This window comes from Aptenodytes patagonicus, chromosome 4, assembly GCF_965638725.1.
Source record: "Aptenodytes patagonicus chromosome 4, bAptPat1.pri.cur, whole genome shotgun sequence".
In the NCBI taxonomy this organism is placed as follows: domain Eukaryota; kingdom Metazoa; phylum Chordata; class Aves; order Sphenisciformes; family Spheniscidae; genus Aptenodytes; species Aptenodytes patagonicus.
The window spans coordinates 70,571,740-70,815,532 of NC_134952.1; the positions used below are offsets into that span (position 1 = coordinate 70,571,740).

The window sequence follows — 243,793 nt, forward strand, 5'->3', positions numbered from 1 at the left end:
GACTCTGACCTGAATTCTTTTTTTTACGTGCCATAGCTACTTTCTAGGCACAGCCAGCCAGAGCCCTGTACCACTTGCATAACTTCAGTTCAACCGCCAAAGTTGTGTGGGCAAAAATTTACACAGAAATGATAGGACGTGTACACCTACACTAGTACAGCTGGAATCTCTTTCTACGTGTTGGGGAAGATGACTTAGACAAGAATGGTAGGAGAAGTGCTATTGGTTTCAATAGCCTCTCTTCCCTTCTGTTTTCCATCAAATGGAAATGAATGAATGAATGAATGGAAATAAATGAAACAAATGACTGCTGTCTCACCTCTTGTTCCTTTAAAAGGTAAAAAAGTGTTTCATACTGTGGTTACTTATTTTTAGGCTTTTTGTTTGATTAAAAATGAAATCTTATTTCTAGACAAGTATTCTAGGGAATGGGAACTTGCCCAAAAGAAGGGCCTGTGCTCACGCAACACGTGATGGGCCCAACATAGCAAAGTACCTTTTTGTGAAGCTTTGCAGTGTTCTCCATTTCTCAAGACCTGCTACTCCAGAGGTGTTTGCTGGCTGGCCTAAACATACCTGTTTGATAAGCATGCAGATATCTGAAACCTGCACAGATATTTTTCTGTATTTCAGGCAGAATAGGTGATCAAAGAAATAGGGGAAATATGAAAGTTTGATACTAATGAACCAAGTTCTTGTGGAACTTGGCTGCAAAACTCCTGTTGACTTCAGAGGGACCAGGGTTTCACTAATGTTAACAGGTTTGTGTGGCCAGGACCTTGGGACTGTGTTGTTAGCATGTACTTGAAGAAGATTATAGCATGCTTTTGTTTGACAAACCTAAGTTTAGCATACAGAACAAATATCTCTAAAGATATCTTTTTAAAGCCAGCTAACAGTAACTTCTATTTCTGGTGACAGACACCTCTTCATTGCTATACAAAGATGAGGAGGCAACTTGTCAGAAACATAGGCAGGATGGAAATCCCTGTATTTTTAAAATCTTAAGGTTTTAGAGTCTCACAGACAACTGTCATGCATCCTTTAGATTCTAAAAGTTCTTGAAGAAATGCTAGGTATAGTACTACAGGAACAAAAGAATTCTCTCACGGGTAATAAATGAGTTTTTCCACTAATTAGATGAAATTGATTAGATTGAGAAATATTTGCTGAACTTGATGCTGAGGCAATACAAAAAACCCACATTGTTTTAAATATAAGTAATATTTAGAAATATTCTGTATTATATTTGTTGATCAAAACCATTGTTAATTATAAAATACCTTAACAAGAGAGATTTTTCTTTAAAATCTTCCAAAGCAAAAAAGCACAGCATGCAGGATATTTCCTAAGTGTTAATAAGCACCTCAGGTTAATCCCAAGGGTATCGGCTTCTCTTGGTCACTTACTAATGCCCAGGAAATATCCTCTGCCTGCTTATTACTGCTTCAATTAATGTTTGGTGCACTCGGTTTAAAGCATCATATTATTGCATAGCAGACAGAGCAAAAACTGACAAAGGAATGCCAATAGCCAGCTGTAAGCTTCCTACTACTACCAAAAGGTCATAAATTGCATCTCATTTCAGGGTAGATTTTTCAATTACAACCTAGTTGAAAAAAGAAAGTGAATGTTTATTGAGACCTAGAAATGCATTTTATTTGTTTGGGGGGTTTTGTTTATTTGGGGCTTTTGCCCTGAACATCATGGTGGACTTGGTTTTCTAAAATAGTTCAGGTAGGAATTCCAAGCTCTTTTGATGCCCTTGCTATTTTGTATATCCATGAAGAAAATGTGTAGAAGTGTCTGCTTTTAGGTAAGCAACACTAATTGCATTTTTTTCCATGCCTTCTCAGAAAAATTAATCCATAAGAAATTAGAAATCCTACCTAGCAAACTATTGAGGCACAAATTATACTAGACGTGCAAAAGATGACGTACAACCCTGTGCTACTTAAAGAATAATTTTTTCACTTAAAAGCTTGTAGAAAATCATAACGTCAATCTAAGGGTGTGTAGTATTCACTGTAAAGATGTGTGGATCCAGTCTGAGGCATATGAGTGCTACAATTTCTAGTATTATGGGGGAAAAAAGACCATGAACCATGCATTTAAGATCAAAAAATTCAGGCCCATATCCTGGAAGGCAGGCAGACCCAGAGCATAACTGAGCATGAGTTTTAAAGTCTGATTAAGAAGGTTAATGCAAATGTTGGATGTATAACCAAGACCGTAACTAACAGAAATAGGAAGATGATCCTACCTTTTTGTAGCTTTGGTAATGGCAAGCACAGATACTGGCAGCATGGCTTTCTAATATTTATGATAATAAGAAAGGCATTAACTTTAGGGAGAGTTTAGAAAACAGGGAGTGTAAAGGCTTTGATAAAATGCCATGCTATGGCATACTTTTGTTTATAATAAACTTTATCATGCTCTTAAGGTTAACTAAGTAGTTAGAATTAGAAATATGTAAGTACATCTATAGTACAGTAGTGGTATTCTTCAGATGAGAACTTTTGGCCGCATAACCTCTGAGTGGTTGTTCAAATCAAAGATTTAAATAATTGCCAGAGGAAGTAAGTCAAAATAGCTTGCATCTTGGCTTATCGAAGCACACAACTTAGTAAATTCATCTACCTCTTGTGAAACTCAATGCTGTAAATGGAGAATAAGCAATAGCTTGCAAATATAAGCTGTGATGAGGGCTTGTACGCACACTGCAGCCTGAAGTGAATTGCTCTCCTTGTTCACTGTTTCCAAACATGCTATTAGGGTAGGGAAAGAAGAAGTTTTGATGAGGGAGTTACTTCAGAGCGTTGGGGGGGATTGTTTTTTGAAATAAAGGACTTCAATGTTTGTAATGGGAGACTTACAATAGCCTCTTTGTGGTGGGCTCTTTGTGATAATGTGATTATTCCGTGATCTAAACCCTTCCTTTCTGCCTTCAAAGCAGCTACAAATTATAGAAGGTTTTGCTGTAAAGCCTCTTCCTCTCAAAAGCGATAAGCTTTAAAAAAAAAAAACAACAAAGAAATTACATAGTTTAGATCCAAGGCTTGTTTCTTTTCTTATTTAGCCTCTAGTCTTGCAAACTCAGAGCAGTAGGGCAGTCTCATGTATGTGATGACTCCATTGATCTCAGCTGCTGGAGGGGGGGAGCTGGGTAGCCCCTTCCCCAGGTGTAAATGAAGGCTGGTGCCCATCAGGTCAGCCGAGCAACACCTGCTCGTAACGCCTGACAGGAGAATCAGACCTTAAAGCAGTGGTTTGCAGAGGTCGCTGGTTTAGTAGGCAAAGCTAACTTTAGAGTGTGGAAGTTTTAAAAGAGCACTGGCAAGTCTGTGAAAATGAGTGTTTGCCACTAGCTGTAGAGGTAGGTAGCTCTTCTTTCTATGGGTTTGAATGATTTTAGTAAGTTTTGTCTCAGTTCTTTTTGCATTTCTGAACTCGGGAAGGTTTGTCTTACTGATAATCCCAGTGAGTATCTCTCAAATTAGTCTTAAAAATTTTGTTCCTTGGTTAGCTTCTTTTTCATATTACAAATAGGTTTTGTTTGTTTTCTGGTTGGGGGTGTGTGTTTTCTTTTTCTTTTTAAACTATGTGACTAGCCAAAATGTTTGTGACTCTACTGAGAAATACTAGAAGGCACAGATGATGTAATGCAGTTTTATCAAGGGAGACAACAAGAAAAAGCTCTGTAGCATTCCATTTCTTAGGAGATTGTTTCTCTGATATAAAAGCCAAGTTTGTTTTAGCTAGAGCTCCTACCATGACACAGTTACGCTCCTAGCTAAAACATGCCATGATAATGGCACAGCGCAGAGTGTTCTTTTGGCATGTGCTACAAACCAGCAACTTCCTAGGCGCTGAACCCTTAGAGGACACCATGTGAGGTCCGATTTCTGACCTTGGGAAAAGCTCACTGCTTCTCTGGAACAGTTAGAGTTGTCTTGTTTGTGGATGGAGAGTAACGGTCTCCTGTGTTGGTACCACTGCGGTTCCTTGCGTGCCCTATGGCATGCAACATGAACAGTTGAATCTAAAATGCCACGTGATGTTCAAACTTGCTTTAAACTAGTGCAGCCATATTCTGACTTTATACCACCAAATAAATCAGTATAGCTGTTATCTCTTACTAATTCAGCTATTATCAGGGTTAAGGCAGTATTTCTATTTTGCAGTCATAGTAAGTTTGTATATTACTTTTTAAACAAAAGCTACAATTATACATGACTACTTAAAAAAATTTTAAAGCATCAGCTTTCAAAGACTCAAGCTGACTCAAGTTTTTTTTTTTTCCCAAACTTTGTTATTGTGTGAGTGGGGGAATTGCTTCTGATTGGCCGTAGTGACTGTTGGATTATACAAATAAATACTGGTTGGTTGGGTCTGAGTGCCTGAGGGGGTGTGAGGCTGGCTAAAGGAGAGAAACAGTAGAATATATTCTAAGTTGGTTGTAATTTCAATTACAATTCAGTGCAGCGATAGTACTTTATACCTCCTGAGAGCCTCTTACCCATTTGTGTTAACCTTGCTTATATATCAGATGCCTTGTGTTTGCTGCTGTACCTGTGCATAGCCGGTTCTGCTTAAGCCCCTGATTGCTCACATGTGTTTAAACTGCCTGTGAGCCCCTCAGGTGTGTTGTGGACCTTGCAAGTTGCTATCAAGTATGGTCCATAAACTCATTGTCCCTATCCAAAGAAGTGGTTTCTGAAGATGCATGATGATTGTTTCCGTCTGATGCTGTACTTAAACAATTTCTTTACTGAGGTATGGAATCAATAAATAGAGAAGAGAGCTCAGGAGTACAGAATGAAGTAAAGAGCACTAGTAATGTCGACAGCCAAATCTTACTAGATTATTATAAATTTGCTATGTTGGATAATGTTGGTATTTGTCTTTCTGTTTACACTGGCAATGTAAAGTATTGTATTAACGAACGCTCTTCATCTTAAACTTGATAGCTCCTCCATTGAACTGTACCGGTTAGTCTTGAAAAAGTATTCCAAATTTAAAATAAGCTCTCCAGTGGAACAGAAGAGTTCTTGTTGCTGCTGGAGCTCCTGTGAACTTCCTGGTTGTTATCAGATTATACCCTATCTGCATCTGTAGCTGCTGCAACGTGGTGTTAATGAGGATTTTAATATTAGCATAGCAGACTTTCTGATCTTTTACTAAAGCTCAGAGAAGCACTTTGCTCTTAAACACTGTCTGCCATTCCTAGCATGAAAACTCTCATTTGATATTTAGAGCTTTGTATTTCCTGATACTTACCAGCCTCAACACAATGTGGCACAATAATAAAATATGATTCTTTAACAGTTTGTCTCAGACTTTTCTAATATTTTATGGTTTGAGTTGAACAGAGTTAAACTTTACACTAAGTTCTGATAAGATATATAAAAATCTGGAGGTAGCTTTCAGTGCAGTTTTCCACAGGTATGTATTCGACATAAAGCACTTCTGTCGGCTTGCAGACCATAGAACTACCAAACTTAAAAATAATCTCAAACAAGATTTTCAAATACTAGGAAGAGAAGTAGTTGTTCAGAAGGAAGTGACTGCTACCTCTGCACAGTGTTGGACTCTGGATGTGTATTTGAGAGTTATCCTAGAGAGACAAAATACGACACTAACCTACCAAATGCTAACCTCAAGGGTATTGCTGAAATACATTAAAAGTCTATCAATTGGGAGCACTTGAAAAGGTCGTTTTCTTTATTCTTTAACTTTTTTGGAGACCAAACTGGCAATAAGAGTTAGATTTAATGTAGTGCTGTGTAGATACATGAGGGGACTACTGCTAAGTGTAAGTTGTTACTGCTCTATTGATGGTGTCTACTTCTGGACAAGGGACTTGGAAGAAAGTAGGGCTGTTATGGGAGGCTCATACAATGCCTGTAGCATTTGATTCATCTCTTGCTTTATTACTGACTCACTATATATAGTCAATATATGTATATTGACTACTATATAAAGTCAATGATTTATATATTGACTATCTAGCAACATAGTACTGGAGGGATGGGTTGCTAGATCTCCCTCTACCTTAGCTGGAGGCTTAGCTTTTTGCTTTCCATGCATAGTTGGGGATCATGGGAGAAGAATTCTGACAGTTTTGTGCATAGTGTCTTCTACGTGGTGCTTTGATCAGTGAGTGGTGGAGCCCCCACCTAAGCAAAACTGCTTGAAAGAGGTTTCTTGCTTCGATGGGAGAGCTCTTTCTCTCTCTTTTCTATTCCTTTTTTTATTACTTCTTTTCTGGTCTTGTATTTGTTTAATTTTACTGTGAATAGTCTTCCCTTTCACAAAGTTGCGTAGCCTTTACTTACATTGTGCCAGTTCTTGCTAATAGAAGAATGATTGTATAAAATAAGTGTGTGTGTGTGGAAGTCAGATGTACTCATTAAAAGGCAAAGGTGACTCTCTTCTTGGGCAGGCAGGGTGGAAAAACAAACAAAATGAGACACGGCGTTAGTTATTTCTTCTGCATGTGCTCTCACTGAGCAGCATCTTTCTAGTGATGTTTGCAACATCTGTACTGTGCCTTGGAATGTGCAACAGCTAATTTGGGTGCATGTGCAGGGTGCATGAACATCCTCATGTCAACAAATATATATCCTGTATATGTGTTTTTGTAGATTTTATAGGTTTGGTCTTCTAAAAGACTTAAGTCAGAAACCATTTTCTCAAAGTTAGGGCATGGAAGAAGTGAATTTTTCAAGTCTCTTGCTGTTTCTCTACAGCAATGTGGTGACCAGAGTAGGCAAGAAACCGCATGCTGAGATGTCAGAAGGGAAAAAGCCTTAATAGGATGTGTTATGCTGTGTTAAGGGTAACCTGAGATTCTCCAAGGGGGTGGATCCACCTGATCTAGTCTAGCCTAAATACTAATTTGGGCTGTGGGAGACCTGTGTTCAAGTGTCCGCTTTGCCTTTTGCCCCAGGCTGCCTGGGGGACGTGTGCCACAGGTTTTCTTTTTGGCACCATCCTGGAGCCCAGGCTTGAACCTGTCTCCTGAGTCCTGCCTGGAGTCAGCTGGTTCCACTGGCTTAATGAGTGCTCTCCACATTGTAAGTATCTACTTCATACCGCTGAAGTAGATGTCTCTGTTGAAAAGCTGTTTTTTCTGTCAAATCAGTGCTTTCCTTTGGAAGAGAACCTTTTTGTCAAAAAAGAAAACAAGCAAAACCTCCAGGTGAACCCTAGTCTACTCTTACTTACTTGACATATAAACCCTGAAAAGTGGTTTTATTGCTTTCATTCTCCTCCCCTCTGGGTGGTTTTGAGTAGCTTGGTAATATTACAAGCACCTACATTCAGTCTCTTTTGTCCTATGAATCTGAATAACTTTCTCATTTAGCATAAATAGAAACAATGCAGTAAGAAGGAGAAGACCAATTCTAGAATCTTTTAAAGATTACATATGGGTAGAGATATTTGGTGGTGGTGAAAAAGGGGATTATTTTTCAACTGGTGAGCACCAACAGTAGAGTACTCTTATTTTTCTGCTTTACAGGGAAGCTAAACAAGTAGGAACTATTTCTCACTTCACAGAATAGGAATTTCAGAAAAGTACTGCTGTGATCTAGCAATGTGCTTTTGCTCTAATTTTTTTAAGAAACACAAGGATCTTTGTCCCGAAGAAAGATATGGATCAGATCCCCTGAATATTGGAGTGTGCGTATGACTTCCTAGAGCAGAATGGCACCACTGACTAGGAGCCAACTAAATCCTCTTTATATTTAACATACAACAGCTAGAATTTGAATTTAGATCCTCCGATACCTATGTCAGAGCAGATGGTGCAGATAAGATGGGTAGCATCTGGTTTCATAGGTCCTAAGCAGACATATCACTGCATCAATGTAGCACCACATCACATGCCAAAAATCCCCAGTATGTTGTTGAATAAACCTGTGTGGAAAAACTCTGATAATACAGGACAACTTCAAGTCCCTTCCTAGTAGAATATTGAAATGTTGGGTTTGGTTTTAATTTGTGTGGAAGCTTCTTCCATGTTTCTTCAACAAAATAAGAACAATTTGAATAGTTGCTACAGGGCTTGGGAATCTTCAGGGACAGATTCAGCTCAGATTCCTAAGTCTGGGTTATGCTTAAGAAAAGAGTAATAGCACTAAAACATAACAGTACAGAGTGAAAATGGTGGCTCTTGCAAATAAAACAGGGAGTTAACTTGATTTCAGTTTCCTAGGACTTCTGACCAATCCCACTGCTCTTCCTGTATTTTATCTTCTTTTAATCCATCAGTCATCGAATATTACAAAAAATCATGCAATTTTCTCCTTTAAAATAGGAGAAATGGCCGATTCTTAGAGCCACCCAACTGCTTTTGGTTTTGTAAATATAAGGAGCAAGTCTCCAGAGGGGCAGTAGCTTCTAACAGTTGTGGGTGAGCAGAGAGTTATCGAATTATACTCTGCTAAAGAATGCGTCTAAAGAAAATGTTGCTGGTTTTGTAGTAAAGTTGCTAGGTTGCAGATTTGATGAAAACAAAACCAATTGATAAAATGGGCCGAATTGCTGTGGAAGACCAAGTTTATGTAATCCGTCCTGATTTAGAATGCTTTAGAGCAAAGATATGAAGAAAATATTTGGCATATCAGCCATTTTCATTTCATGTGAAATAGAATTTACAGTGATGAAATCTGGAAAGATGTGTCAATACCTTATAACTTTTTTGTATATGATCTAAAAAAAAAAATCCTTTTATAGCCATAAATATTTAATGGATATAATTTATTGCTGTATTTCTGTATTGTGGTAAAATACATGGCATTTGCTTTAGCTTAAGGTTTCTTTAACTTCCACTGACTTACTTTCTTGTCTATTTTTCATACCTACCAACTTTCATAGGTGGTGAGATGCATTCTAAAATTGTACAGTTTCTCTTCCACCAGGGTGACAGCTAGAGGAGCCCGCACCTCTCAAATAAGCCTCTACAGCGAACAGTGGATTGCAAATGCGCTCCTGTTCTACTCCACAAACTTTTTGTGTCTGCTTCATGCGGACATGCATGCATGCTTTCATGCACGCTCCTCTGCGTGCGTGAAAGAGTTAAAGCTTTCTAGCCATTTCTCCTGTCAGAGTAGTTTTGCCTGGAGTGCAGTGGGCTGCTTGCATGAAAGGCTGGCTCGTCTACCTGAGCAGATCTCTCAGGGCAGCTATTGATTCTGTAATCCTCTCTGTTGGTAGTGTTCATGTGAACAACCTTGTTAACCTTTTCCTAGTTATTCTGCAGAGTACTAAGAGGTATTAAGAAGAGAAGGACTAGCCTATTCATTTCAAAGAACCCAATGCATGGTTTGGGATTTACTTAAGACAGAAGGAAGATTATAGGCAGTAGAGCATTAGATAAATTAGCAACCTCACCTACCTGGGCAGAAGTTTGTCTGTGTATCTTCTATAAAATCAGGAAATGTCACAGAGGGAACACCTACAGCATGAAGGAGGGAAGGAAACCTGTGCCGTGCGCTCGGTAAACATACCTGGGTAGCTACTTGGCCTCCAGAAGTCAAACACAGATGAAGTGTGTGTACACTGAAATGTTTTTGAAACTTGAGTGAGAAGAATAAAAGGCTATTTTCTGTTTCTATACTTCTTCAAAGGTGCACATAACCATTGGGATCTCACCACATTTGTATATAAGTACAGTTTTAAAAGATGGACATTGTAAACTTTTTAGAATGTCGCATATATTTATAGAAATATGAATGCATGAAATAGCGGTGTCTAGCCTTTGGTCATGGTTTTAACTGTTTTCTTTCTCTTAATTGAGGTGTAAGGCAATATCTGTTTCTGCTCTGCACTATCATGTGTGGTTAGAGAATTTATCCCTGATCTTATTTTCATGGGTAGTCACTGGATATGCTCATTGGTTTCTAACTATGTTAAATGGATTTGGAAAGCACATTGGTTCAAAATATGCCTCTCCCAATACAGCTGTCTAGTTCTACCTTTGTGTTCTGGAGCAATTATTGTGAGGTGTATGAGATGTTAACTTTCTTGGAGAGAAGAGGAAGGGTTGGTTTTGTTGTTGTTACACGCCTGTACTAATCAGGCAGTCTGGGAATGCATTTAAAGGCAAATGCTGCTCCTACTTGCTGTACAGGAGTGAGTGTGTGCAGGAGCGCATGATTTTAGGTGACTGCCTTTCCCCTTCACTCTACAGAACCTGTCTTGGGGGGGAGGAGGGGGGGACGACACACACAACACAGGGACACTGGGCAGAGCTGCCCAAGGGAGTATCTGGAGCCTGTAGCCAGATACCGAAGACTTGTTGTTTCCCCCTCTCCTTGTGGTAGAATACCGTTTTGTCTGGGCAGAATGCTTTGGATCTGACACTAACATTTAAGATTACACAAGTAAAAAGTTGTTTTTTTCAAAATCCGTAACTGTTTGCAAGCCTTGTCTATGTACCCCAGAATGTGACTGCAAATTAGCAAAGGGATAGCAAAGCCGTGAGTTTAGGAGCCTCGTGCACAAGGGAGCTTCCTTTATGTTTGTATGTGTCACTGCCCAATTGCTCCACCTTGTCAATCAAACTCAATGAAGCCACTGGCTCCATCGTAGGGGACAGTTATGGTATGAAATGCTTATTGGAGCATTCCACAGGGAGCTCCTGGACTTTATTTGTGCTCTGCAGCTGCAAGATAAAGAAGGTCTAAAGAGGTCCTGAGGATGGCAGCTGCAGCGTCGGTTTTTTTTCCTGTTTAAATGGAATAGACATTTCTAAAAATTGAACAGTATTCAATCACTTGCAATATCAAATTGCTACCTGTTTTTTTTAATTATATCTGACTAAGAACTAAACAGTCTGTGAGGAAAAGAATATTGTAGATGGACTACTTAGTGTTTATATTTTCAATGTTAATATAGAAGGAAGAGCCTGTATGTAGCTTTAGTTGGTCATACGCTGTTTGCTTAGGAAATTTCATCACAGTGTTTGTGACTGTTTTGTAATAATTACAAAGTTCTTCACTAGTCATTGTATTTTTTACAATAATATGCAAAATTGTTATATGAACATCATGAAGCCATCCTATGCACTTGTACAATGTTGGGAGATTCTCAATTCTAAGTCAAGACTGACCATTCATAAATTTACTTAAATAAACTTCAGAGGGAGTTCTCTTACTCTACACGTGGATTTAAATATCTTATGTCCTCATAGTAATACTGTGATTTAACCCTAAAATAATTTTACATTAAAAGCTTCTAATTAGTTCATTTGTTTGCTTTAATTTATCATATCTGCTCATCCAGAATGCAAGGAGCCTTGTGCTTTAACACGGAATATGTAAGTCAGCACTTCAACTGACCGGGGGTGGGGGGTGTTGCATGAATGATCATTTCGGATCCCGTGACATCCTGTCTGAAATAAACTTGGGGAAGCAGGCCTTGACAAACGTCCCAGCATCTTGCAAGACTGGCAGCATCAGGTTAAATAAGAAAGAGTACATCTCATGGATATGGATTCTTTAATGTGAATGGCCTCCTTTGAAGATCAACATACCTAAGGACTGTTATCTCAAGCAGTATCAACAATCCTTGTTGATTTACGGGGGGAGGGGAAGGAAGAATGAACAAGTGTGCAAGGTCCCAGTATCCCTCAATATAAGGCTGATTTTGAGTCGAAGATGTTAGTCTTAAGGTTATTCCTATCGCTATTTAAATAGCCTCTTGGATACTTTTGTTTTCCTCTATTTAAAAAGTAAGGTGTCGTTACACTGATACAACAAAACACTCTTAAGCATCTGCTGAATCTCCAGTTGTGGAATGCTTGCTTACTTGAAGTGAAACATACAACTATACAAATTAAACACTGTACAAATTAACTTCATCTTTGTTAGGTTTTTGCAATCTTTTTCCTTTCTCTACTGTAAGTAGATTTTTACTTACTGAGGATATTCTTAGCATTCCACTTAGACATGTAGTGTTAGCCTACTGACCATGCCTGATCTCTCTCTCTCTCAAAAAGGTGCAAAAGTGGATAGCTCTGAGTTCATGCTGAAGTTCCTAAGAATCCCCAGCTATTCCCCCTTACGCTGACAAGACTTCAGCCAGTGCAGAAATCGGATGGAAACTTACTAGGAACTGTGAAAGAGCTTTTAGATGCTTTAAAAAAAAAAAAAAACAAAACCAAAACAAAAACCAAACCTCAAAAGTATATGCTTTATGTGGGAAGTTGCAGCAGGTGTTCTTCTGACTGTGTGGGTGTTCATCTATACTGCCAAACCAGCCAGATTCTAGGGGCTGATTTATCTCCAGGCTTTGTTCTCTGCTGGATGGTTATGTACCCTGAATGTAGGGAAGGGTCTTCAGTGATACTTTCTACTCCAAAAGTTACCTCTCTGCTTTTTTTAAACTTGTATGGGTATTTCTAAAGGGGTTTAGAATACAACCGAAGAAAGGATTTCAGTAGTGCAATCCGAAGACCTTAGCCTGGAACTGAGGTTTATAACCTGGTTCTAGTTCTTGAGTTTTTAAGGACTACAATGTTGCCATCCCTGAAGTCCTGTAAAGCTGCTGAGTTTTAGAAATCAAATTTGTACATATATACACACATACACACCCACGTTTATCTATACATACATAGACAGCTGATCAGGACAATTGTTCCCAGTAGAGAGCATTGTAGAAGGCACAGCAGAAGCATTTCAACATCTTATTTTACTAGAAGAGGTACATATATTTCATAGTATGAGATCTTGTAGATCCACTCTGTTTTCTTCTTAGGTACTTGGCTCCCTGTGGGCTGTGAAGTGCAGCAAGTCTGCTGCCTGGAAGCGCAGGTACGTGCTTGCTCTCATTCGTTCATCCAGTTAGACCCTATGGCATGATACAGTATAGCTTAATTATGTCCTAACGTCATGTAATGCCATATAATAGAATTTTTCTCTTCTGAAGAGAAACATGACAGATAGTGTTGGAACTACATTAATTTAAGGGGGCAGGGAACCCTGTATGAAATTCAAAGGCAGCATGCGGGTGAATTCAAGTATGCATGCAGAAACCTCGGCTGTGCAGTGCCAGGGATTGGTGCGGTACTCACAGCCTCTAAACAGCGGTGTTTGGCACCTGGTGTGTGGGCAGGAGAAAGGTAGATCGCACAGCAAAAGCTCTCATAAGATACGGGGCAGGGTCCTGACACTGCCAAACCAGGGCATCTCGTCTGCGTAAGGTAGGATTTTTTTAAAGAGAGCCCATGCTGACTTTTATTGTTACCAAAAGCATGCTAAGTGAAAGCAGCACTAGTATGCTTGGCCTCGCAAAGCAGTGTTTGACTGACACTATTACTATGGAATTAAGATCTAATTACTTCCAGGGTGGGGGACAGATGTCTAATTTTGTCATTGCTGCATCTCAGACTGCCATTCACAAATGAAACAAATATATTAAAAGAAAAACAAAGTAGATGTAGTTATGCACTTAGCAAAATAGCTATATTCATTAGGTTACTTCCATAAATTACATTATTTTCAGATTCATTCATGTTTTCTGATTTGAATACCTTCAAGAGTCCTTTCCCTCCAAGTAGTGTCTCCAAGATCAATCCAAGAAAACAATTCCTCTTACCTCACTTCAAGATGTGATATAAAAAAAGATGGATTAATACTAGTAGCTGAGTATTCTCTTGATTTTTTTTTTTTTTATTTTTTTTAAACTTGAAACCAAGCTAGATGGAAAGGACTGTTCCAAACCACTGAAGGGTCCAGACAGTAAGACTGGAGACTTAAACTGGACTAAGCTGAAGCCATCTAACCAATAGTGAATTCAGGGCAACAAATTCCAAGGTAAGCAAAAATATAGCTCTATTGTTGTGTTTCTGTATATTTCCACACGCTTCACTGATGCTTGTTAAGACTTGTTTATAATGCTCACTGTTAGGCGTGAGAAATAACCTAACCATCAGAGAGAGTTTTTGGAAGACATATTGTCTGTTTTTAAAGTGCTCACACATCATTTATGTAGCAAATACTCCCTCAAACATCTTTCTGGTTGCAATTTTGTGTATATTTGTGTGACTGTGAAAAAGGATCTTGGTGTGATTACTGTAAGTCTAGTTCTGTGGAAAATCTGTCTGCTGTTTGGGCTGCAGGTCATAATTTCCATGGTAATTGGCTCTGAAATCTTAACTCCCAACACATCAGAGGGTTGCCACAGTGAATTGTCAGATTGGCTCAACCTACTGGGTTACTAGAGGTTAACGTGTGCATCAGTGCTTGAGTATCCAAAATTAATTATAGTTGTGTGATTTTAAGAAAAAATTTTGATTCAGAAGGGAACACTTGCAAGGAGTTACTTTACTTTTTTTTAAACACAACTTGTCAGCATAACACTTAAACCAAGATAGACTGTTTTTTAATGGAACAGGTGGAGATTTTCTTTTCCAGCTTAATGAACCCTCTAAGCAACTATTTTTGCATTCCTTTTTTTTTTTTTTTTTTTTTTTTAAAATGACCCAGACTTAGAACTTGAGGACCTAGCTGTGTATGTTGTGCTGCACCAAGGTTTGGACTGTCTCCTAGCTATAAATGCCTTATGCTCTTATGTAAATACAGAGCAGAAATGTTCTCGAGCCTAATTTGGAATCAGGCGTATTAATAAAAGATATGTAGAACACAGACGAAAAGTCGGCAACTTCAATTTTTTTAGTTGTAAAAACTGGACTATCATGGTGATAAATCAAGATCTCTAGAATCTTTCACTGATATCAAGCATCTATGTTCTATTGACCGTCTGATCTCTACTGTTGGTCATAACTTGCTTTAATATTGGAATACAGTGGGGTTTTTTAACTGGAATATGACTGTAGGAAGGAAGCTACTTGGCTATGTTTGAGGCACAATGAAGCTACTTGAGCAAGTAAAACTTTGTTTAACTGTTCTTTGAACCTGATTCTAAATATCATGTATAACTAACATTGATCCAAAGCCCATCAAAGTCAACTGAAAGGAGATTGCAGGACTTATTGAGGGCTTTGAATCAGGTCCTAAGAGCTGGAAAAACAAATACTCCTTTTCTGCAAATACCTATGAAAGCATTTTGACCAATTTTAACACGTAATATGAGCGCCTATGTTTACATGCTTATAGGACTGGGCTTCAGTGACATAAGAAAGATGAAATATTTTAAAAGGCAGTGAAACAGAAAGAGGAGAAAACAATTCTTGTACAGTGCACAAAGTCAAGAACAGGTTTGAGCAAGGCAGTCAGAACCATTGCATGCAGTTTGGATTTAGTTTGTCAACACTTTAATGTCAGGTTTCCATAACTCCATAATACATCATCTACTTTTTTTCTGGTGTACATTCATATTTCTTATAAACTATACTACCTCACAACAAACTGAAAGGTAGAAGCGGGTTGAGCACAACTACATGGAAAAGCAATTCCTCACTTCTTCCTGCCCAACACGCTCCCAAGGCAAAAATTGTAATTGAACACATTTCTCATTCCATTTATTTTAATAGGAAAACTTGTCTTACCTTCCAGGAAACGTGATGGAAATAGCATACAATCTTTGAGTTTTACGCAGACCTTGTGTACTGGCACTGTTCCTTATAGAACAAATGCCTAGATTTGGTTAAAGGTGGGAAAAAAAGCAAATTTTGTGAACTTTGCATGCTTGTGTATATATGTAGATGTACACACAGGTTTCAGTGGGTAACTTGGGTTATTCGTTACACAGTTCTACCAAAGAACAGAACTTGGCATAATGGCTTTGCATCTATCAAGAACAGAAAACCTCTTTCTACCTGTACGTGATTATTCAGCAACATCTTTGTTACTGATTAGTCCAGTTATATTTGCCCAGAAATACCCTGTTGGCTTGAGGAAAATAAGCTGGACATATTTAGGTTCCTGAAAGGAGAAGTCCCCGTGCAAGTTCATTAGTGTCAACCACACCAGTGGCTCAGTCCTCACTCCAGAGAACACTTCCACGGAGTACAGAACTGCTGTCTAGTGTACCTGGAAACTTATGTATGAGAAAGTCCTTATGCTTTAAAAAAAAAAAAGCCATTGATAAACTAATAGCAAATGATTGTATAAACCTTGTACTAAATCAGAGAAGTGTACTTGGTCTCCCTATGCACTTTATTTTCAAATATGTGTTGATATTAATAAAGATACCAGAACACAAGCAAAACATTTTAGGATTGGGCTTTTCATTCTTTTTTATGGTAGTTAGAGCGGGTAAGCAATTAATCTTCATGCACAGTGGAACTCAGTAAGTTGCTGATATTTTCCTAAAGAATTTGAAAAAAATCATAAACAGTAAATAAAGCTTTAAGCAACCTCTCCCTTTAATGAAATAGTAGGCTAAATGTCCAAAATATTAAAAAGTGCAGTAGTAATTCCAACAGAAACCTTGTTTTTTGAAATCCAGTAGCATTTTTATCTGCTGTCCTCAGCCAAGAGCCTGAGCAAGGACTGAGCACCTGCAAGTGAAACTGAATAGGAATGGTCCCAAGCAGAGTGCAAACTGCCTAGGCTGCTTTCATTTTTCTAGCTGTGACAAATTGCTTAGCAGTAAGCAAACATCCTAAAGTCAGCGTGGTTTTGCCGATTTCCCCCTCCCGCCCCCCCCCCCCCCCCCCTTTACTGTCCGCACATAGCATGAACTGTATGCCAAGTTTGGGGGTGAAGGGGAGGAAACTTCTGTCTGTACGAAGAGATTAAATATCAATAGCCCCTTCTAGAGCACGAAGGGATGGTTGTGTTGGCTTTGAAATTCTGCATCTGCTCCTCTCCGCACTGAATTCGCTTCCCCCTCGAGAGGAAACTCGTATTTTGGGTTCTCAGCCGGTTAGCTGCTGGCGGGCAGGCACTTGCGGTAGCCCGTGCGGGCTCCTCTACCCCGGCAGCGAGGCGAGCCCCGTCCCCGCCCGGGGAGGCTCGGCCGAGCCTCCCCGGCTGCTGCCGGCCCCCTTCGTGCCTGCTCCCCACTCTCTCTACTTGCATCTCCCCAACTCCGCCTCGCTCCTCCAGACCTGCTCGCTCCCGCTCTCCTCCTTCATCTACCTCCTTATTTTCCGCCCTTAATCTCGCTGCATCCTCTCGCTGTCGCACCGCCCGAGGGAGCGAGGCGGCTGCGGCCGTGCCTGCGCCGGGAGGGGGTCCGGAGGCAGGGGCGGGCTTGCTGCTCCCCTCGCACCGCTCCGGCTCGGCAGCCCGCCCCGGGACGCGGGTCGCTCGGGCGTTTCGCCGCACCTTGCTGCCGCGCCTGGCGTACGGGCACCTCCCGGCCGCGAGCCTCAGCGGGGGCGGCGGACCCCGCTGCAGCGCTGGGGGAGGGCCCTTCCTTCCCCCCCCCGCCCCCCAACCCTGGGGCGGTGCCCCCGCCCCGGTCCTTTAGTAGTCACGGCGGGGCGGGGTGCGGCGGTGCAGAGCGCAGGGCGCCCCGCAGCAGCCGGGCCATGGCCGGGGGGCCCCGGGGGGTTCCGGCCGCGGCGGCACTGCTGCTGCTTGGGCTCCTGAGTGCGCGGGGGGCGGCGGACTCGGCGGCGGACTCCCCGGCGGAGCCCGATGCCTCTGCCATCCTGGTCTCCAAGCGGGGGCTGCGCGTCCCTCTCGGCCGCTCCGTCTCGCTGGACCCGGCGGCGGACCTGGTGCTGCGGGTGCGGCCGGGGGACAGGTGTGCCGTGGCGGCGCTGGGGAGCGGGCCGGGCCCGCAGCCCGCCGGCGCCCTGGAACCCCCGCGCTTCCCCTGCGCCTTCGTCCGCGGGCAGGTCACCTACACCCACTTCGGGGCCCGCAGCCCCGGCCGGTACCGCCTGCGCCTCCAGCTCCGCTACGACTCGCCCCGCCGGACCCTCGTCGTGCCCTTCACGCTGGAGGTGGAGGTGCTCTTCCAGCAGCTGCGCCTGCTCAGCCGCAACCTGCCCCTGCCCGTGGAGAAGCTGCGGGGGCTCAGCGCCCCTTTGGACGGCAAGGTGCTGGGCTTCGCCGAGGGCGAGCCCGGCCGGCGCTGCCGCCTCACCCTGCTGCCCCCCGAGGCCGCCGGCGCCGGCCCCCTTCCCGCCTACGGGCGGCTGCTGGACGCCGAGGGGCGGCCCCTGCCCGCCGGCTACGGCGGAGACTGCTCTGCCGTGCTGCAAGCGGGGATCCGCTACCAGCACACGGCGGCCACCGCCTCCCCCGGCCGGGACTGCATCCCGGCGCGGGTGTCCGTGCTGCCGGCCGCCGGCCCGGAGCAGCGGGAGTACTTCCAGGTGCTGGTGCGGATCCACGAAGGGGCTGACAACACGCCGCCCAAGCCCAGCTTCCTGGCGCTGCTTATGATGGAGGTGGACCAGTTTACGCTCACAGCCCTCACTCTGGACATGCTAGCTGCTGAGGACCTGGAGACGCCCCTGGACCTCCTGATCTTCAACCTCACCTCTGCCTGGCCCAGCGACCCACGGCAGCAAGGCTTTCTGCTCAGCACCGATGACCCCAGTTGTCCCCTCGTTGCCTTCTCGCAGCAGGAGGTGAGGGAGCTAAAGATTGCCTACCAGCCCCCTACCCTGGACTCAGACCAAGAGCGGCTTTTCCAGGTGGAAATGGAAGTGCTGGACCCTGACGGTGCCTCCTCAGAGCCCTTTGCCTTCATGATCCTGGTAAAGCCTATGAACACATTGGCCCCTGTGGCTACTTTCAGTCGTGTGGCTGGCCCACAGCTGATGCTCTTTGAGGGCCAGTCACGTCCCCTGTCTGGCAACTTGGAGATCAGTGATGAGGACAACCTGAAAGAGGTGAAGGTCTGGGTCACACGGGGCCTGCGATACGGGCAGCTCAAGGTACTGGGTGTACCGCCCAGCCGCAAGTACTTCACTGCTGCAGAGCTAGCAGCAGGCCAGGTGATTTACCAGCACGATGGCAGTGAGCACAGCTACAGTGACAACATTGTTTTCCGCATGGCAGATGGGCAGCACCAGGTTGAATTTCTGTACCCCATCACGATTGCTCCTGATGATGATCAGCCACCGCTGCTGAATGCAAATACAGGGCTGGTGCTGAGTGAGCACCAGACTGTCCAAATCTCACCTTTTGTCCTCAGTGCCACAGACATTGACTCTGATGATACCTCTATCCGATTTGTCCTGGTTGGGGACCCAGCAGTGTCCCTACTACATTCCTACCGCTTTGGTGAGCTGCTGCTGCGTCAGGCGGAGCAACCAGCATCTTATGAGAGCAAAGCAAGCGGAGCAGGGTTGGAGAGCGACTCCCCCTCCTCCCCCTGGCACTTTGTGGAAGATGAACACGTGTACGAGAGGGTGGTGAAGGAGTGGCTGCAGCAGGACATCCTCGATGGGAGGCTGTTCTTCAGGCACACGGGAGCTCACAGCACCAGCCCAGTGATGGGCCGCATTGTGTTCCAGCTGCAGGATGACCACGACCCCCCTAACCAGTCAGGGGAGCATGTGCTCACTGTCAAAGTCCAACCGGTAGACAACCTGCCACCTGCACTGTACCCAGGTACTAGCCTGCAGATGACGGTGCAGGAATACCAGCTGACTGTTTTTAAGAAGCACTGTTTACGGTACACTGACCTGGATACAGATGACGGGGAGCTGAAGTACACTTTACTGACACCCCCAACTGACACAGATGAGAACCACTCTGTGGTCACTGGAGAGATTGTATTGGCCGACAGTCCTGAGACGTCCATCACACATTTCACCCAAGCCCAGGTCAACCACCACAAGGTGGCGTATCGACCCCCAGATCAGGAGCTGGGGATCACACCACGGGTGGTTCAGTTCACATTCCTTGTAGAGGACTCAGCTGGCAATTCTCTACAAGGTACCTTTACCCTCTTCCTGCAGCCAGTGGACAACCAGCCACCTCAGATCACCAATACAGGCTTCACTGTGCTTGAGGGAAACAGCTTCCTTCTCACCAGCAATCAACTGGATGCCACAGATGAGGACACATCTGCAGGCCAGATTGTCTTCACTGTAACTCAAGCTCCAGAGCATGGTCATCTACATTATCTGGAGGAGGGTCTGATGGTGCAAGGGGAATCTTTCCTGCTAGATGATATTGCTGGTGGGCGCATCTCCTACAAGCACAGCGGCGATGAGTTTGCCAGTGATTCTTATCAGTTGGAAGTGAGTGATGGAGTCCATCATGTGCCAATCACAGTCAAGATTGCTGTGCAGCCTGTGGATGATGAAAAACCAAGTATCGCTCTCCGTGGTGGTCACAGGTGGGTGGGAGCAGCCATTGATGTCCTGGAAAATGGTGCTACTGAAATTACTACATCGCTTATCCAGGGTACAGATGAGGATACAGGTGACTTGGTGCTGACCTTCATTGTGCAGGATCCACCCAAGCTGGGTGACATCCTTGTGGATGGAGTGCGATCAGAAAAGTTTACCCAGCATGACCTCATCAGCGGAGCAGTAGCCTACGCTCACACCAGTGGAGAGATTGGCTTGAAAAAGAGGTACGATTCCTTCAATCTCACCATTTCTGACCTCTCCGGTGAATGGGTGGTGGGAGGCAGCACAGTACAAAGGGTGCGTGTGGCTATAACTATATTGCCTGTGGACAGCATTGCACCTGAAGTGATGGTTGCGGCAGAGCCGCTCAGTGTCCTTGAGGGAGGGAAGAGTACTCTAACTCTGGATCAGCTGGATGTGGAGGACGTAGATACTCCCAGAGATGACATCTTGTGCATTGTCACAGTTCAGTCCACTTCAGGATATTTGGAGAATGTCTCTCCAGCCGCAGGGTCTGAGAAGTCTAGAGCCGGTACTGCTCTTAGTGCTTTTTCCATCAAAGATGTTCGTCTAGGCCATGTCAACTATGTGCAGAGCATTCACAAAGGGGTGGAGCCTGTGGAGGATAGATTCACTTTCCAGTGCTCTGATGGTGTTAACTTCTCACCTCACCAGTTCTTCCCCATTGTCATCGTCCCCACCAATGATGAAAAGCCGGAGCTGTTTGTGCATGAATTCATGGTGCTTGAGGGGATGAGCCTGGTGATCGACACCCCCATCCTCAACGGAGCCGATGCAGACATGCCTCCAGATGAACTGCGTTTTGTTATTGTTGTCCCTCCTAAGCATGGGCAGATTGTGCAGCAGCTGTCCACAGGCACTGTGCCTGTTCACAGCTTCACCCTGGAGGAGATGCAGGAGGCTTCCAGCATTGTGTATGAACATGATGACTCAGAGACAAAAGAAGATAGCTTCCAAATTCAGCTGACTGATGGACACCACACAGTGGAGCAGAACGTGCCGATTATGGTAATCCTGGTAGATGATGAGACCCCCAGGATGGCAATCAACAGCGGTCTGGAAGTAGAGATTGGCAAGTCAAAGGTCATCTCTAGTCAAGACCTTAAAGCCACAGACATCGATTCAGAGGACAAGAGCCTTGTTTACGTCATCCGTTTGGCGCCTGTGCAGGGTTTCTTACAGCATCTGAACAGACAAGAGGAAGTGCTGTGCAACATTACACAAGGCACAAACTTCACACAAGATGATTTAGACCAGGGTTTTATCCGCTATGTTCATACTGGCCTACATGGAGTGCGTGATCTGATTAAATTTGATGTTACGGATGGTATTAATGCCTTGATAGATAGGTACTTCTATATTACCATTGGTAGCATTGATATGATCTTCCCTGAGGTGATCAACAAGGGTGTAACTCTGAAAGAAGGTGGAAAGGTGACGCTCACAACTGATCTGCTCAGCACAAGTGACGTTAACAGTCCTGATGAAAATTTGCGTTTCAGCGTCACCCGGTCCCCAACCCGGGGCCATCTAGAGAATTCAGACAGTCCTGGAGTACCCATTGTTTCCTTTACTCAACTCCAACTTGCTGGCAACAAGATTTACTACATTCACACTGCAGAGGATGAGGTGAAGATGGACAGTTTTGAGTTTGAAGTGACAGATGGGTATAACCCAGTCTTCCGTACCTTCAGGGTCTCCATCACAGATGTGGACAATAAAAAGCCAATTCTAACTATTGGTGACCTGGTTGTTGAGGAAGGGGAGACCAGGCTGATCACTCCTTTTGAGCTGACCGTGGAAGATGGGGATACGCCTGACCATTTACTCCTATTCACTGTCACTCAGGTTCCAGTGCATGGCCAGATTTTGTACAACAGCAGCTACCCAGTCACCAGCTTCACCAAACAAGACTTGAATGAGAATCTTATCAGCTACAGACATGATGGTACAGAAACCAGCCAGGATAGTTTTTCCTTCTCTGTGACTGATGGGACCCACACAAACTTTTATGTTTTCCCTGACACTAGCAAGGAGATCCATCAACCCCAGATGATGAGGATTCAGATCAGTTCACTGGACAACAGAGTGCCACAGTTAGTGGTGAACAAGGGTGCTCCTACTCTGAGAAGACTTCCAGCTGGGCACCTAGGCTTCCTGATCACTAGTAAGGCACTAAAGGCAGAGGATCGAGACAGTCCACACAAGCTGTTGAAATACAAAATAACAGATGGGCCGGAGCATGGCTTCGTCATTAATACTGGCCTTGGAAATGAGACCATTAGAACATTTATGCAAGGTTGGTGCTGGTGGTTGTATTTGCTTATAAACATTGGGCTCAGGGAGCTATTATTTTGTGTTATATTATTTGAATCTTTGTTTCAGGGGATTTAGAAAGTAATGTCTTTTAAGCTACAAAGTATATGCAAATGATCAGAATTATAATACATGCGTTTTAGAAATGAAGCTTTGTTTTACCTGTGAAGACACAGTAGAAAAGTTCTGTGTTGTATGTCCATGCATTAATGTGTTTCCTACTGTGTGTTAAATGTACATCTTACCATGTACTTACATGGTACTGCTCATAAGAGGATGGGATAAAGTCTGAAATGGTGATTTGCAGATCCCGCACCAGTTTCTTTTTGAAGACTGAAGTACCTGTTTGCCTGGAAATTAAACCCAGGCTCAAAAATTACTATTGTCTTCAGAGAAAATTGTTTGGAACGGTGCTTAACATTTCTGGTTACTAGATCCATTTAAATACTGGATCTAGTATTTAAAAAAAAAAAAAAAAAAGGGCAGGGGACACCGAGTATAGCCTCAGTAGTCTGGGTTACATTTTGTGTGATTCCGTTCCACAGAGAAAGCTCAGTAGGTAGGGAGGCCTCCTTTAGGTCAGCTCCACCAAATCTGTGCGGAGGGAAGAGCCTCAGAGGATGGTGGGGCACAGCAGCCAGACTCTCTATAAATGTCCCTGTGCTCCAGCCAATCTTAGGGAGTTTGCTGGGTTTAGGACTGTCATTCATCTGTCCTGGATAGAATAGTATGTTGAAAGCTTTCAGAAGGAAACTTCCAGCCTAGACTTCACCTACCTCCGGCGTGCTTTGACTATCAGCAGGGAGGACAACATCTACCAAAAGTCTCATTAGACACTATAATAGGATTAGAGTTCTCCATTATTTTTATGTGCTCATTATTTTTATGTGCTCATGTATGTTACCTTTCTTTTGCAAGAGAAAACAATCTGGGAAGAGAAAAAGTTGTTATCTCCATTTTATGTATTTATCTATAACTTCCAGACAGGTTGTAGCTTTAAGATTATGATAACACAATTTATTTTTAAAAGTTTGCAGTTCATCTGCCAAGCTACAGTGCTGTGAAAAATCATTTGCCATTCATTCAAGAATGTTTCATACATTTTCAGTTGACAGAAAGCACCCAAATCTGCCATGCCAGAACAAGAGCAACTGGTAACCCCAGGGGAGCAAGTCTTTTAGCAGATCAGAATTAGCTCTAGAACAGCTTAATGATGAATGGAGTATAGAGAACATTTAGGTATATCCCAAACATTTTTATATCAAATGAAATAGTTGTTTATTTAACTAAAATAAAAGCAAAAGTGGAAGAGTTATCTGAAGTCTTCATATTGATGAAATGTGGCATAGGATAATACACCTGCAACTTTAGGGTAATAGAAATATCCTGATGGTTTTCCCCTGTTCTCTGGGAATTTCAAATCAAAATTTTATTGACTTTTAGACCTATTTTTGATTTGTTTAATACTTTCTCATATTCACTCCCAATGTACCTGCAACAGTTTTGTGTGTCACAGAAGAGCTTTAAAAAACTGGTTAAATTGATCTTTAAAAAATGGGCAGATCTTCACTCCCAATAGATTCAATTTAGTTATAGCAAAGTAATTCTTCCTAATGTGCTGAAACAAGGATGTGACTTTAGTATTTAAAAATAAATATTTATGGTAAAACCATATCTCACTGTTGTTTTGCCGTTGTTCTTTGAGCTAATAACTAAATTTACGTTGTATTGCCGAGTTTAGACCAGTGTAAGAAGCCATGCCACATTATACAAGTTTGGTTGCTGAAATGCTTTATCCACAAATTAGCCAACTTATTAGTAAGTAATCAAATAGTAAAGGTAGAATGAACTATGTCCTATATTCTGTAGTAAAACTCTATGATGATTCATTTAGCATATTCTTTTCTTAGCCGATATTGATGAAATGAAGATCAGCTACATCCTGAAGGAAGGTGATAATGCTACCAGTGACATCTTCTATTTCTCCATTGAAGACGATGGTAAGATTAAGATGCTTAATTATACATGTCTTAGAATTACACCATCTGGAAGATTGTTCACATTAAGTAAGTCATCTATTATTTCTTTATAAGTAATATGTAAAAGTGCATGAACACATAGGAACACAAATCAGGATATTTTACTCATTTTAATGTATAATGTCACAGTTAACGCAAACTGCTGTGGCAAACTGTGAACTCTTAGTGGGATATACTGTTGTCACAATACTGTTTGTTCAGTGGCCTTTATGGAGGACTGTGGGCAGTGACAGCCAATCCCTCTGGTCAGCATGTTACAAAAATTCAACCGTGCAAGGTGGAGCACTGATGGTTTTGGAATCATGGCCAACTACTGAATCAAAAGAGAAAATTAATGCTAACTTTTGTTAGAAAAGGAGAGTTCAGTTGATCTAGATCATGGCTGAGAGCCTGGCGAAATGGTAAGATAGGCTGGTTAAGTCCATTTTGCTCTTATTTATACAGAAGCACATCCTTGTTTTGCATAGATTGTTATTGTTGCAAAGGCTTCAGTGGACCAGTGATTATATCAACTGGTATGTGTATGTTGCATTTTTTTGCATATTCCTTTGATGACTTTTATTTTAAAATCTGTTTTGTTCTGTTTGTGTATTGTTTTTTTCCTGTAGTCTGCAATATTTTTCCCCAGTCATCCACATGAATGATTCATGTTCACTGAGAATTCATCAAAATTTTATACAAGTTCCTCTTACTTAAAGGCAGACAGGAAGATTCGTAAAATAAGTTTGCAATTCACTTAAATAACTTCGGTGTAAGGATCTGCCTTCACAATAATCTCTGTAAACTTCCTGACTAGTTTGATGTAATCCTGAGTGCATAGAACATGTCAGAATAGCATTCTAACACAGCATTTGACAGAAAGTTAAATTTGTGAGTATTTCCTAACGGGCCTCAAAACAAGTCTGAAACACCATTAAAATATTTTGCCCAAAATTGACAGACTCGATAAAAAGAACTCCGCATTGATAGTTACGAGGGTGGTCACTGAAAAGCAATAGCTGCTTTAAGTTTGCCAAGGCTTCCTGTTCTAATTATTGCAAACCAGAAAATGTATATCTTGATCTCTTGAAAACCAGTTACTACATTCTATCTATAATCAGTCTGTTTCTGTTCTCATAGCAGTATAAATCATTGTAGTTTTATATCCACCGTTTGCTATAAACCAATCCAGCCACAGATAAGTATGTGCCTGAGAAATAAGCATTCTGTTACGGATTAAGATCTATCTCGCACTTTGGTTAGCTGAGACATTTTGATTAGCTGAGATGAACCCATTCATTTTATGACTTGAAGATGAACACGGGCACCTTGGATATGACTTCCAGTGTTTTCGTTATCCCATCTGTAGGGCAACTCTTAACTGTTTTTGGGCGGTGCACTGAGGGTATCAGTTAGCAAAGCAGTGAAATGTGACTTGTTTATTTTCAATTGTCCAAGAAGTAATTGAACGTTTGGAACCGGTCATTTGGTATTGTCACTTTGCTCATATATGAAAGATTATGTAGCTTAAGGGACATTAAAAACATTTTCAATATTAGATCAGCCACACCTCTGGTTCATTGTGATCCTGTCAGGGGCAAGTTTCTCATGTTTACAAATGAAGACGGAATAGCAGGCAGCTGGGAACGTGCACAGTATTCGTAGCTTGAAGGAAATTATTTGCTTGCTAGTTAAGGTTTAGGTAAGCAAATAATTTCATTCAGCTGTTGTTACACCGGGCTTCAGGAGACTGGAAGACCTGTTTCATAAGCAAAGAATGCACCAACCCATTCCCCATGGTTGGCACTTTGTACCCTTGGCAACTTTACAGCTGGAAAAATCTTCTCTTTTAGGAGCCAGGAGAGTAACTGGGAGACAAAGCTATGACAGGCTGAAAATGGCTTTTGGTTTGTGCTTCCTCTGGTTATGCTGAAAGAAAAAGGTTGAACATTGGCCAGCTGAGCAGGATGGAAGAAACAAGCTAGATTTCACAAGCCAATTATTTTCTAGCTCTTTTTGAAGTCGTGTGCAACCAATGCAATTAAAATCAAATGGGCTGTTAATTTAAGAAAGATTGGAGATGCATTCTTTGTCTATTTTTGCTTAGATTTCACTTAGCACACAGGCGAAGGTGCTGTGAACTGCTACCTGCGTTTCTTACAGACATCTTATTTTGCTGTCACTTGATCAATATACAAGTCTTTGTGGTGTGACTAAGTGGGGTGATATAACAATGATAAGAAACAATGGGGAAAAAGGAACGACATGACTGAACAGATGGTAATTCTTACTCCTCATACACCCAGGGACACAAAGGGAGTCAGTTACTAGGTGTTTTCATTAACAGCACTTTCAGCCTCTGCTAAATGGAGCGATTCTTTCAGCTAGATTACTTCATCATCTATCTGTTCCAGATATTGATAAACTGAGTAAGAAAAGCTGTGGCAATAAATGTGTGCAGCTATGCTTATAACGAAAGTATGTACTGACTGAAGGGTTGTTGTATACTGATGTGGCTGGCACAGCTACAGGAAGAGTACATGGCTACAGGAAGGTGTGCTGAGTGAGTAACATCTGGAAATTCACTTAAAACTTGTTCAGTGTGGGAAAGAAGGTTGAAAAGTCAATGCTGTCGTTACTACTATAGCACAAGGAAATGCTTTTAAAAGAAATTCTATCTGGATTAGTCTTTTGATGGCTTTGGTGCTTAGAAATACGCTAAACGTATTCCCTCAGGGGCTTTTACCTCCCAAGGGAGTGCCTGAAAGAAGGCACAACTGTAATAGCTGTTGTACAACTTGGGAAAAAATACCTAAAGGCCCAGCAGGAGGAGAGAATGTACACTGCCTTAGTACAGTTTGCAACTGCGTCAGCAACACTCAAGAAAGAGCCTGCTATATTCTGTGGTTTTATGTTCTAGCTTCTAAAATCCTCTTAAAAGCATTTGATTTTGCATCAGTATGAAGGAAACTGAGCAATGAAGCGTGTGTGTACTGAATGCAAGGAGAAAATGCACGCATTTTTCTCTGGCTTGTCACTTCCCTTGCACAAACACAATCAGGTTCTTCCAGACAGAAGTTTCATTCTTTAATGGGAGAGTATACCTTCTGAATAATAGCATTTTGTCTAACTTGAGGGTAGGAAAGATTCCTTTAGGTTCTTTATCTGGATAACTACTTGTTCTGCTATTTAAGAGAACTGCTGGGAAACCTTTATCAGTGGTATGTGTGAGAAAGAGTGGCTGGCAGCTTTCAGAAAAGTCGATCCCTCTAACTGAGGAACCGTTCCCTTTCCTGCTGTTAAACTGAAGATTTGGGCAGAAGTACTAGAATTTTAACCTACTAATTATTGGTGCACGCTGGCAGCTCCAAATTGTGAGTGTTCAGTGGTGAGCCTGCAGTTCATTTCACAGACCAAATATTGGTACAAATTGAATACAAAGTAGGTAAGGTTCAGCTGGTTTTCATGATTTGTTCCTGGGGTGAGTATATAGATAGCATAATGTTAAGTTTGTTCAAAGATTTATAATGGAGCAATGACATGCAGTAAACCTAGAGTGGTTATTTTTGACTTCACCATATTTGATTTCGGAAGTATTTGTTGTTTTTCCTTGGTGATTTTCACGCAAAGATCAGCCTAGTTAGACTTGGCTAGTCCAATGCCTCTCCACCTGGTTTATGTTCAGTGATATTTTGTATGAGTAACTCCTTTATTTACCTGTAGAGTTCACCTTTTTAATTTTGCAGTTTTTTAGTACACTTAACCTTTTGACACTCATGTCATTGCTGCCCTCTAGACCTTGTTTTCAATTACTGCTGCCAAAAGAGTAATGAGAGCTTGCTGATACTGAAAGCTACAGTGTTTTGCTGATGTGAACTTTGTGGGACTAGTTCAGGCTTCTTTCAAACCTTGTGTGGAATGCAATTATAAAACTTAGAATTCCCTTTGGATAAAGGAATCCTACCAAAATGCACTAAAGAGTATTTGCAATCCATAAAATATTAACGAAAATCTTGTATTATGTACTTCTAGCTACTAAAAAACAGCTCTGTAGAAAGAAAAATTTAGAATATAATCTAAAGTGTGAATTTGTTCTCTGCGTTTTGCTCAATGTAGTCCCAGGTCCACGGGGTGAAAATCTGACCCCACTAAAGTTAGCGGGAGCTTCGCTATTATTTCTAGTTGGCCTGGGATTTCACTCAGAGGCCTTTTTGCCCCTATTTGATTGGTGCTACTGCAAATAAATTGCATAGGGGAGGTGTGGTTGGGTGAAAACCTAGTAGTTCTCTGGTAGTATGTGATTTTTCCACCTTTTTTCTTAGCTTTTGCTTTCCAGAGACTTAGACTGTTCAGCCAGGGAGTTGATCCAGGGGCTGATCCAGGCTTCCCTGAGGCTGATATAAGGAGCCTCAGCCTTTTATCTTTAAGCTTGTTAATGTTTTTCTAGGCAGGGAGTATGGTTCCTTAATTCTGAATAACCTCTCAGGGTTTTGATTGAAGCTGGCACCTAAGAAGGTACAAGAATACAGGCTTTTGTAATTCTGTGAGCTACACAGTTCTCGCAGATTCTAATACAATATTATAGTAAGTCACATGCTTGCTTATAAAATCTAGAAACATTACGATATCTGTTCACTTAAGAATAGGTATTCTTGTTAATGCACAATGTGCAAGTGAAAAATTAATCTCTCAGCAGAATTAAATGGTGTTTTGTTGTTTCCTTTTGTAACACAAATTCAAAGATGGTAATTCTGGCAGCTTGTTAGCAATCTTTGGTTTGAATTTGATCACCTAAACTGGCAGAATGTAGTTGCTGGTCAGACTTAATATCTGGTGAGGATTGTGCATGTTAATGACTGTTTTTATCTAACACAACTGTCTACTCTTATGTGTAGGTAAGATTTCCTCTAATTTTACTAATGATTTTACAAATCAACTTTGTGTTACCATATGCAAATCAGTGTACCATCCTCTTGATAAAAATTGCTCCTTTTTAGTAGGCAGGTTTTGTGCATCTATCTCTTCACATCCACAAATCTGAAAATAATTTGCAGACCTTGCAAAAGATATTGCAGTGGTATAATTTCACCACTTTCAGACACAAAGGCGCATCATTTAAGAGGCAAAGAATTTCTGACTGATGAGCCATCTCCAAGCAGCCTTAAAAAAACCCCCAAAGCTACACTTGTACCAAGTTAAATAGAATTTTTTAAGGGGTTTACAAAAACTTTTGATTTTTAATAAAGTTTGAAAACATTAGTCAGCAAAGATGTATGAATTCTTATGCAACAAAGCTTGTCAAATAACTTGCACTGCAGGAATCTCTTGAATTCAGATGGAAAATGCCTTCCATTTTTAATGTGTTTCTGGTGTGCTCTAACTTGCTGTCATGCTTGACAGCACTGAATGATGCCTTTTACCTGTGTTGACCTCAAGAATGAAAAGCTATTAGGTGGAGAGGCTTTACTTTGATACAATTGTTTGCAAAGGCATTATGTTTCTGCTGAAAGGAGAGAATCTGAGCAATTGTGGAATGAAAACATTGAAGTGTTTCTGACATGGCTTTGATTCATCCCTTGATCTGTTGCTGTTTCAGGATAGGCATTCTACAGTGTTTTCAATTCTAAAGCCAGATTTTCCAAATGAATAAACTTACACAGTTGGAGACAAGGCTTTATCTATTTATTTTTTATTTTATTTTAATCCTCCCCTCCGAGGTGTTGGATACCATTTCTGCTGATGCAAGATTTTTATTACTGTGTAATAGAGAACAATCATACTAGAATAGAGGAACTGGATGACAGTATTGTTTTAGATGCAAGAAATAATTGTTCCACTCAGTGCTAGTAAGTCCCCTACTAGACTTCTTGTACAAATTTTGTCTGAATCTGTGAAGATGTAGAAAAACTGGAGAAACTGTCTTGGGGGAAGAAATGAGAATCACCAGAGATCTAGAAAACTTGACCAGTGAGAGACGATTAAAGGATTTGGTACTGTTCACTCTGGAGTAGAGGAGACAGAGAAAGGATATGGCATTTGTTAACACAGATAAGAGGAAGAGAATGAAGTGTTCTTTACCGCTATGGTTAGCAAAGTTTACTTTTAACACCCTGTATAATGTGAGATGCCTGGAAGAGAATAGTTAAATTGCAGGGCACAAGAAAACCTTAATCCACAAGTTTGTCTATTTTGCCTCCCCACTATGTATATGAACTTTATTGACATCTTGAGGTGCTTGATGGGCCTGATTGAGAGTCAAAAAGACGCGGAGGCTAATGGTCATCCCTATTTGAACATTTTCAGTTTAATTTTCCTCACTGTGCCCTGACACTACTAGGTTCTATATTAATCCTTACCATTTTGAACTACCACTGCAATCAAGGTTTTATGTCCCCTCCTTCTTTCAGTCTCCTTTCCATTCTTTACTTCCTAAAGCTGGTTGACTGCCCTCTTCTTCCCCCACCAATCCAACTTTGCAGCCTTCTGTTAGTTCCAAACTGCATGTATTAAGAATGTGATTAAATAGTAGTAGCAGCAAAAAACTTATTATCATTGAGTTGTGTGGTTTGATTTTCTTTTAATAGGTAAATTAAAATTTATTTCCACAGAGTACTTTTTTAGAGAGTCTTGGCATCTTGTTATAAAAATTATGAATGTTGATGTGAAGTGAACAGAGTGGACTGGAGAATGTTTGCGTTTTCCCCTTTTTTAATTTTGCATAGGAAATCTGAAGGAATTTTTTGTTTGATATGATTTAAATCATCATGGACTAATTCAGTCTTTTGGGGCAATTTTTTACTATAGCGTATGCTGGAGGTAAGCAAATTTTCAGAGCTGAATTTTATGCAGACATTTTGTTTGTCTTCATGTTTTTGGTTCTTTATCCTAATGACAGAAGATAAAATATGTATACGTTCCTACTTTCTTGCATCTGGGTAACATTGGGGAAAGCAACTACAAAATATAACAGAAGATTTTTCATATACTTTTGAGAGCAAACAAAATACTTGATTAAAATTTCATTGCTGGTTCTTTCCAGTTAATACATTGTTGCCAGTTTATATAGCATTACTGTGTCAAGCAAAATGTCAGATCAATTTCTGTATTTTTTGATAACTATTGCAGAGATTATTAGAGCTTCAGGCTTCATAAGTAGATTATTTTCCTGATGGCTACCCAAGAATGTAGGAAGGATGTGGGTTCTACAAATACAGTTCCACTCAAAATGGTACTTAACACTTGTTTAAAGCATGGCTTCAAGAGTATCATGGATTCATATGCTCTCCACGTGTTTCTCTCAACACCTACATAAACTTATGGAAATGGGACTATTGGGACTACTAATTTCCCCACACACACCCCCATTTTTTGCAGTCTCAGATCATGTACACGGAGTTATTACATATCAGCTCTCATACGTTACTGCCATAACTTACTCGAGTGTTGAAGCCCTCTGATCTGCCTGTCTCCCCCCATCACACTCCTTTCATGGGCTTGACTAATTTGGTGGTTCCTACAGAAAATTCAACTGGTCTATTTTATTCTTTTCATTGGTTGGTTGGTTCAGTGCTTGCAATAGAAGGGTTCACCAAGAAAGATAAAAGCCTTAAAGCAAAATCTTCCTTTTCTTCTAACTTATCAAATCCAGAATACCTTGCCTGCACCAGAACATAATTTTTCTTAGTTCTCTTATTTTTACTACAAGGCTTTTTCTCTGTCCTTTTAGCCATAAGACAAAATTTAAAAGAACATGAGAGAGTGCAGGAGGGAGAAAGAAGGAAAATTGTATGAAAGGAGGAGTCTATGGGATGGCTGTCCCTTGCAGTTTGTCTATGGACACTGATTAGAATTTCTTCATGTCTTAATCTGTTTACATCTTCATTTGACAATTTTAGCCTGAGAGATTGAAAAGATAACATTAATAGACATTTAGGAATTTTCATGACTTACTGTTGAAATTAACCTATCTTTAGACCATCTTTTTTTTTTTTTTTTTTTTTTTACATTAAATTTTGGCATTTGCCTTCCTTTCCCATGACCGATGAGTTAATGTGTTCCATAGGTGTTTTGTTGTAACTATAACATGAGATAATAGAATTCTTTGGGTTTTGCTTGAATGTATATGGGTAAACAAGCATGCACAAGTTTTAGTCTCCGATGTATTCAATCTGTTGTTATGAGATATGTAAAACATATCAGGAAGGTTTTGTATATCAGGCACTTGACATATTTGTCATTGCTTCAAAACAGACAGAAGTTGACTGGAAACTAAAGCAAAACACGGTTACCCCAGTCAACTGATGTTGTATTGTCAATGTGTGGCAGCAGATAAGTTATTCACAGGTGGCATGATAAGATTTTTCTTTTTAGGAGAACGGATGTAGGTCAACTCCTTGGACAATAGGTAAAGTTAGTTTCTTTTTGTCTGCTTACCTGACATCTTTGGTAATACTGGATTTCAGTTCCCCCCAAAATACTGAGTAAATATTTCTCAAATCTATCACTTAAGGAGGATTGTTTTCCAAAACAGGACATACTTAATTAAAGGATGTAATTTTCCAGTGCTGCTGAAATTGATGACTTGATGGTCCATGATGTTCTTCATGAAGACCTGACATGCCTTGGGCAGTCTTCTGTCCTCCTCTGGTTCTTTCAAATCTCAGATTTTTTTCTTCTTTGTGTCTTTTAGCAATTCCTCTTTACCTCATTCCTTTTTTCCCTATGTTATGTATCAGTAAGCTCTGCAAAAATAAATTCAACTACTGTCTCTGTGTTCAGGGTTCACATGGGCCTGTGACTTGTCTTTCTAATGTCTTTGACAGCATAAGTAGGTAATTTTCTTTAAAGTATTACTAAAAGGAAAATATTTCTGTTCCATAAGTGTTGTCAGCGATAGGAATTTTAAGCATGAGGATTAAATGTGCATTCAAAATGGTATGAAATGGCTCCTAGTTTAACCTCTTGTAATTAGAGGGGCAGAGATTCCCCTGTAATTCCCTTAACATCTGGTGAATCATCTGAATACATGGATGGGCAATTAGGAATTGAAGTATAATTTCTAAGTGCAAAATCTGAATCCAGAAGGTATTTATAAATAACATAGAGCTAATTAACTTAAAAATGTATTCTTATGTGCTTTTCTACTGCATATTGATCATGCCATTTACATGTGTGACACATTCAGGAAAGTGTGATTATTCCTTTCTCTGTCACTATCCAGAAGTTAAGGGAAGAAAAAAGAACATATAAACCTGTTCCATATAATATGCTGGTCTCAAGCAGAATGCAAATTTATTTGTTCTGTTCAACATGCATCTCCTATAGTACTCAAAATGTTTTTAGGATGCTATGGGATTCAGTTTCAGATGTTTGGAACTCAAGCTGAATTATGCAAAATGGAACTTGAAATAGTGACAAGTCGCAAACTTATTATCTGGTTTCACCTAAATTTCCTTGAAGTTCATTGTCAGTATGAGCACAGAGCTTCTCAGCATTAACTTTTTGATACCTGAGTCTAATATTTTCCATTTGTTTCAGCCTGTTATCAGCTTAGAAGTCAGCTATTCTGAAACACTAGAAAATGCATTTCAGTATTGTTATTCATCTGTAAAAAATTAAATGAAGGTACTTTAATGGATGGAATATGCAGACCAGACATTGCGCCAAAGCAGTATCTTCCAAAGGAGGTTGTAAGGGGGTTGTGTCCCAAAAGGCAAGTCTCTGAGTCTCCAGAACTCATGAGGGGCACAGCCGCTGCATTGATAGCACTCATCTTGATGAAGGTGGTCCCAGATTCTCCCTTGTTAGCTTCATCTTCCGTGTAGACAAAGGGAAGAGCCATTGTGCTCTTCCTAAGGCAGGGCCTGCACTGCCTTGTCCCGGCTGGCTGATCATAGCTGGGACGGGGAGGAAGAGTGCAGGACTTTCTACTTCCAATGCTGTGACCAGGAAAATACTTCTTAAGGTATTTGACTTCTCACATGTCATTTGAACTTAACTGGCACCAGTGATGAGACCGAACGTTCCAAGGTCAGCCATGTTCCTGTCTGCTACTCTGGCTTGTGCCCTTCTTACCCAGTGCGTATTTCACTTTGTTATGCAGGAGATGGCTCCACAGGTCAGCAACAATCACATTAGCCTTATCGAGGAAAGAAATAACTCTGAAGTTAGACAGCTGTTTTTCCTGATGTTGTAGAGGTTTATGACATTTCTTTGTGATTGCAGATAAGAAATGAATAATATATTCTTACCATTCCCAGGTAGCAAAGCTCTTTCTTCCTTCTCAAAGGTACTGTCCATTGTTCAGCCTCAGCCTCTACCTAGTATGGCACTTTAAGAAGCCTTCCCTAATGACTGCCTGTAGTATCAACTGTGTTGCCCAGTTTTGATATGTTGATGTAATTTGGGGAATTATGAAGGCCATAACTTCCCAAGACAACCATCATGCTGATGAACCCTGCAGATTCAAACTATGGATCAGTCAGCTGCCTCTTGCTGGAACACTTTAAAGGTCAAACTGTAACATAAATCTCTTGCACTGATCCTTGATTTACAACATCTCCAAGGTCTCACTGTGAAGCCTCAACTTCTTCAGGGACCTGAAATGCCGAGCATACTAAAGTACGGTGCAAAAGAGCATTGATTCAGGGGAGGAACTTAATTTATGATTAAAGCTACCATTTGCATTATGGATGGGTAGTTTTATCTCATGTTAGCACACATGGAAAGTTACCTTTTGGAAAATATAGAGGCTTTCTGTTTGTAATGAAAGCTCTGCACTTCTGAGTTACAATTAGCATAAGATAATTGCATCCTTTGTGCGTTGAACGTGTGTTGTCAGTCATGATGTTATTTTTGCACAGAGAATGATAAACTTGGTAATATATCTTTCCTCTCTAATTAATTTGACAGTTATGAAATGTAATGCATTTTGGCACTGACCATGTAACAGCATAACTGAAATTATATTTTGTTCAGAATGGAGTATGAAGGAGTATTGGATAGAATTAATGCATCCATTGATCTTTCCTCCTGCTTTCTCCTAAAGGAGCCAGAGAGATTCAAAGAATTGTTGCTCTCCGAGACAAGGATTGCATTTGTTAACTGTGTGATGAGTACCGTTTGAAGAACAAACACACAAAGAACAGCCTTTTTTAAGATTGCCATGTATATCCACTCAGCTGTATATATCTATCTACATCACTTTCATCTTGTCCCAGCGTAGTGAACAAATTAAGCTTCTTCATGTAATCAGGCAGTTCGAGCAATAATAGTCTACCTCAAAATCAGGCCTATGGTTCACTTTAAAGAATTGTGGAGCTTTCTTCCAACCCAGGTAGTAAATTTTGAATTTTTATATTCTGTAAGATTACAACGCATAGTCAGTTCATCATAGTTATCATGACTGGAACACGTCACTATACCTTTTATTAAATTTGGTCAATGTGAGGCATCAGATAACTTCTGTTGTTGTTGTTATATGCTAGCACAGTCATCGGCAGTGACTGAGCTGTTGGGAAGGAGGCTGCAAGTTCAGCCAATATCCTTTACTCTAGCCTGTCACTCACAGGTTAGAGATTCCTTTTGGATTCAGTCCATCTTGGCAGAAGGGCTAGGGGATGATTTAAGACCAGACCCAAAGATTTTCTCTGCAGAATAATGTAGTTTCTAGGACAGAAGTTTAAAGAGTATTTTTAAAATCAAATGTGCACCAGTTAATCTGTCTGCAGTTCCTTAATTAGGTTGTGATCTTTTCTGCAGATTCAAGGATTAGCATAAAGGAAATACTTGCCAAATCAGTACATCCATAGGTAGAAGATATCATTCTTCTCCTTGGTGTACCACATTCAATAACTCAGTCACCAATTTTTCTTCAGTGGCAATTATTTACTTGTGCGGTTTGGCTCTTAGATTTTCAGCAGTTATCTCCTAATTTTAACCTGCTCCATGACTAAATGGCATTGGCATCACTCGTTTTCCATGTCACAAAATTGCTACCAAGCTTTCTTTATTGTGATACAGTGTGTAAGTAATGATGAAGCTCTTACCAAGGACAACTTACCTGCTTCATGAGCTCTGTGAGTAGAAGTGAGAGAAGTTGTATTCAGCAGCTTTCATTTCTGTTTTGGGTACCTGCTTTACCTTCCTTTACGCAGGCCTGCCTAGAGAGTCCTGGCCAAGTGTGATAACATGAGCACCTTTCACAGTGCTCTAGTGCTTCTCTTTATTGTCTTTTATTATAGAAAAAATGATCATTTTCTTGAAACACAAGCACACTTCTTCGGGCAACCCAGCTGGCGCTCCCTTTTGAGGATATCAAAGGACAGGGTGTATGGGCAAGCAGCCTTCATGTGTGAAGAAATCAAAGACTGTCATGGAGTTACAGGGGCAGAAAATCAAGAGAACGGGAGGCAGAGGCAGTCATCGCTTCTTGTAATGCTGATCCTTGTCAGACGAATACTGATTTCTGTAAGGTTCCTGGAGAGGCTCCAGGTCATTACCCTGTTGTGGTGCTTCAGCCAACGTCAAGTGGCCGTAGGGTTCAGGAAACCTTTTTGTCGTCGTCCGTCCTCATCCACTGGTCTTGCTATGGCTCTGCAAAATAGCCATGTGGCAACGATCTTTAAGACTGAGCAGGCATTTCAGCAGGGAGTAAAAGGGAAGGCCTCTGAAGCATGACAGAAACATACCTTATGTTCTGTGGTACCTCTTGGCACCTTTCCAGAATTTAGACAGGTGTCTATGGAGCCTGTCGATCAGTCTTTCTACTTTCATTTGTGGTTTGTTAACTTCCTGTACTGTACTGCACTGTACTACCATACAAAAAAGCATGTTTATCGTACTGCCCTTTCAAAAGTTCATGGTAGAGTCTGTAAGGCACATATTCTCACGTTAAAAGGATCATTGGAAAAACTCATATTCTGTATATTATTCCCATGATGTTTTAGAGATTTGGCAAATCATTTGTATAGGTAATCAGACATGACAGCTTGCAAATGGATTGATTGCTGTTTGAAAACAACTGATACTGAGGAAACCTAAATTAGATCAGATGTATTAGGCTGGATTAGGATCAAAGCCGAGACAGACCATAAGTATATGCAAGATGATGACTGGGTAAGGAAATGTCTCATAAAGAATTTATCACATAAGTTTTGCTGGTTTATCAGTTCAAATAGCTTGCAGAATTCTTGAATGTGTTTGTTATTGTGAAGCTCTGGTAGCATTCTCTGGTAAAGTAGCCTCCATGCTAATACTTACAGCAAATTGGAGCTGTAAGCGTAAGGCTTTTGTGTTCCAGTGAGCTACACTGGCATGGATGAACAGTGTCTTATGATGACTTCCACCAGAAAATAGTTTTAGTATCGAATCATGTAGTGTGCAGCAAAGCATGTTATTGTGGGGCTTTAAGGACATTTTTTTTCTCTTGAGTTCATCGCTTCCGGAAAGAGAAAGACTATAAAGATACAGTCTAAATGACAAATTTTAACAGAAGGATACAATACTTGATTTAGGTGGAGGATGACTGGCTCTGGGTAAAGGTTACTAATTCATGATAAAAACAGGCCAAAGTAAAGCAACTAAGGCAAAAAACATGAGTAAAAACACTGGAGTCACAAATGAAGTGACACTCTTTCCTGATCGAGAATATGGCAGCAGATCAGTTTTGTTGGTTTTTTGGTTGGTTTGGTTTTTTTTCTTTTTTGTTATAAAATGCATGTAGTTTTTGTTATATCGACAATACACTGCAACCCTCCCGTCCTGGAGCAGGAGTGGGGAAGGGTGGGCAAGTGGAGGCAAAGACGGGATGACTTTTGGTCTCCTGCTGCACAGGCTCGCCTCATGTTTCACTGTAGGCACTGGCTCATCATTCTCAAATTACAAATCTTTTAGTCGATTTCCAGGTCTCTTGGAATCTGGGAGGATGAAAAGACGAAATCCTCATAATTGGGTTAGATCTAAAAGTGGAAGACAAGGTAATTCAACCTGTGCACGCCAGCCCTCCACCACAAGCTGCAATGAAAGTGGCTCCAATGAAATATGAACAACAGTGTACCTGTTCCTTTAATCCCCCCTGTCCAACCACATCAAACAGGAAAAAAAAATCTTGAGTATAAGCAGCTTTGTGTAGATTCATTAAGGCCTCAAAATTTCTTGATGATAACTGAAATCAGGCATGAATTGTAAAAGACCTATTAAATACTCATTTAAAGGCCATGTAAAAGTCTTGACTATGGCATGGTACCAGATTTGTGCACTCAGAATGATCAGGTGTACTTTTTTGTCAGCTAATTTTTGCTCTTTTGATAGTTCGTGCTCTTTTCCAACAGCTACAATTTTTTCCTATTTTTGACTTGCATACGCTTAAAGAAAAAGTGTGATACTATACAGCAGCCACTTTTGACATGTATTCTGCAGTTTGCATTTAGATATTTTTTTAAAAAGTGATTTTATAACTTGCTTATTCTTTGTTTTTATTTGTTTGTTCTTCAAAGTCCACTCTAAGGTCTTTTGAAATGCTGGCACGTCCTTAAAATGGAATTTATGTTATAATCAGACTTAAGGTATTTGGGAGGCCAGAGTGATGCATTGCTTTAGAAAGCCATTTCACCAATAATTTGATGTTTCTCTAGATTTTCCTTTAGCTCAGATAAAAGTAGCTGCTTAGAGTAGGCCAAGGAAGATGACTTTCTCCTGGAAAAAAGTGGGTTTTTTCCTAGGTTGACAGCCTATGCTGTTATTTCAGCTCTTGAGACATTCAGGAGAGGAAAATCTACTAATTACATGAAAAGTAAAGACAAAGAACTAGTCCTTTTTTACATCTTCTAATTTTGCAATTTGTGCTTACGGTATTAATTTTATAGAAACAATTTCTAGAATTAAAAAAAATAAATTATTTTTAGGAACAATAAGTCCATTTCTGAATTTTCAGTCTGAGATTATTGCTAGCTGTTTGTTTATTTATTTATTTAAAGTTTCTTGGAAAATATATTTGTGAGAACAAAGTTTTCTTGAGTCTAGCAGCATGCCTGCCTGCTGCTTGTCTGAGTAGCACGTTAGACCTTCTGTGTTAGTTTGTTAGACCAAACAAACAAAAAAAAGACCAAAACTCTTTCTAAGTGCATCTATGTAAATGCAGGGGAAAATGAGATATCTGGGGCAGGGGAGGTGTTTGCTTTGTTGTGGGTGTTTGGGTTTTGGGGGTTTTTTTTTAGTTTCTTGGAGCAAGACTTCTCTGAAAAAATAAATCCTTGAGCCATAGTACAAGACTAATTTTGTTCAAAATAAAGACAAAAAGAAAAACTGCCTAGTTCCCAACAAACTCTACATTTCCTGACCTGCTATCTGTCCCTTGCCCAAGAATTTTTGAAGATTTTTGGGTGGTAAGGGGATGAGTGCCCATTTCTGACTTTGCCACCCCTTAATTTTTTTAGCTAAAGTTACAAATTAATTTAGATTTTCCCCTCCCCTCCCTTTTTAAGTTTTCCAACATTTGGAACTATTTCTCTTTTATACATGTGTATATTTACGTTCTTTTTCTGAGCTGGTGGGTTTTGTTCTTTCTTCCTTCCGTGCTTCCTGAACTTTTCATTCCTTTTATTTCCTTCACTGTTTATTCCCCTGAACTGCTTTCTATCTTTCTGGTGCCTTTCAGTAAATTTTAGCCATCCAGCAAATCAAAGCCAACTGCAAATATGCTTGCATCCACAGAGCAGCTGTTGTAAAGAAACATAACTTCACTTGAAGGAATTGATAGAAACACTGCCAACCACCCAAGCTAGACCAGAGACTGAGATGGTGGTCGGATGGACTTTTCACCACAGCAACAAGAAAGAAAGTGTCCTGCCATTTGGGTTATTAATGTACTGTTCTTTACTAATTTAGAACTGCTGAATATATATTTATGCTGTCTATGAGGGTTACAGAAAGAAAATCTGTGTTTCATAGCGTGCAGGACCCATGTGCCAAGCACATGGCCAACTTTTACCTCTTGTATTAATCTAGTCTTTTTCCCCAAGATCTAGTAACACTTGGCATGACATCAAGCCTTGCTTAGGGGTAATAAAACCAAGAAAGCAGTAACTAGGATAGTATTTTTAGGAAAACACTGAAAACGGAGGGCTCTCTTTTATGAAACTCAGGAGGTTTTTATGAAATTTTCTTTGACAAGAGAAAAACAGTTCTGGCTTTGTTAGATTTATGAAGCTGATGGTATGAGACATCCCTTGAAGGCTTCCCTCTTTGGCTGGGAAAAGACTGATGCAGTGTGTAGTGAGAGAGTTAGGGGCCTTATTAATTATAATACCTTGTTGGAGTACCTCCTTTTATCACAACTGTAGAACTGGCAACCATCTAATTTCATACTGGCCTGTTTTTAAGATATGGTTTGTTGTCATTTTCAGTGTTCTCTGTTTCTCTGAAAAATGCAAATGTGAAATACTTAATATGAATGCTTAAGTTTTCCAGCAATTGCCCCTGCATATATATTGCAAAATGGGAAGCTGCAAGATTTTACAGCTTCTGATGCATATGCAAGTAATCTAATGAATTTGTGGTTTAGTTAGAAAATAGAGATATTTAAGCATATATTTGGAACGCACTTTACAGAATAAAGTTCTCCCGTTTGTTATTTTTAAAGTAGAAGTACTAAATCCTCAACATAAAGAATAGATTCCTTAGACTACACTTTATTATCTCTTAAAAACTACAGAAGATGTATTACCTTAAAAATTTAACCGCCTCCTGCTCTAGCCTTTTCCCAGTTCTGAAATAAGGAATGAGTGAAGAAGTTGCGAGGCAGTAAACAAGTGTTGAACCTCGCGTTAGTATTGTGCACAGTACAAGTTCCTCAGCTATCCTGATTTTCACTGAACTTAAGCAGCCCAAGGTTGGGAACCTGGTGTTGGAAGTGCAGCTACCAAATGAGATGTCTGTTTGGAAAGGGGAAAAAATTGTCTAGGGGTATGAATGGGTATTTTGCTATTTGCATATTAAAAATAGGGCCAAAGGGTGTTCCAGACGTTTATCTTCTCAGATGCTGAGTTCTGTGATATATTCCCAGTAATAGGAAATTATATGAGTCTACTTTGAGCCTATTTTAAGCCTACAGAGTGTTTGGGGTCTGCTTTTGGGGTCATTTTGTTTAATGCAGGAGTTCACAAAAAGCCAGGTATTGAGTTCAGTTGGATGTGATACACATACCGCTGGAAAGCCATCTGTATCTTTGGGTCTTTTGCTCTCTGATCTTTCCTAGCGATGATGAAAGCAGAAGACATTTTCTAACGATTCATGGCGGCTGCTTTGTATCATCAGCTCCAGCAGTCAGTCATCAGATCCTGTGACACACGCTGTGCTGAGATTGCCAATGCTATGGGTGAACACATGCAATATGCTTCCCCCCCGCCCCGAGGGTTTCCCAACAGTATGGTTTTTTGCGTGTACTACACACTAAGGATAACAGTTTGGGAGGTGTTTTACTTTAGTTTTTCAGCAACATTATGTTGTGACTAAATAGTCTGGGGATCATTATATTGCAGATTAACCTTCCTAAAACCCTTCCTGCTCTGGCAGTAGGAGCAGACATTTCGAAAAGAAAATATCTGTAGAATACCTGAAGAACGATGACTATGCCTTTGCTAAACAGCCGTATATAGTAGTGTATTTACCTACACGTATAAGTGTGTTTTGTATGTATGGAGGAGGAGGATGTATGTGTTTTCTATGTACCTATCAGGGCTTTGCAGTGCAAACGGACGACAGAGATGTTGGCACTTGTGACTGGAAGCAAGTGTGCAGGTGGTCCCATCACATCTGGGTTTTAGCTCTGTACAGATCTATAGAGCAGTTCGTCAGTAATTTCACGCTTGAGAACTAGCTTTTGACTGCAGTTGTTGACTGGTAGGAAATTGGCTGGTTTATCTGAATTTTTTATTGAATTAAAGTTTTTTCATGTTGTGAGCCTTTTGGTTGGTTTTGGTTTTAATCTCACTTTAAGTCAGATTTTCCCTTTGTTTCCAGTCCTTCGTTTCTAAGCTGATAAGTCTTTGTTAATTTGGAGCACACTGTGTTCAGTCTTATTTGTAAAAAATGGGGGAAAAAAAACCCAAAACACTGAAGTCTGTCAAGAGATGAAGGCTGTGAAACAAACAGCCACCAGGAAAGATGTCTAGCAGATATATAATGATCATGCTGAAAAGCCTTTTTTCAGCAGAAATACTGTCATTCATTGGGATGTTTCTAGGATAAAAAGAAGCCTTTCTATTTTCTATAAGGGAGTAGTCACCAAGAAGCACATGTGAATTATGCTTTCAGAGGTCTTTTTCCAGCCTACATGCAGCAATAGAGTGTCAGCCAAAGCAGCAGCCAAACAGCTAAATAGAGTTTTTTGAAAATACTCCAGTTGGTAAATAGGTTTAGGCTTCAGCTTGCAACTAAGGTGAATTTTCAGAAATCTGTTTTCTTCAGTGCTTTTTTCACAGTGTTGCTGAATGACTTGCATTTTTTTGTTCGAAGGCACAATTAATTCCAAGTTGTAACTACTTAAAACATCTTAAAATTGATTCTAGGCTCATAGGTTTTACGCAGCTGTAACCTCACTAATTACTGGAATTACTCGCAATGTATAATCTAGAGTTGCTTCCAGTTAGCAGGAGAATCCTATGCTGGACTTTGCCCTACACTTTTTAAGAGCCTGAGGCAACTGCCATAGAGATAATGTTAGTATAAGAATTTGCAATGTTAAAGCAAATGAGAATTATGCGGTGATTTTGATTAGATGTCAACTGGGCGCTAGTAGAGAATTAGATTTAATGCAAAAGTTTCAGTGCTTATTTTATCCAGTGCTGAATTAGGCAGCTGATCTTGTGTTGTCACCCTTCTGTAACAGACGTACACAATTATAGAGCAAAATGTGATTTTTATTTTAAAAGAAAGATGTTAACCAACATAATTTTTAACAAACAAAAACCCCAAAATGCTAGCAGGATACAATTTTCTATTTTATTAAATTGTAAGTAGAGGCTTCTTAAATATCTGAAGTACTCTTTTTTGCAAATTTCTGTTCATTATGTGGAAAATCATCAGACAAGTGGAGGACAGAGTCTTACTAGTTCTTGATGTGAGCAACTTTCTTCTTGTCTATTCTTACCTTGTCTATACCTTGTCAATTATCTACGAGCAATGAAAACTTTCTGAAATTAGATGTTATAATCTTGTACTACAAAGCATAGTGCATGCAGCATAAGGCCTAATTTTGCTAGAAAAAATAATTAATGAGCTGGAAGCTTATGGCTTCAAGACCAGTTGTTATTTGATCACCTTTGTTGTGTGGAAACAGGGGATTTGCCAGATCACATACAAATTTTACAGAATACTTCTAAAGAGTTAATTTTCCAAAACAGAAGAAAATTACAACCTAAATTTTGTTGGCTTTGTACATTTTAAATAGTGTTACATTCATAATTCGATTTTTTTTCAGTTTTTCTTTGTGTAATACAAAATAACAACTGTTTTTAATAAATTATTTTCCTGAAAGCAAAGAATAGAAGCTTAGTCACAATTCCCAAATATTTTTGCACAATCAGTCAATATATAATTCATGATATGGTATCTTCTTTACATGATAGTGCATGTTGCCTACATTTACTAGGAGACGCTGAATTCAGCTTGCGCTCATGTTTGATGTTGATAGGCACATACTAGCATTGTTAAAAAGAGTCAGTAATGCGAGACTACAATGTGACCCACCTACAGCCTCCCAAAGAGTTATTTTCACAGCTTAATCCCACTCCTGACAGAAATAATCTGTGCAAAAGTAGTCTTTGAGAGTTAATAGGTAGCTTAATTAGGGAGCTGATGTGCTAAGACACAGGCTGTGACCCCTGAACTAGCCTCCAGCCTCTTGGAAGACGTGTGCCGGTCAACTCTGGAAGGTCTGGGAGAGCAGACCATTGTGGTTCGTGTGATGCACCTCTGTCCCTCATATCTGCAGGTGAAAAAGCAGGCTGGCTTTGTCCTGAGGTGATATAAATATACTTAAGCAATGACCTTAGGGAATTCTAATTGTGTTTTGCAAACTATATGTAGTATTCAGGATACTTCTTTTGTGACACAGGGGGGAACATGTTAAAGAGCCAGCCATTTCGACTGAACTGGGCTTGGGTTTCACTGGAGAAGGAGAGCTACGTCGTAGATGAGAACTCCAGATTTCTGGAGGTGACCATCAGACGCAGAGGATATCTGCGAGAAACCTCTTTTATCAGTAAGTACATCTTTAACATTTGAAGCTGCTTGCACCAGAAAAGGCAGCTGTTAAGGAGCTCTTCCATAGTTACTTGTTCCTCTGTTCACAAAGTAAATGCCAAATAATGAGAATAACAATGATACAGTTTTTTATCGTTCACCCGTGGCTATGTGCTTCATTTTCCACTGCTGCCACCCAGAAATCTAAGCGAGTATGTATATTAGTAGATGTAAGAACAAATCAATAAAATGAACTTCTGCTGTTTGCCCAGTGTCTTTTTCCTGAAGTCACTTGCCAGACAACAAAACAGAAATTGGGGTACTCTGCTTTGTTTATTTTGACAGGAGGATACATTTCGTAACGCATTAACTTTAGCTATAAGTAAACAAATAAGTTCTTGAAGTAGCTGGTCTCTGCTTGCAGAACCACGTTGTGGAGAAGTTAGTTACAACTCCTCACTTTACAAGGGCAGTGTTACGCTGGCCTTTGAGCTACGAGAAACTCTGAAAGCTGCTAGAAACTCTCGAAGGGTCGTCTGCTAGCAGAGGTGGCAGGTGTAGCGCACGCTGAAGCTACGAGTGTGCTATCATGGGATAGCAGAGTACCCAAACGTGACAGCTCTGCAAAGTAAATAGGAATCATAGAAACCTTTGCACCAATAGAGCGACTCAAGGAGCACTGAGCAGAAAGGTCTTTTTCTCCCTGATTTAAAAACAAAAAGAAAAAAGGTTTATAAAGTTTCAGGGTTTTTATCATTTAAACCCACGTGTAACAATATTTGCTTTGCACAACACAAATATATTGGGCTATTATCTATTAATTAAATCAGATGTTTAAAACCTAAGCAGTTGTGGAATAGAAAAACTGTGGAAATTTAGGAATTAAATCATTTCGGAATGATTTCATACTCCACTGCCTTCAGAAGCTTTTCGCTAGCCATCAGATTCTCCAACAAACCCATAGGCCATTGACTTGAGAGGGATTAATCATTCTCAAGTGGGGAGGTAAAGTGACTTGTAATTGCTGGTGTTGAACCTTCATAAAAAGATGCTCGTATATTTGAACTAATGCTGGATTGAAGCCAAAGGCAATAATGACTTTCAAAACCCCATGGTTACAGATCTTCGCTTCATTACATCCACAGTTGGATTCTGCCAGTATGTGTGTGCCTTTGATTAAAACAAACAAGAAACCTAGCTACAAAAATATGCAGGCTTAAAAATGTGTAACAACTCTTTGTATTTAAAAAATCTTTTCTTGAGTGCCTTCCTATGATGTATTTTTATGTATGATGCAGTCTCACTTTAAAAAAAAAAATTGAAAAATCAAAACCATTGAGTGTTTGTGCTGCATTAAGTAGCAAAAGCTGAATGAATCTTTATGTCAGTTGTAGCATCCTGCACGTGAGTTTCCAATAAAGCGTGTTCATGTTTCTGGATACTGTTTTTGCTCTTTCAAAACATTCATGGTTTATTATCATTTTATGAACTCATGCTGCAGCAAAAGCCATCTGATCTAAATAGCAAACAAAACCTACTTTGAGTTAAATCCTCATCTGCTGCTTAACTTTGAACTAAATGTATTAATTTCTAGCCCTAGAATCTCTATGCAACTACCCTCTGTGGTTTTTATTAAGATGAGAATGTGCAGTCTTTTAAACCTGTACAATGAAAAGCTTCTGCTTGGATAATACCCCAGCAGAGAGGATGGATATGTGACTACGTATTGCAGTTTAGAGTTACACGAGGAAGAAAAAATGGGGGTAGGAGAGAAGGAGCAAATTTGCATAGTGTGGTGGACCCAATAAACCCTGAGAACATTGTTCAGTCACGCTGAGCTGCAATTCCACATGGCATGTCCAGTTACTTACCTTGCTAGGAGAGCATCTGCAGAAGCAAGACTTGGACAGATGGCAAAAGCCTTTAGGGCTTATTTAGTGTACAGGTAAAAGTGATAAAAGAACTTCACAGACCTTAAATGTGTGTAAGTACAGCACAGATACAGAGCAGTAACAGAAACTGTAAGCACAAAGTATTAAAGATACAATGATTAATTTCTCTTTGAAAGAGATGAGTGGTGGGGTTGGTTTTTGGTTTGGTTTTTTATTTATGTGCATGACTAAATTATACCTTCAATAAAGCTTTGAGCACCTTAATTGACATAAATAAATTTCTTAACAGGCTGATATACCTTTTCTGAAGGCATAACAGGAAAACTTGTTCCACAAATTTTTATATAGATGGGAAAACTGGCCTTGTTGAACAGTTCTGTTCAGTCATATTTGATAAATAACCTCAGTAACTTTGTTGATGCTTGTATAGGTTTTAAGTGCCCAGCAGGTGAAGTCAATGGAATTTTTCAAGCAAATACAATTCTTTATGGCCACAAATGTTGGCAGGACCTTGCCCTAATTACCTATTTTTTTATGAGCTATGCAACAATGTTAGAGAAAGTGTGATATAACCATCCTTATTTTTTCCTGAAGGTCAGTAACTGCCAGATTAGCATTTTAAAACTTTTTTTTGTGGTGATTGTTTTAATTTTATTAAAATACTAAAACGCATGGAGAATAATTCCGCTGAATTTTTGTGCAGGTATTGGAACCAAAGATGGTACCGCAGTAAAGGATAAAGACTTCAAGGGGAAACCTCAGAAACAGGTCCAGTTCAATCCAGGACAGGCTTCGGCTACCTGGCGAGTGAGGATATTTGCAGACAATGAATACGAGGCATCTGAAACATTCCAGATTGTTCTGTCTGATCCGGTTATGGCTGCCCTTGAGATTCCAGCAGTAGCAACGGTTGAAATCGTGGATCCTGGTGATGGTATGTATCACTTCTCGTTCCCGTAGGATTTGTGGTTCGGCGCAATATTGTTCACTTGCGGGTCCTGTGGGTACCTGTATACCTCATCTGTCTTTGCTCTGTTGTGGTTCAGCCCTGTCTTAAAGCTTCACCTAGCTGAACAAGGAATTTGAATTTCTTATTAAATCTCTTCTCTGGCTAAATTCATACTCTGTATGTAATGTCATACAGGTGTTCAACCTTGGTCCCCTCCTTCTCATGTTTTTCTTCAGTATCTACAGTGTATGTTCCTCAGCTGGAATATAGAGTAGAGGAAGATATAGGTGAACTGCTGATTCCTGTTAGAAGATCTGGAGATGTCAGTCAAGAACTGATGGTCATTTGTTCTACACACCAAGGTATGTTATCTAGCTAGATAACAGATTATTCAGCGTAATATTCACGTTTAGGTAAGTAAGAGAGCGAATGCAGTTGTTGTTAGTCAGCAAATATTGCCAGTAACTTCAGTAGCTGGAACAAGTGATTTTTGCAGGCAACTTATGTGTGTCTAGTTCTCTGCTTAAAGAGTGTTTTAAAGCCCAAAATGTAAGAATATGTGTGTGTGTGTGTGTGTGTGCATGCACATACGTATTTGTTTACATGTATGCGCACATACATCTACGTGTGTATATATGTATACATGTATATATACCTTTTTTCGAAGAGGCACCATCTTTTTTCCTGCAGCTTTTCCTGCTGAAGAGGAAATGCCTGTCCCTGCAGTGATTGTTTAGAGGGGAAAAAGGATTCTTCTAGTCTGAAGCCCTGTACCTCTCCTGTTGTTGAGGATCTGACTGATCATTGCACCTTTGTATATACCCTGAATGAGAAGTGAGGTCCCCAGTGTGGGGTTTTTCCTGTCATCAGTGTTTTGTTTTTTGACTGTGTAGCCGGAAGAAGCCAAGTCAGGGCTTCAGTTGATTCAGCAGGTACTAGTATTTCAAAATTGACAGACTACAGGCATTGAGTGTCACTTTTTTTTTTAAACATAACTGACACAGAAGGCTGCGTGAAGCAATGATCTGTCTTACTGCTTTTTATCTCACTTGTGAATCTGTGTTATCAAAGAAAGCGATGTATGGAGTTGGTCATGAACCACAGAGAAGAGATGTAGTTTTAGAACTAAACCATTTCTAAAATCAAATGAGATTTTGGGGTTTAGGTTAGGTTAGAGGCCAGCTATAAAGTTCAGATCACAACCCTGCCTTCACTAGATATTCAGAGATGTGTGAATGTAAGTTTGTGGTGCTGCGCTGACTTTCAGCATGGTGATCAGTCACTCAAATACTATAGTTAATACAGACAGGTAGTTGATAATGTGATTCTTTCTTCAACTCATTTGAATCTTAAGTTTTGCAAATATAGTTCTTGACTACAAAATAAGCCTGCTATAAACTGAAAAAGCGAGATGGCAGAGGAGAGAAAATATTAGATATTGTAAAAATACTAGATATTATAAAATATATCAGATAACTCTTAATCAAAACTAAAATGTGCATTCAAAAATAGATTTCATAAACATAAGGTAATGGGCATTTATAAATGAAACCAGGCTTAAGACAGAGGTTAGCATTTATCCTAAGCAGTGAAATATGAAAGTTTTGATTGAAAAAAATGGTTTTCGTACAGAAGTCTTCTATCAGCTAGTCATAGCTTGAGATACCAGCATTCTGTATGCTTCCTGGGCAGGGAAAATGGGGGATCATCCTCAGTTCTATGACTTACTTAAACTTCTGGTTCAGAAAATCCTTTTAACGTCTTTTGTTTCTATTTTACCCTTACCTATAAGAGTCAGCCTGAGTGGTTGGCAGGAATCTTCAGAGTGTCAGGCATTCAGAGGTCATTTGTTCCTTCATCAGTGACTTATAAGGGCTTAACAGAATTTTCCCCTCTTTTGTTGTGTATTGAGGCACAGAAAATCTTACCAAGTTACTTATGGTTTTTTGTCCTTGTACGCTGTCAACGTGTCTGGCCTTAATAACGCTAACCATTTACCCAAATGCACAATTGCTGTAATTGTTGTCATGATCTGTGTTTTTCATAAACATGCTGCAGTAAAATAATTTTTCTCAAAGCTTTAAACATGATAAGCATGGTAAACATGACACTGTCTCTCATGTAATCTTTCTCAGCCTGCTTAGTAAGTGTCTGACACATTACTAACCCCTGTCCGCGGTAAAGGAAGGTGATCAATGCATGTTGTGTGTACTTACGGCCTCTGAAAATCAGGCCACCTAACGTACGCAGAATTATGTGGGTGAGAAGGGACCTTGAGAGGTCTCCGGTTAGATCTGCTCCTCAAAGCAGGGGCAGCTGTGAGGCAGGACAGGGTTGCTCAGGCTTTTCTCCCCTGAAAACCCCTGCGGACCCAGGGCAGGCCACTGAGGAACTCCAGTTGTAACTGGCCTTCAGGTGGAGTACAAACTATTAACCACTACCCTTTAATCCTGGTGATCTAGCCAGTTTTCATCCATCCATCTAGCAGTCCACCCAACCAGATAGTAACATCCCAGTTGGCTACAAGGATGCCGGTAGTGCAAATCCACAGCAGTTCTTAGGTTCATATTGCATATAAGCCTTACCTTTTTTTTAACAAGTATTTCACACAAATAAACGTAACAGAAGTAAGAGGCAGGGTTTTTTTTCTCCCCACCTTCTAAGAATCACACAGTGAGGTAAAGGTGAAGTTCAAATTCACATTTATTTGTTCAGGAAGAGTCCTCATCCTAAAGTCCCAGTGACTTTCACAGGCATTCTCATCCATGAACGAATAGAGTGTAGAAGTGAAAAGGGAAAACATCTTGCCATTTTTCAGTGCAAATGTTATGAAATGTGGTCAGTCGTGTCTGATGTTAAGTCGGGTGTGGCTCCACATCCTCATCTTTCAACAGCAAAACCTATTTGGGGGTTTTGCCCCTTGCCTCTCCTAACTGCTCTTGCACTCTGTTCTTCTTCCCTCACAAAATTGCTTTTTATGGTGACTGTTCAACTGCTGATGGGGCTGTGCTCTACATAATTCATATCAAAGCATATTTTTGGAGGGTTTTTTTTTTAATTAGTTGACTCACTTCTCTCACCTGGTTGAAGTGCAGCCCCACAAAAAAGTTGAGTCAGGATAACTGGAGATAATAGTGAATTGGGAGCAGGAATGATTTTGTGAGGGTCCTGGGTGATAATAAGAGCCCTCTGAGCCACTTTGCTACTGGAGAAGTTGTAATTATAAATAGGAAGAATTGCTTGTGTTTAACTTGTTACCAAAGCACATTTATTAGTCAGTTCCAGCATAAAACACTTTTTCTGTGTTTGTTTCATTTAAAGGGCTGTTGTTCTTCCACGTCTTTAAAGTCCTGAGTCCCTGTAATTCATTTTTTACCCTCTCTCCTCATAGGTTCTGCTACTGGCACAGTACCATCCACTGTCTCGTCTTACTCTGACTACATCTCACGTCCTGAAGATCATAGCAGCATTGTTCATTTTAATAAGGATGAGACTGAGAAAATCTGTCGTATTATTATTATTGATGACTCTCTCTATGAGGAAGATGAGACCTTCAATATTTCTCTGAGCATGCCAGTGGGTGGCCAAATTGGCACTGAATTCCCAAGTGCTAAAGTAATAATCTTGGCTGACACAGATGATGGTGAGTATGAAGAAGCAATTTTGTTTTGCTGGGACTTCCCTCTTTGAAAGTTTTATTGATTAAATAGTCTCCTCCGCTGTGTTTTTGTTTTTTAAACAGCTGAAAACATGGGCCTAGGATTTGCTTACTCAGTAGGAAAACTGGCAGAACAGACGTGAACTGTGCTTAAGATACAGTGTAAACAAGTATCGTGCACTTCGGCTTACACTGTTTCGTTATTGCAGTAGGAGTTGAGGATTAGATTTTATTTTCTTTACTGGCATAGGACTAGATGGCTGTTTTATTACTCTGAAGTAGATCTGTGAGGATTAGATTTACTGTTACTGCAGCGGAGTCTGTGATTACAGTAGTTTACACAGGTATAGATCAGTTTTGTGACAATATTATAGATGAAAAAATTTGTATACTATCAGATAAAGCTAAAGAGTAGAAATAGTTAATAGAGGCTAATCTGGCATGCACAGTAATTCCCAGTGTGTCCAGATTAGTGCACTTTTAAGGTAGTCTTATGCAAGTCTTCTAATGCAAGTCTTCCTTTTTTATTATAAAATTGGAGAGACAGAATTCGATTCAAGAATTGATACTATTAGACAGAAGCAGAAGAAAAGCCATGTACTTTATTTTCATGCTTCTGTTTGTTCTTTTAGTCCCTGTCTAAATCTTTCTTGCTAATCCAATTTTGGGAATATAATTGTGCTAAATAAGGCAGGAGTTTTACACTGTGATTAGGCAAATCCATGATATACGATAGTGGTCAGGTTCGGTATTTAAGCTATACTGAGCTGATTCTTTGGAGCTTTTGATTAACATCATAAATAACGACAATTTGGGGGCTGATTTCTGTGTCCTGTAATATAAAACTAATTTTCACTCTGTTATATGAAGAAAAGTAAGAAGCTAAAGATCCAGGAGAATATTCCTATTAGCTATTGTTTATATCTACCCTTTTGTATGTCCTGCAGAAGTCAGCTAGTCAAAACAGACACAGTCAAATTGATGAGGGGAAAAATGTTTTCTCAAATGGAACATGAATGGGTCAAAATAGTCACTGGTGTAATTCCTCTGAGGCCAAAGGATTTACATCAGAAGTGAATTTGCCATAAGAATGAAGTTAATATGAGTAACATGGTCTTTAGCTTGATGAGATCTGTCAAAAGGCTTCTTCATCCTTTTCAGAGAATAGGAAGGGAAAAGAATACAGAATTAATCCATTGCGGCAAGGAAAGAGTTGTTTTCTTTACCAGACTCAATGACCAGATTTTTATTTTCATGGAAAACAAAATTATTTATTATCAGCAGATCAAAACTGCTTTCTATGCAGTTTTTAATAGATAGAAAATTATTTTTTATATATATAAAGCTAAATTACTATATAGATAATTATTTTATATTAATTGACAGAAAATTATCATGCTTCTACTTTTCAATACAACTTTGATAGGTTATCGTATATTCACTTTCTCTCTGTTACAAAGCTTTCTTTCTAAGACTACCATCCGGCAAAATACTTAACAACCTATCATCAGATAAATTCAGAGTAATTCTGAACTCAGCCTATGTCATATGGAAAGATAGCTAGGGCTTAAGCTCAATTTGTTAAAGCGTGTGCTCTGAAATGAAAAGTCTCTTAAGAATACATCACTGTGTAAGACTATTTCCATTTTGAATAAACAGACAGGAAACAGGCTGCCCGTCTATTTTGATCTGACCTGGAAGTAGACTCGTGGCAATTGGATTGGTTGATAAGAAACTGGACAACCTTTTCTCAAATATGTAAAATTTGAGTTTCAAAGAGTAGTTTCACCATTTTTTTTTTTCTGCAGAATGATACCTTGATCCACCAAAAGTTTCTAATACTTATACACTACTGTAAGTGTATATACAGTGGATAAGTATACTTACCACTCCTACAATGGATAGTCCTACAGTCCATTAAAGTGAAAAAGATTTCATAGCCATAGGCCTGGTTGTGTCTGAAAGATGAATGCTTTGGGGTTTTTGTTAATACTGGGAAAAATGGGTTGTTTAAACAGATAAAATTTCCCATTGTAAAGTGCAATATGCTAAAAGCTGAAGTATGCAGACCAAACTTGGAATGATTGTTAGACTCAGCAAAGGCAACAGTAAGCCTGAAAGCACCTCTTTCCAACTGGAAAAAAGCTGAGCACAGCTTTGGTATGGGATGTGGCCGTGTTCGCACAATCCTTTGGTCAAGTTAGTCGTGATGAGGTGAGCTGTGATGCCTCTAACAACAAGAACCAGAGAACCCTACAAGGAGAAAGAGAAAGAAATTGAGAGACAAAGACTTTAAACTATACGTTAATAGAATTATCTGCAGCATTAAGGGATAATAGTAATCCTGTGTTAGCCAGCCCTAGAAATAGAAAAGAAAAATTCAAAAATATATTATTAAGATCTGATAGTGTTCCAAAACTACTTGTATGGATAAGTGACCATACACAGCATAAATTAATGTGATTCAGGCCATGATTAGCTTTAATGTAAATGAACCTGGAACATGATACACGTTTTTTGCATTTGTGGGCTTTTTTTATATTACAAATCTTTGCAGAAATGTCCATAATAGTGGCACCACTTCCAGACTTTTACAGTTTCATGAACTGCTTAACAGTTCAAATAAAAAGTAGGTAACCTTGCAGCAAAGTACTAGGCATAGTCCTTCATGTGTAATGGCAAGCTCTGAGGTCTGAACCCCTTTATTTGTAAGTACAGATAGTAAAAATATAGCTGGGATCGAGTAAAGGGCAATATAGCAGATAAGCTTGAATAAGTACATTGTAAGTGCTTAAATACCTACAGAGGTGTTAGATGACATCAATGCAGTCGATGGAGTTTTTGTTGATAGCAAGATAAGGCCTTTTGACAGTGTAGAGAAGTATGCAGCTATACATACAGATATATGCAGTATGAATGTGTTCCTTGCTATAGCAAGCAACACAGGAAATACTCCTCACACTTTTTCTAAGTAAAAGCAGTTTGGGAATGATTACCTTGCTCTGTTGTTCACCCACGATGAGATTCTGTGAACGCTCCCTGACATACATATAAAAGCAAATACCTTGTGCTAATTTTATTCACAGCATTCCACATCTCACAACGGTCAAATACAAAGAAAGGTTATTGCTTGGTATTAGTATTGGTATTGCTTAACATTAGTAAGACTTGAAATAACAAGTATATTTCTTGTCAACAATTTTAAAAAAAGAAGAAATTTTGGAGAGAAAAGGCTTGAGTTTCTTAGGCCAAAGAAAGCTGTATGTAAATGCCACAACTTTAATGTCAATCATTTCGGTGCTGCTGCGTATCAGTGAAAGTTGACAAATTAGTTATATTGAGCGATCTGAAATGTTTTTACTCACATTAAGCTTTACAGCAAGAAGGAAAGCCACTTAAAGTGTCATCAAGGAAAGCAGTCAAGTATGTTGTCAGAGTTTCTGGTAGTGGAATTACTACTGTTTAAATATTTATACAGAGTGGTTCACAAAGTATATAACATACTTCAGAAAAAACATTCATTCTATCAGTAAAGATAATGTCACCATAAGGTGAGATAAAAACCAGGCATTCAAACGTTATTAAATTCTCTTAGTCGCTCTTCCCATTTTGAAAGTCTGATACCAGAGCACAGGCAGGAATGGAAATTGTTTTTTTTATTGCTGGCTGTTCTGTTGAGATGTCTCATGAGAGCTTCATAGAACTTGTGAGATCACTGGTATCCGCAGTTCTATGTGTGTGTGAGGATGGAGGAGAAAGCAGTTTCTTGGTTTTATTGTTTCAGGGTTTGAGGTTTCTTAGATATATTCCGCTTAGGTCCCCCTCTCTGAAGGTCCTTACCTTGCTGTATTTTTAAATAAATGGTTCTGTATGATGGCCTTATACTGGAAAATAAAGCACACATTACAGTGACTTTTTTCTGTGAAATGCATGAAAATTTTCAGTATTAGTTCTGTACATGGGCCTATTTTCATCTCTCAGATTACAACTGTAGAAACTTTTCCCTATTTAGCATCTGAAAGATTCAAATTTCCACCATCTCTACTCAGGTGTGATATGGTTTGTGCGTTATATGGAGAAAGGCATCGATCAAAGCTCGAAGTATGGTTTGAGAGGCATATGCCCAGAGATTCCTTAAAGAGAAAACAGAAGAAGAAAGTCCTAAAATTTTGTTGTCACTGTCATAAGGAGAGGCCTGCCACAGTCTGCCTCAAGTGAAGATCCATAGCTCCTCACAGAGTCATGTTACATGCACAAAAAACCTAGAAATAACTCATTATTAGGTCTCAAGAGTCTTCAGTTACCAATTTCATATAGCTTAGTGCATGAAAAAGTTTGAAACTTAAATATCTCTAAACTAATTATTACTCCACATTCTCATAGCATCATAGTAACATTTAAATAAAGTGTTAGTTCAAGAATTAAAAAGAAAAAGAAACAGCAAGTTAATAGTCAAGACATAATGTCTTTGATCTAGGGTCTCTCCAAGCCAGAGAACAATGCAGGTTTTGTAGTAGACCCTTGATGCTAAACGGGTAAGCTCCGAGTTGTGTATCGTTTTCCTGTAATGTGGGCGCCTGGGAGCACGCTGTCCATGTCTAGCTGAACAAAGGGCCTGGTTGTTCAGTAAATGGCTTTGAAGAAATAGGTGCAAACAGCTTGTGGTTTTCTAAGCAAGCGGAAATCCACACTAGCTCTTTGCTTGTGTGTTTTAAGTGGCATCACAGGTAGAGCAGGTTTCAGGACCACAGCTTAAAAAAAAAAAAAAGAAAATTGGCTGGCTTTCCAGGCCAAACTAACACGTAAAGCTATTATTTTATGAAGGAAAATTGATTTTAAATTAATAGTTTATGGCATTTAATGATTGAAATCACTATTGTTTACTAAAGATTACCAGTTAGCTCAGATGCTGTTCTGCTTTCTTAGTTAAATGTTCAGTAATTTATTTAATAATTTTTTCACTGACCATCCTAAGAGGGAAAGAAAAGAAGAGTATAAATACATGAATGACCTCCACTTTTAAAACTGCTTTTCTTTTTCCCCCCCTTTTTTTTTTTTTTTTTGACTTGGTGTATCAGCTTTTGAAATCCTAAATAAGGTATGTGTCTTTAAAACATACTGCCTAGGTAGAATTTAAAGGGTACTGAGGTTATCTTTGGGCTCCATGATAAGAAGGGATTGCGTTTCAGAGACAAGTGATTAATTCACTGTAATAATTGAGTCACAAGTGTCATCTTCCTTGAGGGCTGGACCTGTATGTTTAATAGCCCATCGACTGATGTTTGTTACCCCTACTATTTTTGGGAGAGTAGGTGTATCTAGATTGGACACTCAGAAACTCTGAAGACACAGAAAATGCTGTTATTTCACTGGTCACAGTATCCAAGGAACAATTCTCTCTTGTTGTATTATAGTTACATGGGAAACAGGTTCATCTGAAAGATTAAAAAAAAAGAATTATAGAGATACTTATTTTTTTTAATCTTATTTTCATCTGCTTGTGTTGGAAATGAACAAAAGAATTTGCTTGCTTAGTATTTTTCATTGGTAATACAACAAGATTGAGAAACTGGATCATTGCAGCAAGCATTTCAAGTTCTCTCAGCAGGAGAATTATAAAAAGCTTAGCACAATTTAAGATGACAAATTACGGTAAGGATAATAGACATGGGGAAGATAACTGTAATAATATTATGACTGATTATTGCATTTCCTTAAGCCATATTTCAAAACAAAAAGCTTGTTATCAAAAGGAGCAGCACTGACTTCTGAAGTTATAATGTTACAGTCCATATAGTTGTAGACACAGTATACACATTCAAGGGGGGGGGGGGGAAGTTACCCTCCCAGTTAAGGAGGCTGGTATTTAAAGGCCAATTCAAGACAGTTATTGTGGACTGCAATAAGCTGAACTACCTGATCTCTTAAAACTTCAAAAGAATTTGCAACCTGTACTTGAAAATCCATTAAGCTGTGCCTAAGGGAAATTGATGGACTTTTGATATTTGAAAGCAGATTCCTATGTAAATAGAGAAAACTAACCAGTCTAATTTTTAAACTAAATCTAGAATCTTGGACAGTTCTTTCAGAGGGGAAGAAGGAATGGGAAAAGAATAGATGATACTATATTACAAATATTGTTAAAATTTTTTAAAAGTATAAATAATTTTCTTTTCATTGCAAAGGTTCTTGATTACTCTTGCCAGAGTAAATACGTTGCAGTGATCATCTTCATGAAATGTGGGCAAAATTGTAACAGTTTTTGTCAAGTTGTATTTTTCCAAATGATTTTTCCACTCTTGGTGGGGGACCCCAATGATTTTTCTGCCCACACAGTTGAAGTAGGATCCTGGTCCCAGTGATACCGATATAACTTGGAGTGTTGCCATTGCCTTGTGAAGAATTACTCTTCCTGTGCTTTACTCGAGTTGGTTAAACAGAACCGTAACAAGTTACAGGGCATCATTAGTCACTTGATAATCCATTAGCTGCGACAAAAAGGCATGTAAGTTTGGATATTTAGACTGCAACTCTTCTCCCCGCCATGTGGGGAAGACTTCAATAGTAAAAACTGCATAGCCGGTGGGAAGGGAACGTGATCATCTTCAAACTCTTACCTGTCACGGCAGGGGGAAAATTGCCAAAACTGGCAAATAACTGATCATTAGAACTGCTGATTGGTGGGGTGGGAGGAAGGCGGGGAGAAAAATTTGTGTTGGGGTACTGCTTTAAGCAAAGCAAAATTTTCCTTGCAAACAGCTTGAAGTATTTAATTGACATAAAATGAGACATTCAGTTTGAGTTTCAGTCGTGATACCTTTTTTCTTAAAACACAAAAATACTTCAAGAATTGAAAAATAATTTTTCAAGAAGAAAGCCAACACCTTCAATCCCCCAAAGGCTGCGATTTTTAGCTAGAAGTCAGTCCTGCAGTCCTGATGAATAGATCTGTCCCGCAAAACCCCGCATTTTCAGAGCGCTTTGTGTTTTGTTAACTATTTAACCCATCATCCAGTGTCTGGTTTCATTCCCTAACTTTTCTCTAGAGTTTTGCATGCAAAAGCTTTGCTTTGTCAGACATCCTGCTGGGCTGATTAAGGAAGGAATTGTTTCAGCCTGTTTAAAGGTAATCTATCAAAAGGTTGAAAATAAATATTAATGCAGCCCTGCCTGGAACACTTGTACCTTCCTTAATACTGTGTGCTGAAGGCCTCATCTGCTTCTGCAGCAAGTCTTTGTGATTATCAGGGTTTGCTCTCATGGTAAAGCAACGCGAAGGTTCACAGTTCAGTGGCTCAAGAAAATTACAGTATGTATCCAAAGGTGCCTGCAAGCTGAAGTGGCAATATTTATATAGGTATGGGCCCGGTGGTGTTCTGATGTTTTTATATGTACATGGAGGAAGCAGATAGTGCCGCTAGGCAAATATAAAATTCTCAATTAGCTGAGCAGTGCTGTCTGCCCCTGTTGAGAAAAGAACTTAGCTAAATACTCTCCCCCATTCGCAAAAGAACATTTATTTAGGTTTGGGAAGGTGAGATCCAGAATGTAAGAAATTATTACTAGGATGAGGCACTTTTATTATTTAGTTGCTTCACATTATATAGAAAAGCCTGTGTATTTTTCTGTGCTCTGCTTGGCACATTGAGTCTGTCTCAATGACATTGAAACTGTCCGTCCCTTCTGTAAAACTGGCTTTAAGCTCAGTAATAAATAGCTCTGGAAAACATCAGGTAGCCAAAAACTAAAAACTCTTTATGGACCATGGTGTTTTACTCTGAGCTTCCATTTCCCCAGCTGTAGGAGACAACAATCATGACTTCTTAAGCTTTTCAGAGTTCTCTGAATTTCCCCAAGAGGTACAATAGAAACGCAGCGTATTAGATGAGTGCCAGGCTTTTGTGCAACTGCGGCGGTTCTACTAAAGAAGATACTGGCTATTGTGCTGAAATAATGTTGCTGTGGTACTGGAGAGATTCTCTACATTGTGTTAATATAGATTAGTAGTAATATGCAACACAGGAAAAATGTGTCAGGCTCTGTTAATACTGATAGCAAGATAAAGCCTACTATTGTTTAGGTGACAAAAGTAAAGGAGGCCATGTATTGAATTTAGCAGACTCTATCCATTACTTAGTAAAAGCAGCAGGTATAACATGTCTCCAGTGTGTGCTGCTTCATTCTTCTTGATGGGTATTCTGAAAGGCGGCTAAATTGGTGCTAGTTTGAGACAGTCTTGTGATGTTTGATCTCTTACACTAAACAACAGAGTCTGCTCTTAAACCCAATTTAATATTGACCTCTTCCATGACCTGGATTGTGCACCTTTTTGTATTCCCTATGAATAACTAAAGTCAGTTTACCACACTGAAGAAAAAAACCAGCTTGTAACCCTTTAATCTGCCACATCCATGTCAAATGTATGCTTTGAAAACAATTAAAAAAAAAAAAAGTCTAAACTCTTGAAATCCTGCAAACTGCCTTTATCTTTTAGGGAGGAGGGAAGGTGTATTTAGGTGTATATTTCCTTTAATAGTAAATTTAAAAAAAAAAAAAAGTCTGCCTTGGTTTGCTTAACAAAAATATAATGGAAGAACTATCCCATGTCTTATGTCTGTGTTATGCTACATAGTCACAATTTTTGAAATGGCTATTTTACTTCAGGTGGTAAGGGAAACAGCCAATAAGCTAAATAGCTGGCTGTGGAAGATCTCTGTCAGCTGCAGATAAGATCAAAAATATATAGATATAACACTTTATTTACTTAATTCAAGGACTGTTTAGTTTGTTTTTTAAAGGATTAAAAAACCCCTTACATTAAGTGGTAGGCAGGTGCATAATAATATTTATGTAAGTGGACAGTAGATGTTACTGGGATTTGCAGGGGAAATTGGTAATGCTTTCCCCCCCCCCCCCCCAGCTGTTAACATATTAAAAGTCAAACTGCAGAGTCTGAGCACTAGAAGTCAGACTGGAGAGTTTAAGCACTAAATATACACGTGCGCAAGAGCAAGCCAAAAGAGGCTCTTTCAAAAATATATGCATTTCTCTCTGTTTAGAACCTGCTTTGTACTTTGGTAACACTGAATATCGAGTGGATGAAAGTGCTGGTTACGTGCAGATTCGTGTCTGGAGGACTGGAACAGATCTGTCCAAAGCAGCTTCTGTCACGGTGCGTTCCAGAAAAACAGAACCAATGTCAGCAGAGGGTGAGTTACTCATAAAAATGTTGCTCAGGTTGCTTTAGAGTATGTGAGTGTGAAAATGGGATATCTGGCATTCACTCTTATTTCTCTTCAGTGTATATACGGGGTGCAAAAGTTAAGTAAAAGACATCAGACATGGATTTATCAGGTAGAAAACACAATATTTGTGTCCCAGTTGTGTGTGGCAAGGACAGCTCGGCTAAGCTCACTGACTTTCTGATGGAGACTGCAGAATGGATGTGAACAAAATGATCATTAATTTACTTGCACCTTAACTGATGGCAGACATTGGGAGAAACAGTTGGAGTGAAGGAGAGAGTATTGTCTTTATAGCACTGTGTTTCCATGGAATAAAACTGAAGTTACAGCATAAATCTGCAGTTGCCCTGAAATGATGCTATCAGTACGTTAGCCAAGGAAGCTATATTTTATCTGTGAGAGCTGGTGTATCTGAGATTTTAGAGTCTCTCAGTTACTGTGGAGAGAAATTCTGGGAGGCACCACCAGTGTGACCTCCAAGGATTTTCTCAGTCCAGCACTGACCCAAAACACCCAAAATCTGGTGACTGTCTCTGTAAAACTCCATTTTTATTCCTCAGTCCCAACAAAAAGTCATTTTCCCTATCAGAATTTGGGAATACTTAGGCTGGCCAAAATTTTGCGGTGCTGTTTAAATACGTTGCTTGACTTGCGGTGCTGTTTAAATACGTTGCTTGACTTGCTAACTGCTAAATTAATTTTAAGGAACAGTTACAGCTGCTGGGTGTCAAGGAAATTGGTTGCATTAATGAGAATTTCTCTGTTCAGTCCAACAAATTGATGACACACTGGCAAGAGACAGATAAGGCTTCAGAAATTTTCGTATTAATCAAGCTGAAAGCAAAATTGTCTTTTTTAATATGTATGCGATACTTAATCAGATTTGCTACCAAAATAACAAAGAATTACAGCGACTAGTAATGCAGCATGTATGATTGAAGGAACAGTTAATTAACTTATAAGGTACATATGTGGAAATAGAATTTGACTACAGTTACTGAAGAACAGAGAAGTGGTTAGCAAAATAGACAATGTATGTGATGAATATGTAAAGACTCACTATTCAGGTGAAGAAATACAGTTGGGTCCTACAGGATTTTCTGTGTTGTGTATAAAGTAGCAAAGTAATGTTGCATTTCTAATCTTGTGTTTATAGGTTTTTTTAAAAATCACTTCTGTTAAAGCCTAGTTAGGAGATCTGGAAGAAAATTCTTTTCACTAAATCTTCTCCTAGTTTCAAGTATTCATAGCGTTTTGCACCCAAAAAATATTAATATGGTTGTATATGAAATACCTACGCACACAATATTTGCTTGAGGGAAGAACAAAACCTGTGCAAGAATTGTAGTTCTTCATGATGCACGGAGCCGACCAGGGAGGTCAGCTGTTATGCAGGCAAGTGTTCCTTGCCTCTAATCCAGAGGCTGCATAATGATGTGTAAAAGAAAAAGGCTCAGTTGCTTTTAAGTATGTAAACTTCAACGTGCTGTGACAAAGAAGGGAAAGAATTGCTGTCGTTACAAGCAACACGTAGAACATTTAAAAGGGGATAGGGAGGAACACTCTGGTTAAAAAGAATGCAAAATTATGGAAATAGAATCTCAATGAAACAGTGGGACACAAGCAGAAGGAAGAAGTGAAGTCATTATACATCTTCCAGTTTAGATTGAATAGTCTCATACACACACAAAAAAGTCATTCTAGGTGTTCTCACCTCCAGTCAGTCTGCCTGCTTCTTTTAGGGACGAGACAGTGGTGACAGCATGATTTTCAAGCTCAGTGATCTAGCCTAGTGCAAGACACTTTTTCTTAGGGTACAGCTGGAACTATTCTGGGACAGACATCTGCTTCTTTAAAGGTAAATAGCTAAGTAAAACCTCAGGTATGTAGTCCAGAGTTGAGCAAAAGGGTTAAACTGCTGTGGACATCAGGGCTGTTGCGTGTTGTTGAGGCTGTTACTCTGCGGTTTAAGGGATCTTAAACAAGTTTTAGTTGTGCTGATGGCATAAAGAGTAAATGTATTTGTGTGTGTGTTGCACTGTATGTTCATTGTTCCCAAATTTATTTGCACATGACAAAAATCTAAATTAAATTTTCTCCAGGACAGTAATAGAAACAGCTGCAAACACACTTTGCAAATGTACAAGTGAATGTTAACATATAGTAGTAACTGACCATCCAAGTCTTGTTGCTTCCCAAACAGCTGGAGTTGATTATGTGGGCATCAGCCGTAACCTGGATTTTACACCGGGAGTCAACATGCAAGTGTTTCGAGTGACCATCCTTGATGATTTGGGCCAGCCTATTCTGGAAGGTCCAGAGAAGTTTGAACTAGTTCTCTGCATGCCCGCAAATGCAGTGCTTGGAGAGCCTAGCAAAACTACTGTCTTTATCAATGACACCGTCACTGACTGTAAGTATAAAAGGGGTGGGGGAGTTTTTCCAAGGTTTTTCATTTCAGTGTCTTAAGTGCACTTAGAAGGTGGAAGAGCTCTTTTGGCAGTAGCATAAATTACTATGTGTATAAGAGCTGTGATATATCATTTACCCCAACTACATTATGAAGATTAACAGCTGTGTGCTACACCTGTAGTTGGAACATAGGGCTATAGTGCAGGTTCTTTACTCTGGCTTGTCTTCCTTCTCATTATGTACTTGAAGATACTGTTTTGGATAAGTTAACATCATAGTGGAACTGTGCCATGAGCTAAAAGTCCATTTGTTTATGCCTGGTGCATTAAGGCTGTTTGTTTGAATGAATATTCATTTTGAAGGTAGAGAAACCATAGGGATTAAACTTTTTTTTCCCTAGTAGTTATTTGAACACCAAAAATTGTAGGGAGCAAAGTTTTTCAAATAATTATGCAGATTGCTATTGCATGAAGTTGTAACTGTATTGTCTCTTCTAGGGGAGCATTAAGGGGGGAAAAAAAAAGGTAGGTGTAAAACTTTAAAAGTAAACAACACTTAACACAGCGCCATTTACAGGTTCTCCAGCACTTGCTAAATAAACCAAGCTGACTCTCAGCAGTCTCAGGTTTCTGCAAATTCACTGCACTTCAAAGACTTAAAGAAGCTGTATTGTTTTAGAAAGCTTGTTCTCAGACAGAACTCTGAAGAGCAGTTACAGTTTCACTCTGAAATACTCACTTGTTGAAGCCAGTGCAAAGTATGATACTGACTTCAGTGGAGATGGAATTCTGGTCATCACCCCTTTTTGCCCTTGTGTTACCGTGCACCTACTTCCTCTCTGCATCAAAGGGAAAAGAGACTGCTTTATAGAAAATAATGCCACAGCTCTGAAGTGGCTCAAATGCTGTTTTTAAAAAAATCGCCAAGTCTTAGCTACTGTGAGAAGACTGGTGACAGAATTAGTACTAAGTTGGCAATTAGTTGCTGTAGACCAGGAAAGTATTTGAATTCATCTAGAGCCAAATTCTGTGTTTAAAAAGCATGTGTAAATCTGAACTTTCTTCAGTTTATTGTAAAAGGTTAGCAAATAAAATGCTGTTAAAGAAAATGACCTTTTTTCCCTTTTTTAATCGAGAAATGTGGTTAATATTTTCTGCCCATGTGTGAGGGTCCTTTTCAAGTTGTGTAACTTGTTCTGTTGTCAGTACCCAAAGTCCAGTTCAAAGAACCAATGTACGTGGCAAATGAAAAAGATAAACAGCTGGTGGCCCTCATTTATCGAAGTGGTGACATTAACCATAAGTCCACAGTGCGTTGCTATACTCGCCAGGGTTCTGCCCAAGTTATGATGGACTACAAGGAGAGGCCAAATACAGATGATTCTGTAGTGGTGTTTCTCCCAGGTAAGCTTTTCCCATTGGAATTAGAAAATAATGTGTTACTTTTGTCTACAAGTAATCTGATGGCAAATAAGAGCTAGACCTCCAGGACGTTCTGGGAGTTGTTGTGCCAGTTGAGCTTCTGTGGATGAAGAAGGTGGCACAGGACTATTTAACAAATAGTTTTGTGACTATGACAGCAGCACTTTCAAAGGTTTTTATGGCCAAAGTTGGACAATAAAGAATTCAGTAATATTGAACATCCTCTGCTACGCTTTTGAGCACAGCACTTGTTCATGAGAATAAGCAGGAATAATACTGATGCAGTGCCTTCAGCAGAGGACAATCAGAGCAGCAGGTTCCTTGCCATACAACACCCTGCTGAATGCCGCAAGGGATGCTGCTTAGTTCCTATCGTGGTGGAGTCATGGGATTTTTCCTTAGCAGCGATTGACTCAAGCACAACAACAACAAAAAAAAAAGTGTGCCAGTCAGCGCTAGTCTCTGCTTCCGTGTTCTTGAGACTGTCTTTTCTATGGCAAGCCTGAAAAAGTGTGGGGGTTTTGTTTTGTGTTTTTATCCTGGTCTTTCGTACTCCTATGAAGATAATGTCTTGTTCTTCCTTCATACCTTTCTGCAGGAGAAACGGAGAAGCCCTGTGTGGTAACTCTGGAGAATGATGTAATTTATGAGGAGGAGGAGGAATTCAGATTGGTGCTTGGAACACCAAAAAGTGATTCCACATTTGGTGCTTCCATTGGGGATCAGAAAGAGACCGTGATCAAGATTAAGGATGAAGACGACAGTGAGTTTCATGTTAATTGTTGATTATATTATGTAGCTGCAAATGGGAAAATGACACTACTTCCATTCAGTGTTTGCTTCAACAATTTTCAAAGTACCCAGTACCAAGTTTTTCAAAAAACTATCAAGTATTTTATTTTTACGTTTTGAATTTGCACCCTTTTAATCTATTCTGGACGCATCACTGGCTCTGCCTTTTGTGGACTAATGGGAAGAGAAATTGTCTTGTTTATTTCCATTCCGTTTATTGCTCTGTTATGTGTTGCTTTCATAAGAATATCATAAATTTGACTAAGTTGAAAGAATCATGGATGCCTTGGGTCAAATTAACAAAAAGAAAAAAAAAGGAAAAAGAACATAATATACTTGATAATGCTGTAAAATGGACTCCTTACAAGTTGTAGAGAGTCATTTAAGAAAATTAGATTTATCCCATACCTTTGACAAGGCATTAGAATAAATAACTTATAAAAGTAACTGCTTTCTTCAAAAGCTAAACATATTTTATCTCTAAATATTCCACTCTAGATTTCACTAAAGCAAACACCAGGGGACCAGGTAGTCTCCTTTTAATAATAGCGACAAACTTCTATCTGAATTCCAGTTTCCAAAATATTTCACTTCGATCATTCCAGACAACAATCAACAAACCAAATAAATTAATAGCCAGACAATCACTTTGCATTTTCAGGTTTGTTATGACCTTCTCATTTCCTTTGGACTATCCACTCTCAGATAAGGTATTTGCATTTGGTCTAGTTGACATGAGTAAATTATTGTGGGGGTTTTTTTAATGTTCAGGTTTTTGTTGTGTTTTTTTTCCTTGTCTAGAACCAGTGATTAAATTCTCTGAAATAAAACACAGCATTCAAGAGCCTCAGGAACCTGGAGAAGTTGCACTAGTAAGAATCCGTGTTCTACGCCTTGGTGATAGCTCCAAAGTGTCTGTTGTCAGAGTGCATACTAAGGATGGCTCAGCCACCTCAGGGGAAGACTACAATCCAATGTCAGAAGGTAAGGGCTTCATTGGGTGTGGGGATGGGAAACATTAGTTTGGAACGTGCCTCCCTGCAAATGAATGCTGGACAGGGAGCTGAAGTACTGCACTTTAGACTAGGAGTTCCTGCTTCGCTTTGTGTGTTTTGGAATGGGAGATTTGAGTATTGTCTGGTTTTGGTTTTCTCCAAGTTAATTGTGGGACCTGTAAGGGACTGTATTAGCATTGGATTGGAGGTGGGATCCTGTTTGCTCTGGGCTACTTTGAATTTCCTAACCCGGAATGCAAACTCAGGATTTCTTCATAAGAATGAAAGTTCAGCCTAGCTCGGGTTGTTTTCTGCCCGAGTCATGTGTTTGAGCAGAATTTGGTTCTTGAGCTCTGCCTTCAGGTCCCCTGAGGTGGCAGAGGGTTAGGATATTGTTATGATAGGCAGCTTAAGATGATACAGGAATATGCTTAAATTCCTGGTTCTGCTATTTTAAGGCAATTGTCTAGATTTATTCTGCTTTCATCATCCTGCAGTATGGAAGAGAGATCTGCCCTGAGCACTTACAGTAAGGAGTTGCCAGCTGTGGGATGCTTTTCACAGAAAATCCCACTCCTGGGAGCTGGCACCCAGGTCCCCCATCTCCCAGGAAAGAGTCCAAGCCTCAAGGTTGCAGACCCATATTCTCTTTCTGCGACCCACTGCATTTGGATTTTGCTTTCCTCGTAGTGACATGGTTTTGATGGAGTGTCACCCTCACAGGAACAGTTATAGCCTGGTGGTTAGGCAAACTCCCTAGAGGAGTAACTCTTCTACAGTGTCTCCCGAGGAGGTATGACCTTGAATACAATTAGAGTAAAATGAACACACAAGGTCTCTCATTTCTTGAGTATTTGTGCTGTTGACTAAGGGCTAGTGTCAGAAAAATGGGCACCACTTCCTCCTGACTTTTAGCAAGAAATAACAATCTCCCCTTGGTTTCTGGAGGGAGGACCACAGATGCCTATTTCTAATAGACTGTTCTTGTCTTGGGATTTCATGTAGATGAACATGTCTCCTAAAGACCTCATGCCAAGTATGTTGACTTTTCAGTTCAAAGTGCAGTGTTTTGGATCCTGCTTAAATATGCACTGCAAATGGCACCTAAGACAGTATCCATCCCGGTATAATAATGTACCTGGGACCATTCCTTGGCATGCAGGCCCACTCTGTTGAACTTGCTTTACCACTGAAGCAGGGTCTCTGCATGAAAACTGCCTCCCTGGCCCACGTTAATTCTGAACTGTGTCCAGGAATTGTTTGGAAGAAGCTAGTTGGCTTGGTACAAAATCATGTCAGGATATTATGTTTTTATATTATTTTAAGTCTTCCAACAAGTTACCAATATCAACTTGTATTTATTTTTTCTGCCCAGCGGAAGTGGGTTAGTTTTTTTGGTAATTGTGCTGAAGAACAGATGCTAACAGCTCAGTCTGCTAGTACCTTTTACTTGGAGCAAAAACATGTTGTTGCAACAGAATACGTTACTTGAACACAATTGACAAAGAAAACAATTGATTTTGCATTAATTTGTTGGGGTTTATTTTTAATCAGATATTGAATTCAGAGAAGGAGAAACTGAGCATTTTGTTGAAGTAGAGATTCTGTATGACGGCATAAGAGAAATGAGAGAAGCATTTACTGTCTACCTGAAAGCTGATGAGAACATGGTAGCAGAGACACAGGTAACCACTGCTGACAACAAAAGTTGCTGTTTGTAATGATATTTTTCTTCATTTCTATAAAAACGTCTAAAAAACCATGTACTCACAGCCTGCGTGACAGCCTGGTATTCATATGCTCCTGTGGTTAGTTTGGCGCATACCTGTCTAAATACTGGTATAAATTAGCTGTAAATCCACACACTTTGAACAAAGTCTAGAAGCATTGAATTACAGATTTTATGTGTGACCCACTGTATGCTTCACAGAGAGTTCAGCAGTGGAGAACTCTCTCATTCTTTCCAAGTTACTGGTATACATATTAGGAAAGTATAGTGCACTAACTGGCTTGTAGAAACCTCCTCTGACTTTTCCCATTACATCAAAAGATTTAAAAATATAAAAAAAGAAAGCAAGAGGCTGCGATCGGCAGTTTTTGTTTGTATTAATAGTGTCTCTGGCTGCTAGAGACCCCGTACAACAGAGAGACTGCGTTGGTCCCTCTCTAAACGTGTGCGGAGAGATGTGTGCTGGTAGCGGCTGCAGCCTTGCTGTGGTGCTCTGATCAGTGCTCTGCGTCACTTCGCGTGCCCAAGTACAGCTCCGTGAGGCCTTCTCACCCGTTCCCATGGCAGGAGGTCTGCGGGCAGGGAGGAAGGCACGAATGGGGGCAGATGGGCATAGATTCGTCTCCCATTTCTTCCTTTATTTTGGTGAAGCAGAGGAGAGCACAGCAAGCGTTAGAGATACTACAGTTCTGGAGAGCACCGCCTGCCATTTTGGGCTGTATTTAAGATCTAATTTGACGCGAACACTAGCAACTTCTTACTTCAATACTATATACAGTAAATTACTATGTGCAGAGAAACTATGGCCCTGGGATTCATTACATCATGTATATTATACCTTAATAAATTTGTAGGCCACTGTTTTAAAAACAGAGGCTCTAAAGTTAACACACAGTCTTTATACTTAAGTTGGTAAAAGCCTAAACTGGCTGTCAAGTGAGATCAAACTGATGTGTAAGCTGAAGCTACTGCATGGTCTCTGGAATTAGTTTAGGAGAGTTTGGAGGGTTGTTTTTGCATTTCATGTTTGTGGCAAGGTTTTGGGGGGGTAGATGAGTCAGGAGTGAAGTTGAGCATGGGAAAATGAGGAGGAAAGGTGGTGTTTTAATGTTTGTCTTTGTTTCTTACTACCCAAATCTACTTTAATTGGCAATAAATCAAATTAATTTTCCCCAAGTTGAGTGTGTTTTGCCCGTTAGAGTAATTGGTAAGCAATCTCCCTGTCTTTAGCTGGACCCATGAGCTTTCTCATCCTATTTCCTCCTCCTGCCATGCTGAAGATGGGGAGTGAGTGAGCAACTGGGGGTGTGTGTGACTGTTCGCCAAGGCTGACTTTATTTTTTTTAAAGAAAAATTGGAATATTTTTATTTCCCTTTTCCTAGTGTTTGGGGAATTAGTTCTTCCTTAATTTGCTGGTGAACAGGTTTTAAGTGGAAAACTTTTAAAAACCACTGAGGAGTGAATCTTCTTTAATACAAGTCACCATTTCATCAAAGAATCCCGGGTAAAAGCAGAATGAGCTTGGTGGAAGAAATTAAGTTGCAGGCACTACTTCTTCTCCTTCCATTCCTCATTTTCAGCAGTATATATAACCTTTTCTCTCTCTCAACTCAGATGAGTAAAGCCATTGTGTACATTGAAGAAATGGACAGTGTTGCAGATGTGACGTTTCCAGCTGTGCCCCAGGTTGTCTCACTTCTGATGTATGACGATACTGCTAAAAGCAAAGAGAATCCACACCCTCCAACTGGCTACCCTGTGGTCTGTGTAACGGTAAGGTTTTGGTCCAACTTACTCGTTCCGTGCTCTGGACCATATAAGAAAATTGAAAAAGTATTCAATTCTGGAAAGCGACAACTAAAAGCAGCAGGCTGTTACTGTGTCGGAAGCACTTGTGTAAGTCTTTCTGCTGACCTAACTGGTTATCAGTTTGACAGCACAGCCCAGTACCAAAGGCCTATTTAGGTCAGCAAGAAACACTCACTGCAGAAAGAGCTGTCACAGGTTAGGGATGTTAGTGACCCTCTCTTGGAAGCTCTCGTTCTCCGAGTTAGGTCAGCAGAAGGATGATTCTAACAACAACAAAAAAAAAAAGCTGAATTTTGCACTAGAAAAAAGCACACATGCATCTTCACTCCTGCTTGATTCTGTTGTGGGAGCAGCAACAGACTGCTGGGGAGGGTGCAGTTGTAACTTGGCAGCTCTTTGCTGGGATGTATGAATTCAGGCCATTCATCTTATGTTTCTAACAGTTTCTAAATTATTAGAGTGGTTTCACACTGGGATTTTTCAAGCTAGGGTGTCTGAATTTGGGAGAACTGACTTTGATGTTGTCCAGGAAGAGTTCAGTTTTTGGAGTTAGCACTAGCATTTTCCAGGTTTGCACTGTCAGAGGTGACACGTGAATTGTAACAACAACTCACTACCACCTGAGGTTTGGGTTTTTGTTTGTTCTTGTTTTTAATTAAATTTAATTTTTAAGTAAATTGATATCCCCTCAATTAAGGGGAAAATAGGGTGCCTGCATAAAGGTCTTATTTTGCTGATACAGTTTTAGTAATAAACACGGTACTGTTAGAATAATGCTTAACAGTTTGCTTGCCTGGAGCAGGTGTAGGTAAGAATAGATAACCCCCTTTATTTTGTGTAAATGCCAACCCATAGGCATGCAATCCCAAGTATTCAGACTACGACAAAACCGGATCCATCTGCGCCACGGAAAACATCAATGATACTCTGACCCTGTACCGCTGGCTTGTCAGTGCTCCAAGTGGGAGTGATGGTGTCACCAGCCCGATGAGGGAAGTGGACTCCAACACTTTTTTTACCAGCACCAAATCCATCTCCCTGGACTCTATATACTTCCAGGCAGGCTCCAGGCTTCAGTGTGCAGCTCGAGCTGTGAATGCCAATGGTGATGCAGGTCTGGAGCTGCTAAGTCCAATTTATACAGTAAACAGAGAGGAAGGTAAGTTGTTAATGATGGGAATTAGCCAGCCTTTCTTGGGAAAAGATGAGGTAGTGTTTGCAGCTGATGGTGGTCTGCTATGGGGTGTTTCGTTTCAGGGCATTAGTGCTCGTATATTAGTTAATTTTTTTTCATACACATATGGGACTGTTGCTAGTGAAAGGCAAAAGCGTCTCGTAACCGTCTCATCAGCTCTGGTGTTTCAAGAGTTTGCACCCATCATAGGTCATGTGTAAAAGATTGGTGGGTGTATGGTGATAATGATTTTTTTACACTTAATTTGACTAGTAAGTAGAGCAGAGTTTGACTTCCCCAGTCTTGGGTCCTTTGCTTTTCTCAATATACATATTTCAAATACACCTCTATTTCCATGTGTTTTTACTTTAAACAACACAGCTACTGACACTGAGAGCAGATTGTAGGTGTATTGAATTTGATGTTGTCTAAAGACCTGCAGACTAAAGACAGTTAAAATACAGGTGCTGGAAAAGGGTGGGGGCGTGAAATCCATGTGGAAATTCAGATATTGCAGTACTGCATGCATAACTCTGCTGAGAACTTAGGCCATGCTTCAGAAGGTAAGGGGACATCCTAATTCTGGGTTTAGCCCACATCCCTCAGGTTTCTTAACTGTGATCCGTATCTAGATGTGTGTATCTAATCTGTTGCTTTTTGTCGGAAATTCTGATGAGGAAAATGCATCTGTTTGCTCAATCAGTTAGTGACTAGAACAGTTACTTGGGAGTTACTTTAAAGTCCTATTCTGCCCAAATTAAAGCAGGAGCCTGACTTTACTGCATCTCGGGATTCAAGGGGACAAAATGGTCTCTTTAGACTAAAATGTTTCATTTAGGCTCTATAATTAAATACTCACTGGGTGAGAGAAGCTCACCGACTATGCAAGTGGGTCATGCTGTGCTTCCTCAGCTCTCTGTTTTGTGCAGTTCAGTCCTTCTGCTACATCTCCTCTGCTACATGGAGTCCTTCACCTCCATCTCTTCCAGCTGCAGTGCAAAACCCCTGGGTGGGATTGAACTATGTGGGAAGAACTGAAAAAGTTTTGTGTTACCAGGGTATTAGTGATGGTCCTGTTGTAGTGGCGGTGGCCTGTCAACAAAACAAGACAAGGCTTGTGGATAGAGGAAGTATTTTTTGTTAAGATCGCAAGTTGGGAAAGGAAGGGAAGCTTTTGGGCATGTAATCCGGTCTGAAATCCATCAAGGTTTTAGGCAGTTGTGTTCATGCTCAGTGGCTGAAAAGTAGCTCCCTTGAGACTTTCCATCGTTAGGAAGTTAGGTAGTAGCCTGTGAAGTTTTCAAGGTTCCCTGAGGCTCCTAAGTGTTAGATTTATAGGTCTAAAGTGGCCATTGTGCACCATAGCTCCTCTGTGGATTTACCGCTATGCTCCTAAAGTGCCGGTTCTTTGTGTAATTGAATCAGAAATGATCTCTGCATCAGTCATACACAGAAAAAGAACGAACCTGAAATACCTCTCTGGTGTGAGTGGTGGACCCTGCAGAACGGCACAAACTGCCCTTATGTGTTTTAGTTACCTGTTGTCTGTAAGATGTTGGCTTCCCTCAGGCAGCCTGTTTTTTGTGGCAAGAGCTCAGGTGTGGTTGTGAACCGTGCGGCCCTTCACCTCAGTAAGTGATGGCTGCCAAGGTAAATGCTGGTGTAAAGTTGCCGTCTCCCCATTTCTAGGGAGGAAGAACAAATCCTTATCAGGAAGAGGTCAGGTTCCTCAGCTGCTGCTGGGCATTGAAGGGTTTCCATACTTCTGCCCTTGCCTCTCCGGAAAAGCACTTCTCGGCCCTAGGAGTTAGACCAGGCAGCATGGGCTGTGAGGAATTCCCTAATTAGCATGTTGATGTTTCTACATTTTTCTCAAGTAGCTCTGTGGACAGACATCTCCAAGCTGCTTAACACAGATACGACACAGTTTAGCAGGCATCTTACAACCTGTCTTTCCCCTTTGCTCAGGTCTTTGCCAACCTCGCATCCCAGGAACAGTAGGAGCAGAACCTTTCTCAGCTAAAATTCGCTACACGGGTCCAGATGATCCTGACCATCGCAATCTGATCCGACTAACAGTCACAATGCCCCATATGGATGGTAAGCGTCAAGTGGTGAGAGTTAATTAACATACGCTGCTTTGGACTTTTCCTGTCCCACAGGTTTGTCTCCTCAGTTGTTTGCTGCATTATGGCAGAACCATGAATAATCCATGTTTAATGAACAACCTGCCAATTGCAAGGTTAATGTATGGATGAAACACTGGGCATCCTTAGCTCCTATGTTTCCAGACTCCAGCTCTAAAAACGTGTTCACAAGCAGTTAAATGAATACTTCATTTCCATTCAGCATGTTAATGGGTCATGTGACATTTATGTTTTAGGAATGCTGCCAGTTATCTCCACGCGCCCCTTATCCAACTTTGAGCTAACGCTTAGCCCGGATGGCGCTCGTGTGGGACACCACAAATGCTCCAACCTACTAGACTATAATGAGATCCAGACCAAACATGGGTTTATTACAGAGGAAACTAAGAACCCCAAAGTGATTGGAGAAACGTCACCTTACCAGTACAGCAGTGCTCTGCGGTCTGCCAAAACCTTGCGTTTCTACCAGAACCTCAACCTCGAGGCTTGCCTTTGGGAGTTCAACAGTTACTACGATATGTCTGAGCTGCTGACGGACTGCAGTGGCTCCATTGGCACAGATGGGCAGGTACGTGGCACTGAAGCGCCTTCCTCTCTCAACAGGAGGCTTTGGAAGCACAAGTCCAATAGAAAGTTTTACTAAGGATTGCATGAGAAAGGATTTAGTCACTATGCAGGCAGTTTGATACGTCTTCCCTTAGCACAAACGTTTTTTGAAGTACAGGTTTGTTCCTTTGCACTGTATTTCTGTGCACAGACGTGATTCATCTTCCCGGTAGTTGAGCACAGCCTAATGCATTGCTGTTGCTCCTAGTCTGGATTTTAGAAACTCTGCTTTTTTGACTCAAAGAGCTTTTCCAAACTGTGTGTTGTGCTATCACCCGAAGCCCGTGTAGCAGAATATTCAAAGAGGCTACAATTTTATTGCCTTATAGAAGTAAACCATATGTGTAAAGTATGTTATTGACACTGGATGTGTGTTCTAAGGCTACATAAAAAAATGCTTTTTCACAAAAAACCCCAAACACTTTTTTAATTAGAAGCTCTAATTTAGGTTTACAGTGTTTGGGCTTTAGGCAGAGCTGTCAAGTAGGTGAGATGTTATAAACAGAAGCTTGGTTGATAAGGAACAAATACACACGTAATTTTCCTGAGTAAAACAGGCCATCGTTTCAGGTCTTTGATATGAATTACACCAACATCGATCACAGAGCAGGCATGGTGGCTCCCCTGTGCAGTGTCTGACAGCACATTGTATTTACTTGGAAAATAACCCAATGCACACGCGCCCTACAGCAATTGCACTTACATTAGAGGAAATTCCAGGGGGCTGTAGAGCCTCTGTGCTGACTTCACCTTGAATCAGCCTTGGCTCAGCAGCTTGGTGCTTTCCCATTCCGTAGGTGCTCAACTGTTACCTTCTCAATTGATGCTCAGTGGCCAAAGAAGATTTATTTACTAATTATCTGCTTGGCCACCCATTCTGTGGTTGCTTGTTAGTTGCTTGGTAGAGAAAGACCTTCTTAACTCAGACCATAGTTTTAAATACCGCAGTTTTAAATTGCAGTGTTTCAGGGTGCCGTAATCCATAGAGTTCAATCTATTGTAAAGGTAGGTGTTACTTACAGGACTCATTTCTAAATTTGTGTTTGATTTTGGAATGCCTAAGGAATCTGGTGGTTCTCATCTGGAGTTTTAATTTAAGCCACCTTCAATTTCTGTGGAGTTTGTTTTGAAGGCTTTTTTTTTTTTCTCTTAATTCCAAGGTAAAACAAAATCTTAGATGGTCCTTATTTTGGAGAGGTGCAAACCCTGTTATGTTAAATTGGCAAAGAGTAGAGAACACTATCAAGTGAGGTGATTTGCAGGACCTGAAATAATAGTGATGGAAATAATAACAGATGGAAAATGTTTCTGTGTTTTTTTCGCTTAGGTTTAAACAGTGCCGTTCATGAGAACGCAAGGTTGGCAGTGAAAGTAATTTTTTTTTCAGGTTGCACGCAGTAACCCGGCAGCTCAATGTTTTTCAGGTCTTAAATCTGGTGCAGTCGTACGTTACTCTGCGGGTGCCTCTCTATGTCTCCTATGTCTTCCACTCCCCTGCTGCCATTGGTGGCTGGCAACATTTTGATTTGCAGTCTGAACTGAGACTCACCTTTGTGTACGACACGGCTATCCTGTGGAAAGATGGGATAGGCAGCCCTCCTGAATCAGAGCTCCAAGGTGAGCTGTTTCAGATGCCGTCATTTCTAAACTCCATCCTATTCAACGTTCTGATGATGGGAGACGTGTGATCAATAACATGATGCTTTTTAGCCTTGAGAATCTCAAAAGCAGTAACAGCACGCCGACTCCCTCACTTAAAACACCCACCCAAAGGACAATTACGTAATTATGTTTGGTTTTCAATGCCGTATGTTACTAAAGTAGATGTTTTGAATCTTCCCTCAATTGCATGCTGCTTTTCGTCCATAAAAAATGAGATAAATTAGCGCACAGACCAACTCTAAAGCAGACATTCTTATGGAGAGATAGACTCCAGTGCTGAAATGGTACACAGTGACAGGGCAACAGAAGTACTTACACAGGGGAAGTGCCTGCAAAAGGGACGTTACTGCAGTGAGCAGCCTTGGTGTCCGTGTGACAAAAAGTCCCAGACCCCTTCTTTCTCCCGCCTGCACTCTGTTATATCAGCATATGTGGATATACTGCAGGTGAGTCTGGTCTTATGTCAGCAAAAGGGAGGAAAAGAAAATCTGCCTTAATGGATCGAACCGTTGGCAGGTGTGAATGAGTGCATTCTTCTGAAGTTGGTGGGTTTGGAGATCTGTCTCAAAACGATCAGTGTGACAGGGTTTAACATCTGTGAAGAGCACCAGGGTTTGGGTAAAGTGTTTCAGATCTCCAAATGCAGAAAATATATGAAGAGCCTTCCTTTAAAAATGCATTTGGGAAACGTTAGTGGTAAAATCATCAGCTTTTCCTCCCTAGGCTCCCTCTATCCCATGAGTATGCGGATCAATGATGAAGGGCGACTAGTGGTGAACTTCCGAACAGAGATTCGTTTCCGGGGCCAGCTGGTGATGTCCCACCCAGGTGCGTACCCAGCCTGTCCACCTGTGCTAGCCAGCGTATCTGTAGTGCTGTCTACCTGGCAGAGGAGAAAGATATCACGGTAAAGGGTCTGTCTCAGTGTAGAAGGGGAGTAAATAACTGAGGCACTTTCTTTTCTGAGGTGTAAGTTAATTTCTTTCCATTCTCTTGCTTCTTTGCTTTTGTGTGCTGATTTTATACCATGCCAGGCATCAGTATTAATTATGGCAAATTATAATTTGCCTTTTATTCTTTCAGGAACATCTCTGGCATCAATGGTGATGTCTGCTGACCACCCTGGCCTCACGTTTACACTCAGTCTGTTACGAAGCGAGCCGACCTTCCACCAGCCTGTGCAGCAGTGGAGTTTTATCTCCGACTTTGCTGTGAGTTTGCGTTCAGACTTGAATTTAGGGAAGCGAAGGGAATGTCAGTTTTTAACACACTTTCCATGCAGTTGTCAGCACTATAAGATCAGTAAGCATCAACTCATTTGGATGCAGTCACGTATTTTCATTACATAATGAACAGTCAGAAGTCCCTGGTGTCCCTGGAGCTTGAGTCCAGAGGCCTGAACCCGTGCTCCCGCTAGCGCTAGGCGGCACCGTTCATTGAGCAGGCCAGTGCTGGAGCTGTGGCCTCTCTTGAAGAATTTGCCTTAACGTTATCTCCCTCGGCATTGCTGGAAACCTGTGATCCAGGAGTTGCTGCTGCTGTTATGAGAAGCTGGATTTTTCCCGACATGTGGCAAAACTGCCGAGCTTCTGCTGAGCTCAGGAGTCAGTGAGAACTACTGCGGCCCCACAGCCTGTGCCTCTAATAGGGCAGAAGGAAGAGGCTTGCTTAAAAGTGTCTTGCTTCTGTGAGAGGGGGACAGCCCGGTTACTCAGCTCTTGCTGGGCTGGCAGGAAAGGAGCCATCTGCATTCACTAAAAATCCAGCCAAAATCATCTTCTCTTCAGAGAGATTTAGTGTGTTGGATTTGGACATTGACATGTTTGGTTCCCACCACCACCGCGGCAAGGTCAGTCCCTCAAAGGCCTGATAGTAGGTATTCTGTATTAGTCCTCGTTTTACAGAGAAGTAGAGGAGAGACAGCACGTGTCGGTGCCTTGCCTATGCTGCTGAAGTGCGCTGGCGGTGCTGGTGCACACGCTTCCTGCATGAGGTAGAGCACCATGATCGTAAACAGCAATGTCCAAGTTTGTGAAAGTGTTCAGGATGCTGCTGGGAATTCAGCTTGGCCTCAGGGGCAACGTGAGCTGAAAAAGTGATTGTTCAGAGACTGCGGAGAAACGCGCATTTCTCTAATCTTTTCGCAGGTACGAGATTACTCGGGTACTTACACTGTGAAATTCATCCCTTGCACTGCTGTGCCCGGCCAGCAATATGCCCTTCCTGTCATCTGCAACCCACGGGACCCAATTGCGTTTGATATGGACATCAGGTTCCAACAGGTACGCCATTGTACTTAGGACTTACACGTTTTTCCGTGAAGCCTCATGGGCAAAACCAGCCAAAAGCAAATTCAGGCTGAAAGGCAGGTGTTCTGTAACCACTGAAAGAGGTCTTCTGGCATAGGCCATCCAGTACCAGTTGTCAAGAGAAAATCATGGAGTATTTCAGATGGCTTCAGAAGGAGTTTTACAGTGCTTGTAGATTGCTCTAGCTCTCATCTTCTCAGGTGAGATAAAATCAAACTAGATTAATTTTTTTCCAGTAATTAAAATCTTATTTTTTCATTTATTTACCTCATAGGCCAGCCTATTCCCAGCTACTTTGCTGCTTCTTTTCAGGAAGGCGAGGGCTGAAGGGGGAAGGAACTTTAGTTCTAAGTGAGATTGGTTTCAAAAATAACTTGTAGTCCTGAGGTCGATTTTTAAAACTGTAATAGAATTATATCAAGAGGGTCTTTTTCTCAAGCAGTGGGAAACACTTCATTCAGAGTTAGTGTGGCTTTGTGACAATCTTCCTGTATATATTAAAGCAAAAAAAAGCCAAAAAAAAAAAGGCAGTGCACCGAGTAGCGGTAACTTACTGTTGTAGACTGTTACAAAGACCAGATTTTCTGTTGCAGTTAGCTTGGGGAATGACTTGAATAGCATTTGGAGACCAAGGGCTCTGAATCTGAGACTTAACTTCCAGTGAACATACCAAACTTTTAAAACCTCTTAGTATAACATTGCATCCTTCAGTCAGTACATAAAAAATGACCTGATTTCCCCCCCCCTCCAAAAGTACTGGATGCCTCAGAGGCCTTGTCAGTGTCAGTCAGAGCCGTTCAGCCCTTTTGACCATTAGAGCTGCTCTTTAGCCTTCTGCTTCGTTATCCAGTTGCATGGCATGTGTGGCAAGTGTGGAGACAACTGTATTACATGCAAATTAACTGAATGTCTCAGTCTTGTTTGCTCAAACAATTGGTGTTGAATTTAAGGTACTGCTTCAGCAACAGTCTGTAACGCAGGACATGAATGCTACACAGGAAGAGGAAAATGATTTGATGAGGAAGGAAATAACTGGAGTTGTGGTGGCATTTGCGTATTAAGTTAATTTTGCACTTCTGTGTGTATAATCACACCCTTATGACACTTACCCCTAGATGTTGGGTTTATTGCGGTCAACAAGATTAAATAGTGGCATGAGACAGTTTAGTTCTCTGCCTTATTTCTGTGTTGGAGAGCCGTTTGCCTTCTGTTCCTCTCTACGTCTCCCTGCCGTTACATGTGCGGTGGGTCTCGCAGCACCCCGGAGTGCCGGAGTCACCGGGCAGGCACAGACCCATGGCCCGGTGCCAGCTTCCTCCATCCAAGTGCGCTGGGCCCTGTTGGGCTCCTGCCGCCGCGAGGTGTTCGTGGTGGGGAAGGCAGAAAGGTGGTGACCGGGAGCGACCTACCATTGCACCAGAGGAGTTAACCTACTTGCAGGGCAACTCCCGTGTCGTCTCCAGGCGTGGGCCATCGGCCAGGTTACTTTTCTGGGTAAATTGCCGGCGGCTCCTAGGTCGCAGGTGGAACGTGCGCAGTGCAGCTGGGGGTGAGCAGGGGCAGACGAGGTTTCCCAGCCTGTGCTCGTTGGTTTGAATATGCGGATTGTTGTTTAGAGTAGGGGAAATGAGTTGGTGTTGAGCTGGGTTCTGGTCCCGATCTAGTTTTATTGGCCTCTTGCCCACAGCCCTGTTCTCCCAGTAACTTTTGCAAGTGTCACTGAAAAGACACATTGCTGTCCTGTATCTGCGGAAACAGATACCTCTTGCTGTTTTACTCGGCAACGTTGAAATAAAGCACTACAACTGTGTTTTTTAATGGGTCATGATGAGCAGCACAACAGGAGGTTTATGTATGTCTGTATGTATGTAGGAGGGATTCTTACAAATGCTGTGTACTGCTGAAAGGTTTGATCAGCACATCGCTACTATGGCAATGGTGTACAATGATCGTTGTAAAGCTACAACCAAGGCATTTTTTCGATCATTTAATTTCATTTTTCCCCACAGGTCAGTGACCCAGTGGCAGCAGAGTTCAGTCTAAATACTCAAATGTTTCTGCTGTCCAAAAAGGAGCTTTGGATATCTGATGGATCAATGGGATTTGGAGAAGGAGCTGATGTAGCCTTTACCAAAGGTAAAAAGTCAATTGTACATTCAGCATATTATGAAAGCTAAAACAGAACCACTTTTAACAAGAGCTGAATATATATTTTACTAGTTTTATAACCCCTACATGGTCTGTGTATTTCCAGTGCAGAAAAGTAAAATACAGAAGCACTAAAATATGATGTAATTTAGTGTAATTGAAACAGGCTTTGGTTCTGTTTATGGGCTCCGAGAGGAAAAGCATTCCAAAGGTAGGTGCAGAATTTAGGTGCACGTATCTGAAACTGGAGTTCTGAAAACTCCTGCTCAGTTACTGCATAATCACGTATTCCCCTCACTCTGGTTGTTTTGCTTTGAAGCTGCCCACACTAGAACTTTTTGCCCCATTTTGTGGGGGCTAAGTAATTTCAGTGCTTAGGTTATTCTAGTCAGAAGTGCGGGAATTGAATACTTGTACACCTGAGACTCCCTGACCTGGTCATGCAGCTGTTCTCAATTGCAGACTGGATGCGCAATAACTGCAGCTGGCTTCAGCCAAGCTGCTCAGACTCATTCTTGATTTTTTTCTTTTCACTTCTAGCCCAGGGCAGGTGCTCTCACACACTGTACTCACTTGCTGACTGGATATCAGGTTCCAGGGAAACTCCTGGTAATGGCAGTATTGGACCAGAAATAATTTTGGGTTGAATTGGTCCCTTATTTGAGTTATCAGTCTGAAACCCAAATGTCCTGTTAAGAACTTTATTTTGCTTGATATAATGCTGACAGGTTGGATAGTTTCTTATACATGAATATGGGTTGCCCTCTAGTGAAGAGAAGGGAAAAGCTTGCTTAAAAAAGAGCTGCACTGTAGGAACTATACGTCAGTACGAATTGTAACAGAAAATAAGACTAAAGCCCATGGTAAATTAGCAGTAACAGCCATAGAACATACTGTCTTCACGTGCAAAATGAAATACACTTAAAGCTAGAGAATTCGTGCCCTGGGAATTTTTAACAGTGGTTTGGTAATAACTTGATTTAATAATTTTAAATTGACTGGTATAATGTAAAATGTATTAATCTGCTTTACTAGGATCTGAAATCTATGGCCGAGTGATGGTGGATCCAGTTCAGAATCTTGGTGACTCCTTCAGCTGCAACATCGAGAAGGTGTTCCTTTGCACTGGTGCCGATGGGTACGTGCCCAAGTACAGCCCAGACAGTCAGGAATACGGATGCCTGGCTGACTCACCCTCCCTCTTGTACAGATTCAAGATCCTGGTACGTAAACAAAGAGTTACGGTAGCATGCATTTTTAGATCCCTGATTTCTATGTGCCTCTGGAAATACTATACTTACTTCCTTTAGGATAAAGCTCAACCTGAGACACAAGCAAGAGCCTTTGGAAACCTGGAGTTTCATGCTACGTTAGCAGCTGATCGTGCAGATGCTTTTCCTCTAGTGAAGCAGTCTGGTTCTGATGGTTTCAGCCTGTCATCTGCTCCACTCTTCCAGGTAAGTTGTCTGACAAGTGTATCACAGAAATTCTTTCATGCTAAAGGACGACTGAGGTGGAGACCAGAGCATGCAGGCCATCATGGGCACTATGTTAGTCAGTGGCAGACTTCAGCAACACACTTACTTTGTTCCCTCTCCCTAACAGTGTAGGAACGATGACAGCGTTGCTTTGTAACGCTGAGCTACCCGTCTGCAGCCTTGCTGGTACTGCAGACATGTACACCTGTGACTGGGAGCAGAAGTCGCTGGTTTAGCTTACCATGGGGGCCTTTTTCCATAGGAGAAAACTGAGAAATTAGACTTTATTTTCTTGCAACTGGGAAAAAAAAAAAAGGAAATTGGTTTGTATACAATACGAAATAAAAAAAAAAAAGAGAACTATGCGTCCTGCTTTAAGTCAAATCAAATTCCTGAAGTCTTTTTGTGGTCTCCTGAAGTGGGGTGGTTCTTGCCTAAATTAAGACTAGTGTTCTGTTAGGTAAATGCAGTAGCCTTTCTGCATTAACACTAGAAAGAAGTAGGTGCGTTCAGAACACAGTTTATCTATCTGACCTACTTCAGCAGTCTGCATTAAGAAAAGATTAATCCTATCTCCAAGTGCCAATTTCTGCCGTTGACTTTTAATTAGACATATTTGACAGCAAACTTGGGACATCTGTCTGGATGAATCTGATGCTTGGTGTTTTCCAATCTGTAGTAAACGTGCATGTGGGGGGCTTGTTCTGGTTTGTTGGGTTTTTATGTGTTTGGGTTTCTTTTTAAGGTGGCAGCTGGCCGAGAATGGTACATTCACACTATTTACACGGTCCGATCGAAGGAAAATGCACACAGGCACAATGGCAAAAGAAGTCTTGACTACCACCACGTGTTGTCCTCTGCTAAAGGAAGAGTTAGCACCACAGCCTTTAAACGCAGCAGAAGAGCCAACCCAGATGCCCCGGTCTTCATGCAAGACATCGGAGCAGATAAAAACAGGGGCACGAATATTCAGCATATTGCACTTGACCGTTCTGACAAAGGTGTTATCATCCAGAAAGACGTGGTCCCAGCTGGCGCGCCGCATCACAGGCCAGTTCCGGAAATCACAAGCAGGGACTCTGAAAACAGTATTGTACCCGTTACTGGAGGCTTGACAGGACTGCTGTTTCTGATCTGCACTGTGGTCGTAACTCTTTTTTTGCTGAAGCAGAGGAAACAGCCCTCTGCTGGGAAAAGCAAAGCGCCCATCAGCCACTCCAGCAGCAGTGACACTGTGACCACACGACACAGCAGCAGTGACAGCTCAGAAGTCTAGCCAATTTCTTGGGCGCTTGTCTTTTAACATGTCATTTCACCAAAAAAAGCAGACTCTCAAATCCAGCTTTTGGCTGACTCCTTTGCACAGACAAGTGGCTGCTCCGGTTCGAATGCTGGTACGATTATTTGTAATAGGCCACCGTTTCTGACAGGGTTGGTGTACTAGGTTCATGTGTGAGTGACTGACAGAATTCAAACTAGTACTCCATGAATGGGAGTTGATGCTTTTTTTTTTTTTTAAAAACCTAGTTTTCCTTTAATGTTTTGAATATATGCAGCTGTAAATGTGCCTTATATCCACCATGAAAGGCTGGTGCTTAGGATGCTGGTTTTGATTACATGTACAGTATCTAGCTTTCATATAACTGTTTTTGGGTTTGTTTTTTTTTTTGTTGTTGTGGTTTTTTTAAATGATTATTGCTGGGGCAGGAAGAAGGTAGTAGTATTAGAATGGAAGCTAAGTAGTAGATGATAGTGTTCTTTTAAATGAGTGATAGCGACTGTTTTGTCTCAGATTTTAATGAGGAACTCGGACATAGGGACAGCGGTGGGAGACTCACACAGGTAAGGCTGTAATTACCATTATCTGTAAGGAGAGCGTTACATGTCATCAATGAGAATTAGAACTATGTTGTAAAGCCACTCTACAAAAATAGTACGTTAATGCTTACGTGCTGGCATTAAGTGCTTTCAAACATCCTCAAACAGATTCTAGTACTTCACACCACCACTAATGACCGCTTTCCCGTGTTGTACAATAATTGCCTATCTTCCTTTGCTTGATACAGACATTATAGCATCAAAATACAGGTGAATACTTCTAAAAGGTAGCTTATTTTGCCAGCTGGCACTGGGGGAACACACTTGTATCATCTAGAGCAAATACTTTCCGTCATTTTTTTACTTCTACTTGAAAGAAAATGGGTTTTCTAGAACTAATAGGATGCCATTTGGGAGATGGTTTAGTTCCTTTCGCTTTCTGCATACTGGCACTTGAGAATTGTTACCGCAAATGAAGTGCTGCTCAAATCTTTCCCTTCTTCCTCTGAAGGTTTTATTTAGGCTAGGTTGTAAACAAGCGGTCTGGCTTGTTGTGTTTTGGGTTTTTGACAGTTTGGTTTTTTTTTTTTGTGAAAAGGGATGCTTTGCAAAGGGATGCTTTTAAAGGAAGGCTTCAGCATCACAGCATTTTTGTTTAGGGTACACTAAGTGGAAGCAGTAAGATTGATGTCTCCTAGGGCTGCCATGACAATTCAACTTGTAAAGAAGTGTTGTAGATTGGCTCTTAACCCTGCTGTATGTACCAAGTTCTTTTGACTTTTTGAAGAGCAAAGTATTACAATCTTGCACACCAGTTCTTTTCACAGTAATCAAGAATGTCTTTGCATTTGCCACAGCTGGGTTGGTTTACATATCATTGCATTTTCTGTTCTGACTTGTTGCTGTTTGCCAATAAAAACTATTCTGCCATTCTTAGGCCATTCTAATTAAGTACAAACCTCAGCATGACTGACTGACTTGCCTTTCTCTTCCGGCACAGATTTTAAGCAGAAAAATGTTATCCTTTTGTCTGTATGATGTTGATCATTAGTTCTCGAGGTAAATACCTGGCCCTTCCACTAATGTTAAAGAACAGAGTATATTTGTGCAGTAAAACTACGTTCAATAAAGGTAAGGTCAGAGGCACAGAAATTTCCAGAAATGGGGTTTGACTGGTGGCGGCTTGTAACAAGAAAACACAACTAAATAGTTCTATTGATCATAATGGAAAAAGTGTTCACAACACCCCAAGAGAAAAAAAGATTGGGGGATGACTAAATAAATAGGTATTCAAGTGGAAACATTAATGAAAAAAGTCACATGAAGCCTTATTAATAAATGAAGCCTATTTATTACTTCAAGTGTTAATGGTAAAAAAAATTCAGCACAGCTGTTGTATTTAAAAAAGTGAAACTACATTAAGTACTATGTTTCTAGTTCAGTAAACAGATGAACCCGATGTCCTTTAATGACATAATAGTTGAGCATTATACAGTACATCTTATGAAGACCCGTAAATTAAAGAACTACTTTTTAAATTTAGTGATTACAAAAATTCTGCATTCACAGCTTTAGCTTCTTTTTTCTTCCACGACCATCAGGAGTACCATCCATTTTGCGCTTCTGTGCCTGTAAGGTAAGTTTTTTAATAAGTTATCGTGATACAAAAAGATTGTAAGCAAGCACTGCGTTTCAAGTCAAAGCAGATGGAGATGATTTACACCCTGGCAGCCAGGATAGCCGTTGTTTTGTATTCTTCCTATTCTGGAAGAGTATGATTTCATAGAGGTAAAAAGTGTACAGAAGCAAATAAGGATGTTATGAAGCCTCCTATTTATGAAATGGTATTCCTAAATACTTGTTTAAATAGTCTGTGGACAGTTCTAAGAAACTTACTAATCCACCACTTTTAACTTTACCCATTTCTGCACATCTACAAAGTTGCACTTCTAAGTTTTCGATACAACAGCTCTAGGCAACAACTTGAACAACAAATCTAGGCAAGAAAATGGGTAAAGTTGGCACTTCCTTTACAAAACAGGCCTGCGTATTTAGCAATACTTTGAATTTAGTCAGCAGAGTGGTCAAGCATATGTGCTGCTTTCTCAAATCCAGCTCTAGAAGCCCGTTTCATGACCAACCCCCCATACAAGGAAAGCGATGGCAGACAGCAGGGTCTACATGGCAACACTTGTACACAAACAGATGTGTAGCATTCTCAAAGCGGAATGAATGGTCTGCATCGCCTATGTATCCCTCAGTGGTAAACATAAAATTTCTTTAGGGATAGAAATTAATCTAAAGGCCAAAGAAGTCTCTGGTTTATTTTACCAGGGTAAACCTATACAGCGTACCAACTCAGTGATCCAAAACATAACAAGCTTATCTGTTCTAAGGCATGTGAGCTACAATTTAGAACCTAAACTTATGTTCCTTTACTTGACATCCACAACTGTACTAGCTGACTGACAGCGTGAACTTTAAGCAGCTCTTAACATTGCCCTATAAGGTTTTTTGTTGTTGTTTTTAAATAACTTTAGATATAACTTGTCCTAGACAATTAGAAAAGCACCCTGCCTTCAAATGAGCTTCTCCACAAAAAGGCCTTTTTAAATCTTACCGAAGATGGTTTTGGTCCACGTTTCTTCTTTTCTGCCTTTTCCTTTTCTTCCAGTTCCATGTTTTCTCTTTCAATCAGGGTGATTAAAGTATTGCATCGCCTTTGCAGCTCCTAAATTGCACAACATATTCACTCACTACATTAGGCAGCCACTTAATGTAAAAATCATATTAGAATATTAGAAATGCCTGTAAGTAGGCAAGTTTTTTGCTGTATCTTGGCAGAGCAAAAAAGGAATGAAATATTTTTTGATAGTTACTGGCTGGCTTCACAGGAATGGATTTGATCACAGATGTTTGCTTTTTAAAACATGCTTGTATTTAACTCAAATTCATGTTGATTTTGAAAAACGGTACCTTAGAATTTTGAAAAGTCCCTTAAGACTTTTTAATTTACTGCATTTGCCATCCACTACAGTTGTTGGAAAGTCTACAGAAATTTAATGTATTGTGCACATGCACGTACCTCAGTATTTCAGAAGCTATTTTATTAGCCTGGTGTATAGCTGTGTTGTCACAGGCATTCATGAACAAAAAGCAAAAGAAATTAATACATACCATTGCAGTTCTGGACTTGAGAAACCAGTCAAATCTGAATTGCGGGGAGTTTCGGATACACTGTCTTAATTCATCATAGACATTTTCTTTATCAAATCCCAGCTTGTGAAGCATACAGATTAGAAAGCGATCCTCCTCTTCAGTGTAATTCTTCCCTTTATTAGTACCATATGATATTCTTAGCTGGTGGAAAGGGGCTTTATATCTGCCAATCTAAACAAAACAAATAAGATCATATAAAACTAAGAAATAGTTCAGAATTCGCATGGAACTGTTTTATATGAAAGCAATACATCACACGAAGACAGGCAGATGGACAATACCAAGTTAGAAAACTAAATCTTTTATCATCTCCGGTGCTAAGTCACCACATGTAAGGAACTGTGGGTTCTAGATAGTACATTTACCGACACCATCTAAACTGGTACATTCTGGCTTAGACAACAGACAGCTTTGTCAGTGGTCTTTTGATTAACGGCAGACTTCAGACCTGTCACTACATTTGAAAATAGTCAAGATCTGCCAGGCTTCAAATGGCAATGATCCTTTTTAACATACAAATCCTCAGGAATGGTCAAAATCGGGAGTAAGAGTAGAAAGGTACGTAAGGCTGTAGCACGCGGTTCAGCTGCACTCTGGTTAATTGAGTCAGACACCGTTCTTCCCCTGACTTCCCTAGAAGAGAGAACTAACTAGTCAAACCTGAAGTGGGTGGCAAATTCTGATACACTGTCTTAATTTACTACAAATCTGTTCATTACCAAACCCTTGTTGGTGAAACATAGATCAGAATGAGAGCCTCCTCTGCTTGGTAAGTCTTCCCTTTTTAAGTGTGTGCTCTAAATGTATATATAGCATTTTCAGTTAAACGGGTCCAAAAGAAAATTCCGCTTCTTCAAAAAGCATGTAGTAATTGGGAGTTTGTTATATGGCGCTATGAACTGTTTGTCCTATCATAAAGGCAACTTAAAAACAACAGGTTAGGCCATACTTAAAGTTATCATAGCCATCAGCCAGGACAGCACTTCCATAGAATAGAAAAGCTATAGGAAGCAACTGTTGAGGAATACGCAAAAGATGCAAATAGGATGCCCAACATGTTGTCTTCATACATTAGTGACACTGGCTAGACATAGAGTCCTGCATCCCACCTCACTGGCACAGGGAAATAAAGGAAGCAAGAAACACGGCAAAGATACCTTTGTATCAAGTGCTTTTTTTATGCTGATTCGTCTCTGAATTCTGGCTTCTCCTCTTTCTATCTGAGCCATGATCTTCTCTATGTCTTGGAGTTCATTGCATCTTTCCCAGAACACAGCTAAGAAAAGAACAATTAGTTAGTTTCTTATCAGGCATCTTAAAAGTTAGGGGGTTTTACCTTAAAAAAAAATGTTAGATGTTACTTCCTTTTACCAGAACTTACTGCTGTATAAAAATATGCACGCCTTTGCCCGATAAGGAACCTTCACTTCCTGATATCATGTGTTGCAGTATTACGAATGCCATTTTTGAAGGGGGTAGATATAGGAGCCCTCAGTTTAAATGAGGTGCAATACAGGCCAGAAGGGTTTTTGTTAAGCCAATCTCCTTCTCAAAGAAAAAAATTCTTACAATGGAAACTGATACAATAACAGCAATACATTTTTATAGAGGGAAGCGGGAGAGCAACTGAATGGCCAGAGACAAGAGCAAGTGTCTAAAAGACAATTAGGTGTTTAAATAAAAGGTTTTGTGAAAGAATTTTTCACATCTGTAAGCTGCTATATACCTTTAGAAATTTAGCCCCAGGACCTTGCAGCTGCACTACAGTAGAAAACACTTCTGAGACATCAGAGGTAAGTAGCCAAGTGGACTTAGGTTACAAAAACCAATGGCTGTTATATATATATTCAGTCACAAAATGTTTACTGTATCCCACTCTTGATGAGGATGAGGTAATAAAGGTGTAAAGAGTCAAGAAAACTACTGGTTAGTGAATACAAGGAAAAGTGAAATCTCTCCAGCTAAGCATTGTTTCTCAGCATTTCGTTTTGCAAAAATTAACAAGAATTGAAGACAGCACTATGCAGTTAGAGTAGATTTAGGATTTATTAAAGTGGGTCAGTAACAGTTTATATGCACATTTTAGTACAGCTTTAATTATGCAGGGACTAAACAGGGTAAAAATCTAGATCAGTAGATCCCAAATCCACCAGTACAATTCTACCCTGAAAGTCTTCAAGAGCCATGTAAGAAATTCTGAGAAGTAAGATGTTACCACATTCATAGGCAGTTCAATCTAGGAAAGCAGCATTAGATACGGACTCACAGAGTTGACTACTTACTTAAAAAGTAAGTTACCTGAATACTCAATGACTTCCTCTGGGGTTTTTCCCTCTACTTCTCGTGCTATATTTTCAATGTCATCACGGCCCCACTTCTCATTAGCTTTGATGAACTGGTTAAAATCTCTCTTGTTCCAGTTAGTGAATCCCTTTATAGCAATCAAAAGGAAAGATTGCACAGAAGTTCAGTATTTGTCTCTCTCCAAATTTGTTTCAATAGATTTCTTTAAACAGCCTGTAACACTTCCATCATTCCAACAGTATTAAACCTCTGCTTTCTCCACAGTTTAATGTTAGTAGAAAAACTGTTTTTATAGTGCAGTCACTGTAGTCTCTCCATCTAAATACTGCGTAATGATTAGCACCGGTTCTCTACCTACCTGCTAGTTTCGGATAAAAGAGTCTTCAGCTCATAAATTAATCCCTCCTACCACTATTCTCTGAAAGAGAACCTGGGATCACTTTTTAAGAAGAAAAATCCCTCAAGTGAAGCAATAGTCTCTATAAGGGTTTTGTTTTGTCAAGAAGGCCCACCAAGTGCCTCACAGATGCCATCAGCCATTTTCCCTGGTCGCTCTCCCTCAGAAGGTCTAAAGCTATCCTGTGATATTTAGTAGGGACAGAAATAGTAATGCTGAAATTATCAGCTGCCAAAATAGGCTAATTTCATATTAGCAATAACTTCTACAAACAGTAAAACATTCTGCCAGCCACGTTACGATTTAGCCACAGCTTACTTGATTGTACTGTTGTATTGTTTTTAATAGTGAACTGTTCCAGTGCATTACTACTCAAACAAGAGATCTCGTCCTATAATTCCCCCCGCCCCTGCAAAATACAATGTGAAAATATAATACCCAAATAAGGCACAACAGGCATTAACCTGTTTTAAATTATTTAAAAGCACATGCTACCTAATTATATACCTATTCAGCTTATATCCTCTTAAAGAGAGGGACACTATCCACTACCAGTCATAGTTTAGGAAAACTGACCATTCATCCTGCAGGATTCACTTCCACATGGGAGTGATACTTCGGCAGAAGATATGCTTTAAATAATGTGGAAAGTAGGACATTCAGCTCTGCACCTAGTCTGCAAGGTCCCACAGCTGAGAAAAGATGTCACAGTCTACAGTCAATACAAACTTGGGAAGCCAGACCCCAACACTGGGCTAGTTCTTACTCTTCAGGCTTAAAATACACAGAATGTAGATCAGATTCATTAGAATCTGAATACGCTGATTTGGTGCATGTCCTTCAAAGGTATCCAGGCCCACGACAAACCTAATGCTAAACCTCTTTTCAGTATGAACCAAAATTTGCAGCTGTTAACTATGGCATGTGTGAATCAATGACCAAGAAATGTTCCTATAACACTGTAAGACAAACACAATGCAAGCTTCAGCTGATTTCAGTCTCGCTGAAGACCCAACTATACCTGCGTTAGAAGCTTCTCTTTTTCTTCTAGTTCTTCATCGTTAAGAGGTTCAGCCTCATCAATCTTAAGCTGCTCTTCCTTTTGTGCTTGGGCTGCATTTGGCAGATCAGGATTACGAGGTACCTGAAAGGTTTTGCATTTTGTAAAATTTGATTAATTTTTCACAGATAATTGCTAATTGTCACTTTTCTGTTAATATAACCTAATCATTTGTTCAGCTCAACATGATTTCCTTTCATTTAAATTAGTGTGAAAGGCAGGACAAGTACATATTTTCCTAATGTTGCAGTAAACTGTTGCAATGTGTGAATTCTTCAATTACCTTGTACCCAATTGTTTTCCTGTAGTAGAGAATCTCTTTTTCCAATAGTTCAAACAGGCGTGGAGGAAAGAACTGAAAGTCCTGTACATTTGGCTGTTTTGGAGGCCGTGGTGCCTAAAATACATACAAAGTTTGTATTTGACTCCCTTTCACATCCAGAATCTGTTTGCTTGTTATAACTGATTTCAGTTTATGAGGAAAAAAAAAAGTTATTTTTACAAAATTCACTGTCTTTACTAAAAAAAAAAAAAAAAAAAAAAAAAAGGCAGCACACCACACCATGCAAGAGACAACTACAACCATGAAGAATTCTAAAAGTAAAAGACCCCTGAGAAAAGGGGAGAGGGTCTTTTGGGAGAAGCAGGAGGCTGGGGAAAGAGTCACACATGCATCCCCTTGATCAAAGTTCAGGTGTTCTGAGCAGCAATAAGGGAATCTTCCACAGGTAAGGAAAATACACAGCTGCTTAAATAAAAATAAAGTAAGAAACCCCTTGGTCTTACCCTCCTAACATCTCACAAGTTTCACCCTGCTCTTACTTTTTTCTCATAGAAGTTTGTCTCAAGTCCTTTGGATTTTTCTGAATTTAAATTGCCTCCCCAATTTATAGGAGTGGATAGAGCAGTTTTCATGAATAAAGACCAATTTCTTGCTTTCAGCTTTAACCATTTATCATGCATATTTGAACAATTTATTTTTTTAAATTAGTCAACTCACCTTGGGTGCTTTTGGCTCACTGACTCGAAGAGCCTCCCTGAAGTAAGCATCCACAGCATAATTGGCTTTTCTTTCTCGTTTAGGTGGTTCAATCCACTCTGTAAATGCCATCTATAAAAACAAATCCCACCACCCCAAAAAATATTAAGATTAAGCATTGCAAAATATTCAGACCACCTACAAGTTTTATATAAAACTAGGTCTACATCTACTTCATTAAATAAGTAATAAAGCTTATAAACTATTTTCATAGATTATATTGTATTTTAACAAACACTTCTTAAATAAATATGGTTCAATCATGTAACTGAGTGCTTTCCTCCAAAAGAAATCTAGATGTTACCTTCTGTTTTTCTCTGTAGTCTTCCCCTTCAAAATTATACACGCTGGACTCCGTATCCATTGTGAAATTCCTGAGTGAGCTTTCACCCATCTTTGAAAGTTTTTCATTCATTTCCGCAGTCTTGGAGGAGAGAGAAAAGAACAGTAGCAATTTTGAAAAGTAATTCATTATAAAACATCTCATTTACAACAGCAGAAAACACAAACACGTTTGACCAATATAAAAACCCTCAGTAGCAAAAACCAATTCTCTCCAGCTTACAATCAAGTTATCAATCTAGGGATATACTATCTTGCCATCAAATTTAAGTCTACAGGTGGGCTTCCGTTTTTTTTAAACTTTATCTCACCTTCTTTGCACCTCTTTCCAAAATGTGATCAATATCTTCATCTGTAATCTCACTCTCCTTTGAGGCAAACACATGTGTCGCTCCATGTCTAATCATTTGCAGCATTTCATCCTTCCCAAGTTTATTCAGGTTTTGATCCACCAGTCTTCCTGAAGATAAAAGCATTGGAGGATAGCAACTAACTAAAGAGTTTACATTACGGAAGGAGCAATACATAATTTTTCTCCCCCTTATATTTCCAAGTTAAAGCTATACCCTTTTCCCTCAGTAAAGGAAATTCCAAATGAAGGGGGGGTGGGGGAAGGGAAAAACCCAAAAGCCAGCAAAATCCAGCCAGGGACCACATACATTTGCTTTATTATACATTAATTGTGTTCAATGTGGTACATGTTTTCACAATTTCCAGACTAAACCTTACTGAATCCTTTTTTGAGAAATAAAGTTACTGATTCAAATCAAGTCAACCAAGAAGGTTGACATCATCGTCATCACTTCTCCCCACCTATTAAAAAAAAGGCAAGGCATTAATTTCTCCAGTTCAAAGAGGAAGTTGAGTGCTTTAAAAAAAAAAAATCTGACTATGTCCACTTGTACGCATGTATCATGAGGAAGGTAATCAAAAAGTTAGTGAGGAAAAGCCTACCCCTACAGTAAAATAAATGTTCAAGCGGATCAGGTCTTTGCACTCTATCTTCAGAGTTCAGCTGAGGCAAAAGCAACATTCCCATTAATTCTTACTAGCTGATTTCGCCATAGTTTACAAGTTGTGAAAAAAAGAAGAGAATCGCATCACATATACAAGCAAATTGCCTTCATATACTTGCCTTGCTGAATGACTATGGAATCTAGCCGGAGTTTCATTTCTGCACGTTCCACTATTCTTTCTTCCACTGTATTGTCTGTGATAAACCTGAACACTCGAACAGTCTTTGTTTGGCCAATCCTGTGTGCTCGATCCTAGGGGGGGGAAAAAAAAAAAAAAAGTAACAAAAAATTCAGTACTTGGTTTCCAGCATGACTATATATTTAGTCTTCAATTTGCATTAGTTTCAACATACTAATTTACAAAACGGAATAGTGCAGGTTAGTTAAATCTTTATAGACATGCAGTTAACACGACTACCCAAGATAGCACATTCTTATCTGCATTGCAAGTTTTGGGGTGTTTTTTTAAATAACATCAACGAGTATGTCTCCAAATGTCATACCTAAATATAGTATGTGTTAGGGGTTTTTTTGTTAAATCACACAGGAGAAAGACTGGATGCTTCTGACCTTATGTCACCTTCTGTAAAATCAGAGTATTTAAGAAGTTATCTCTGTACTGACCAAAAGCTACCTTTCTCAAAATTGTTCAGTTGCACCACAAATATTTCAAGAAAAATACAATGCACCACCTCACCTGACTGGCAAATCATCAGCCCCTGTGAGAGTTATTATTCTGAACATATACCTTTAGTGGTAGCTGGAACTATCTTGCCTTAGCTTCCAGACACTGGTTCCATCATTCTCTTGAACTAATTTTTGCTAGACTACTTGAGAACTTACAGCTTAACTGAAATAATTAAAAATAAATTTCCAAGATTCATTGCTGAAAGGCCTCATTTGTCGAAAAACACCGGTAATTTTTAAATAGCTTTACTTTCTTATGTGGTCAGCAGCATTCTTGACACTACTCCTGAGGTTGCAGATGCATGCAAATATACTTAAAAAAAAAATTAAAGATGGTTGCTAAAAGGAGCTTGCTCACTTATCACCACCATAAAAGCAGGTTTTGAAAAGTTTAATTCAGCTTTTCTTTGTCTCATTTCCAAGGTATCAGAGAACACAGTGTAAACATATTCATCTCCACTCCCCACAGAAGTAAAGCTTTATAGTTTTGGGATTAACACATACCATGCTAGATTTTTTTTTTTTAAACAAAATAGGCTATTCTCATTAAGTACTACTAAGAGTACTGTAGCATATACTTAGCATTTCCCACTGCATAAATCATTGTATAACCCAAATGTGACTAACGGTTCCACACACTGGAAGCTGCACTGGAACTGAAAATCAGTCTTAGAAGTACTACTCCTGTCCTAGAACAAGAAAAATACCCATTTATTTTGGAAATACTATATCACTCCATACATTTCAAGGAAAGTTCTGTGAGAAAGAGAAGAAAAAAGAACATAATTTCCATCTGGATTCTTACCATAGCTTGAAGATCTACTTGTGGATTCCAGTCTGAATCATACAGAATTACAACATCAGCAGTAGCCAAATTGATTCCAAGACCTCCTGCCCGCGTACTCAACATGAACACAAATTTTGAGCTACCAGGTTCATTATATGCATTAATAGATGCCTAAATAAATAAAAGGAACATATCAGTTTAACCAAATGTTTTACGAGTACCATTTTTACTTAAGTGAAATACTTAAAATTTAAATACCTGTCTCTCGTCATGTGGTGTTTGTCCATCCAGCCTACAATATTCATAATTTCGCCACATACAGTAATCTTCCAAGATATCTAGGACTCTGGTCATCTGACTGAAGATTAAGACTCTTGAACCTGTTTGGGTAAAAAGCCTCCTTATGTTTTCACCAAAACTTAAGATTTATCGAACTCTGCAAGTTTGCATTACCAGAAAGGGAAGGAAGGCAGTTCCACGTGCTAAGAAGAAATGTAGTTAAAATTTCAGAACCCAGTACATAATGCAGGGCTGCAGCCACTGCCATCATAGCAGCTGTATGGGGCTTAGCTGCCTACTGGGGTTAAACCACGCAACAGTTCTTTTTGGTGCCCAACATGAGACTCGAAGGGTTCCAGATAACGACAGATGTGACCGGAGTGTGCTAGACTGAATTCATAGCTGTTACAACTGTTTAGCTACTAATTGTCAGGCTCCTGTGCTTGCCATGCAGCTTGCTTGCCTCACTGTATATTAGTCTAGTACTCATTAGTGGCTGCCTTTTTGCTTTTGTTTTCTGTTGTACTCCTTATCAAAATGTTCCCAGACACAGCAGAGTAAGATGGTAACACAAATATAAAAACATCAAGGAGTAAAAAGAATGGTATTTTGAAGTATTTGCTTTGGATTTAAGATACCTAAATATAATAAAGACTTGTCAGTTTACTTACCTGCCAAGAACAACCTGCAAAAAATGCAAATGTACAGTAATTTATGCATATACACACAACCATTTCCAACCTACTTGAGAGATTTAAGTAAAACACAGAATATTACAAAGCTTCCACTTTCCCCTATATTCTCCTAGTATGACTTTTTTGTCCTTTGGACTCAAGGTCTAATAATAAACTCTCTTTTGTTTAAGGTGATCATTTGATTTAAGACCAGGCCAATTTTAATTGTCACGTCTCAACAACAAGCCTCATAGCAGAAAGAAACCAAGGTCAAAAAAAGCACAGTAACCACTGAATTCCTCTTTTTTAGTCTTACAATGACACATATTGCCACAGCTGCTTGAATGATACCTGGATACGAAGTACAGGTTACTTTTATATTACCGAAGGCTGAGGTTTGGATTTGTTTTATTTTTCTGCAATGGCTCCCCAGTCACAAACTTTCCTCCACTCCTTTAGCCAAAATTTATTCCAGAGTCAAAAATTCTGTGGCGACTGAGTTTTACAGTAATGTATTCCAGAGTTTGTCCCTACTATCAAGTAACTTTAAAATAAACTGCGTGTTCCCCCATATTTGCATGCCTTAAAGAATGCTGCTCAAAATGACATCCCATCAAGAAAGACCAACACTTCACAAAGGATTTGACCTTAACCCTACGTGAAGACTTTGAATCTTAAATGGTACTTCATGGCAAATCAAAGGAGTGGCTAAAATATCACGATTACGTTTCAAACAGCTAATCATGCTAAGAAAGTAAACCTAAAGCCCAGACCAACTGATGTTTCTGTGGTCTCAATTAAGCTGGCACAAAAAAAAAAAAAAGAAAAGAAAAAAAATCAAAACACTTCACCATCACAAAAAGCCATAATGGACTATTGATCCAATTATATATGAAGACACTTCACAAATTGTTTTTGTATCAACTATTTAAGATACAGTGCTTGACAAGCTGGTATCATGCTAGAAACCAACAATAAACCTGGCTAAAGCGTGCTGGTTTTTGCTCAGGATGCATGGAGACGTTAAGAAGTGCTGACTTTCATTTTTATCATTGAACCAAACAACTCTCGAACAACAACAAGATGCATACCTTGTTCTTTCAATTTAGGTAGCAATTTGTCCAATACTACCATTTTGCCACTGTTGGTGACCAAATGCATATCTGTTGTGTAAGGCGGACCAGGTTCTGCTCCATCAAAGAGATATGGATGATTGCAACATTTTCGCAGCTGCATGAGGATATTCAACAGTCTCATTTTGTCCAGCTTCCCAGCTGAATTCAATATATCTATATCCTTCATTAAGATTCGTGTATACCTACATTAAATAAAGAAAAAACTTTTGAAACTCTAAAACAAAGTGGGCCTTTCTTTAAATGATAAGTATAGTCAAAAGCTCACCCTCCCCCCCATTTCATCAGGTAACTCTCCCTGATACACATGGTTTTGTCATCACAAAAGTGTCAGAAGGAAATATGTATGAGTTGGGAGTACACCGGAAGGAATTAAATCAAGTTCCACACAATAATCAAGTCACAAGCAGCACATTCCTTCTGAGCCTTAACCACAGCACAGTCAAGTATGTGACTTACCATTCTCGTTGCATTTTGCTGAGACCCACATAAATTTTAACTTCCTTCTTTGGAGGCAAGCTTTTCTCTACATCGGCCTTAATGCGACGCAGAAGGAATGGTCGTAGCACCTGAAAGAGATTGCATCATTGAATGTGTTTTGGAAACTGAAACACTGAACAAGTCAACAGACAAAAGCAGTGCAGATACTCTCTATCATGAAAGCTCAAACACCAGACCTATTACCAGATCATCTGAAAAAGCAATCTATATGAACAGGTTATTATACGTGGGAATATACATGTGCTTTCTTTGGAAGACTCAAAGATTAGGCCAAAATCATCTTTCAGATGGTTCTATGCCCCTTGATTCTTTTTTAATTTTGCTTGACTGAAATATTTATAGTCTCTTCATAGCCAATATTTTTAATGTAAGCATTTCAGAACCCTGAAAGCCAGAATTATCAACCCTCCTCTCCCCTCCAAAACAATTTCCTTTTCAAGAAATAGATCATCTTCTGAGCTTCACCAACCTATTCTGAAAGTCTACCACAGTTTCTGGAACAAGCTATCTTACCCTAATATTCTGTCACAAGAAGCATTAGAAGAATTATTTAGAACCTAACTTAAGTAAACATAATGCTTATACAAAAAGCAGAAAGACTTACCATATGGAGACGTTCCACCAACTTTTGATCTCCTAGACAGTTGTTTGTATCAAACCATGAATCAAAGTCCTGTATCAACAAGATCATTGGTGTGTAAGAGGTTTCCTTTCAAGGTCCAATGTCATTACAATGGTGAATAAATACAACTCAAGTGATTCTCTTACATAGGCAGTAAGTAAGTAAAAGAACAAATTACCCTCTTTGGTCTATATTTATGGAAAGCTCTATAACACAACATCTTCCAAGGGGGGGGGGGGGGGGGGGGGGGGGGGGGAAGAAAACCACCATACCATTAGAAGGGGGAAAAAAAAAACGTAAAAAAAAAAAAAAAGAATCAATATGTGAGTCTCTTTCTGTTGAAAAAGATTCACTCATATCACTCCATTGGACAAATTCCATCTGGAATTAGTAGTGTACTACTAATTAGTAGTGTACTACTGCAGCATTTGATGAAAAATGAAAAGGAAAAATTAAAATTTTGGTGTAGTGCATCACAAGGCTTCCCTTTCTACGAATGTTACACTCCCAATTCATCAAAACAGTTAAGCACATGCTTCACTTTGTGAAGTCTATTGCTCATTATACAGTATCTCCCAACTCACAGGAAAGAAGTCTTAGATAAACAATACGGTAACTGATAGTTAAATATAAGAACAAAGTTAGTTGGCTTAGCCATCACAATGTTTAAACCTATTTTGAAATGCACTAGAGATCATCTTCACATTGTGATTTTAAATACCTCTTATATCTGCTAAGCTCACAACAGCCCTTAAAAATGGCCAAACTGAGAAAAATAGTCTACCCTACTATACTTCACAATTCTGGAAACATTTCTAACTGTCAATCTATCGTTATCAGTAACTGATACTCCTAACTATACATATTCAGGAAAACCAGCAAAGTTCATTTAATTTGATCAGCAGAAATGAAGACTTACTTCAGATGAGTTAAAGACATCTGGCAAAAGGAAGTTAAGAAGTGCCCAGAGTTCGTGTAAGTTGTTCTGAAGTGGAGTTCCAGTTAACAGCAGCCGATTTGTAGTCTTGAATTCCCTCACAATTTCTGATAACTGAAGGACATTGAGACATGAGCAAATATAAAAATATTACTAGTCCCCACACCACCACCTAATAACCCACACAAATCTCTCTTTCAGTGAAAGTACAAATTACCTTTGATTTTTCATTTTTAATCCTGTGGGCTTCATCTATAACTAGATATCTCCAGTTAAACTTTTTGAATACTGATTTCTCTTTGATAAGCATTTCATATGATGTTACACAGACATCCCATTCTCCAGGCAACAACACATCTCTGACAAAGGCAGCCTAGACAACAAGGTGACAGTTAGTTACTGAGGCTTTGTCAAATTTAAAACAAAAAGAACACACTAGCGCTGTTAAAACTTTAAAATAATGTTGCTACTAAATTTGAAAGAAAAGATAAAATTAATTATAGAGGCAATATAACATACAACCATTGTAAAGCTTGATAATTTTGTCAGTGCTAAAGCTGCTAAAACTCTTGGGGCAGAGCAGAGAAGGGATTTCAGCTCTAACTTCTGGCTTTGGAAATTGCAGATGACTACCTACACACGAGGTTTTCAATAGCTGAACTGTAAGATCAGAATTCAAAATTAATTTTCTGTAGGTTTGCTTTGGTTTAAGCTTTAAGTTTAGAAAATGGTAGTTTTTGAATATAAAAAATAATCCCAAGCACAGCTTTATTTGGCTAACTGAACAATTTGTAGGACGCTGACATCCAAGGCTAAAAGCGGACACAGTAATTAGTCAGAATTCAAAATACAGAGATGTATAAATGTCAAGAACTTAACTCATATGAGCAAGAAACATACTGAAGAAAGAATAAGAACTTTTGGATTCAAAAAAGATGCACTAAAAAAAGAAAAAATCACAAGGTATCAGACCTAGACCAATGACCTCCAGAACTATTTAGAGTTTCATCAATATTTTTGTAATTTCTAACCCAACAAACTGAAAATAGAGCTAGACGCCCTTAGAATTAAAAAAAAAAAAAATCTGCTGACAAAAGCAGAAGTTTAATGGCACCAGTAATAACTCCTCCTTCCATAAATAAATGGGTAACGCCAGTTGACAAAACTACAGATGCGCTATCATATTCTATGTTTTTCAAGTTTTCTTTGCTGCGCTAAAACAAAAAGTAGCAAAGAACTGATACTGAAGTAAAAAGAGAATGATTGAAATAGTAAGGCCATAAGAGGCTGAACAATATTACCTCTTTTAATTGACAAAATTCAAGCCAAATAAGATCCATTTGCGTACCACTTTTACCAACCAACCCACCTTGCCCCCCCAACATTAAGCTGACAACTGTTTTCAGAAAACAGTTCCGTAGTGACAGACCCCATAATCCTCTTAAGAGCTGCTGTTACCGCCAGTACAATGTACTGTACTACGCAGAGCAGAAAACAAATTACTTTTTTACAGATTTATATATTCATACAAATGACAGCACTTTACATGAAACACTTTATTTTCCTATTTTATCAGGTTTTGTTGGTCTACACAGCGTATTGCCTTCACAAAAGGAGAAATAAAACCTTTGGTCAAGAAATTATGAGTGTAAAGTGATGAAGCAATAGCTGGGCAACATACATGTGAATTTTAAGCCGGTTATATTTTAAGTAGGTAACACTTGTAGGTCTTACTGTTTAACCACTACAAATCCAAGTAACATCCCTCCCTGTGAACGAAAGGTAGAGGACAGCAAGACAACATGCTGGACTTACACAGGAAAACAACCACATCAAAACTTACTCGCTGGTCTTTGTCACCTATCAAACAAACTGCTCGAAGTGTAGGAACCCATCTCTTGAATTCATTCATCCAGTTATGTAGAGTGGACTTAGGAACTAACACCATGTGAGGACCAGGAATATTTCTGTAGTGTTTCATATACCCAAGAAGAGAAATTGTTTGCAGTGTCTTCCCAAGACCCTGTAAGAGACGTTAACATGTCAGAAAAAAAAAAAATCTCTCAGCAAACACCTTTAAAAAACCCAAGAGTGAGCTCTGAGTACAACATAGAAGACAGAGCAGCCTGAACAAATGAGTGAGATATACAAAAGACAGTGCTACTCACAAAAGGCATCAAAATCTTGGTTAGGAAAAGCTCGTATGGCTTCCCACATTTAATAAAAAAAAGTAATAAGAGTAACATTTTCAAACCTTGGATTATGAAGTTAGAACTTTGTCTTACCTTTCAAATAAGACACATTCTTAGAAGTGCAAGAAAACATTATTTCATAAAATTTTGTTTTGCAGACTAGGGTGTACTCAGAGGTCAACGAACCTTACAAACTGGACGTATGCATTCTCTTAAACTTGAAATAAAGTGAATAAATTAAGAACCCCGTAAGGAGGCTTTTACAGGCCACGACATGATGTCAGTTCTTGTGAGAAGAAAGCCAAAACATAAATGTAAACAGCTGCATATGTCAAAGAAAACAAATACTGAGCTTCTTTAGAAGTACTTTTTTTAAGCACTCTGTTCTTTATTCAACAGAAACATTTAAAACCTTGTCTCTTCAGCATATAATTTTAATTAAAACAAAACTGAGGAAGACATGCAAAAACCAGATCATTCGTATCATTTAAATAATTCAAAAACATTATGACTCAAACACATGGGATTTAAAAAACCCGAAAACCATCAGTGCAAGTTATTTCTGCTTCTAAAATTCAAGTCTATGTCTTCAAAATAACCACATTCCACCTGGTGTAAGATGTGGAAAAGTGTTTACAAGCTGCGTGAAAGGCATTAATAAGTTCAAAAGGACTAATAGTTAAAAATGAATCAAAAAATATTTAATAGTAAATATTTAAACTCCTCAATGCAAGATGGATTTTGGAATACCACAAATCCAAGGACTTATAAAATTTCCCAGTTGTTTTTTTTAAAACAAGCCTGCTCCACTTAGAACTGTACTCAGCAAAAAAAAAAATTCCTCTATTCATAAGCACATATGTTGAAGAAAATCCTTGATCTATTTCAAAATTAAACATGTTACTAAACAATAATTTAAATTCATTTGTCTCTAATTTATCTTGAAGAAGTTTTATTACACAGAAAAAAAATTACCAGAAGGTATGAGAAATGCAATATACTGAAATATAATTGGATTTTTGTTTTTCCTTATCGGCTCCTTCTGCAAAACAGATACAACTAAAATCACTTAAGAGGACAAAAACATACCTGCCTGTCAAACTACTACAACTTCTTCTGCATTCATCCCTTGTCTTTCAGGGAAAAAGAATAAAAACAGAAGCAAAAGCTACTACGGCCAGCGCTGACTGAAATGTCCATGGTCATGGTGTGAAAGAAATTTTAACATGGCTCTCTAGCTACATCTATCTTTGCATCATTTTTCCCAGAAAATTTCCCACTCGTGTAGCTCTTGCTGCTGAGATCAGTCCATATAGGACACTCGTATCCCGCTATCTGCATTTTACCCTAACAACAACAGGAAGTTGTTGCTCTTTTCATACGAGACACACTCTTCACAAGGGCAGCTTGAGAATACCCTAACAAAATAGCTGCAATTTAGAGGAAAAAAATGAGGACACGTCATTCTATAGAACAACTCCCCTCCACCAAATTCTGTTTTTCGAAAGGTTGACAGATTCCCTTTTCATATGCCTATTCCTAAAACTGCCTGCACAGTTTATTTAAATTAAGATACCTGTTACAGTCTTAACATTAGTGACTTAAAACATACTAGAAAAATAAGATTTGGAAAATTATATATTGCATTTAGTGCTATTAAAAAAACTATATATACAATGCAATTTTAGTTCAGCTATATATCGCACGTGTTCACAAGTCCCCAGAAACACGGGCTATGCGCATACCATTTCATCTGCTAGGATACCATTGATGCCATTTTCATACAGAGAGATGAGCCAGTTCAATCCTCGGACCTGATAATCACGCAGCTTTCCCCATTTAACATCTAAAAGACATGAAAGAATAGACTAAAAGATCTGTAAAAACACCAAAGAATCTCACCATCCCTTGCCTGCTAATTGACACTGATTATCTAAGCTACAGAAGAAAATCAAGTAGTAAATTTCATGCAGTAAATTCCAAGGACAATACAGACTGGAGACAGCAACATGTTAATTTTGTTTCTGCAAGCTGCTCCAACAGCTTTATTTTCTGCAAGAACTCAAAATATGTAGAAATTCTAACTCTATCACCACCCCCCAAATCAGAACACAGTCGAACATTAAAACAACAGAATATTGAATTCTCTGTCAAATGAACTGGAAGCTGTTAGGTACTTTAAATTGTATCAGAAGATAGGTGACATATGTAAAAATCGTAAGATAACAGACTTAAAAACAGCTAGCTCTTTTCTAGTAACTAAAGTATAGCAACTGGATTTCTAAAGGACAAGACTCACTGGACCATCTTTCTAGCCTGACTGAAAATAAACACTCCCTCGCTAATACATTTTGTCCCATTAGACCGGTGCTGGATTTTTTTTCTCCTTCTCCTGTCTCCCAAAAATGATTCATTGTCCTTGGGAAGGACAAAAATAAACTTCATTTTAAACAACATTTTGAAGGAAAAGAACAGGGGGGAAAAAAACAAACCAAAAAAACCCCAAACACAAAAAGAGGAAACACACATGATGGAGATTCTTCAAATCGAGTGCAGACGTTAGTTGCCTTGGAGCTTTCTGTTAACAGCTCCTCGTCTTCTTCCTGCTCTGTTCTACGATGGCGGTAGCTGAAAAAGTGCAAGAAAAAACTAAGTTTCTGGCTAAACTGAAAAGACATGAAACTGTTCTGAAATTAAATCTATCATTGCAATACAGAATGCAAACACCCAAAGAAGCTTCTTCCAAGATTCTTCAAAAGAACTCATGTTTAGCTGATCAACTAAAATGCTGCTTTTTAACTCTTTAGAGCCACTAGCTTCTTAAGATGACCACGTTGTTAGGAGGCTCAAATATTAGAGCAAAGTGACTGGAAAGGGATAAATTGTGTGCATCAGTACTGGCCTTTAACTACAAGACAGGGAACGACACTGTATTTAAGAGCTCTGGAACACCTGCCAAACGCTAGATATACTGTAGCCATACCAGCTGCAATGAAGGCAATCCACATTTCTAGACTTCTGATTTTCAAGCTGCCTGTAAGATGCTGTATACTGATGTTCTCCATGAACTCTTACAACTTATAGCCACGAATGCTCTACTTTTCTGCCCCCGCTTTTCTTCATACTGCAATACTTTTAACCATCATAGTGCTTTACCACCAACACAAAATTCTTATGACTCCTAGAATTCTTAAACCACCCTCAACTTACAAGCGGGCAGTTGAAAAACCCCACAGTTATACAGCATAAAACACACACCAAAATAGGACAAAAGACTAGCAAGTTTAACTTACGCTTCTAAAGTACAATAAAATCCATAATTACAGTACAAGCTGGCCTACATGTCATCACTCACTCGCCAACTGACAGTAAATTCTGTTTCTCATCCTTCTTTATTCGTGGACGTCCAGGCTTCATTTTCAAAGGTGAAGTTGGAGTTTTCTGAGCAGCAGGTTGAATGAAATGAGCAAACAGCTCAGTCTGCTTCAACAGATACTCAAATCTGTTTGCTCTGTCTGTTTGCTGTTCACAAGAGAAATTAAGGGGAACAAGTGTGAGACTTTACAGTATGTATTCATTCGAAAGAAAAAGCTAACAACTACTTTTTAAACAATATAGATTCACATTTCTTTATATGCATACCTATAATAAGAAAGAAGAGATGATTAACATCGACAATATAACTGTTGCTGGCAGATTCAATATTCTTTCATTGGGTTAAGGCTAGCCTTTGCTACGCAGCAAGATAAAAGTTGCAAGACAGACCCGTGCTAAGACTGAAATCTGACTTTGGCACAAAGACTGCATGAGTGTCACTAGACACGGTCACAGAGTCTCCTTAACAACCTTCTCCTATCAAAAGTGATAGTCCCACTCCCAGAAATTTACCCCCACCCAGCATGCACAGGATTCTTCAATGAACTCGTTCATCTCACCAACCTGGCAACAACTATTTTTCTACCGCATTTGTTTCCTGCCTGTTCAGTGAGATATACACCACCTCACTGTGGTGTCAGATAAGGAAAAGAGCTGGTGTGAAAGGGGGCGGAGGGGGCAGAAGAGCCCATAGCTAGAAGCCAGAACACCTATTTCAGCGGCAGAGACCTCTTAGATGTGCTCAGCCTAACTCGTCAGACTGCCCCCTTTGATGAGAGTTGCTGTTTCTGCTGTGCAAAAAAGATTACAGGAGACAATATTAGTATCTAAAAGGTTCAGTTCCTTTGAGACAGGTTTCATTTGGAATCAACACACCTTCCCAAGGCCACATCAAGACTTCAGAACAAACAATCAAGACAGAAAACAGTTCCAAGCTTAACAGCAACCACTGACATTCTGCCAGCTGCTACAACATAACCTGGTATTTAGCAACTTGCAGTTACAGGAAGTCAGTTTTCTTAGTAAAAAGGAACATATGCTCCAGACTTCTGCAAGAGCAATGCCAGCTCTGTGAGTGTTCTTCTCTTTAAAGCAAACAGTTCCTGCACTATGTAAAAGACAGGAAGATAGAGGGTGAGAGAAGAAAGAGATGGAGAAAGAGATCCTGTATGTACCACAAAAGAATCAGACTCACTCTAACTGTAGTTCAAGCTTGACTGACACATCCACTGAATTCAAGTTTTCCTGTCTATTCTTCATAGGATGTTTTTTGTTTACCTTGCCACACTTTCTGAAGTTTAAACTAGGCAAGATGTTACTACTATCCAAATTACTGATCCTTATTTTTAAGTACTCGTTTCACTGGCTGTACAAAAGAGGAGATACACAGTGCATTGCAAAAGCATCCTCGTTCTAAAATTTTAGTGAGGAATCTCCTACAAGTTTTGGCACTGCACACACATCCCCGCAACTCGTTTTCATTGTGCTTAGGGATATTCCTTTAAGAGACTAACAAACGTTATCTGTGTCTTTTAGATAGGACACAGACAAGAACAGGCTGTACTCGGCAACCTTGAGCTATCCTTCTACCAACAGAGAAACTTTTCCTGTTTTCTTTTCCAGTTCATCTTCTGACTATTGCGACAGTAAAATACAATCCTCTTTATAATCGTGCCTGTCTAGAGACTAGAAGAGACAAGTCCAAGTTCACTGCCTTCAGTTTGCCAGGAAGTAGCACAAAGAAATTAGCAGAAGATGACCGGCTTATTTTCAGTGGCAAGAAACAACACCACAGGAAGCAGCAAGTTATAAGAATCAGTTTCACTTTCCTATGAAGAAATTCCACATGCGGTCACAGACATTGGAATTACGAACAGGAAGAAAGGAAAACAGGGAGGAACAGAGAAAGAAAATGCGATGAGATGGTGAGGAGTGGACATCTCCATCTCTTACATTCAGGCTATTATAAAAACTAAAAAATGAGGAAAACAGGTAAGTTTTTTCCTATCTAACCCGTGAAGCACAGAATCACCCATCTTCAAAAGCTCGAGGACTCTAACTAGAGCTTCACAACAAACAAATTAAATTCAGAAAAAGCTAACAAAATCCCTTTCAGTGTAGACAAAGTAAAAGGGTTGAAAAGTTGGTCAAGGCTTACAGTCAGCGCTTGTCCTAAACAGCAAACTTTCCCTCAGCCTCCTGTGAATTTTGAAAGCTAACTTTTATTTACTTTGACCCGTAAACTGTACTGTTTGAAAGAACCTGCCTATGTTGAAGTCCTCCTACTAAAGCATATTTAAACTGAAAATGAATGCAGAGCCTGCTCAAAGCCTTATGCCAAACCTTTCTTTTTACTGCTCACCCCCCCAAATAGAAATTAATATACTTTTTCTACAAAGGACTGCTACTCCTGCAGTTCAAAAATAAGTTTGGAATTATTTTCCTGTGTTCAACAGTGATATAAAAAAGGTCCTAGACTTCAACTGATTCCATTGAGAAAATAAGGTAGCAGCCATTTAAATACTTATGGACACTTCCCTAGAGGATCTTTCCATTTATGACTGAGAAAGTGAATACTCAACTCTTCATAATCCCCCTTGCCTACAGAAAGGACAACTGTACAGAGAACTTCAAAAGCAACTCAGTAACTTTTTATTACATTTTTTCCCCTAAGATATTTGAATATTTCCCATTATATCATGCTTCTAAATCTAGAGCACCTCAGAGCTGCTAGGACTATACTTCCTAGAAACAGCAAAACACATTAACAGTTATTCCCACAAATGACTGCAATGGAAATGGAGAAAGAGCAGAGGACCAGTGAACAAAATGCTAAAAAGGAGAAGGGTCTGAGAGGTTTTTTCTGGATATTTTTTGGTTTCAAGTTACTTAAATATTTTCTAATAGTTAGACAAAGTTTTATAAATCTAGTTAAGAGATTTCAAACAAGCAGAAAACTCAGTCTATTTTAAGCAACTGCGTAAGTACTGGATAGCTGTGCACAGTCCCAGATATTACATACCATTTTCTCTTCATACGTAGGATCTGCTTCCTGGATTTCTTTTTGTTTTCCTGGTGATGCATCATCAAAAGATTCCTGAGATGAAAAAGAATTAGAAAAAAATTATTTTCTGAACAAGGGAAGATACCCATGCAAAGGAGAATAAGCTTGTTTCAAGTTACTATCTATCCGCATCAGATGGCACAGCCATCTTTTGCTGCTTTGATATAGTCAGCTTTCTACTACTTACTGTAAAATTACCTGGAGATGGATCAAAGATCCCTGCCACAGGGTGAAGGACAGAGCTAGATCTCTGTAATCCGATTTAGCTCCATCATTAAAGCATCACATCGATGTGAATGAGAGAGACAGCTGTGGTCCAGGAGCTCGGCATGCTGCTTCTAGGGTGCTAAGCCAAAACCCTCCTAAAGCTGGCTCTGGAGAGTACCGTGAAAGAACTAGCTCCTGTCCCAAAGCAAGAGTAGTTTCAAGTTTTTTTCCTTTTTCCAGGTTACCCCAATCCCTCATCATTCTGTATCAAGGGAATAAGTCTAAATAAGAACCTGGACTGTAGTTTGTCCTGGAAGCAGAGTAGGGATTTAGACAAACTGCATTTTCGCCCTATTTAGTTTACTAAATCAAATAATTGTTGTTATCACCAATGGCACCACTACCAACAGAAAAACAAGTTGGTTGGGAGGGGGCAGTTCTCCCTCATCCCCTTCCTGCCAAATCCTTGACATACTGCCTTCAATTATTCTTTCGGATCAGGGCTTTTTTATCCTTGTCTCTCCTGTTATTAGATTAACTCTTTCCCCATCATCTCCCACGTGTAATTTCATCTTCTGTTCTTAAAACCAAAACCAATGGGATGATCGTTCCCTGGTAAACCACGCTAAAGCAATATATTACAAAGTAATTCTGGAAAGGGTAAGAAAAGGAAACAAATGAGATGCCTTCAAAATCATTGTTAACCATCTGTTTAATTGAGCCAAGTAAGAATTGAGCAAATTCAGTCTTTACTGGCCAACGTAGAACAAAGGAACAGGAAAGTACGAAACAACATGAAACAAAGGCAGGCAAAACACGGGATGTTTGTGGGCGGGTGTTTCCTCACAGAACTCTGGCAGGTAAGGCGTGTGGAAACGGAAGAACCCTAACATAAATGTTTCATTCACCAATCAAAATATAAAGCACTGAGCATAAAAAGTTATGGCTAAAGACCTTCTAAATTCATACCCAAATCTTCCTACTCATCTCCCACTGGATTAGCCAACACCCACCTACCAGTGAGCACGAGCATAGGACCGTTTGAACTCCCGTACAAAACTCATGTTTCTCCTGAAATGCCTAACATGCGAAACACAGAAACACAGCAGCGCGCCATCTGATCTCGTCATGTGCAACAAAGATGACAAAACCTTGCAATTTAGCTGGAGAGTAAGAAAAGCAGTCTCTCAGATGATCAGGACTATCAAGAAGCTATTTCAACTGAAACGTCACTTTATGCAAGGTAATCCCTTCCCCACCCGAAAAGGAACTAACTCAGCAAGCACAGAGAGAGCCCTTGCGCACGGGCGCCTCAAGAGCACGCGTTTCACAGCCTCCATGCACTTAGCCCCAGCCCGGAATTGCCCTATTTTTGCAGGTTCGAGCAGGACTTATTACCCACAGTGCTTTGGCTACTTGCTCATCCGAAAAATACAGCATTTGCAAATTTATTTAGATCAAGTAGGTTGGACTGGACAGCATGACTCAGAGTACAAAACACCCAGCGCTGAAAGCAGGACCAACCAGTTTCCTCATATCGTTAAAGAAACAAAACTGCGATAAAATTTGCATCTCCAGGCAACCACTCAAACCCCTTGAAATTTCTGGAATAAGCACCTGTTGCCAAAAAAAACCCCACAAACACCCCCACCCCAAAAAAAAACCCCAAAAAGTTTTGAACCACCTTAGAAGACAGAAAACGTTGCTGCTTTTTAGAATATAGACTTGCTCATCGCTGAGGCAGGAAGCACAAACGACGGGAAGGCTTTTCAGGGAGGGAGGAGAGGAGAGAAAGGCTACTTGCGAGAAGCGGGTAACGAGCCTAGGGAGATCTCTGCGCTTTCAGCGCGTACGTGTGGGCGCGGGGGGAGGATGGCGAACCCCCCTCCCGAGCGGGAGGACGCGAGGGGGGCTCCCCCTGCCCTCCGGTGACCCCACCTCAAAGAAGACAAATAAATGAAGTGACCTGGCGGCGAGGCCTCCCCTCGTCCCCGCGGCGGCCGGCGAAGGAACACGGCGCTCGGGGCCCGCGTGCGGCGGCCGGCGGCGAGGGGAAGCGGAGGGACAGAGCCCCCCCCCCCGCACCCTCCCCAGCCGCCGCCGGGTCGTTTCCCGGCCCCGCCGCCCTCCCTCCCGCGGGGGCCCGGCCGCGCCCCGGAGGGGCCGCGGCGCACGGCACGGCACGGCCCCGCGCCCGCCCCCGCCCGCCCCTCCATTGTCTCCCGCGGCCCCACGCGGCCCGGGGACGCCCCGCCGGCGCCGTCTCTCATGGCGGGCACCTGCCGCCGCGCAGCCGGGCGCGCTCCCGCCGAGGCCCGCCGCCGAGCCCCGCGGACCCGGGGAGGGGGGTGGGGGGTCCCCGCCGGGGGAAAGCGCCTGACCTCCATCTCGGTGTCGCCTCCGGCCGGGCCGGCGGCGGAGGGAGCCGTCCCCGCGGCCTCGCTGCTGTTAGCGCCTGGCGGCGGCGCGGGCAACTCGTCCGGTTGCGACGGCGGCGGCGGCGGCGCCTGCTGCCCGGCGGACATGATCCCCGCCGCAGACAATGCTCCGCCGGGTCCCGGGCCCGGGCCCGGCTAGCTGCGCACTGGGTGAGGGGGCGGCCGCCCGGCGGGGGGCTCGGGGGGAAGCGGCGCGCTGAGCCCGGTGCCCGGCCGCCGGCAGAGGCCCGTCCCCGCTGCCGCCCCGGCTTTCCCGGCGGGCGCCCACCAACCAGGAACCGAGCCGGCTCCCCGCTCTCGCGAGAGCCCCGCCGCCGGCGTGCGGCGCGGCGGGAGCGACTGCGCTGGCGCGAGCCGCCGCCTCGCCCCTGAGTGGAGGCGCCTTCGCAACGCCCGTCGCCGCCGCCTCCGCTGTGACGTCACCGCCTCCCCGCCCTGGGGAGCGCGCGGCCGCGCAACGGCCGGCGGGGGGGCGGGGCCGGCTCGCGCGCCCGGCGGGGCGTTGGGGCCGCCGGCTGCCGCAGCCCGCGCCCGGGGACGGCGGAGGCCGGTCCCGTAGGGAGGGGCAACAAGCGTTCAAACCGCCCCCCCGCCTCCTCTGCCCCTGAGCGGTGCCCTACAGCCCGGGCCGCGGCAGCAGCCAGCGGTAGCCTGAGGAAGCGAGGCGCGGCTTCAGGCTTCTGCCTGGCTACCGGCCCTGGCTGGCGCCTGCAGGGCTACTGGCACCTGCCTGGGCTTGTCGGAGCAGCAGCATTGTGCGCTGAAGCAGCTGGCCGCCGCGCGTTTTACAGTAACATTGCTAATAACGCATCTCCGATGAGAACTGATGAGGTTACCGCATAGGTTCCTTGTTACAGCTTTTAGCACCTAGCAGGAAGCCAGTCGCTTTTGCTTTTGACATTCAAAGTTAGCTAGACAAGATAAATAAGTCTCGTTACTAAAGTGTAATTTGTACACCCTCATCAAAGTAAAATGCAAGTAGGATACTGCTGCTATGAAACAGCAGGTCTCAGTAAAAACAAGTGCTTTTTTCCAGGACCATCTAATGGAACGACTGCAGCAGGAGAGGGTGAATTGTGAATAAAAAGACTTAACCGTTCACCAAAACGGGTGCCAGAGCCAACCGCTCCCGTCCCCTTCCCTCACTTTTATGAGGCTGACAGAGCCAGATGAAGTTTGTAGGTAGAGAAGTACGGTTCTATAGACCAGCTGAGTAAAACATAGTGTCTGCTCCCAGCTGGAAGCCATCACGGGCTGCAGACCCCTGCTGTAGAACGCGACTGAGCACATCGACGCTTGCATTACCTTCGCTCAGGCGAGGGGTGCTTACCCCCACTTACCCTGCCAGGTACCACATACCAGAGTGCACATCCCAGAAGAACCTTGGAGTGCACAAAATGGATGAAACTGAACAGGAAGGTAAACTTAAGAGCACCACTATTGCACTCAACTGCTAGCAGAGGTCGAGTCCAAACGGCCAAACTTGAGCTAGGCTGAAGCAAAAGTCCCCCGAATGGCACACAGTGTGGACAACCGGGTACGCCACATCAACTGAATTGCTCTACAGATCTGCTGCAGATCTGTTACATTTGTAGGTGTGTCTGCATTCACAAGTAGCATTAATGTAGATGCAGCCAGTGAGTGTATTCCACAGGTTTGTGAAGCTGCGTCTCCCACATCCTGAGAAACCGTTGTGACCATGAAGGTAGCAGCTAAACGGAGACCTTCGCTGCGATTATTGTTACAAGTCTCCATTGTTTCTTATTACAGACATCCTTTAAAATTTTTTGAAGTTAAAATGATTAGCTTTGACATTTCCAGAAGATTGTGTCACTTCATTTCTGCCAAAACTACTCAGAAGAATAACTTCCCAGAAAATCTCAGTTTTCCTAGAATAGGATTTTTCAACTAATAACAAATTTACTGACATATTTTCCCCACTGCTTGTTGTCGTCTCTTATCACAGATGAAAACCCAGTCCCCAAGCTTTGCTGAAGGCTTTTCTCTGCATTCAGGGAGACAGCTTTAACTTTTAAATATTTGCAGTAGCAAATTATACTAAATTGTATTAATTTAGCCACCTATACTATTCCGGCATAGTCTTGTGTCCAGTTTTAATCTGCTCTGCCTCAGCTTCTACCCCCTCTCCTCTTCTACAGTTGCTTCAGAAAATGCAGTGCTGTCTTGCATGGTGTGGGCAGTAGGTAAGGGTGGGAAGCAAGCTACACTCCGCTCCCCATTTTGCACTCTTTTGTCTCCCCAGCAATGTGCTCAAACAAAACCACACGTGGGGGATCGATGGTGAAGAAAAGTGGGGTAGAAGGTCCTTGAGAAGGAGTCAGGTATTTGACAAGACAGGTGATGATGTTTCAGCACCTTCGACACCATCTTTTATAATCAGACTAAAATCGCCAGGTAAGATCATACTGGTTTGGTGGAGAATGTGAGAAAATTTAGTGAGGGGAGAAGGGAGAAAAGCACCACCCCCATCCAAATCTCATTGATTCCTGGCCATCCAGCAAAATAAAACAGCACCATGTCAGTGGGTGGTGTTGAGATATTTGTATGCATGGTATCAGAAAAGATTAATGTGATATCATTGATCTCTACTTCAAAATTACTTCTCTTCTCTTCCTAGCTACTGCTTTAGCTTCTCCATTTCCCTTACTTCTCAGAAGCTCTACCTTTACCAGAGAGATTGAAATTTAAGCAAAAATTATTCTAAGTTAATATGCAAGAAAATACCAGCCCCAAATATTTCATTCACAAAAGGTGAAACATTATCAAAAAATATTCCTAGCCAAAATCTGAATTCCACAATAGAAACAGGAAATTATTTTTTTTTCTCTCTACATCAGAGGCAGGGGAAAAAAAAAAAGAAAAAATTAGTCTTGCAGTTGTGTACAACCTGCAATATCATACGAGTATTTTTTTATAACCCTAACAGGATAGTAATGAAATACTGTTCTATAGACCCAAATGCTTCTGAATAGATGATTCACTTCTCAACAAAAATCCTAACTCTAGCTCTAATCCATGCATTATTTCATTATTCAATATTACTCACTTGAAGTTGCCATGGACCCTGTATCACTGCAAGAGAGCAGTGATATCACTAGGAGTCAACTCCTACAGCAGAATTTTGGACAAGCTATTTCCAAGTGGAGAGAACCATGCTGTGAAACAGCAGAAAAAGTTACTGAAATCTCCACCATGCTGAGAGGAAAAGGCTCAACTAGAGGCAAAAATAAAGCAAACTGTTAGACTTCTAACAAGTACAGAGGGCAGTCATAATAATAATAATAATAAAAAAAATCTTGTCAGAAGTGGAAAGTAAGACTAAAGGTTCTAAATTTCTTAAAGTCCTGAAAGCAGAGCAGAAGACTATGCCAACCCCCCCCCCCAAACAAAAAACCAAAAAAGGAAAGAGGGCTTTCCAAGTTAACATGAAGATGCTCATGAACACACAAAATCGTAACAGTCCACACAGAGCCCGAACATGGAGACCTTAAATTAAAAGCAACCAGCAGCATAAAGAAGCTCATGACAGGGGTTACTAATGCGCTAAACACCAACATATGGTCAAATACACAGTAAGGCAAAAAATCCTCCCTCAGCCAGTACTAAATTATAGAGACAACTAATTATTAACATGCTTATGAAGTTGGTAAAGAACAGTTTAATTACAGATTTTTGTCAAATCTCTCCGGTGACGTCTTTCAATTTTGTTGCTCAGTTGTGTAATCGTAACTTTAATATTCTTTAGGTGACTTCTTGTTAAATAAGAAATTGAAACACCACAAGTAAGAGCAACTCTAAAGGATACTATTAGCTATGCAGCAATTATGCTAATAGGTATTGCTGCACACGTATCAACACTAAATCTTCCCAAAGTTTGGGAAATGAAAGGAATGAAATAGAGCTGTTTGTGGTCACACCATCAGACATATGGCAGTCACTTGGATTCAAGAAGGTGGGAGAGAGCCTGGTTTGCGTGGTACTTAGTTGCCGACTGAAATTAAACCACAACAGTCCTTTTTTGCGTTCAGATCTTAGGGGCTGTTGTTTTTTAAAGTTTAGTTTAAAATGCGAAAGTAAAATACTACACAAAAGAGATTAGATAGTGCCAATTCTTCTAGCCACTCACAACACTGATGTTGAGCTGGACTATCCCATCCAAAACTAAATATAATTAGGCGTACTCCAAAGCCATCACTTTTCGGTCACGATCATTTTTATTCCAGTCTCAGATTAATGGTGCTGCAGGTAACAGGTGATATATATATACACACACACACAGCACCAGCAGTCAAATCTAAGCCATCAAAATCATGCTATGTTTGTTAAAAAAAAAATATCTCTGTCCATCAGCAAAGGTGCAGCTTCGTCATAACATTGATTTTCACTGTAAAAAAAAAAATCATAGAATTGTAGAATCCTTTAGGCTGGAAAAGATCCGATATGTTAAAAAAAATTGAGCTTACTCATGAAAAACAGAGCAGCTATTATAAAAGTAATTATTTTTCAAACCTCCTTTAATTAAACAGAATATTTGGGGGAAAAAAAAATCATGTCAGAAAGGCACAGGAAATCCAAGTAAGACTTCACCAAAGAACTAAGTGTCTCAGGGAGAACGTAATGGCATGTATTCACATCATTACCATGCAGGGGATACAAAAACTAGTAAGAGAAAAGAAAAGTCTGGCAGATTGTGTGCCCAGAACTGATACAGTTTTAGAGAAGTATCTGACCAGAAGGGAGTCAGTCAGGCAAAGTTATTTCAGCAGCCCTGAGCAGAAAGCCACAGCCAACAGAACTGGCAGCGTTCAGTGTTCGGAAGGGATGCTTTCTGAAGGAAACGGAAAAGGTCCGCACGGCTGCAGTTTACCTGAAGATAGTCAGACTATAAAAGATACTAAAATAAAGATACACAGTTGAAATCAAGTTCTCTTTTTTTTGAGGGCTGAGCAGGGTTTTGGTCTTTTTGTTTGTTTGTTTGTTTTAAGGAGAATTTAATCCCATTTACAGAACAGTAACTGCTTGTTTAATTTAAAGTTTCCATCTTTCTACATAATGCACCTACTAAAAGAAAACCTCAAGATAGAGCTTAGAATGATCAACTGGAAATTTATCCCTAAATTTTTATGCAAGTACACCTTGACAAAAAAAGGTTGAAAGCTCCAATGAATCTGTGTAGTCAGTCACACACCACAAAGTGCATTGTCACAAAACTAGGTCCAGAATAAGCTTGCACAAAAACATCTCACGGTTCACGACCAGACCTGACCATAAATCAGCACCTATTCAGCTTCTTGCCAAAGTCTTCTGAGGGGACTATATCCCAGGGCAGCTTGGATGGCTGGCTCGAGAAAGGGTGGGAGCCAACATTTTCTGGTCCTTAGTCCCATACTTTAAAAGATGGCCCTCCTCCTGGTACACCAAATGCAAGGATACTCTACAAAAAATGTAGACCACAGATACCACTAGAAAAAAACTGGGGGTGAATAATTAAATTCACAGCGGGATGCAGTACAGCCTGTAAAAGCTAGTACCAAGTGTACTTGCATCCCAATCCTAAATTTTATCCTATTCCTTTTACAAGGGGGGAAATAAAACCACCACCCGCCAACCCTCTCCAAAACTAAAATTTTGCTTCAAGTCTTTACATAGTTTTTAAGCACACCGCTTTTCCAGAGCTTGTTTGTGCCTCTCTGGCACCGGCCGCAGAATTTCTGACCCCACTTCAAAGCTGAGCACTGGAATCAGGGGTAGCTGCACTCTACAGCGTACAAGGGGAAGGGAGCTCACCGCAAGGCAGAGCAGAGGCTAAATCCTGATCCTGGTTGGCTCCTTTACTTTTTCCTTCTTTTTAAAACAATTTCTTTAAGGGCTAAGTCTATTCTGTGCTCCCCCATACTGAGCTGTCAAGCGAGCGCAGCTAATGGTAACAATATCTTCGGGAACCATCACTTCTTCCATTTATGCAGGAAAAAAATAGTTAATTTAGAATTTAGTTCCTAAACTTCTATTTATATACCTGAGTAGAAATGAGATTGTTTTGAAAAAGTTGTTGGAACTTTCACTTAAACAGGATACACTGGTGCCTTGAATATTAACGTCTGCTCCTCAAAAGATCATACCATGGGTTTGTCTGCCTGGGGAACTTGCAACCCTGTTACACTTAATGCTGTTTAAAAATGCTGCTCCATGCCTAACTAAGATTATGGAGCCTAACTCTGAACACCGTTTGTTTCAGTATTTTGGTCTCAACTGTGATTAATTTTTTAAAAGTAACTAAATATGTACACCATGATTTATATGTATTACTATGAAGACAACCTCAGCAGAGGGTTTTATCACCATTTCGATGCAATTAACTCCGGACTCAAATTGAGGTACTCCAGCAGGCCAGTCTGAGGCATCTCCAAAACTCCCAGGCCAGCATCCTTCACTACTAACAGGTAAAGGAAAAAAATCCTAAGCAAACATTTCAATTAGCCTGCATGGTTTACAAGTGTGTAAATCCACAGCGCAAGTGCACAGAAACAAGTAGTGATTACTTCCTCTAAAGCATATTCCTTGAAAATGCATAGAAATATGAGATATTATATAATTTAAAGTCTGGTAGGAATTCAGGAAAAATAAGGTATAATTATACTTTCCTCCTATTCTGGCCATCTGATTAAAAAAAATGCAGCAAAGGCAACTTTCAGCTGCCCAGTTGTGTTTGCTTACATTCAGTACCAATGATCAGCTTTCCAGATACCAACATATTTTCTGTAAACAGGGTTTTAGAATAGAAAGCTATACTTTACCTGAAGCTTTAAGTGTTGTTCCTTGGGCATCCAGTGGTGCTGTTAGGTTAGACAGCTAGTCACTAGCTAGTTACAGCTAGTTCAAGAACAGCTCAACTCTCCTGCAATGTCTACAGCTAAACTTGAATAAAATAGAGATGCCCTACCGTGAGCCTTTTATTTCTCCAAATCAAAAGCTTTTTATTTCATACTTAAAGTGCTCAGTTGATTCGAAAGAGTGATACTAAGCCTGGTTCTACTTTGTATTGCACCTTTTAAATATCTTCAGAAGACTGGATTTCCACACCCTCTCCTAAGGTGCAATCAAGTCGTCCGGGTACCCTGTGCAAGCCCCACATACACACATTAGCACCCGGCACCAGCCAAAAAGAACCTCAAACAGCATTTAATCAAATCTTGTTATAATAGTAGGATTGGCCTTTTTCAAAAGTGATGTGGCACACATTTTCTTATTGTTTCACTGCAGATATAACTTACCAGGAAAAGGCTTGGCAACAACGATGGATCCTGTAAGAATCTTCCAAGAGTGAATCATGATGATTACTACAAATGCTGATTTTAAAACTGCAAGAAAATTTTGAGAGTCTCCATTTTAACAACTTTGTATTTTAATATTCTAAACCGTATGGGATTTTTTTCTATTCCATTTTACCATAGTAAACTCAAATAGTTCAAAATTAGTAAGTATTTCTAACGTTTACTTTTTGTTTTTAAACACAGAAGTAAAAGGCATTAGCCCCATGCCTTGTGGTTTAGAAACTGAAAAATAATTCTACTGGCTTACTAAATTTGGCATCACAGCGAGATACTTATTTTGCAAGTTGGTTTTACCAAAATGTTTAGTGTTTCTTCAGTTATGTGTGTACACTGCAGATTACACAACTGTACATTTCAGCTAACTTGTTTCTTATAAAAAAGTTGAAGCAAACATAGATCCTTCCTTTCAAATAAGACACGGGACTTTTCTTTTAAAGACCATCTAAAAAGAAAACTACTGGCATCAGAACAGTCTCGCTCTGTTTATCTAATGACGAGATGGCAAAAGCCTTTCAACTAGTCGTGCATCCAATACCTGCTATTCTCCCACTTTTGTTACTGAAAATAAGACATTGTTCATAACCATCTCAAGCACCTTTTCTTTTTGTCCCACTCTGCACCTCATCAGGTTGAGACCCGCACCCAAATTGCTTGTTCAGTTAAAACGCCAAACAAAATCCTCACAGCTTGGTATTTGGTTCATCTACACCCAATCAACACAATGTTTTTGTGGAACATTTATTACACTAATTGCTGGACAAGCACTTTTTCTGTGGTCATGGACCACATTACTATTCCCATGTAGTAAGACAGACAACAAGAAATGAACCTGAAGCAGCGGCGTTTGGTGCAATACACAGAGACCAAGAGCAGATTGAAGAAATACAGAGGATAATCTCCAAATTTAAGTTTGCCTGTGGATAGTGCTCAGCTTCTCAAGAGCCATAGGTGTAAAATATCCAAACAGATTAAGTGATTGCTTTCTAAAACTGCACACTGATGTTGTATGGCAATACCTTTTTCTTGAGCAAATAAATATCCTTTGGCTTTCCATGACACAAACCTCTATAGTAAAGGAGGGAATGGAAGGTTTGTCCAGGGCTGGTAGGTTTCCAAAGTAGTTTTGCAAGACTACAATTTATATATAAATTGACTGCTGCAGTCACTAATAGCTAAGCTTAAATTTCACTGCAATAAAAATCTTGCTTAGCTCACAGTGCACTGCGAAAGCCATAGTCCTGCCCATCACTCCCTATTTAGCTACACGGAGCAACGAATTCTAAATTACTTAATTAAAACAGCAAGACTGTAATTTGTCTGTACGCCCTAGGTGTGGCACTATGCCACAACTGCCCTATGTGAATGGATTGTTAGTTTTTTTTTTTTTACCTAAATACAAATCTCAGTAAAAAGACTGACTGCATTTTTCTCTTTTCATCTTTTTCAATGTCATTTTACAAATTTTTAGCAGAACAGCTGTGTCTTTGCACCTGCACTTTACGAGGTAATAATGATTATGCCACAGCGTGTAAAAGTGTGGCCATTAGTACTTACCAGATAACATGTTGTTCAGGTTATAGCATAAAGTGATACCAAACCATCTTTAGTCAATCTTAGTGCACAAGGCGCTAAGTCTTTCTTTTGACTTTTGTGAGCAAGATTTTGTGTATTTGTAGAAGACCTATTACACCCATATATTTGCAGTTTAAAATGACTCTTGTGTATGACACATACAGCAATGAAAACTATATCCACAACTGGTAACGTACTGTTTTAGTGAAAGAAAAAAAGAACTTACCTGTTTGAAAAAGAACACTTGACAAACACCACTCACAAACGACTCCTGCACTGGTATCTACTGGAGTTTTCACCAGCACCCATCCCTCTAACTAGAGTGTCCTCACAAAGCTAGTAACTGAAAGTTACACAAGGCTAACAACAGTCTAGCTTGCTTTCTACCCCCTACAACTTTAGGATTCACATTTTCAATTTAATATTCACATCCTCCTGCAGCATGAAGCCCCACTCTGGCTTTATAGGTGAAAATGAGATGTATCATCCAGAGCTAGTATCACGTCTCTGATTCTGAACGTCCTTTGGACAACAAGTTAGTAGAGAAAATATATTACTGGAATTAGGAGACGAAAACTGCTTAGAAATCTAATTAAAGAGAAATTTTAGACTATTACTTAAGAAATCATTATACTGTCTGTACAGGCTGAAAGCTGCCGTTTTCCTTAACAAAAGAAAGGGGGAAAAGCCTAGAAATTAAGAGTGGATTCTCAATCATAATAACAATTAACATTATGAATGCTGCCAAATTTCAAATGAAGAAAGAATAAGTGTAATCTGTAAACCAAGGACTGGTATCAGCAAACTTAGAGCAAAACCACCTTGTATCACTAGCTCAACAAGAGAGGCCAGCCTAGGCATCCAATTCTTTTAGGCATTTATACTTCATTATCAGAGATGCTCACAACATCTGAAAAAAATAGTATCGATATCAAAATGTAAGTATCACTGCTCATTTACAAAAACCCAAAGAGGTTTAAAAATAATACAGAGTTGTATACTTGGTAAATGTTTCAAGGACAGATGGGTTAGGGATAGGTAAAAGACGAGCAGCCCTTCTAAACCTTCTCCCTCAAATTCTCCCACCTATTGAGAGAATAAAGAAACGCGAGTTTGAAATATTCCAAGATCATCTTACTCCTTGGGTGCACGCATGAGTGCGGGAGTCCACAGTATGATTCTTCTCCCCAGTGGCAAGCACCAAAGCAATTATGTAGGATAAACAGCAAAGTGATTATCTAACCACATCTGTTAGTGAATTACAGGCCTCTCAGCAGTGGAGGTGCACTGCTATCAATGCACCGATAAAATGCATAAAGCCAGTGTCCTAAAACAAAACTATCATTACATTAGTTACCAAGTACTCACCGTGCCTATGGGTGCTTCAACTGTAGCATCAGTGAAGAAGAGTTTATTATTGGATAGGAAGACCGTCAAAGCAGAGTTGAGCTATAGCTCCAGAATCTTTAAGGATTTGAACTACTTTTGATTGAGCCATCAAGGTCCCCCGGCTCACACCTCTTCTGGCTCCCAGAAGACTGGGAATTCAGATTATTTAGCTGCTTGGTGCAGAGTTTTAAATCAGAGATTCATTTTGAAAATTGTTTTAGCTGTATATTTTTTTGAGAGGTACTAAGAGGTCGTCTACAATTTTGAAAAAGTGTGGTTGGTATCTAGGCACCTTCATAGACGCATTGACATCGGTTTGCTGTTTCACAGGACAGATTTACACATCAAAACTGAACAACTTGATTTATTTAAAATTCACCTGAAAATGCATTGTTTAGTTTTTTTTTTTTTTAAAATGCACATTCAAAGCATCAAAATATTACTAATTTTAAAAGAACCTTTGTTAAGAATAAGATAATTTACATACTGTAGATTGTGGCTGTGAGGGGAGAGAAACAACCAATGGTAGATTAGGCACAGTACTAAGGCCCACATGCCAGAAAACAACACAGCTCTATGCTCAACTTTTAAATGATCTGGACAAAACAAAAAAATTGGGCGGGAAAATAAAACCAACCGCTTACTTGAGGGTGTTTGTGTGGAAAAAAAAAAAGTGTTAGTAAGTTTTCTATCTAGACCTAACTCATTCACGTATTTAAAGAACTCTATCTTCTTCCAAATAACAAAAAACGTTTCTAAACCAAGGCAGATTATTATTTGGAACTGGCATAGTAAAATAAAGGATCACAGTATACAGAGCTTAAAATCCTGTACCAGGAAAGAGCAACAAGTGGTTTACAAGGGGATCATTTAAGTATATTATCTAATTTTTAAAAACAGAGATATAAAATATCAGTTGCATAGGGATTTAAATATAAGGCCAAGCAGGAGATTAAAGTAAAATAGAGATCATAAGAAGGGCACTATGGTGTCAAAACATAGTATTTCCATTTGAATTAATGTCTAATTCAAAATCACAGTATTTTGCTAGTACTACAAACAGTGAATGTCAAACTGTCCCATTAATCTTGAACTGAAAACTGACATTAGAACTTCTAAATAGTACAAAACTAAAGCTCATTGTCTAAACCTGATCAGTGTATTAGCACAATAGTGCTTGGTACGTACCTGATTTATATACTCTACCTTCTGTAAATAATATAAAGGTTATTTCTTGTTAATAAGTGTGAGATCACAATATTACTGCATGCCATCAGTGGTTTGCAGGCTTACTTGGTATTTAATTATTCAGTCTTTAAAAGTGTAAGATCCCACCCTGCAGAATCTTCACCCATTGAACACAGAACACTGTCATTAATAAAATACAATAGAAGTTCCACCACTAACAACTAACATATAAGCCAGGATTGTAGGTCTAAACCCAGTACAGTTCATTATTATTAACTCACAGCAATTTTTGTTAGGAAGGTAACCTGTAGACTTCCAAATAATCTTGCATGTATTAAATATAAACAAGTATGTAACTAACGGTTGTCTCTTGGCATTTCAAGTAGATTATTCAATTGTGAAAGTATTTCCGCAAAATCAATTTTAAGTTGTTAAAATGAAGTTCAAATATTAATTTCCGTATCTACATGTAGCTTAATTAACCTAAAATTGTAAGGCATAGTAGTGTAAGGAAAAAAAAAATTCTCCAGATGAATTAAGCGTTAAGGTACACTAACTGGGAATACCTGAACCAACATTGTAACTGAAAAAGTGCATAAACATAGTAATACTACAAATGTGTTAACTACAGAACAAAAGGTTTTCTGAAAGCTAAGCAATACTATTTTACATGTTATTTACAGGTTGCAATTTTTCCAGAGACCACAGAGCCAATTTACGATCTTAAAATTCCTTTGATATATTCGAAGTGCCCTTTGGCTTCCATCCTATTCCATCAAGAACCTATTCACACACCAGTGAATCAGGTACTGTACAGTCGAACACCACTGCCATTGTGGTTCTGTAATTCTTCAAAATTCACTCCTTTCTGTTCTTTGAAGAAAAAGCAGTATTTTCATTTCACACTTTTCGTAGGTGTTTCAGATTCTGTAGACTGTCTCCCATCAGTCCATGCCTCTCGTGTGCTCTTCAGTGCTAGCGTTTTCTGCTGGTCGACCACAACGTAATCAACTCTTTCATCTGCCACGCTGCTGCCTGAACCACTGCTCTTTTTCTGGGAAAGGCAAGGAAGAGTGAAAAACATATGTTAAAATAAATTAACAACAAAAAGTAAGTAGATGTCCCAAACAGATACAGAACGAGCACAGGTTTCTCTGAAAGGTCCAACATAGGCTCTCAGATTGACCATTTGACAAACTAGTGAAGATGATCTTGCTGGAAGCTCCCTCTTTCCCAGCAACTACTTGTGAAGAAATTTTAAACTCTTGATGGCAGAAATACAAGAGTTGAAGATTTGCTTACCTTACGAGGTGGGGTAGATTTTCCCGAATCTAGGTCCAGATCTAAATATTCTACTTGTTTATCTCCTTTAGGTTTTACCATAGGGCTGCTTCCTCCATCAAGACTGTTGCTTCCGAACAAATTCTGAAATTATAATATAAATAACTTAGCTAAAAACATACATGCTAATGGTCCATATTATCAAATACGCTTATTATAAACTGCCAAAATATTAAACGTTAAAGAACTGACTGAGAGCTCTTGCAATCAGTTAAACCATGCAAATTTTATTGACATAGAATATATCCCCTTGTTATACAAAGTCAAAACTGGGACAGAGTTGAAAGCCAACGGGGGGGAACCCCAAAACCAACCCCCCAAATTTAAGGTTGCCACCAAACCAATCTGTGCCTTCCACCTAACGTCCCTTTCATATCATGAGGTAAGAATGGAGTGTGGTTTGTTCTTTTTAAATGAAGTTGTTACATCTCAAATTTAGCATTACTTAATTACGAACTTTTCTATTTCCTTAAATTGCTGTTAAATACCTTACAAGAATTTCAGCCTTACGATAGTGGCAAAACTTCAAATGAAACTTTCACATTTCATTCAAAAGCCATCATGATTAAGCTGAAAATCAAAAAGTATTATTCAATTGATAAGACCAAAAGATTAAAACTTTAGAAAATTTGTGTAGGGCCGCCTGAACTGAAGTTGCATTGCATATACCTAAATTTCAATTAGCCCAGACTTTCACAACCTCACCTCCTCTGTCCTCTCCCAGCCTGATCCCTCCCTCTTAACAGGTGTTATAGGAACAGTACAATAGAAGGACTCTTCTCTAAAAGATAAAGAAAAAAAAAAGGAAGACAGAGGGCAGCAGTCAGCAAAAAATGAAGAGGAAGGCAGAAGGAAAGACAGAAGGGTAAGGCTGACAGCAACTTGAAAGAAAAAGCAGAATATTGCTGATTTTATTAAATAAAACAGAAGTACGACATGTCCAAACAAGATGCTTTGAAGCTGATGACAGAAAAAGATGAAAAAAGTATGGACTCCTTTCTAAGATGCAGTCGGAACAAATAAAAATTTCCAAATCGTCTATGTAATTGGCACATTTTAAAACAAAGGCCTTGAGATATCTGGAAACGTGCTGGTTCTCTAGGAAATAAAATATTTTATGGGTTAAGGCTTAATGGGCTGGGCTTTTTAAATTGAAGTTAACCATTATATCTGTATCGTCCAACTCATTTAATATTAAGTGGTAACAAGGACAAACACAAACAACTGAGACAAAGTTCACTTTTGTTGCCCAAATTCTCTAAACAAATTTCTGCATATTTAACATCTAAAAATCAGGTTCTGTATCAATGTTTCCAGCATAAATAAAAAAGCTATTACTCTTTAAACAAAAAATAATCTGTTATTTCAAACAAACTAGACAGGCAGAACATATGCATTAGAAAACAGAAACTTTAAATGTACGTAAATGAAAATGAAATCTGTAGAACAATCTTGAAGAATGAACGGTGCAAGCAAACAGAAGATATTAATGACAGGCCGTCTGAGCTGTGATATTAATTATACCATCTTGGCACTGAAGTTGAACACCTGAAATGGGGATTCTTGTAAGAATCAACAGAAAACCCCAATTTGAACTGCGATTCTGCTGCAGGCAGAACTGTGGGAACAGGTGATTCCAACCCTTTGTGTAAAATGGGACGTTTCTTGCATTTGTAAAATGGGACGTTACTGCTTACTTACCAATGCCTCTTGCAAGAGAGGGGCTAAGTTTTTACATCATCGGCTCCCCACTGCTGAAGCGCACTTCACCTGGGAAGCACGCCTGCGCTGCCGGCAGGTCAGACATGGTACAAAGCACAAGCCAGGGTGCTCTGCAGGCTCGTGAGCTTGCACCGAGTCAGAGCTGCCGCAGAGAAGTCAGCAGGAGGGGCTCGCTCTGGGGGACCTAAGAAGCAGTATCCAGAGGCAGCAATGGTGAGCTGGAGGGGAGGGAGACTGGAGGAGATCAGGGCAGGTATCCAGAGCAGCAGGGGATGGGGAAGCAAGCAGCACTGCGAGAGGAGGAGAGTCCAGGGTGTAGTGAAATGGGCTAGCACATGCCATATAAGAAGGCAGACAAACAAACAGAAAAAAAAAAAAAAGGTGCTAGACAGGCCCTCCCCAACGAAGGTCTTTCATAATGCTTTAAAGATGAAAAATGCTGCTATATTCCCTACTAAGAACCCAAGACATAAAAATGTGGTGGATGCGTTGAACTATACTGAACAAAAAGCTGAGCTAAAGACACAGGTTTTCCTCCAGTGCTTTAGGGGTATTCTGGACCACATTTAGTTTAGGCCTACTGCTACTCTCTTACTTTAAAATACTATTATTGGTTCTTCTTTTTCTCTCTCTCCTTCCCCCCCCCAGCCAAGCAAAAAGCACCATTAATTTTTCCTAACTAGCTCTTCACTTACTGCACTGCAAGCTGAGTATCTGAAACTTTATTATCTGAGAAAATTCTCCACAGAAGGGGAAAAAAAAAATACAGATATTCAATACACAAAGACCCCTTCTATCGTCTTTTTTGAAAGAAGCCTCATAAAAGTACGCATAGCTCAGTTTTTATAGAATGGTAAACAACAAATATCAATCCTTTTTTTCCCCTGCTCCTTCCACGTTTCTTGGAAGATGTCCTTTTAATAAAGGTTTTTAAGCCTGTCTCAGAGGTCTTAAGACAGTTTATTTCCCTTGATGTTGTAATACTGAACTGGTACATAGCCCAGGACAAGCAATTACAGACAAGAGGAGACAGTTTCTAGGGAAGAGGAAGAAAAAAAAATAAAGTCATGTATTGAACTGTTTTGTATGACAGATATATATACTAACCATTCTCTTTATATATGATTATGCTCTTAACTTCTTCAGTGAAATCTTACAAAAATTACAGTTTTTCTACAGAGATATTTTTATTATTATTTTGATCTAGAAGCATAAAGGGAGTGATGTTGAATGAAAGGATTTGTGTTTGCATGATTTAAAAGTAAGGACTGCACAGGAAGAGAGTAGTTAAGACGTAGATTTTACATACTGGGTCTTCAGTGGACTGATTTGGATTCATGGATACATAATTCTCTTCACTGTCGTGTGAGTCACTGCTGGAAGTTGTGCTATGAACTGAATCCGGTCTGGGAGACATGGGAAACCTGGAGGAGCTAATTACCAGGAATTATTTTACAAACAATACATCTCGAATATCTTAAACCTCCTGGTAAACAACAAAAATAAGCACATTAGAGCTGAAATTTTCATTCAAGTTTACTAGAATGTCACATTTTTTGGTTATACACAGTCCCTTATATTTAATATTACAAAATAAAAATTCATATGGACACGCTTTGTTTCAATGCACATGTGCATATATACACACACACTTCCAAAGGAAACCTCAATTTGTATTACACAGGCTAAAAATATAATACAGATGTACACACATTTATTAACACTCTAGTCAACGAAAACAATTAATCTGAATGAGGAAAAGCTAAGAAAAACTTACTCTCGTGCAAAGCTTCTGGTGATAGGAGATCTAACTGGGGCTTGTAATTCTTCCCATTCAGGCAGAGGTTTTATTTCTAGCGGAGCTGGTTTTGCTATATAAGAAACAGACAATCTTAAAGCACAGAACATTCCTAAACAAACTTACAGATTTTCAAAGCCTAAATACAAAAAAAAACCCCTATTTTTTTAAATAGTAAACACTAGTTTGGAAAAGGAGACACTGTTCAGTTGTCAGAAAGCCATGATATATTAACTTATATTTTTAACCTTTCCAGGTACTGACAAGCAACATCCATTAGAAAAAACCCACAATTTAAGAATTTTGTAAGATATACTTGTACGTAGTAATTCTGTTTCGAAAAGAGACTCTGAAAATGGCAGCATCGTGTTCTGTCTATACTCTGCCGCAATGATTTGGTGAACTGACAAGCCCAGGATAGGGTTGATGGACTGTTTCAGTTTAAACTGCCAGCAGAGCCAACTCTGGGTACTTTTCTTGGCTCACGGACAATTATTATTATGCAAACTCTGCCCTCACTGCATACATGTGCCCTTACTGGTGAGGTTTCACAGCTCAAAGTGTGGGCAGAACCTGCAGCTAAGACTAAGTTTGCAAAAGTGAGAGATGAGCCAACACCCAGCCTCAATTCCAAGAGGTGCTTGGCTTGCTTCAGTGCCTATCAACAGATGAGCAGAGTAGCGGCGCGTTTGCGCTGTTAATGACAGCTAACATTGTTCTAAAAAGGTGCCATTTTTAAATTCCATTTTCAGAACAGAACCACAAATAGAGTGTTAGTGAGAAACGCATTATCCCTCCCTCCAGCTTGTATGTTTCACCCCTCCTAAATGTTAGGGGGTGGGGGGGAAGTATCATCTGTTCTATCATAGGACTTGGCGGGGTGGGGGGGAATCACATACAGTCAAACTGCTGTCACAGTTTGAATCTCAACTTCACCATCCCTAAAACTGTTTTTAGGAAATAAAATGCAATGTCATTATAACAACACCCCTTCCTCTCCTCATTTTGCTGCCTGTTAGCAGATTTACCAAGATCAAATGTCAGGCATGTAGCACTAGTTCATGTGGAGTAAGAGCTGTCATAAGTGACCACATGAGGAACTGACAGAAATCAGTTGCTTAATCAGTGTCGTTGTCTCACAAGGAAAAAGCAGAACTGTACTCATGATACTCACTCTTCAGATTGAGTTTATTGAAAAGTCAGCTCTCTTACATATTGAACATAAGGACTCAGAATTCAAATTTTCTGGGTAAGTATCAGTCTTTAGTATCCCAAACAGTTTTCTCCTTTTCTCTGTTAAGAAGTCATAATTATGCACTCAAAGCATATCAAGCCTACTGCAGTAATTCTGCCACTTTAACCCACTTGCTCATAAAAAGCTGTCACCACAGACTCAGAAGAGGAACTACAACTCATCTATCTCAAGATATAAGGCATCATATGAAATAAGAGTGGCAGAACCAAACTTGACGTAGGCAAGATGATACTAAAGGTTGAGTGACACACAAATGATCGGCTTGGCTCAAGTCCTCTGTAAAGGCCTGAGACTACATGGCAGGTATAATTGGTGGGCAAGGTACTGCTCCAGCAGAAAGAGACTAAGGACTTTGTCCAAAGCCCACTGAGAACAGCAGGAATATTTCATCCAGCTGCAACGGGCTTTAACAACCAAAAGGTAATGATCAGTGACACTTCTGTGAAATTTTTAACACTATTTGTAATCTCCTCTACTTGTGACTATACCAACTCAGCACCTTCAATAATGCCCATCAGACTAATTGCAATGCTCATTAAGATGCATAAATAAATCGCTGTACTAGTAAATGGTCAGAGGATCAATATTTTGCTTTATTTCAGTGTTTAGCCAACAGCAAGAGACTCAAGTAAACTCTGATTTCAAGTTATTGCCTAGCAAAAGTTATTTCAAGCTACTTACAGGCAAGTCATATATACTTGCTTCTAAAAAACAGACAAAAATAAATCCAAAATATGAACAGCTAAAACTTAAAGAGATCAGAACACTCATGTCAATGTCAAGGAAATGTTCCCATGTGCTGTTCAAGCCAGAAAGACTTTAATTGCTTATATAGGAAACTTTTTGCTTGGCAAGGAAAACACATCCATGATCTTAGATTATAATAGAAGTAAAAAGACTATACAAGAGTTAAAATTATTCTAGAGTAACAGTTTTCTTAATTTTTGTTTTACTTATTTTTATAAAGCTCCATATACATACAGTGCTAAAGTACATACCCTTTCTTCTTGTAGTAAAGTCACCTATGGTTTGTGAATCAGTTCGCTCTAAACCATGTGGTTTAGGTCTTAAAATTTTAGGACTTTGACCTAATTGGTAAAAAGAAGACTCTCTTAATAATATTCTATTTGTAACTGGAAAATGGAATTTTGTAAATAAACAGCACAACCCCCTGCAGAAAGGTTAATGCCACAAGCATAAGCAAGCTGCTGAAGAAGAGTTTTACAGTCTAGCTAGGTCTCACACTAAGGGCTTAAGCACCAAACCAGAAACAAAGAAAACGCTGCATGCAAGTAATTTGTCGGAGGCAAGCATAAAAGGTGTACAAAAAGGCCAAAAAGTGCATCAATAAATACTGTAACTGATCATTACTATTAACTGGTTTCAAGTTGCATTACATAAAAAATTCCATATTTGAGGAATATCTAGCACGACAGGAGAATAATCATGTTTCAGACGTAAGTTGAGGTAGCCTCAAAGAAATTAAGTTCTCTTTAGTCACAGTATTACTCTGGAAATAGTGATACTCTTGGGAGGTCTCCTATCCACTGTGCATCTCCCACTTGAGAAGCCCCAAGAATCTTTTTCCACACTGTATTTGTTAAACTTGTTCCCCAGAGGTCTGTATCTGTCTGTGCCAAAAACACCTCTCCAACCTTGCAGACACAGGGGACTTTCTTTCCAAGCTCCCAGCCTGCATACTGTCCCCCCACCACGGCACAACCCAACCTCCACCACAAATGATCCTGTCATAAAATTACGTTCTCTAAACCTTTTTTTAATTGTATATACCTATATACAAGTGCAGTACGTGCACTAATCATTCCCAATATGTAATGCTATCATACGCTATCATGTTATTAGCGTAACATTCCCCTATGTTTTGCTATCACACTACATAACACTTCAGATGAATCTGGTAACAACGTGAAGAGTACAAACTAAGAAAACGTTAGAGTCAATAAGCTCCCTACAGGCAGTAATATAACCCCTCTCCCAACAAGGAAGTTCTTGGCCAACTTGACTAAACTCTGCAAGTGTTGCAGGTCACATTGTCTATTTTAAATAAATATGATCAATAATGCATAATAACCCTAACCTTTCATGAAAGTCTATCTGACAAAGCGTTAATATTAGAAAAAGCAAGTGCCTTCAAGTGGTACACCAAGAAGCCATACGAAAGGTAAATCTTTACAATAAACCAAATGAAAAGTTTAAGTCTGATTATGTTAGAAAGCTGCCCTACAGCACAGAATGGAAAAGGACTGGCACAGACTCAGATGTGGGCTGGTACTACCAGCAATGAGTGAGAATGCTTTGTAAAAAATAAACTTGGCAACAAACACCAGAAGTTTGCAAATCTCTACCCCAAGGGTTTTGCATATGAAGTGCTCTATTACTGTTATCACTGAAGTATTGGGAATAATCAAGTAACAACAAGAAAAGGTAAACAGAAAGGTTTTGTACTGTATCTTAACTTCTACACAGCGCTTCTGAGAGACCATGCAGGTAAGACAAAATTGATTTATTTACTAGTAGTGCTGCATAGCAACTTCCTTAAAAAGAAAAGGACGTGAAGTGATTTTCACACAGACAGTTCTTTTCCAATTTCAAAATCAGATGCTCCCTTAAATAGCTCGAAGTGCCAATGAAAAGACCAAGCAGTTGGGCAATGCTGACCAAAGACCCAGACTGTAAAGCAGTACACAAAGCAATTCTGCAAAGTATGCTGTTGACTGGAGCTAAGTCAAAAGCATGACCCAACGTGTTGGCATAGTTCATTCTGAGCCGATTCGATATTCTTAAGTATCTTGCCTACAAGTCTATGATAAAAGCTTGCCTATATATAAAGACCAAGATCTTAAAATTGGTTGAACGAATGTAGAAGTTCAAATTCAAACACCTTTTATTAAGAACAATTTGATGTTGAATATCATTACCTAATCATATTAACTTTGTGTTCCACAGTTTTATAATCGGATTTAAAAGAAATTTGGCCCAATACAACTCAATTTAAAATGCCAATCAATGCAGTGACATACGAGCACAGATTGCAAATAGGGTGAGAAATCTAGCAGAGGTAACAGGGTTAATGAAATTATTTAACCAGTGTGTACTTTATAAGCTCTCTGCTCTTATAGTCAAACATAGGCTGAAGTGCCTGAAACCCATAATACAGACGATAAGTGCAAGGAACTGAGGGCTATGACTCATTATTTCTACTTTTGTTAATGATGCTAACATGGTCTTGTGCAGCTAACCTTCCTGAACTATGATTATCCCCATTTGTAAAATGTGGATATTATGTAATTGCCTGCCTCATACTTAATTTAGCACTTACAAACCATTCTGAGACTTTCAGAAGAGCTATATAAGTACAGGTCCCTATAATATTTCTCTTCTGCATCAGACAAGAACATACAAAATGTTCCAGCATAAAATAAAGTCACTGAGCTTTCATGTCTTGCCGCTGAGACTGTTCAACCTAAATAAAATTTGGTGGCAAAACAGCTTGCTGCTACCAACCAGCCAGGATAATGCAATTCCTCTAGTTTAATGTGTCACAGAAAACTAAAATGTTTGTGCAGGTTTTTTTTCCCCTCTCTACAAAACAAAAAAACAAAAGGCCTAATCTCTGTTGAGCAGCTTATACTGTGCAATAGAAAAGACCTGACACCAGGCAAAGAAAAAGGGGAGGGGGGGATCACAATCACAAAACTGAGGCTGCTTACTTGTGTCCGTAGTACAGAATTCCTCCACCCCATTTTTGCCCATTTAAGAAGATAAAGTAACACAAGCTAGGGCACAGAAAGCCCTTAGTAATATCCTTTACTCCCTCGAAAGACATATTTTTAATAAATCCATCAGAAAATTTAAAAGTGCCATTCTGTATCTAAAATTTGGCAGTTCTGTCACTATCTTAAGCCAGATCCGTGAACAGAAATACATATCTTTTAGAACTTTGTATCTTAAGTACTGCAACTGAAATTCCTGGTGCTGCTCCCAAGTAACCTCACGAATTTTCTCTGAGAGCACATCCTAGCTGAATATAACACGGAGGAGAAAGTGCCTCACAGCCGTACAACAGACTGGTCTCCAACATCTACTCTATTCAGAAATAATCACTACAGATAAGTGTCATAGTGCTGTTCTTCAAATCAGCTTAGTGAAGGTGGAAGGACACTAGGTCTCTATGGAGAGCCTGGCTCCATACAGCATTCCAACGCCAGCAATACTGAGGAACACCTTTCCCATGGCTTAGGCCCACAGGCCCAAATTTACCTCATCTAACGTTTAGGCACTCACATAAGACAGCGCTTTTAACTCACACGCCTATTCTGGGAAAGATAAATCTGGGTAAAAAAAAAAAGTTTTTTTATATATATGTGTATATATATATTTTTTTTTTTTTTTAAACTGAAAAGGAAATAAATTATGTTGCAACACCACTGGATGCAAACCTACAGGGGAAAAAACCCAAATAAATTATGGCAAGTGAAACCAACCAAACAAGAAGTGAAAATTAGATGTTTTCATTGTTCAGTCAAGTCACCACCTGTGAAATGCAAAGTGCTACAGCGAGGAGAGAGAAGCTCAGCTTCTGCACGTTCTATCAGACGAATACTGTGGAAGGGCACTCTGAGCTGAAAAATCACTAATGAAGTCTATTTTTCTAACAAATGGCTGCTTGTAAAAACTGCCAAGCAGAACAAGCGATTATGGATCTAGCGTTAGAGTGCACTCAGACGGCATGAATTCTGCTCCTGGCATTTCGGTGTGTGTCAATGCTGCCTTTGTCTGAGAAGTCATCAGGAGAAGAGTCCATTTCACATGTTTGGTTTTGTTTCAAATAACGGTTCAAACTGAAAAACCTTTTGGGTTTTCTGTTGGCTAATGTATTCTCTCTTCTTGCTTTCCATAAAACACTTGGAACGCAATGTTGGGGGGAAAAAAAGGGATCCCACTGCAGCAAATTCCTGCATCAGAGTAGGTGGGTCCTAACATTTTTGGTTTTGAGGACGTAAGCCACTCACTGAAGAGCCTCATTTGTTTTCAGGCTATTGCCTTGAAGCACTAGTACTAAACAAGATTTCTGTTAAGAACGCTTCTTTTCTGACTGCCTGCTTGCTCCATGGCTTGCTGGCAAGGGATTTTACGTCAGGAAATTGCAAACATCCTCATGAAAGAGGCCAACGCTCTATTTAAATACCAGTTATTTAGGGCCTAAAATTTTAAAGTAAATCTACTAACGTGACATAAAATTTAAGAAATGCGTGATCTGGTAATGCTGTTTCCTGGCCAACAGGACTAATCCTCATGAGACAAGGAGATCAGACATAGGAATGCTACAGCAGTGCTTTACTTGGAATAGGAGGGGGAGAGCAAGAGGCAAAACCAGCCACATAAGTGCCTTGCATCCACAAAAGTACCTTCAGAGAGACATAACTAACAGCAGTTTCCCATTTCCATTAAAAAATATGCTTTTTTCCCCCTTTTCTCTGTAATTAGAGGAAACTGAAATTTGCACCGAGGTCCAAGAACTCCAGTACTCGGAACCACTGTAGATTTTTCCTTAAAAACAAGGCTGAAGCTCATGGTCTTACTCCCACAGGGTTTATTATTTGGTTTTCAATTCTGCAGAAGAACCTCCCCCTTTTCTTCTCTTCCTCACCCCAGTGAACTCCGATTCCCAAGTACATGGTCTTCAGCACAGAGCTCTACAAATATCCTGAATTTGCTTTTTCATCTCTATTTTTATTAAGACCATTTCCTGCCAAGGTACTTCTAATTAGAAACATGTATTTAGTTATACACCATTCATATCCATTCCCATACTAGTATCCAGCAACAAACAGGAGTATCAATCATGTGCTTAGTTCTGGTCAGTGATACCACATGGATGGTGGTAACTACAGTCTCTTCAGGACAGTAAAAACAAACTGAAATCAATTTATTCTTTCACTATTATGAAATATAAAAAGCAGTCATCTAAAGACAGGCTCTCCAGTTTTCTTAGACATCTTTATCATCTCAAAATAACTTCTCTCAGAGAAGTTTGAGGTACTTTGAATGCTCCAGAAATTAAGAATGAATTGGAAAAAATACCTGATTATAAAGAAGTCCAACTGCATATGACAGCTAAGGTTCACTGGTGTTCATAAAATATTTGCCAAATGCCATAAAAACTACTCAGAGAATACCAAAGCTATTAATCATCCAAACATTATTTGACTGCTCTAGTTTGCAAGTAACTCTGCATGCCTGTAACTAAAAAGCCCCAAAAGCATGATGAACTAAAAGCATTCAATAACAAAGACAGTGTTTTAAGACCAAAGTACAGTGTTCTGGAGTGTTTGTTGATTAGTAGTTAAAGCTGCACAGGGAAGAAAAGAAAAATTGTATGGAGGGAAGAAAAAAATAGGGCATTATTACCCATGTTCTCTTGTTCCTGCTCTCCCTAGCATCTTTGGAGTTCAACACTACCATCTCTACCGCTAGTATCAGAGCAAGTCTTGCAGTTTGTCTTCAGAAAACTCATCTGTTTCATTTGTTTAAAACCATTATGTCCAGTAAACCATAGCTTCCTTTGCAGCTGTGATGCAGCCAGCCAAACAAAATCTTTACTTGAATTTATTTGTTGTTTCAAAGTTTTCTAAGACAAATCACAGCTGCAAGTTAAGGACTGGTGTATAGTAGCAAGGAGCTTTATAAATTTCATTTAAAGCTATTAAGTAAAAACTAGCCTTGTAGAAGTAATTTAGTACAGCCGTGGAGGAAGCGTAATTTTCAGCTAAATGGAAGTCTTTGGAGCTTGTGGGGAAAAAAAAAGAAGAAGAAAAAAAAAATCAATAAATTTGTATTCAACCTGCTTTAGGAACTCTGAAGAAGCACCAAAACATCCCCCAAAATCTTATTTTTTTAAAATTCCTAAATGAAATGAACAGGAGGTATAGCTTCTAAGAGGAAGGATTAAACGCATGGATTTCTTAAAAGCAAAATTAACAGTACTTCTGTTCAGAAAAGTCATCGTGAAAATTACCATTTCTTTTTCAACAGATCTTCAGTTCAGTTCTTGCTGCTGATTAAAATCACCTTTCACAATTTTTCAATGCCTACTTGTCCTAAAGCCTGAGAAAATGAGTGATCCTTTATTTAAGAATATGCAAGACAATCATGATAGCGTAGAACACTGCAGTGTTACCAACTTCTAATTATTATTATTTTTAAAGAAATGTCAGCTCCTGTGGTCACAAATGCCTTAACTGTTTCTCAAGTTTTATTTCAGGATGTTGTGGTGCTCCTGCTATATCAGGACGTGCAATATGTTCACATTGTCCAACTCAGACTCTCAAACACGTAAATATTTAACAAGGAAACTGTTCACTACGCTATTTATAACTAACTTCATGATTAATGAGAGCTCTTAATTTCCTTAACAACTACCTACTTTGCTTGGGATTTTTACAGCGTCATACTACACTACAACAACAACAGCGATTATGCCGGTCATCCAGAAGCATCGCAGTGGGTCCTATAGGGGCCAGAATGTGGCAGATGCTTCCTGCCACATGAAAGCTCTGTAGACAATTACCTCTTCAAAGCGGGCCTGTGCTCTTACATAAAGAAAATTGGAATTTTCTATGAAGTTAATCTGCTTGGGAGATGCTCATGAGTAGTCATGGCAAAGATAACAGCCACATTTTTATAAGCCATCCATATATTTGTGGTTTAACCACATAAATGTCTTGTAACATCCTAAATGAGAAAAATCTGTAAGAAAAACAACCAGATAAAATTTTTAACATTTTTAAAACAATCACAAGTCCCAACTCCATGCAAATTTTTTTCCTCTCCCTTGGTTTCTTTTGTTTATTTGTTTTCAAGGTGCAACTGGGTATTTTGTTGGCTTGAAAAGAAACATGTGCATCACTCACTGTCTCTAAATCCTAGCTTACCACTTGCTGGGCTGAAAATTACCAGGGCCAAGCAGCAGTCTCTTTTAAAGGCAATCGTATGGACTCAAGTTTCAGGAAGCATCTCAGACTAAATGCTGATATATTTTTGTTGAAAGATAAGCCTTCTGTAAAAAAAATAAAGGTGAAAATGCACTACACCAGCTATTGGTTATTTTTGCCAACAGCAAAATAACCTGTGCAATCCAACCCAAAACTAGGACTGAAAATCTTGTTTAAAATAATCTTGAATGCAACTAAACTCTAACAATATTTGGGCAAATAGAATTGCTATTCAAGACAAATGGAGCGAAGTCAAGTACCATGTAGGCTGGGAATCCCAAGTTCTTTACTGCCTCTGTCAGCAATCCGCTCTGTGATCCCGAGTGCATCGTTCTATCACAGCTCCTCATGACCCTGAACTAGGATCTGTGCTAAACTGATCTCTCTTGTAAAGTGTTTTTAAGTACTATGGATCAAAAACATTAAAAAAATGACAGTGTTACACAATATTCAAATGAATGAGATTTAACTTTTTATTTTCATTCCATCATGGTCATGAATTGTTAATTCAGCCGTATGCCCATGGTTCATATATTTCTTTTTAGAACCTTGAAAAAACCATTTTGGTACAGAGACATGCTGCCCCTCAGAAAAGAGAAGTTACCAAGTTACCTACAGTAAGCAGGGCATCAAACAGACTCTGAAGAACTAAATTCTGCCATCACCAATTCCATCATTGACTTAACTGTTTGATTCAGATATTGAAAAACTATGTTTTGTCAGTCAAGATGGCAAGCACGTATTTCTTAAAAGCTTTGAACTTCACAGGTGAGATGTACACACACACACACGCACGCAGAGTAAGTGTTACATAGCTATAAGGAGTCCTTCTGGACAGCTCCTAAACAAGTATTTAAAAAAATAAATCTTATTTTGTAGTTGTTTGGTCTTAAAGTCTTTAAGATGACAAACCCCACCCCCCTACCCCTGGAAATAAATCATGGGGCAGGAGGGGGTCATTATCACTCACACCCAGAGGCTCACAGACACCCCCCATCTCTCAAATGCTGCATCATTCAAATGCTGCCTCCTGACCTATAAAAACCAATTCACACCCTACCCCTTTTATTTTTGACCATGCACTTTCCTTGATCTCTGCCTTACATCACGTTTGTACTGAAGATTGAGATCGTCTAGACTCACAGACCTCTGTCAGGCCTTAAAACCTTCTTGTGGACTGCCAGCACAGCCACCCGGGACCTGCCTCGCTACACAGAGCAGTTCCCTGTGGAGCGGCGAAACGTTCACTACAGTCCTGCAAGCTGTCAGCAGGATGGAGATCACAGGATCCACTGCCTCGTATCACAACCCTTTTCAGATATTTTGAAGAGCCCCAGGGAAAATAGGAGGCGGAGTGGAAAAGAACCTGGCTGTTCTTTGCTGCTTTAGCTGTCTAGGGAACCTTCACCTCGCTGCATTTGGGCACCTTTAATTCTACTGCTCCTTCTTGGATAAATGGTATTTTGCGGAAGGAACATGTGACTGTCAAAACAAATGTCACATAATCACTCTGTGGCAGAACCAGACACAGCCTTTGAACAATTCAGAGAATAAGGCCCAAGTGCATGGATGGATGCAATATTTCTTCCGCTTGAAGCCTTTTGCCAGCAACAATGCTTCCAATTTAGCATCACAACTACATGCAACCGTGGGAAGCTAAAGCAGCCAAAAAGCAGAAATACACAATCAATATAGACAATGGCTCTTTATAATAAAAGAAACAGCACCTGAAAAAACAAATTAAAAAAAAGAGATTATTTTTGTCATCCAATTACAGGTGAATGCAGAAAAGCACCTGGCCAAACACTCTCCATTTTGTCCCAAGCAATATATCACTTACCTTTTGGTATGCTTCTCTAAAGAAATAGTAAAGCGCTTTGATTCAAGTTATTGGGGCAGGAAGCCAACACCATGTTTTGAAACCACTTTCAAGACTTCCAGAAAATACTGGAAGCTCCCTGCATTTACAGAAGCAGCTGTGAGCTAGAAAAATGAAACTACATGAAAATGTAGCATGATCTCAAGGCTATGCATTTATTTTTTTAAAAACTGTTATTATTTTTTAACCCATTTTCTAAAACAAAGCTCTTCTAGAAACCGGTGGAAAAAGACACAGGGTATCTCATAGCTCACCATGGCTCCCGGCCCAGGCGACTCCTATTGAAGGGAAGACTAAAGAGCCTCAGGCTCTCACAGCAGGGGTGCGCAAGTACCCTCCTCAGAAGAATGCGCGCGTACTTTAGTGAATTTGAGACCTATTTATTACTTAGGTTTAGTTTACCCACATTATTGATTTTTTCCATAACTCAGTCCTCTGTCACAGTCGCTACTTCTATATAACTGTACCTATTCTTAAAAATTTAGAGAATTTTAACAATTTAATAAATTATCCAGAATGCCAGGTGCTTATATCAGAGCTGTGAAGACATACACATTAGTCACTGCTGCTGATAGATTGCCAGATCCTTGCTGCCCGACACATTATTCTTCAAAGACAGCAGAACCAGAAGTAACTGAGTATGTGTTTCATCTCAGGTTTACGAAACAGAAACAGCAGAGGGGGGAGTAGGCTATATGCAACAGAATGGCCACTGCCATCACCGAGCCCTCCATTTTCTACCCTTGTGAAACTATACTGCCTGTAAGCAGTAAGCCCTTAAAGCAAAGAAAAAGAGAGGACATGCTAAGGATATACATTTTGCAGCGATCTGTAACCAATAAAAAAAAAAGATACAGCAGCTTCTTCAGACAGAACATGAGATGGGCCCTCATATACCTGGAGGCCTTATCACCTACACACCTGATCTCTGCAGTAATACCATCTTTTAGAGAAGCAGCAGTGGTCTTCAACAGTAATTCTTGAACCAATGGCATATTTAAAAAAAACAAAACATTTAAAGGAGCAATACCCAGAAGGTAACTATTTTAGGTACCATTTCCTCCCTTTCTATGTCTGCCTAAGTTTTATTCAACGTACTGGCCAACTTGATACTTTTATGCACTAATTTGTAGCAGAATACCATTGTAGTACATTTATATAAGCAGAAACAACCTGATAATAGAAGTTGCTACGAGAACTTGAAAGCTGGAAAAGCAACACAGTAGAATATAAAGCACACACTTGTTTTAGTTAGGTAAGGGTCCACTAAAACAAGAGTTTTATCCTATTTTAATTCAAAAAGAACGGCAGTTTTATTTTCCCAAAGGTACTTCTGGAAGGAGTTATTTGCATGGAGAACTCAGCTACTGAAATGGGAATATATTAGCATCCTGATGTGTGTCATCGTATCTGCGCTTCACAACAATGGAAGACTCGCAGTAGTACACTTGATAAAATTTGAGTGAGCCAGTGTGTGTGTGTTACTAAGATAAAAACCTCAGTGACAAATCAGAATCATTACCATTCTTGGTAGCTCAAGTTCTTCACAAAGTTTTTTTCAGCTCCTAAGCCTTTACTATATAATATTTACTTTTGGGGACAGTTTTACTTTAAAATTACTTTACCTTCTACATTATATTAAATAATCATATTATTTTACAATGGTAACAGCTTCTAAAAGTCTACAGGCAAGAAATACAGCCAGTCACGCTACGCTCATTAAGAGGTATGTTAGTACATCTGAAAATCTTTTCCCTGATGTTAGCTAGGTCTTTCTAGCTGTACAGCATTTGAGGAGAGGAGCAAAGCAGGAGCCTTACACGCCACTTTTAGAATGCAAAACACTAATTCAGTTTCAAGAAGAGAGATGCAAAAGCAACGATGCTGCCCCAACAGACATCTGTGCGACTGCTTTGCGCTGCCAACAGCAAAAGTGAGAAGCTTTTCAACATAGAAATTTACTACTTTTGAAGGTCAAACATTTTATCAGTAAAATACACAAACTGGCCAGTCAGGGAAAATATTTTAAAGCAGTTCAGTGTTTATCTTGAGAATATTTTCCAGTATCAGCTTTCACCAATCTGTTACTGTCCAGTATTTCTTAAGAACTAAACAAAACTACTGTCTGGTAACACAGAAACAATTAGACACAAGCAGAGAGCCACAGTCTTGAAAAAGGCCATGCCTCGTTTTCTGAAGATGGACAGCCAGAATGAGATGTGGTACTTCCCATTTCACACCAAGATCATCTATATCATAACGATATTATCTGCTTCACTTAATTACAGGCTGTTTTCACTTAGTGGTAAAAATACTAATTTAAAGGTTTAGTTAGTGAATATTTTGGATCATCTGAATATTTGCCATTGAGTTTTCCCGAAAATGAAGTCAGCCATTCTCAGTGTAAATACTAATTTTTCAAGCACATAATTTTAAAAATAGGACTTACCTGAATATAAAATAGTGCAGACATTTGACCTAATGTTCTTTAGTTCCCACTTCTACAAGTTAGTTATCTTTTCTGAAAAACTGCGTAGTAGGGAAGTAAGTTCCTTAAGCATTTACCTGCATTTCTGATAGGCTGGCTGATAAAACATTTTAGATTGACTGGAAAGTCTAAGCTATTTAATAGTGATTCTCTATGCAAGTATCTCTTACAGACACATTGTTGTTTCTTAAGAACATCAGTCACCCAAATAATCCTTATTTTAAGGAAAAGTAAACCCAGTATGCACCAGATTCAAGAGATTAATTTTTTAGGACAGCTTTGAAGGGGGCCTCTAAAATTTGGGGTTTTTTTCCAATTGTGTCATTGAAGTTGTTGCAGCTTCCTCAGACTCATAACAGTCATCTTCCACACATTCAGCAGTTTAAAATATTTCCACATAAAGCTAGTTTTCCTTTCGCTTTATGACTTTGTTTAATCTACCACACTCTATAGAGGCAAGGAAATTTTCACCTACTACAGTTTATACAAATTTCAATTTAAGCATGGCACCCAGCTCCTGTGATAAAGCAAACCTATCTTAAGAGCTGGCTTGAATTAGCAGTTCTCTCCTCCCATTTGGATCCCAAGGAAAATATATATGGTAATCTCACAGCCCACATGTTAAACATCTTCCCGTGACTGCCCCATGTGGCCACTAACATTTAAGCATTAAGCAGCTCCACCATCAAGTGATTTTCCTTGCTTTTACAGGCTGAAAGGAGGACTTAACATTACCTACTTAGTAGTAAACACTATTTCTTCAATCTAATTCTTCCTTCATTTGAACACATTTGTAAGAATTACTCTATGTAAAAATTTGTGAGACCATCACATACTTTGAGTAGGACTAAAAAGCAGCACAATATACAACTCATTCTTGTTGTAACAATTAATTTCTTCTAACACTGTTTACATCAAAAGCAAGTAACTTAGTTAACTATTTTAGGTATTTTTAACTTTTACTTCATACAATGAAAATGTATACTGATCCTGTACCAAGTCTTGTTATGGCTATAAATTTGTATTCTATCCAATGCCTTGTGTGCTCTCTCTCCATCACAAGTCAGCTGGCTGTCTTCTATGTATAAGGACTAAAACTCACACTTCTGAGTGTTAGCAATTCTGTATCATTTTTTCATTAGTAACTACAGCAATAAAATTTAAACCTATGCTTGTATTTGGCATTGTTACTGTGATGTTTTAATACGGTTAAAAAGAATCCTAGGATTCCTTTATGTTATGGCTATCTCACAGAATAAAAATTATTTTGTTAGAATTTCTGAAAATATGATAATTTTCCACCAAGCAGAAGTTGGAAGAGATATATTATTTCCTTAGATGATAAAAATCAACTTCTATTGGACATTCTCCTCACCTTTTCTGTCTGGTTTGAGGTTCCGATCCACTGGCGGTGGTTCACATTCTGCAACAGGTACTGACCGTCTGGGAGGGGTCTTTGGACTGGACCTGAAACCCATGTGAGCAGGAGGAGGGACTTGCTTTCCAAATAACGGAAAATCAAACGTGCCTGGTGTCATTGGTACATAGTTTGTTTCCTGGATGGGTTCAGTGAAGCTGCTGGAATGCTGTCGTGGAGGAGAGTTGGGATTCATTGGGACATAATTTTCATCTAGTTCTTCACTTGAAACACTTCCCACTGTCAACATGCTTCTGTTTTTCTAGAATTAACATATATTTCCTTTAACAAAATAAGTTATGCAATCAGCTGTGAATCATATGAGTTTTTTAACCTAATCTACTCAGATTAATATATTCTGCTGAAACTGAAAAATCACAAACACTGTTCAGCTTGCTTTTTTACATGGGAACAAAGAGCATTCAAGCACTGTCACTGTCGCTTCTCATCAGATTAAGTCATACTTACAAAGTGGTTATGGAAGCCCTCCAATGAATTAGATCTGTCATTCGGAAACGTTCGTGGAATATCATAACAGTCTTGAGAACTAATTTCTAAAGAAACAAGAAGAGAAAGTGGCTATTTATCATCCCTGTTCCTGTCACTTGGCACCAGGCATCCACAGTCTGTTGTTATTTACTGTCTGCTTCTGAGAGCATACAAACACACCTCCTGAGGCTGTGGCTCATAGATTTTATCTATATACTTGAGAGGACCGTGTTCACAAACAAACTTAGCACTCATCAGTCACAACTTGAAGCTCTTATAGTGGCTTTTTTCCATGACAAGAAAAGAAAAAGTAATTTTTCCTTTTAAAGAAGCAGCAAAGTCTTCCTTTCAAATAGGCAGTTGTAAGAATTTAGTGTAAGAGTGGGTTTTAAGATACTGGGCCCTCATGAAAAACCTATTCTAAAATAAACAAACAGCAGATGTGATTTAGGGTCTAGAGAAAGGTTTTCTGACTGAACGCCCTTCCCTTGGAAAATGCCAATTCAATGGGATTCAATCTGTTGCACGAACAGTAAATCCCTGCTCTCAGCTCCCCAGTGTGGTCTCCAGGGGCTTTCAGTTTGAACAAACTGCTACGGAACCGAAGATCTCTCCATTTTCAGGGTCCTGGCTCTTGGCAGTCCGCATTAAGAAGGTCCTCAGCTTTGTGACTGCTTCTTTGGTGGACAGGGAAGTTTGTGAGACATCTGGCTCCCAGGTCCCAGGTCCTGCTCACCCATGCAGGCAACAGGCTGCCTTACCCTGTAACAGGCATGCCCTGATGATGCCAAGACAGAAACTGTGGTCAAACTCTGGGTTTTATCCCCACCTTGCCCTGAAAAAAAGCTCTGAAGTTTTTTGGAGATTTTCACCTCAGAGGAAAAATAAACACTTCTGCTATCAAGTGCCAAATTAAAACAGTATTTTCAGAAAGACTACTTTTCCTGAGGCTGACAATCTCAGCTTTAGTGTAGTACTCACTTACAAACTTAGCAAAATGAGAAAAGATAAGCAAAGCAAACAAGGGTCTTTCAGGGTATTACTTCATAATTTTAAAACACTAACAACCACCAATATTATTACACTCAGCCTACAAAATGAATGACAAACAAGATAATAGTATCTGAGCGCCTGTATGATCACATCTATTCTGTATATTGCCTCTAAAAGCCCTGTCCCCGTCCCCTTCCTCATTTCAGCCTCCCATCCTGTACCTAACACAACTCAAACAATGCTCCTTTAAAATCTCCTCTAACATTAGCATCGACTCTAACCAGCTTAAAATTTCACTTTAAAAATAATACTGTAATGCCCACCTGCCTCAGGAACCTGGAACCTGAAAAAAATTAAACTCTTAGCCCAAGAGTGGTTAACAAGACTAGAAAAACTGCTCTCTGTAACCAAATACCAGCTTCCCAATCTCTACCTCTTGCTCCATTTCTTGAGTTTCAATCTGAGAGAGTAAGAACAGGAACAAAAAACAGGCAGAAAAAACACTCCAAGAAACACCAAATTCTTTAAGTAAAAGTAGCTCTACCAGATTTGCTAGGACCCAAAATACACCCAGCTGCTAAAGGAAAAACAGTAAAAAAATGCACATCTGGAATACCAACATTTAGGCAACTATAAGGAATAACTTTAATTTTACTTAAAAACTGCAGTATGCGTATCTACCACCAGGAGAGAAACAAAGGTCGGTGGCAACAATCACCAGATCAGGGTTGATCTCAAAGCTCTGGGTATACACCAAGTCCCACTGACCTTCATGAAACACTTTCAGCTTCTGCAGATTTGGACCACTATAAGTAACCTTACTTTGGTTGTTCTGAAAGACTGATAATGGCAGTATTGAACTCAGCTATATGAGCTTATTAGCAAAAAAAAGATGATTAGTTCTTCACTGCTGTTTTCTAAAGACAAGTAACACCATAAACATATCTAGGTCTTCAAATATTTTTAGCTAAGAGTGAATGCCACAGTGCAATATACATCCCTTATCGATGTTCTGTGCTTTGCTGTTTTGATGGTTTCCTTTAATAATCTTCTCTTTTTCCTCTTTCTTACATATTTTAAGCATTACGACCGCAGACCACCTTGTGAAGGGCAACACGCTTGTTTTTAAAGGCTAGATGTGCCCCTCATATCATTCAGCCCATTCGTATCATTCATATCACATCATTCATCACAAGATTACATCATTTAACACAAAAATTCTGGAAGAGCAGGATAAAATATGGAATACTGACCTTTACGAAAGATATTCAAATCTACAGTTGAAATGGTATTACTGCGCGAGGGTGGCATGCCTGCTGTAGGGATGCAATAACTACTATCAGTGTCTGAAGCAGTGCGACTAATGCTACATGTTTCCACAGGAGATCGATCTGCAGCATGGTGAGGTTTTGGTGGCCGAGGTGGAGGAATATCTGGAATAGTCTCCAGTTTTGAAGTCTGAGACAACGTTCCCTCTGGAAAAGTTCGTGGAATCTGGTAAGTACCTCCAGGTGTGGGGGGAATGTCATAGCTAATGGAGATGTGCCTCATCTGTGCGTCTAATGAAGATGTTGCTGACGGTGTATTGAAAACATGTTGCTCTCCTTCTGCATCAGTCCCAGACGGAGACGCTGCCTTCGGTAAAACATCCTGTGAGTAACTCCTAGGCAGGTTATAAAGGCTGCAGTCTGCCAGTGTCAGTCCAGTACGAGAAGGCGGAGAGTCATAGACACCTTGCTGCTGAAAAAAGCCATTCACAGCATGCTTGCTCGCTGATGGAGCAGGATTTTTGTGGGAGGGCACGTTATCATTGCAGTCTGTTTCAGAAGAGCTGGATTTTGCCGAGTCAGCATGAGATCTACACGTAAGATTGTAAGATTAAAATGTTGATGAACATTTAAAGAAAACCAAACATTACAAATAATAAACACAACATTTAAAATGTAAACAACTAAAAAGTCTATCGGTGTCTTCCAATTTTTTTTTTTTTTTTAAATGAAATACAGGAACTCAATTATTAATCAAACAGTAGTACTTAAGAAGGATCCTAAGTAACTACATACATACAAATCCATGCATGTGAAACAGACAACACAAGTGTGAAGCTTTAGCAGCAGCTAAACAACAAGTTGACGTTTCATAAAGCAAGTGATTTCCGTGATGCCAATTTAGAGCAGTGTTTGTTTGGGGGCTGGGGGATTTTTTTTATTATTTTCTTTTTAACCCATACTGCAAACTAGCAGCACTTTAATGGCACTGTTAAAGGTAAAAATAATACGCTCAATCCTTGGGTTTACAGTACTTGCTAGTTCTAATCAGTATGAAAAAAAAGTTAGAGGAAAAAATACAACTGCTTGTAACACCCTTAAGTGCATGCCTAAAGTTATCTACTGACCATAATAAAACTGGTTTGAAATACATAAAGGAGAGAGAAATAACAGATAAGAACAGAAATAGGAGGAAACGGGGGGAAATAGCGGGGGATCCATAGTATGTACATGCAACAGAGTGCTTTTGTCTTGAATGCTAATTAAGGCAGTGTTGTTAGATAAAACTGCACAGTAGTTTACCTTTGATTTCTTTGGACATTCCATCTTTTATGAGAATAGCACTCTAATACTGGTACTGAGCAGTACCAGTAAACTTACATAGAAAATAAACACAGCATTTTTTTTTTTTTTTAAACCTCCTCAGTTACCTGCTCCAGGCAGAGAAATTCTGTTATCAGTCTGACTCCTTGCTTAAATGGAAGTCAAGACAGTGGCAAAATACTAACACAGGTGGAGTTAATGCAGTCCATACACTTTTTGATCAATCATACAATGATATTTCCTATTTTCATTACCACAGTGCCATACCATTGTGTTAATTTATACATACATATGTAAATATTTCAGCATGCGTGTATATCAACAAATAGCTGCTATGCTATTCTTGCTAAGCTCTATTAAGCAACTGGACCATGCAGTTTACAAAACTTCCGAGGAATAAAATGCATAAAAATCAACAGCATGACTACCACAAGAAGCATTTTTTTCCCCTTATTTTAAGAGGCGCTCTACCTCAAAGTGATCACAACCAGAATTTATTATTCAAATTTCAATTTGTCGATAAGATCGCACAAAACTTTCTTTCTTAGAGGACAGCTGGATTTATCTCCCGGGGTTCTGGTAACCTGAGGAGAAAGGAATCCAGTTTAGCTATTCATTTAGGTTTCCTCTGCAGTCATTGGAGAAATGGAGACTGTGTGAAACACAATCCGTTCTTCTTAGATATCCATCTAAACCCTATGAATCACTCCCAAAGTGCCTCTCTGCCAGCTATCAAGGGAACCAATGTGATTAGCTTAGACTGGACATCTGCAGTCAAGAAAAATGTCATTCACCTAACCAACTGGTTTTTGTAATGTTTAACGGCAGAGATACATCTTCCATCAGTCCGAGTGGCTTACGAGAGTTCTTCTCTGGCTTTAATTATATCACCTTTTTCTATTAGCTTGTTCTTAGTTATTTTTGGTGTGGTTTTATTTTCATTAGAAAAAGTACACTAATTTTGCTCTGGTTACTATTTTAAACATAGATTTAAATTCTGTCTCACTGGTTGGAATTGGTTTCTGGGTGACTCTGAACATTAATCTGCATTTAGTTTAATAGACCCCCCAAAAAGAAGGGAATGTTCTCATCAAGTATTTATCCTTGGCACAACCAAGGAAGTGAAACTTCCTATGTTCCTTACAATGCTGACCATCAAAAGCATCTCTCGTTTGCTAACAGTTTACTTCGTTTGCCTCAGAGCTTCAAAAATTCACTAATGAACCACTGAAAGTTTAACACACTTGCAAAAAATAGAGCACACAGGACTGAAGGAACTACATGAGGTTACAGAGTACATAATAAATTGTGAACATACTGTGTGACTAGTAACACTCTGAGCTTAGCCCCTGCTGCAGCCCTTGCTCTTTACTGGAAGGATTCATTCAGGAGTTCCTCACTTTCTAGACGTACTCTTCTAGTTCTGTGGTATTCATTCAGACCAAAGTCCCAGCAAAAGTCACATGTGTTTTACATGAGCAAGTATGGGAAGGATTGTGAGCTGTATTTTATATGCTATAAAAATAAAGTGGGCAGTCTGGAGAAGCTGGACACTGACAATCAATTGTAGAACCAAAATTATTAGTTCCAGTTCACTAGGATATATTTTAAAATGAAAACACTTCCAAAACTACAGAAATAAAATATAAACACTACATTTATCTTACAAACATGCAGGAGTATATAACCAAAGCTCAAAATGCAACAACAGCACATATATGATGCCAGCGCTTAAGGATTACCCATCACATGTAAGCAACAAATGCTATCATTTTAAATTTGGGCATTTTTTCTGGGTCTAAGTGAATGCTGCTGCTTCTTTCTTGACCACAAGCACTTGTGAAAACAGAAGACTTTCAAAAACCATGACACATGAGGCAGCCAGGCCTGTCATTTGCTTCGCTGATGGCAACAACTGACATTTCTTATTATAAGAGGGCATTTCTGATTTACTTCACGTTTTTAAAAGTAATCTTTTGGAATCAACTTCTTAGTCTATTGAAATAGTTTTCAGAGTATCAATTGGTTGTAACCAATCTGATTTCGCAAGACCAAGTTTGAAGACGCTCTGAAACACAGGCCAAGAAAGCAGTGTATGCCAAAATGAAGACAGGGAATTCGGCCTTCGAAGTTTAACTAGTTTTCAAAAGTCAGTATTAACCACTGATCATAATAAGAACACCACGTACAATTTTGAAAACCTACAATGCACAGTTGATTCATGTTACTTAAAGAAAATTTAGGTTAGGACTAGAGTTCAGGGATTCCTGCTTTTTTTTTTTTTTAAAAAGGATTTCAGATGCAGGATGCTTGATGACTTCTGCGCTTAAGAAAGTTATCTGAAAATTTTAAATTTTTCCCGCGCACTTCAGAACAGCTCAACAAAAAAATCAATTGGCTTAAATATTCCATTAACAACTGGTTATTAAGATAAGTATTACTGGTTTTTTACACCTCAGTTTAAAATAATGGCAAAGTTGGATATAACACAATGAAAACTCCTCACTCTACAAGCAGAGGATGACTGTGACATGAATTCAGTGTTATCACATGTGGGCATCACATATCTGCAAATTATGCTAAGTGGCAATGCTATTCCTTACTCAGTGCTAGGACTGGACACCTCTTTCCACATATCAGAAGAGATAACTGTACAGCCTGCTGATCTACAAGGACCGGACATTAAGATGCACAGAGAAGAGGTGGGGCATTGAGGCAGGGGGAGCCCAATGAAAAGCCTGCCTCCATGTACTAAAAACTACTTGCTGACAGAGACCCAGGAAAAAAGTTTTAAAAGTGTTTTAGTCTGAGGGGTGATCACCCCATTTCTGAATATGCTGTATTCGGTCTGGCTTGACCACCCATCCTTTAGAGCTGATTCTTTTCCATCTGCAGGAATCTATATGACTGATTAAACAGAATACTATGAACAAAGTGGCAGCAAAACTGCTCTTGTGTGCCAGCAATCTGGGATAGAAACAGCAAGCATAGTAAAAATGTGGATAGATAAATAAATAAATAATAAACCAGCTCTACTTCCAGAAAATGGAAGCCAAAGTTACATAGTTTTTCTGTTAAAACTCACAGAACACCATGCAAGATGCATCTCAAACAAACAATATTTTCAGGCAAGTTAATGGCTCTGTGATTAATTTCTCACACGTTCCAAGAATGGCTACTTGTTCACTCACTGCAGTAGAATCTTTTTACTTTCAAAATCTTCTAATAGCAGGTATTCCTGCCCTTCTTCCGAGAGAAAGGGCGAGCCTTGGCTGATTCACATACATAGGAAAGATGAGGAAGACAGCATTTAGTATTTCAGTATACCTCTCCAGTGAGCCAGAACAATAAGGGTTTTGGAAACAGTCTTTGGCTGCATTTTCTTATTTAGGATCCAAATACAAACCTTAAAATCTCACTAAATGCTACAGTTGAACAATGCTCTTTCTCAAGTCAACAGTGATCAGAGCATAGAACTATTTTAGACAAAATACAGCATGATTATTACAGCTGCAAGTGCCGCGTCCAAGATATTCTCACAACAGTACGCAGTGCATTGCATGACACCGTAATGAAGCATTTCAGAATTATTTGTTAGTTCTGAAACACCACAATTCTTAAAAATTTCAAAGAGGCAGCTCGGATACTTCCTCTATGTTTCACAGTTACCCACCTCACCTGGAAAAGAACCCCAAAGCCTTGAAATAAAATTCAGTGGTTCCCAGATTATCTATAAAGTAACATGCAAAATTAGAACAGAAAATGTTCCCTCTGCATATTGGCAACTTTAAAGTCTAAAGTGAAAACGTCATAGGAATAAACCATTCAAGTAACAATACCTGCCTATTTAATTACATCTATTAAGCTTTGCACTTTACACTAAGGAAAAAGGTTGTATGATACAAAGACAAATTGTTCCAAGTCTGGAAATTAATAGGAAAATGTAGCCATTTAATTTTTTCTTCACCTGTAAGGAGATGTGGGTTGGGGTAGCGCACAGCGTGCCCTCTAACTGATCATCTTAGTAACATGCTACGCAGATACACAAAGCTCAAATTCCATAGGAAAAGGTCTATATCCTCTATACTCCAGCCCAAATCCAGCAGAGTACCTACTGTACCAGACATGAAACATAAGCAGTCCTTTTAGGTGGAACTGAAACTCCAGCATAACTATTATTCTGAATTTTCTTTATTACAGCTTTCTTAATAAAAGGACATAGCTATTTAGTGAATTTAGTTAAATATAATACACTAAAGCCCATATAATTTCCAAATAATCACAATGCCAATGTTCCACTGTCTTCGAATATTCCTATAAAAACATCATTTACTTAAACAATCCCTACACTCCCAAAGACTTTGTTCAGTTCTTTCTCAGTTCCCTCGACATTTTATCTCTATTGGACCTTCTGCCTTCCCCAACACCCAAATACCTTCTCTCCTGTGTCACCAGTGTCTTCCTCAAGAAATTTTGCAGGCTATTCATGGACTCTATACCTTGCCGCGTTTTCTGCCCCCCTTTATGGTCTCCTCAGACTTTATTCCTTCTACTTAACCCACGCGTCATGCAACCGTGGAAGTCAGGTCAGAACGTCAATTACACATCCCAACCTTGGTCATTCCTAAAAACACACTTCATGTGGTGGCGTTAGAAATCCACTCTGCGCCCGTCCCTCGCAGAAGCAAACGGGCACTCAGGCACACTTCTGATGAGCCAGGGCGCTGAAATGAAAAGTCAGGATTTCTCTGCCAAGCCGTTCTGGAAACGATACCAAACTTTTTGATAGCTTTTGGCAGGAACGGTGACATACCTCTTGGGCACCATCAGCTTCTAAACATCATTAAACATTGAAACCTTTACAACTGAGAAAGCAGACACTGGGTTTCCCCTTCTCTTGCAGGAGGCTTTGGGGCACGCCGTGCTGCCCGTAACCTGCACATTCCATACTCTGGGGGAACTGTAGGCTCATTCCTCTGTTTTATAAGAAAGATTGTAAAGGGCGGATACTTTTCTACCATGTAATCATCAGTAAATGGAGCAGGAAACTCCTCAGGCACAACAGAGCAAGATAAAAATGCCAAGGGAGCAGAGAGCACATGGCACAGGTAAAACTGGCAGAGCATCAAGGTGTTGATGAAGAAGGCACCGCCACTAAAAGGTATGGCCCTAAGGGAGTATGTGAAACACTCATGAAAACACTTTCAAAGGAAGCTTTCCTCAGCCTTCCATGTACTTGTCTGCAATCACAAAAAGAGTATGACGTTTTGTTTATTTTGCTGGAAATATCCCAGCAGATTTTATTTTAAATTACTGCAGAAAAGAAGCTTGCCAGAGAGATTTATAAGGTTCTCCCACAGAATACTCAAGGTTGGAAGGGACCTCTGGAGATTATCTGGTCCAGCTCTTCCAATACCCCTAAGCAAAGCCAACTTCAAAGTCAGGTGAGGCTCCTTAGGAGCTTGTCCAGTCAAGTTTGTTTGTGGTTTTTGTTTTGGTTTGGTTTTGTTTTTTTAAATCTCGGAGGACGGAAATTCCACTAAGTCCCTGGGCAGCCTGCTCCAGGGATGGCCACCATGATCCATTCTGAAAAACCATAGCGATATTTCCCAGGTAGCTACCATAAATATCATATCCTGCTATGCAGGAGGTGCTATACATCTATTTAAGTTAGAAGTAGCAGTTGGAGAAATAAATATACATTTAATTCAGTAGAAGTTCTCAATTCTTTCCTTAAAATTTCCTATTGCACACTTCTCTGGAGAACTGTCTGTGTAGGTACCAGTAAGAAACAAGATTATTCGAGCTTGTTTTTAAATATCTGTTATTTGGAAAAAAGTAGAAATTCAGGATACAGAAATTAAGTGGTTTAAGTCTCCTGCGTTCTTAGTTATCATAAAATAATTATCTTTTACTCTTGCTTGAGAGTCTGAACCATGTTAGTAATAGTCAAAAAATATCATTTGAGGATTGCTATATCCAGTGGTAACCTGGCAGGTGATAATAAATATCACATGTTTTACTGAATCCCTTCCATGAGAACTTTAACTGGCAAAACTGGGGCACCAAATACCAGAAGGGAGAAAGGCTAAATTTCTCCAGCTTTTTCTAGACCTAGACTGGACTAAACACACCAGATTGTGGCTAAAGAAAGGGTACTTCTCTGCTTTGTACCATGCATCACACCAAGCTAAAATGAAATGCTTGGATCACTGCATTTATCTGATACTTCATACTGGCAATTGCTGTCCACACTTTTGAAGAATGCGATATGGGTCTAGCATCGATCAAACACCTTACTATTGCTGCAAAAAGTTGAAGCATAGAAAGAAAAGAAGCAAAAGTTACAGGCAGCTTCCCCCAATAGATTACGTACATCCAAATGTTCAATGACTCGGCAGTAAAAAAAGTGGTTTTAGCACAAACATTCTTGGCCTGTAATACAAATAAGTGTTATTAAGAAAAAAACGTCACTTACCTCATAGGTTCAGGTTTTTTACTTTGACAGTTTATTAGCAGTAGGTAGTCTTGAGGATCTTCTTGACCAGAGGAAGACTCCAGTGGGGGGATGTTAATAAGCTGATAAGGAGGAGGTAGGGAAGATTCTGCTTGCATGGAAGGCGGTGAAGTGTTGATGGGCAAGGGTAACTCAGCAGATGGTTGTAAAGAACTGACCGGTGCCTTCACAGCATCTGCAAACACAGAAGCAAAGCATTCTTTTTAGAACAAAAAAAACAGTCTTACGATACTACCAAAATAAATTTATTGACAGAGGATGAGAAAAGTCAGGGGGTTTAATTCAAAACTGTAAAATCAGTGGACATAAGAACATCTGGATATTAACATTTGTTTCAGAGTATTTATATACAAGTCTTTACAATCTCTTTATATTTTTTCAAACTGTAATAAATTTCTTAAGTATGCCTTGGAAACAGAGGTTATGCCTTATTTAATGATTTAACCAACCTGTTTTCTGGTCACAGAAAGAACAAAGATGCTGACAGCTGCAGTAAGACAGCTAAGAACACAAATCTGTTGTTTTAATCAAGAACAGACAAAGTCCTATAGGTTATTACTTGAATATGGTAACCTGAGTCAGCACTTGCATGTATTCATCCCTTTTTGACCAAGGTCACTTCAACATCTGAGATTAGTCACCAGTCAAGAACTGGCCTCTCTTAATATCTGAAAAGCAACAGGAAAAACACTGCTTTTGCAATGGCAGATCCCTTACGACTATAAAAATAATGCAGAGGTACAACAGGTACCATGTTCCACTAAGCCCCCTCATTACATAGTCCAACTTTTTATTTTAGTCCAATAAATGAAGTAGTTGTGGTTTGTTGTTGTTGTTTAGTTGGGGGGGGGAAAAGAGGTGATGTTGTGGGTTTTGTTTTTTGGTTTTTTTAAATAACCTTGTCTTTATAATTCTTATCCACTTCCTATTAATGTATATTCTAGAGTAACTTCTTTTTTCCTTCCGAATACATGTATCCTGACTTTAAATTATCTGGGAGACTGGAAAATATTGACACTGTCAAACATTAAACAATCATTTAACTTTTTCATTGTTTTAATGATACATTGACTAAGAACAACATAATTAAGCAAATTGTTCCTCAATTATCAAGGCTCCCTAGTACTTGCAACTCATTGTACATTCCAATTTGCACATCCCAAGAATGGACACTGATTATTAGCATTGTTTAAATGAACATATTATCCAATGCAGACTGCTCCTGTTAGGCTTACAAGCCAGCTATGCACTACAAAGTAACTTCATCCAGCTTCTGCTTCCCAGCACTATCCTGGGAAGGACCAGATGAGCAGACCAGAACATAGTCCTCCTGCTTCCACTTCTGTACACTAGATACAAGTGATTTAGATGTGGAAATAGGAACAGCAGTACTTGCTTTGAACTCCCATGGCACTTACACAGCCTCAGAAATTAAATCCCACCACACCCATGTGGGTGGAAGAAGTCTAGGTGTATGAAAATTCCTCAACTCAACCTACCTGAAAAGGTAGGATAATCTAAAAAAAAAAAGTTTTTATAAAAGGTTCTGCCTGACCTATCCATCAAACTAGTTAGCAGAACAAAGGCAAAACCAGACTGCACCCAGTGATCTCACACACGAAAATAAAACGGTTTCTTTACTACATGCTAAAATACTAAAATATGAACAATTTTCTATTATTTACGAATTTCAAGAGGTTGAAGGAGCCTATTCGAGGCACCTACTGATATTTCTTCATTCCCCTAATGTAGGGGTTCAATAACAGGAACAGAGAGGTACCCGAATGGACCTACCAGGCACGTATTTCTTGCTCCTGGAAAAGAGGCAGTGGGAGAAAGGAAAAGTAGCTCTGTCCTGTCCCCTCCAGAACTGAGAAATGCAAGTAAATTTATGCACGAGTGAGAGCGGAGAAGAAAGGTTTCCTGCCAGATACACTATCATTCTTTGGTCACACTTACAGACAAGATCCTCAAGGGCTTTGGCGTACCACAGTCCCCACCCCCGTTCCGTGTCCCTGACTACACATGACCGTGACAACATTAGATCTGCTTGGCGCCACGTTCACACAAGGGGAAAGAAGAAATCAAACAGGATGTCCCCGCAGCTTCCAGGGAAGATGGGCGTGTCAGTTAGACCACAGGTAGTCAGGAGAGCTCAACAGGTATATAGTAAGATGCATGCCTACATGAGGCTGATGCATTTAAACAAACCACGCACTAGCATTCCCAGGAAGAGTAACAAGACTCAGGGGTAGCTTTCCAGGGAAAAATAAAATCAAGCAGCTTGAAAGAGGGCCAATGTACCCACCAGGTTTGGAGAAAGAAACAGTTACTTCCTTGGAGGAGTAAGAGAAAAGTGTACGTGTGAGAGAAAGAAAAAGAATTAAAGGCCAGCTATAACCTGTAATTGCTGAAAGGAGGCAAGGTGGTAAAGAGCATTAGGCTAGATACAAAGCCCACGATGCCATCTCTGACGGTGGCCCGCTGCAGACAGACTGAGCACAAGCAGCAAGACAAGCCTGCCAGCTTCTGGGGCTCTACAACTTCGGGCACCCCAGTGCAGAGGCCGCATCCACAGTCTATGCTGACCAGCCTCTGAGGAGCTTTTCTCTGAATTTGTCCTACTTCTTTTGAGTACATTTATATTTTTGACCTCTACCACCATCCTGTGGCAATGAGCTCCACACCTTATTATGTATGGCATGAAAAGACACTTCCTTTTATTTTAAACCTACTGCCTGATAGTTTCACTTTATCCTTCAGCTCCCATCTTCAGAGAAACAGTGAACAATTGCCTCCTATTCATAATCCCCATTCCCAACTTTACACAACTTTGTCACAGCTTTACTGAGTTGGTGCTGCCTAATTTTTCTTGGTACAGAAGCCATTTCATTGCAGATCTTGTTTCCCTTCACTCTCACCTTTCCTAGCTCTACTAATTCCTTCCTGAGAAGGGAAACTAACTATTGCATAAAACGTACAAAAAAGTCTGGGACACACTTACTGATTTACAAAGACGTAACAGTAATTCATTCTGTTCCTATCCTAACCATTTGCCTTTTGATTGTTACTGAGTATTAAAGGTGACACTGCCCAACTGTCCAGAAGGTTCATGATCTCTTCTCTGAGCAAGGATTTGGAGCCCATTAATGTTAATGGATCATTAGGGATACTTTCCTTGTAACGAGCTGCCTCATTTATTTTGACACAGATATCACCTGACAAAATCCCTGAGTCCCCCTACGGATCTGTTGGGGGGGGTTTTTTGTGTGTTTTGGTTGGGAATTTTTTTTTTTTTTTTTTTTTGCAGTGGATAGAGCACTAAACTATTAAAATACCAACTTTCTGATCTGAAATTCATCCTCATACAGGCGTTTTGTATGTGTTAAACAGCACAGGCTAATGCCTGATTTAAAGAGCAACTGAACTTAGTCTAAAGCACTTCACTGCTGGGCTACTTATTATTTGCTTTACACATTCAAGCTATTTCAAATTTGACTACGAAGAAAACAGTAATGTTAACTACTTTCATCACCGAGCAAATGAATGCCGTTTGCTTATCTGCACCCTCTGAAATATTCTCTTCAGCCACATACTTCCGAAGCTGATATGAAGGAAAGAGTTTCTCCCAGCAGCCTATTATGATTTCAAAGAGTACAATCATCAACTTGCTCCACTTTGGACTAGCAGATCTTTAGGGAAGGGGTCATCTGCACACCAAAGAGCGTTGTAAGTCATTTGGTTTGTTCCCAGAGCTCAGACACTCGGACTGCTTTGAAATAAGCGGGAGCTGGAAAAACATCCAGAATATTTAACATGCAAATGAGCATAACAAGAATCCTATTTTGTTTTTATAATTCCTGCACTCAGTACAGCTTGAACAAGCAGCTTTCTCAAAACAGGGCAAGAGTCTTATCTTTTCTCAGTTGGTTTGTTAAGAGCAGTTACAGGCATCATCTTCGCTAGAATTTATACTTTTTTCCTCATAACCATTTTTGTATTTGCCTCACTGATAAAACAATCATAAAGTTAGTAAGTTAAAAAGAACATTTTCTGAACAAGAATAATAAAAGGCTCCCCTCTCTTCCTTCTTAACTATATAAAGCTTCTTTATTCCACATGTTCCTATATCTGTGCTTTATGAACAATCTAGAAGATTTGCGTGTGGGAGTTTGCATTTAGGGTTGGTTTTGTGGTTTTTTTTTTTTTTAAATGAGAGCAAAAATTAAATTGTTTTCTACATTATGATATAGTCTTTTAATATTCTAATTATGTAAATACTTGAAATGTTCTCATAATGAACAAAACAGAAGCCTCATTACAGTAAGCATCTCTTTAAATGTCAAAATTGCAATCAAAGTAAGAAAATGCATTCTTTGCAGATCGTAGGTAGAAAGACTAAAATAGAAATGGGATTTTCCCATTGTAACAGTGAATCAGCAACAGTTATGCAATCGCACGATTCTACTATTCTTCTGAGATGTTTCATTCAATCCATTTACTATGACACAGATGTTACCCTTAAAACAACCAGTGGCCAACAAAATATTAGAGTAATAACCTTGAACAAAAATTTAGATACAACAGTGGGAGCCATAATAAAAAAAAAAACCACTTCACTTTATTCTTTAAAAGGACTTTTTTTTTTTTTTTTTTTTTTTTAAATTAAGTCTGTTAAGTCATTATCTGTGCTGCTTAATGTAGTGAGATACATCCTGAAACACACTGCTGGAGTTTCCCCTAGTGTCAGCTTCTACATGGTCTCAAGTGAAAGATCCTGGAATCAAAGGGCCACATATGTGCATGTGCACGCACGGAGCGCAAGTATGTGTATGCTGACAGGCACAGACAAACAAGCACTTGCTCTGTTCACATACTTAACTCAATAGATGTGAGCCAGATCCAGCCCAGAAGATGCATGGACACGTTAGTCTGGGTTTGGTTTTCAGCATAAGTCATCAGCTTACAATCAGTAAGAAATCTATGCAGTGAGCCTCAATTCTGAACATTTCTGCTATACCCAGAGAAAATCCTTTTAAATACTTTAATAAAAAGTTCCTGTGTATTTTGTAAGTTTGTTTTCTTAGTTTAATATAATCTCAAAAGTCTCTCTCTCTTTCTGAAGATAAACGTAATACCCTATTTAAAGAACACTAACGAAGAATTCAGCAGTTGCTTGTTGTTCAGGACAACCCTGCCTCCTGCATCTGAACCAGAAACGTGACTGACCGTTCCAAGTTCCTATCACACGCTGAAGTTTCCGGCTTCCAGAGCTCGCATCTAAAATTTAGTACTTACTATCTGCAGTTCATATGTAGTTTTAAGCTGCACTTTTGGTTACCCATTTAAAATTTGAAAATACCAAAAGCATTTCTACTCAGAATTTCTTCCCCCTCTCCACCTGCAATTTTCTTTTGAAGACTATTCATTCAAATGGGGGGAAAAAAACCCCAAACATCTCTAGCCTGTTCTCTGCATCTTCAGATGATACACAGGCTGTGTGATGCAGGAAAAATAATCAAGGAGTCCTGTTATAGACTAACTTCTATAGGTGCTTGTGAAAAGAAACAGTGCAGCCCACCACATTAAAACGTTTGGGGGTTTTTCTTCACTAAAAAGGCCCAGAGCTCTCCTCGGCAGAGCAGGCTGCTCTAGCCACACGGTGAGTTTACCCAGCTGGGGCTGCAGCACGCTGTCTGGAACCGTAGGTGCCTCTGCGCTTCAGGGGGGTTTTCGGCGCTCCACATACTGCCTCACAGCACCTCACGACTTGAGAACTAGCAAACTGCACAAGAGTTTTCCAACCCAGCCTCTTGCAATCCCCTTCTCCTAGCAACTCATCAGGTGATGTTAATGCCACAAAAGGTGTCCAGCAGGAACAAAGGAAAATTAAGTTAATTACCTAGGCATATTAGATTCAGTTTATTTTTCCTCAAGGAAGAGTAGAATCACCTTCCATATGATTTTTTGTCACATGCACCTGGCAGCTTAAGATAATAACACCAAACACTCAAGATTAAGATTCTGACTGCACTCCTGATATACATATATTAAAAAGATATAATTTATTTTTTTCCTCACATACTTGTAAGGGAAGACCTACTGTTGCAGATTTTGTGCTCTATTCATCATCATCTCATTTAGCCACCTATCCTTTAACCACATCATCTGAAGTCGAAGACATCTTAGTCTTCTCTGCCGTCTTCTCTTTCTCCTTTGGATAACAGGCAATGATTATCTCAGCTTTGCCTCCCTTTACTCAGCTCTTTAGCCACCAGCTACCACCTCTGCCAAACCTGCTATGCCAAATCTCAGGTCCTTCTGTGGTCCCGCTTCTTCTAATTTTATTATTCTTCTGCAATTTTGCCAGATGAAATCTTGCAACTCTGACAGCCTCCTTCGCAGTCTATCCTCACCTTCCTCTCAGCAATTCCACTGTCAAAAAAAATCATGTTTGTACATGTCAGTGGCCATTATCCCCCCCCTTTACTTCCTCAAAGCAACCAACCAAAAAAGCCTCCACAAAGAGATGCCCTTGTGCCACTACTCCCTCTAAACCTACTGCCTCACCTCTAAGACAACAGACCCACAATCCTTATACAGAGGGTCTCGCTCCTAATGCTTAACTCGGTCCTTTCATGTTATTCTTTACTGCACTCCAGGGTGACCTGTCACTCATCCTCCTGGCACGTCATCTTTGAGCTGACTTTCTTTCTAGTTAATCATATCCAAGAGATATAAAACACCCTCAACTCATCATTAAGTACATTATCTCCATGGTGCAACTTTGTTGCAAAGACTTTTTTTAAGCTTATTACTCTGTCATTGCACTTCTCTCTACACTCCTCCAGAGCCTCCCTTCCTTCATTTAAAAGCTCATGCTACTTCCCACTTCTGAGCCCTTTCATGACCAAGGTCTCTAATATTCATCATATGTTATTGAGATAGTGATTTTGATTTGCTAAGTATGCCAGCCTTTATCATCCACTTGTTAAAGCTGTCAAAGGAGAACACTTTTTATTTCTTGCAGGCAGACCCTTCATGCAGGAAGGGCACCCTAAACACCTCTAACGTCCACTATTTATTTATCAAAGACCGCCTGAAAATTTCTTCTCAAAAATCCGAGTCCAACAGCTGAAGCATTAAGACCACTCATCTGTCACAATGGTCAAAACCACCTTATTTGCTTTCACTTCTTCCCATGCTTCTGCTCCTACGTTGATGTCTCTTACTGCAGATAGCAAGTTCTTAGCAGCAGAGCCTGTTTTCTGTTCCACGCTTGTGTTACAGGCAGCACACGGGTATCCTGATCTAATACGGAGATCTCCAACGCAGCACAGCAGCAGTGATGCCTGACCACGCAGCATTAGAGAGAATACAAGGAGTCAGGATCGGAAGGTGGAGTTATGTTCATCCTGCCAGTCACTGATATTGCACCTAAGCTATGATCAGCCTGCAGTGTATGTAATTATCAGAACACAATTAAAAAAAGTGGTTATCTGAAAATAATTTTACCGTTCAAAATGCAGAAGGCATGAGAGGCATATACCAGATAGCAGCTACCTGAACAGAAATACTGCACACTTTGAGAGCGCTGTGTGTGAAGCGAGCTGTAGCTCTTTCAAAGTACGATCCTTATGATGACATAAACTTTCTTTACCACATGTGATTATTTGTGTAAATGTAATTGTAGATTTCAGTGTCTTGTTCTTCCCTTTTCTTTTTTTCTTCTGCTTTACTTTGTTATTTCTTCTGGTTTACTTTGTTATTGCTATCTTTATTCAAATGAATACATGCAAGTAACACATTTGCATATAGTAAGATTATTTCCTCCTTCCCCTGTTCTGCCAAGCACGTAATTCACTAAATTACAGAAACATGCAGCTGGATCACATATAAAACTTTCATCACAGATGTCTACTGAATTCTAGGGAATTTGTTTTTTAATAGCACTAACCACCACCATCTCCTATTTTTTTTTTCTCTGTAAATCCAAGGAGGCAATTGGACTGGGCTTCCAAACGAACAGCAAGCAGGAGCAACAGGCCAGTGGTGCCCCCAGTCCTTGATCGAGCAAAGGATGCCAATGACAGTCCTCTCATAACAAGACCCTTAACCAGTCTGGCAAGAGACATTTTGTCCAGCTTCAAAGAAAACTATCTTCCGCTTCCATGGGCTAAAGGGAATGTTGGTTATGCCCCATACAATCTTTTTGTTTAGTTCCATACTAAACTAATAGTGCTTTTTTATTGTCTGCAGTGAACTTCACCTCTTCTTTAACTTCTCAAAATAAACTGTAGGTTAACACAGATTTTATAAAGTACGTTTATGACTTGCTCTTCCATTAGTAGGAAGATTTATCTTGTAAAAATAAGAACTTGGCAATAAACAGACACTCAGCAACTGATTTTCCCATTTTCCTTTTTTAATTCTTCCTCAACGCATTGCAAGACATTACTAAACCCATAAAACAGACAGTACTGTCAACACTCAGTTACGTAGAGTAAAGGTGTTGGGATAATTCAAAGCTAAAAAGCCAAAGATGAAACATGCAATGAGAGAATAATGGGGATAAGTTACTGATACAATTGACTGAAGCAAAAACCAGTTTTGGTTCAAACAGCCAGTGAGGGCATAGTTAATTCTCTCCGCATTCATGGCACGTTTCATCTTCAGTTCAACAGAAGATGTAACATCAACAGAAAATTAAGGATTAGCAATACACCAGCTCTCAGCAAGGAAAGGCCTCATGGCTGTGGGAGGACCCTACCTCTCCGTTCCATGCAATCATAGAATCATAGAATCATTTAGGTTGGAAAAGACCTCTAAGATCATCGAGTCCAACCGTCAACCCAACACCACCATGTCCACTAAACCATGTCCTTAAGTGCCTCATCTACTCGTCTTTTAAATACTTCCAGGGATGGGGACTCCACCACTTCCCTGGGCAGCCTGTTCCAATGTTTCACCACTCTTTCAGTAAAGAAATTTTTCCTTACATCCAATCTAAACCTCCCCTGGCGCAACTTGAGGCCATTTCCTCTCGTCCTATCGCTTGTTACTTGGGAGAAGAGACCGACACCCACCTCGCTACAACCTCCTGTCAGGTAGTTGTAGAGAGCGATGAGGTCTCCCCTCAGCCTCCTTTTCTCCAGGCTAAACAACCCCAGTTCCCTCAGCCGCTCCTCACAAGACTTGTGCTCCAGACCCCTCACCAGCCTCGTTGCCCTTCTCTGGACACGCTCCAGCACCTCAACGTCCTTCTTGTAGTGAGGGGCCCAAAACTGAACACAGTATTCGAGGTGCGGCCTCACCAGGGCCGAGTACAGGGGCACGATCACTTCCCTAGTCCTGCTGGCCACACTATTTCTGATACAGGCCAGGATGCCATTGGCCTTCTTGGCCGCCTGGGCACACTGCTGGCTCATGTTCAGCCGGCTGTCGACCAACACCCCCAGGTCCTTCTCTGCTGGGCAGCTTTCCAGCCACTCTTCCCCAAGCCTGTAGCGCTGCATGGGGTTGTTGTGGCCGAAGTGCAGGACCCGGCACTTGGCCTTGTTGAACCTCATACAATTGGCCCGGGCCCATCGATCCAGCCTGTCCAGGTCCCTCTGCAGAGCCTTCCTACCCTCGAGCAGATCAACGCTCCCGCCCAAAATCAACGCTCCCGCCCAAGGACAAGCACTCCTTTGCACTCTTACACACACAAGAGCTGCCAGGTAAACACATTTCCTCCCTACTTCCCGGATTCCTAGTTTGTCCCCAGAACCAATGATTTCTGAGCGCCTCCTGCCCACGGCTGCACTGGTGCACTAGTGTATTATCGACTGAAAAGCAACCACCTGCCTACCTCCCTCCCGTACGTAACAGATGCCTGGCAGACTGAATGCTGAATCACATGGCAATCGCTCTTAGAAACATGTTGTGGGTGGTCTCGGTTATGTTCAGGATGTCATAAAAACATGCTGGAACTGTCAAAACAAGTACCCTTCACTGAATTTGCTATTAGAGTGGTAATTCATAGATGAAGTTTATGTGACAGAGTTTCAGTTCAAAACTGCAGTAAGGAGAAAGAAAAAGGCCCCTCTTCAGAAAGCAACAATATTTTCCAGTCATTTTGAAGATTTGGCTGGAGTAGAAGATATGCAAGCCCTTTTCTCCCCACCTCCCTCAACCCACAATCCTACAAAAACCAGGGATTTAATTCTAGCCCCTTCAATCAGGCATGCTTTATTTATAACCCTCTTACCACTCCTATTTAATCTTTTCTTGGGACCGTGCACAGAGCTACAGCAAGTCATGCAACCCGCTAATCTCCACAAGGAATGCAAGAATAATAAGTAAATAAATAAGGATGGATTCAGGACAAGCAATGCCCACAAGGTATTTGTAGGAATTAAACACACCATCCTGTTTCCTACAAGCTGCTTTTACACATCTACTTTGGTAGGATTAGAGCTGAGTAGTGGAGAACAAGTTATTTTTTGTTTGTTTCGGCTGGTGGGGGGCGAACTTTTCTTTTTTTCCAAGTTGCAAAGCAGACAGAGAAATGGTAATATTAGAAACCTGACATTTTGCACTCATTCCTGCTTGTATAACCATATGTTTTTATACCAAATGGGACTCCTTTGATGATTATGATGATGATCTGTTTTGCATGATTTTACTTAAAGATTTTTCCTATACTCTCAAGACCTAACACCATGCAAAACTGAAGAGCATCGTCCAAGTTCTATGGCACACTTAATTTGTAACAAATTCTTAGTATGTTCTGCTTACTTTTTTTTCAGAGTAACAAGGAAGTTTCACAGCCAATGCATACAAGTTTTAAAACATATGCCAGCTAAAGATAAGTCATCTGATCTTTGAAACATTCTTCGCATGTAGGCATCGCACTTTCTCAGAAAAACCAACAGAACTTACCCTCATCTGTAGGGTTGAACCCACAGATATCACAGATACATCGAACCCACTTATTCATCTCCTCCTCGCTGTCTGCTACCAAATAGAAAACTCTGTCTATAGTGTTGATATCAAAAATATAACTGTTTTCAAATTCTTTTTTGTTGAACGTTAATCCAGCATCCACTTGTTGACACAAATTTAAGTCAATAATACGGATAGGCTTCTTGGCATGGTCATTTTTGTAGTATTCCAATACATCTGGATCCCCCGTTAAACGGCCGCTGCGAAGCACAAACCATCTCCTCTTCCATGCCTGAAAATTGGAGAGAGAAAAGAAGGAGAAAAATCAGAGGGAAGAAATCATACTTTAAGACTGTTACCTTTTGCATATGGTTTCAACCTGTGTTGAACCGAGTAATACTAAGTAGCTCAATTATAATTCTAAGAGATTACACACCAGTTACCTACATTTAACACAATCTATTTATATATTGCTACGGCAGTGGACTAGAGGATTAGTGCATTTGTATTTTAAAGTTTATTTCTTCTGTATTGGAGCTTTGTTTTTAAGAAGGGGACATATAATTAAATCACTGTTTACAAAATGAGAAAGGATGAATCCAGCAAAGAAAAAAGGGGGGAGGGGACCAGGAGAGGGAAAAAAGCGCACACAAAAAAACTTCTGAAGCAAGTCGATGTAGGCACGGGGAAGACAAAGTAGAATATATCTTTAAGTGCTCCATAGTGTCTTGTTTCCAATATCTGCTGCTTTGGGCTGATGCATTTTAACTCTGAATATTTCACTGATACTCGACAATAGCGACCTGCATTTAAAGAACAGACAATGCTCACATCGTACACTCACCTCAGTGTTAGGGGAACTCTGCACTCAAAACCTCATAGTATTTCTACAATAGTACTTCTTACAGAAAAAGAGCTACATTATTATGTTGGAAACCGTTAGAGACATGGGGATGGAGAGAATGACCAAACATTATCGTTTTACTGCATAAAAACAGCCTCTGTGGAAGGTACGTCCACAGGAGAAATACATTTCACAATCTGACGCTGTGCTTGTTTTACCAGCCTTCTGCAGAGGGAAAGAAGCTGGTCCGGGAGAAAAGCACAACTAAAATGCCTCATCTTCCAACTAATCCTCAGCTGCCGTTCATTCCCGTGGGCCTCCGTCACCTGGCATAATTCTCCCCAAAGATGTTAACTCAAACCAAGAAACCGAGGTTTGCATACAGCTGTCCTGGCATTACCAACAGCGTCTTTATTGCCCCACTTAGCTCCATCTTGGTTCCTCAGCTCTACCAGCAATACAGCATTCTATGCTATAAGCCTCCTTATATGCACAAATGCCAGAATAATGGGCACAGCAGAAGAAACCAGAAGTACTGCCATTGCCCATTAGAAGAGCTGCACTGCATTCACAGTTAGAAATCTGAAAGTAGAGCCTGGACACAGTGGGGAGCCATCACTGTTTTGTCCATTTGTTTTTACGCTTTTCAGCAAAGTTAGAGACCAAGGCAAATCAATGCTGTAGCCAAGCATACACTGCGGACTCGCACCATGCCCCAAGGCACCCCATTTAAAACTTCTTTAGAATATTCAAACAAGGTCACCAGCAAGTTCTTTGGAAGGACAAAAAACAACAGAAGAAATAAAAAAAAAACAGGTGAGTGAGTTCTCTTTTTGGCCAGCCCTGGCTGCACGCTAACCAAGGAAAGGAATGAAATCAGCAAGGATGGTCCCAGAAGAGGTCAAGACGTGTGATGTCCTTTACAAAATGGGACATAGCTTTGAAAACAAGAGTTTCTTACTATGTATTAGGAAAGATTCAGACCCATTTTCTTGAGGCACAAGTGTTTCCATTTCATTTTTATGTAGCTGTTACTTTCAAACAAACTAGTGGAGGGAAGACAAAGGACCGAGCGATAACTGCACTGCCATCTTCCAGCTCCGAACTAGTGCCGTCAGCTTTGCACTAGAGAGTCACAAAACCCTCATTGTCAAGTGGGCATGCCTTTTTTGGGTATCAAGCTTAGGAAGCTATTATGAAAAGATAATACAGAAAACAGGAGAAAGGGCAAAATGCCAGACAGCTTAATTAAGGCTTGTGATCCATCCTCCAACTACCAAGTCTCTAAAAGTTATTTGATTTTAAGATAACTTTTATACTTTATAAAACAAGTATATTTATTGCTGTGACTACAGCATCTGCCTTTAAGTGCTGAACTGTGTGAATCAAGTCAAGGTCTCAAGCAACTATTTCCACAGTAGCAGTAAGTTTAACTGGGTGAACAGTAAAACACAGAAGTAGAAGATGTAACAGATGAAATCCCTTCAATTTGGATTTCAAATGTGAGCATCTTCTAGTAGCACAGCTGATAAGCACTGTTTAACAGCAACCCAAAAATACTGGCAGTTTGTTTTGTTTCCTGTTTCCAAATCAAGTGACAACTTAGATGCTGGGATAACAGGAAACTTCCATATCGGAGCCTCTCTCTCCAGACAAGGTCGGTCACAGATAACTGTTACGACTCAAACTGCAAAACTCTGTTGCTTCAGAAACTAGCTTTATCTGTAACCTCAGTCTTTAGTCATTCAGATGAAATTTTCAAAGCTTGTCAGGAGGAAAGAGATTAGAGATAAGTGAGGAACAAGAGCGACCGAGAAGCACGATGCATTTTGTCTCACGATTTGTGTAACACATACACACACACACAAAATTCAACTCTCTATCAACCAAGCATGCCTCTTCTAGAAGTTTATTTCTAGTACTGGGTTAAGGAGTGAAAGATTCTTAGCAATCCTAACAATCTCTGTTGAGCATTAATGAGTAAATAGGACTCTTAAAAATTCAGAAGATCAACCAGCTAAATGGAATTTGCTTTCAGCCCTTCAGGCTACAAAATAGCAACTGTAAAGTACTTAAAACATTGAATTTAGCCTACCAGCACCTGCTACTATTTTTGAAGAGTTTTCACATAGTGCATATGTGAATGTTTATTTCAGTCATATAATGAGTCACACTCACTGAAACTGGCACAGATTATATTCAAAAACAAAAGCAATTCCATAAACTACACACTAATAAGGCAGATACAAAGGTTCTCTGGATTACAGTACAAAGCACAATTTAACAGCAGAATAAAGCTTAAAGCTAGACAAGCGAACTGACATCAGCACCCTTGCTAATCATAGTACAAAAGCGCCTCTATATTTTGTCAAAGTGCAAAATGAGCCCACATAAATCACTCTTTGTTATTTGAAAATATCTGGGATTCTTAAAGCTTGATCTATTTTTAACATTTCAGTATTTGTCGTTGTAACGAAAGCTGTATACTGCCTCACTGAAGTACAGAATACTGTGCTATATATGTAAGGAAGAGAGCTTCTTCAGTAATGGCTTTCCCAAAGGAAATCTCTAAAAGAGAGTGTGCACATGTGCAAATACGTATTTACGCAAATTTAATCTTTTTTTTTTTTTACCCCTTTGGGCATTCTTGTTTGAAAATTTTGCATTTTCTTTTACTTATCTTTTTAATTACCTGTCACGTTACTGATGTTATCAGCCATACATTATCAAACACTGGTTTTCTGTGCTAAAAGTCGACGGCATTAAGTTTGAGAAGTCAAAAAAATAGCCAGTATAGTATTTAAAAATTTTGTCCCAATACCAGTATCATTTAATTCTGGAAAGGTATTTGAGCAAATAGAGAAAAGGTGGCTTTTTTAATGAAAGATTTTTTCATATACATAAAATGTGTGTTATTAATATAAATAGGGTTTTAAAAATATATTTTATAAATATACTAACACCTAGTTACAAAACACTGCATGCAGATCAAATACCTAATTCAGAAGCAAAATTGTCCCTTTTAAAAGCGCAGTATGGCAAACGTCATGGGAATCATGTTCACCAAAAGCCTGCGTAGGCTTTGTAAATTATTACAAAACAAGGTTTAATGAGGTTTGCTGCTTTTGTTTCAGACTAAGAAAGGCCTTGTGTGCCTCTCAGCTTGTTTTCTCCTTTGAGCTGCAAAGCATATCAGCTGGCCTAACATAGGACATCACCATTCTTGCCAAACATTGTCCTGTTTGTATCATGAGACCATCGTATCATGAGACCATCATAGCTATAGAAACAAGCTTGTTTACTTGTTTTTGAGGTAGTCTAAAATGTGACAAGCTGCTCACCCACAGAGCATCAAATGATCAAAGGAATAGTGGAATTCTGTATTTTTCACACAGCATTGAGTAGGTTACAAAGCAAAACCAAGAAATTCCTACGATTAGTTTTTCCGCTCACATATATGCAAACTGCTGATTTAAAAGCAAGTGAATCAGCTAAGAAATTGGCAGAAAGCATCATTTAGCAGTGTTGGGGTTTGGTTTTTTGGTTGGTAGTGTTTTTTTTTCTTTTTTTTTTGAAAGACTGTAGCTAAACCTGTATGCAGTACACAGGATTTACAAATATAACCTCCTTGTAAGAGGTGTATCTATTGAAGAAGTTGTAGCTATACCTCCCTTAATCCTTACATTTATGGATTATTTTTTTCCCCCCCATCATATATATTTGAGATGTACCTCATTCAGCTGCTGGCTGTAGTTCAAAGATGTAGGAAATAGGGGATGTATGTGTAAATGGAGAGGGAAAGGAAGGAGGAAGGGGCAGGAAAGAGTAGATAATTTATATTTAAAAAAGGATTTAACCTTCCATTTGGATCCCCTCAAGCTGTTGCTCAAGAGGCCAAAATAATTACATGAAATGTTTGCATAAAAGCTTAGAAATGTTAAATCAAAGACAACTTTTTCTGGTCAATTTTTTACAGCATTTGCTCTCGTGGTCAAGTACCTCTGCTTACTGATAAACAGGTCAATCGTCCTTCTTTGGTTTGCTAAGTATTATTACCCATAATCCTCACATCACGTAAAGCTGGTTTTCACCTTCTAGCACATATACCACCACCTTTTTTCTCTTGGGTAGCATCCAGTCAAAAAAACCTCCAAAACTGTTGAGCACTGGCTAAGCCAAGGAGGGTATCACTTACATCCTGCTCCGGTAATACCACTAATAAATCTTTCCCCCGTGTATGGCCAGAAGACCCAGGAATAAAATTACAAATCTCAGACCTTCCTTCTCATCTCTCAAGTGTGCAGACATTTGTGCTTACGTTTTCATCTCCGTACTCCACAGACAGTACTTTAAAAGGGCAGTATTTGGCATTCTCCCTTCCCAGAAAAGTCAACTAAGACTTGGAAGAAAGAAGCGACTTACCCAGGGGCACAGGGAAGGATCCAAAAGAACACTTGATGTTTTACAAACACATTACAAAACGTTTCCTTACTCCAAGAGAACTTATAAAGTAACTAGAAGACATGCAGAGCGTGAACCAGAGAGAAGTAGGAGGGGAAAAAAAAAAAAAAAAAAAAAAAGACAGCCGAAGGTCACTTCAGAATGCTCTCCTGGACATTTGTTTAAGTCCTGAACCTACTGTTGAGGTCTTTTCACTTGCCTGCTGGGATCAAGATTTAATTTTCTTTATGCTTTTTGCTCCCATCTATTGTACCCTATACTTGGCACTGGTGAGGCCGCACCTCGAATACTGTGTTCAGTTTTGGGCCCCTCCCTACAAGAAGGATGTTGAGGTGCTGGAGCGTGTCCAGAGAAGGGCAACGAAGCTGGTGAGGGGTCTGGAGAACAAGTCTTCTGAGGAGCGGCTGAGGGAACTGGGGTTGTTTAGCCTGGAGAAAAGGAGGCTCGGGGGAGACCTTATTGCTCTCTCCAACTACCTGACAGGAGGTTGTAGCGAGGTGGGTGTCGGTCTCTTCTCCCAAGTAACAAGCGATAGGACGAGAGGAAATGGCCTCAAGTTGTGCCAGGGGAGGTTTAGATTGGATGTAAGGAAAAATGTCTTTACTGAAAGAGTGGTGAAACATTGGAACAGGCTGCCCAGGGAAGTGGTGGAGTCCCCATCCCTGGAGGTATTTAAAAGACGAGTAGATCTTAGGCACTTAGGGACATGGTTTAGTGGGTGGTGGTGTTGGGTCGACGGTTGGACTCGATGATCTTAGAGGTCTTTTCCAACTTCAATGATTCTATGATTTTATCTATCCCTCTCCCTTTACTTTTTTCCAGTGCAAAGGTTAAACAATAGTGAAATTGCTACATGTCTTTGACAAACAACAGGAAAAAGGATCACAAACAGAAGCTGATTATTTCTTCTCCTTTTTGCCTCCACATTTCTAGTGTCCAGGTGTTCTGATCATCGCAGGAGACAAACACACCTCTGGCACAGCTTCACTGACTTGTGCGTTAGACCTGTGCTCTGCATCCCACTAGAAGCTCAAATGAAATAAAAATAAGTGTTCCTTCACACTATGCTTCTTTTAAAATCCTGTTTGTGGTAGGCATAGACCAGTGACAGCTGTCACTGATGAGCTTCATCCCACAAGGCACGTATTTGGGAGGACTGCCGGGAAGTAGCCAAAAGAGGTCACATTAGGTAACGGTACTTTAAGTACAGAACTTTACTTTTTTCACTTGCTCCTCTTCTGGCTTGCAGAACTAACTCCAACATGGTGAAATTTCAAAATTTCAGCTGACATTTTCCCTGAGAAACTAACACTTATATATTTCTACATGCAAATAAATTAAGGGGTGTTTTTCAGAAAGCATTTTCTGGAAATCTTTTTAAACTTTTTTTTTTTTTTTTAAAAGGCCATATCATGAGCACCAGAACTGAAGAATATGTAATTACTAGTTACTTCTGAAAAGCACTATCATAACACCTACTGGCAACTGCCATCCCCTTCGCTAAAAACGATGTCCCCCCCCCTTTTTTTTTTTAAACGTAAAACAGAACAACTAAACCGAGCACAAAAAAAGCATGTTTAGTGTCTTAATTCTAACAGCAGAAACTGCATTTCCAAGATTTGACAATAGTCCAAACATTCTACTTTTAGTAGCATTAAATACTAAGATGTGTAAACAGACTGCTGCAAAACAAACAAATGCGATACGAGGAAAATACTGAATACATTATGACTTTCTTTAAATACTTAAGACTTGTTTTCCAGGAAGCACCATCTTTTCTCACTGAGCAAAATAAGGAAAAAACAGTCTCAGTGGAAGTTTCCACTCTCCTGGCCATCATCCTGATCATCTGTTCCGAATACACACAAGGCCAAAATTTCCTGTTTTCAAACTATTGTCACCATTTTCTAGTCTTGTGCTGTAGATTCTAACTTTAGCTTGTTAAATAAACAAAAGAAAACACTGAAAATACAGCAGAATAATACCTCCACACAGATTTACTGTGAGCACTGTTTCATAACTGACGTTTCAGCATGTGAATTAGTCTCCCAGCATTACACCACTAATTAAAGTGTCAAAAAAGGCGCAAAATACAATTCAGACAATGTAGCACTAACTGCTGCTTTATTTTGTGAATCTAAAACTAACTGAGTGAATCTAAAATTAACTGAATGTTTTCATAGTCCTTTCCATTTTGCATGGGAGTTCTTGCCCCCCTTTTTTTTTTTTAAAAAAAAAGTCTTATGCCTATTCCAAGTGTCATTGTGCAGCCAGGTCTGTATCATCTAATTCACATTAAACTGATCCTTATTATGACTGGTAGCTTCAGTCACTTCAATAAATACTTACTTTTCTGCAGTATGTCAGAAATTTTCCAATGGCAAGCACAAATTTCTCTCTGCCATACTCCTGCACACCAGAGAATTATCATCATCTCTTCACCAACAGAGAAGCGATTCAGAGAGCTATATAGAGCAATAAAGCAGGAGATCTGCAGCAGAGCCAGGACCTGAGCCCTCATTTCACTGTCTCCAAGCTAGAGGGATGGTCTGGTCACTGGTCCTATCTTCCTACATCATCTTACCCACTTCTTGTACCTATAAATATTCTGTCATTTCTGATCACTTGCAAACTTATCTTTTCACTTCTAGTTGTTCTACTTCACACCACCCACCCTGTGTGGCTAAGACATAACTCCCTAACAGTCCTGCCAGCAACGTGTTCCCTATCGCAGATATTAGCTTTGCCACCTCCTCTCACTGCTTTGTCAGCAATGAAAACATAACACTTGTCATAGCATGATGCTTGTCACGGCATAAGGATAAGTATATCTGTTGCAGGTGCCTTACCCACACATCTACATGGTCTTTGGTTTACTGCCCTGTTTCTCAGAACATTTCCAAAATTTGGCCTTTTCCTCTCTGATCACGAGCATGTTCTGATCATCCCCCTCTCTAATCTTTCCCCTATCCATCCTATTTAAAATAACACTGCCAGGACAATCTCCCTTCTTTCATTCTGATCACATCATCTTCTACTTTTAAAGTTCTCCATTTATTGACTTGCTTTATTGCAGTTTTGAGCCTCTTTTCTTATTTTTAGGCTGCTTCTTAGGAAAGTCAATGCACTTACTTGACTCCCTCCCCCTTGCAAGTCACCTCCTATCGCTTTGCTCTAGCGCCGATACCAGATTTGGTTCATTTTTCCTTCTCTCCTGCATCTCTCATCTTTCTTCAACTTCTGAAGGCTCCCCGAATCAATAAACAAGGGCACGACATCTCCTTCCTTCAGATTCCTCCTACAGATCAGCCTCTTTGATAGTACTTACAATCACCCAACCAAGTTACAATTTGGCTTTGCATCAGATGGATTTATTTAAAAAGTGATGGTTTTGTGTATTCATCAGACAAAGGTTTGTTGTTTTTTTTTTTTTAAAGTTGCTTCAGTCTTTTCATCAGCTCTTAATTAGAAGTCACCTCCCCCCACAAGTCTTAATCTAAGAAAGCAGAACATTCAGGGTAGGTTCTGCCCTTTTTTAAAGTGTCTGTACATTACTTATCACAAGGATTACTACGGTGCTGACAAGACCCCCTTAACAAGACAAGCCAGAGAAGACACCAGCCGTGCTGTTTGACTGGAGTTCCACTATCGTGAGCTCACGGGTGTACGTCGTGACAAGTTGCATGAGAGCAATGCACAGAAAAATAAAAAATTTAGGATTTATAAAGACATAATAAATCCAAAGCTGAAAGGTCAAGCCTACGCTCCATTGATATCAACAGCTGCTTTCCCACTAATGGCCGGGGATGAAATATTTCACCATGTATTTTTGTCTATTCACTTCTCATTTCCTAGGAGGACAGTCATTTTGAAGTGGTGTTTGTAACAAGGTGTGAAAAATCCCCATTCTTCCAGATCACAAGCCCAGTGCTTTTTGTAGTATTTTGTACAGATTCACAGTTTTCCTTCCCCCCCGCTTCTTATCTGACTGTGTAGACATCTACCTTCATTCATATGTGAAAGGCTTATATACAAGAAAAAGCAAGACACTAAAACTAAGTAAAAACATGCAATTCCTGACACTATTTTGGATCCTTTAAAAGATGTTGCAGTTTCAACAAACATGCAACACATGGTTCACTGCTTCATGTTTGGATCACTCAAGCGTGCTCATGCTGCATACAAAACAGAGATTTCTACAGATGACAGAGGCCAGACATTCTGCACACCATCTCTTCAACAAAATATTCATAGGCTTAAATACTGTGTTTTGTACTCCCCATAAAGGAAAGGGGATTTGAGCTACAGAAGCAGCAGTTTCTCCAACTTCAATAGGGAATGATGAATTAAGGGGGATTTATCAATGAATTAAGGAGGATGGTGCAAAGATACCCCATAATTTCTACAAATTGCCTCCTAACTAACTAGTCTGGTTTAACCTACTAGTTGTCTGCATAATGAAAGAAGCTCCTACACATCCATTAACACACATGGAAAAGTCTCCAAAGGAAATTCCAGACAGTGTTCTAAATAATCCCTACTAATTGAATTTAGGACATGTTGACACTCCATCCTTATCCATTCCTTGTGAGAGAGCAAGGCTGTACACTAGCTGACATTTTTGCAAATCGAGTATCTGTAGACAGAAGCAGGAGCCTCTTTTGTAAATGAGTCAGCTACTATTACAGCAATGAAAGGACCAATACTTACTCAAGCCACTTTACTCAGGCACAGTAAAGGGAAAGCTAAAGGAAATCTATTGTTCTGCCAAGGTATTACAGGGAGAATCAACAGAGTACTTTGTAAATACTGTGAGGCACTGCAAGGAATTCCTTATTCTAGGGAAGGGGAAGAATTAGGAAGGGCAGGCTCAGTGTTTACATTTTAGGACCAAAATTATTAGCTTTTCCATTACAAATCATCAGATCTGCAATGTGCAAGAACCAAGCGTGCAGATACGGCAGGAAGAGCTGCTAAGAAAAGTAAGAGCTAAGGTAAAGTAAAAGTCAGCCTTGTGTCCGATACATACATTCTCATTTTATAAGACTGAGAATGTTTACCAACTAGGCTCAGCAGAGTTTTTTCTGAACAGAACTGACCTAAAGAACCCCAGAGAAAAATTAATTTCAAAATAAACAAGCAAAGTCAAAATTCTTTGCAAGACATGATGATATATAAATTGCTTTTACTACGCTAATTAAACTGAGTTTCTATTATAACAAAAATGTTGTTTTTCCAACACTGCAAACAATATACTTTCAGATTCAAATAACTCACTGGTAGTAACAAAATGGTTAAGAAATTTAAAAACCAGCTACATCACATACCAATAGCAAATTGAACTACATACCAGCATACTTGAAAATTAAGATGCTTCAGTATAATTACTTTGACCAGCTTACGAAACGCTCCTCTTGCTCTCATCAACTCACATAAAAAAAGTTTTCTACTGTTTCCTAGATGCCATATATTATTAGGATCAACAGCTTTGCAGAATTTAACCACCAAAACCCATTAATTTATCTTTTTTCTCCCCACCCTAGAGCAATCTGAGTCAAGAGTTGTTCTGAAACCAAATCCTTCAAACGGCGTTGCTGCAATTGCTTACCACAAAGGCTGCGCTGCCCCGCCGGAGGAACCTGAGCACCAGGACCAAGCCCCGGTCAGCCAGCGTCTGCTCACGGCAACTCGCTGCAAGCCTCCCTGTTGACAAAACTGAAGTACTCGCACTAGTGTTTTAACAGCCAAGAAGTTACAGATGGTTCTTGAATAACGATACAAATATTAAGATAAACTAAGTGTTTTAGAGGGCTGTATTAACACACCTACGCATGCCCACGTATGCCTGTAACGTACCGAAGCAATACATCACAGCGCTTCTACTTGCGCTTTGTGGCATAAAACTTTGCTTTTTTTCTTCTTTTTGAGTTAGTGATACAACTGAACAAACAGGTAGAGGTTTAGGCTTGTGCTTCAGAAGCAAAATTTACCGAGTCAACTTGTAAATCGAAACAAAAGCTACACCTCTTTTTGAATAAAAAACATTTTTCAAGCAAAAAGATAACATTCTTTAAGGAAATCCCCGTTTACTTACTCCAATTCATTCTCCATATACCTAAGTTACAAAGCAGAAAAGTAAACAACATCGAGAACAAGGTTTTTTTCTAGTTTACCTCTTCAAGTCTTCAGAAAATTTAAGCAATGTCCTGGCCATTTCTGTAGTTGTGTCTACCCCAAAATAAGCAAAGCTTTCTTTTTCCTGCTGGCTTCCGACCTCACTCTACACCACCCTATCCTCATAACCTTTGACCAACAGGAAGCAGACACAATGGACTGAAAATAACAGCAATTGTAATATTTCGAATTATTTCATACGTGAGGGGTGGGCTTAAGGTTTGAAAAACTTCCCTTGCTTTGGTTTTTCAACAGTTGCTTTAAAACACGTTATCTACATAGACTTACAACATTTGTTAGAGATCCTAGGTTGAACAAGGCTAAAAACCCGTGAAACACAGTATTAAGAGCACAGAGGTACAAATTCTTGCATACGTTGAGATTCTGCATTTAAGTCATAGACATTAGGCTATTATATACAATGAACTTAATTTTTCGACAGTGTAGACAATAGCAGTAGAAGTTTCTTACAGCACTATGTCTTTTTTTTCCCCAAAAATGTTTTTATTTATCTGAGCTGTTAGATCAGTAATAGATATAACTATACGTCCCATACAATAATACGACATTCTGGTAAGAAATGTAGCCAGCAGTCCATTTAAATGCTGCAGTTAAAGCTATAAAAAAAATGTGGTGATGGACAGTCACAGAACAATTTGCTAATACAAAGAGGACTTTTACTAATTCTAAGTAGCTGAGGTGCACTTTGTGGTGTAGAAGGAAGGATCTTTATCTTCTCCTCATGAAAAAGCCCAAGCAATGACCCCATAGATATCTTCATTACCAGTAAAAAATTCATGTGCTTTAAATTGTACTAACATCTTGGCATGAACACTTGAGGGTTACAGATTCCAAAGTCCAGATAGGCAATTAAAGCATTTCTTTTTATTAGTTTTAATGTTTTTTTGTCTTGCACCCCAAGTACCACCTGATTATTATTTTGCAAACCCACAATCGCATCCTGTCTCTGCCAGCCCTCCCCAAAGCCCTCAGGTTCCTCCTCTGCGGTTAAACCACAACACATACAGGTCACGGTGATAAGAGCAGAATGAACTCAGAGAAGGACCCACCTCTTGTGTAAGAACTATACTGTGTTTTTGGGGGGTGGGGTGGGGGGGGATAAAGAGTCAGTGTCAGTTTTACACAGACTCCTTGTCCTGAACACAAGACGACTAAATCAAAGGTTCTTCCATGATCACAAAAGCTGGTAACGTCCTCTGCCTTGTAAACGCCAAGCAAAATTTCAGGCTAGGAGTATTACATTAGAATAGTTACAAGCATGCCGAAATGCAAGGTCATAATAATATTCCAACATAATTTTGAGTACACTTGCTACCCCATGCACACACTTTGTCAAGCATTCACTGTACCTCTATTGCACATTAGGCACTGCTTGGTTTTAGAGGATTTTAATCATGGAATTACACTAGAAATATTCTTTTCTTGGCAGGAGAAGCTCAGGCACTGCATTTCTGCAGGATAAGACTGGATCTAGCTTGTCAATGCAGTATTTCATTAAGGTCTGCAAGTCCTCAAAATAACTACAGAGAAGCCCCTCATGATATATTTCAGCACGGTATCCACAACAACTTCCAAACATAAGACATCAATATTGCACACAAGTAAGCTTTTGAGCATAGCAGCAGAAGCCACCACTAACACGTTATAATAGCAGCTTGAAGCACAAATGGTTCAACAAAGAGAGTAAATACGAGGTTCTCTGTAAGCCTGTCATTTAAGAGTCCCTTGAAACCATTTTGTCTGCTAATAGGATCCTCCTTTTCCCTTCCCCCATTTTAAGACACAACCTGATGCCATCACACCAAGGAACAACAGAGAAAGGATATCCTGCCTAGATTTTCCATTACACAGATCAAATCATCAATTCAGAGAGGTCTTTGCTTACACATAGGATAAAAAGAAGATGCTTGCAACTGATAAACCCTGAAAGGAAGCAAGGTTGAATCCATGACTATTTTTAAGTAGTTAGCATTCACACAATGGCCTAAAATTAATGGCCAACCCCCAGGGTCCATGAAGCCTTCATTTAAAAAAAAAAAAAAAAATTAAGAAGTTAGCATATTGGGGGGGGGGGGGGGGGAGAAAAAAGAACTAGAAGGTGGCAGATATAATCATGCTTCTTCCCGGACTCACCTTGAATTGTTTGTATGCTTAGTTTAAGCAAGTGAAAAGATAGGAAGCTTTATGTTGTTTTCTCTAAAAATGAAGCATTTCCTTCAACAATTACTGGGAGAAATCTTACTTCACAGCTCTTGTCATTTTGACTAATACTCTTCTGCTGTAAGTATCATATGACAAAAAGTAAGTAAACACAAAAAAATAAGAATATCTTTATGTAGCTGTATCATGAAAGAAGGAACTTGTTTCTCAGCTCTAATTTCCAAGGCCAGCTACCACAGCTGTGCTGCAGCTCCCAGCTGAACAGCTCCCTACATCTCACCACCTAAGAGACAAAGGGCATTTAGTTTACCAAATGGCCAGTGTTTCACATTTAGCTCAGTTTAACTGAGCATCCCACATCTAAGGCTTCATCTAAGCATGTTAAGAAGAGTCATACTTTGTGCATCTGGACAGACAATGAATACAAACATCTTTGGTATCATCTAAGGATAAATAATTTAAATGGCTTCATTTCAACATTAAATGCACTAAAAATGCAATTCTTATGCCAGGCATTTCTTTGGATATAGAACAAGATGAGGCAAAAAGCCCTTTAAGATCACCTTTGTAATCCAGGAAATGCCCAGAAACTCGAGGCATTTTAAATATCACCATTAATCTCCACCTTTTAGTGCTAAGAAGGATTTCTTCTTATAAGCATTTATCCTTTTGGAGGGTTTTTTTTTGTTGTTGTTCTTTTTAATAACAGCATCCTGATGAGTAACTAAGAGAATCATGGAAAATAAAATTTGCCTAGAATTTCTGATCTCATCACAAACTACGCCCCTCCTCCTCTGTGCACTAGATAAAAAGTGAACAATTAGCCCGCTGTTTGCTCAGTACAGTGAGATTGTTCATTTCTTCATTTGTATCGGATCACATCACAGAATAAAGGAAAACATTAAAAATAGATTAAACAAAAAAAACCCAAACTATCATTAAACCACCAGCACTGCTATGAGAACTTGAACGCCATCAGATTTTTATTATTTCTTTTGTAGTCTTGAGCAGATTCAAGTGTTACAGTCCCTTTACCATAACTGGCTTGCCAAGTACTTCACATTTTTAAGCTTTGCTCTTTGACATGAAAAGCAAGCACTGCATTATCCAACTGCTTTTTACACCTTTTTGTGAGAGTTTCATAACTAGTTTCACTTACTATAAAAATGTTTAATTTTTAACTTACAGGCAGCAAAGGAACTCTAAAACTGGATGCCTTGTAACTTTATTTATTGGCTCTCTATACATCTAAACAGCATCTACTTTGTTTACTGACTGGAAGCTCTTACTACTGCCAGCACTTCAGGAACAATGTAACTGTGGAAAGGGGAAAACATGTTTTTCTACATTTTGTTTGTCATCTAGCAGAATTAATAAGGTACACATGTACCAGTTTGAAAATATTTTTAATAGCTGGTAACCTCAAATGGACAAAACAACCTACCTCAGCAGGTACTTTGTCTGAACTCATAACTTAACCCTTTTCATTCTGGAGCTATTTATGAGTAATAATGACTGCCAGATTTGCTGTAATACTGATTATTTTTCAATATCTGTATCATAATGACACTAGAAATAGAATACACTTTTTCAGAGATGACCATTTTTTAATCCTTAAAATGGGAAGAGCTTTGGGGCAACAGCAAGAGGCATGAAATCAGAAACAAGATTTAATATCTTGTACAAAATTTTCCAACTATTAAAAATATATATCACAACATCATTTACATGAACCCAGTAAGATACACAACTGATTTAATTTGATTTTAAATACAGATAGGAAAAAAAACCCCAAACATATGCCACTATAACAACATATCAAACTTCAAGCAAAAAAAGGAAGCTTCTCATTTTCCCTACCACTTACAGTGGCATCCAAAGTCTTTCCTCCCCTAGGGAATTCTGGTGCCACCTGTATTAGGTTGTGTGACAGGGATCTACTTGTCTGTGGGGTACAGCGAGGTGAGAGGGATGCTGCTAGCCAGGCCAGGTGCCACTCTCGCCAGGTCCTCTGAACACACCTCCCTCCTGCTCACCAGCACTGCCAGCGATCCTGACATAAGAGAGGCCACAGCGTTCTGTTTCAAATAGGTGAGATTTGGCAGAGGAGTGCACTATTTCATCCAACATCAGGTCTCACACTGATTTCCTAAGCTGTCTTTTACCCTCAATGCTAAACAGATGTAAGGTACATATTGAGGTCTCCAAGTGGATGGCTCCCCTACTTCCATAACCAATCATCTACCCTCCCTCCCAGACCTGAAAGGCTAACAAAAATACAGGGGGGAAAAAAAAAAAGTTAAATGGCTACTCTAAGCAATACTCAGCTGAGCTTCACATTTGAACACGTTGGTTTTGCCTCTGCCTTCTAGAAAGCTGCAGAGCTGAAGCTGCTTATTCACAGTGTGAATCATGACAGAAGAACTGGTAAGACCAATAACAACAATGTCAAACCATCATCTTAGAAACCACTGATGTAGAAGGATTATATCCTCACTGTCACTGACTGCGAAGACAAGACACCTACTAACATCGCATTATTTGTACTGCTGCAGTCAGCTCCCTATCAGGCAGGTGCCACTTCACTGAAGCTACTACATGATTTGAGAGCACTTGTTTTTCTTGATAGGCAGGGAGGCCAAAGACTGAGCGATACAGAAACAAATACACTCTCAGTTTTGATAACAGGCTGACATGCCAGAGTGGTGGGAACGTCCATTCTTACTCTCTGTTATAAAATTTTTCAGAGAAAATAAGACAGATTTCAGCAGATTGGGCAAGTCAACTCAGATTTTAGTAAAGCAAAATTATAAACACTGCACAGTGAAGATCAGAAGATTTTGAGGATGGGATGATAAAGTGGGAGTTTTGGTTCAAAAACATGCATTGCTTCCCCCCCCACAACTGTAAACTTTAAAACATGAGGCCCCATGGCATGTTAAGAGTCTAAATACTGCTAGGACTGCTCACATCAGCTACTGATAGACACCATCCAAATTGTTTCAATCCAGAGGAAAATTATTTCGGTGATCAAAGTCACTGAATCAAAGTAACAATAAAGAGCACTTACACCCAAGTCTTGGCACCTTAACCAAGATATGTTGATCAATCAATTTGTTAGTCACTTTGTGACTAATAAATAAGCATAACCAGTATTAATTGTGAGCTTTTCATCTCTCACAACTCTGCTCAAATACTGCAATAAAAGCATAGGTTTTATTATAAACAGTTTAATAGTTTTTTATTATAACAGTTTAATAGTTCGCCATACTATGAATGCCCTCCCCTCAGCAGCAGGGATAGACTATTTTCTGCAATAACATGTAATTTGTATGCCTAGTTCAAGCAAAGACATTCTGCCTGAGCAAGGTGATGACAGCATGTGATGCTGCTTGGAGGAAAAGCTATAGCTAAACTTCTCTGAGCATTTAAAAGAGGTATCACATCATACCGACAGAATTGATAGAATTCCCACAGAATGTAAGAGAAGTTTCAGTGATTTTTATCGGACACAACAGAAATGAGCTGACAGGGTAGAGAAGCATGTACAAGTGACTGCTTTCTCTTTGATTCGCAATATTTATATTGTTATTTCCAGCCCAGGTTAAACAAATTGGTGTTATGATACTATTGTTAGGCTAGATGTATAAACACACTCATGCACTTTTGGAGGCAGGCCAGCCAGCTCAACAAACAGATTACAAAAGAAACAGCGAAGAAGTAGAACACGAGCTACTGCTTGGGTTCACCCACCGGGCTGTTACAGAGAGGGAGCAGGGGGTGGGAAGGAAGAAAACAGCACAGAACAACAGTGCAGCAAAATATGTTATGAACACACTATTTTAAGAACTGTAGAAGGTTTATTTAAAAAAAAAAAAAAAGAGAGAAAAGAAAAAAAAAAAAAGAGGCTCAAGAGTTGGTTCATACTCAGCAAAATAACTCCTGAACATTTCATACAGAGACAGATATATCAAGCAGTTTCAATGAGCATGCTTAACTCAAGGCAAAAGAAACAAAGAAACACTGGATATAGATTTCTTACAGTGAAAGGAAAAATCAGTGCTTAAAGCACAAATCACCATCAGCAAAATTTTACTCAGTAGAGAAAACTATTTGTTTTCTTTATGAACAAAGAATAAGGACAATATATACTTTCTGGGTAGTCCAGATCTCCCACTTAAGTCTCTAATGAGAAGGGCTCAGCCTTACCCCCCTCTCTTCTGCAACAGCTCAGGCACTTGACCCCAATTCGTCATTCTACCCAACATTTCTCTAAAAAAGTTACATTAAAAAAGGTATTTTCTCCCTCATTTCAGTCAAAGGAGAGGTGTTTTGAAACAGATTATTTACAGTTGTTTACCAGGGCACTCAGTATACAGATGCAGAGTTGAAAGCAAGTATATATGAACCCACAGTTTATGGATTTTTCAGGTATTACAACCAGCCTACGTAAGAAGAAAAAGTTACAACTTTTAAATAAGAAAGGCAGAGTAATAAACACAATCATGGATTGATCTCCCTAGCTTACACTCTGTCTTGGTGAACCTGAAGTCACTTATCTGTTCCAACAGCCAACAGGGTCGAGATACTCCTGCAAGTTCATTTTCTAAGTGGACCCAACATACAGAAAGAAGAAAACCACATGAAGAAGTAAAGCCAGTAACTCATTCCCTTTGAAAAGGGCCTTGTGAGATTCCTCTTTTATGATTTGCTCTCCTCTGTTCACGGCAGACCCTCTGGAAACAGTAAGCTGGGTTGCAGTCATACCAACAAAGGAGGTTTCTATTTTCATAATCAAAACACTTGCCTTGTTTCACTGGAAATACTCCATAATTTCAAATTCTGTTCAGAGGAACAGGTCCTTCGTTGGCAAAATACAACTGCGTACCACAGCCTTACTTTGCCCGTAAAGTAGAAAGTAACTGCAAAGTAGGGCCATTAACTGAGTACACTACCACAGCCTTACTTTGCCCATAAAGTAGAAAGTAACTGCAAAGTAGGGCCATTAACTGAGTACACCCTCAAACATCTCAGGCAACATCAGGACTTGACCAAGGTCTCTGAATAGAAAATCTCGACATACTTCAACTCAGCCAGCACACTTGGAGAGCAAGTTAAAGTTAAAATGGAAAACATTTCCATACCTATACATAACAGATATTGTAGTAGTCAAGTAATTCACTTCAGTCTACTATACAGAAAGATACCCTTAACTACACAAAAATAATGCTTTGTGAACGGTTCAAAAGGGGCGAAAAAATGCAATAAACAAATTGCAATGCTTGCCAGATCATTTGTTTTCTTAAGCATTTAGTATTTGATGAAACTCAACTTGATTTTGCGCATAAATTATTGGCCTGCCTCTTATTTGCATATCACTGATATCCACTGTAACCTTGAATTTTAAAATCAATCACACAAGATGATGTCTCCCATCATCAGGTTACACCATTTTTACTAAACTAGGAAAATTCAACCTGAAAACTTGGTGTGTACTTGCTCTGCTGATCGCATTTCACAGGATATTGCTGTCTATAACCCGTTAGTAACTTGTGCAAGTTTGTATTTTTATTTTTTGTCAAATACACATGAAAGAACATTCTCCTCGCATTGTGCATATTTCCCTACTTCTTCACATGTTCGAACAGGTTGTTGTTGTTGTGGGTTTTGGGGTTTTTTTTTGTGTTTGGTTTGGTTTTTTGTTTTGTTTTGTTTTTCTTGGGTTTCTTTTTTGACACCAGATCCTAAATAGCTCTTAGACAAAGATCACTTCCTTGCAGAACTGCTGAATAAATAGACCACATCTGAACTCTGTTGTCAGAAGATATTACATTACTGGGGTTCCCTTGCCAAAACAATAGAGTATCTCTGCTTTTGTCTCACTGGATGTGCATATGTGCTTATTAATGTCATATAGTAGTTTCTCTAAGCAACAGAAATGGACCAACTGCTCACAACACACAATGGAAATTAGAAATGTTTCTCCTGTTTGTCTGTCTCCCCCCACAACAGATTAACTGGGCTATTCGTTAATAGAGAAAAATCCGACTATACAGCAACAGTAGTTACTGCCAGTCTCAGAATAGTAGTCTTGACCTTCCAAAACTCTGTTCTAGTAACCCTTGCATTATAAATACTGTAACACTGGAGTCCCAGAATTAGAAACGTTTGTTTTTCATTTTAGCTTGCTAGCAGAAACAAAGCTCAAGTATACAACTAGTCAAGTATACCACTTTTCATTTGAAATTCAATGTTTTTCAATGAGCTCCTTAAAACAAGTAGCATATGACCAAGTCAGATAGGATTTCTGTATGCCACCAGTTCTAGTATGAGCATGTGCTGCCTGCCACACTATTTGTAAACAGGACAGACAAGAGGATAAGGAGCGCCACTTACACTACACCTCATCCTAGGTCAAGACAAAGCCAACCTTCAGAAAAAACACAGTTACTTTGTAAAAACAGAACTGTGATACGCACTGTGATATTCCCCTTTGCTATAGGGACATAGGAAGTTACACAAAGCAGAAACATATCCTTTTAACACTAATACTACAGAATTTCACAAAGAACAGCAAAGTATGATAAAACTAAACTAGCACAAGCCTGACACTGACTTTAAAAGAAAATGACACCATCATCCAGAATCTTACTTTAAAACACAGAAAGATGGAACATCCTTCATCAGCCTCCAGCTGCTGCGACTTTTATCCAGGAGAAAAACCCAGCAAGACCTCCATTTCAGCATCACTCCAAGGAGAGCAGTACACTTACTTAGCATCAGTTCCCAGCAGCAATACAACTGAAAGCTCTGCAATCTGGTAGACTCAATGAAGGTTTTAATCATCTAATGAGATTACCTCATCCGTGTGTGGTTTCACAATGCAGTCTCAATGGTAGCCCATTATGCCAGTCCCCTCACATGCAGTATCAATCATGCTAATCAGCTTACTCTGCTATCACTCCTACAGCTAGATGACTGCCACGCACAGAAACCAAAACTATGAAGAGTTTCTACCTCACAGGATAAAACAAAATTGTGAAGTAAGTACTGCCACGACAGTACAGAAAACATTGCTATCTCCAATCCTAAAATTAATGTCACTTCTATCCAACAGGTTATGAGACACGTTCCATTTTTAAGTTTTACGTACGTTCTATGCTCAATCAGCAAAGTACAACAGCTCCCTTATGGAGAACATGAAGTTTACATATAACAATTTACATGTTTACAGTTAATAAATTTCACATTGGAAAATCATAAAGCTTCATAGAACATCAGTAGCGGCCTTTTCTGAAACACAAGCTTCCCCAGTTATCACCAAATGGAGCTCACAAAGCACAGCACACTGGCTCTTTTACTGTAACCAGTATAAAAATCTTATAGTAATGTCATTAATTTATCAAAGCAAGCAGCATCCAACCTCAAAGTAACATAATGCATGTACAAATAAAACTTGTTCTGTTTGCCAGATGAGGCTAATGAGAAAATCTTAATATTAAAACTAAACCTAGCCTATATTTTGTGCTTCGGTTGCAAGGGAGAAAGTAGCCCTGAGTTCTGATGTCTCCCTAGGTAACACAGGGATCCAGCTGTTGTACACACAGTTAAAAAAGCTAGCCACACTGTACAGCTCGAAAGACAAACAAAACAAGCCCCTCACAGTATCAGCATTTTATACAAGAGAGATTAAGCAGCTTGCCCAAAGAAGCGCAAGAATCATGGGCAAAAATCTAAAGACATACCTGTTAAATTAGCACTACCTTATCACACCGGCTTTACCTCTTACACTTTTCCCAAAGCACTTGAAAATATCAGTGCTACCAGAATTTCAACACATCTTCATCCAATGCAAGAAAAAAACACACAAGCAAAAGCACAGATATTAACACATAGTTAACAGTATGATTTTATTTTTTTTTTTTTTAAAAGGCCACACTTATCTAGACTTGACTGGGGACTCTTAAAACAGGTCTCCGTAACCCAGAACACTTTCTCTAGTGTATCCTTTTACTATTACCTGCTTTCAATAATGTGAAAGAAAGGGAAGGGGAATTAAATAAAGGAGACCAGATGAATACATAAGGCTATAATCTTGTCATATTTAGGTGGGAAATATACAGAACCACTTAAAACTTGACACAACCTGTAAAAAGCAAGACTCTCAAAATAAAAAACCCAACCAAAAAGACAGAAAACCAAAAAACAAACACACACACAACTAGTATGAAGCAGCTTTAGGCCTTTACAACCCTGTTGCTGATTATCAGCCCATTTTGCTGCGCCATGCATCCCCAAACTCTTCTGAAAGCATCTCAATCCACTGCCAGGATACTCATTTAAAATGGGAATGTAAAAAGGGAAAACCAGCACAGCAACCTTGAGGAAAAAAGTCTTTTGATCTTGTTATCCAAAATTATCTGCCTTGTAAGCCACTGACTCCATTGGCCCAACTGAAGCCAGGATCTGATCTGGGACTCTTGCCTTACTGAGCAATCGTTTTTTTAGAGAGCAGATACCAAAAGGTAACCTTGTGGCATTTGACCTTCCAGATAAAACACATCATATTTTTAAAAGCACCTACATTTAACCTCTGCTTTTCTACAAGCATACTCAATCCAAGCAGTTCAATAACTTCAGATTTTTGCACATCCCAAGTGAAGGCAGATACTTCTCCATTTCAAATAAGAAAATACAGACTTACAAATAACTTACCCCTGCTATCCAAATGCATACTAACCCTCCAGAATAGAATATAAAACTGGGTCATGCTGATTCTCTCGCCCAGACTTGATTACTCTTATACTGACTTAACACTTGATTTCTCAAACTTCCAAACAAATGAAGGACAAGACTATGACCAAGAGTAGTCAGCACAGATTTATGAAAGGAAAATCATGCCTGATTGACCTGACAAAATGACTGGTTTAGGGGATTATGGGCGAGCAGTGAATTTTAATTATCTTGACTCCAGGAAGGCTTTCAGTACTGTCTCCCATGACATCCTCATAGACAAACCCAGTGAAATATGGGCTAGATAAGTGGACAGAAAGGTGGACTGAAGAGTGGTTGAACTGCCAGGCTCAGAGGTTTGCAATCAGCAGCATGAAGTCCAAGTGGAGGTCAGCTACTGGTGGCATACCCCAGGCATCAATACTGGAGCCAATACTGTTGAGTATCTTCACTAACGATGGGACAGAGTGCACCCTCAGCAAGTTTGCAGATGATAGAAAACTGAGAGGAGCAATTGATGCAGCAGATGGCTGTGCTGGCACTCAGAGGGACCTCAACAGGCTGGAAAAATGGGCCAATGAGAACTTCATGAAGTTCAACAAAGGGAAATACAAAGTCCTACACCCGGGAGGAAAAACACCAGACATCAGTGCAGGCTGGGGGACAGCCAGCTGGACAGCAGCTTTGTAGGGAAGGCCATGATAGACAAACTGACCATAAGCCAGTGATGTGCCCTCACGGCCAGGGCAGCCAACGGCTTCCTGGGCTGAATTAGGCAGAGCATTGCCAGCACATCAAGAGAGGCGGTCCTTTCTCTCTACTCAGTCTGGTAAGATACATCTGGAGCTTTGGGTCCAGTTCTGGGCTCTGCGAGAGACATATGGACATGCTGGAGAAGGTCCAGGGAAAGGCTGGAGAGATAATTAGCGGGCTGGAGCATCTTTCACATGAGGAGAGGCTGAGAGAGCTGGGACTGTTTAGCCTAGAGAAGAAAAGGATCTTATCCATGCATGTAAATACCTGGTGGGTGGAAGTAAAGACAACGGAGTCTGACTCTTCTCAGTTGTGCCCAGTGAGAGGACAAGAGGCAATGGGCACAAACTGAAATACAAGAAATTCCATTTAAACATAAGAAAAGCCTTTTTATTGTGAGGATGATTGAACACTGGAGCAGGTTCCCCAGAGAGGTCTCTATGCTTGGAGGTGCTCAAAACCCAACTGGACATGGTCCTGAGCAACTTGCTGTTGCTCTGAGCAAGGGAGTTGGAGTACATCTCCAGAGGTCCCCTCCAATCTCAGTAATTCTATGAATATACAAATATCAAGCAACTGTCAAACACTGTATTTGTTGACTGTTTTGAAGTTTTATTTTTACCACAAATGCACAAGCCAAAGGACAGTTTGCATCAGCAAAGACCTTCAAACCCCTTCCCACTTGAAACACCGTGTACCAAGCATAAGCTTTCTGGAAACAGTAAAATCACTTACCGTTTATGAACCAATTTTGAATGGTCTGTGAGACACCCCAAACAGGGAATAGAACTGAAACAGCAAGACAGGTAGACAAGCTACTACACAACCTGATCTCCCCCCATTTAGAGGTTAAACTGTTAATACAGTTTAAAAATGCACAAAATCAAAACTTTAGATACAAATTAGCATTGCTTCTTCCACTATTCTGTCAAAATAACCATAATGATAAAAAGGAGACAAGACAGAGGAGAGGAGGGAAAATGCATTTGACTTAGCTTCAAAAAGAAAGAGCAGGAAAAAAAAAATCCCTAATAATGTTTTACTCCATCTAAAGTATCAAATATTGACATTAAAAGCAGCATTATTATTCTGCCACTAGCATACCACTGAAATCTACCTAGAAAGAGCAATGTAGTCTAAGCATAGAACACTGGCAATGCACAAGTGTCTGTTTTTAAACTTCTGCACCTTCAATAGACCTAAATATTTAATTCTGTCCCACCCAGCAACTTAATATTGTTTCCAAATTTGAACAATATTCCAGAAGTCTGCTAACAGCCTTCTGAAACCAAGATGTTCCTTTCCACCCTCAACAAAAAGTTCCTGTTGAAAAATACTGAAACGCCTCTCAGGGTCTCTCAGCCTTGCTACTGAAAGAATTTAACATGGGGAGAGGACAGGGAAGGACATCTTCCTTAAACAAACCAATAATTATCTCATTTTCACTCTTTCTCACACACAGTCAGCTTACGACAGATATCCAGGACAAAAAGTCATTAGCACAACCAGTTAAAACATGATTTAACTAAGACAATACTATAATGGGAGATGTGAGGCAACCTAAAACTTTGAAATTCATTGGTTGGTCTATCTGTAATAAGATTCCTGATGTTATGATGTTAGTTTCCATAGGAATCCAAAATGCTAATTAAATGAAAAGTCAAAAAAGTATGAATTGCATTCTCAGTGTGGAAAAAATACTGAAAAAGAGATCAACTTCATATGAAGTTTGTTTTACCATGCATTCCAAGTTTGCTTAATGCCTCTGTTTGATGTTCTATAAAATTGTCATTTAGATTAAAGTAATTCTAAGCCCAGGTAGGAGAGTCACATAGAGCCTAGGGAAGCTGCATTAAGATGCAAGAATTCATTTCTAATAGTAGAGCGCAGACTTCACTGGGTTTCTGTCACTCATTTATCAGTGGTACCATTCTTTTCCCACAATCATTTTTGTTATTCACAGCAGAAAGGCACACACTCTCAAACAAGCACACTATATTGCTGACTAAACCCAGTCTGAGCATCGTCCTGATACCCAAGTACTTATTCATAATGGTAAAACACCAGTGAATCACCAAAAGTGCTCAGAGGATAAAGAAGGAAAAGAAAAATACGTTGCCCTGGAAAAAAAGTTTATTGAACATGCCAAGTCATTATTCACCTTTCTGCTTATTTTTCTTGAGGATTTTGAACAGAGGGGGGGAGGGGGGGAAGCAATGGGGGAAGAGCAGTAGGTAAGAATTCACTCGTGCAGGTGACTTATCATTTGGAATAGACTAAGACTAAACTGTTGTCTTTTTGATAGAAACTAAATAACAGATTCATGCAATTCCTGAATTTGCTTATTTTTATTGATTTCCTAGTTCCTAAAATACTTTTCCTAGTGCAAGGTATTCTATAAGCATGCTAAAATTGCACAAACACATAAGCAAACAGTGAATGGAAAAGAGTGAAAGACAGGAAGAAACTGATTTGCAGCACAGGACGAGCAGGAAATAGGGATTTGTGAACTGCAGTTTTAAAAATAATTAAAAAGAGTTTTCCAATTACTGCCACACATATATCAAGAAATTATCATCTCAAGCTTGGTATATAAGACCATAATAATGCTTGATGTCTGACAAGTCATTTTGGGTCATAAAAACATGGTATTTCTGACACATTTCTTGTTGGTCAGAACCTACAGATTGCTCCACACTTCTAACCAAGGCATTGCAATAGGCACAAATGTTGAAAGAAGGTTTTAAGAAATATCTTCCCACCTGACAGTAATTTCTTTCTGACTCCATTATGATGAAGCAGAGTGTGAAGCTGTACTGGAACTTACACCCACAGAAAACTTTAAAGATGAGAAAACGCTTCTGGAGATGGACAGTTGACCACATTACATATGGGATTGGGGTTGTTTAGGTGTTTTTGTAGTTTTGCATATTTAAAAGAGTCTGTCCTGGGAAAGTGCAGGTGCTCCTTAGGCCAGCATGCTTTCAAACCTCACCTACAGGATTTACAATGGATATAGTTCAGAACCACAAACCTCAACATATACGCTGTATGGCACCGCCAAGACCACGTCTGTAAAAAGGCGTATCTCAGCCTGCCCTTGCAGTTCCTGTCTAGTATACTGAAAAACCTAAATGAACAGCACTAGACAAGACACACACATACATATATATATAGGCTGATAAACACACTGTATTCGAACAGCTCAGGGCAAGGAAGCCTGATCACTTCTACTGATACTATTCCCCGACCAACTCTCTCAGACAGGCGAGCGGTGAACAACCATTATCAGGGGACAGACCATCTGAAGATTAACAAGCTCCAGGGTTTTTATTTTGACTACTAATAGTCAAAATAAAAAGCTGGCCTAGACAAGTCTTCAGAGGCAGTGAAGCTCTAGCAGAATGAACCCTAGACCTAAGGTATTGCTAATAAGCAACCTGCGATATCTTCTAATCTCTGTAGTGCAGATTCAGGTCTGAAAATAAAGGATAACATCTTTTTTTGGACTGTGCCTCCTGCCCCTCATTTCTGTTACACATTATTACATACAGAGATATGGTATGCATACATCAGAAACGACATGATTTTACAATTATAAATTACTGACATTTGGTAAGACAGTGATTTCAACCATTGTTCCAAGACTACCAAGTAGTCATTCATTAACATATGAATTGAAACTACATGAGATTTTATGGTATAAATTTATAGACAAAAAGCAAAACAGAACAGTCTCATTAATTTAACTTGATTAAAAGCACACTTGAAATATTTCACAAAGTACAACGGGTTTTGTGGAAGAGGGGGAAGTACTATAGTGCATGCATGAAACGAGACAAGACATATGTATTGGTAAGCTGTTCCAGGTACAAAGTATCATAGAAGAAATAGACCTGCAAGAAGAGGGCAAACCGATTAATCAGCCCCAAGAAAGACCTGATGAAGTAATTTAGCATTAGCAAGCAGTAATACACCATGTGTATTTGTGCAAAGCCCTGCCTACACAGGACCAGCTTTGTGCCCTCTCCTGCTCTGGAGGGAGGTGTGCTGCAGCACACACCTTACCACCTGCTGAACGTACTTCCAGGGCTGCAGTTTTCAGAGGCCATCGGTAGGAAAGCTCTCTGTATAGACTGCATGCGGCTATATCTTTGATACTTTGTCTTCATGATTCTGTCCTAAAAGGCAAAGCCAGTTGTATTTCTTTATATTGGATCAGAGGCACCTTTTAAGATCATAAAGAAAACAACTCTTGCTCATCCTTCAAGAATCTCCTGACAGCTGTGCATGGGTGCACACACGCTTGCAGACATGTATTTTGAAAGGAGAGGAGAACAACAATTGATTTCCTGCAAGTGTAACATCCTGTTGTTTTTCCGAGGTGATCTAGAGAATTATCACAATCCCAGATGTTTACAAGGGGAAAGAGAAACTGTAGTAACTTTGCACAGGATCAGACAGTTGACTGCCTAAGCACGTTATTCTAAACGCAAATTCAAAGCTTCACTACTTTTTTTCTACAGGGACTCTCTGTTCCAAATCCTGGAATTGCAAGCTGTAGAACATTAACAAGCATACGTTTGAGTTTCCAGCCACTTCAAGTGTGTATAAGGCAACGAACTTATACAAAGTATTTTTAGACTTCCTGCAATCAACTGTCCTCCCGGCATTGCTCAATATGACACACAGTTGTCTGAATTATGCAGTTGTGCGAACATATGCTCTAATTCTAAAGTTTCATTTCTGTGTTTTCCATAAAATAAGTACTGTCAAATTCGCTCATGCAAGAAGTTGAATCACAAGTGATTAAGGGTCATCTAAGCTAAACCATATTGTGTAAGCTAAACCATATTGTGTAAATGCTTATTAAATTATACTTCTAAAAAGTAATTCATTTTATCTACATAAGATAATTGTGTAAACTGAACCAAACACTAGTAATGATTGGGCGTGTATAGAAAAAGAGGTGGCTAAATTCTGCACAGTAAGTTTTGCCATTAGAGAGTCACACAAGCCTAAGGTTAGTCTTGCTTGGAGATAACATACATCTTCTGTAAAGGAAAATAAAGAAAATGTTGCCTCAACTTTACAGATCCTGCAAGATAGAACAGCTGAACTCTTTAAGAATTGTCCTATTTCCTGGCACGGTTCAGAAAATATTCAACAGTTGAATTGTTCTGAGGAGTCGTCAGGAAACAGGGTGATGGTTTGTATCATCTAGGTATCTCATGCGTCCAGGAAAGGACCAAGTTATAGCCATATCAGCACACGTATGACAAGCCAGACAGAAGTATTCAATACATCATGTTCTTGCAAGAAATAACCATGGACAGGGTGATTACTGGAACAACCTAATTATTCAGCAGAATTGAGTAACAAGTCACTATTTGATGCAGCTCCAGACTATACATTATTATAATAAATACTGCCATTAACCATGATTATGCATTATCTCTAATGAGGAAGCTTCAAATGAAGGAGCTTGCAAATTAGCTGTCCTACATCTCAGAGCCAAGAAAGGAATCTTAGAAGTCTTCTGCTACCAATTTGCAAAAATGGGTGAATAAGATTGGTCCAGTAAGATGCTGATGACGCTTCTTCCATTAAGAAAACAAAAGATGCCACCAAGACATGGTGCTGTGATTTTGAACTGTTACCGATGTGTTTCTTTTGGACTATGACTGCTCTTGGTGTACTTTAGCACTGTGACTGTCATTTACAGAAGAAACCGATTGCTGCTTTTGGCGACTGCCTCAATTCATCATCCCCTCATTACTACCATTATTATTAGAATACTAAGTCATAGAAAAATGGATCACACTGTCCCAACTATTCAGAAAATAAATGAGAATAAGTTTCACAGACTAAAGCTGATGCAGACTGAACGGAATTGCCTTTGATTCAAGGCCCAGATGAAATTGCAATGCAAAAGAAGTACTTAGTTTTAAAGAGTAAGTTTTCACAGTAGTGTTCTGTTAGAAAGAAATTCAAATTCTTTCTGAAGAATGAAATAAAAATAATCTCAGTTTCATGTTAATAAGGATTACTGTTTTCCTCAGACTAAATCATAACAGACAAAGAATTTAAATGAAGGAAACAGTCTCTGGGGAGGTGTCCTCTAAAAATGGTGAAGAGCTCATCAAAACAATCGGAATTACACTGACTGATTCAATGCTGCTGAGGCTTACTACAGTATGTGCTAGTGACAGTAGAGTGTCATATTCCTTTTTTCTAGTTACAATCTTGGTCTTGATAAAACAAAGAATAGTTCAAGGAGTTGAAAATTAAGCTACATACAAAGTTAAGGATCCTCTTTTTAGTAAGCACAGAAAAGAGTTCTTATTATGATAAAAAGGGGTTGGATTAACTGTGTAAGTAAAAACAAAGAAAAAAGGCTTTTTTGCCATTTGAGTTTTTAGAACCCTCCTACCCTTCTGCGCAGCACAACGAGCAGCTCCACAAATGGATTATCCAAAAAAGAAACTTTATGAATTTGAACAAGTTTCATACATTTGGTAAAGTGTAGATGGCTCTTCACTGGGCAACACATATGCAGAAACATTCAGGCAACTGTTTTACACACTGTTCTTTTTCCCTTTTGCATCACATGCAAGCAATTTTCCTGAAATATCCTCTGACTGCAAGACTATTCTTGCTATCATCTGCAGGTCCAAAAGTAGCATGGCAATTTCAAAAGAGAATTCACCTGGGAATTCCAAAATTTTGGTTATAGGCTACTGCTTTTACCACAAACCTAGTCCATTTTTAGACATTCAGCAGCCCAGCACAAACAGCAGTAGCTCCAAGAAGAAACTAAGCTCTGAGCTTTTCAGAAGGAAAAAAAAAAAAAAAAAAAGAAAAAATCACCAGGCAAAACTCCAGCTGCCATATTGGCTTTGGGTTTGCACCTGTGGAATATCAACAGTGACAATAAAAGGTGACACACAGAGTCCAAACTGTAACAACTCTTGCATTTGGATAGATACTTCTCAGCTGTCATGGTATTAGCCAGTTGACTCACTTCAATCGCTAAGAAACACACATCTATCTTACTTACTAGGGATGCATTAGGAAAGACAGAACCCATCTTGCCACTGTAATGCTGTTAATGTGGAATAAAGCCAAGTTTGTAGATCAAACAACTGAAAGGAGTCAATATGAGGAGAAAGCATTGGTTCCTGAAGAGAAAGCACCAACTCCTGTCATGCATCATGTTTCCTTTGTCTTTAGATCATGAAAGAATGAGAAGAAATACTTCAATAGGAATTATGTAAGTGTTTTAACAGGAAATTATAGTCTGAGAGCTACAAATAATTAATCTAATAACTACGGATAAGAGCAGAGCATAAACAGAAATTTTTGTTGATGACAAATCCATACTGGGGTGAAGCAATGAGATTGGTATTTATGCCAAAGGTACATAGACTATTTGTAATAAAGCACAAGGGATACTCCTGGTACTTCTAAGAACTATTATTAAAAAAATATATATATACACACAAGGAGAAGCATACACACAGAAAATACTGAAAACCACAAGAGAGCTCAAACACTCAGTTTTATGCTATCTAGTTTGACAGACTGAGAAGGTGAAATGCCTTGCCATCTTCCCAGTCCCCTCCGCTTTGCCATTTAATACTCTGCATTTCTTTTTATTAAGCATACAGAAAGACTAAGTCACATTGAAATAAGTGACTGGAAACTATTTCACTTCTCTCTACAGATATTCCCATTTTATATTACTATCAGATACTGACACCTGAATAAGAAAGCCTAGTTATATTTCATATGGGCTGTTATAAAGACCTGCTACTCAGAACATACTTTTCAAATTATTCTCCTATGCTTTTAACTGGATAGTTAAATGCAGCCAGAGGAAAGTGTTTGTTCAAGCCTTATAGGAAAAAAGGCAGTTACAGGTAAAAACTGCATGTGTAAGATACAGAAATTTACACAAATGAAGTAATCACTCAGATGCCAGTCTTACAGGCACATATCCAAAAGTCTACAATTAAAAAACAAAATACCGAAACAAAACCAGACACAACCTTTCGCGTGTTACTGCTATGTAATTTGTTGGGTGAATCTGAAGGCATAGCCAGAGCAAAGTTCCTCCTGTAAAGCAAAGTCAGTACAATTACTCCTAAAAACAGAAATAGTGCAACAGTTAAGTTTATTTTCAGTATGAGAATACCAGTACCTGGAACGTGACAGCAGCCAAGGTTAGTTTTACCTTTCCTCACTTGAGGAGTGAACACCAGGTATCTCTGGACAATACATTATCTCACAGTGGTTTCTTTAACACAGGTGCCACATGAGGGAAGAAAAGTCTGTTCTTCACAGGGAGAGACACAAAGTGCGTAGGAAATCTCCAAAACACACTTTCCTTCCTCTTTTCTCTTTGCCTATCACAGGGTTTTTCTTAAAAGCGTGGAGTGAGTCACTTGCCAGATACATCTATCTAATGCACCAGGAAGAAAAAGTGTTTTGCAACAGCCTTGGTAAACTAGTAGTCAGATTTAAACACAAACACAAATCACTGCGGTATCACAGAAGTTTGAAAAAGTTACTTTAATAGCAAAGACTGCACTTCAATTGTTTATTAGGCTTTTTCAGATACTTATGAGAATCTAGATGGTTAGCAAACCCCCAATAGGATTTTTTTCCCCTCCAAGCTAAGTGTTCTAAGGAAGCATAACCCATTGGGGTTTTTTCGTTAGCTTTCTGTGGTGTGTTTTCAAACATTCTCCCTTTTATTATTATAGTTCTTGAGGAGAGCTCATAAAAAGATTGAGGAACTGCTTTCTCTAAAAGTTGACTAACATTGTTTGAAGGAAAAGCATATTAAACACCGTAGTAAATCCAGTTAGTGTTTCACCGCACATTTAAAGTCTCTTTACATCCAAGTAAAAAGTCACTGAGATTACAAGCAAAGAGAAATACCAAGTTCTAGGCTTGTGAAATGGGTTTATCGAATTATGACACAAAATCCCTGTCAAGATGACTTCAGTTTTCACATGATTTTTTCACCACAGTTTAGTAACCTCCACAATATTTTAGGCAAAAAGCTTGACTGCAAGCTTGACTTTTTCCAAAAGAAAAGGTAAATACAGAAACTTTCAGGATGAATTGAGTTGCTACTTCTATTTATTGTACCAGTAGCTGTGATGTGCAAAGGAACTCCTGCTAAAATTTTAGAAAGTTTGGCTTGTATGATATGCTTATAGCTGCACACCTGCCCTTTTGTTACACAGAGATAGTCTACCGACCTTAAACACCAAGTCTGCGGTTGCTTAATGACTTAATGGAGACAGACCATTAGCTTACAAAACAGCGTCGGTTTGTCTAACCAGAAAGAAAGTAAAATTACCCCAGTGGGATAGAAAGGGAGGCTAGTAAGGAGAAGAAAGTAAATGTCAAGCGCATGAGCAGGATTTGAATACGCTGAAGATGGCAGGACAGAAAGACAAGACATACCTTTCCCTCGGCGCTACCCCTCTCTATCTCTGACTCACATCACCGCTCTGCGCATTAGAGTGGTCTTCACAGAAGCTGCACATACAGCACAGGCTGGCCCACAGCCAACCGAGTGACTTCAACTGCTCCATATTAATACAGCCACAGAAGCAATAGGCAGGGGACAGCGAGAGAAAATGGAGGGGGTTGCACCCTCTGCTCAGCTCCCCCCGCTGCCAGGAGGCAGCTGAGCAAGAAACCAAGAAACCCGCTCGCTCACGCAGGACCAGCACTGAAGCGTTATCGACACCGGCACCTGCTGTGCCACCTAACGCAGGCCACAATTTGGTTCAAAACAAGAAAACCAGACAGACGTCCCCCCTCCCCGCTGGGTAGCTGTCACTGTTCAAACACCAAGGTATTTACAAGGCAACCAGACCCAGCCTCCTCACAGTAAGCATGTCAAGGTGCACCAGCCACATGATCGAGCACCTCGCATGGACACTTGACAAGCAGAACTTCTTCACGGTAAAGGGTAAGATTAAAGAGATGGATTTTAAAAAGGCCTTGAAAGTTTCAAAGAGTGATAAAATGCACTAAATTCCTGCAATAAATTATCTTGCACATTCTGAGCTATTTCCTGATACACGAGCTGTTCAGTCAAAAACTTAAAGGTCAAATTTGCATCATTAGCCTCGCCAAGAAGTTTTCTACAGAGAAAAGAGGGGAGGAGGAAAGACCAGAGAAGCAGACATGACAATAAGAAACCAATATCTATATTTTACACAAGATAGTCACATGCAGTGCAGAATCAGCCTGAAGAGGTGAGTTATTAGTCTTGTTTCAACCAATATTCTTTCCTTATCTTTAAGTCTTTCTAATTAGTGATATTTATTCTTTTCTCCAGTGTTACTTGGAAAGCCTTCTTTCTTTAAAAAGAGGGGAGGGGGATTACTGACTGTCTCGGTTTTAATCCTTCTTCACACTCCCACACAGAGAACTTTTTATTCCTTAAGGACACTTCACAAGTACTTCATTATGTCAGAATTTTTTTTTTTTGCCCAGAATATATAAAACAGCTACTCGCCATTTTTAACTCATTCAAGCTGCAGCAAAGCATCTCGCCACAGAAGTTTAAAACTAGGCACACTGCTGTTAAAAGAAAGATCTCTGAATGCTTAAGTTATAATAGTATGCTTAAGCAAGCAAACACATGAAAATGCCAAATGTAATTTCTTACCTATGTCACTTGCAGATTTCTAATGAGCCCACATGGGTTTGTTGTTTTTTTTTTTACCTCCTTTTAATGAAAGAGAAATGGAAGCACCTGTATATTCTAAGACCAGCACATACCTAAGAAAACTGAAAATCTTAATTACTTAAACCTGTCTAGTTCACAATTAATCAAGAATGCGTAACATTAAAAGGTCCCACATTCAACCAGTGGGTATTTTAGTGAGATCATATTCATAACAAAGCTGATATGCTACCACACTCAGATGGGGAAGAAAAGAAAAAAGCACAGCCACATGCATGCCTTATTTTCACTCCTCATACTGTCAATAAAGCCCTTCCAGAACAAAGTGCTCAAAAAGGAAAACCCTGTCTCTTAATGCAACCTGGCACTGTGATTTGCAAAGTAAACAGAACAGCATTTAAAGCTGTTACAGCTTAGTACTGCTTTTGCAGTGATCAAACCATAATGAGCCATGCACAACTAATATCCGAGAAGGAAGACTTCTCAGTAGCACAGCTTCTAGGCTGCCACTCCATCCCACTCAGCTTCTCCACCTGAGAAAAGCTGCAAGGTATGTACCCAGCATCACTTATGCCTGTCATACACCAGTGCAGCTGTGCCATGTGGTACATGAGGCACAGAGAGCCTTAACTCCGTTCAGCCCTTCCCTCCCCACTGCAGAAGTAGGGGAAGACCAAGAACCCAGCACCTTTTCCACAGCTTGCTTCAGCTTTCCCCTGCAAGGTCACCATTTACCCCTGGGACACAGATTTAGCCCTGAAAAAAATGCCTGTTACCATCAGGTGCTGTGATCCACCAGAAAGTACTACTGAAATTCCCCAAGAGAACAGATTCAGCCCAGCTGACAGCAACTGTAGATCTGAATGACATATTAAAAAGCAATCAAGCTGATTACATTATGCATCAAAACATGGTTAAGTGGTACAGTTTTGCTGCAATGTTCAAAGAACATCTGATCTTCCTCTGAAGAAATACGGTTTAATTGTCAAGATACAGACAAGAAAAAAAATGATAAAAACTGCAATGGAAGAAACAGTTTTTCTTCAGTAGTTTCTGGATTGTAAGGCAAGGCTTCCCACACCAAGTGAAAGCTTTATGGAAGCAAAGGGTGAATTTAGTGACCTTGCCTTAGGCAGATGGAAGAGACTGTAACATTACAAAGTTCTCCTATTCCTTTTGGGGGCTTTTTGTTTCTTTTCTTAGGTGCAAGTTATTCCCGCCACTCCCTTCTCACCAGGTGTAGATTCACTTCTGAAGGTCCCAGTAAACCACCTCTCCTCTCAAGCACAGCCTTTTTGCTGTTGCAGGCCAGCTACTCTCCAAGTTTCTACACTCAGAGCCCAAAATAAGAACAAAAGCTTCTGTCTGAAGGAGAAACATTCATCAAGTCAAGAGAAGAGGAATCCAGCAGAGATAAGCAACAGCAGAGAAAGAAGTCCATCTGCATATCTTGTTCTACAAAACCATTTTTTCTTAAAATGTCATTCAACAAGACAGCAAAGAGCTCCATTGCGGATGTGCTACATTTATGCTACAGACAAAAAATACATACACACACATTCCCCCATAGCAACTACAAACTCTGGGTGGTGACAGACTTGTAGAAGGACCACTTTGCTCCAGAAAAGAGAGGAGAAGCTTATGAAGAAAGGACACTGTCAGAACTTCACCTGCCTTTCCAAATGCAAAGGCTGCACTAGACCCAAATAACAGATTTTTGAGCCCTGGTAAGTTAAACCTAATAGGGAAGCATCTGCTGGAGATACCAGCCAGCCACCGACAAGACGTCCTCTGTTCCTCAGCCACAGTGACAATACCCACAACATGCTGTGGAAGACCTTAGACAGCTCTTGCTTATCCAATTTGACAATATAGTGGAGTGCTCCCATTCAAATGGGAGCTCTCCTGTTATTTTTGATTGAAGACTTTCCACTTCAAGTTTCATCCAAGTTTTGGATGCTTGATTAAGGGAGACAGTATTAGCTTAAGTCAAAACAGCTGCAGAGAGAGAGGCACACACATTACAAGTTTGTACACACTTCTGCATACCTTTGCATTAGTACTTTTAACTTGGTATGGCTTTTTCTTTGAAGGCCTAGAGAAACTTACAGAGTAATATTGTGAATGTTAAATTTATGCTTGGATTCAATGCAGGATAAAGATTAATTAGGAATATAAAAGTATGCTTTGTTGGACCACCACCAAGTCTATCTGGGAACCTCAAAAAGCTCCAGAACCGTACTTCTGAGGCTCCACTATTGTAGCCCAGGGGACAAGTGAAGTGGTCCTCAGGTGGTTTGCAGCCACATGTTAAACTGTATGTCCCTCACTCACACAGCATTTGGACCAGTGAGCATTCACCAGCCCATAGTCTACTTTTAGAACTACACTTTTTTTTTTGCCCGTTTTTAACCCAAAAGGGTTTTGCTGATTCCTCTTATGAAGAGTGATGCCACAAGACAACTCCCAAGACTAAGGCATTCTCTCATAAGCACTGCAATTCCAAAATGCAGAATTTCACAGGCAGCCAAGAAGATACAACAGGAACAAAACAGATGGAACAATTAATGCAAGACTTTTCTCGAACATACTGGTATCAGTCTGTGGGTCCTATACACAGCCTTGCATCACATCTGTGGAATAAAAAGCAAAAAAGTAATTTTCCAAGGAAAAAAAATTATGTCCCACAAAGCTCTCCGCAGACAGCAGAGGAGTGGATGTCTCCTCTTCCTACACAGTGAGAAAGAGACTACCAAAGAAGCAGTTAAGTCAGCCAGCATGCCAACAGGAAAGGTTTCACATTTCAGCATTGCAAAAAAACCCAAACAAACACAAAAAAAAGGAAATTCTGCTTCCATGCATCAGGCCTGAGCAGGAATATTCACTAATGAAGGCTTCTGAGTCAAGTAATAATTTCAACAGAAAAATTCTTCCAAGTCAGTTTTTGAGTTATTCAGTTAAAAGTCTTTGCATTTTATATCACCATCCAACTAATGAAATTCCTTCCAAAACCCCACCCTTCCTTCCATGCCAAAAGTTCACAAATTTGAAATTCTAGCCCCATCCTGGATTAACAATTCACTGCTCTGTCACCAAGTCATATTTCGCAACCAGCCTTTAATGTACTTGCAGCAAGAACCGTCTATAAAATCCTAAGCTGCCAAGACCTGCTCTGATGCTCCCAACTTCACTTGCTCCCACTCTCATTCAAGACTCCAGTGCAGCCTGAAGGCAGAAACACAGGAAAGGGCATCTCTGCCAGGAGTCCAGGTATTTTTCTGCTACGGCTACTGAGGTATCTATCGATTTAAATTGAAAGACTCACAACATGTCAGTAAGTCTGAAGTGGAATCAATAAAGTTATTTGTCTCATTTCATTCTTCCAGGAATGGAAAGGAACAACTATTAGTCAGAGATGAGTCTACCAGTGTACTGGTAGACTGGTTCTTGCTGGGATAGAGTTAATTTTCTTCCTAGTAGCTAGTATGGGGCTGTGTTTTGGGTTTGTGCTGGAAACAATGTTGATAACACAGGGATGTTTTCCTTACTGCTGAGCAGTGCTGACACAGGGTCAAGGCCTTTTCTGCCTCTCACACCACCCCACCAGCGAGTAGGCTGGGGGTGCACAAGAAGTTGGGAGGGGACACAGCCGGGACAGCTGACCCCAACTGACCAAAGGGATATTCCACACCATATGGCGTCATGCTCAGCATATAAAGGTAGGGGAAGAAGAAAGAAGGGGGGCACGTTCGGAGCGATGGTGTTTTGTCTTCCCAAATAACCGTTAGCCATGATGGAGCCCTGCTTTCCTGGGGATGGCTGAACACCTGCCTGCCGGTGGGAAGTAGTGAATGAATTCCTTGTTCTGCTTTGCTTGTGTGTGTGGCTTTTGCTTTACCTATTAAACTGTCTTTATCTCAACCCACCAGTTTTCTCACTTTCACTCTTCCGATTCTCTCCCCCATCCCACTGTCAGGGGAGTGAGTGAGCGGCTGTGTGGGGCTTAGTTGCTGGCTGGGGTTAAACCACAACGTACTGCAAGACGCTGCAGATCATGTAACTTTTGGTGTATACACTGATGATAATAAATGAAGAAATCCTCCAGAGCATAGCACTCATGGTTATAAAAAAAACCCAAACGTAAGTTTCTCTACTCTAGGAGTATGCAGTGTCTATATGTTCTTAAATACTTTAAATTTTATTCCTGTAAATAGTTCTTTCTGCGAAGGCTTGTCAACAGCAAAATTGACTTCTGAACACGAGGAAAGAAAGCTGTAGACAATCTGATATTTAAAGACTAATAAAGAGCGTTTGTTTTTAGGATTTATAATTATTTTTTACATGATAGTATGATATTCAAAGATGAAAAATTTTAAATAGCAAAGCTATCTGGAAGCAAAGCTCTTGGGAAACAACATGACAAAGGAAGTGTATTTATAGGTCTGCAAACGGGGGGGGGAAATCACTGAAGCAGCTGCATGGTTCTTGCACAGCGGACAAAAAAAACACAATTAAAAAAACCGAGAAAAAGGCAGACAGGGAAGAAAGTATAGTAGTTTAAAACAAAGGCTCCAGTACTTAACTTATTCCTGTCTCAGGTTATCGTGAAAGTGTTTGTTGTGTTTTTGGTTTTTTTGTTTTTTTTTTTTTTACTTTAAAACTAGTGCGTTTTTTTTCCTACCTGATGCAGTTTTCATAAGTGCCTTTCCCAGTTTTCATAATTAAACCCATTAAATAAATAATTATACGGCTATGACGCATGTTGCTATGGCAAGGATTGCGATAGCAAAGATTCAAGCTTTTATGACTTCACTACAAGGTCACATAGAAGCCTGTGAACAAGAAAAATGTGTGGCGAAAAAGGTTACTTCCATTAACATCAACTACAAGGAAAGATACTAAGGTGAAGTACGTGTCCGCACTCTGGAGAGTGGTCTGAAGCACAAGTGTTTCATTTTTCACTCCAGTCTCTGCAACAAGTCACAGAAGGAACAGAAATGTGACTACTGACTACCCCATCCTTCTGGTTTTGTCTGAAAGATACGTTAGCACAACCCTCAAACACCGCACGAGGCCCGAGGGCCACATACATTTATTTGCCCGCTAACCCAGTTGAACACTCTTTTACTCTTTTGCCTTTCAAAGTATCCATAAAAATACTACAAGACTGTGATCTTTAAAGAGCGTGCATTCCTCGCCTGCTACCTTTAAAGTGGCGTTCAGGGAAAATAAAAATCACAGCCTGCCTTCCCATAGGAACACGGGCATCTTCCGCGCCCCCTGTTCCCACCAGCAAAGCGCAAGTCCAGCCCAGGCGGGAGACACACAACAAGGTGCACAAGCAAATCGGCGGTGCCGGCCCAAAGCGGGCGGGCGGGCACGCCCAGGGGGCTCCGGACAGTCGGCTGCACTCGGTAGCTGTGCGGCGGTCTCCTCGGAAGGTGATATCCAGGGTAAGACAAGGCCCCACAGAGGCCTTAGCTGGGGAGGGAGAGAGGGAGCAGCCTTCAGCCCTACACTGGACAGTGTTTAGGGAGAAGGAGGAAACCTGCCCTCAGATTACCAACCACATTTCCTCCCAAAACGGTTAGAAGCTCCTGCGCTTCACCATCACTGAAGGCCACAAATATATATGTTATGAGAAAGACTGGCATCAAGGTACCCGAAAGATGCTGCCCCTTGGCCAGCAGATACTCGCAGCACGGTGCTGCTGGCCTGGCATCAGCCCTTTGGGTGACAAACGCCGCAGCGCCTCACAGAGACGCACAAACCCCAGTTTCGAATGAAAAGCGTAACTAAGCTAAAGCAAGGTGCCTCAAAGTTGTTACTATTTTTACCAGTAAATCTTGCCCTAAAAGTATTTGTGTGGGGGAGGAGGAAGAAAGGAGGATTTAGTGGGGTGTCAACTAAAAACTTCTCATCAAATACATACATGTATTTGAAGGCAAATAAACCGCTTTGATGCAGCTCCATGGTGAAATCTACAACTTAGCATAGAGGACGAGGCAAACAGACTTTCACATTAAGAGAAGAGGTGGGAGATTCAAAATTAGAGATGAAGAAAGCACACACTTGTACTGAACTTTCAAAACAAGTTATTCCAGTTTAACATTTTTCTTCCTGAACTGACGTAGCATAAATAAGAACCAATGAACTAATGAAATGCAAAGCTTATCCTGAAGCATGAAAGTATTATAATTGTGCTGTGCTTTGCTAATTTTAGAAGACGAAGAATGACTATACTATAATAAGTCAAATGTAAATATACAAGGCCATCCAATCATCCGTAGTGCATTCAGCCCACATTATTCAATTCTTCTCCGCATCTTCTCAATTTAAGACAATAATAGCAGCAAGGAATTCCTCTACGACCTCCAGTTTGCTAGATAAACAAATCTGTTCTACTCCAGAGAAAAGTTTACCAGTCACAATCTGCTTTACTTCAAGGCTGAACTTCTGCCTGTAGCTTTCTCCACCCAAGACACACTGAAATGTCAGACAGTGCAATAAAGAAGCGTGAAGTTTAGCATCTTCACAGTGCTTCAAGCCCCTCGTTGGCTCCACCATCACCTCTGGATCCCAGGGGAGAGCCAGATTTTCATCACTATGGTACCCATACACCGAGCTAACATCAGTTTAGTCTGAAGACTGCTGTTTCTTACATGACACTCTAAACAATTGGACTGAAAATGGAAATAATGAAAAAAAAACCTACTGGGAAGTTTCAAACAAGGGAACATCTTCCCTTCTAGCCACTATTTGCAGATAAAAATCACTATGGGTCATGGCCTCTCCTCTTATAAAAAGCCAGCGTTTTGCACAAACCTTCTTCCAGTAACACAGATTAAGAAGGTCAGATAACTACATGGAAAAACTGAGATACAAGCCACAAGGTAAGCTATACATGAGTGTATGCTTACTATCTCTGCTTTAAGTTACCCTGAAAAACTGGACAATCTAGCCTAAGCAAACCATGACATGCACATTAGGAAGGCTATCAAAATCAGGAAACCCCAAGATTATGAAGCTGCATTTCCTTCCAACCTTTTGGGGGAGTGGGGAGAGCAGAAGGGAAAAAATAATCTGGAAATGTTTTGTTTCAGTGGAGCTGTACTTTTAGTCTTATGAAGAAATTTTATTGTTGTTTTCATGTTAAAATTAAGATAACTAGTTTTTTACTGTGACAGAAATAACAGTTAAATATTTTATTTTATCAAAACAGTTTTCTACAAAGGTCATTAAATCAATGGGTTATAATGAAATATTTCAATTCATTTAGATAGCATTTCTGATATGACGCTCTTGTTGGAAACTTCAACTGTCTTGTTTGAGAAACTTCAGGTTCTTAGAGACACGCAGATGTTACATGCTAATGTTCAAAAGGGACAACAAAAAGCAATTCTAAGCGTAAAAAAACCCCAAAACTTTTACAATAGACCAGATTCTATAGCTGAAGCAGTTCTCATGAACAAAACTGGCAAAAAATATATTAACTACAGAACTTGATTCACAAACTCACTTATTTCATGTTATTCTGTTTAACAGAATACTGATCAACTTACAGTAGCTCTGATTAACTGGCTTACTTGAAAAATTCTTTACTAAGTTTTGCTTAGTATTAACTCATTAAGCTTAGTCCCAGAGGAAAAGAAAAAAAGTAACTGGAACAATTTTCTTTATTATTGAAAGTGTTATGCTGAATGACTATTACATTCTTTTCACACTAGATCTTCTCAGTGAAAGAAGTTGTTCATAGTAGCTGTATTATATGAAATACCAAAAATATTCCTATGATGAACTCCAAAAGCTCACCAAAAGAGCAAGGCGGCAGTGAGCTTGGAGGGGGGGATTTAAAAAAAACAAAACCCCAAACCAACCTCCTTGCTTGATACAAACTGTCCATCAATACAAACATTTTCAGTTCATTTCAGAACAAGACCAAAGACCATTGATAAAAAAAAATCTTCAACTTACATTTACCTTCCTTAGGAACTCAGGTCCCTGCCCCCCCCGCCTTTGATTTATTTTTTAAGTATGTAAGGATGGTACGATTTTTTTTTAGTATGTCTGATTTCCCACAATCTGCAGAAAAGTGATATCACCATTATGAGGTGTGTCTCAAAAGCATATAGATTTCGTATGCCATTAATGTGTCATACCACAGGGGCATATTTCGCTAATGCTGTGTAAGATATTACAGTACATTCACTTAGCTCTGCAAACTTTAAGCACACTCACCTAACAAGACAGGCAAGTTTGGCTTATACAATACGTAAACAAGCCTTAGAGCAAACATGCAGCAGAACAAGTTGAAACATTGGTTACATTAGTTAAACCTCATTACACCTGAGCAGCCTCTTCATTTCCAGTTATTCCCATTAAGAACACTGCAGGTTAGCAAGATCAGAAACTAACAAGTCATCATCATCTCCATCCCCCCGTTCCAGGAATACCTTGCACAGAGAGATGCAGCAGAACAATTGAGAGAGTGCACAAACAGCTCCGGACCACTTCCAGGTTACTCTCACGTCTATATGCAGACAGTTCTATCTTTCCCCCCCCAAGCACAGTCATTGCAAAAACTCAAACATACAGGCTGATCAGTTTTAACTCGATCAGCAGCAGCCTTTGGTACCTCGAACTATGCTGGTACGTGCAGGACCCTGGTGCGGTGGCTCACGCAACTACTTCCTCTTGGACAGCAACAGGCTTGGAGTGCGTTATGGCATTTGGGATACCGAGATTCCCGCCTGTGCAGAGCAGTTAATTCTATTTTGTCACACATCATTTTTAGAGCATTTTTAAAGACCTGTGAAAACAGAAAGCAGTAACCCCAGTGGTCATATCCCCACTGTAAAGGTATCTCCCAGCTCCAAATCACTTCAGACTTGCCTGACACCGGTTGGGAGAAGAGTACCTGAGAGAGGCTCAGTCCAGGGAAGACAAGACTGATGCCGTAGGAAGCACTCGAGGACTCCAAAGCTTTTTACCCCTTTCAGATGAGGTGGTGAATTCTGCTGGCTTCACGTTTTAGGGTTTTGTGGGGGTTTTTTGGGTGTGTTTGTTTGGGGGTTTTTTAATATATTTATTTTATTATTAGAGTAGTGAGATCATCAAACAAAAGAAAATTTGGCTTTTTAGTTAAAATTGCATTCTTTCAGGGGTTGGCTTTCATATTTGTGTTTGCTTTTATATCTCAATGGAATTCGAATCATGTACGCTATTTGGGGCTTTACTGAGGGATGACCACAAAGAAACTTTACAGCTGATACAGAAGACAGCAGCTTATCTTGGCAGCATTCCTAACAGAGCACAGATAATTCCCATGCTCTCCAGTCTGTATTCCGTCAATTGTTTCTGTGCACAAATTCAAGCCATTTCGGCCTTAATGGATCTCCATATAGGCAAAGTGCTAGCTACAAAGGAATCTCTCACTCTACCCAGATTAGACTAAAAAAGAGCAATTATGTTTAAAGCCTGCTACATGCTTTCCAAGCAAAGACAGAGATGGGACCATTTTTCAGCGTGAACTCTCCTGCAAACATTGTCCACAGTTCCTTCCCTCGGTAACGTACAATCTCAGAAAGATGGAAGACAGAAGAAAGATGGAAAACAGAAGAAAAATGGGGAAAATAGTTATTTTGCTCTATAAGGCGTTCATGTCCATTTAGCATGCTTGGGGGAGGGGGGGGATTATAATTGTCATTTTTAAACATGACAAATAATAACATGTCAAAAAATAACATGCCCAGAGTAACAAGTATATTCAATGCTAACATCCGCCTTGCCCAAAACCAAACCTTACCCTTCTAAGACATAGGAGCGTTTCACAAAAATACACAAGTGAATAGAATAACCTACAAATCCTTTGAACACATAATAGAAGAAATCAGCCTTAATTAAGATCTGAATGAAAAAAATACTCAAGTTCTAATAGTTCAGAAAAGAGTTTAATCAGTTCACCCCAAACTTAGCAGAGAGTTTAAAAACAAAGACATAAGTCTGTTAGAGTAGACAGGAAAAATAATGAGATCTAAGTCCCTATAGAGGTACAGTGCAGTTATGAAAGGCTTTAAATACAACCTCCAAGTAGCCTGAATTCCATGAGTTTATGAAGAAAATAGTTGTTGCATTTAGAGATATACAATACGGTTAGCAAGCCTGATGCAGAAACATGACACCAGCTATAGTTGGCTCTGTCAGGAAAAAGTCTACATGCCCACCCAATGGTGAACGTGGGCCATGCCTATTCCAGGAACATGTAGATGACAACTCTAGCCATCAAGAGACTTAACCATTAGGAAAACGTGGGTATATTTTAAAGGAATAGAGAATGTGAAATGCAAAGGCAACTTCAAGAAAACAGAAGATATACTTCATTTGGTAGCAAAATATTAATGATAGCAGTATACAGAAGACAAGTCAGAGGAGAAGAGGCAGCATTTAGGAACACAGAGACTGAAGCATGTGCCATTGATGTAAAGCTTACATAAAATGAGCATGGGAAGTCATCCATGGATAGGTCAATGACAAGAAAGAGCAAAGATAAAGAGATACAAGCTAACAAAGAAGCTGCTGATCCCCAAGGGAAAGCGATACTAAAAGAAAAAGAAAAAAGAAAAAAAAAAAAAAGAAAAACGACTACCTTTTAGTAGAGACATGAATCACGTTACAGAGTAGCAGGGTATAGTGTCACAAGGCTAAACACAAGAGCTCAAGCACGGAGTTATTGATTGTTTCTAAAGTGAATAAAGATGAAAAGGGAAAAAATATAAAGAATGAATGAACTATTGACACAAGAATCAGCATGGAAAAGGTCACCTGTAGGCCTCCGCAGACTTCTGTAGAAGTCATGAGGAAAGACTGAACCAGGCAGAAGCCAAGGCTTCCCAAACATGGAGATGTACCAGTAGATAGTTTTCTGGGAAGGCTCTTGGCTCTGAATTTTGCTCCCGCCTCCCCCTTACCAATGACCTTCTGGGCATACTGCAAGGCTTACTTATTTATCCAGGTTTTTGCCTGAAGGATACAGGGATGGGTGTGAGGATTTTCCTACTAGGAAGGCAAAGAGATATCTTTTGTTGGCACATCACCAATTTCTAAGTTGTTTAAATTGCTTTAATTACTATATACACACACCAAGAGGTTATGGTAGAAGCTGAAAAATATACATTGTGCTTTATTATATTTAGCATATGTACTTATTTGGACATTGAGGTAAGTTTTACCACACTCAGTGGAAGTTCAACATGTCCTTTCAAATCATTTCATTAACAATACTTAATTTTTAATCCAGAACTGTAACAAACCTAAAGGACTCTCTCATTTTGTCTTTTTACGTTAAGATAATACATGACTAACAGAGCTAGGGTTCAAGCAGTATGTCCTTATTATCACATACAATAATTACCCGAAACAAAGTTTCTGAATTACACTATTGAAACCTTAAAGATCGGTTGGGTTCTCCCTAATCTTCACAATACACCCTTGGGCAAGCCTGTGAAATTATCCTTGTAAATCAAAAGCTATAATCCGGCAATGGCATCTGCATTGGGGGACCTTTTTCCACAGATGAGTAAGAAGTTGTTTGAATGCTACTGGGGAATAACTGCAGTTCAGAGGAACTACTACTTTCTCCCTATCAGTCTCTTTTTACCTATGTAGTTGGTAGTTTAGGGATCTGTTAAAAATAAAATAATTAGTGTGGGACACTGCACTTCTTCATGAAAAGCCAAGATTAACACATTGAGTCAACAACTTCTATTTTGAAATAGTTTAATTCTCTAAGGAGATGACTGCTTTCCCCAAATGATGCAGACATGTCTGCTGTTGTCTGGGCCAATTCAGAGGCTTGTTATTCACTACTCGGTGGATTTCAAAATCAGACTACCCCTTCAGAAAGTTGCAGAGACTATGACATCACATTTATGATAATTTATTGCACAATTACGGTGGCTACATCCCTGGATTTTACTTCGTGGGAAAGCATGTTTCTACTACAGCCTCAACCATTTTCTTGGCTTACGCCTGCTCTCAGAGTTACAAGTTTTGGTATAAAGTTTTGCGTGATTTTTTTCATAACACTGTAAAGGTGTTTTATAGCAACTTAAGGCTGTGTAGTTCAATTGCCTAGAGAAATATTTGCACTTTAAATTGAGACTTACTGGAATTTCACAAGCAACTCACAGAAGCACTGCTTAACTATTTGCTAAAAATCACACAACCCTCCACCAGATTTGACTTTAATACCACTTATGTCTTCTCAAAGAAACAAAAAGCCCAACATCCTTTGAGGAGGCAAGATTGTCATCTCCTTAGACGAATGACAGTAATGCAATCGCTGAAATTCAATGCAAGAGTATAATTTAATAACCTCAATTTCAAATGAAAAGATTTGCACACCAATGTGATATTTATTGACTAAAACTGATAAAATAGTACTGCGGAACATTACAAGACAACTTAAAGTAATGCAAGTGATTGAAAAATTTGGGTTCGTTATACTTTGGTCAGTGTTATCTTCATTCTAAACAGAAATACTTTCTATTACAAGCTTAAATTAAAAGGCAGTAGTAGACAGGTCCTCTAATACTATAATTACAGGACCCAACCCTTACATTTTTGCTTCTGATTCAGCAAAACTTTCACCATACAGTGTAAAAAGGACACAAAAGTATTTTCTACATTATTTAACATGGCATTTGTTTGCATATTTACTGTTCAGTTTCAATAATTCCAAAATGCATGTAACAAATGGATAAAATAAAAATATTTTCATATAGTTGTTTCCACATTGAGTTCCCACGTGGTATAGTGTTCTTAAGAAATAGGTTGCCATCATTTTAGACTAGAATATATTATAAACAGGATACTGTTTTCTATCACACTTCTTGCTTCCCAATTCCCTAGCATTGTTCATTACCCAAACTGCACCCCCGAGAAAATGACTTTCATACTCCAAATACAGAAAACTTATTTCAACCCCAGCCACAGGAATCAGTAACTCCTCCCACTATTGTGGAAAGAAATGTAAATTCTTTCACTACACATAGGCAAATAGCGTAAGCAGGCGATGATGACAGAAAGGGTATCCAACCCATTCACAACTTCTAAGATGAGCCACCAGGTCCAAAATCTCTCAAACGTATCTTTCTGAGGAACTCCATCCTTTCCTTTACTGACCGGATGAGAACAAAAGGCACAAGGGAAAACCCCGTGCCCCGGTGCATATGCAACCTCAGCCAGGAGAAACTGGAACATGAGGCATTCCTATGGCACGTAACAGCAGGGTTCTTTTGCTGCCTTTCTGAAATTGGTATTAAACTAGGCTAGAGTAATATTCTGTTGCTTTGTTTTATTAGCACAACCTGCCAATTTTTATTTTTTTTAAGTCATCTGCATGGAGAATACGCTTCCCATGCTATATGCAACACAGTCAAAAATCAAGGTAATTTGTAACTGTTGAAAAGAAGGCGCTCTCTCTCTTTTACAAGAAAGCACAATTAAGAAGTCAATATAACATTCAGGGTGTCCTTACCTCATCTAGTCTGTCCTAAATATATTTGACTTATTCTCACCTTCTTTCCATCTTAGTCGGAGGAATCATAGAGGGAAGTGAGGATGCACAGATGGATGCACAAATGCAAAGTTGCCAAAACAAGAACTGGATCTTTCCTCTGCTGTCTCCGTTTACCAAGTTAAGTCCATTTAACAGTTCCATGTGTAGTCACAGTGTAGAAGCTGTAGCGTTCAGCACACTGTGCGGCTGGTCTATCACAATTCAAGGCGAATTTTCCCCATAAAGGACAGAAACCAGCAAAGAGAGAGTGCGAGTGCATTGGAAGAGGCGGGGAGTCCCCATGGGTGTTAGCTGTATCTTCTATGCATCATTCTGGAGTCACAGTCAATTCAAAAATAAAAATAAAATTAAGAATTTTCAAAGCTTAGAAATAAGAGTAATAATATGAAAAGTGAGGATGACACACTCATATTTTGCAGCTTTTACAAATATGGCCTAAGAGGTCCAGCAGGCTGACGGAGGCAGACCACGCATCCCAAAGTGCCCTGTGTTATCTTCTTGCCTTGCAGTGAAAGAATCCAAAAAATGAGCAAAGCCCTAGCGTTAGACCAGACAGTGCTTATCACAAGTGACTGGTTAAATGGCAAACACCATGTATCTCAGCAGTGTACGTACATGCAAGGTGTGAGAGAGAGGAGAGACCAGGCAACACCAACAGCAGGAAGGCTTGAGGCAACCTAGTTCTACTGTTACTACCTTCAGAAGCTTGTAACCCAGTGTTTATACTCTGTTTTTATCATCTGCTACCATTCACCTGCTTGTCCTGATCAGCCGAGCAGCTACATCAGTTTAGAAGATTGGAAAGCCAAGGAAATCAGTTGGCCACGGAAGCCTGCAGTAAGCAGCTTACCCAACCTGTACACAAGTGAACTACCTTCCCAAGCACATTGCCAAAGGGACACCCCCCCCCCCCAACTTCATAAATACAATTTCAACGTTTGGAAAGGTGCCAGGAGTAAAATGTTTGTTTACTGCAGGCAGGAAGAGCTACCTATGATTCAGACATTAGGAAGTGGCAGGAAGGACTAAATTATGCAATTTAAAAGTAGGAAAATAAACACAAAATAGTTGCAATGAGAGGAAGAAGGAGGAGGAAAGGACATGAGAGACAGAAGTTTTGGATCTTCTCTCTCACTTGTGCAGGGCTGAAGCGATCATCACAGCAGGAGGCCCCCGTAGGATTTCTTCACCTTTTAACCCTCATCCTAGAGCCCCTGGCCAGGGACTTTCCTCCTTAGCACTGAGTAAGAAACATCTGTCCAGCTCAGTCTCCCAGTTGGAAAGGACAGATCATGGTCTCCCTTATTCCCTATTTTGTTTAAGCAGACAGCAATTTCAGAGAGGAGCACTCCATCTGCCCTCCCTTTAAACAACAGCTACCAGAAGCAAAGGATCCAAAGGCGGACAGAAAGGCGGCTCATTTTCCAGCCAGCTAAGGGAGGTAGGAACATACTTCAGCTCTGTCGGATGCTGGCTGCAGAGACTGATAGGAAAACCTCTTCCCGTAAGCAGAAAGCAGGAGAAGCACCCCAATGGGAATAGTGCTGCCTTCCCAGCAGTTGTTGGAAGCAATCGAGCATCTCAGCAGTGTTGCTTATGACTTTGCACCTCCCCTCCAGTTTGTTAGATCGACTCTCAGCAGTACATATCTAGCAGAAGTTCTAAGTTTGTTAAATTGCAGTAATAGTCTGCATAATTAACGTGCCCATTCCAAAGCTAAAACAGCTAACAAGGAGATTTGAGTCACAGTCAGTTATGGCTGCGCTGTAAGAAAACGCCACCAAAGAACACTATCAAATTTATGTAATGATGGTGCCTCCCTTATATAATCAGTAAAGATCTTCCTGCCGCTCTCTTTATAAATCAGACAATAAATTCCTGCTCTCTTGTTTTTCTGTTTGTTTTTTTTTGGGTTGGGGTTTTTTTTTCCCCTGGAGCTGCAGAGATTCACAGATAAACAGGGCCATCAGGTCAAGGAAAAATGCAAAGGAGTGTGAATTAACTTAGCACTGAAGTACACACCACAGCAGAAAACTCTGTAGTTACTTGTCCTGGGACAAAATTACCCAGGGATGAAACCGGGGTTAAGTTTCCCAGTTTACACTAATGAGTCATTTGAATGCTACTCTTCACTTTTTATCTTCACCCCCCCACCCCATTTCTCCCTTCCCCTCCCCAAAACTCCAGAAAGGAAAAAATCAGGTTTTATCTCAGTAATGACTGACTCCTGAGTGCACGTAAGTGTGTTCTGTCTGCCGATAGACCTTTAGTAGTGAAGATTAACTTAAGTTGTTTTTCATAGTGCTGACAAGCTTATGCAATTTAACTTCATTTGTGCACACAGACAACTGTATTACATAGGTCATAACTAAGAGCGTGACACGACGTCAGCTTTGAGCTTTAAGGGCATTATTTCACACTGAGTAACAAGTCATTAGACTGCAAAACTTATCCACATAGCATGACGCAAATAATTTCAGCAATAATTGTGTAGAAACAGTAAATGGGAATGCATTAGAACATGCAAGATTCAGGAAGATACACTTACTGTTATACCTTATACCTACTCTTGCACTTCTTAAAGTTATCTCCCTTAGCAACAGGAAAGGATTTCGTAAACAAAAAGTTTATCTAATGCCACCACGAGAACATCACGCAGTGTAACATGTAATTGAAAGAAACATTTCTTTAATGAAGAGCACCACAAGAAATGATGGAATTATATAACAAGTGATATATTCAAAAGGGGTAAGTTTTTGTCAGTTTGTGGCTTAAATCTCAAATCAAGTTCATATAGATCACTACTTTCTAGGAAAGCAGAACTGCCAGATGGAATCACGCCCATAGCCTACCTCTGACACTTCCAGCATGTCAGCAGAACTAGGAAAAGACTGGATCGCACAGGTGAATCAAAGGAACTGGTTACAACACAACATTTTAGAAGTCTCCTCTTGTCACACCCCAGACCTCCAAGCGCTCACGCTTACAGCTGGGGCTTCTCTCCAAGTCCCCTGGAATCTCCTGCATTCCCACTGTGGACACCACGTGGCAGAGCACTCCACTGCCTCATCTGTCCTGGGAAGTGCCAAGCCTCTTCTGTTTCAAACTGCACTCCATACCCTCCCCTCTCCCCCCCTCTTAGTTTTTTTTAAATTAAACCATGCAAGGACAAATTGCCAATTCACCTCAAGACCATGCATTACTTTGACATCCTCTCTCTTAGTTGTTTCTTGATAAAAAGAACACAATACTAATCCTTACAATAACCACTAGGAGCATCAGATAAATTATTCCCACTGTCTCCTTCCTAATATGCTCCTTACTTTTCAGTGTTTGCTGGGAAGGGGCAGACTTGCTGTCAGTATTTCACCGTATTCTTAAGGATCACAAATACTTACATGCTTTTTTTTTTAATCATAACTGTTTGCTAGATTCTGTATATGGACTGTGGAGTTCATCAAGATTAACGATTGCTCACATGCTCTACACCAATTGGTTTCAAAAAGCAGTCCTTCCAAAGTATCAATCCTCCCCTGCACCATCCCAAAACCAGGCGCAGCTTCTCTACTACATCTGATCCTGCTTAAGAATCTGCATGGAAACACAAACGTCAGAAAACTGTAAAAGAAACATGCATTAAGTGTGAATGGGAACATTTGTCTAGCACACTATGTGACTCAGTGCTGTTATTCTTCATACAAAGGGAAAATGCCAAACTGACACACTATTTTCAGAATTGCTTCTTTTTTATAAACGGGTATCATTCCATTTTGAAATATAAAATCCATTTTTCATCTGATATCATGTGTGTATTCACCCTTTTAATAACTCTCCCAAATGGACTGTAATTCTTGTGTGTTGATTGCATCAAAGGTCTATTTGAAGGCAGGGGTATTAACTGTTTGAATAGCTTCCTGTATTCTTATTCCATACCACAAATCTAATCCTATGAACTCCTACTGTCAGCAATAAACACCTACAGAAGGTTTATTTTGTTTTAAATCCCAAGCCCCAGACAACATAGAAAAATAAACCAAAGTCTCTCTATTTTTGTGTTGTTTTGCTTTTTTTCCCTTTTCTTCTGAGGCAGAAATACTGAAGAGCCTGGCGGTAGTTGTAACCCCAGAGGGAGGAACATGCTGGCCTGCACCACTGAAACCCATCGCATTCCTCCTGGGGTGGAGACGGGCTTACCCCGGAGGAAGGCAGGCAGCAGATCTGCCATCACCCTGCCCCAAGGCTGGCTGTGCTGGAAAGTGGGTGGGGAAGCAGATTTAGTTTGTGACAGCCACTATCTCCACTGCCACGAAGGGTTTATCTGGCGTTGTTTTCACTTATAAAGCAGCAGGACAACCCACACGTGACCAGCTAGCCGGCTGGAAAACTCTTGTGTGGGAAACAGGCAAAGAGACCAGGTTTCTTTTCTCCTGCTAGACAAGGTCATCCCAATACCCTGCCGCCATCCCCAGCCACCGGGTACAGCCGCAGGCCTTGCCTGCACATAGCCCCACATCAAGATTCCTCATTTGAGCTAGCCAGCATGTGGCGGAAGACAAAGATTGCCTCCTTTTTAAGAGCAGAGAAGGCAAAGCTTTCTTCTGGCTTCCTAGAAATTCTCAGAGAAAAGAACAAGCACAGCTCCTGAAAAAGCATCGGTTTTTTAAAAATCACTCCACCAATAAATCGCTGTACAAAATAAGAACGAGCAAAGCCTTTTCATTTAATTCAGTTCTTGATGTGGGGCCTAAACTCAGCTGTTCAGAAGCGACAAGCTGGTATACTAGCTTGGCACAGTCTCCTAGCAGAAGTATCACCTCTTTTTCATGGTATGTTTTACACAGAATTGTTTGTATAATTATGTACAGATATTATGTATACACAAGCCATATGGACATAATCGCCTGACTTTTTTTTAAATTACATGTTGTTATACCACCAGTTCCAAGAGAGACAACTGTCATGCTGTCATTTACCCCAAATAACTGCCATTTACCTGAAAAAAAAGAAAGGAAGAAAAATGTGTCACCGTAACCTCAGGGAGTTTAATCCTAAAGTTGTAACTTTGGTGCATAAAATGCAATTAAATATATTCCTTCTCCTCAGCTTAAAAAAAAAAAAATGGTTAGAGAGTTCAACAGTTAATTCAGTCTCTTTCATTTCATGGAAAGTTACCTTATAAACATTTCTCTACTGGATACTGTTAAGGAGACAGTCAGGTAGTACATAACCTAAGATTATTTTTTACAACTAAAAGTGGTGTGGCATGTTCCAAAAAGCCTCAAAAGTTTTGGCCTCAAAAGACCAAACACAAGCACAAAAAACAGACTATGTAACTTTTATTAGAAGCCTTTTTTTTTTTTAAAAAAAAGGCTCAAAAATACAACTAGCATATTGCACTGAGCAATATTTACAAAGCTAACACTATTTGTACAACTATGAACACTTTTCCTAAAATAAACAAGCCAGAGAATTCATAAAAGAGGAACCGCAATGGCCTAACCAGGAATTGATAAAGTGGGAATTAAAAATAAACAATACTTTATTTTCGGTCTGGAGATGACAGAATCCCACCCCCCCAAAAAAGAAAAATGTAGCACTGCCTTAGAAATACTTGTTTGTACATATGAGGAGCTGAATTCACATTACAGTCCCTAAAACAACAGCAAATTACATTGGACTAATAATATTCACCTGTACACGACACATACCTGCCTTGACAAGATTATCCCTTTCTGTCTGATCTTTCTGCCTGCCTTGCTCAAGTAATTTGCATGACATAAGATCTGTCCCTCCTAATGAAATACTGCAATTAAATTGCAACAGTTGTAATTGTTTCTATCGGCAATAAAATGATTAGTCATTGAAGCACAGAAAATTTTAAGGTCATTTTGAAAAAGTCTCAATAAGTCTGTTACTGCAACACCAAAAAAGAAGTTGGGATGAAAAAATAAGGAGGCGTATCTTTGCTTTATGTTTATTTGCTCTACATCGAAACAAAAGTTGCACCTCATCAGTTGTACTCCCCTTCTTGATTTAAGAGAATATTTCACCCAACATAGTTTGGTGACATCTATTTTTAGACTAGAAAAAGGTGATAGCAAGACTAAAGAAGTATGAGATACCCAAGCCAGAGCCATCTACAATACACAAAATTACTCTCTCCCTTAAAATTACTATGTTTTGAATCACTGATGTTCCTTTTACTTTTTGCCAAGACTTTTGTCAAAGCCATGAGCCAAATTTAATGGGAAATGTGTTCTAAATGTCCATAAGAAATTACATTTTATTCTCATCTGATCTAAAAGTCATGTCAAAAAAAGACAAAAGAAATCCATGCTTCAGAAGTGTCCAAACCATCATTCCAAGATTTTTAAAATTCAAAGAGAGAGAAAAGGACACTGGAAACAGTTTTATGTCTGTCACTTTCCTCTTTCTAAACAAGGGACTGTTGAATACCAAAAAACATGAATGAAAATGGAAGGATTATCTCTCATCTGAAAGTGTGGCCTGGTCAACCTCCAGAATTGATGCTCATTTTGACAGTCAAGTCCTATAATTTTTTTTTTTTTTTTTTTTAAGCTAAACTGTCCAAGAAAAACATCCTTTTCTCAATATATCCAATTCACATTTATTTCACTCAGCTGCTTTGGACTTACAATTGTCTAAGAGGCATGCAAAACAAGGTCATCGGCATATAACTGGAAGTTAAATTCATGGTATTTCATTATTTCCTCTGGTTAGTACGTATGTTGCTTATACTGAATGTTCAATGCTGCAAGACTTTGTGCATACATGGAGGAGCAGCTACTATGCAGCATCAGGAAAGTGGGAGACATTCATTTGTTTTTCCACTTCCTCCCCCCGCTCCCTGTTAGCTCTTCATTGAATTGTAATCCCCTATGATTACCTGCACCAAATCTTATTAACACACCCACCAAAAGACAGAAGCATAGTGGAAGGGTACCGATAAGCTGCTATACATCCAACTGAGAACGATCTTCAACATCACAGAAAATCAGAATTTGACTATTTCCTCATCTCTCAGCTATTCTGGTCCCAAGTTAAGGGTTACTATTTAACAGCTGTTAAGAAAGATTGTTCACATCAAGAAACATCTTTAGAATATCTGGCTTATTTCATATGTCCAGCAGTTCATATGCACTTCAAGAGGAGCGGCACAATCAATTTCTGTTACTTGAGTCTCCGACTTTCCTATCTACACCAAGAAAAGAAGCATTCAAGCAGTTCAGGTCCTGTCTGACCATCCAAGCTCAGAAACATTTAAATTAACAGGTTAACAGTGTACATCAGTGTGGTATACTACATGAAAGTTAGAATAACTAGTGGAAGAGACTTGACTTACTTAGTACATGTATAGTAGACTTCTTAATGGTTTTATATACTGTTGCCTGCTCTTACCCTCTGAAACCATCCACTGGTAATTAATTCAGAGCGTACACCATAGGTCAAGCACTGACAGTGCTGTAGCTTTGGCAGCAAAGTCAACACCAGCTGCTAATGTCCTGTCAAAGATGATAAATACTTGTACAATGAGTTCCATGCTCCTCAAGTGAGACTTACACCCAAACAGCAAGCTTAGGAGGTAGGTATACCCCCGAAGTCATACCCGAGATCTTTTCAGTACCTTCAGTCGGCACACAAAACAATGCAACTTCCTTCTATAATCAACAAAAGCATTATGTTTAGTCATGCTTTCAAATTCAAGGTTTAGGGTTTACCAACTCATGTTTAAAAATATCAACAGTCAAAATACTGGTTCCTGCACAGTGCACAGCAGAAGGGAAGGGACAGACTTCCTTCCAGAAGGAAAAGTTTCTGCACGAACACTGACTCCCGCGAGGTCTTCAGCAACTCCTGGAGGAGCACAAGCACGATCAAGTTCAGAAAGTTAAGATGTTACTTGATTACATTCATCTGTCTTGAGTTAACTTGACCCAGCTCTACAGGGACAGCACTGAATGATGTCAAACAAGCTCATCTTGGTTTTTTTTCTGTAAACCAACTGGTTTCTTAAATTTGCTCACTATGCTCATGCAAGATCACAAAAAAAAGCTTTAACGCAAACAGGTGCCTTCTAGAAAAAGAGCTTTTGTCAGGCACTGCAGCTTTTACCAGATTACAACTATTCTGCTGAATAAAACATTTCTTAACACCATTACGTATCTTTGCACATTTAAGTATTACTCAAGACAGAAGAAACACCTATGTGATTAGTGCCAAAGAGCAACTGCCAAACAAAACCACAGTAAAATATTCCACTTCCATTACTTTTGTACCTATACCGTCTTAGCCTATAGTTCAAACATCAATAACTAGCTTAATAGTCTGGCACTTTTTTAGTCACCGTCTACAACTGAGAACATTAGAATAAGTAAGAGGATGCTATATGTAGCCTTGTCTGAATTATATCAGTGCTCTTTATGTCCTGGGGAGATCAAGCCTATTTCTCATTTTTAAACTTTTTTTTTTTAAATAATTAAATGCATAACCAATAGGAACAGTCAAATAACCAAAGGATTTTTAGTAACAATTACATCAAGATGAAGGTTTCCTAATTTACTTTCAAAGTCATCTCATGAACTCTCATAACTACAGGGAAGCCTATCAGATACAGAAAAATCTGAACCAACTTACCCAAAAAAGTGTTTTCTCCTTTCCCAATATAGTTCATGTGAGATGTTTTTGATGAAGTTTTACCTTTTATCAAATAAAATGTATTTCAGCTGAAGTGGGACATGTTAGAATACTGAGAATTATTACATTGCATCAGTAGACTTTCTACAAACCAGTTCCATAAGCCAACCATCAATGCTAAAATCCTGATTTTAAGCACAGCCAGTTGTCATACTGAGCCCTAGCCACCACCCAGACGAAAGCGTAGTAGCGCTAGGAGAGAATTTGGAAGACTTATTCCCATTCCCTCAAGCTTTTCTCCCTTGCTTTATCAAGGACAGCTGTGTTTAAATATCTGGTGGTTTCTTAGCATAATGGCAGTAAAAAATCCTCTATGCTGCTACCACAAAGAATCAGCTATTTTAACTGGCACGTGCACAGCAGAACTGCAACGTAGCAGAAAGCCACGAAGCCAAGGTTTACTATCCCTTTTTAAAGGACAGATGGAGAGAAAGGGGCTTTCCAGCTACATCTTTAAAAATATGGAGACCAGAGCTGAAAAAGTACAGTAGCTTAAGGTGAGGGTGTAAACGTTTGCAAAGTTGAAGGCAACAGAACAAGTGAGGAGAGAAAATAATACAGAGGGTAGCAGAAGCTGTGAAATTTAGCAGTCCTCCATCCCTATGCACAAACGAGTTCGTTCATGTACTCGTGCAATCACTGCATAGGCTGCAGAGACCTGTGCAGGATTTAGCCCCAGCTCCCTTCCCCTTCTTCTCTGCTAAATCCACATCTGCATCTCGGACCCCCAGCCGACACCAAAAATTACTCATATTTTCCCCAGAGATCTGCTGCTGGAAACGACCAGTCTATTCCAGCAAACAAACCGTTCCGAATACCAGCTCCAGGGAACCAACACCAGGTGCCAACAGTTATCAGAAAGTTAATTCCGTACCAAAACCGCATGAACGAGACACGAAAATAGGACTCCTTTTAGGGGGGGAGAAGTCATCCATGGCATTAAGGTGTATATTCAAGGAAATCTGATTTTTCCACCTGTAGGACAGGGTTAGTTGGGGTTTTTTTTCTTTTTTTTAGCCTCAAAATGATTGTAAGCTAGCTTTAATACCACGTCCAACTGTTTCAAACTAAAAATTGAAGGCCCTGTGAAACATATATCTATGTACTGGCTTCAAAGTGCTCCTTTTCACCCTTCCTAAGAACTGAAACCATATTTAACTGCAATTTCAGACTTTTTATCTCCCTTCCCAGATGGTAACCTGGATTTGCCCCAACACTTGCATGCAAAAACTAATAGAGCGTGAAGTAACAATTTTCCATATATATATGTGACAAGTATGCGTTGCAGAAAAGCAGTTTCCTACTGAAATCACTTTCCCATCTTTTTCGTCTGGTGCAGCCTCTTGAAATCTCACCAGTATAAAATATGGCTTTAAAAAACACAGCTCTTCTGTGCCTTCGTCTAAGCATAGAATTACAGAGAGCATAAGCCAACACTTCAGTCAGTGCACTCAGTTAAAGTTCATCATCTTAAGTACGTCAACTTTATGTTTGCTTGAAGATGGTAATCATGATGTCAAGGTCACTTTCAGGTCTTTGAAGTGAGCGTGAACCTTCAGCCTACAACTGATCAGGCACTACAGACAAGCAGGAGGAATTTTACTTTAAGTCCTCCTTTAAACGGTACCTTTCTTTTATACAAGCAGAAAACAGTCTAAAACAACGTGCAAGATTTAAACTTACGACCTTATGGCCTACGGTGCATGCAGATGCTCAACCAAGTCATGCTCATACAAGCTTGCCGTACTATCACTCCGATACACTGCCTCCTCAAAAAGCAGATCCCCCCTTTCAAGTGAAAATTAAGGAATTACTTCTTTAGGATGGGGAACCACTTGACCAACGCTGCAGTCAGGGTTTTCCCCTCAAAGGTTCTGATGTTATTCCAGTATGGAAGCGGAGCTATAAATACACTGAAGGGCAGCTACGTGGAAAAAAAAGCTAGTGTATTTAGGGACTGATTTATGGTATCGATTTAGGAGGGCAACTCTTGCTTACAACTCTGTCCATGAACAGACAGCATAACCGTACGTGATTTAGAGCTTGAGCGGGAAATTTATTCAAACTTTGAAAACGTTAATACTGCTCTTAATTCCTACACATTGATAAAGCGGCATCCTGTGAATATGCACACATACAGAGGATCGGCCAAAAATATAGCCTGTGCCCAGTTCGGCAGGGAAGCACAGCCCTGCCATGACCCATCAGGATGTTCTCTTTGCAAGTCTGATCCCATGTCCTTCGCGTGAAAAGGAATTGTGGCATTGGGAACCACAGAATGGGCTATCCCAAGTACTATTTTTTTATTTAAAAAGAGTCTCATTTCACCAATTTCCTGGCATTTAAAAAGTTGACCGTAACAGCAACAGTTCTTTGAGAAGTGGTTGTTAATCGCTAACAGATGAAAATAACATGGTCACATTAAGACCCACATTCACAGATTCTCAAAACAAATCTGAAGGTTTAGCTGCTTCAAAAAAAAAAAAAAAAAACAACCCACCACCCCACCCCACCCCCAAAAAAAACCCCACTGACAACTGCAAAGGCCATTTCTATTTAAATACCACTTAAATGAAGATTAAAAAAAAAGAAAAGAAAAAAAAAAGAAAAGAAAAAAAAAAAAGAAGGCACAACATTTTGTACCAATTACACAGATGCCATGAAGCGACCCGGGTGCCAATGGGAAAGGGCTGAGCAGAGATGACTCCTGGCATCACCCATTCCCTCCTACGTGACTTGACAGCGTCCCCGCCAGCACCGAGGAGCCCCAGCGCACAGCAGCACCGCTGCTGCCCTGTCACGAAATCTGCCCTCTCAGCAAACGCGCTCCATTTTCCTGCGAACTCAATGTCAGCTCCGCTACAGCCCCTGCTAACATAGTTACTTCGGAGCAACAGCAGGCTGAACTGCAAGTAAGAAAAAGGCACTTTTCTTGCAACTCCCTCCTCCACCCCCCCCCTCTTCCCCGATGTAGAGGGCTCCAGTCCCAAGGGCAAAGGCCCCCCCCCCCGGCCCCAGCGGGGAGGGCTCCCGGGGCATCCCCGGCTCCCGCCGTCTCCGGGCCAACAGCTCCGGCCGCTCTCCCGCCAGGAGCGACTTTCGGCCCGCCGCACCGAGCGGAGTAACGGGGCGCCCCCCGCCCTCCCCCTCGATCAGGCACCAGCACCGGGACGGCAAGTGTTTACGTTTAAAAATACATATATACCGAGCCCGGATCCAAAGGGAAGACGGAAAAACTCCGCCCCCTCCCTCTCCCGACTCCCTCGGAAAAGCGATAAAAAGCAGGGCAGAAACATCTGACCGCTCGGCGCCCCTTTTTTAGGGGGAAGGGACAAAAAGGGGGAAAAAGAAAAAAAAGGGGGTGAGGGGAAGGAAAATAAAGGGCCGGGAAGCCCCGCGGGACGTACCGGGCAGCAGTCCCGGCCGAAATGGGCAGGCGGCTGGGAGGGCGGCTCGTCCGCGCCGCCGCCGCCGGGCCCGGCCGGGAGGGACCGCGCGGGGAGGCCGGGCCGGGCCGGGCCGGGCGGGAGGCGAGCGGGGAGCCCCGCCGGGAGAGAAGCGGGGAAGAGAGGGGGAGCGCGGACCGCGAGTGGGAGAGGGCACTCACGTAGCGTTTCAACTTCTTCTCCGGTGGGGACTTTCGGAGCCAGCCCGAGCAGACCACCTCCCCGCCGCTCATGGCTGGGCCGCCTGCCCGCCGGGGCAGCCCTTCTCCTCCTCCTCCGGCAGCAGCGGCGCCCGGGCCGAGCCGAGGGAGCCCCGAGACGCGGCGGCAGCACCGCGCCCGCTCCGGCCTCCGGGGCTGCGGGGCGAGGGGAGGGGAGGGACGGGGGAGCGGCGCGTGTGTGTCTGTCTCTCACGCACAACAAGCAGCCGGAGCGGAGCGGCGAGCGGGGCTGAGGCGGGAGGTTCCCCCCTTCCTCCTCCTCCTCCTCGCCGCCGCCGAGTCAGACGAACATCGGGAGAGACGACAGGGGCGGCCTCCGCCCCGCCGCAACTTCGGCTCCGGCGTCCCAGGGCAGGATCCAGCCGCCGCCCCGCGTCGGTGGCACCGCCCCCCGCGCCGCCGGGACCCTCCCGCCGGGGAAGGGCCGCGGGGGGCTTCGCTTCCCTTCCCTTCCCTTCCCCTCCCCTCGCCCCGCCGCCGGGCCGAGCTCAAGCGCCGGCCGCCGCGGCTGCCCGGGCTCGCTTCTTCCCCTTCTTCCTCCCCCTGCGCCCGGAGGAGGGGATCAGCCAGCGCTCCTGCCTCCTGCGCCTTCACCTCCGGGGGGAGGGGGGGCGGCCGCGGCTGGGTCTCGCCCCGAGGCCGGGGCCGGGGCCGGGGCCGGGTCCCCTCCCTCCCGGCGAGCGTGGGAGGGGTTTACCCTGGTATTCACGGCGTCGCGTGCCTCCCCCCAGCCCACTTTTCTCCACAGCGCCGGCCGCCGCGGCCAGCCGAGCGGCGGCACCTCCCCTCCCCTCCCCTCCCCGCACCTCCCCTCCCCTCCCCTCCCCTCCCCGCCTGCCCCCGCCCCCAGCGCCGGCCCCCGCGCCGCCCCGAGCGGAGGAGCCACGGCGCGGCGGCTCCCCCCGAAACTCCGCCGGAGCCTTTTCAAACAACAAGGGCCGGGAGGGAGAGGGGAGGGGACGGCTTCTCCCAGAGGGATCCTGGGAGCTGTAGTCGGCGGGCGGCGGCGGCCGGCGGGGACTGCGGCGGCGCGGCCGTCAGTGGGGCGCGGGGCGGGGAGGGGAGGGGACGGGCCCGCCGTTTGCCGGCAGAAGGGAAAGGGGGCGGGGGACGGACCCCGACCCGCCGCCCCAGACCGACCCGGCGTGGGGGGGGGTTCGGTTTGTTTTCGGTTCTGAAGGACGGGGCTGCGAAGCGGGTGGCGATTTGAATAACAAATGTTAAAATCGCGGCTGAAATGGTGATTCTTCGAAACCCACCGCAAAATCGTTCATTAGAGATGGGAAAACAAAAAACCGACCAAAACCAACCCCAAAAGCCCTATAAAAGCTGCATTAAAAACAACTCGGCACAAGTAAACGCCTCTCAGCGAGTCTGAAACTGCCTCAGCAAAAAAAGAAAAAAAAAAAATGTTAAAAAGTCGGTGTGTTAGGCGAAATGCCGGGTGCGGTCCTTCCCGGAGCCGGTCCCCGGGACCGGGGGGGGTGACGGCGATTCCCTGGCAAGAAGCTGCAATGAGGGGCCGGCCTGTGGCAGCCGGGATGGATTCATTGGGGTGGAAGCGTCGGAAGGATTTTAAATCTCCCCTGGAAAAACCAGCGCCCACCCGCGTGGGTGCACCCCCCGCTCCAGACCCCCACACGCACCCCGAGCCCCTCCACTCCATAGCACCGTTCCCTACCGAAAACCCGCCAACCCCACCCCCCCCCCCAAATTAAAAAATAATTATCAAGTTTCGACTGCCCGTGCCCGCTTATCGATCTGCGGCGTTTCCGATATCATTATTTTCAAGTGTCGCGTCGGTGGGCTGCCAGGCTGGCCCCAGCTGCGCTTCCCTGGGAAAGAGCCGCAGCCCCCGCTGCCGGGGCGGCAGCGGGGCGGCCCCCGAGCGGGCCCCGCCGGCGGCGGTGGCACCTCCCGGGGGCGAGGCGGGCGCCGCCTCGGCTCCCGCTGCCAGGAGGCGGCGGGGATGGCCCTCAGCCGGCACACCGCCGCTGGCACCCGGGGCGTAGGCAGCGGCCGACGCCTGTTCTCCGCCCCCCCTTTCCCTCCTGGCTGAGGGCCGGGCGGTGAGCCCCTCCGGGCAGGGCTTTCTGGTCTGTCTAGCACAGACAAATACCCCCCAAAAGAACAACGACAAGAAAAAAGAGTGAGTCTTAAACACTATTCAATTAAAAGGGAAAGACCAAACTCATTCAACATCTCCGCTGTTGGTGCTGTCTCTTCCACTCTGCCAGAAAAGATCTCCAAACATATATATATATATTTTATTTTTTTTTTTTTTTTACAGATTACTTAACTGCAGGCTTCTGGCATGGGACCGCTGCGGTGGTTGGTAGCACCGGTGCTCTTCCACTGCAGAGAAATAGTCCCCCTAGTGTGCCGTTGTTGAAGGGAGCGCTGCGATGCTGCGATTCATCAAGGTATATTGCATTAAAAAGTTCCAAAGCGGCGGTTGTAGCGTTTTAACGGGAGCATTTACAGAAATAACAGGAAAAATAAAGGTGAAAGCTTAGACACATTAGAATCAGTGCATCAATCTCACCATAAATCTTTTCACAGTAATTTCCATTAATTCCTGAAGCATTACGACAGGTAAAGCACTATTAAGCACTAAAAGAAAGATCATCAAAGAACAAGATATTTTGCCAAAAACATTTGAAAAAAGAAAACCGGTGAATGTTGGCCTTTATCAATGTTAAAAGTGCACGAATCCTAGCATCCAAACCATCCTCACATACATACCTGCACATCATAATTTCAGCTGCCTCGGTGGGGCTGTTGGAAAGAGTAGAAAAGCGATTTGATGTGTGCAGTTGGTAAGCACGGACTCAAACGGTACTGTTAGGTTTAGACTTCAAGCTGGGTTTCAGTATAGCTCTTCTGTTTAAACCACTAATGCCGTTGTTTAAGAGTCTCAACATTTGAGATTATCCAAGTGTCAGATAAGACCAGAAAATTTTCCAGTTTCCTTTAGAAGAGACAATTTAGTATCGTCAGAACAAGAACATGTAGAATCAGCGTGAACTTACTAAAAATGCCATTGGCACTGGGGTGTTGTAGCATGGTCCAATGGTTCATTTAAATCCCATTAATTAACCCGTGTCTTGAGGGCTAATCAAAGAAAGCCAGAGTCTTTTGGCTTAAGCAGATTCTATGGAGGCACCAACCAAACAAGTTATCTGGTCCAAAGACACAAAGTTGTCCCCGAGGTCAAATTTCAAAACATTACATTTGCATTTTAAAACATGCTGAAACCAGTGTTACTCTGGAGTCCGGCATTAGTTTTCATATATTTGTCATCTATTCATTTGTCAATTCATTTTCTTGGAAATAATTATCAAGAGACAAATTTTGTGTGTGGGTTTCATCCCTGCCGTATGACCATAAATCGTAGGTTAGGGAAAAGGAGTTAATGTCAAGAATAGCGAGAAATAATAAGTAATAAAAACTGCCTTTTAGACCATACCTTGTTGTTGAGCCTAGTCACAAGCCCCAACACTGGACATAAAAATGTTTTATTGGATTGTTGAGTTGAAGAAAATATAATATAGCAAAGAAAGATTTCCAAATGACTAGTTAAGAGGTCGTCTGATGGACTGCTCCCTTTCTAGTCATGACGGTGGATTTCCCCTTCCGTTCTCAACCGTTTGAGGTACCCATTCACAGTTCCACCAGCGCTTTCACTAATCGTCGAGAGAGAGGGCTGCACGTCGCTGTACCCCTCTTCCCAAGTAAGTTAACAGCTAGGAAAACCAAGAATATTAATACCGTGGATTTCTGTGCATAACCAGCAATTAAGAACACTAATGAAATGCATAAACAGCACAATATTTAGGTCTGACTCTTAACATCTGCATATTTACAGCTGTAAAACTGTCTATGAAGAGAGGTTATTGGGCACAGCTGAAATAATTATGCCAGACAGTTTCTCCATGTAGAAAAATCCTTACACTCAGCTAAATTAGGCTAGGGCAAAATTTCCTGAAATTAGGATAAAAGTCGCAAAGATCTCTGTCAAGAATGAATGTTTCAGCTGTTTTGCCTGCTATGGTTTTGTGCTCAAAGTTTAAACACCATTAAGCATGCTCCATTTTGACATTCTCCTGCAATACGGCTTGCGCTTGGAAGTACCAAATACCCCTCGGGGTAGTCACTGCTTGCGGGACTGCTGTAACCCTATGTCAGGACACGACCATCCTCTCCCCTCACTTCGTCCCCGCGGGTTGTTTCTGTACAAGCGTGCTGTTACTCAGGAAGACCAGAGGATAAAGGTCCTTTGGGCTCAATTAATTGCACTACGGAGGTCTTTTGTGTTTCTGTACAAGGCCAGTTCTGGAGGAAAAAGGATTTTCTTTGCCTTGCCAGTGTATCAGCGATGGCCTAAAAAGCTGCAGAGGTGTCACTGTGCCCACTAGGATCAACCTCTCTCTTTTGCTTTGCAAACAGTCAGTGTTCGTGAGGAATTGCCACCTTATTTTTCAAACGAGGTTCCCTTGCTTTAGACCCTCTTTTTGTTTGTTTTTTTTTTTATTAGCAGCAAGAAAACAATTGACGGCCCTCAGCCATTTTGCAGCCGGTTGGGTTACTGAGGGTTTTTTTCCCCATTTTTAAAAAGGAGCATGCAGTTGGCAGCTGCTGGTGGCCAAGAAGAGGATGTGACCAGCAGAGCAGCTAGAGAAGGGAGCTCGGATCCATCCTCGCTGCCTACAGCGCCGAAACCACTTTGGGCCCAGTTACTGCAGTGTTGCGTGTGTTGCCATTTCTGAATCCCACATAGCCGTTGCCATCCAAAACAGTACCCATTTTGTGATCAGATACCGTGACCAACTATGCAGTACAAAAAATGCTGAATAAAATGCACTTCGACCGGCAAGGTGATGCTGTGCCCTGCTATGTGACGACTACACGCGTGGTCACGGTGCTTGTGCCACCTTCCAGCTCACTGCGCTGGAGTTCAGGCTCCTCTGCCAGTGGTTTCATCTCAGTTACCACCTTCCTTCCACGAGCACGTGCAAGACGCCTTGATTCCTCCACTGACTTTGTGTTCTTTCACGAGTGCGTTCCAAAGTGTTTTAAATGGGTTCTCCAACATTTTGGAGTAGACTATTTATATATCTCGCCAGATAAAGTAGGTCATGTGGAAATCCATTTGCCTCTGGTTTGCCTGCCAAGCCGCCTTGACAAAGGAAACAGGAGCTGATAGAAGAGGAGATTAAATTCATATGGCTTTGTTTTTAAAAACATAAATGACGCTAATTTCTCTTGCAAATAACTTAGAAATTCTGGACTCGCATAGTAAGACACTGCTCGCTACAGCTCCTGACTTTGTATTATAGTATGAAAACCTAGGCATTCCTCGGTAGTTTCACATTGCAATCACAGTCAGCTGTGGCTCCTCATAGTGATCCCCAAACTCTTCAATGCCCTCTGCTTACATTTGAAAACAAAGTTTGTGCTTCATTATGACACAAGAGACTTAACACTCTAATAAAAAAACTAACCAAATAATAAAAAAATAATTTAATAAAAAATTTTTCATGTCAAACTATATCCCAAAACATCTTCAGGTATTTACGCAACAATGAATCAGTGCAAAAAGACAGATTCTTTTAAGCTTGAAAAAAACTGCATTTAGACATTTGTTTTCATCTCAGATATATCCCTTTTGATTTCAGAAATAGTCCCAGGTAAATTTAATCTATAAAATTACTTTGGTCAGTTCGTGGATGACATTATCTACTGTTTCTTTCAGATTGTAGTTATTTAGATTATTTGGCAAAGAGATTGAGGAAAGTAATACAAACCAGACATAATTAAATGAGATGACTGTATGTCCACACACTTTAGGGTTGTTTGCTGGTTGTTAAGCTACCTCTTGTCTCTCTCCCATTATTCCTTTTCATATTGATGTAGGCAAATAAAGGCAAGGGAATACTGCAGAACTCGTACAAAAAAAGGACCAGTTTTCAGTTCTGCATTGGTGTAATACATTGAGATTTCCTTTGTGATTTTTGCAGAAAACTCTCCTTCCCACTTCTGGAATGGAAATTCACTGGTAAATGTTTGTCCTCTGGTTTTTTTGCCAGGGGATCAGTTGACTACCTTACTTCATGGAAGGGAATTTCCCTTTTCTTTCTAGACCAGGCAAGGAAGAAGGAGCAGGCTGGCTGGTTGGCCAGCCATGCAGAAACTTCCTCAGGTCTATGCTGTTCAAAAATTAATCAGCAAGATTTTCCCTCCATAAGGACAATACCTTTGCACCTATCCTCGTGTACTGAAAGTGTGTAGACTTTTTCTATCATGGGAAGCATTTTACAAGTTCAGCACAACGGAAACTTAATAGTTCAGACACGTTTGGTTTGGTCTTGTAATAGAAATAAGAATTACTGTAGAGATGACCATGTTTTCAGGAAAAAAATTAATGCGTGGTCATATGAGAGACCGATATTCCAATGCTATGCATTCTCAAGAAAGCATCACCCAAGCTGTTTGGTTGAGCATGGTTTGTCCTCCAAAAACACAAGGTGGAAGATGTATTGAACACCTCCCAAAAGATAAATTTATTGCAATGTAGAATACCGGGGAGCAAGTAAGGGCTAAGAGGCAGCAAATATGAGGACATTGCAGGCTGGTGGTTTCTGTTAGAGCATCAAAAAAGCAAGCTCGTATCAGAGAATATTTTATTTAGAGAGCCTTTTCATACAACACAACAATTTCAATAATTCAGCTTACAATGCGAGTATAATAAGAAGTTAGGTCAACTAGATATTCTGCTTTTTCTTACCTTTCTTTGTTCGAATTTCCACGCTTAAGCAGTTCCTTGCAACAGGTATTTTGAAAATAAATTAAGGAAATCAAAAGATTACCTAGAAGTATCTGAAGAAAGAAGAAAAAATGTCTGAATGCCAGGCAGGGTTAAGATGTGTTTAGCTGAAGCTCCTGTCTCCCCTTAACAGATTAATCCAAGAACTGTGCTGCAGTGCTCCCAAATTTAAACTGTTAAAATAATTTAAACCAAGAATTAAAATCACCAGATGTCTTGGAATATTTTTGATACCCAGTGGGAACATATAGTCAAAACCAGGGAAATTAGGCAGTAAAAAAAAAGATGCTTTTGAGGAGAGGTCCATCTAATGAATGCACAAATGGTTCTGAACATTGCAAAAAAAGGACCTACCATCACAAGACAGAGACGACGGCAAGAAGGTGCCTTTCTAACATGTTCTCAGACTACAGGGTGACACATTAGGGCACAAACTCACATTGTTTGGGACCTGGTACTTTGCAGAGAAATTAGCACCGCTACAAATTATCTTCTCTGCAGACTTCAGGATACTCCATCAGAAATGCTTAGCCCTCATTCTAAGCAGTTGCTTTTCAGACAGTCACATTTACTTCTCTTTTATCTTACTGGAAGAATAAGAAATGCAAGCCTTTCGCAACACTAATACTTTCTGCCGGAGTAAGGGCAGTTTCAGGGATAGTCCTGACACTTGCCTGCAGCCTCAGCCAAAGGAGAGTCCTACTACGTTAAGCCAACTAGCAGTGCAAGTCATCTAGGCTGGGATTCATCTCACGGTAGTCACCAACAGTGCGGTGGTTTGCATATGCGCTACTCATCTACGCCTCCTTTGTAGTTAGCGGCGAGATATAGGCAACTAGGACACGTTTCATCTCTTCCAAAGGCAGATGTATAAATGTAGTAGGTGAACTGTGTTCTTGAAGTGCTTGTTTATCCCCATTGACTATAAACAAGAGTCTAGACAACTAGCTCAGAGGTAGACAGCCACGCTTGTGACATGTAAAGTTAGGTAAGATGAAACCTTAGCATGTGAGTGAGGAAAGAAACCGTATTCTCAGAGGTGAACGCCAGTCCTGAATGGGGATTTTTTATTTATTTATTTATTTATTTCAGTTAGGTGTTTTTGAGAATTTTGAAAATCCTCAGCCTATATCGATAGCAGGGATAGGAGGTCTAATGAATTTACAAATTGGATTAAAAGACCTGAGTGCCAGAGTCAAACACTTTGCACTGAAGCCGGGACAGTCTTGTCCAGGTGGAGCACACAGGAGAGACGTAGTCTTTCTGTAGTTTTTTATAAAACCTTTAGCGCTTTGGCTTGAGACTTCCAGAGCCTGAAGCTGAGGAGATTTAAATGTGCTTCTACCATTATTATTATTTTATCAATCTCTACCATAATACTTAAGATCACTATAGCATTAAAGAACCCCAAAATATGAAGCAGGAAGGTGCTTCTTTTCTGCCTTTCCAAACAGGGGAACATGGATTTTTTTCCTTTGCAAGATTTTAATTATTTTATTTTGTTTTATTTTAAGAGTTTTCACACTGGACTCTGACTCCATCAGAAGAATCTTTTTTGTAGATCTGAACTCTTTCAGGCTCAATCTGATCTTTTCTGGCAAGAATTATTATCTCGTCAGGAGTGCACCATAGTGGAGTAAAGCAGACTGTCTCAGCTAAGTGAGTGGAACATAAGATATTGCCTGAGCTTCAATTACATCTTCCAGATATTTCTGTACTCCTCAAACCGGAAAGAAGAAATCAGGTTGGAGCTGGCAGGTTAGAGAACGGGTAGTGCCACTGTCAGGGTAAGAGAAATGCCTGGCCCCGAGGTCACACGGTGTCCGAGACAACATAAAAATGTGTAAGAGAAACAGGAGGGCAGGAAGACAGTGGAGTCACAGCTGCTTTTTTGGGATGTCTCGGGCCAAGTCCAGAAAAAAGGGGAGGAAGGGACAATCACATGTAGTTTTACAAGTAGCATCAATGATCAGGTTCACCATTTAGGGAGATTGTTCCTTTTCTCTTGCATTATTTCCAGTACTTCTGGAGGACAGTCAGAGTTGTCAGTAATACACAATGAGATGTGTATCTGGGGTAGTGGAGAGAAAAGTTTGAGACAGGTATGGGCTCGTTCTTGCAAACACTGCAAAATTCAGATGAAATCTGAAGAGCTCAGTAAAAGTCAATAAGATAAAAACTCTTTCTGTCTTCTTGCCACAAAATGATGCCTCTCTGACATTTTTCAGTGGAGCGAGAGTGTTAAGAGACTGTGTCCCTTCTGCAGCTCCTCAGTCATGTAACAGAAATGCCACACTCCCCTTGCTTCTTCCAGGCACAAACAAATATTTTACTTAAAAACAAAAAATCAAAGGATGTGAAAAATTATTTCTAAATTACAGGTGAATACATATAATGTTCTACTTGTATTTAAAAGCAAAAATTTAAGTTTCCTAAAATTCGCCATATATTCTCTCCTATCTCTGTCCCTCCACCTGCTGCTGTCTCCTTGAGGGTAACAATATCCCAGTTCACTGGTTAGGCCATCACCTTGTCCACAAGGTCATCCAAGGTGGTAAGAAACAAAACTGTTGCTTTCTTGATCAGCCACACAACTCCAATATTGATATGTGAATAGTCACCATGAACAATTCACTAGCAAACCACAGTTTGCAAAAAAACATGAATTAAACTGTTCACAGGAAACTTATGATCAGGTGAAAGAGCTACATTTGACCCCAAAATTAATATTTTCTGCTTATTGATTCGTCTACCTCTACTGGAGACTATTACATCATATTTTAAAGGATTTAATGTCACCATTTTTTCTAGAGTATAAATCTTGTGCTCATCTGTAAGCTGTCCATACTTACTGTGGGCTTTCACAGACAGATAGCTCTCTGTGGTTTTTGAGATGTAAGCCTTTAGTAAAGGATTTGGTATTTCAGGAAAGAAATATTTATAGATTCATTTTTATGGCGTAGCTATTATGGCATAATCTTGAATCGGTCACTTCATTTGCTGCGTGCTGAAATCTGTTCCAGAACAGTAACTGTTGCAGGCAGGCAGGTAGGCAGGCAGGCAGTCGCAGGCATTCCTGCCATCCAGTATCTATTACACAAATACTATAGGAAAAAGGCACTCCGCTGAGGTTCATCCTAGGGCCGTTGGTGTAGGCCTCAGGTGGCATTAAGGTCTTTCATCACATGCACTGAATATTTCACAAAGTGTTCCCCTGGTGTTTTTTTCCTGAGGAAAAAAATAGAACTTTTAGAGCGTGGATGTTAAAAAAGCAATTCAAATCATAATTTTGCTAAGTAGTGATTAACAGGGCTTTTTTAAAGGGTAGCACCTACTAGAATTCTCTTTAAAAATGTTAATGTTAATTTTTTTAATGCTGCTTCCTCACCTAGTGAGGTGGGTGTTGGTCTCTTCTCCCAAGTAACAAGCGATAGGACGAGAGGAAATGGCCTCAAGTTGCGGCAGGGGAGGTTTAGATTGGATGTAAGGAAAAATTTCTTTACTGAAAGAGTGGTGAAACATTGGAACAGGCTGCCCAGGGAAGTGGTGGAGTCCCCATCCCTGGACGTATTTAAAAGACGAGTAGATGAGGCACTTAGGGACATGGTTTAGTGGACATGGTGGTGTTGGGTCGACGGTTGGACTCGATGATCTTAGAGGTCTTTTCCAACCTCAGTGATTCTATGATTCTATGATTCTTCCCAGTGTTTTTGGATTGCTTGAAAGCTTCCTCTGGGTATTCCTGTTCCTCTGGAAGCTGGATGTGTTGGCAGTGTTTCCTTTATATGTGGAAGAAATCAGTGATCCCAACAAAATCCTCATGGAAGACAGAGAGGATGCAAACAGAAAAACATGGGGTAAACTGTGGTTCACTCGCCTCCTCAGAGTGTGCGAAGACGGAGGGAACTGGGGGGCTGCTGTGACATGATCAAAATGGTGCAAACCAGCAGCTCAAGACTGGCCTGTAGATAGCCGGTGGGTTTAGCCAGACTCGCAGCAAGTCAACCCTTCCTGTGCCAGGTTCTACACCGCTAGCAGAGACTGCCAGCAAATAAAAGCAGATAACGTGGCCAGACATTATTGAATTACTTCTTTGGTTTAATCACGTTTCCTCCAATGTGCTGCTGCTCGACACCTTAGGAAGAAGGAGAGAAGGAAGAAATAGCTCTTTTTGATACGTTAGCTCCCCAAAAGAGAGAAGATTACCCATAAATGGGAAAGCCTCACCCACAACCCCATATGCAATGTGCTGTACTGAACATAAAGATTTAAGACCAGCATTGCACTCTACCCAGTGGGTGACTTCACAGGCAGTGTGTCTGTTTGTCTGGCAAAGCACCAACTTCTTCTTCACAGAATGTGTTGCTGAAGAAAACTCACTGTTACGTTTGTTGCTTCTTAACATTTCTAATGTGTTAATTTCCTAATTTCCTTAATTTTTTAACGTGTGAATTTTCTGTATAGAGGCAGCACAAAGCTTTTCAGTAATGTAGGTGAACTCAAGTTTTGCCTTCCCACAGGTAAGGACAAAAATTACTTAGACTGTCTTCATCCTCAGGAGCAGCAACCTCCAGTTTATCAGGAAAGCTAGACTGCGTGCCCAGAGTGAGGATGGGTGGCTGGGAAGGCTCGATGGGAAGTTTCAGGAGGTTGAGAAACATTGCTATGGATGGGAAGGGACTCTGCCTCTCTCCCCTGGATAAGAACTTTTCCCATTTCATTGGAGGGACTGAAACCCAAGGTAGAGGTCGAGGGAAACAAAACCCCAGTCCACTGATCAGGCCATCACCTTGTCCACAAAGTCTAGGTCATCCAGCAAGGTAAGAAGTAGCACTGTTGCTTACTTGATCAGCCACACGGTTCCAGCATTGAGTGTTGGAGAGGGTGTGTGACAGGGTGCTCACGACCCTGTCAAGAGGCCGTGCCTTGCCAGGGGTGTGAAATGAATGCGGCACCTCAGCTCACTCCCCCCTGGAGAGGAAGAGAGAGGTTTCACTCTTCTTCACACAACTTCGCTCTCTTGCTGTGGGAGAGGGGTGTTACGGGAGGACAGCGGGAGGGTGGAGGGGCCAGGCACATAGCGTTAGCCAAGAACTGAAAAAAGAGGCAGTGGGGTTGGAGCCAGGCATACAACGATGGAGGGCGATGGCCCAGCTATCGCCATCCTGTTGTCCCAAGCAACTGCCTGTGCGCAGTCAGCTCACTCTCCGAAAGCTGTCCTGCACCTCATGTTTTTACCTGTTGTGAGCCTTTCCATGAGAATAACATGTGTGTTACTACATGTATGTAATACCGCAGTCATCTAGTATGCAATACCTCAGTCACATCGCACGAAGACGTGAGTTTGCAACACTAAATTCTGTGCTAATCCTTGGCCTCCCACAGACAGCAAATTAGAAATAATCAAGCGTTGTGATCAAAAAGGCAGGAAGTCAGAGACTTCTTTCTGCAAACAGCTTGGTTAGTGAGAGAGGACAGGTAACACAAAATAACCCCGCAAGCTTTCAAACTTTTGGACAGCTACAGACTTCAAAAGAATATGAGAATTCTCTCCCCCCCCACCCCCCCCGCCCCCCCCTTCTTTTTCTGGCAATGAGCCCGCGACTTTTGCTCCACTGTACCAAGACTCTTCCAGGAAACGAGCAGCTTTGGTGTGCCTTTCCCAACACTCGCAGTGTCCCTTCCCAGCGCGCCGCAGGATGACGGCGCCTTGTCACATGCAATGGTACCTTTTCTCTCCTCCTGGCCCAGCTGTTGGTGTATTTACGGTAGTAAAAAATGAGGTGCTTAATCCTATTTGAGAAGTGCTCAACACACCTAATTGAGCAAAGCCAGATAGAGTAATAGTGATAATAAGCTAAAGTCTAATTTGTTACACGCATGTGCAGGCTTGATAAAGACCTATCTATGACCTATCCAAAGGTTAAAAGTGACTTGAAATCACTTCACATGATAAGGTGAGAAGTATCATAACCTCAGCTGTATTTTATGACCTTTATCACTTTTTTGTCTGTCAGTGATTATACGTCTCCATCTCTATGGAGGAATCAGGCTCATTACTGCAAAACGTCAAAATTTGCACCACCACGTTTTGTTCAATTAAGGTTTCACTTGCAAGAAGAGGTTGTCCTGTTCTGGCTATACAGTTAATCTCTTTCAGTGTAACACAGTATCTTGGTTTGATATAGCACATAATATACTCTTCTTCCCTTTGAAAATGATCTAGCTTCCACACTAAAATTTTCTGGCTGAAAATTGAAAAGCGTGCAGACTGTATATGGTTCGTATTTTCTTACGGATGTATAATTACAGGCTCCTATAAAACAGGTTTATGAAATGTGAACTGTTCCTGACTAGTTCCTGACTAGTAATGTCAAAGTTGTTGCAATGGCTTATTTCCATTAGTTGTAACATCCTGTAATCTTAATAAGAACACAGTGACTTAAATATCTAATAAAAACAGAGCATGAAAGCATGAAAGCAACCAATTTAAGAGTCTATTGATATTAATGGGCAACAGTGATTTTGCTTTAATTTTATTCTGTAGCAATCTAGATACACCATTCACAAAACCACATTCCAGGCAAGTAAGGAAGATGTATTTACTATAGGACAAGTGGATGATGTTATTAGTCAAGCAAAGACAAAGACAAGGTAAAAACCAAAAATGAAAAGTACGGATGGGGAAAGTAAATAGAGCTGTAAGCTGAAGGAGACTGCAGTGCCTGTATTGCCCTTGGGTTTTTTTTTGTCTTAGATTGTAAATTTTTTGAGGCAGGGAGTGTCTTTCTGCCCTGTGTTGAGATCTAGCTCCAGGACTTCTCAAGCATTAAAGCCAGTTTCGTTCCTCCCAGGGGGACAGGAGGGGTGTTAGGATAACGAGCTGTGGGGCAGAGTCCTGGGGGCTTGTACTCACTGTACCTCCTGGCAGATGCAGGATTGGGGGACCATGTCGGAGGCTCTTCTGCTTCAACTCCTTTCTGACTCACAGCAGGAATTTAGTATGACAGCGGTGCTCATTACAGTGTTACAGGGATCTGGTAGAGAGAAAATACACTATAAAACCGTGCCTGTTTTGCATCCAGATCAGCCTCTTGCCATAAGCAACTGCCAAGTTTTCCCATGCCCGCTCTCACGCTGCCCGTGTTTGTCCAGCTCAGTAGAGAGTTGGTCCTAGTTGCTACAAGCATGCAAACAATAACCAATAACAATGTGGCCTCTGATTTTGAAATGCTTAAAATAGCAATGTTTTGGGAAAAACCTCAGCCAACATGTAAAAATAAGACCTAGTGCCACAGGTCGGCTTTGTTGACTTTAAGAATGTTATTGAATCTTGTATTTGACCTTTCCAAACTTAATGAAAGATTTACTGTAGCACACAGATACACGCTGCTCTGCCACGCTTCTCCAGATGGGCAGACTTCGACTGCTATAAAGTGAGCTATTTTGGGGGAGCATGCTGTGCCTTGCAGGACTGGGGCACTGAATATGGGCGTAACAAACACCATGCACACAGGCCCAGCTGTACCAGTGGCAGATGCTGACTTGTGCCAGCTTCGTATTTGCATGAGCAACCAAAAGAGATGTGCTTGCAGACACATGTATTTATTCTGCTTAACACACTGTGAAAAGCCCAAATGCAAGGGGACATTATGATTACGAAGTTAAAACACTAAAAAGTTCATGTGCAACTATAAATCTGCTCTTACATGACCATACATCTGTACTGCTGTTTCCACAAAGCCCTTGACAAAATCTCAGCATAAAAAAAGAAATGCCCTGCAAGCTGCTGAAGCTAGTGAGAATTGAAGTAATTTTGCACTATACTAAACTGAGGGAGGAAAGTGCGTGACATGTTCTTCAAAGCTGCATAAAACCAGGGTGTAAAATTAAGTAAGAGACCATATCATGGCGCAAAGTTAGTATTTGGTCTAAACGAGCTGTAACTCAGCGTTTAAAAAATGCAATTTCCTAAGTTTCTCTGAGGGAAAACAGCAAAACGAGAAACCTGCTGCGTTTGCTCTTTCCTAGTCAAAATGCCTAGACAGCACCAGAGATGGGGAAGTGAAATTGCTTGGGGTAGATGGATCCTACATTAAAAATATTGTAGAACATGGTTGAAATGTCTGGGATCGCAGTCATCCACTTAGACTCCTAGTTGCTGCATGCTCTACCTGAGTCTATTTTGAGGATTTAGCCAGACTCTGTGTGGTGGCACAGGCCTCGTCCTAGTGCTTTTTATGGGGATGCATTTCATCCCAGTTGCATAACTGTCAACAGCTGCAGTCCATAATAAATGTTGTATGTGACAGTTGTTAAATGGACCTTTCTGACTTGCTGCGATGTAACTGCCGTGGAAAAGGTGGAAAGCGCAGTAACTGGGAAGCAGCAAGTAACCACGTAATGCTTCAGTCGCTGTATATACCTTTTCTATGTGAGGCGAAAATGTTTTTCACTTCAAGGCAGCGTAGATACGCTGACAGGAATTCAGTTTAAACACGAGATGCCATTGGTAAGAGGCCACAGACACAAACGCAGGCTCGCACCACGTTGTGATCTAGCTTGTTGGAATTTGTGACCTTCAGCTCCAGAAACATGGGCTTGGTAAGATAAGAAGAGCAGCTCTCCTAGCTTACCCGTAGATAGGGAACTGATAAACACTAAGTAGTTTGGCATGCCTTTCTGCAGAGTGCAGGGCTATGCATACATATGATGTAATTACAGCGCAACTTCTTATGCTGGTAGTTTTCATAAACCATCATCAACCAAGGCAGACCTCCCACATCAGGAAAGCCCGTATGTCACGGGAATCAGCAACATAACTTTGGCGAAACAACACAGTTTAGAAAGTCGGCAGCTTTCTAAGAGGTCCAGTAAAGCAAATATCACTTTGAGTTATGTCATCACAATTGTATGGAACACCACCAAGGTGCATATGTGAGTATATCCAGAACTATGTTCCCGTAATCTTCCCATGCATTACAGAAGGAGCGTTGCCCTATGTAATCTCCAGGGCTTAAAAGCATTTTCAGTGTCCGCAGATATAATGAGCTTAGAAGACTGAAATAAGCAGTACTCTTTATTTATGTTTTTCTCGTACACTGAAACAATTAATAAAGGTTTGCAAAGCCTTTGTGGGCATATTGTTACAGACATCAAGACCTGCTACTGCTGATGCAGCAGTGCCACTTGTGGGAGGGGAGGTATGTACCTCTGTAATGAAGTTTCCTCGGTGGTGAGGAATATACCGTAGGGTAATCAAAATTGTAAGTGTGCACAATACCAAATGATCCTGAAACGATTAAGTGCTAGTACTATTGCAGCACATCAGTACTAACAGTAGTAGCTGTATGCATTGTTCTGCATTGCTTTTTATCATTTATAGATCCTTCTGTACAGAAGTAAGGCAGTGGTAACCACATAGCCTCTCTGCTCATGCAGGGGGAATAGAGCTCATGCTGCCTTTACATCCAAATTTCAGGACTCCTCCTTCTGCCCCGCTGAATGCCCTGCACCCTGGGGTCTACCGTAGCATGTAGGACCTAGGAGGCAAGTTGATGAAAGAAGAGGCTGGCTTGCAACACAGAGCTGTCTTCTGCAGAGGCTGTGGGGAGCTGGAGATGCTCCAGGGCAGCTTTGCGCCACAGCTTTCACCGTAAGGTGAAGTTTCCCAAGATGGATGCATCAAACCCAATGAGAACGGGAAGCAAAGGCAGACAGTCCCTCACACGGCCTTTGAATCCCATTGATCCCATGTCATCCTAATTGTACCACGAGCCTTAGCGATACCATAATAGCTTTTGATTTAGTATTGTGACAGACTCAGATATCTGTCCTCACTAATCTTCCCAAACAGTAGGCCAAGCCTGAAGTGCTGCTCAAGATTATCTCATTAGCTGTAATCTTGCTCTAAAGCTAGCAGTAAGCTGTATCACATGCCATGTAATAAGTCGTTCTACCATGGTATGTTATAGAGTGCTTATGGACTGAGGCTCATACCAACTTCGAATTGCATCAACTCTTCTTTTTCTTTCCAAGAAAGAATATCTTTGCTTTGGATGAATGAACACTCTGACATATTGGCAGAGTGGATGACGACACACTCTAGCTCTCCCCATATGAAAAATTAACACTGTTAATCAGGCACTGTTTCACCAGCAGAAGGCTTAAAAATGAATGCATTGCAATGCATTCACATACAGTGGAAACCTCTGTTGGCGGAGGGTTTCACAAGCGCAGGCTCAAATTTGGGGAAAACGCCAGAGGAGAAACATCTTTTTGAGGAATCAGACAGCTCTAGGGAAGCTGCAAATCTGTCCTCTGAGCTCTGGAGTGAACAAAACGTGCTGGAAACGTGGGAACATCAGGGGCCAAGATTTCCAGGGTGAAAGGAGGATTCAGTTGCCCTTTCCCTTAGCTCTAGCTACTCCCTCCACTTGCAACGGGGAAGGAGCAGGGCTCGGAACAGCCATCTGACCTAGCTTCCACTAAAAGAGCTGCCTCCACCCGCAGGCAAAATTCTACCTCGTGTTACACTGATGCAGTGGCAGTGAAGTCAATTTGGACTCGCTATCTAGACTCACTACTTAGACCACTGTGATTCATCGTCATTTGAACTGCAGGTAGCTCAGCGATGCCCTAGTTAGGGATGTGACAAGGCATCTAGGCATAGGAATAATGCGAACACCAATAACACCTGCCGGACTAAAGTAGCATTTGGTTCTTGCTGTGCAGATTACATATATTTCATCTTTTAGCCCCACCACATTTAGCAATACACCGTACATCAAGATCCAAGCTACATTGGCCAGATATGTCCTCTCTTGATATTTGTACCAGTCTTAACACCGGGACAGTTGAGGCCTCAATAACAAACAGAATGACAGCAATAAGTAAGAACAACATTATATAATTGTATTTGGCTTGCTAACAATGTGCAGGTTGTCTGTGTATGCAGTGCTTTCCATCATCCAGCTCCTGTTGCACAGCTTGATCACATCCCAAATCTGTGTGAGGACAAGGCTGTGTTGTGCACTCAGGGCTGCACAGGAGCCACATCACGCTCCGACCGGTCCCCTGGCTGGGAGACGAGAGCGATGGGACATACCTGTTAGTGCACCTACCTCGAACACAGGTAAAGCACTAAGTGCTGTATCCATGAAATGGATGCATTGCTCTCTGCTAAGATGGATTGGCTCTTTTTTTCTCATTCAAGTCATTGGTTCTTTTATGTGAAAGAAATCAGGATTGGGCTTTTTGGAATTGACTTAAAATAGCAAAAATCCAACCTAATACGATTTTTCCAATGATAATCCCTCCACATAATTAATGAATAAGCACTTCTATACCATTTTGGAGAACTGCCACCATTAGGAAGTCTGCTTTCTTCAGAAGGAAGACTATTCACTAGGAAAGGAAAGGTCAAAGGCAATTATTTTGTCTAAATGATCATGACTATTTCTTTTGACGAGCACTATGACAATTTCTGGCATGGTCCTTGAACTGAATGAAAACCTAGCTTGAATAGCCTTATCATTGAATGTTTGGAGTGTAATTTTCTACCCTGAGTTTTATTTTAGACCAGTATTGGAAATGAAAAAATAATGCTGTCTTGTTTCTTCCCGAAATGTACTAGCCAGTATCTCAGGGCTTCCCAGTTCCTTTCTTCTCCTATTACTGTCTGGAGAAAGCTTTGGAAGAGCTTATTTACTGGGAGGAGAAGAGTCTTTTTCAGGCCTTTCTAACAAAGAAATTCCTGCTTAGTACAACAATGCAAAGTAATTAGCAGGTGTTCCTGATGGAAGATCTTTTGCGACTATCTCAGACCATCTGTACTAGAGACCTTACTAGCAGCAATACATTTAGGAATTTCATTAATTATATGTATTTAAAACACACAATTGAAGAAGTAGCAATCCCTTCTAAAGCCCTACCTGACATTTCTCTGCTACTCACATTGCCTGCTTCTCACTTCAAAAATTGCATAGTGGTAAGCTTTGTATGAGCTTTTTAGGTATACTCCCCATGTAAATTTACTGGAATACAATGGACCATCTCCCCATTTAACCTGGGGAACAGGAGCAGATCATTCTACCTCCTGCCCCCAAGCTAATTTGAAGCCTGGCTGCATTTATGGAGAGCGGCCCCAGGCCTGCCCCGCGCATCGCTGCACTCCTGCGTGTCCCAATGAGCAAAAAAGGGCGTAGGAGATCGCAGAGAAACAGAATGTGTTGAGCCCTTGACTCTTCTGTGCACGAGAGCAAGTGATGGCAGCACCGACAAGCAGTACTGTTGCAAAGAAAAATCTTGGCAGAAAATGCTTTAATAGTAATAACAATAGCTTTTTACAGTCAAACAACCTGAGATTCTGCAGTGATCATAAAACTGTGTCAGCTGCAGTTTTCTTTTCCCAAAGTTTTTCCATGTCTCTCATCAGCTGTTTATACATGAATGCTTTGCTATAAGAAGCCATGGGAGGAGGGTAACATTCAGTGACTTGTACATTAGACAAAACCCGGGGCAGTAGCTTGCAACAATGCATTGCGCGAGACATCTCCTTTGGGGTATGATAAACTTTTTGACTCCTATTTCTTGACAAGAGGTGGGAAGAGGCAGTACACATTCTGCTGTAGGAGGAGTTGCAAAGCAACCAACTACTTGCCGTTTGCTTCCCACCCCCCTCCTTCTGCTCAGCATCCCCGTTCCCTGCGAAGGTGTACCTAACAACAATAGTAATAACAACAACAACAACGATAAATAGAAACTCCTTCACACACAATCCTGTGAAATTATACAAAGCAAGCCAAAGCTTTATGGGACAGAACAAAACCAAGGACGGAATAAAAAGCAGATGGGAATGTGGTTAAGGAAAGGAATATGTTTTTGATATGGAAAGGCAGCCTTGCTAAATTTTTGATCAAACAGATCTTCACTTTCAATAGAAACCAAAGTTAGGGTGTGAACCCTGAGGCAATGTGTTCATATGAAAACATGTTTTGCTTAGCTAGTTCTCAAAGGCTAAATATGCTGACCACTGATAATCCTTTGCAGTTGCTTCTGCACCTCTAATGTTATTGCCTGTAAGAAATGTTTGTAATAATGGATTTGATAATTTTAATTTCCATTAAGGAAACAATAAATCATGTCATAGGTTTCTGAATTCACATGCGTAGGGAAGGAATGACTTTTCCAGGAGAGGATTATTTTCTATTTCTTTCCCTGCACATGCAAGTCTGTCCGGTTCCAGTAATGAGCAGAGCTGGAAAACAGTGTTTGTTGCCTAATCTCATACTTCTGTGTTCTTACACAGCCCATGCTTCCAGAGGCATGTCAACATGGGGACATCTAAAAGCCCCAGCTTCCACCCTTCTCTAAAAAGGTCTGAGATTTCCTGGTTGCAGACAAAAGTTTGGAAAGATGAATCCTAAGTCCCATATGGATCTACAATTTATCATTCAATCAGTCTCATGATTTTGGAATACTTCAAGTTAGCAAAACTATTTTCCCACCCGTTTCTTTGCCTCCTTTTTCATAATAGGGAGGAAAGGAGGAAAGGGAGGAAGGCACAGACTGAAATTTTATTTTACTTCTGTGTGAGCCATGTGAGGGGAAAGGCTGGTAACTTAGACTCCTTCCTCCTCATTGCCCTCACACACATAAGGGCCAGGCTCAGTTTGGCTCCTAAGGCAGAACGAATCATGGTAACAATTTACTGAAAAACATGATGAAATAAGATCCTTAAAGCTTACAGTCCCTGGTGTTCAGAATTAATTAAAATATATTTTAATTCATGCAATAGCATGAACTAGACTGCTCTCCCTTCCTCAAAAATACAAAAATAATAGGAGGCAGCTTCCCGTCAGCCAGAGCGAAAGATACTTTATGCCTTTGGACCTCAGTTCCAGGCACCAGCACGTTCCAGATTCTACTGGGTTTTGGCCCACGTTACATGGACTCTTTATTGCTTGAGTTAATGTACTGGCTGGATTAAATTCTTGTTTTTAAATCTGAGAGCAAAATGGACAAAGAGAAATCCAAGAAGAAATTGAGCAAAACATGACACGGAGGTGAAATCTTGTTTTCCACATATAGGGCCAAATGTGAAGTCAGTGGAGTAACTTTGAATATACAGTGGTGGAGCTGAAGGCAGGATTTGGCCCTTGAAGCTGTGGATTACTAGGTTTGGAAGAGAACGCTGGTCATTCCATTGCAGCTTGGCTCTGAAAAAATATGACTTCTGGACATAGTCCCAACAAGACGGGAATTATTTCAAACAATAATCGTTTTGTTTGCATAGCATAGGATTTCACTCAGTTATAAATACATCTTTTAAATTAAATTTCCCTTGAAAAACAATGATTTAAGGAACAAAGCGGTTAGTTAAACTCAGGGTATTCTCGGTGAAATCTAGAACTTGGGGTGGGGGCTTAGTTTTTGCCATGACCACAAGAATAGGATGTTCAGTCTCAAGCAGAGAGTGAGTTTGCCTCATGGTTTCCTTTGCCTTTCCTGTAACAAAACAAAAAATTCACAGGCAGCAATGGCACAGGTTTGGGGTTTTTTTCCTCTCTCTCCCCGCTCAGTGAGGACAGGCAAACCATGGCTTTCAAAACACTTCATCTGTGGACCACACACAGCCTGAGGTTAACGCTATTATTGCTCCTTTGTCAGGCCTTTTTTGTCTGCTCTGCCAAACGAATTGCTTGTTTCTTTATTAAATAGGATTCTTTTCCAGTAGCTGTCTCCCTTAACCTCAAAATAAACCCCTTCCCTTGAAGAGAAAGATCAGCTGTGTACTGTTGTCCCCTTGGTGAAATGGCAGAGACAACATTTCACCAAGGGAAGTTGCGGAGTGTTCC

General features: G+C 40.3%; 3 protein-coding genes and 1 long non-coding RNA gene across 9 annotated transcripts; 2 read left to right on the plus strand and 2 right to left on the minus strand.

The window, feature by feature from the left end:
• Positions 1-17,449: 17,449 nt before the first annotated feature.
• FREM3 (FRAS1 related extracellular matrix 3) lies at positions 17,450-82,639 on the plus strand. The gene is made up of 24 exons (XM_076337543.1): positions 17,450-22,559; positions 24,487-24,576; positions 44,708-44,854; positions 47,431-47,661; positions 47,913-48,038; positions 51,068-51,319; positions 60,394-60,543; positions 62,783-62,992; positions 64,197-64,394; positions 65,011-65,175; positions 66,006-66,188; positions 67,754-67,884; positions 69,544-69,702; positions 70,594-70,897; positions 72,881-73,012; positions 73,296-73,627; positions 75,090-75,282; positions 76,051-76,155; positions 76,411-76,538; positions 77,475-77,609; positions 79,646-79,772; positions 80,820-81,007; positions 81,095-81,241; positions 82,008-82,639. Exons 1-24 carry the CDS (start codon positions 17,450-17,452, stop codon positions 82,536-82,538), a joined length of 9,474 nt encoding a protein of 3,157 aa, XP_076193658.1. The 3' UTR covers positions 82,539-82,639.
• Positions 82,640-84,408: 1,769 nt separating this feature from the next.
• SMARCA5 (SNF2 related chromatin remodeling ATPase 5) lies at positions 84,409-109,638 on the minus strand. The gene is made up of 24 exons (XM_076337132.1): positions 109,297-109,638; positions 106,667-106,741; positions 103,625-103,791; positions 102,797-102,897; positions 102,015-102,115; positions 99,921-100,100; positions 98,295-98,450; positions 98,060-98,191; positions 97,123-97,191; positions 96,477-96,586; positions 95,976-96,202; positions 94,190-94,311; positions 93,950-94,102; positions 92,577-92,709; positions 91,753-91,901; positions 91,404-91,523; positions 91,061-91,171; positions 90,344-90,457; positions 90,022-90,144; positions 88,598-88,730; positions 87,457-87,575; positions 86,258-86,470; positions 85,701-85,811; positions 84,409-84,709 (listed from the first exon to the last, which is right to left on the minus strand). The coding sequence occupies exons 1-24, from the start codon at positions 109,438-109,440 to the stop codon at positions 84,644-84,646; spliced, it is 3,129 nt and encodes a 1,042-aa protein (XP_076193247.1). The 5' UTR covers positions 109,441-109,638; the 3' UTR covers positions 84,409-84,643.
• A 10,374-nt stretch (positions 109,639-120,012) lies between these two features.
• Positions 120,013-222,762, minus strand: GAB1 (GRB2 associated binding protein 1). 6 transcript variants are annotated; one of them, XM_076337138.1, is made up of 12 exons: positions 222,050-222,762; positions 162,283-162,577; positions 151,321-151,534; positions 148,034-148,114; positions 143,505-144,109; positions 141,238-141,323; positions 140,728-140,938; positions 127,969-128,058; positions 125,695-125,788; positions 125,227-125,350; positions 122,157-122,279; positions 120,013-121,908 (listed from the first exon to the last, which is right to left on the minus strand). In XM_076337138.1, the coding sequence occupies exons 1-12, from the start codon at positions 222,119-222,121 to the stop codon at positions 121,750-121,752; spliced, it is 2,154 nt and encodes a 717-aa protein (XP_076193253.1). In that variant the 5' UTR covers positions 222,122-222,762; the 3' UTR covers positions 120,013-121,749. The 6 variants fall into 6 exon arrangements, with proteins under 6 accessions (XP_076193253.1, XP_076193249.1, XP_076193248.1 ...); XM_076337134.1 differs by lacking the exon at positions 125,227-125,350 and adding an exon at positions 122,901-122,976 and having other exon boundaries at positions 140,728-141,031; XM_076337133.1 differs by having other exon boundaries at positions 140,728-141,031.
• LOC143159779 (uncharacterized) lies at positions 221,187-224,628 on the plus strand. The gene is made up of 2 exons (XR_012995224.1): positions 221,187-221,354; positions 224,400-224,628. It is a non-coding gene; the product is annotated as an uncharacterized LOC143159779 (long non-coding RNA).
• The last annotated feature ends 19,165 nt before the right edge of the window (positions 224,629-243,793 follow it).

Coding starts and splice junctions, on each gene's coding strand:
- FREM3 (XM_076337543.1), top strand. CDS start 17,450: ATGGCCGGGGGGCCCCGGGGGGTTCCGGCCGCGGCGGCACTGCTGCTG. Junction 24,577..44,707: donor TTTCTCCATTGAAGACGATG/GTAAGATTAAGA, acceptor TTTGTGACACAG/GGGGGAACATGTTAAAGAGC. Junction 76,539..77,474: donor GTTTTATCTCCGACTTTGCT/GTGAGTTTGCGT, acceptor ATCTTTTCGCAG/GTACGAGATTACTCGGGTAC.
- SMARCA5 (XM_076337132.1), bottom strand. CDS start 109,440: ATGTCCGCCGGGCAGCAGGCGCCGCCGCCGCCGCCGTCGCAACCGGAC. Junction 98,451..99,920: donor TAGGTGACAAAGACCAGCGA/GTAAGTTTTGAT, acceptor CTTGTTGTCTAG/GCTGCCTTTGTCAGAGATGT. Junction 94,312..95,975: donor ACCTAAATTGAAAGAACAAG/GTATGCATCTTG, acceptor TTACCCAAACAG/GTTCAAGAGTCTTAATCTTC.
- GAB1 (XM_076337133.1), bottom strand. CDS start 222,121: ATGAGCGGCGGGGAGGTGGTCTGCTCGGGCTGGCTCCGAAAGTCCCCA. Junction 141,032..141,237: donor AGGGCTTCCATAACCACTTT/GTAAGTATGACT, acceptor TGTTAATTCTAG/AAAAACAGAAGCATGTTGAC. Junction 121,909..122,156: donor AATCTACCCCACCTCGTAAG/GTAAGCAAATCT, acceptor TGCCTTTCCCAG/AAAAAGAGCAGTGGTTCAGG.